The sequence below is a fragment of the Mauremys mutica genome, chromosome 1 (assembly GCF_020497125.1).
Source record: "Mauremys mutica isolate MM-2020 ecotype Southern chromosome 1, ASM2049712v1, whole genome shotgun sequence".
In the NCBI taxonomy this organism is placed as follows: Eukaryota; Metazoa; Chordata; order Testudines; family Geoemydidae; genus Mauremys; species Mauremys mutica.
Window position 1 is genome coordinate 100,189,425 of NC_059072.1, and position 206,829 is coordinate 100,396,253.

Genomic DNA, 206,829 nt, shown 5'->3' on the forward strand with positions numbered 1-206,829 from the left:
CCAAATTTAAGTTGCATGTTTTTCCCCTCAGGTGAGGGTTCTGGGGTGGGGCTGGGGATAAGGGGTTCACAGTGCAGGAGCGTGCTCGGTGCTTGGGGTACAGGCTTTGGAGTGAGGCGGGGCTGAGGATGAGGAACTTGGGGTGCAGACAGGCTGCCCCAGGGCTAGGGCCAGAGAGGACTCCCCATCACCACCACTGGCAGCAGCAAGCTCTAGGGGAGGGTCCCCTCCTGCCCCCCATGGCACACACACTCTGCACATGCTCCTAGAGCCCCTCTCAGGTCCAGAAAGCTCACTCCCCTCCCCTATGATGGGTACTGGGGGGGGGGCACAGGTGGCCTTCCATGTTGCCCCTCACCATAACTTCACTGTGGATGGGGGATGGGGCTGCCCCTTGCCCAGCATGGGGCAGAAGTGGGGTAGGCAGGGTGGTGGCTGGCTATGGGGTGGGGGAGCAGGGTGTCATAAAATTCACCCAAGCCCCAGCTGCTCAGGTCTAGGAAGCCTCCCTCTCCCATCCCTCCTGTGGCGGGTGGGTTGGTGGGTGCTGGGGGAGGGGGCATTGCCTTCACATGTGGCTTCCTGCCTCACCTGTGCAGCCTGCTGTGCCTCACTGGGGGGCTGGGACTGGGGCTGGGGCAGGGGGGGAATCATAGGGTCAAACACTCAAACATAATAAAAAATCATAGGGTCAAACACTCACGGAAATCCCAACTGCTGCTAAGGTGAATGATGTCTGTCTCCTGGCCCGTTTGTGTCTCCTCCAGGTAAGGGAGGGAGGGGAGGGGAGGGGAGGCCCCCTCCACTCCCCTCCCCCTCCTGAGTGCTTCAGCAATCGTTAGCACATTCCTCTTATGTTAATGCTGCAGCCCTTAGGCTACCGGCAGCAGCAGCAAAGGAGAGAGAGAGAGAGACATGCTGTGTGCTCTCTTTATATTCAAGCAGGGAAACTCCGGGGAGGGGGAAAAATCTAATATTTCCAAATATTGGTGGAGCAGAGCCCCTGATTATGAATATTCCTGGGGCTTTAGCTCCAAGAGCCCATATAAGTTGGCGCCCATGCTCCCAGGCCAGCAGCGCCACCATCCTGTATACAAGCAGCCCAGATAGCAATAACATCAAGAGCAATGGTAGCAGAAATTTCAATAGAAAGAATATCAGCCCCAAAGGGGACAGCAGCAGCAGTAGCAATACCATCCAGAGCAAAGTGAACAATTGCAACAGCGTCAGCAGCAAGGGCGGCTCTAGACATTTTGCCACCCCAAGCACGGCGGCATGCCGCGGGGTGCGCTTTGCTGGTCACCGGTCCCGCAGCTCCGGTGGACCTCCCAAAGGTGTGCCTGCAGAGGGTCCGCTGGTCCCGCAGCTTCGGGACCAGCGGACCCTCCGCAGGCACGCCTGCGGGAGGTCCACCGGAGCCGCGGGACCAGCAGACCCTACGCAGGCATGCCGCCGAAGGCTGGCTGCCTGCCGCCCTCCCGGGGACCGGCAGAGCGCCCCCCGCGGCATGCCGCCCCAAGCACGCGTTTGGCGTGCTGGGGCCTGGAGCCGCCCCTGGTCAGCAGCACCAGCGGGTATAGAAAGAGCAGCAGCAAATTTGCTCCATGTTGCACTTATGTGGGTGAAGACAGCAAATCCACCATTTGGCATTTATTCATTTTAAAGCTGTTTCTGGGGAAGACACATTTTGTTGTGTGTTTCATTAAGACATTTGAAATCTTCCTGACAGGGCCGCCCAGAGGATTCAGGGGACCTGGGGCAAAACAATTTCGGGGGCCTCTTCCATAAAAAAAAAGTTGCAATACTATAGAATACTATATTCTCTTGGGGGCCCCTGTGGGACCCAGGGCAAATTGCCCCACTTCCCCCCCCCCCAGTGGCCCTGGGAAAAATAAACATTTTAAAACCTTCCACATCTCAGCACAAATCCAGTTTTGAGAAAATTTCTTTTTGGGGAGAGGGATAGCTCAGTGGTTTGAGCATTGGTCCCTTCCAATCCTGATATTCTAAGTCATCTTTACAAGGTATCACTGGTTTTCAGCATCAGCTAGTGCTAAAAGCCACTAAAACCCATTAAAAGGGTTGGACAAATATTTTTCATCAAAACTTTTTTTTTGCATCAAAAACTAGGGATTTTTAAAAAGCAGAAAAAATCACATCTGCTTTCCTTCAAAATGGGTTGTGTTTTTTTAATTAAAAAGCTTAAGTTAGTCTGCCAAAACGTGAACATGGTTTGGGGTTTCAGAAGTGTGTAGCCAAATATTTGCTGCTTGCTGTGTTTGATTGTTTAAAGAAACAATAAAAAAAATTCTGCTTAAAAAAAAATCCAAAACTTTTGAACCATCTCAGCTTGTGACCAAACGCCTGAGCCCATCCAGTCAGAGATTTTTCCAGGTTTCTGATACTCTGCTGGCTTCTTTGACTCATATCTGTCTCCATAACTTTGGGTTCATTTAGGTTAGAACACATAAGAATGGCCATACTGGGTCAAACCAAAGGTCCATCCAGCCCAGTATCCTATCTACCGACAGTGGCCAATGCCAAGTGCCCCAGAGGGAGTGAACCTAACAGGTAATGATCAAATGATCTCTCTCCTGCCATCCATCTCCACCCTCTGACAAACAGAGGCTAGGGACACCATTCCTTACCCTTCCTGGCTAATAGCGATTAATAGACTTAACCTCCATGAATGTATCTGTTTCCTAGAGACTGGCTCCATGGGGTCCCTCACAAACTGGAGACAGTTACTGTGGGTTTGTCTTTAGTATAGCTTATGTACATACTCCACGAACTGAACATTTGAGGCCTTGTCTACACTACAAGACTATTTCGAATCAATTTAGTTCGAATTTGTGGATTCGACCTTATGAAGTCGAATTTGTGTATCCATACTAAATACACTAATTCGAATTTCTGAGTCCACATTCACGGGGCCAGCGTCGACTTTGGAAGCGGTGCACTGTGGGAAGCTATCCCACAGTTCCCGCAGTCCCCGCTGCCCATTGGAATGCTGGGTAGAGCCCCCAATGCCTGCTGGGGGGAGAAATGTGTCGAGGGTGGTTTTGGGTAAGTGTCGTCATTGAACCGTCAATCACAACCTCCCTCCCTCCCTCCTTGAAAGCGCCTGCGGGCAATCTGTTCGTGCACTTTTCTGGTCAGTGACAGCGCGGACGCCACAGCACTGCAAGCATGGAGCCCGCTGCGATCATCGCCGTTTTCTCCTCCTCGCACTTTATCGTCCACCTCTTCCACAGTCAGCTGATGAGAAATTGGGCTACTTTTCAATGGTGCTGCAAGCAGTGGGGGACCATAGGGGACGTTTTACAAACATCAACGTCGGGTGGCTGGGCAAGGTTCATGATGCGTGTGTTTTCAGGAACTGTGGGCTGCTCAGACGCCTGCAGGAAGGTAGTTTCTTCCCGGACCACGAAATAACTGTTGTGGATGTGCAGATGCCTATAGTCATCCTCGGGGACCCAGCCTGCCCGCTAATGCACTTGCTCATGAAGCCCTATACAGGCGCCTGGGACAGCGACAAGGAACTCTTCAAATACCAGCGAGCAGCGAGCAGCGTGACCTGTGACTGTTCAGTTTCTTTACAGAGAAGCTGAACCTGCCCCTGTTTCTTTACCCAGTTACTGTTGACTCTCCTCTTCGGTTACATACCCCGTTCACCCCGTTACCCCCACTTCCAGCACACGTGTAAAAATAAAATACATGTCCCATTATTACTTAACAAAGGTTTCTTTATTCATGACTTTTCGTGAAAGGGTTGAAACTGGGATTCAGACTGTGCTGGGTAGGGTGTGCGGTGATGTAAAGACCACCTCTAAACTCAAGGAATGATAGGCTCCTGCTCCTAGAGTGGTCCGCAGTGCCGGAATGCTTCTTTCAACGGAGCCTGCCATCCCTCTTTATGGAATTCTGTGTGCGGGCGGATATGTGACCTTGTGGTGGAGGAGGACGGATACAGATTCCTCAGCTGCGTGACTCAGCGGTCCAGGACAAGGACCGCTGTATAAGATCTGTAACCGCCCTCCCCCGCTGCAAAGTCACATCTCCCCCGCCCACACAGATCCTGGAAAACACCTCCCATACCGACCAGGGTGCCTACTGACTGCACCGTGTGTGTGACCCGCTGCTGATCCTGCCCCCGTGTCTGTACCCTGGGAAAGGTGACTGTCCTATGCAATTAACCACCCCCTTCCCCACGCCCCCCATTCAAACACAGTCTTCTTTGAAAAAACATAACGGAAACAGTAATTAACAGCAAAGCATTTTTATTAATTAAGTAGACAGGGGATGAGACTGGGATTGGGACTACTGTGAGTCTGGAAGTGAAGGACTTCGGCAAATGTACGGTATGAGAGCTTTTGGGTACTTGAGCACTGTGCTGTGGTGCAGTGACAGTATTCACGTCCCCGGCCGCCCCTCCTCCTGATTATTTTCGGGGAGGGGGGTATGGGACTTTGTGGCGGGGGAGTGCGGTTGCAGATACACTGCAGGGTGTCTCTGTCCTCCTGCGGTCCTGCAGAACATCCACAAGGCGCCTGAGCGTGTCCGTTTGCTCCCTCACTAGTCCAAGCAGCGTTTCAGTCACCTGCTTCTCTTCCTCACGCCACCTCTCCTCCAGTTCGCTGTGTGAGCGCTGCCACAGAGAGACGGTCTCCCTCCACTGGCTTTGCTGGTCCGCCTCTGCTAGGTAGCAGCCCATACGTTCCTCGAACATCTTGTCCCTTGTCTTTTTCTTTCGCCGCCTAATCTTTGCCAGCCTCTGCGAGGGGGATGCTGTGTCAGGTCTGGAGACAGTGGAAGCTGTGAGATGGGAAACAGGGAGTGAATTCCTTGCAAAGATACATTTTTGCGAACAATTAACTGAGTCTAGCCTGTGTCTGTGAATTCTGGGTTGAGACCCCTGTGCCTGCTGGGGCACAAATCATTTTCGCGGTGGATTCTGGGTAAATGTCGCCAGTCATTACTTCCTCCGGGAAAGCAACGGCAGACAATCATTTCAAGCCCGTTTTCCCAGAATTGCCCTGGCATACGCCATAGCATGGCAACCATGGACACTGTTTTGCCTTTTGTGTATGTCACCGTATGTGTACTAGATGCCGCTGACAGAGGCAGGCCAGCAGCGCTACACAGCAGCATGCTTTTGCTTTTGCATGACAGCTGAGATGGTTACCAGCCATATTGTACCATCTACCATACCATAAATTGGTAATAAGATGGTAATAAGATGGGCATGGTTACCTGTCCTTTTGCACTGCACCATTTGGTGCTGTCATAAGTGCCCCTGGCCGAGCAGCCAGGGGCGCAAAAGCAAAAATTGGGAATGACTCCCTGAGTCAATCCCTCCTTTTTGGTATCTAAAAATAGAATCAGTCCTGCCTAGATTATGGGCAAGTGTACTAGAGAACCACTGTATCATAGAACCAGAGAGCACAGCTGCTCTGTGTCCGATCCTGCATAAATTTGGAGCTGTATGCTATTCACAAGGGGGTGCTCCTGCAACACCACCTGTTCATTCCGGCCTTCCCACAGCCTTCCTGGGCTACCATACCATTGTCCCACCACTTGTGTGATGAAGTAATAAAGAATGCAGGAATAAGACACAGTGACTTGTTTGTGAGAAATGAGTGGAAGGAAGCCTCCAGCTGCAATGATAGTCCAGGCAGGACATTAATTACTGTGGATGAAGGAGCCCATCATCCCTCTGCTAGTCCAGGGGCAATTCAATCTTTTCTTTACACAGGAAGGGTGGGGGCTGATGGAGCTCAGCCCCCTGTTGCAATGATGAGGACGGTTAACAGCCATACTGCACCATCTACCATGAAAAATTAGGGCCAGGCGCCCTTGATCGACCTCACAGATGCTAGTACGCATGGTTACCAGTCCTTTTGCACTGCCCCATGTGCCATAGGCTGATGTTGAGGACGGATACCCATCTTTTTGTACCATCAGCCATCCATAGCGTGGGGGGAGCAAGGATGTTGGTGTTGAGTGCTGCACCATCGCGTCTATCTGCAGCATTCAGTAAAGATACGGTGACATGTAAAAGAGTCAACAGAGGATTGTTTTCACTTCTGGTGGTGGGTGGGGTGTGTGCGCAAATTGCCGAACTATGCCCTGACCCACCGCAGACACTGTGTTTGACCCTAGAAGCATTTGGAGCTCATCCAAGAATGCAAATACTTTTCGGACACAGCAGGAACTGTGGGATACCTTGCGTCCTCATTCCCCCCTCCCTCCATGAGCATCCATTATATTCTTTGGCTTTCCGTTACGCTCGTCACGCAGCTGCGTGCTGAGTCTGTGCTATGCCGTCTGTCCGTAGATTTTTTAAAAATACTTTGGACCAGGCGTAAAATTACAGTAATTACCCTAATTAGATGCAGGAGTCTCCGAGCGAGATCACCCTGAGGAGGGTCACTGAAGGAGATAGAGAGCGCATGCTGCGTGAAAGCTAGCACGAACCAGGGCCCGATGCAGCCGTGCTCGGGGAGGCAGTGCTCCCTGAGTACCTCATGAAAAGCCTTGCGCGGAAAACTGTGCTACCACGGAGCACCCAATAAGGCAGCTCTCCCCAGGAACCTCCTGCTGATGCTTTTCGATTAACGCAAGGAGAGCTTCGTGGAGATCTCCAAGGATGATTTCTGTTCTATCCCCATATCTAGAGAGACCTCCTTTTCACACAGTTAAGATTCCTGTTATATTAAGAATAAAAGTTAACATGGTTAAAGCACTTACCGACTGCTCCTTCCCCTGATTCAGGGTCCGGGTTAATGGCCGGGGAGGGTTGTTGGGGGATCTCTGTGACGGTGATGAATAGATCCTGGCTGTCGGGGAAACCAGCGTTGTAAGCGCTCTCGCCTGCCTCGTCCTCCACAAACCCTTCCTCATCTTCCCCGTCCGCGAACATCACCGAGGAACTGGCCGTCGACACTGTCCCATCGTCAGAGTTCACGGTCACTGGTGGGGCAGTGGTGGCAGGCTCCGTAGCGTCCGTTTGCCGCTTTGATTTTTTGGTAGCCTTGTCTGGGGTCCTTGATTTTCATGCGGCGCTGCGTTGCATCCCGCCTGTATCCTCTGTCTCTCATGGCTTTGGAGACCTTCTCGTAGGTCTTTGCATTCCGTGTTTTGGAGCGCAGCTCCGAAAGCACAGACTCCTCGCCCCACACACCGATCAGATCGAAGAGTTCCCAGTCAGTCTATGCTGGGTCCCTCTTTCTATTCACAGATAACATGAACTCCTCTGCTGGAGAGCTCTGCATCGTTGCAGGTGCTGCGGAGCTCGCCCCGATGTCCAGCCAGGACGTCAGATTCAAAGTGCCCAGACAGGAAAATGAATTCAAATTTTCCCGGGTCATTTCCTGTGTGGCTGGTCAGAGAATCCAAGCTCCGACTGCTGCCCAGAGCGTCAACAGAGTGGTGCACTGTGGGATAGCTCCCGGAGCTACTAAGTTCGATTTGCATCCACACCTAGCCTAATTCGAGCTAGCCATGTCGAATTTAGCGTTACTCCACCTGTCGGGGTGGAGTACCGAATTCGAACTAAAGAGCCCTCTAGTTCGAATTAAATGGCTTCCTGGTGTGGACGGTTGAGCGGTTAGTTCGAATTACCGCTGCTAAATTCGAATTAAAGTCCTAGTGTAGACCAGGCCTGAGCTTGTTCCAGAATCTGGGATGAGCCTATGTTGTGAAAACTGAAATGCTCAAAATAGCACATGCCTGTGAATGGACACAGAGTGCTAAAATTAAATTAACGCAGGGGTTCTCAAACTGGAGGTCGGGAACCCTCATGAGGTTATTACTGGGGGTTGCAAGCTGTCAGCCTCCACTTCAAACCCTACTTTGCCTCCAGCATTTATAATAGTGTTAAATATATAAAAAAGTGGTTTTAATTTATGGGGGGGTCGTACTCAGAGGTTTGCTATGTTAAAGGGGTCACCAGTACAAAAGTTTGAGAACCACTGATTTAACCCCTTTGGAGCCTCGGGGAATGCAGGGGAGTGGGGGTCTCCCTTGGTAGGGTTGGGAAGGAGGTAGGTGGTGTAGGATATTGTTCGTCTCATGTGATCTCTCCCCCATGGCTCTCTTGGCTCTATCACTGTTAATCTAAAGTCACTAATTTTAATGAAGCGACCCTCCCCTGAGGTGAATCTCCCTATGGCACTGAAATTAAATGTAGACTATAATTTGGCATTTGAGAAATGAAAGGGATAGTAGCCCTAAGGGAAAAGATAACAGCTTGGCTCTTCGTGTTAAATAGCTGTCTGCAAGCCTCAAACTGCTGAATGAGCTTTAGGGAAGGGAAGGCTGTGCCTCCTCAAACAGCCTGGCCCTGCCCCCTATCCAACCCCCATCCATTTCCTGCCCCCCGACTGCCCCCTCAGAATCTCCAACCCATCCTGCTCCTTATCCCCTGACCACCCCCATGAAACCCCCCCCAACCACCACTCTGGGATCCCACCCCCCACCGACCCCCCTGCTCCTTGTCCCCTGACTGCCCCGACCCCTATCCACACACCCCCTGCCAAGTCCTGACAGACCCCCAGAACACCCACAATCCAACCCACTGTTCTCTGTCTCCTGACCGCCCCGTCCCTGTGCCCTGACTGTCCCCAGGACTCCCTGCCCCTTATCCAACCCCCACGGCTCTGCTTACCCCTGTCTTCCCCCTCTCCTGGAGCCTCAGCATGCCACGTCCAGGAGCGGCCCTGGACAGCACTGCAGTAGCCTGGCTCCACGGGACCTGAGCAGCCCTACCCCGTTACCACATGGCTCCGAGTGGGAGGCGCTCGGGCCCCACCCCCTTACCATGAGGCTGCAAGTGGAAGGCGCTCAGGCCCCGCTGGAGCCAGGCCGCTTTAGCTCTGTCCAGGGCTGCTCCTGGATGCAGCGTGCTGAGGCGCCAGGGGATGGGCGGGGGGAGCCTCCAACATTCTCGTGGGGACCTGGGGCAAATTGCCCCACCTGACCCCCCACTGCCCCCGGGCAGCCCTACTCCCTGATCAGTTTTCATCTCATTTAAATAGATGTGAAAAGAACAGACTTGAAACAATGGCACTGAAATTTATTTCATGTCAAATTACAGAAACATTAAACCAATCTTTATTTCAAAGATAATTTCAAATAAGAGAGATGATGCTATCTGTATTTTTGGTCTGTGTTATCAAACAGTTACACAGCACCACCAGTGTCGCCCCTCGATTCCCTGGTTTCTGTGCAAATATCTACTTTAGTTTCTTTTAAAAGGTCACAAAAAGTTTAAGTGCTTGATTGTGCAACATGCTGAGCACCAGCAAAGGACTGGGATCTCTCACTTTCCATTTAAATCAATAGGACTTGTGGGTGCACAGTATCTTTAAATAGGTATTAAGAATTGGCCCTAATTTAGGCTAGACATTCAGGGCCATATTCTATGTACATGCAGCTTTCATTGAACTCGGTGGAGCCCTCATGTATATTCAAAGCTAGGATATGGCTTCCAATTTTTTAAAATAAAATAATATGTGAACTGAATACAGAATAAAATGTTCCAGGGTATGTGCAGGTTTTATGGAGTCTGCGAAACCTGAGGACAAAGTGAGCTAACCGGCCAGTGTGCACAACAGCCACACTGTTATGATGTGTATAAAACAGAGATGTCCATGTGAGCACGAAATGGAAGACAGAAATGGGAATTATTTTGAATGAAAATGTTATAGTGAAAGAAAACATTTAGAGAAAATATTTTAAGTGAGTTAAGCTTAAGTAACAATTAGATTTTTTTAAAGCATTAAGCTACATGTTGCCCTTTTATGATGCAGTTTTTTAAATGACTGACTAATGCTTTTCAGTTTGTTCACTGGGTGGCACTCTTTGTTCAGTTCCATTGGTCTTGTAGTTCAGTTGTAAGTGCTGCTGGATTTTCTCTGACACTGACTCGGACTTGCTTGTGAAAATTATTAGGTTTCTAGTGACAGCCAGTCAAGACTAGCTGTGATTGATAAGTATATTGTGCTGACTAAGCAGTGGTTTGTATGTAATTTGCTCAGCTGAGCTTCTTAGGAGATTTTGAGCATCATTTCTGAAAATTAGTTAACCTCTGTGGAATTATGTTTGTACTGGAAAGTTTTTATTTCCTACAGTGTGACACGGTTCTGTAAGCATCTACAAATAGAGCCTGTTGGAGGCCAGCAGCCTGGACATTTACATCACCCAGGGCACCAAGTATGGTTAGAGTAGGAGGGAGTTAAGTAACCTGGCTGGGTTTGGAAGGGATCACTTACACCCACAGGGAGCGTGATGAGCTAATGAGGTAATTAGCTCACCTGTTGGAGAACCCAGGGAAGACAGCAAGCTGACTCAGGGAGAAGGAAGGGGTCTTTATTCATCTGCTGCTCTATTGTGTTGTATGTGGAGATTATAAACACACTTGGAGAAGTATTGTAGTGTCAGGTATAATCCACCAGGAGGGCTTATCTACCCAGGTTTGCATGAGTTGAAGGTGGAGTCTGTTCACATACATGTTTGTGGGAGTGCTGGAATGCCAAAAAAATCTGTTGTTAACTTCAGAAAATGCTGTAATTGACTTGTACTTTTACAATAATTTCTTGCTTGATAATTGTAATATTACCAAAGAGGGATACAATGGGGAGAGTAGTTATTGTTCTGGTCATTTCATTGTCTGTGAATGTATGATTTATGTTGGACCATTGTGTGTCACATTCTATGTAAAGTTCAACAAGTAACTTATGACTGTTATACCACAGAATACTAGAAAGTGATAAGGATCTTCCATGTATGTGGTTAGTTCAGCTCTTGTACAGCCCCTGGTACTATGGGGTCCTGGTTCATGAGTAAAGCTTCTAGGTACTATTTTATCACAAATAATATGCAGAAGACTTAACTGAGTGTTATGGTTATCTATTTTCTTGATGGAATTTGAAAAATACTTTGGGACTAGATAACTATGGATCCGTAAATCACTAGACGTCTTCTCTTATAAGGTGCTGAACACATCCTTATCCTAATTCCTACTGAAGTTAGTGGAAGTTTAGAATACTGAAAATCTCGCAGCATTGGGCCTTAAGTTTGTTTGGTACTTGTCAGTAGTAGCTTAGGTTATCTGAAAGAGGGTAGACAAAACTGCTGAACAACATTATTCCTGGAGTTAGTTTATAAACTGCTGGAGAAGAGCATCCAGAGAAAATTCATTACTAGTGTAAATGGGCAAAAGTCTGGAGTCAATGGAGCTGCACTTACAGTGGGGCGAATTCTTGGCTGGTGTATCTGCGCCAGCACAGGTTATGCAATGATTCTCTGTAGAACATTTACAGTCTACCTATTAGTTTGTTGTTGTTTTTTTAAATAGATTGTAGGAAGGAATTTTATCTTGTGGCTGGATTTCCAAAAAAAAAGTCTCAGGAATTGCTTTTGGTTACTCTATAAAAATGAGAGTCAAGTGTGACTTTTAACAGCTGTATGGGTGGCATACAATTCTGTCATCAGGTAGTTAGTCTTACCACCATTGATCATGGAAGCAAAGCCATCTAGGCTGAAATGAAATCCAGGTCAAGACCAGATGAAAGAAATAATAGAAGCATATACGGTGAGAGCATCTTTAAAACGATAAAACAAGAAATACAAGTTTCTCATGAAAGCTTGCTTTAGTAAGTAGAAAAATGTGGGGAAAAGCTGCCACACTATCTCGTGTTTGAGATGAAACTGTAGTGCGATTAGCATAGTCTTTGTTCTGTTTCTTCTTTAACTAACTCACTTATAACACAAAATTGCCCAAGTATTTGTCAATCTTGAAGGGATGGTTGAAAGAGAAAATATGCAGGAGAAATTTGACCAAAAGTCCTGTCAAAGCTGGCTTCTAGCTGCAAGAAACCTACACCGAGCTGACTTAGTTAATCAATAAATCCAGGGTGTGACTTTTTTCAGGAGATACCAAATCCTGGAAAGTTCCTGAGCACCTGCAGCTCCCATTAACCTTCAGAGTTGCAGGTATTCACTTATTCTCAGAATGTAGCCTTCAGGTATGATCTTAAAAAGTGCTGAACACACATTGCGGAATACTGAACACCTCCCACTTCCACTGAAGTCAATGGGAATTGATGGTGCTCAGTGCTTCAGCGAGATTTGGCCCTACATTTGTTGCTGTGCATTTGAGTACATGCAAATGCATGTTACTTTGAGTTGATGCTGCTGGACATGTTTGTACACACTCTTGTTAGTTTGTGTACTTGTAAGTATAGAGTGGCTCTGGCCATGTGTATGACTAGATCACCAGTTGGCACATACACTTCTCTGATAGGATGTGGGTAGAGTTGGTACTGAAAATTAGGGACCGAAACCAGTTAGATTAGAAGGAAAACCATCCTGGGAAGCTGTTCATGCCTAGTTTTGAATTTTTTTGAAAACTGTGTTTATATTAGGCCACAAAAATAAGAATTTTACTAAACTAGAAAATGAACAAAATATTTAATCTCCAACTAAGAGAATACCAGCATTTGACAAAGGAAGGAAACTCCAGGTGTGCAATCCTACCCCACTGGACCATTGACTGAAGTGAGACCAAGATTTTATCTCAAATTACTAAACCTGGGGGGCATCTTTTCACATAGATAAAGGGGTAATGGTGAAAAACTTGTAATACAGTAGTAGTATTCCAAAAGCACAGAAGATGTGCATTGTAATCAGTGTACAGAGTAATGCACACTCTGCTGCTGTGAAACATTGCTGTGTCACAAGAGGACCTATTGCTCATTTTCAGATGAATAGATCACTTTAATCATTGCAGCCTGGATCCACAAAAGGTCTTTAAGCATTGCAATGCTGAGGGTGTCTATGCTGTGATGTAATCCCAAGGGTTTGGATTCAGGCTCAAGCCTGACCCCCCTTCTTTCTGTGTACAAATTAGGCTAACCCAGGGCTTGCATCCAAGGTCCCAGGTCTCTGGGGGGTCCAAGCCTTAGTCAAGCTGGGACCCAGAGTTCAAGCCTTATTGCTTTGTAGTATAGATGCAGCCCCACCGGATTTGTGCTCTGAGAGTCTGCCAAAGGTATCCCACAACCCCATGAGCCTACTTTGCTTGTCCTCTGTACAGTCAAGTTTTCTCACACTGCGCCGTAGCCAAAGGGCTAGGGTGACCATGTTTTGGAAGGGTGCTAGGAAGTCTGGGATATGGGTGGTTGGACTTAGGCCCTCATAATGCCATGTAGACACTGGAATCCCAGATTTGACCCAGAGTTCCACAATTCCTAACCTGGGGTTACAAATATGTGTAGACACTCCAAGCCCTAGGTTAACACACCCAGGGTCTGCTAACTTAAGTTCTCCTAACTCTGGACTTACATTGCAGTGTAGACATACCCAAAGTGCCTTATAGGTACCTTGAAAATCAGTGGATCCCACAAACCCTGGGTTAGTTGCCTGTGCTCCCTATGCAATGCATGCAAAGAGATAGATGCCTGAGGAATCCACACTAGGTGGGTAGCTGCTTACGTTAGCCAAGGGGAGTTGCCAATGAGAGGGGTGTGTCCTAAGCCCTGCCCCCTCAGAATTAGGCACCTATCTCATCTTATCTGCAGCTGGCAACCATCTTCTGGAGTCAGACACCTTAGTTGCCTGAGCTGTTTCTTGCAAGAACAGTGGCAGTGCAGTGAACTCCATGCAAAGTGGGTGAGGAAGGAAGAGAAGGAGGCTTCCGTTTAGCACAGTAGTTAGGGCCAGGGCCGCCCAGAGAGGGGGGCAAGTGGGGCAATTTGTCCCGGGCCCCACAGGGGCCCCCACAAGAGTTTTTCGGGGCCCCTGGAGCGGGGTCCTTCACTCGCTCCAGGGCCCCCGGAGCTTCTTCCGCTCTGGGTCTTCAGCGGTGGGGGGTCCTTCTGCCCCGGGGCGGAAGGACCCCCCGCCGCCGAATTACCGCTGAAGACCCACTGCCGAAGTGCCGGGTCTTCGGCAGTAATTCAGTGGCGGGGGGCCCCCAGCGTGGGTCTTCGGGGCACTTCAGCGTCGGGTCCCGGAGCGGAAGGACCCCCCCGCCGCCGAACTACCACCGAAGCAGGGGTCCCCCGCCACCGAAGACCCCAGACCCCCTGAATCCTGTGGGCGGCCCCGGTTAGGGCACTCACCCAGGATTTGGGAAACTTGTATTCATCTGTCCCCCTGCCTGATGTGGAGAAGGGAGTTGAACTTGTCTCTCACATTTAGTGCTCTAAATATGGGCTGGTCTGATGTGGGTGTCTCTCAAGCTCTCTTGGTGAAGCTTTTCCACTTTGCATATTTAATTTTTTATATATACTGGGCCAAAGACAGTGTGAGAATGACTCCATAGTCCCATGTGTAGGGCACTTATTTGAGAAGTGGGAGACCCCTATTCAAATCCCTTTGTCTCATCAGACAGAGGTGTAAGCCTGGGACTTAACTCACTCCCATACTAAACTAGCCTTGATTAGCCTTGGGTGAAACTCTGGGACTTCACCACTAAAATTAAGAAAAATGCTCCACTGCTGCTAAGGGACCCCCACCTCAGGAATGCTGCTAACAAGAGTTATAACACCCCTGGCTGTAAAGTAGAGACACCCAAGCACTGGGAAGTTTAGGGAGGGATACAGAAAGACCCCAACAAATGGTAAAATAGATAAGATAAGCTCTGACCAGTGAATTTATGCTGACCATCTGCACAAATAAAGGTCAGAAATAAGTTACAATTCGGGCATGAAAGATAAAATGTAAAAAAAGATTTGAGCACGGATGAGGAAACATAAGTGCCAGTGCACAATTGGTTACATTTTGTTACCTGGGGGTATCGAATAATGTGATAGGTTTAGTGAAATTAAAGGAGGTAGCTAGTTTTACATATTTGGGAATCATCTCCGGACTGCAGTTCAACATCAAGCTGCTAGATCTCTGACCCCTTTGCATGACCGTGACATGCAGAGGCATTGTCGGCATCCACAGACAAGTGAATCCTGACTGACCATTGGGTGAAGTTTGTCTGTATATTGGGAGTAGTGAGCATAAGAGATTTGCTTGGCATATACGTTCTCTGTGTGTATTGCTAATAAATAATGTTTAGTGTAAGGTTCTTTCACTGGGAAAAGATCCCACAGACCCATAGAGCCCTAAGCCTTGTGGGAAAGGGCAGATACTTAAATTGACCAGGTTTCTCCCTGAGCCCTATGGGTAAGGGTAGGTGCCTTATACCATGAGCCCTCAGTAGGGAATGGACAGCAGTACCTAAATTAACCAGGTCATGCCTTGAGCCCTCGGTAGGGTATAGGGAAGGTGCCCTAGCTTTTTGCAGGTAACAGAAGGTGGAACTGAATCTGGGCTTCCCACCCTGGGCTAGAGTTTATAAGGGACCCCTCCTCTTTCTCCCACCCATGACCATTCTGTGCGGAGTTAGGTATGTTCAGAGCACACCTACAGGATTAGGCTCCACAAGAAAGATAGGTGGGGAAACACTTACCTCCATCTGGTTGAGGATCATGCTGGGGCTTAGGCATAAGCACCTGAACGCTTGCCTGAGGCAGCAGCGCATGTGCCCAGAGGCAGAAATTTAGGCACCATAGAGACTTTTACAGCAAAAATGCAGGCACCAAGTGAGTTTAGTCACCTACAGGGTTAGGTGACAGCTGAGCAGGGATTTGGGCATTTAAATCCCTTTGTGGAGCTGGGTCTACCTCTATCTCAGAAACATCATTGGAACTGGCCTGAATTGCTGTAATGATTCTAGAAATTCTGGACAACTGGTTTGGTGATCACTAAATGGATATCTGTATGATTTCCATCATCCTGGAAGAAGTCGTAGGAATGCTGTCATCCATACATGTGATTTAACATACTTCTCAACATGTGCATCCTAGTTCTTTGTGGCTCTTCATCACTATGGAAACTAAAGTAAAGTCAACAGACCTGCTCCCTCTGTGTTCTTTAATGCATGATGTATTCCTTCTCCTTGCAGAAGAGGGACATTGGTTTCTGTGGTCCCTTTTCCCCTTTGATGCATTACTTTTCAAAAGGCTGTGAAGTAAGTGGAGATGCTCCTTTGCAGAGGTGTTTTGGAGCCCAAGGTAAATTAAGTAATTAAAATCCCAGTATTTCTCATGTGCATTTGATTAATGCCATGCTTTAGGTGTGTGCAGAATACCACTATAGATCTTTACCAGTTGCTAACCTGTGAACCCCAGATATGCTGCAGGAAGCTGAAATGTCAGTTCTTAGATTGATCTTTAGGTGCTACATCACATTATTGGCAGTATGATACAAAAGCCTGTATCTAAAGATTCTTAAACGTGGGAGAAGTTTGAATCTAGATCCAAACTTTGGAGCTTAGATCTATTTCTAGTACCAACTTGTGTGGAGGTTGTCTCCATTCTGTTGGATGGAATATGTGTGAGTTCTATCTATATACATCAGTAAGACAAACACGTGGACTAATTCCTACTGCTGGCTGAATTCGTGAAATAGTTTCTTTAGCTCATAAAAAAGATTACTTTTTTTTTAAGTTGAAGGTCTTATTCTTATTGCTACCTCAATGTTTTTGGCTGGTTCCTGAAATTACAGTTCTGTATGTATATGACCCCAGATAGTTGCAACAGGATCTGCCAAATTGTAAAACTTAAGTTATCTTTAAAAAAAATGCAGATTGTATAGAATATAAAAAATTGACAAACATTTCAGAATCAACAACAGCTGTCATAAGATACATTTTAGTGCAACAATATTGAGTTTTCAAGGTCTTTGTTGTACAATTTAAGAATTTTCACCATATAATTAGGAGACATTTTAGTGTGTCTGCATAAAAATACCAGGAGCAATAGCATAACATATTTGGAAATTAAGAGATTTTTGCTTTTTGTGCTTAACATTTAAAATGAACAACTGTGATTACTTCATAGCTATTCTTTATAAATTCTTATGTTTTTCCTTCTCTAGTTTTTATGATACTATTAAAACATTCTATCCATCTACCTGCCAGTATAAGTTTTCTTCCTATAGGATATAGTCTGGTACTTTGTCCAATCTAGGTTTTCGGGGGGGTTTTAATGTCCCAAATAATGGGAGTTCAACTAATTCTTTTGGAAGACTTCCATAATCCAATAGATCTTGGCTAAAATTTTCAAAAGCACCTGAGTGATTTAAGGGCCTAAGTCCATTGACTTTCAATGAGATTTAGGCTCTAAGTGCCTAAATCACTTTTGAAATGGGTCTTAGGCTCCTTAAGCACTTCTGAAAATTTTACCCCCACCATAAAATTTGTTCCCCTCCTTTACATTAGTCCTTTATTTTCCCTTTCTTAATTTCACTACATTCTTCCTAGTTATTTCCTCTTGTACCATCCTGTTCTATAAGTTTTTATGCCTAAATTATATCCTAAATAATTCCTCCCTTTCCTTGGGGCCTTAAGCCACAGCCCTTGGTGGAGTACAATGGAAGTGCCCCCATCTTAGGGCATGTCTACACTATGAAATAGGTTGAATTTATTTAAGTTGACATTAGCCTCCGATTTTACAAAGTCGATGCTGCATGTCCCCACTATGCACATTCTGTCAGCGGAGCGCATCCTCACTACCATGGCTGGCATCGACTCACAGAGCGATGCACTGTGAGCAGCTATTCCACAGTTCCTGCTGCCGATTGGAATTCTGGGTTAGGCTCCCAGTGCCTGAAGAGACGAAAAACATTTTTGCGAGTTGTTCTGGGTACATATCATCAGCCTCCCGTGATGCACTTGCCTCCTCCCTTCCTCTGCCATTTTCGCGCCTAAGCCTGGGTTACTCGTGCAGACACCATAGCATGGCAAGCATGGACCCTGCCCAGCTATACACTGTTGTGAGCATCGCAAACACCTCGCGCATTGTCCTGTGGTATTTGCAGAGCCTAGCCAGGAGTCGCCGCACGGAAGAATGTGATGCCATGCAAATAGCCGTGCAGGAAGGCATGGAACGGAGCAATTCGCACATGCTGGCAGTGGCTGCCAGGCTTGTTGACACAATGGAACGCTGTTTCTGGTTCCAGGAAACAAGCACAGACTGGTGAGACCGCATAGTTATGCAGGTATGGGATGAGGAACAGTGGCTGCATAACTTTTGAATGCATAAGGCCACTTTCATGGAACTTTGTGAGTTGCTTTCCCCAGCCCTGAAGCGCAGAAATGCCAAAATGAGACCTGCTATGGCAGTTGAGAAGTGAGTGGCGATAGCCCTGTGGAAGCTTGAAATGCCTGACTGCTACCGGTCAGTCGGGAATCAGTTTGGAGTGGGTAAATCTATCCTGGGGGCTGTTGTGATCCAAGTAGCCAGGGCAATCAATTAACTTCTGCTAAGAAGGATAGTGACTCTGGGAAACATGCAGGACAGAGTGGATGGCTTTGCCACGATGGGGTTCCCTAGCTGTGGTGGGGTGATAGAGAATACACATCCCTATCTTGGCACCAGACCACCTTGCCAAAGAGTACATAAACTGCAAGGGGTACTTCCTAATGGTGTTGCAAACGCTAGTGGATCACAAGGGCCGTTTCACCAACATCAATATGGGATGGTCAGGAAAGGTAGATGATGTGCGCATCTTTAGGAACTCAGTCTTTTCAGAAATCTGCAAGAAGGAACTTTCTTCCCAGACCAGAAAATTACTGTTGGTGATGTTGAAATGCCAATAGTTATCCTTGGAGACCCAGCCTACCCCTTGCTCGCAGGGCTCATGAAGCCATACACAGGCAGCCTGGACAGCAGTGAGGAGCAGTTCAACCATAGGCTGAGCAAGTGCAGAATGGTGGTAGAATGTGCCTTTGGACATTTAAAGGGCCGCTGGCACAGTTTACTCACTAGGTTAGACCCCAGCAAAAGCACTGTTCCCACTGTTGTTGCTCATGCTTGCTGTGCTCCATAATATCTGCAAAAGTAAAGGGGAAAAGTTTCTGGCGAGGTGCGGGGGTTGAGACAGGTGGCCTGGCAGCTCATTTTGAACAGCCAGACAATAAGAAGAGCACATTGAGGCACACTGCGCCTCCGAGAGGCTTTGAAAACCAGTTTAATGAATGATCCACCCTGATGGGACAGTTCTGTGTGTTGTTCCTTACTCTTTTTCACATGTACTTCCCTGTAAACTAAACCCCCACCAACCACAGTGTGCACAGTGAATAAAGAGCCTCTTGTCCTCAATTCATGCATTTTTATTATGCTAACAAACACTGAACAGAGACAGCAATAAATAGCAAAGATAACCCGGGTCTAAGGGCCTGATAACACAGGGGGGAGGGGCAAGGACATGTAGCTTACTACAATTGCACTGTCTAGTAATCAAAGCTGTGGGAATGAGAGCCTTCTGCTCCATGAACCATCCCCTGGAGTTGAGTTCAAGGGATAACGGAGCTTCTCCCTTCTTCCCCCCTGGATTCTAGGACGTCTGGGAGAGGAGGATATTGAACTTGGTGAGAGTGCAGCTGGCTCATCATTGAGTGCAGCGGGACTCTAAGGTCTAGCTGCCTTTCCTGCACCTCAACCAGACACCTCAACATGTCTGTTTGCTCCCCCACAAGCCGCAACATCTCCTCTTGCATGTCACGCTCTTGATCCCTGCATGCTTTCCTGCCCTCTTGGTTGGAGTGCATGCTCTCCGACAGTGTAAGCCTCCATGCATTCAGCTGGGCCCTGTCAGTCTTGGAGGAATGCATCAAATCACAGAACATGTCTTCCCTTGTCTGCTTTTTTCACCTTCTAATCTGGGACAGCCATTGTGTTGGTGTGGAGGAAGCACCCACAGACAATGTTGCAGCCACAAGGAAAAACATACATTGTTGAAAACAGAAGGTTAACTCTTGCAATGAATGAAACACTTCACAGCAGTAAATACATTCCCTGAGGTACATGGCCACATTATGTCTTCTAAAGGAAGCACCTACCAGTAAGGTACAACACATGGCACAGTGCTGGGCAGCAGATTTCGGTTTGCAGGCAGGCATGGTAAGCACACAAGAAAGGCGGTGTCAGGGCACACCCAGGGACGTTTTTTGATGGGGAAACTCTTGGCACATAAACAGATTATTCCAGGGAGCACCTTTTATGTAGCTAGACTGGCTGCCACTGTATCCCAATTGTTTATCTCAAATTAAACATTAACCACAATTGTAATCACACTGCACTTCCTCGCCACAGGCCCGCAACAGTAGGTCCCAGGAGGGGATTGGCCCCAGAGTTAGGAAAAGGTACTGCCTGTCAGGGAGAATGGATCCTCCACTTGCCTGCTGTCCATTCTCCTCCTTCTGCTCCTCTTCCTCATCAACAATGTCCTCCTCATTGTTGCCCGTGGCTGCCTGGGTCCCCTGGGAGGTATCCATGGAGTGTGTTGGGGTACTGGTGGGGTCCCCACCTAGAATCACATGCAGCCGCTCATGGAAGTGGCATGTCTGTGGCTCAGAACCAGAGCAACTATTTGCCTCCCTTGTCTTCTGGTACACTTCCCTGAGCTCCTTTATTTTCACAGGGCACTGCTGTGTCCTAGCCTTTTTCCACCATTCTCTGTGCGATTTTTGGCATAGATGTCAGCATTTCTTCTGGTGGTTTGGTGCTCTGTCTGCACAGACTCTTCTCCCCACACAGCAATCAAATCCAGTGTCTCATGTATGCTCCATGCTGGAGCACATTTGCAGCCCTGGGCAGGCACGGTCAGCTCTGGTGGTGAGCTCTCCACGCTGATCAAACAGGAAATGAAATTCAAAAGTTCCGGGGGCTTTTCCTGTGTACCTGGCTGAAATGCAGTGGAGTTTGAAGTGCTGTCCAGAGCGGTCATATTGGAGCACTCTGGGACATCTCCCGGAGGCCAAACCCATCCAATTACACAGTGTTGTGTCTACACTACCCCTAATTTGACCCAGGAAGTTGACTCTAGCACTACTTTCCTCGCTGAAGTGTAGTACAGGCATCAATTTTACAAGCCCTTTAGGTCATTGGAAAGGGCTCGGTAGTGTAGACACGCACATTATAAATTCGACCTAACATGGCATATGTCGATCTAATGCTATAGTGTAGACGAAGCCTTACTAGAAGTTTCCAAGAAGCAGAGTGTGCTGCAAGCACAATGGGAGAACAGGGGGAGTGCTGCCATTTGATAAGGTGCAACATGTGCTCCCTTCTCCATGGAGATGGATCTACTGACTGGTGCAGAGAAGGAAGGACCACAGCCCCACCCTTGCCTCTCCACACCTTTTTGTAGAGGCTAGCACCACTGTAGGCATTAGCCTGGAGCATTCTTTGTGCTACCTGAGCAGAATGGGGACTGTGTTAGAACCTTACCCAGCAGTGGCACAAGAGACTGCAGGGAAAGGAGTGCTCCTTATGCCTTTTCCCTTTCACATACCCATGTGGGGCAGGCACAATCTGATCCTCATTGTCACTCCCTTCAAATATCTGCAGACAGCTATGTACCTTGCTTCGGTGTCTCTAGGGTACGTCTGCAGTACAGCTAGGAGATTCCCAGCTTGAGGAGATATGCACATGCTAGCTCTGACTGCACTAGTGCATTCGAAATAGAAGTGTTGTCACTGCAGCACAAGAAGTAGGAGGGGCTAGCAGTCCTGGCTACAATCCCATCTGAGCCCCCAAGCATGCTAGGTCCTTGAATTCCAGTAGCTAGGTCCTTGAATTTCTATTCTTAGTGCACCAGCTCTGTGAAGCTAGACATAGTTTTTTGTTTTTGTTTCTTAGCTTTCCTTATAAATCAGTCCCTCCAGCCACCTAGTCACTCCTGAAGTTTTCCCTTTCATTCCCTCCCACTTTGTCCTGTTATTTTAATCAGGGTTCCAGTGAACAAACATGGAAAAACTGTAACTAAATAACATGCATCTTCTGAAAGTCAGCTTCACAATCTGCAATTACAGGCAAATTCATTTTCCTGTCTTTTCCTGTCTACAGTACTTCTGGAATGCAGAATTTTAGCCCATGCAAGCATATGGAAAGAGCAAAGGGATTTTCCCAGAAATATTAGAAATGTATACAATTGCTGTTTCACAGAATCTGGATCCTCTTTAAAGTGTCTATTGTCAAGGCCTGTCTGATAGTACTGGGGATCTGAATGTAAAGTTTCTATGTGCTTTCATCACTTTGTCAATTCTCCTTCTTTCAGTAAATTCTTTCCCCATGTTGTCATTAAATCTTCCCAGTTTCTCTCAATCTTCCCCTCCATCACGTTCCCCCTGTTCTTTTTGTCTCTCTGCATTTTCTCTTAAACCTTTCTTTCAATTGTATTCACTCAATCTACCCACCCAAAACCATTTAAACAAATTCTAAGAATGTGTGGGGAAATGCACCCCCGGTATTTGAACTGTTCAGATAGGAAATCAACACCAACTAAAAATTGGCCAAAGGCACCCTTTTCTGGATTTTTCAATTTACTACCAAAAAAAAAAATCCAGCGGATCCTTTTAATTAGAAATGTTTTATTGAAAATATTATAATTTCTGTAGACTCATTTACAATCTAGACCAGGGGTCGGCAACCTTTCAGAAGTGGTGTGCCAAATCTTCATTTATTCACTCTAATTTAAGGTTTCGCTCGCCAGTCATACATTTTAATGTTTTTAGAAGGTCTCTTTCTATAAATCTATAATATATAACTAAGCTATTGTTGTATGTAAAATAAATAAGGTTTTTTAAATGTTTAAGAAGCTTCATTTAAAATTAAATTAAAATTCAGAGCCCCCCGGACTGGTCGCCAGGACCCAGGCACTGAGAGTGCCACTGAAAATCAGCTTGCGTGCTGCCTTCAGCACGCGTGCCATAGGTTGCCTATCCCTGATCTAGACTGTAGTGGAATTACCGTGAGGTCTGAATAAGGGAGGGTGTATGGCTGTGCTACCCAGAACAAACCACAGAGTGAATTAGGAGATAGTCACAGTTCAGTCCTTGTCACTCCTTTACCCCAGGGGGAAATAAGATGTACCAGATAAAGGGCTGACATGACTTATTTCCCACTCTGTGCTAGCTCTACTGTCCTCCTCACCCCTGCAAATCCACTCTCTGGCTCCCTGCATTGGAGGGGGAGTCGCAGCCCTGCAGTGGTAGCTCTCTCCCTTGCACGCAGATGGGCAATAAGGGTAATTAGGGGAGAAAGGGGGCTTACAATTAAGCCCTAAGGATTTTTGCTATGGACACTAAAGAGGGAGCCAATGGTTTTTTCCTATCTGGTAAGGAGTGAGCAGGTTCATATTCTTTCCCGGTGCCTTGCCTACCGTTCATTGCATTCCAATGAGCTCTGTTCTGGTTACAAGCTCATTGAGGAAGCTTGTCTTGATTTCCTCGAAATGGTTCAAAAGTATGAGTCCATGTTATGGTAGCATAGCCAACTTCTCCATTTTCTTCCCTACCTCATCTCCTATGTGTTTGATCTTCTTGGGATAGTATTAGAGACTGGAACAGGATGTGCTCTGTCTTCTCCATCTCCTTCTAGGGATGGGTCTCTTATGTCTACAGTGCAATTAAAAACCCAGGGCTAGCTACTGCCAGCTGACTGGGACTCTGCTGAAGGGGCTATTTAATTGTGGGGTAGATGTTTGGGCTCAGGATGCAGCCTGGGCTCTAGGACCCCGCAAGATGGCCTAATCCTGGTACAATTTTGAAACAGTGGTCAGATTACCAATGTCCTGCCTACCCCCTGAGGAGGTCCCCCCTCACAGCCTCTGCCCATGGAACACTAAAACAGCCTCCTCCTTCAAGAAGGAATTCCAGTGAGTAGAGAAAACTGAGGGGACTCAGGATGGAGGAGGGTTCAAATGAATTAGATGTTTCAGAGGGGGAGCAAGGGGAGAGGTTTCAGCACAGCATCACTGCTGGTGGGGAGCCCTGTTTCTCTTTGCCTTGCTACATTTTTCTCCAAAAAAACATGCTTTTGTTATTAGGGCATGAAGATGAAAGAGGTGATATAACACATACACTGCTTGTGATGGGGTACAGTTTTATTTCAGGTAGGTTTCAATAAGGGGGCCTGTCTTTTACCTGTGTAATTAAATAAAAGGGTGTAAAATAACCTCTGGATCGATTTCTGTCTGCATTGCAACTACTATACCCAACACCTCAAATAAAAACAAAAGGGATTTGGAATAAGAAAGATTCATGACAGAGGTGGTTAGATAAAGTTTGCCAAAAAATTGTGAAATTTTGTTTCTGGTTTTCACCAAATTGTCATTTTTGACAAAAGTTTCCAACTACAGATGGTTATTAACATTTTTCCATTCTTGCTCTACACGGTGGTCAGGAATAAAACTCCTGCTAACAGTACTACCAACCCCAAAGCATTCATAAATCAGGGGTCAGGCCCTGAAAGCATGAGACTGGTGTTTAAAAATAACTAATGTGGGGGTATTTTTGTTTGCTGTTTTTTTGAGCCTGGAAGATTTGTATTTTCAAGCTCTTCTCCACAGCCCTGAGGACTATAAACTTATCTGTTAAAACTAAAAGCTGAAATGTTCATGTAATCAGAAGACTGCTGGGGCTTTAAAAGAAAAAACAATCCCAACAAAACAAAGAACAACACATATAACCAGACTCCCAGTAAAATCACAGGCAGTGGGCAACGTGGATTTTCAGGAAGCTACTGCTAGCTGCACCACTGACACCAGCATCCATCCTTCCGACAAGATTTAAAACAAATGCCACCGGTAACCTTACTGGCTCGGCAGAAAAGAGGAGGACTGTGTGTGGACCCTCCAGGCTGGGGATTGAAGCATGGGAATAATGGGAACTACAGCTGGTATCGAATGTAGCAGTGCATAAAACCTGTGTCCCTCACTCAAGCCTTTGGCTCCTCAAACAACATCCCATCAAATTCACTCCTCCGGGCCCCCATCTTCAGGATTCTTAGTGATCCGAACCAGGGAAACTTAAAAAGCTCATTTCATGCTCCAGGATCGGTCTACCCCGGTGCTGGGCACGGCGTAGGACCTTGACTAGCACTACCCTCTCAGCTATCAGACGCACCCTGCAGGGCCGGGAGCAGGCGCGCTGCTGGAGCAGACCCGCAGTACCTGGTCTGCGGAGAAGCAGCAGGTTCCCCCGGGGTTAGCCTCCTTTTGTGCAAGCAAAGTAACCGAGCGCCTGTTCCCCCCGCTCCCCATCCCCATCCCCTGCAAGCGCTGCACTGCCTAAGCCGCTCCTGCCTTCTGTCTGCGCACTGGCACCAGCTAGGGAGAAGTGACACGCCCCCCCCCCCCCACGAGGGAAATAGCTCCCGCCTCCTGGCCTGATCTCCCCAGGGGACAACTTGGGACTTTGCTCTTGCTTGAACTCCCCGCTCAGTTCGGCCCTTCCCACCACCCCGGGCGGCTTTGTATTCCCGGTGCCCAGGAGGAAACAACCCGCTCTCCCGCGCACGGAGGGGCAGGTGCAGCAGGAGACGAGGCGTCCCGCTCCCAGGCAGCTGGCAGCGAGCCAGGCGGGAGCCTCAGAGCCCGGGCGGGCGGAGTGGAGCAGCGCGCGCGCGCAGGCGGGCGCTGGCGAAGCTGCTGCTGCTGCTGCTGGCCCGTGTGCGCGCCTGTCCAGCTCGGCTTGCATCAGACAAACCTCCCAGCTTGGGCCGCCTCCCCCTCTGCCTCTGCTTGTCCCCGGGAGCGGGGCACAGGTGTTCACTTCGCCAGCGCGCTGCTGCAGCTGCTCCCGGCAAAGCCTCGGACCTGCGAGCCGCCGGCACCCAAGGCCCTGCAAAAATGCTGTGGAAAGCGCATCAGCTGCTGAGGAAATTCTCCACCACGGCCACAGTGAGTGTGTGAGGACGGGCTCCCCTCAGGAGAGAGCTTTCCAGGACGCCCTAGCTCGGGAATGAGCAAAAGGGTTGTCCGGGGTGGGGGTGGGTCAGGGCAGGCTCAGTGGGACTTGGCAAATATATCGCTTTTGCTTGCAAGGCTGTGAGCGTATCTTTGTTTTCCGTATTTGGATGAGACGCTGCAATAGCCCAGGGATGGGGGGAGGGAGGGGAGAACAAGTCAGCGGTGCTTGGGTAATATCTCTGCGAGGAAAGGATAAAAATAGGCCGAGATTTTATCCCACGAATTTTGGCACTGGACGGTCAGAGCCTGGTCCCGTCAGGGGATATGTGGCATGTTTACCAAAATAGGAGCATCTTGCTTTGCCAGACTCTGGTGGAGCTCGGTATATGGCGCGGATCTCGGTATAGCCTCTGATACCGTGCTCGGTATCGCAGGCGTCTGGGAGCTGCAACGAAGAAAATCGATGATGCTTTTGTAACATCTGAACTGGCAATCATGTTCTCACGGAGGGGAGCTCAGCGGTGCTCCCAGGCTGTAACTGCTGCGAAAGAGGGCTAAAGATCAGCTTCTCAAACGGAAATAGCCAGCCTTGTTCCCACTACTGTAGTCAAACTGGGAACAGGCATGGCTATTTCTTATGGAGAAGTAAACCTTCAGCCTAGGGTGACCAGATGTCCCGATTTTATAGGGACAGCCCCGATTTTGGGGTCTTTTTCTTATACAGGCTCCTATTACCCTCCACCCCTGGCCCGATTTTTCACACTTACTGTCTGGTCACCCTACTTCAGCCCCTGCTCCAAATGCTGGCCTTGGAGGCATGTCAGTCTGTGAACATCAGTTCTTACACTTTGGCTGTAGAGAATTAATGCAAGGCGGACATTTGTCTGTCTGGTGTTAGATTAAACTTCATAGCTCTGCTGGGAGACTGTGATAATGATCCACACTGTTCTTTATGGCCTGTTAAATGTGTCCCTTAAAATTTGATGTAAAGAAGTAGACAAGATGCTTCCGGTACTCTGGTTAAGATTCAGGGATGCAGCTGAATGCAGTTTGGGGGTGTTTTTTCTCCCCCCGAAGCCCACTCTGTGTTTCATATTTGACAGCATGACCAAGGGTGAGGACAGCTGTTTGCCTGGGGAATCTGCTTTGAAGGGTTTTTACAGTGAGACTTTAGCTAAGCTCTTTGGAATTGCATCAGCAATGTGAATGGATGACTGACACATTGCATGCAGAGATATGGATGGGGAGAGGCAGTGCTATTGGTTTTCATTCTGAGGAGCAAGGCGTGAGTCCTGACGCTATGTAGAATTAAAGTTATCATGTTAATGTATCCTTTGAGAAGCATTTTACATCCTTTTAAAAGAGATGTAGCATTAAAAATATTTCCCTTGTCATCACTAACAGTGTCTAAATTCTTGAAGAGAATAAATATAATATTGTAACCAGAATGGGAGCTATTGAAAATTAATCTGTGGGGAAATTGAACTGAAAGCATTACCAGTGAAACATGTTAGAGATGCACACACCATAGGCAATTCCAGAAATATTTGTTATTTATAACAGTGAAATGAATACCCTTTGCAATGTTAACTTTTCTCTTCACAAGGAGAAACGGTATGTAGCATGAACACATTTTTACTTTTTAGTGATTTGCTTTTGATCTGAGACTTGTAAGACTATTAATGTATGCAGTGCTTCTGTAGTCTTATTCTATGTTGCAGGAGGTGCATGGGAGAAGAATAAGAATCAGAATGGAGTAAATGTTGAAATGTTGTGTGTGTCATATAAACAGCCATTAAAATAAACTCTAGTAATTTTATTTTATATAAGGTAAATTAATACCATAAAATCAATGGATATTGTAGTCAATATTTTCAAAGTATGTGCCTAAAAAATTAAACAGCTATATCTATGTTTCGGCATCTACATAAAAGAAGACTGATTTTCTGAAATGTTAAACATCCACAACTTCCTCTGAAGTCAATGGAATCTGTGGATGCTCAACATCCCTTAAAAGGAGGCCACTTTTATTTAGATGCCCAAGTGTGGATTTGGGTGCCTGTCTTTTTACATCACCTGTACAAACTAGTTTTCAGGTTGTGTGCTCTTCTGCACCGATCTTGTTCTCTGCATCTGGCTACGGAGAATCATATCAAAGTAAAATGAGAATGAATTTTGAGATCTTCCCATGAGTATTTTTATCCCCGTTATAATACGAGCTAAGTAATACCATAAGGAAGAAAAAAGAAAGCAAAATCAAATTCAACAAATGAAAATTAAATAAGAATGTTCAGACACTTTCCAAATCCCTGATCCTCTGCTCACACAGCTTTGTAAGACCATGGATATTCTCCATGTTAACAAAATTCCTCTAGAAGTTCCCTTGCAGTAAAAATAAAAGGGCCTCTATACCTTGTAAAATTGAGCCATCTCTCTGTCATCAGTCTGAGCTCCACTATTTTCCAGGCCTGTTGGGATAACTCCAAAAAAGAAGAAGGGAAGAAGTCTCCACCAATAATGAATAATCAAGAACCTTCCCATGAGAAGCAGTGCATCTGATAACTTTGTGTGCTCATTGTCAGCAAGGTGGTTACAAGGGAAGCTCAACATTGCCTCCATAATACCAATACATATGTCCAAAGCAATGACAAGTCCATTATCAGTAATGTATATGAGGATTGCTCTTATTAATATATCACCATATGCCACATATGCATGATTTGATGGCATTTAGTGAGCTCCTGTTTAGGAGCTAGACTATGGGACCTATCTTTGTAATGGTCCATCCCAGAGGTGGCATTTCAATGAAGAAGTAACTACCAGGCCGTCCTACATTCCCCCAAAATTTTACAGAATTTGCACTTTTATGCAGTTCTACCATGTCTCCATATCATTTTGTTGCAAGGAATTTCCACTCTCAAAAGACTAGCAAGTCGTGTAAACAGTTTTAGAGGAAGATCTTCCACTTCCAGAACAAGACACAGGTTTGCAGTAAGATCCTCAGCTGTGCCACTCAATTGGTACTTTTAAATAGGACAAAAGGAAGCAACCAGAAGTAAAGAAATAGATTTGTGGCCTGATCCTGCAATCTCCGTCTTGTATGGGACTCTGTTGAACCCAATAGGAGTTCTATGCCTGGAGGTCTTGTGATTTGGCTCTTACTTTCTACTAGGTACAAATATATGTGACCATACAATACAGGATTGCATTATCTGTACTGAATGTTAATGGAAACTATGTTTGTGTCAATTCAAGTGAGAAATTATTCAAGAATAGTTGGTCATAGAGAAGTTATATATCTTTCATGCTGGGAAAATCATTTTCAGTCGATCAACTTATTACGTATGCGATATGATGTAGTTGGCTTGTTGTCAGGTTAATCTTCTTGTTCAACAGAATGCAGAAATGTAATTGTGTCTGTGTGCACGCATGCATGCGTGTGTGAGCATTCTGTGCTCTTATTTTACTAGTTCTACCACTTTATACTTATTCTCTGCTGCTTTAAAGATTGCATCCTCTCTTTATTCCTAACCACTTCCTGGCTCAGAACTCTGCTATCAGAGAGAAATCTGTGCTCAGTAACAATTTTGGGCCAGATCCTCAGCTAGCATGAACTGACGTAATGCGGCTCCATTGACTCCAGTGGAGCTACACACTGATTTACAGCAGCTCATGATCTGGAATTGTAATTTGTTTGCAGCTCCATGTAACATAAGAATCAGATTTATGTACGTATAAATTATTAGTGAATAGAGATACATGTTTATGATGATAGAATATATGTTATTAAAAACTTGACCTGTGGAAACAAAACTGCTCTTCTGAATTAATATTTTGAGATAGGTGTGCTATTTCTAAAATATTTTTCAAGCCCCATTTACTTAGACATTGATCATACCTATTGACTTAAAATTGCTGGTGCAGTTTTTCTTGACTGAGTTTTCAAGAATGCAAAACAATGTGAATTTCCAAGCATAAATGGCAGTTGTACTGGCAAATTGGCTAACTTCCAGACTTGCCTGCCCAGCTGCAGTTTGCTCTCTGAATCCAGAGTTTTTGTAGTCTCAGACTCCTAAATGCAGAAGCTGGCGAACCTAAAAACTCAGACACATAAAAATACATGCGCAGTTTTAGCTTCTGTTAAGGTCCCTTCAGAAATTTGGCTATTCAGGTATGCCTCTCACACTTACTTTTTGTTTTCAAGAAAGGAAGAGTTTAACTCTTCTGATGGTACTTAATTGGTCATGATTTGTGGATGATAAATGATCTATGTGGACTTTTTGTTACTTTCATTTGCTGGTAGTCTTTATTTAGTGGGGAATACACTGAAAAATTAAAATACAAGTCTAAAAGACCACCACTTCTGTGTACTTGAGGTGCTATTGAGTGACAGTTAACAAGAGAACAAATGTAGAACAAGTAACTTGCATCAGGAGGACTTTCTCTAATGTTTCTTCCATCACATCTATGGTGCTGCCATTGTCAATTAACATTCCATAGAAATCAGTGGATTTCATACTCAGGGGTGGCTCCAGGCACCAGCACGCCAAGCGTGTGCCTGGGGCGGCAAGCCATGGGAGGTGCTCTGCCGGTTGCCGCGAGGACGGCAGGCAGGTTGCTTTCGGCAGCATGCCTGAGGAGGGTCTGCTGGTCCCGCAGCTTCGGCAGACCTCCTGCAGGCGTGCTGCCGAATCTGCAGGACTGGGGACCTCCCTCAGGCAAGCCGCTGAAGGCAGCCTGCCTGCCGTGCTTGGGGCGGCAAAATACCTAGAGCCGCCCCTGTTCATACTGTACCAGATACATTCAGTAGCACAGCAGGTGAACACTTCTTGAACTTGCCTGGAGTGTTCATAAACAGTTAAATGGTTAGAAAAACCCAATCTCAGATTTTTATAACTGGGTCTATGTTTCTGAAAAGCGGAAGCTGAGGTGATGAAGACTTATCTGTGGCCATGTTTTATTGCCAGGATATAAAAATTTCAAGGGATAATGTGCATGTTGTAATTTAAAACAAGAAAGTCTCGTCTACACTAGGAAAATATGTTGCCATATAATAGCTGTTAGCACCAATAGTACAACTGTACTGGAGGTAGCAACGGTGTACACACCAATGTAGACAAGGCTCCGGCATTTTTACTACTCCCATCCACACTGGCAACTTAGCACTGCTGCACCTGCACCAGTGCTGTCTGATTCTATAATACAGGAGGACTTTTTCTTTACTGTTGCAACCTACGGGACAAATTTTACCCTTGGCCAAATTCATTTCTGATGTCTTCACTGCAAGTTGCATGCACACATCCAAGAGAACATTATGACTCAAAATACCCCTACAGGAATTTTCCTAATTCATGAACATTTCTTGTATTCATGAACATCCTACCAATTTATAAGACCTCTTTCTGGGGCTAACTGTGTAGCTGAAATACAACTTAAAATGGATCATTTCATTTCATTTGCAAAAAGTACTGCAACTGACTCTTCATCATGAAATGGTTTGTTGTTTATTTCAAAGTATTGTATTATATCTTTCAGTACCTGAATGTTTGCTAATCTATACAGGATTTGTAAGACACTCATATGGGCAGTTCAAATCCTCTGGGACCCAAATGGTGGCCCTACTGGTTGTGGTACCTGTGCGTCTCCACTTCTCTAATGAAGAGGCAGCATCCCCTGGTAGGAGAGAAGCTAAAACCTAGAGATGTTCCCTCAGGGAAAGAAGCAGGAGTTGCACCTGACTTTCAAATGGCACATATAAAGAGAGCAGAGTCCTAAGAAGGCTCCTGCTGCAGCTGCTAGGACAAAACTGTGTCCTGCTCTCTGAAGGATTGCTACAAACATATGTTCTTTTGTTTGCTTGTTTTTAGGGCTGTTAAGATTTTAAAAAAATAGTTGTGATTAGTCGCACTGTTAAAATAATGCCAATTTAAATGTATTATAAATATTTTGAATATTTTTCTACATTTTCAAATATTAATTTCAATTATAACACAGAATACAAAGTGTACAGTGCTCACTTCATATTATTATTTTTGATTACAAACATTTGCACTGTAAAAAAGAAATAGTGTTTTTCAATTCACCTCATACAAGTACAGTAGTGCAATCTCTTTATCCTGAAAGTGCAACTTACAAATGTAGAATTATTATTTTTTATATATTCTTACTGTACTCAAAAACAAATCAATGTAAAACTTTAGAGCCTACAAGTCAAAGCATGAAGGGGCATTCAAATGTTTAGCATATCTGGCATGTAAATACCTTGCAGCACTGGCTACAACAGTGCCATGAGAAAGCCTGTTCTCACTTTCAGATCACATTGTAAATAAGAAGCGGGCAGCATTATCTCCCATAAATGTAAACAAACTTGTTTGTCTTATCGATTGGCTGAACAAGAAGTAGGAATTGAGTGCACAGTACTACAAAGATCTGTTATGTGAGGGAAGGACTTTGGAACTGGGCTCAGCCACAGATGCCTTGAGTGGCTTGAACTAATGTAACGAACATAGTGTCAAGTCTATTGACATTTGTCATTCTTAGAAAATATTTCAATTTTCCTGCAAGAATAATAGATGAAATTAGAAGTTAGAGGGCATATTCCAGAAATTTCTGGCAAGAATGGTTAGATTTTGCTAAGAATCTGTTTCAAATATAAGATTTCATGGTTTGTCGATTGTAGGTGGGATTTTGTTATGCCTTTTTGTAACAAGCAGTGCATGTACCTGGAGAGACTTCTGCTGATGAAATAATAAAGGAGGCAGTAACAATACCAAGTGACATTTGTATGCAAAGAAGTATGGTCTCGCTAAATTGTAGATTATATGTACTTCTTAAGAACAAGGTGGAAAAATGGGCAATTTATTTTATTCCATTATATTGTTGGGACAGAAAGACACCATTGCCTTACAAATCAAAACTAACATTGGTTAAGAAAGAGTAAGACAGAATTACATGTAGCAACATATCTCTTCTGCATCCTAAAATGTAGTTTGCTTTAACTCTTGTTGACAGGCTTATCAACATAAGCTAAAGCTAGCTCTGATAGGTCAGAGTATTTTTGGTCAAGAAGTCTATAGACACCTGCAGAAAGAGGGACATAGAGTCGTGGGAGTGTTCACCATTCCAGATGTGAATGGGAAAGCTGACCCTTTGGGTAAGTATAATCAATCACAATGTAAGTATCATCATTGTGCGTAAGCACAGTTAACTTGCTTCTCCATGAGAGGGCATTGTCCTTATGGTAGTCATTTGTACGTATAGCCAGATATATACATCTGTGCCATGTTTTTGGCATAATAAAATAATTAACCTGTTATGCTTATTTCAGTGTTAAGTTAAATTCTATCTAGAGTTAATTGTCATGGGCTGTACCAGCACCTTACAATCTGCCCCATTTAAAGAGCATCTCATAGTTGCTTTGCTCTGGGAACAGCTTGAGAAGCAGAGTGTCATTCAGAGCATCCTGCTCTGGGGCAGAAGTAAATTGCTAGGGTGCCAGGCCTATATTCAGCCCAGTATGCCATCTGGTTTGCTGGCATAGCTGTGCTGTCTGGCACGTTGAGAGGGCATGCAGCCAAGATCTGCCTGTCCTCGGCCCCGGTCTCTCCTGACTACCAGTATGGTCTGGAGATGAAATAGCAGCTCTTCAAATCCTGCTTCCCATTGCGCACTGCAGCTTATGGTACAAGCAGACCATTCAAGAGAGTAAAGGGACAACTTATCCCCCCTTACTCCATTGCATAGGCATATAGGTATGTTCTAGCCCTTTAGACGTAATAGTTGCTGACTGATCATATCTAGTAGTGTACTTGTGCAGTATAATTCTAGCACTGAGTCTGGAGTAACAAAGGAGTTGCTTTGAAATGGCTGTCTTAATTATAACTTTATTTTTCTCCATGGTGCCACAACAGTTAGTTAATAAGATTAACAACTACAACCACCAAAACACAATTAACCTTGGTGGCTAATCAGAATTTTAAATTACATTTAATAAACTGTTTCCAGTCACTCAGTATTCCCTGACATGTTGTTACAGGACTTTTATTAAGGAAAAGTCAACCATAAATTTTGCTTATTCAGGCAGTAACCATTCCCAAACTTGTGTATTGCTTTAAAGTTTATTAAATTCTATAGTCTGTCTCATTTAAAATAAAATTACAAAGCTTTTCACAGTTAGGAAGAATTAGGTGAGCTCTACTAGCTTAATAACAGATAATTAGCTAGCTATGGGAAGGTACTATAGAGAAATGTTCCAATACTAAGCAACCAAAGCAGTACTCACTTGGGCAAAACTTTAACTGATTTCAATCAATTATTTATTTTAGCATGGCCATAAAATTAGTTTATTGCAAACTAGGTGACAAAAAATTGGTTTGGGCTGATAGCTGCTGCATTTTACACTCAGATGATTCAAAAATAGTTTCAATTTAAGGTGGAATTTGATGATGATAGTGTATGGTCAGTCAGCTGAGATTTTATTTCTAAAAGCAGAGGCAGTACATGTGCAAGGACTATAGTTCAAAGAATTTTGTAAGGGTTTATCTCACACATGCATACTCCCGATATACAGTGTGAAATGCCTAAATAAATTTCTTCTGAAGGCTACTTTAATACCATCAAGATTTATTTGGTAAAACTCCACTTTTTATTTATAAAATGAAGATAGTTATTACCTAAATTAAATTAGATGGATTCTTGGGTCCACTAAGGCCACATTGTGCCTCATCTCCTGTCCCACAGGTATTTTTAGATGCAAATGTGTCAAGGTGTAGTGCGGGCTTGGAAGAGTTCCTCTTGCAAGCCTTAATGGGCCTGTACACTGTATTACAATAGAGTCTACAACATAATAGACACATAATAGACCATGTGTCCTACCCTAATTGGTGGGGTATTGGGTCAGTTGTGCAATTGGATTTATTTACTGTATAATAAATTCTGTTTCCCACATTTAATGTACTTATTTCTTCTCTATTCTTTTCTATATTTGCAATTATTCATGAATGTGGTTTTCTTCTTCATTTCAGAGTGGTAGATGTGTTAGTCTGTATCAGCAAAAAGAACGAGGAGTCCTTGTGGCACCTTAGAGACTAACAAATTTATTTGAGCATAAGCTTTCATGGGCTAAAACCCACTTCATCGGATGCATGTGGTGGAAAATACAGTAGAAAGATATACATACACAGAGAACATGAAAAAATGGGTGTTGCCATACCAACTATAACTAGAGTAATCAATTAAGGTGGGCTATTATCAGCAGGAGAAGAAAGACATTTGTAGTGATAATCAGGATGGCCCATTTCCAACAGTTGACAAGAAGGTGTGAGTAACAGTAGGGGGAAAATTAGCAGAGGAAATAGTTTTTACTTTGTGTAATGACCCATTCACTCTCAGTCTTTATTCAAGCCTAATTTAATGGTGTCCAGTTTGCAAATTAATTCAAATTCTGCAGTTTCTCGTTGGAGTCTGAAGTTTTTTTGTTGGAGTATTGCGATTTTGAAGTCTGTAAGTGAGTGACCAGGGAGGTTGAAGTGTTCTCCGACTGGTTTTTGAATCTTATAATTCTTGATGTCTGATTTGTGTCCATTCATTACTTTGCGTAGAGACTGTCTGGTTTGGCCAGTGTACATGGCAGAGGGGCATTGCTGGCACATGATGGCATATATTACATTGGTAGATGTGCAGGTGAACGAGCCTCTGATAGTGTGGCTGATGTGATTAGGAAATTTGTTAGTCTCTAAGGTGCCACAAGTACTCCTCGTTCTTCTTCATTTGTAACTATAGAGATGGAAGACTACACAGTGGGCCTCAGAAAATATATTTTAGGGGAGTTGTCTGTGATCATTTGAACCAGATAGCAAGATACCACTGACTGCAATGAATCTTAGGTAGTTGTATTGAAAGTCACGTACAGAACTGCTGAAGTGGAAAATTAAGTTCTGTGAAACCAAACTTATTCCAGATAGATATGATCATTTGACAAGATATGAAATGTCACGGTTAGACAGTTAATAACATTCATCATTCCATTCTGTTTGTATAGATGCTTAATACATAGACCCTGAAAATGAATTTAATGATGGATGCAGCATGAGCTGCATTGCTGAGAGATTAGAACATAGCTTCTTGTTTGTTCTTTGTCCTTCGAACATTTCTGTTCTTGACTGTATATACACACAGATATGGTACTGTCCTCAGTTAACTGCATGCACTTATCTTCAGAAAAACTCTCACCCTTATTTCCAGAAAGACTTGCTACCACTTGAGTCAAAGAGGAAACTCTGTTAGTTGTTTGCTGTTGTAGCTGTAGTGCATATAGCCTTTTTCCAGGCCAGCCATTAGTGGGCAAAACAATGATGAATCAATGAACAGGTGAGTAGATCTAATTCTGTACAATGCAGGACAGCAGTGTGCAAGCACAAGCATGCATGTGCACACACTAGAGAAATGGAGCACATTGTAACACCAAAAGGATTGGTTTTTTTCCCCAGGTCTATGAGGCAGGACTAAAAATTGGGGGAGGGGTGGTGAATACCATTCTGCTGCCTATGTAAAGGATTTCCTTTTCCCTTCTCTGTGTCTTTAGGACTGTCATAATCTCATTAGTCATAGGCCATAGTGATATTTTTCGCTTGCACAGTCATTTACTCAGAAGTTAGGAAATGCAGAAGTTAGGAAATGTCCTGTGCAATCTTAATTTGGCCCCATTGTGCGTATGCATTATGGTACAGTCTTTAATTACATGATGCCATATTATTTTTTCCTGCTCATTCAGTGCACAGACTGGACAGTGCTCATTTATTGAACAGTTATTCAATATTTTATTTTCTCCTTGTTGTTCAGTGTGTGGCCCAGGCCTTATTTACCAGATATTATTCAAACTCTGTTTTGAAGACAGAATTATTAATTTCCTTGTGGGTTCTTCTATGGCACACATCACTATAGTATCTGAGTGCTTCACAAAGAGTACTGTCTTTTTCATAACACGCCTGTGAGATGAGGGAGCATCATTATCCCCATTTTGTAGATAGGGAACTAAGACAGAGACAGTAAAGTCAAAAGTATCCACTAATTTTGGGTATCCAATCTGACACATATAGGACCTGATTTTTCATAGTACTTAGCATTATATACTCCTTAATATGTTCAAAACACAGCTCCCATTTGGGAAACTGCTGATTTATTTTTATTGAAAAAATGTGACTTGATTTCCCTTCTCACCTTGTATTGTTACTTGCTGGTGTGAAGGGTTTAATTTCTTTCTTAAAATTGGGACAGCAATGCAGTAACAGAAGTCACATAAGCATGAATGAACTATCAGGAACTGTCAACCTGTGAAATGAATTGTAGAAGCATGGAATATTCAAAGATGACTTTATCAGCTTTATAAGTGTCATATGTATCTTTATGGGCTAGTGAAACTGTTCTAGCCCAATTAGGGAGTTACAAGGTCTTGCAGGAACTAAAATCACCAGGGCAAGGGGGTAGGTAACAAGTCTGAAGAAGTCTCATTCCTGGAGAAAATTGCATATTCTAGTTTGTCCTGGTTCCAGAGACTGCCTGACAAAGAACTGAAAATGATATAAAATGATGAACTTGACATAGGAAGGGGCCTCTCTCATCCAATCCAAGAACTGGCATGAGACTATGACCAGTGGAACCAGGTCCTGCAAGTGGACCTGAAGCTTTTAAAACATGCCAGGTCTCCATGTGGAAGAAGGGTAACACCTAGTAAGCTTGACATTCACGCAAGCTGTTTATTGTTTTTAAGGTATGTTTTCTCTGCAATGCTTTTGTTCTGAATAAATACTTTCTTTTATGAAGGCTGGCTGGTCCTTGCTCCTGAGAGATCAGGACTGAAGGTGCTGGACTAAAGTCACACCTGATCAGATATTCACAGGGAATTGCAGGAGGAATCGCAGCCTAAATCCTTGGTCTAGAGGGAGAGAGTTGTGGGTCTCTGCCCTAGGAGAGGTGATGCTTAGAGGCTTGAGATCTAAGTGGGGTGCCCTCAAGGAGCCCATGAAGGGCTCAGGGGTGCTATTACCTTGGGAACTGTGACACCACTAACTATCGTTACAGCTGTGAGTGCTTGGACTTCTGTATCTCAGACTGTGAAATCTTTTTATTTACTTATTATTACCATTGTTGTTGTTTTTGTATTATTTTCTCTGGAGTCTGGACCTTGACTATACTTTGACCAAGAAATTTGGACCGTGACAAAAAATAATTGTTTAACCCCAGATTAACTATTATGCCAACCTTCGCCCTTGATGGCCTCCTACGTGATGATACTTGCTCCTTTGTTTGTGAAACAGTTGTCCCTCTTACTGTGCTCTTTCTCCCAGAAATGTTAGCCTTTCCACATGATATTTCTCGTACTGGAGTATGAGATAGACTATGTAATACTAAAAGGAACTTGGCACACTGGAGACTGTTTAGTTTATCACAGCCAAGGTCTCATAGCTCATCTTTCTTTCTGTATGTTAAGTTGCCATTGTTGTGTAGAAAGAAGGGGTGTTAGGCTTGAGCTTAAGTTCAAACCCTGAGTTTACATTTCAATATAGACGTACCTACTGAAACTCCCTCTTCACCCAGGTTCAGCTGCACCCCCTTAATTGGCCTGACTGAGGGCACCTGTTCTGGCACAGAGATGCTGGACTACTTTAATCACTGGTGTTGCCGGCACAGAGGCCCGAGGACAGCAACAGTGGGGGTTCGTTGCCCGGTGTGTGCCGCACAAATTAACACACCAGGGTGGAGAAACAAACCAGGTTTATTTGAGCCCAAATAAGGTGCAAGGGAGACATAGCAATCTCAAATCCTGCACACCGATACAAACAGCTCTCTCTCTTTATACATGATTTCAGCTAAGCATTCCCATCACCCCCACACTCCTCCTCTCCCCCCACCTTTCATTCCCATGCAGCAAATACACTTTGCAATAGCAATTACATTAAGCAGTTAAGTCATACTTGGCAAAAACCACTTTAGCTCGTTAGTACCTCTTCTGTGAACAGTTATCTGTACTTTCCCACTGTGGGGGCTACGTTCTCATGCATATAACTTTAATTACAGCATCTGCTTTCCGCCTATCTTATTTAGTATTGGCTACATCTAGTGTCAAGCAGCCTTGCAGCTGCCAGTAATCAGCACATAACACAAGAGGTTACAAAAGTTTAGTAAGGCTAACAAAAGCACTTTACATAAAGGTACTTTGGGTCACATAGGCCCAAAGCCATCCTCCCGAGTTACCTAGATTTATGCCTAGTGACACCAACACTGGGACCAGCCACCCTGTGACAAGTACCATACAGTAGTTGTTTATGGTGTTATATAATAAGAGTAACATGCTCCCCACACCAAAGGTACCTGAATTTTGTGTGCACAGGTTAGTATATACAGGGCAATAGAGTACAACGGCATTTTAGCATCAATATAAAGCAGCCATTTTTATTTAACTATCTGATTTACTTGACATACAATGTCATCCTTATTTGTTACATTTTAATTTTTAATGTAACATACTTTGTAAAAAAAATGTATTTTTCTTGTTTCTTAGCACTGGCAGCAGAGAAAGATGGCACCCCTGTTTTTAAGTTCCCCAGATGGAGAGTTAAGGGCAAGCCTATCCAGGAAGTAGTTGAAGCCTACAAATCAGTTGGAGCAGATCTAAATGTACTTCCATTCTGTACGCAGTTCATCCCCATGGATGTTATTGACAGTCCTAAGCATGGATCAATTATCTACCATCCATCCATCCTTCCCCGCCACAGAGGAGCTTCAGCTATCAATTGGTGAGATTATTTATTTTTTTTACCAAAAAACCCCAAAGCTGTTTAGATTTCCCATATCTCTGAAAGATACACAGGCCAGATCCTCAACTGGTTTAAACTGGCATCATTCTATTGACTTTAATTGAGCTACCTTGCTGAAGGTTTGGCCCATGGTCTCTCCATCACTCCTAGGTTCCAGTGTAGTTTTTGTTGATTGATTTTTTTTACCAGTTTTATTACTCAATATTCTACTGAGATTGCTGCTATGAATCATGTTTCTAGTATGTTTTTACTCACATAACTTGATTCAGTATATAAAAAGAAAGAGGTGCACACTTAATGAAGGAAATTTAAACGGGTTTAGATCTGTGCCTTACATATCTGTGTAAGGTTTTACATATCTGTAAACTTTTATTATATCTATAAACAAGCCCTGCTTGTCCTTCCTTATGTCAAGCCTTCTTTCAGTTCAAACACATGGGGTAAACTTTTACTGCTGTATGAGGAGGCTTAATAATATATCTGCCACTGCTAACAGTAGTTATGTAGTTAATTAGAATTTACTGAAGACTTATACCCTCTATTATAGCACATCAGTGTTGCTACCATATCTGCTAGGCAGCTCTTCTCTTCTGTTGGACATTCTGTTTCAGGTTGCAGGAGCCAGTAATATGACAAACTTAGGTATTTTTGCTAGTATTTCCAGAGACTGAGAATCTCACTTCTGCAATGCAATCACCTCCTTTGCCAACAGTACAATTTTCTAATTCCACCAACTTGCAAGCATTACAGCTTTTGCTGTTGTTTTGTGGGACCTCAAAAACTAATGGGGGAGGCTGCCAAGGAACATTTAGAACATGCAGGAAATGATGTTGGTGATTTATATACAGCCAAATTTTAAGTGTTCACTAATTTTGTGTCAGTTTTGAGCTACACAACTAGAGACAATTGTGCCTAATTTCCAGCAGTGTGGAGGGCCTGCAGCTCCAAAGGGGAATTGGGACCTGTGTGGCTAAAATCTTCCCAAATTTCAGGACCAGATTTTGAGATGATGTAAATTACCATAGTTCCATTGAAGGCAATAACTGGATATGATGTTCCTATTCACTTGTCTTAAACTGTTGTGTAGTTTTGCTGTGCATTGTTAAACAGTTGTCGTGTTCTGCCCTGGAAATACATTTTAGTAGTGATCCACCTCTGTTTCTCTTACCTACTGCTCAGATATATTGTGAAGCTTATTTAGTTAGTTTTAGTAACTGACTTGGAGATGTTCATGAAAAAGACTGTGTAGACGCACAGACATTGGTACTATTTTGTTTTGTTAGTACTGATGGTTCCAACTTCCAAATGGTATTACAGCCCACTTGAGAACTTCTGTGCCATTTGTTGTACCATTCATAATGAATTTAAAATAATTTAGCACAATAAACTATGAAACAAAAATGTCTGGATTGCAAAGCACAACACATAAGACATTGGCCACAGTCTTGTTTATGTCATTGTGTATACACATCAGCAGTGTCAAGTCTGTAGCTCCTTGAATAATAGCAATGAAGTCACTGTACTAAGAAAGCTGATTAGACTCCACACAGATCTTCATATTGTGCCTGCATCAGGCATATGAACTATCAAATGGGTTGATATTTGTGACTAAGGTCATTCCCTCTATATTTACTCTAAAATATTCTATTGGCAGGACTTTAATTCAAGGAGATAAAAAAGCAGGGTTTACTATTTTCTGGGCTGATGATGGTCTGGACACTGGACCAATTCTTCTGCAGCGGGAATGTGATGTAGGACGGAACAATACCGTGGATGACTTATATAATCATTTTCTTTTCCCAGAAGGCATAAAAGCTATGGTAAGTCTGCCTGTGCTGAATACAGACATTTTAAAAGGAAAAATATGGCACGTCTAATCCTCTTGGAATTTGAACAGAAATGAAATATAATTAGATACTAAAGAAATTGGAATATACTGGACCAGATCTTCAGCTGAAGTGTTCCATTGACTTCAGTGGAGCTATTCACACCACTGGAGGCCCACAATATTTTGAGTAGAGGATAAATCCTGCTCCCTCCTAAGTCAATGAGCCAAATTCATCTCTGATGTAACTCCTTTGACTTCAATGGAGTTACACCTGCATTGAATTTCCCCTGTTGTTTTAAATTGGACTGATCAGCAGCAAATAGTTTATAGCATCATAGAAAACAGGAACTTGGAGCTTTCAAATTAAAAAAATGAAAATTGGAGACAACATTTCTGTTAGAGCAGGGGTCTCAAACTCAAATGACCCCGAGGGCCGCATGAGGACTAGTGCATTGGCCCGAGGGCCGCATCACTGACACGCCCCCTTGCTGCCCCTGGCCCCACCCCCAATCCACCCCTTCCATGAGGCCCCGCCCCTGCCCTGTCTCTTCTCCACCTCCTCCCCTAAGCGCGCGCAGTTTTAATAAATATATACACTCAGTAATGCACCTCACTCAAAGGACAAAACACGCACTTAGATTTACTGCCTAAGGCTCTGGGAGGGAGTTTGGGTGGGGGAGGGGGTCTGGATGCAGGCTCTGTGCTCGATGCAGGCTCCAGGCTGCGGCAGGGGGTGGGGGTGCAGGCTTTGGGACGGAGTTTGGGGATAGGAGGGAGTGCAGGGGTGAGGGCTGTGGGGCTGAGGGCGAGGGGTACATGATGCAGGAGGGGGTTCAGGGCTAGGGAAGAGGGTTGGGCTGTGGGGTGAGGGCTGTGGATGAGGGGTTCATGATGCGAGGGGGCTCAGGGCTAGGGAAGAGGGTTGGGCTGTGGGGTGAGGGCTGTGGATGAGGGGTTCATGATGCGAGGGGGCTCAGGGCTAGGGAAGAGGTTTGGAGTGTGGGGTGAGGGCTGTGGATGAGGGGTTCATGATGTGGGGGCGCTCAGGGCTGGGGCAGAGGATTAGGGTGCGGGGGGATGAGGGGTTCATGATGTGGGGGCGCTCAGGGCTGGGGCAGAGGATTAGGGTGTGGGGGGATGAGGGCTCTGGCTGGGGCTGAGGATTAGGGTGCAGGGGGATGAGGGGTTCATGATGTGGGGGTGCTCAGGGCTGGGTCTGAGGATTAGGGTGCGGGGGGAATGAGGGCTCTGGCTGGGGCTGAGGGTTTGGGGTTGGAGAGGCTCAGGGTAAGGGAAGCCTGCCTTGCCAGTACAGGCGGAGGGCAGGCACTAGGACCCTGCACCCTAATCCTCAGCCCCAGCCAGAGCCCTCATCCCCCCGCACCCTAATCCTCTGCCCCAGCCCTGAGCGCTTCCCTTCCCCCCCCCCCCCAGCCCGGCCCCGGCAGGTCCCGCTTCCCTTCCCCCGGCCCGGCCCCGGCGGGTCCCGCTTCCCTCCCCCACCCCCCGGCCCGGGCCCGGCCCCGGCCCCGGCGGGTCCCGCTTTCCCCCCCCCTTACCCGAGCACGTCTCCGGCGGTCCCGCTCAGAGCCGCGTGGTGAGGGGGCGGGGCTGTGAGCTCCACGCCGAGCGCAGCGCTCAGCCCAGAGCTCCCAGCCCCGCCCCCTCCCCACGCGGCTCGGATCGGGGCGGGGCTCAGGCGCTCGGACGGAGACTCGGCGCTCTATGCGCCGAGGCTCCAGGAGAGGGGCGGAGGCGGGAGCCTCCGCTTTTCTCTTGGGGGCCCCTGCGGAGCTCCCCTGGGGAGCTCCGCGGGCCGCAGGGAAGAGCTCCGCGGGCCGCATGCGGCCCACGGGCCGCATGTTTGAGACCCCTGTGTTAGAGCTTCTTTTGTTTTGTTATTTTAAAAAAGGTGACTGTTTCCATGTGTCACAGAAGGCACGAAGACAGTTGCAGTTTGACAGTGTCCCCAGAGCAAATTAACTCTTCTGCTCCTTGCTACTATCTGAGCACCACAGCCTGTAAATCTTTACTCACAGGAGTAATCCCATTGAAATCAATGAGATGATGCAGGGGACTAAGGACTTGCAGGTTTGGGCTCTGTTATTTAGTAAAATTGCCAGAACCTTGTTTTACTTACTTGTGGATCAGGAAGTCAAATTTAAACCTAAAAGTGTGGACTTTGGTGTGTGTGTTGGTGCATATCACACACACACACACACCCATAACAGAAAACATAGTTTGTTTTTAAAAAATGCTATGTGCATGGAACAGTAGAAAAATCCGCTTCCCCTTTCTTGTTGAATATTGGCAGGGATTTACACGGGAATCTGCCAAGTAATTGCTGTTTTTGCAATTTTCAGCTAGGCCTCAGACCTGCAAGGATTATGCAAGTGCTTAGCTTTATTCACTGTGAGTGAGTAATACTCTTGATGTGAATGGGCCTGTGGTGGATAAAGTTAGCAAATGCATAAGTCTTTGCACAATCAGTCCCTTACACTTCATCAACCCTGGATTAAAAAAAAAATAAAAAGCCAAGTCCTCCAGCCTACATAGGAAAAACTTCTACTGACTCTAATAAGTATAACTGACGGGAGAGTATGTTTAAACAAAGAGAAAATTTGGCCTATTGGAGCAATTAAAACTGCTTTTTTCCTGTTTAGGTAGAAGCTGTCCAGCTAATTGCTGATGGTAAAGCTCCTCGGATACCTCAACCTGAAGAAGGGGCAACATATGAAGGGATCCAGAAGAAAGAAAATGCAGAGGTACTGTAGTGTTAACAACACTGTGTTGCTAATCACAATGTAGTTACACTTTATGTTCAATGTGCCAAAAGATCTCTGGTGTATTGGTACTACTCCAGTGGAAGTCAATGAGAATTGTCCCTTTGACTTCAGCGTGTGCAGGACCTAGCAAGAACAAATCTGGCACCGGTAGAAAGTGCAGAAATATTTTATCATTTTGACTTGTTTTCTACAAGCTCTAGTTGTAGAAATTATTGGTCTAAAAATAAATTAATGGGCTAATCACACAAACTCATCTGAGTATAGTTCGTGCCACACACACTGTCTTTAAAGACAGTTTAGACAGTGTATTGTGGTACCAAATACTCTCTCTGGACGAATTCTGTTAACAGTACGGATGTGAAGTCTGGAGCATACAACTCAGGAGCAGTGCGTAGGAGATATGCACGTAGTAAAATGCCCATCCTGCCTGAGAGAGAGATGAGATCTAATAGGGTGTGTATCCGAGCAGGAGCGAGGGTTGTCTGCATTCTAATCCCAGCTCTGACTTCAGCTCAGGCCTTGAGCGAGTTACGGAACCTCTCTGTCTCTGTTTTTATTATTATTACTCACAAACAAATATGATCTGTAACTCCATGTTCACTTGTGATCACATTTTAACAAAGTACCCGGATCAAGGCGTCTCAAACTCTGGTCCATGAACCTTTCATAGTCTTCAGAATACTTACTGGTGCTCCAGAGAGAGCTAGATCACATAGTATTGACTTCTTCTCTTTGCTTCCAGCTGTTTTTACAGATGTTTAGCCTCTTCTTTGCAAATAAAAAAAAATGCTGTTCCTTAAAAGCAGCTGAAAACAAGAAGGAGAAAGATTAGCTTCCTCTTCTAGGGGCTGCATAGGAGAAGGATTACAAGAGGTAACAGGAGCAGGCCTTAAGGACAGGTGCCATCAGCAGTAGCTGCAGCCAGAGAAGAGGCAAGATATGCCAATGGGAAAGGAATTCCCAGAAGAGAGTGGGAGGAGGCCGTTGAGCAGCATGGGTGAAGGAAAATGGGACCTGTTGGCAGAGAAGCATTTGCAGAGGAATAGGGGGAGAGAGAACAGAACTGATGGGAGGAGAAGATTAAATAAAAAGCAATAGTATACTGTGATTCCCTTTTCTGAAAACAGCACAAACCCAAGAGCTGCTTGGTTGGTTTATATTCTTTCCTATCTCAGGATTTGGTTCTGCAAGTGCCAAGAGACCATATGGTCCCTCATGGCCATCACTCATGAAACTTAATCTTCTGTTGAGTCTTTGATAGAGTACTCTACACAGTAAGGACCTGCTCCTACTCCCATTTAAGTCATTTCGAGTTTGCCACTGACTTCAGAGGGAGAAAGTTCAGACACAAATTACATAATTTACAATGGATCTTGTATTTTATAAATAAGTATTACAATCACTTCTAATGACTAGTGTTCAGCTGGTATTTTAAAATGTGGTGTTATTCCTCAAGGACCTAATCCGTGGCCTCCCAAGGCTGCTGGAAAGGATCCCATTGACTTCATGGAGCTTTGGATCTGGCTTCTATGAATTTGAAAGCACCTAAGGGGCTTAAGAGCACAAGTCTTATTGAAAGTAAATGAGACTTGTGTTCCTAAGTCACTTAGATGCATCTGAATCTCCCACCCTCTATTCTTTTCACTAATAAAATGGGAGAGGCTTATTCCATGATTCCTCCTCTGTATTCATGGGGTAGAATGATACTTTTTGATATATTTAAGTTATTAATATCTTAAGACATTTAATCCCTTTGCTCCCAGATTTTTGGACGAATTCCACGGATATGTAATAGAGCCCTAGGCAAAGCTCATATGCCCTGAATTCAGCCTTTTATATTTAGCAACATAATGTCCTATCAAGGATAATCTACAAGGCATCAATGTGTGTAGAACAGCTGCTGTTTCTTAGAATTCTTAATATATCAGACTGCCTGTAAAAATGCATTTGGATTAGACCTTTCTTTTTTTGCCAACAAATTGCTCTGGACTCTCTGCCAGAAACAGATTTCATGCTGGGAAAATTTAATTCTCAGCCAAATAGATGGAGTTTTCAATGAGTATTTTTAAAAAAAAATTATCTAGATAAAGACTATAACGGGAACATATTTTATATGGTTTGTTCATGCTCGACCAGTTGTATAATAAGCTTCCTTGCTTTTTCTACCTATTTAAGCAGGGACCTTACCCAAGACTGGGAAAAGCCACCATAAATTATATAGCGTGCTATCTGTGACTCCTCCATTACTTTTACTACAACAGTGCAAACTATTGATAACAGAAGGGGTAAAAAAAACAGCATAGCAAAGCTTTCAATCTGTAGCCTCAATAGAAAGTCTTCATAGGGAGATTGTGGAATCTCCATCTCTGGAGATATTTAAGAGCAGGTTAGATAAATGTCTATCTGGGATGGTCTAGACAGTATTTGGTCCTGCCATGAGGGCAGGGGACTGGTCTCGATGACCTCTCAAGGTCCCTTCCAGTCCTAGAATCTATGAATCTATTAAATCTATATAAAATGCTGCCTACTGCCTTTTTCTGCCTCAAGAGTTATTGACTGACATTTTTGAAGAGACAAATAGATCTACAGATGGTTTTCCCAAAATGATCGCAGATCTAGAAAGAGAAATGGCTTGGATCACATTCTGGTTGTCCCCATACACTGCTGGACATCCTGGGTATACCAGCAAAACAGATTAAGGAAGAATGGCTGAGTCCTAGCTGTTCTGATAATCCCCTGGGGAAGAGGCATATTAGACCTTTGCAACAGGTGCACTGGAGGGTTGCTGCTGAGGATGCCTCAAGTTAAAACGAGCGCTGTTGTTTAACTTAAATGATGCATGTAAAATTAAAATGAGTTATTAAGAAAAACTTAGAGCCTTTTAGTTTTATTTATCTATTATTGTAGAGTTATCACACTTGTTAAATTTGTGACTGTGGTCCCAACCTTGTTCTCCTCACTCAGACTCAGTTCATTGGGAATTCTGCCTGAGTAAGGAGAGCTTGATGAGACGACGTCTTCTTTTCTCTGTTGTAAAACCCTGTTGTCATCAGCTTATATCATAGCTATAAAATGTTCTCTGAGCTTAAACTAGAGAGACCACTGAATATCATGGGCTTGGTTCTGTAATAAATATTTTTTAAAGTCCATATCATATCCCATAGCAGCAGAAGTGCTAACATAATGCATGCATTGCATAGGATTACAAGGGTCATAGATGGGTTATGCAAAAGGATCCTTAACACAGCCTGATCCATGCATGTTCCCTGCATTAAACTGACTCATTCTTTGAATACCTTGTGTGAATCCCAGGCTGTATTAATGTTTCACTTAATAAAGAGTTGATAAAGGGTTAATACATGATTAGGGTTTTAATAAATGATTAATCAATTGTTATAGAGTCCCCCAGGGTGCTTATAACTATAAGTAACTCTTTTTACTGATGGGATTGTACCCATTTCTAACACATACTTCTTGTGTCTTTAACATGAATATAATCTGTCATTTATTAACTCTTTCTATGAAGGTTCCATTTATGAAAAGTTTATAAAGTGGAACCCTTGCATCCTCCATGTGTGATCCTCATACTTATCATATGAATGAGAGACTTTGAAAAGGAAAGCTTGTGCAGAAGCAGTTTTGAGTAAGATTCATAGTGTCCCAATTTACAACTCTGATGACTAGCCTTCTAGAAAATGTGAGTTTTCCTAACCAAGACCCCGTCTAGATTCTTAAATAAACAACTGAAAGAGAGAAATGACTTGTAGCTGTTATTATTGGAAAGAAATGTTATCTTTATTTATAGCGAGGTAGGAAAGAATCAAATCATGCATCTTGACTTCCTAGATTTCTTGGGACAAGCCTGCAGAAGCTTTGCATAACTGGATCCGAGGGCATGATAAAGTACCTGGAGCTTGGACAGTGATTGATGGCCAGGTATGGTCTGTGAAATTTAAGTGTTTCCTTACTTTTCCTACCATCTTTGTTATTTGATTTTGTAATAAAAGTTACAGATGAGATGCAGCCTCCTTTTGGTGATCACATGCAACTCCCATTGATAACAATCAGAATATAGATCAAGTCACTTAATAAAATGTATCTGTGATGGGTGCCCCCTCCCCTGGGTGCCACTTGTAACTGGGGTACCACTGAGTCTGCCTGACCCACCAGCCTGGGCTCCCTTTACACTATATTGCTGAGGCAAGCCAGCCAAGCTCTCCCTCGTGTTTCAGACTGCACTTAACCAGCACACATACAGGTAGGGACACACCCAGCTGCAGCTTTACACACAGATGCTAAGATCAGCTAAGGAACTGCCCAGTACCCAAGTGCACACCCTCCTCTGGAGTGCAAACCCAAAATTATACTGTTTTGCACTGCACAGAGAACTGTACAGCGTAAGCTCATGAAAATCATCCCCTCCCTCAATGTGGAGAGAGAGAGATGCAACAGCTTTTTGCCCCCCAGTTATGAATTCCACACATTGGGTTTTAGACGAGACAAAAACAAGTTTATTAACTACAAAAGATAGATTTTAAGTGATAAGTGATAGTCATAGACTTTAAGGTTAGAAGGGACCATTATGATCGTCTAGTCCAGGGGTTGGCAACCTACGGCACACGAGCTAAACACGGCACGCAAGCCGATTTTGAGGGGCACGCTGCTGCGGTCCTGGCCCCCAGCCCCTCTCAGCCCCGCCGCCCACCGCTCTCCTCTGCGGGGGCAGGAGGCAGAATCTTGGTCCTGCGGCAGCCAGGCTTCCCCCCACACACCCAGCCTTCTGCCCTACACCCCCACACCCCCTCTGCCCTGACCCCTGAATCCCCCCACACCCCCAGCCTTCTGCCTTGCACTCCCCACACCCCTCTGCCCTGACCCCCGAACCTCCAACACTCCCATTGCCCTCTGCCCTGACCCCTGAACCCCCTCAGCCTTCTGCCCTGCACCCCCACAGCCCCCATCCCTCTGCCTTGACCCATGAACCCCCCCACACCCAGCCTTCTGCCCTGCACCCCCACAGCCCCCATCCCTCTGCCCTGACCCATGAACCCCCCCACACCCAGCCTTCTGCCCTGCACCCCCACACCCTCCAGCCCTGTGCCCTGACCCCTGAACCTCCCCGCCTGGTCTGGGGTCCCAGCCTGCTGCCGGCCTAGGTGAACAGAACCCCAGGCTGGCAGCGAGCTGAGCAGGCTGGCGACATAAGATCAGCATTTTAATTTAATTTTAAATGAAGCTTCTTAAACATTTTGAAAACCTTGTTTACTTTACATACAACAATAGTTTAGTTATGTAATATAGACTTATAGAAAGAGACCTTCTAAAAACATTAAAATGTATTACTGACACACGAAACCTTAAATTAGAGTGAATAAATGAGGACTCAGCACACCACTGCTGAAAGGTTGCCGACCCCTGGTCTAGTCTGACCTCCTGTACAGTGCAGGCCACAGAATCTCACCCACCCACTCCTGTAATAACCCCCTAATCTATGTCTGAGCTATTGAAGTCCTCAAATCATGGTTTAAAGACCTCAAGGTGCAGAGAATCCTCTAGCAAGTGACCCGGGCCCCATGCTGCAGAGGAAGGTGAAAAACCCCCAGGGCTGCTGTCAATCTGCCCTGGAGGAAAATTCCTTCCCAACCCCAAATATGGTGATTAGCCTAATCCTGAGCATGTGGGCAAGACTCACCAGCCAGACAACCAGGAAAGAATTCTCTGTAATAACTCAGATCCCACCCCATCTAACAGGATAAGTTGGGGGGGGCATAGCAGCCTGCTGGCAGCTGCTATCCCTTCCCTACAGGTTCTGGTGATGTAGGTAGCCTGTCTAGGAAGTAAGGGGGGCTCTTTGTGCCCTCTTTGGCCCCTTCACAGGTCCACGGCTGTGCTCACAGTTGAGTCCTAGTAAATAACATTAGGAGGTTTTCCAAGCATTCTCAATTTAGTCATTATAATTGTTGTTTAATTTTTATATTACCATATTGCCCAAAGGCCCTAATCAGGATCTGCGCCCCACAGTGGTAAGCACTGTGTAAACACTGAGATGGATACTGTGTTTGCCTTCCAAAGCTTGCGGTGTAAGAAGACAAGAAACAAGGGCCTGGCCTGGAATTACGTAGCTGTCACTCACAGGATTTTCCTGGGCTTGCATTTGGGCAAAAACTTGCATATGCTGGGTTGTGATGCCCCACAGATAATATAGTCACACAATTTTTGCAGTTTACATGTAAAGGGAACCAAAGGACTATTATCCCCCTTTAACAAAAAGCCCTACAAGTGATCTGGACACTCAGTTCCCACTGATTTCTAAACTGGTTTTCAAAATCTTGGGGGGAGGGATAGCTCAGTGGTTTGAGCATTGGCTTGCTAAACCCAGGGTTGTGAGTTCAATCCTTGAGGAGGCCACTTAGGGATCTGGGGCAAAAATTGGTCCCGCTAGTGAAGGCAGGGGGCTAGACTCAATGACCTTTCAAGGTCCCTTCCAGTTCTAGGAGATTGGTATATCTCCAATTATTACCTAACAGCAGGAAAACAATGTCATTGCATTTTCAGCATGTTGAGAGAGATTTAGAGCCTATGCATCTGTCATTCATTTTGTTTTGTAGATGGTTACTTTCTATGGGTCATCATTACTTGATGGGCCAGTGCCTCCTGGACAACCATTGGCAATAAAAGGCACCACAAAACCTGGGCTTATAACCAAAAATGGCCTAGTTCTTTTTGGTAATGATGGAAAGATGGTAAGTGTTCAAGATAAATAATGTAGCCGGAGGGCGGGGAGCACGGGCAAGGAAGGTGAAAAACTGTATGGGCTGATCAACATTAGGAGAAAATGTAAACTGTGTGGAAATTTCATGCCATTCAAATCCAGATGTAATCTTTGCAATGCTAGTGATAGCAGCCAGGTAATCAGCCATGAAAATGTCAATCTTCTATTATTTCATGAAGAGTGCTAAATGCCATTCTGGTCTTTATCTTAGGTATTGTCAGGATCCTGGGTGAGGGTAGGCAGGACTAATGATGGGAGCTTGGGATCCCAGAACTGAAAGCAGGAGTCAGAGCCAGGATCAGGGTTAAGAATCAAGCTGAGGGCTAAGTCAGAGTTCTGAGCTAAGCCAAGGGTCAAAGACAGAGTCAGGAATCTGGCCGATACTGGGTCCATGTCAGAGTTCCAGGGGTCGATCGGGAGTCAGAATCCAAGTCAGAGCTGAGATCGGAACCAGGAGTTCACTAACAGAGGAGCTAGGCAGTCATGACAAATAGCTAAGGATTCTCATTGTTGCCTGGGCACCTGCTGGTATGCCCCATGGACTTATACAGGGACAGGGTGCCAGTCAGGGATTGCTAAAACCAGTGTCAGTCAGATCACCCTGGGTAGAACTTCCCATGAACCTTAGCAGATTGTTTGCAGGGAGTAACTAGGTTCCAGATGCCACCAGCTGGCAGCGTGGGGATGGTGGTTGTCCGGTAACCTTACAGGTCTATGTTCATGTCCCACTGATCCTTACAGGCATTTCCCTTCCACCCATCATATGTTCATTTCTATGATATGTTAAACTGTACCTATACTTACTATAGTTTGTGGTGAAGAAAATATTTAAAGATACCTTTATCACAGATTTGAGATTTCCTACCAGACACTTACTCATTTCAGTATTATTCGAATTAACACATTAATTTCTCCTTGGTACATTTTACAGCCTTTCCATCAACTTAAATCATATTCCCTCTTTTTCAGTTGTTGGTGAGAAATCTACAATTTGAGGATGGAAAAATGATCCCTGCATCTAAATACTTTTCATCTGATGAGATGTCTGTCATAGAACTTACAGAAGAGGAGAAAAAGATGGCAGAAGATATCAAGGTAATTCTGTAAACTAGTTCAGCAGGATATTAGTTTACAGAAAAGCATTAAAGACGTCTAGGCACAGACATGATATAACTTACCGTATTTTCCGCACTATAAGGCGCACCTAAGAGCCTTAAATTTTCTCAAAAATTGGCCGTGCGTCTTATAATCCGGTGCGCCTTATGTGTGCACTGAGTTCCAAAATCTGTAAAAATGTTGTTGTGCGACTTTGGTAAGCGCTTTGCTTGATTGACTGTCGGACCATTTTTCGCTGACACAGGGACGTAATACGTAAACTACGTACGCTGGCAGCGATAAACCAATCAGAGAACATTACGTAATACGTACAGTACGTACGTTTACCTTCTCCACTCCTCCGGTAGGTATACTACCGGTATGCTGCAAAACAACATTTGTTTGTCTAAGGACCCCCGAAAATGGCACCAGTGAAGAGACATGCTTACGAGGCACAATTCAAACTACAGGCTATCAGTTACACGGTTGTAAATGGGAATAGAGCAGCTGCGAAAGAATTCAACATCAATGACTTTGATGGATTTGTGGGAGGAGATTGATTAAAAAATAATGTGAGTGTATTGTTAAATAGTAGAATAAAGTTCAACTAAACTCACTGTTTTGCTTCCGTTCCCTTTTTACTACACTATGAACACCGTTACCTTTTTTTGTAGACCGTATGTTTTAGCATGCGCCTTATAATACGGTGCGCCTTATGTATGGGTTAAGTACAGAAATAGATCCCGTAATTGAGACTGCGCCTTATAATCCGGTGCACCTTATAGTGCGGAAAATACGGTATTTAAATGTGCAATGTGCATATTTCTTAACAAAATATATACAAAAGTACAAGGATGAATGTTAAGCTATTAAAATTAATTCAGATGTGTTTGGAGATCAGGTTAGGTGTTCACAAATGTATATATGGTCCTAGAAACTTTTTCTTTAGATATAAGTGATTGATTCTAAAGACCAAGTGTTGGACCAAGTCAAGAAGAATGGTTTTGGATTATATGTGATGAGTGAGGAAGACACACTTCAAAGCAGAGTCAGAGCACCAGCACGACTTCTCCCCCCCACAGTGAGGCCTTCAGACACCAAACAAACAGGCGTTATTTTTTGCATGGAAACATTCATCAGCAAGATTTGATCCTATTTCTAAAACAGAATCTCAGGGCTTCTCTACACTGCCCTGCAGTTTGGACTCTGGGGCGGTGAAGATCATTGCGCATGAAAGTGCTGTGCTGGACTCCCCTGTGGGGATGCTGCGGGTTCATATTCAAGGTTTCCTGTGACAGAATGCTTAACTGTATTATATTATTCAGCCACTAAGGGCACCATGTGTGACATCCCATATTTAAGTTAACCTCAGCCATAGGTGGCAGAACATTAAAGGATCTTAATGACGACACATCTCTTGTGTATCCCTCTGAGAAGAAAGCCCTGTAGTCAGTCTTTATCTGATACAGAAGCCTGACCTGCTAGAAGCAGCCGTGTAATGTACCACATACAAGAAATACTTCACAGTTCCTGGTTCTTGTTAGTGGAGTCCTCAGACAGGGCAACATTAATGTGAACTAGGAACCTTTTAGTCTGCAGCATCCACACGGGAGAGTTGAAGCTCAACACTTAGGTGCACACTGCTATTTACACTTCTGTAGTCTGAACTACGGGGCCGTACTGTAGACAGACTCAAACAGAGTCTAAGGTTTTGTCTACACTGGCAAGTGAAAGACAAAACTTTCATAGTTCAGAGGTGTTAAAAAAACACAGCCCCAAAAGACAAAAGTTTTGTCGATGACAAGTGCCGGTATGAACAGCACTTTGTCGGCAGGAGCGTTCTCCTGCCAACAACGCTAATACCGCTTGTTGGGGTTGGAAGTTTTTTGTCTCGACAAACAGTAGCTACACTGCACGCTTTTTAGCGGCACAGCTGTAGAAGCACAGCCGTGCTGCTAAAAGCTGCATAGTGTAGACATAGCCCAAGAAACAATATTTCTTAGAGATGTGAATTGCCTTATTTGGTTCAGTGGAGACAACTTGAAACCAAATTATAAGAATTTAAACGTGCACATTCTCAGCAATTTCACCCCCATTTTAACAGAAATATACATCTAGTGTATTTATTCTATAGTACTACCTTTCAGCCCTTCCCCAGTGCCAAAAGTCCCTGCTGTACATATCCAACTACCAAATACTCCAGTCCTCCTCAGACCGCCCTCTTCACACCTCATGGGATCAGTTCCTATACATCTAAAGTGGTGCTATTATTTGGAAGATTAAGGTTATAAAAAAGATGGGCAAGAAAACTATTGGTATTGCATTGAATTTTGCTGCACTGTTATGCAACATAATATTAGGGGAAATAATTTTCATGCACAACAGGAATCCTTTTATAGTACTACTACTACTAATTATGGAATGTTATGCTGGAAGGTGCTAATGGCTGTCATCAAGTGGGTCTTTGAGCTTTAGATAATTGCAGAGCTGGTTAAAGCTGATGGGTGTGCACCACCCTTCTTTCAGGCTAAGGCAGGGGTGAGCAAACTACGGCCCCCAGGCCAGATCTGGCCCACGAGCCATTTTAAGCCAGCCCACAAGCTGCTGCTGAGGAGTGGAGTTGGGAGCTGCACAACGCGGCTCGGCCCCACTCTGGCGCTCCGGCCGGGGTGCTGGGGCAGGGGCAGGGGCAGTACCCTGTGGCTTGGGCCAACTCCAGCTGGGGTGCAGGGTCCAGGGCCACACCATGCAGCTCCTGGAATCTGCGGCATGGCCCCGCTTCGGCTCCTACGCGCTCCAATGGCCCCCTCCAGTGCTCCAATGGCAGCTGCGGGGGCAGTGCCTGTGGACCGGGCAGCGTGCAGAGCCACCTGGCCGCACCTCCATGTAGGAGCCGGGGAAGGGACATGCCACTGCTTCCGGGAGCTGCTTGAGGTAAGCACCACTCGGAGCCTTCACCCCTGAGCCTCTCCGCACGCCCCAACTCCCTGCCCCAGCCCTGATCCCCCACCTGCTCTCCAAACCCCTCGGTGCCAGCCCAGAGCACCCTCCTACACCCCAAACTCCCACCCCAGAGCCTGCGCCCCCAACCAGAGCCCTCACTCCCTCCCACACCCCAACCCCAATTTTGTGAGCATTCATGACCCTTCAGACAATTTCTATTCCCCAGTGTGGCCCTCGGGCCCAAAAAGTTTGCCCACCCCTGGGCTAAGGGGAAGGAGCAGTTAAACCCATTTTATGTAACGATTGCTGGAAATAGTGGGAGACTACTGCCCAAGATAACTGGCCCATAGCAAAACCTGAGCAGTTTCCTGGGACTGATTTCAAATGCACAGCCTAAAAGGGATTGCTTGGCAAGTTGTGTGCGTGTGTGAAAATAAGGAAGCCACCAGGAAGCAAGAGAGTGAAGCATGGCCCTGAGGGGGAGCAGAGGGACAGAGCTCCTTGGGGCACAGGCCTTTCTGCAGAGGCAGGCTTGGAAAACGTGAGCAAAGAAACTGTCTGCTGCTGTTTGTTCCTACTGCGTTCGGGGAACCAGGACTTTGTGTACATGCTCTGTAAATGGGCGGCGATTGGGGAAGGAGTGGGAGGCATTGCCCCCCCAAACTAGAGGCAACACAGGGGGGAGGACATCGGGTCATGTGCCCCTCAGATTTCTGCCTTCCATTTTGCACAGAGGTTTTCAAACTGTGTGGCGTGCTGTCCTAGGGGGACGTGCCCCACACTTTGAAAACCGTCACCGCCTGCCAGGAGCCAGCAGATCTGAAGCTGGTGGGAGTCGCCCGGCCCACATCTCTCTTCGCTGTGGAAGCTGGATGCTGCCTGGCTGCCCAGCAGCCCTCCCTGCCCTGCTCCCCGAGCCAGGCCGCCTCTGTGGGGCCAGGCAGTCTCCAGGCAGGGGGAGCAGCACAGCTCCGAGCTGCACCCCTGATGTGCTCTTGCTTCTCCTCCGAAGGAGCCTGGCCCAACCCCACATGTCCCCCTCCATGTTCCACCTCTGTTCCTATCTCCCAAATATACAAGTCAAACTACGCCTATGTTTGTAAATAATCAGGATTGCAACCAGAAGACTGGGGGGTGGAAGCTGGCTGTTAAGGGGGGCGGGGAGCAGTGAAGGGAGAGTGAGGGGAGCTACTGTGGCATGACGGGGGACATCCTGTTCCAGGCTGGGAATGGGCATCCCAGCAGTTCTTCAGCAGCTGGTGCCCTGTGTGCCAGTGCTCCCCTGTCCCCAACCCAGGTGCCTGTGCACTCTCCTGCAACCTGGCAGCTGGGGCACATGTTCCTCCCTGGACCTGATGTCTCTGCTAGGACCTGCAGTAGCTAGAAGATGGGGAGAGGAGAGCTGTCTATTCCTACTTGCTTCCTAACAGCCAGCCTGATCTCCAGCCCCTCCTCAGAGTTCTGCTCTCACCTCCACCCCCAATGCATGCATGCAGGGGTGGAAGCATAACCAGGTTCCACTCTCACCTCCATGAGATATTGTGGGAGAGGAAACATATATCAGACAGCACCCACGATATTTCCATTGTTGGGATATGGCCCATAACCTCATTCTGCTGGCCCTGATTGCAACAAAGAAATAGCTCATAATCAGATGATTCATAGCATCAGTTCCCCAAATCAAAACAAACCTGCAAAGCCCCACATACCGGCTAACTGCTCAGGTCAAAGGGTCAACAGTAATTTCACCTGCCACACTAAAAAAAATGCAAACTGTATACACACGAATCATTAGCATGGTGGTTGGAGCAAAAGTGCTCATTTGCTTTTCTGGCTTCCTCTTCTAGTATCCCTAGAAGTAATTGATTTTAAAGAAGCCGATATGTTTTAAAATATACACGCAGACCTACATTAGTGTCAGTGAACTGAGGTTTTATGCCATTAGAGGGGTTTGTTTGTATTAATGCCTCATTTATTTTCTATATTTTTTAGACCATTTGGAAGGGAATTTTGAGCAATGTTGCTGTAATTGAGGATTCTACAGACTTCTTCAAATCTGGAGCATCCTCGATGCATGTTGTCAGGTAACTTTTATATTTTAAATAACCATGTTTCTAAGCAATAAATGAAGGTTGTGACCTTGTTACGGTTCTTACAGTATCTGTGATTTTTCCCTTTCCCCACTCTTGCCCCGCTTACTCAAGCAAAACTCCCATTGACTCCCATGACATTGTCCTCAATTGGAGTTTTGCCTGAATAACAAGGGCAGGATTAGCCCTAAAACTAAGGGACTACCATGGAAGATATTTGGGAGCGAGTCTACTGCAGATCTGACAGCTGTTCCAAATCTGGGAGCCCAATCCTGCAGCTGCATACCGAACTCCCATTGAGATCAGTGGGGATATGCACAAGGAGGGTTGAGCCCACTACTCCCAAATGGAGTGAGGTCACCATGCTGTATCAGGTCACATTAGTGAGCATCGCTCCTTTCTCTACTCCAAATGTCCACAGCCATCACATGAGAAGCCCTTGAGAGTTTTAACAAAATCATTGCTATTAATAATCCACCAAATGTAACATGATTCACAATTCCTGAGCGGTACTAAATAGCCTGAACAATCCTTGCATGATGTAACAGTGCTGGGAGCTAGCCGGTTAGCCAGCAGTCTGATCTCTCTGGCACTAATTGGTTTCCCCAAGGAGGTCAGAATGGGGAATGGAACGCGCTAATCAGGCTGGTTGAGCTAATGGATTAATTAGCTCATCATCTGAGGAGTGATTAAAAAGGCACAGGAAGGAAGTGCAAGGGGAGAGGAGCAGGGCTGAGTCCAAGTCCAAACTTAGAGAGCTCTCAAGGAAGGGAGACCTCTTCTCCTCTCAGACCCTGGGGACACTGCAAATAGCATTGCTGCCCAGAGCTGTAAAGGGGTTGGGGCAGGAATCTGAACTAAACCGCACTGTGTGGATAACTAACTGGTGGAGTCTGAGCAGTTTCTGTGAATCTAGAAGGCAGGAGCAGACCGTACCCTGTTACACATGACATATGTTTATCATTTGCCTTTTATTCCTAAAATGTTACCTCATAGTATTTCAAAGCCATTGGGCCAAATTCTGCCCCTAATAACACCTGCACAATTGCTGTGTATAACTGAGGACCCCATGTAGCCCAATGGCTAGCAGTAATACAGTACAGCTACAGAATAATGGCATGCACACAAAAAAGTCCACAAATTGTACGCAACCAACCAAAACCCTACTCCACCTTCTAATAATTGACTGTCTCAACAATACTTCAGTGTAAAGTTCAACCTACAATTTCTTTGCAATTTTCAGAATGATTGAAGAGATCAAACAAAAATATGGTGGACTTCAGCTGCAGAATGAAGATGTGTATATGGCCACTAAGTTTGCAGACTTTATTCAGATGGCTGTGAGGAAACTGAGGGGAGAGGACAAAGAAGAAGAATTAGTCATAGATTATGTAAGCCTTTTTTGGTTTTATTGACATTTTGCACACTTTCTTTGATGGAGTGTTGGTTTCGTTTCTGTAGTTTTCATTTATTGGTGATGGGATGAAGGTGAAATTTGGTGAATTCCATTGCTCATGAAACTGGGAGATCAATAGCAGTTGATGGATTCATGCATATTGCACATGTAGGTATTGTAAACTTCCTTAGAGTGCCTTGCTCATGTATCTCAGTCATCATGCCCACAAAAAAAATCTGCTTTTCTGAGGAAAACAGCAACAGACTGTCCTCCAAGGAACCCTAGCATGGGGCGGAGGGGGATATGATAGAGATCTATAAAATCATGACTGGTATGGAGAAAGTAAATAAGGAAGTTTTCTTTACTCCTTCTCCTAAAGCAAGAATTACAGATCACCCAATGAAATTAATAGGCAGCAGGTTTAAAACAGACAAAAGGAAGTATTTCTTCACACAGTGCACAGTCAACCTGTGGAATTCTTTGCCAAAGGATGTTGTGAAGGCCAAGCCTATAACAGGATTAAAAAAATAACTACATAAATTCATGGAGGATAGGCCCATCAATGGCTGTTAGCCAGGATGGGCAGGGATACAAAACCAAACCAAGCTACAATCTTTGCCTAAGCAGCTTCCTCACCTACGTCAAGCGATGAGCATCTCCAGCCCTTCAGGCAGGAGGATCCACCACTTACAGAATCAAAGGGTGCTTATCTCTTTGTCCCCAAAGAGATGAATAACAAAGGAGTCCCGTTTGTTCCCTTTCATAGTCCAGAAACCTTTTGAAATGTATTCTTTGAAAAGTAAACCAAGACAAAGTTCCTTCCCCCTGCTGCTTGTTCTTTGGGCACCAAGCCCTTTCTTCATCCTCTTGTCAATTTGCTTTCTTAGGGCATGGCTACACTTGCGAGTTGCAGCGCTGGTGGAGACTTTCCAGCGCTGCAATTAGTAAGTGTCCACACCTGCAGGGCACATCCAGCGCTGCAACTCCCTGGCTGCAGCGCTGGCCGTACACCTGGCTCAGCATGGCGAATAAAGATTGCAGCGCTGGTGCTGCAGCGCTGGTCATCAAGTGTGGCCACACACCAGCGCTGTTATTGGCCTCCAGGGTATTAGCAGATATCCCAGAATGCTTTTATAAATTACTCTCTTTGTTTTGTTATGCAGCCTCTCTTTGTTTTGTTGTGAACTCGGAGCTCTGTAGCTCCGTTGATCCGTTGATCCCGGAGCTGCTTATCTACAAACACAGCTCCTGTTTGCTGTGATCAATCTGTGAACAATCAAATGAGATAATGAGGCAGGCAGGGAGTGAGTGTTTGCTTGACAGAAACGGGGCAGAGGGGAGAGAGGGAGTCCGTTGGCTGCAGGCTGTTTGCAGTTAAGAGTTAAGGGTAAGGGATCGGGAACACGTTCTGATTTTTCAAGGCAGGAAGGTAACACACAGTGTTGGCTCCAAAAATCCACTCTCTCTCTCTCGCCCGCTCCCTGTCACACTACGCCCCGCCCCACCCCCCTCTTTTGAAAAGCACGTTGCTGCCACATGAACGCTGGGATAGCTGCCCATAATGCATCACTCCCAACAGCGCTGCAAATGCTGCAAATGTGGCCACACACCAGCGCTGGCCCTGCACAGCTGGACGACCAGCGCTGCAACTACCAGCGCTGCAGATTTGTAAGTGTAGCCATACCCACAGTTGGCTTGATCACTTTGTTTACCTTAGATGCAAATGTACCTTCGTTATCCTTTGCTTCTGATTAAGCCATGCTGTTTTCTCATAACTAGACCCATGCAGATAGGTGAATCTACATGCCTTTGTTTAGGGCAGGCTTGTTTATCAGCTGCCTCCAAAACATATTACACGAACGTATTTCCAGCACACATACATAAGTCTTTATACACAACTTGTACATATTACATCATGCAACAATATTCGTGACCAGATGTCATGTGATACCTTACAGGTCCTTGCTTGGCTAAATATTCTGCCAACAGTGTGTTGGGTGAGCCCTTTGCCAGTTGGCATAAAGGAGCTCTTAGAGTCACAGTAACTTTAAACACATAACTAGGGACATTGACTTCAGTTGGATTATAAATCTACTTAGTCACACACCTATTTTAATACCTTGCTGGATTGAGGCCCTAATGATGATTTGATCCTGGATATCCACTAGTAAAACCATACAAATTCATTAATCCATTTAATAATTTAGGCACTTCTTCTCCTCAGAGGAAATACAATTTCTATTTAGTTTTGCCTTAGCGATGGATATTGATAGCCATATATGCATCCCAGTACTTTGTCTGAAAACTGTTTTTGCATATTAAAGTTACAAGTTGTATTAGGTACGTAGTTTTGCATGTTGCATGTATAGTACTGCCAACCCCAAATGTTCAAAAATTATGAGATTGGCTTTAAAATCACAAGATTAAGTAAAAATAATAGATTTGGTGATCTTTTTATTTGCTTTCTGCTTTTTAAGCCTTTAGAGTGCATCAAGGTCACATTTTGAAGCCTTCTCCATAGCCACAAGGGCTAGAAATTTATTTTTTACTTTTTTTAAAGAATGAAGGCTGAAATCATCACATATCCACTTGACTCCAGGATCTGGTGCTTTAAGGAAAACAGTAATGGTCATGAGACTCATGACAAAATCACGAGAGTTGGCAACGATGTAAGACACATTGAAATGCTGAGTTTCTTTCACTGATAGGTTTCAAAAAATGTTAACAATATGACTGTGAAGATGCCTTACCAGTGTTTTATAAATGGACAGTTTCTGGATGCTGAAGAGGGAAAAACATATGACACTATAAATCCAACAGATGGATCAGTGAGTAATTTCTGCATATGATAAATACTGGCTTATTTTGAATACTGCATTTCTGGATAAATAATCTAAAACATTACAAGGATATTGCCAAGTTGAAAATCATGTAGTACATTTTAAAAGATTCCTTTACTATTTTACAGTCAAAACTTTTAAAAAAATTCTTTAACTTTTAGTTATCTTGAAATATTAATAATTTAATTTAATTTACTTTTCAGTTTTTATGCTTTTTATTCACTTTTTGCATCTTAGCCTGCATAGTGAAAACTGGCTGATTAATTTCGCTATGTTTATAGTCTTTTCCAAGTCAGTTTCACTAGCAGGTTCTGATACTTTAGCTTAGTGTTGCAGTGTTTGGCTTTGCAGACAAAACAGGGGAATGCTTATATGTTCTTTTAAAAAGTGTTTCCACTGGGATTTTTGTTAGTTTCTTGAGCACATTTCTGTTGGTCAGAAGTTTTGTAAAAGCTTATTTTTACAAATCCTACAGTTTAGGCCAAATTTGTCCTGAAAGTGTCCTTTTAAATAGGGTGACCCCATGTCCTGTTTTTAAAGGGACAGTCGCATTTCTTGGGACTTTTTCATATATAGGTGCCTATTACCCCCCACCCCCTGTCCTGCTTTTTCACAATTGCTATTTGGTAACCCTACTTTTAAATCACTTTTAAAAATGACTTCTCAATATGCATTTTTTCCCCAAAAAGTACCAAATCTTGGCTGAGCAACTGTTAACTGAAAAGTTATAAATAACAGCCCTGATTCTGATCTCATATATGGCACTGTAAATCAGGAGTAACTGAATTCCGCTTAAGTGAATGGAACTAGTTGTACCACTATTAATGAGGCCAGAATCAAGTACAGCCTTAGCAGTTTGGTATTATCTTAAGGCATCTATAATATAAGTGTCCATCTATGGTGATACATGTAACAAAAATACCATTCCAGGGAGGCAATATCCAGATGGTATTCTAGAATGCTTAGGCATTCTATTGTCGTACCAGACACTAAGCTTTTCCACTTCTTCAATGTCACATCAGTAAGTTCATGTGATAGTTGAAGAAATAAAATAAGGCTTGAGGGTGTGCTCTGTTGTTAGCAGAGTTTGAAGAAAGAAGGATCCAGAATTCTGCCTGTTCACACAGTCCTTCGAATTCCACTTCACTTGGTGGTGTCTGAGCTTTTCTGAACCTGATTGACCCATGTATAATAGGTAGCCATTAGAATATTAAATGATTGTTTATATTTAAGTAAAAATAAAAAGAGAGAAAGAAAGCATTGTATATAACACCACTTTAAATGTGAGCTAACACTTAGCTGTCTTGTGACAGATAATAGCAAAGGTGTCTTATGCTTCAGTGGCTGATGTTGACAAGGCAGTAGCAGCAGCAAAAGATGCATTTGAAAATGGTGAATGGGCAAGAATGAATGCAAGGGAAAGAGGGAGATTAATGTACAGGTATGTAAGGGGGTTTGCTATGTTTGCTCATGTTTCTTAACTTTAATTTACTTCCTCTGAAAAATCATGGTATACCCCATCTGAATCTGATGGACTTTCCTTGTCTTAGGGCTAGAGTGGCCACATTTCAGAAGGGGGTGAGGTGGGAGAGGCTAAGGGTGAGGTGGGAGGGGCTAGGGGTTCTGAAATATGCTTACTTTGACTTGGGTCTCTGCACTGCCATGTGGATGTCAGACGCTTTTTAAGTTAATGCAAAAATTCCCATTGACTTTATTGGGTGTTTGGCCCTTATTTACGTTACCAAATAGCCAAAGGTCCCAATCCTGAAGTCAGTGGAAATTTTGCCTGAGTTGCAGTAGTTTGCAGTCCCACATCACATTTGTAAGTTAAGTACAGTTAGAAGTGTCGTTTCCCAGTATTGTTGTTTTTTATTCTCATTTGTTGTGTTTTAATTAAAAGACTTGCTGACCTGATGGAAGAACACCAAGAGGAATTAGCAACAATTGAGGCCATTGACTCAGGAGCTGTCTACACTTTAGCTTTGAAGACCCATGTAGGAATGTCTGTGGAAACATTCAGATACTTTGCTGGATGGTGTGACAAAATTCAGGCAAGCTAATACTTGTCAGCAGTTACGCAAAGTCAGAAATGAATTACGATGCTTCTGTATACTTATTCTTTACTAGTACTGTCTTTTGCTTGTACAGCCCAGAAGAACAACTTTAGCACAGGGAAATGAGGCATTCAAAATTGTGGGTGACAGAATTAGAATTTTACCTAGTAAGAGTCTTCCTGGAAACATGATAGGAGCACATTATGCTTCCTATTGGGAAACAGGAATTTAGAGTCTGACTCGTGATGACAGATAAGCTGGTTGAGAATGTGGAGTGTTATAGAGGAGATGTACCTCATATCCGTGGTAGAAAGGTATACAGCAGCAATATTCCAGCATCTTTCTGTCTCTGGCACCCCGTTAACAGAACAAATCTGGCTGTGAAGCCTTCCATGATGGCAATGATTTTTCTGAAACAAACATTTTTAGATAATTGGTGCATTTTAGTTTTCCTTTCTAGATATATAGATTGTTTGAAATCCATTGTCTTTCTTTTAGGGTTCTACAATCCCAATTAGCCAGGCCCGCCCAAACCATAACCTAACATTCACCAAGAAGGAACCCATAGGGTAAGGCTATTGTCTTCTTCTTAATGACCGCAAACTAGTTTTAACCTTGACAAATAGAAAATCCTTTCAAAATCTGTTATGAAAATGTAACTTTTTTTTCATATTTTTCCCAATCTTAAGAGTCTGTGCAATTGTTATCCCTTGGAATTACCCACTGATGATGCTTGCATGGAAGAGTGCAGCATGCTTGGCTGCAGGCAACACGTTAGTTCTCAAACCAGCACAGGTAAAATCAAAAGGGAAAATGCAAATTATTGGTGTGATCCTCCACTCCCTATTCAGGCAAAGCTTCCATTGACTCCATCCATTGACTGACCTGTTGCATGCTGTAAAACATGTAAAGTAGTAGCTATTCCCACACTGATACAAGGCACTCCTCTTCACTAGAACTCTCTGCACCCTCAAATTAGAGAATACATTAAAACTTTCTGTTTGTCTATTGATGTCGTCATTGCATGGAGCTATGGTTAGGGAAGAGGGGGAGAGGAGGTTGCACACAGGGCCAGCTCCAGCATTTTTGCTGCCCCAAGCGGCGAAGCAAAAAAAAAAAGGGAAAAAAAGAAAAAAAAGATAAAGCCACAATCGGCGTCACTTCGGTGGCAGCTCTACCGCGCCACTTCATTCTTCGGCGGCAATTCGGCTGCGGGTCCTTCCCTCTGAGAGGGAGTGAGGGACTTGCCGCGAAAGACCTGGACGTGCCGCCCCTTTCCATTGGCCACTCCAAGCACCTGCTTCCTTTGCTGGTGCCTGGAGCCGGCCCTGGTTGCACAGTGAGATGCATGTGTACTCAGAATATAACTAATCTGGGATGTAAACAGAATGCACTCCTTTTTCTAAGGGAATGCCACTTTGTCAGCTTTGTAAAAATATGAACTAATGTAAGATTCATATTGTAACAAGCTAAAACGTATTGCACATTAAATATTTCACGGCATATTTAACTAAAATAGCAGACCTAATCTGACCATTGTGTACATGCTTAGGTCACTCCTTTGACTGCCTTAAAGTTTGCAGAGCTCTCAGCTAAAGCAGGATTTCCCAGAGGCGTTATAAATATTCTACCTGGTTCAGGTAAAGCATTGACCTAATTATTTTTCTGTACAAAATATAGCTTGGTATGAACTGTAGTTGAGAACAGTTAAGTAAAAGACTGAGGTGAGGTGAAGTTGTTGGTGATCTAGGTTTTCACCTCTGCAGACCTGTCAAGTGAAAACTGTGCTGAGTGGACTTCTCCTCCTTAGTGGGTCTTTGTCCACGTTACAAAGCTGATACATCATTTCACATGTATTCTCTGAGCTGAATGGGGAATGACTATGGAGCTAGCCAGGAGTGTTTACCCCTTATCTACACATTCTCGGTTCAAACAAAAATACAAAAATCTTCAAAGAACCATTTATAATACAGAGAAACATAATGCTTTTGATTATAGGACTTTTCTTATTCTCCAAGGCTTGTTGCCAGTAGGAAATATTATTTCAATAAGATTGTGAGAAATCTAGTTAGGTAAGTGTGACAGATTGGTCGGTGGAGACAATTTAACATTACGTCAGCTAATTCACCTCCTCATAATCATGTTTAAACATAAGATTTCCTAGTGAAGACAAACCCCAAGATAACTGTGGGGCTGATTCAGTGAAACAGTACAAATGTCAGCTGATCCAAGTTTAAAATATAAACTGGGTTCTTCTACCAGCAGTCCGAGTATCAGAGATGAAGTTCTCAACTCCATTGGTGAAGGGAGGGATTTGTGCCATTGTGGTTTTAGTTTTATTAATCTGAGATGTTAATAGTAACATAAGTAAGGATCCTTATTTTTTAAATTAGATGCTATTTAACCTGACAGGCCTGCTGGACTATTAGAATGTTAAGAATTGCATGTACATTTTCCAATTAGTTGTTTCCCATATCCCACAATAATACAGGTGGTTTAGTGGGACAGCACATGTCTGAACACCCAGATATCCGCAAACTTGGATTTACTGGTTCAACTCTTATTGGTAAACAGATCATGAAGAGGTATTGTATTCATTATATTCAGAAGATGTTTTAGATCTTATTTTATGCTGTAGATTAATCAATGTTTGTTTACTACATTGATGTGCAAACTACATCTTGCACATAACATTAAAATGACATGCAGACTATGAATGGGAATATATTTAATCATTTGTCTTTATTAAATAGTAGAAATATCATTTGCTATTAAGTCCAACTGTCCAAAAACAAAAATAGATATATGCTATACATTTTCACCAGCTTATCTTAGGGGAAATAATTTCATTACTAAAAGATGTCTGAATGTTAATTTTACATAATTATTTACAACTTTCCATAGCTGTGCAGTCAGTAATCTGAAGAAAGTTTCCCTTGAACTTGGTGGTAAATCCCCACTGATCATTTTTGAGGACTGTGAACTTGACAAAGCTGTGAGAATGGTAAGGTTACTTCAAAGTAAAACATGTTCAAAGCCTTGTTAGTGCATCTTATTAAGAAGCAATGTTCTAATTCCTTCTCTCTTTCTTACATGCACCCCTCCTCAGGGCTTGCTAAAACATGCAGGAGAATAGCCACACTTTAAGCCTCATACAGTATGTTGAAGCAGGGCTCCCCTTCTCTAGGCTGTATGCCAATACAGTTTAAACTTTTGGGGCTTATTCAAAAAGACTGGGATGTTCTCCAAAAACTTTAATTGAAAAAGAGTAAAGGTGAACAGTGTGCTTCCATGGAGTCATGTTAACACTGCAAAAAAATTAATTTTACAAAAAATTGACACTTAAAACCCCTCCAACTGCTTAAAAAAGTCTGGAAATGAGGTTGAGATTCAGTCAGTTCCCCACGGCCATGTAATCCTTAATGACTCACTATCACCCACATGCTTGACCTATACTTCCCATCCAACCTTAACTTCTGTCTTATAAAATTTGCAAAATATATGCATAGAGGAAAATTAGTAGATTATAAAATGCTATTTCCTATTGAAGGGATCTATTTCCAATATAACACTAGTATATACTACATCACTCATTACAAAAAGACTTAGTTGCTACACGATGTGGTTAGTTTAGGCCCTAATCCTGCAGTTAGAGCCCCATTGAACCGAAACAACATTGTGCTATTGCATGAGACACAAAACAGTGAAGCTGAGTCTCCAATCCATTTTTTATGATCCAGGAAGAGTTAAATGGGGGTGACGGGGCAGAAACAGCGTGCACTGTGAAAAGCAAATTGAATTTTGAAAATCTTTTTATGGTTTGATCATCTGAGATATTGCGAGAGCCAGTCAGAAAATGGAAACAAATTTTTTCATAAAAATATTTTTTCCCATGGAAAAAAAAATTTTTCTTTGAAAGTTTTCTGATGGTCACTAGTTAGTAACAGGGACAAATTGTCCCTCCTCCATGAGGCCTGAGTCCATAGGCTTGATGTAGGGGAGGTTCTTTGTGCATTTGACAGGATGGGAACACATTCTTCTCCACTGGGTCACATGCTGTGACTGCCCTCATAGCCCTCCATAAGGGGAGTGGATCAGCAGAGTTGTGTATTCATCAGCCTTGCTTCCAAACTCCTTTTCCATGATGCTGTACAGTGTCTCTATGGAGCTTCACTCAACAGTGTGCAGGGGGTGTGCACCTCCCTAAATCCTGCCTCCACATACAGCAGCTCCCCTGCACCCAGGGCCATCTCTATTCATGCACATTTTTATGTCGAGAAGATAGAGGGAAGAAGGGTAGGATTTACCCCAGAGGTAAGAAAACATTTTTATTTCTTTAATGAGTTTTATGCCGATATTACCCCTTTAAAGAAGAGTTCTATACATTGATTGATCCAGACATAGGAGAAAAAAAGAGAGAGAGAATATAGCTCCAGGGAATAGCTGGAGTGGGAAATTAATAAAACCAAGTATCAATATAGTGTTTTCTTCTGACACAGGGCATGGGAGCAGTATACTTCAACAAGGGAGAAAACTGCATTGCAGCTGGAAGACTGTTTGTGGAAGAATCAATTCATGATGAGTTTGTTAGGAGAGTGGTAAGATATTTAAAGGGCTCATGTTCAAAATAAATTCTTCAGTAACAATGTAAAGCAAAGATCAAGTCATTTTATACACACACACACGTTTATGTATCATGCAAGTTATTTAAACTTTCAATTGCTGCTGATGCTGGGAAATCACGATTCCTATCATGAAGCAATGAAAAGGGTGTACTAATGGGAGACACCTGCCCAAGAAATGCAATGAGAAGTGACACACTTATAAAGAGATCATAGAATCATAGAATCATAGAATCTCAGGGTTGGAAGGGACCTCAGGAGGTCATCTAGTCCAACCCCCAGCTCAAAGCAGGACCAAACCCAACTAAATCATCCCAGCCAGGGCTTTGTCAAGCCTGACCTTAAAAACCTCTAAGGAAGGAGATTCCACTATCTCCCTAGGTAACCCATTCCAGTTCTTCACCACCCTCCTAGTGAAAAAGTTTTTTCTAATGTCCAACCTAAACCTCCCCCTCTGCAACTTGAGACCATTACTCCTTGTTCTGTCATCTTCTACCACTGAGAACAGTCTAGATCCATCCTCTTTGGAACCCCCTTTCAGGTAGTTGAAAGCAGCTATCAAATCCCCCCTCATTCTTCTCTTCTGCAGCCTAAACAATCCCAGTTCCCTCAGCCTCTCCTCATAAGTCATGTGCTCCAGCCCCCTAATCATTTTTGTTGCCCTCCGCTGGACTCTCTCCAATTTATCCACATCCTTCTTGTAGTGTGGGGCTCCTATCAACTATATCTGTACATTTGTCCAAGCAAAAATTGCCAAATTTGTATCCATGAGACTTAAGACCACTGTGAATATGGGAAAAAATATGGTAAGACTGGAAGAATAGCAGGGATTATACAAGAGTGTCTAATGTTCACCATTAAAAATTCAACACGACTGTGTGAAAACTCAGTTATTTATTGCTATTTAGAATAGGAAATAGCTTCAGTATCTTGCTTACCACACTATGTTAACTTGAGTTAACAATGACATTTTAAATACCAGACACAGTAACAGAAGAAACTTAAAAATGAATAACTAAAAAACAACTATCAAGATTTTCAAAAGTGACTAGTGATTTTGGGTGTCCAATTTGAAACAACTTAAAAGAGGCTGATTTTCAGAAAGTGTTAAGTACTCCTTCTGAAAATTGGGTCCCTTCAAGTGGTCTTAAACTTGGGCACCCCAACACTAAAGTACCCATAGTCACTAGTCATTTCAAAAAAAAAATTAGCCAGCGTGTCATACTAGGTAACTTTTCATTTTAATTGGGTAACGTGTAGGTGGAAGAAATAAAAAAGATGAAAATTGGTGACCCGCTCGATAGAGCCACAGATCATGGTCCACAGAATCATAAGGCTCATCTGGAAAAGCTGCTGGAATATTGTGAAATTGGAGTGAAAGAAGGAGCAACATTAGTGTACGGAGGAAGACAAGTATGTAGACCAGGTAAAATACTACCTGGAAATGTTTTGAATTTTTACATTTTTAAATAAAAGCCCACATGGTTCCCTCTGTTGTGTAGCACAAAGAGGAATAAACTCACGGAAATACAGTACAAAATGAGCTGAAGGACAGCTACATGGTTTCTTTCCCGCGGCCACTAAGGTAGAGGACTCTATGACATATACCTAAATAAAGTAGGGTGTCATTGTCCTGGAGAAATCACTTGGCATAAAGACCTGGAAGAAAGAGATGGCTCATACTGAAGAACTCTTCAAATATTTACATGTAAGGAGAAACTCAGCCTGTTCTACAATATTTCTTTGCTAGGACTGGCTTTTATATAGAGACTAAGGGGAATAGTCCTCACTTGATACATACGACTTTCACAGCACAGCTCCCATATACCATTAATGGAAGTTGTGCAGCTGACACACCAGAAACTAAACTGAGACTTAGGTCAGGTCTAAACTAAAAACTTTTGCCGGCATAGTAACATCGGTGAGGGATGGGGTGTTTTTGCTGGTGTTTTTTTTGCGAGTTTTACACTGGCAAAAGCCCGAGTGTAGATGCAGTTATACTGATTAAAAATTACTTTTGCCAGTTTAGCTTAGTTTGTTTAGGGAATGGTATAACTTATTCTAGCAAAAGCACTTTTTTGTTGGTACAAACTGAACCTTGACTAGGATGGTTTGCTGATATACCTGTACCAGCAAACCTTTTCTTCTGCACACGTGGTCTATCTCTAGGAAAGTAGAACTTCTGGTGTGAAAGTCTCTGTACATACTGGTTTTCTTTCTCTAAAGAAAATTTAGAGTGGATATTTACATCTGCTGCTTAGGCTTATACAATACTTAGCTCAGAATATGGAAAACAGAGAGAGTGTGGTGTGTGGTACTATGTAGGTAGAGAAGGAGAGAATACAATGAAAAAAATATTTTACTCACATGCAAATGATGCTCTGTGTCCTTTGTTTAGGTTTCTTCATGGAACCCACTGTATTTACAGATGTTGAAGACCATATGTACCTTGCCAAGGAAGAATCCTTTGGTCCTGTTATGGTAATTTCAAAGTTTAAGAATGGGTATGTTCTGTTCTATTTGCAATAATAGCATTTTGTTTTACTTTATCAGTAAGTAATGCACCCATAGCACCTGGTGCTGTGATCCTGCCAAATCTCATAAGGTTACGCTGAGTCACTATGCGGATAGGAATCCTAGTCTAAGGAACAGATAGGTGTTGAAGAAAGCATTTAGTACAGACTACTCGTCTCAGTTGCCACAGAATCAAAGCTACAGCAAGGTGGTAAGGAACACTACATTGCGGGAGGCACCATCTTTTACATGAGATTAAATAGCCAATAGCACTTTTTGCAAAGTAAGGGTAGTCAAATGCAGTGTCCTAACCACGCTACAAAACTTACATTCTTCCTACGGTATCTCAGTTCCCTGTGCAGATTCTGGTGGCTCAGTTACCCTTCTTTAAACTGTTTGTTGTGTCACATTACTATGTGCTGTTTAATTACAACTGTATTTTGTTCTAGAAGTGGGTACATTCCAATAAGGGGTGAGACAATCCCTTTGTTTAGTTTGTGGACCAGTTTACTAGATTTCAGAGTAGCAACCGTGTTAGTCTGTATTCGCACTCTAGTAAACTGCAAAAAGAACAGGAGTACTTGTGGCACCTTAGAGACTAACAAATTTATTTCAGCATAAGCTTTCGTGGGCTACAGCCCACTTCATTAGATGCATAGAATGGAACTGCTCAAATAAATTTGTTAGTCTCTAAGGTGCCACAAGTACTCCTGTTCTTTTTGCGGTTTACTAGAATACATCTACACCAGGGGTGGGCAAACTTTTTGGCCCGAGAGCCACATTGGGGTTGCACAACTGTATGGAGGGCTGGGTAGGGAAGGCTGTGCCTCCCCAAAGAGCCTGGCCCCCGCTCCCATCCGATCCATCCCACTTCTCACCCCCTGACTGCCCCCCTCAGAATCCCCAACCCATCCAACCCCCCCTGCTCCTTGTCCCCTGACCGCCCCCTCCCGGGACCCCCGCCCGCTATCCAACCTCCCCTCTTGACCCCTATCCACATCCACACCCTGACAGGCCCCTCCGGGACTCCCACTCCCAACCCTCCCTGTTCCCCATCCCCTGACCGCCCCCCCCTCCCGAACCTCTGTCCCATCCAACCCGCCCCTCCTCCCTGACTGCCCCCCAGGACCTCCTGCTCCCTTACCCAACCCCCCCCCCACCTCCTTACCAGCAGCAGGAGCTCGCAGCCACGACACCCGGCCAGAACCAGCTGTGCTCCCCACACTGCCCAGCGGGAGTGGTAGGCCAGAATGCAGCCCACGTGGCGGCGGGGGAGGGGAGACCGCGGGGGAGGGGCTGGGGACTAGGCTCCCAGCCGGGAGCTCAAGGGCTGGGCAGGACAGTCCCGTGGGCTGGATGTGGCCCACGGGCCATGGTTTGCCCATGTCTGGTCTACAGTGTATACTTCGTTCAGTGGCATGTCGAGTACATACATGTGTAGCCACTTAGCACTGGTATAAAAGCAGCGTAGACTGTGAGGCACGGTTTAGGTGAGTAAAGCCACATCTTCTCTTAAGGGTATGGGTATGTGCTCAAGTACCCACCCTACATAATTTTCTGCTCACCCCATACCATGTCTCTGTCTGCACTGCTGTTTTTAGCAGTGTAATGTCCCGCTATCTCCCCACTGCTGGAGCCTTTCCCTCTCACAAAAAGACTCCAGCGGCAGGGAAAGGCTCTAGCAGGGGGTTTTGCCTATGCCGCGCCCCCGTCAGAGCCTTTTCTAACAAGGAAAGGCTCCTGCAGCAAGGAGCTGCCTCCCCTCTACCACAGTGTGGACCCAGCCCACTTTTCTCTGTGGCATGTCGTTACATATACGCTATGTGCTGCTGCCAGTGGTGTGTAGTGCAGATGTAGCCTTAGTGATCTAGAATGAAATTTACTGGGGTGAGCTTCAGCAGGGGGGAAAGCACTGTGTAAACTTAATGGAATTATTTCCAGGGACCTTAATTTTTCTAGTTTGAAAATATAGTATTAAGCTTTTGACTAAATAGAACACACTCAGTCTATGAACTGCCGTGTTAAAAAGTTGTTTAATCAAATTCATTAGATGCCGACTCCATGGTTGTTCTGAGGCTGGAGCACCCAGGGGAAAAAAATAGTGGGTGCTCAGCACCCACCGGCCACAGCTGATTGGCAGCTGGGAAAGGAGTTGGGGGAGGGCAGAGACCAGCGAGTGGCAGGTGGGAGAGGGCAGGAGGAGGCGGTGCAAGAGGGGGCCTTGTGGGAGGGGGTGGAGTGAGGGCAGGGCTTCCGGGGAGGGGGAGGAGCAGGGGTGGGAAGAGGTGGAGTGAAGGCGGGGCCTTGGGGGAAGGGGTGGAGTGGGAGGTAGGGCCTCAGGGCAGAGTAGGGGTGGAGCACCCCCCGGGAAAAGTAAAAGTCGGTGCCTATGATCAAACTTATTCAATTTTTGTAAACAACTAAGGATATTTAAAGCTGTTTGGGGATAAGGTACAAATAGAAACTAGCACAGCGAAAATGGCATGAAAAGGTTTATTTATTACATGGAAGGCTTTGTTTTTTTAAGAATTTATTCCCCAACAAAATGGGAATTAGAGCTAATTTTAGCAAAAATGAATGTTCTGCTGCAGAGCTCTGCTTTGCAAACATTTTTGCACTTCTTCATTCCTTGAATTCCACTGGAGCTGCACAAAGCTGATATGTGTAATACAACATTTTGTTTGAGGTTTTTTTGGTAGAAACCTTAAGCATTCTGTAATCTAATTTACAAACTGTATAAATTAGAGACAATAATGTGAATTTTCATATATCTGACTGATTAACAGTAGACTAGTAGGTAATAGTCATGTTTTCAAAACAGCTAACTAGAGATTAGAAAGAAAAAGGGTGTGGAAAGAAGCCGTTGCACTGCAGCTAGAAGGAGGTTGTTTGTTACATTAGAGTCTCTGCTATGTTTCTCTTGCTGTCAATTAAGCCAAATAATTTATTTTTATTATTATTATAGGGATGTCGATGGAGTGTTAAAATGCGCAAACAGCACAGAATATGGCTTAGCTTCAGGGGTTTTCACAAGAGACCTAAGCAAAGCTCTGTATGTTAGTGAAAATCTAGAAGCAGGAACAGTTTTCATTAACACATATAACAAAACTGATGTGGCAGCACCATTTGGTGGATTCAAACAATCTGGCTTTGGAAAAGATTTAGGTAAGTACTTTGGTTTCCCTCCCGCCCCCACATGGATGGTCCAAACCCATTTAAAAAAAAAAAAGCCTTGTTCAGGTTCTATCACAGGAGAAAAAAAGCCCATAAAAGTCCTGATAGATCAAGTTTTACACTTAAAAAATAGCAAGGAAAAATGTAAGAAATAACACCGTTGTCCGGTAGGGGGCTAATGGCATCTCTGTGACCCCTTCCTGGTTTGAGAGCACCCTCTCAGGTGTCAGGCCTTATGCCTTTATCTATCTCAGGGAGGAATTTTGCAGTTCTATTCTTCAACTGGATTCTGGCTTACAATATCCCCCTTGTATCAACTGTGCTCACCCAGCAGGTCCAACTGAATTTGGACACTTATGATTCTTCCATTTGGGAGTCTGTGACCAGCAGCATACAGTAATCAGACAGCCTTCCTTAACCAAAGAGTTTATTTTAGTTGGAGAACAAGTTTATTAGAGAAAAAAGATTATAAAAATAGATAGTCTGCATTGCATGTCTACCTTACCTAAAGGCATAGCATCCCCTAATAGTAACCTGTGCAGTCCTAGCGTCTTCAGACACCCCCAGCAGGTCCTTGTGTCTAATGGCTCATTTACACTGCACTGCAAACTACCCCATGTGGACACTACTGGTGTGAACTAAAAGGTACCTAGTTCACATTAATATATTTCTCTTTCTTTAGACCCAATGATTCTGACATTGTCCATCAGTGACTCTTCAGTGTCAGTTGATAGGTTTCTACCTGGAGCCATCCCCTCTTTCCTGCATGTGTTCCAGACAGCCCTCAGGCAGTGAACATGCAATAACCAGGCTAACAAACAGAATTCATATAATAAATCATCAGTAGGCAGCTCCAAATGCATCACAACCTTCATGGGAATTATCTTTGGTCAGTGGTTTTCTGGCTGATTGGTTCTCACCAGCCCTTGTTTGACATGGTTCAAGAAAATTGACTGTGGTCTCTTCCAGACCCAAGCATACACTGAAGCTCCTGTCTCCCTCCAGTCCCCTGTTAGAAACTCCCCTATCATTTTCAAAACTCACTTCATTTCAGACTGGCTTAAAATCAAAACCAGATTTTATTTGGCAAATTAAACATACGATAACGTTAAGAAGATAGTTAAACTAACATTAGGACTAATATTACTAAAAAAACACTAGACAGGAAATCAGACTTAAGAATCCATTTACCCAAGGAACTTAAATTGTTTCCCTGACCCATATTAATACTGAAGCTTACTTTTGGCTTCCATTCACCTTCAGGGCACCCTGCCCACCCACATATCTTTCAGTAAAAACCTCTCTCTACTTATAGGTAATGTGGCTATATGGTCACACAGTGGCGCCCTTCATATCAATATCAGTTTCCATTGCCTCATGTTTTTTCATACCCCTAACATACACATACATGACACTTCTCTGCATAACCGTCTCACTGCCATTAACATTCTCACATCTTTGAGACTGATTTTTGCCAACATATTATGAGGCTATTTCTCCCAAACTATTCCATACACATCATGTAGCTTTCTAAATCTAATTACTCTGAATTTCTTGAGCTTTTTGACTTTTAAAAGGAGATAGATAATTTTCAAAAATACCTCAGTGGGAGTGGTTGAGTGCCCAGCACTTTTGAAAAACTAGGCAGGTGTTTAAATATGGATTTAAAAGCCCAACTTTGGTTTATTTAGTATCTCACTTAAACATAGCCATAGAATACAAAGTACAGACGCTCCCTGGGTTACGGAAGACCCGACTTACGCAAAAAGTTCCGTAAGCCAGAAATAGGCTTTGAGTTGCAGAAATTTTTGCGTAATGTATGGGTATAAATTTCCAAGTTAAGCAAAATTCAAGTTACGCAAGGCTTTCTGGAACGGAACAGTTATGTGAGTTACGGGGCGTCTGTATTAAGGTGTTGATATTTATATAGCAGATAAAATTTATGTTGGATACACCAGGGAGTATGTCAGAAAATATTTTGAGGGAAAAAAACAACCCTCTGCTGCAAATAAAAAAAATTCATGTCTATAATCCATCCTACTTACAATGGTATTATTAAGCTTGAAGTGTTTTTTTTTAAACTCTGACATGTCAATTTGATGCTGTTGTGGGGTATTTTTGAGAGGGGGTGTGTGGGAGTGTCAGTTTTTCCTGTTTTTTTAAGCATAAAGCAGTCTATTTCCCCACTAAGGCTAGCTAGTCCAATTTTGGTCAAACTTTCCAGAAACATTCACCTCTAGGCAAAACTCAAGAATGGAAGATTTCAGTCAGAGAGCCAAGTGCACCACAGGAAGTCTTGACTTAATTCCTGAGGACCTGTAAGGTGCAAAGGGGATACAACCTCTAAATGTTCACAGGCAGTAGCCCCCGTATAATGTTCACAGGCAGTAGCCCCCGTTTAATCAGGAAAGCTGCAACTCCAAACTGTCTTGTGTGTGTGTGTGTGTGTGTGTGTGTGTGTGTGTGAGAGAGGTGGGGGGGAGAAGCTCTCGAGGGGAACTTCTAAAGTAGATAGGACAGTGTTTTGGTGCTATAATAGACAGTAATCAGATGATGATATATTGTATTATTGCTAAAGTGATTTTTTCAGCTTCAAAAAGAGTTTAATTTACCTCAGTAGAGTCAATGGGATAAGAGGGGGGTATTTTAAAATATACTCAGTCTATTTATTTTAAAAAAAAAAGTAATTCCTTGGCCACAAGCTTTTGGAACATGTGAATGCAAAATACCTAAGCACTTAGCAAGCAACAGTTCAGAATTCCTGTTAAGTGGTTAAAACTAAGTCTTCTGACTATTCCTTTAAACTGGTGGTATAACTGTTTCACCTTTGATCTTTCATAGGTGAAGAAGCTCTTCATGAGTACCTCAGAACTAAAGCTGTAACTGTGGAGTATTAAAGAAACTGCTCAGCCTGACTGCCAAAGCAAACCCCTTGCTGACAGCCTCAATTTTAAGTACTCTGTTAAGCACTTAATACAATGCCCAGGATATACTTTCTGAAGTAGTACCACTAACAAAAAGCAAGTAGTATTTATCCATGGAAAATTGTAAGGACCAAATTCTAGCCCCTCTAAAGTCATAAAGAATTTGGCAACTTACTTTAGTGGAACTAGAATTTGGTCTTTACTTATCTAAATGTCCACATACCTAAACCTTCCAAGTTGTTCTTAACTCAGGCAATGGGAGATTGCTTATGTAAGACTCAAGGATTGGGCCCATGATGTGCCTAAATTTTTTATTAATACAAGATGTATTTTACATGATCATTTAAAACCTTTTAACATACATTTAGTCATTAAGCTTCTCTTAAAACTGTACTTTAAAATGCACATTATACAGTTTTTTATAAAACAGATCAAGTTTTTCAACAAAAGTATACAGCTCTGACTTTTCAGCAGTATAGGAAACCTTAGTGCCATAAAATGTAAATAAATGCAAGAAAGTGCACTTACTATGATCTTTGTTAAACTATGAATATTAAGCAGAAAATATTTTCAATAACTTCAATCTTTTTGCCAATGTGGAATGTGCAATTTATATGGGATTGTGAATGGTGGTTATATTAATAAATTTAAACCAGCTGTGTCTGCTATCACTATTGTATGTGGCATAATTATTTCACATTACATACACTTGTGTTACCTCAAGGAGAATTTAATGCAAGATTATGGCATTAGGCAGTTACTATGCTATAAAGTCAGATATTAATTGTATTTTTACTTGTCAAGTACTAAATAGAAAGGATATCTGACATAATGACCAAGTGTTTTTCAAGATAATGAACATAACTGCACATTCTGTACTTCAAGAAACGTTTTAAGAGAAACTACTGTACCACAAAGCTACAGCGTGATACAACCAATTTTTTAATCAGTTTGTGAGATCAGCTGAACAATGTTCCAAAATGTATGCACCTTCTGAAAACAGGTATTACAGCCAGTGAAGATTTTTAGTGAAAAGTAAGTTTCCTTAAAACTAGTTTTGGTGAGACCAAAGCCATGTGTAAATTTAGCAAATAGTTGCTGCTGGGTTTGGGTTTTTTTTCCTTTTTTTCTTTTAAAGGAAAATATTTAAAGTCTTAAACTGTTTTAAAGTGTCAGTTAGAATTGACTCAAACAACATTTTTTTGTTTTGGCAAGAAAAAACAAATTGTGTCAGTTTGAAATGAACCAATTTTGTTGTTTTTTTCCAGATCAGCTACCAACCCAAAAACCGATTTTTTTTTTTTTGGCTCATCTCTAGCTGGTATAACAGGAACAAAATTATCTGTTTGTTAGTTCTATGTAATTATTTTCCTACTTAAATAGCCCAATGTTAGACACAAGTTAATGTGGAATATATGTTTTTGTAGTAAAAGTGGTCTAGCCAGAAGACAATTTTTTACCTTCAATTTACCAGGCACATAAACATGGTCAACAGTTAAATATTCAGTTCTGGACACAGTTTACACAACCATTAATCAAGGTTTATGAAGTGTGACATTATAAACAAGCTGTATCCACATTGTGCAATGTACCATTAAATCACCGCATAATTCCTTCACTTGGCATGTAGACAAAGTGTATTTGAAATACAATTGAGTAAAATTAGTCTATAAAGATGCCACTGCAAACCTTAGTATAAAACAGTATCCAGGCTATCCAAATAAAGGTACCTGAAGTGTTTAATTTACCATAGAAACAGTACCTTCAACAGACAACTATACTAGTTCCCCAACTGCCTTGGATTTTGTTAGTTGACTGATATTTAGGAGGTTCTTTGATACAACAGCCAGAGACACAAGGAATATTGTGTATAGATATGGGTCATTAAATAGCTGTGCTGAGTAAAATTGGCATGTCTAAATCTCCTTCCAGTGGGAAGCAACGTTAAAGTGATGCGTGAGACTAGCAGTCCAGTGTTGCATCTTAGGCCAGCTTCCCTCCAGATTTAAAACTGTTTGGACAGTTTAATTCTAATGTACCATAATTCATAAGTGGAAACTAACCATCTCAGTATTGTGTCTTTATAAAGCCCATATCCCAAGTGCTGCTGCTTTTCAGAAAGATTGATTACTACCAACATGAGTCAAAGGACCTGCTTTGGACTAATAATTTAGCTAAAATAACCCATAAATTGAATCACAATAGCAATTGATGGCAGTAAGATTTTATTTTTCCTATTAATAAAGACAGATAAGGGGACATGCTCTTCAACAAAGCTTAGAAATGGTATTGATCATCTTGACCAAATGTTCCAAATGGTTATCTTTAAGAAAAACAGAATAAAAATATAATTTTAAATAATTAATTTTAATCCTGTGCTTAACTGTAGCTTGGTAGTCAATCTTCTGTAGCTAAGTAAATACAGTAAGAATATAACCTTAAATTATTATACAAAATACTGTTTCTTTGAGAAACAAGTTATAATCTACAAAGGCATTCAGATGCATAATTTGAAAAGCAAAACATGTCTAAACTAAATACAGTAAAATAGCCCAAATTGCTCCCTATAAAATTAAGGAGGCAAGAATAAATTAGGCATATTTCCTTAGACTTAACTCTTGAAGCACTGTGTGCTCGTTTTTAGTACTTGCTAGTGAAGACAAGTATATAATACTTCAATATCTTAGTATATTTATTCTCATCTCAAAACACAAGCTTTGTTTTCCTCTAATCTACTTATTTCCCTCTCCTGAAGTAAGTACCCCACACCCTAGTAACCCGTTCTTCACCTCGCAACAGGCCAAGAACTTCACATTTCTTGCCAATCTTTACAGTGCAGCCTCTCAAATTACTAAGTTTCATGCTGTTTCTTCCCCACCCTGACCTCCTGATGCAACTCATTTCTATATAGCTTGGGGGATAGGTCAGGATTTAGTCCTAAGAGCTCCAGCTTTTCTCCCAGCCATAAGAAACTCTCCACCCTACTAAACACAGTACTTCCAGTGACATAAGTGACTGGGAGTTCGCCAGTTTCCAGGTGACACATACTTGGAAATTGGCTAGTTTTCTAAGGGTCAAGCCTTCAAAGTAGTCAGGACATGATACATTCAGAAATGGAAATCTGAAAATAGTTCTATCTACTCATTCACTTTGCTGTCCAAAATTTCTATTTTGCCCTTTTCTCCTTTTTGTTTTGGAAGTTTTATCGTGTCTATGGTAACTTCATCAGTTGCACAACTGTCCTCTTCAGATTCTGAGCTGTCTTCTGAAATTATTTCTTCTTCATCCGTGTCAGAACCACTTAATTCAACCAAGGCTACATTCTGCAAGAAACAACAGTTCTTAAAAAATGAACAACCCATGTATCTACATATTGCTACAAAATCATATTATACCCATATATCTACAAAATCAATCCAGGATCTTAATACACATGAACATCCTTACCCTAAAGTCATCAATTATGTGCTATGCAAAAAGTAAGCAGACCTCGTTAGACTGGAAATATTTGCAAGTTTTTTAGGGATCACTATAAACATGAAAGTTTAAAATATGAAAAATGAGTTTAGACATTTTAAGCACCTGTAGTGCTCAATAATAAAGTAATAGTTCTTTTTAAATAATTCACAGGAAGCAAAAAGAGAATGGGACATTGATGAATTCACTTTGTCTAAAGTGAAAGCTTCTGGTTTAAACTGACAAATGAAGGGCACAAAAGGCTGGATTTTTCAGACAAGAATCCAAATCTGAAAATATAATTTTCTGGGGGCTCTCTCATATATTTTGTCTCATTGGGGTTTTGCATTGGGGTTCTCAGACATTAGCATAATGTGAAAACACCAGAGGGGGATGCTGAAGTAAATTTTATTGGAAAAACTCTTCTATTTGAGAGATCATAATTAAGGTTTTTAAGTTTTGTTATACTTGACATACTCAAGACCCAGATTTTGGGCCTTAAACTACTTAAAAGTGTCCTGTAAACATAACAGAACACTTGTTATTGTTACTTACTATACAATCTTGAATTATGATTCATTGAAAGTCAGATTATTTTGAAAACAAAAACTTAATCTTGTTAAATTTACTATCTGTAATTACAAAAATTACTCATTGCCAGGATTAGAGCTTTAGAGGCAGCTCGTATTCTGGGTTCAACTACTTTCTCTCTAGCAGTTTATCTTCAAGTTTCAGTGGTGGACAAGATTACTATGTCATGAAGAGCAAGTAGCATACCTTGCTTTAAATTTATGGCTAGTTTCAGATCTAAATTATAAAGGAATATAAAAGAGGAAACTCTGAGCTTTATTTTTCAAACAAACCCATCCTAAGACTGAGTGAAGAGTTTTATGCCACAGCACTAAATTTTCTTTACAGAAGCAAAACACAAGAAATATATTTACCATCTCTATAATATTTTCAAGGCAGCTGTCTAGATTTTCAATATCAAACTGATGAGCTGGTGCTGTTGCCATTTCTCTTCTTAGCTCATTGTTTGCAAGGGCCATCTGCGGTAGAAAGCTCTGAACTCTGTCCAAAACTAAGGCAGAAATAGTGAGATTATACCATATATGCATATTTAGATTTTGCAGTACAAAGACATGAATATCTCATTAACACAGGATTTAACTGTTTTAATTTTGAACTTTCAGGTTGTCTACAATATTTAACAATTCATTTGGGAATAAAGTTACTACTTTATTGACCAGATTGCTCAACTTTTCAGGGCACATACAGTGCAGAATATCATGGAACTTGTGCATCAGTCCAAATGGTTCACTAAGGGAGTCATGTCATGGCTTTTATTTGACCTTTTTAAAAACTAAAATATGGCGAGTCCAACAGACGCTTCATAGCAAAATTCTATTGTTTTAAACACACCAACAAATGAAACACTTAGGATGCTCCACATCAATATTAGCTCCTGTGAAGTACTGTACCTTACCTTCTCCCCTCTTGGAGCAAAGGGACAGGGTCCAAGAGAAGATGGGGGGGGGGGGGTGTCAGTAATGGCACAACTGTCAAGAAAGCTGTGCTACTGATAGGAGAAAGTAACCTCAGAAGCAGCTTTCTACCAAGTGTGTTATGCTGCCAAGAAGGCAGCCAAGGTGGATAGGCAGTGTAGGTGACAGCATGGAGGAGCTGGCCTTTTGCAGGGATGTTGCCAAACTCCATGGGATTTCCCACCAATGTTGGGACATCTTTGCCATTTGATGGGTCATGGCCATGTCCTCTCCCTTCCACTCGCAGATTAATGTTATACTTCCACACTTTTTTCAAATAGCCTTTTCCCTCTCTTGCAGTAAGGCTGCACTATTCTGATTCAACTCCAGTAAAGTCCCTTACAAACTACTACTTTATGCTACACTGACTCTCCCCAAAAGTTCTGTCAAAGAAAGAACTCCATATTTCCTCCTTTATCATCTCAAATACAAGTTGAAGATAATTTTGAAAGGTTATTAAAAAAGGAATGATTATTTTAAAAAGATATACTAGCATCCAATACTTTATACTAGCAAATTGGTTTTGAATATAGAGATTAGAATGGTTATATGAAAAGCAGAAGCCCTTTGCATACTAAGCAAATACAATCCAAGGTTGAGAAATCACTAATAATTTGTCTTCTGTGAAAAGAATAAAAATCCTGAAAATGTGTCACTTTATACCACAATCAGACAACACTGCCAGTTAACTGTGTCTTTGATTAGGGGACAAGGCACATGGATCAAATGCAGAAAAATACCTTCTCTGAAGCCATTCAACGTGATCACTGAATAGATAGTGATAGTAATCTGGCTTATTGATTTTGACAGTATTCTTTTAAAAAGTGGGGTTAAGAAGCTAGTTTCGATATTAGAAGTCCATTTTTACACTACTTGGAAACGTAACACCAGAGGTTCAATCTTGCAAGCCCTCTACATACAGAAATATTCCCTCTGACACCAGTGGGGTTTGTAGAATTACGCCCTAAAACACCAAATGTTTACAAAAATATTATGCAGAATTAATGCTTTGTGCTCCCTCTGCAGGATCAGTTAACTACATGAGAAATATTCTGAGAACTGTGCCCATTTTATCTGGTGAGTAAAAAAGGCCTAGTTAGTTTCAAGCTCCAACATAAATAGCAGGGGGAAACATCCATATCGGCAACGGCAAGAGAAATCTGCAGATTCACAAGTAGCAAAAATAGGTTTAAAACTATTTAAAAAACTTATGCTGTTAATTGATTTTCAAATGCTAACTGCTTCAGCAGTCGGCTAAATTAATGTTGGGTATAGTCATGGTTATGTGCTTTTCAGGTTCACAAAGCAACTTAAACAGTGATCAACATAGTCCCATTAGGAAAAGATGCACTTACTGTTACTTCTTGGTATCCTTACTGTCTCTAAATTTGTGACCTTTTTGCCAGCATGTTTTGAGTTAATCAACAGTGTGTCATGAATACCTACAAAGAAAAATTACATCAGTTATTTCACTATTTACCAACCTGATACTAGCTCCCTTATTTAGATATTTCACAAGATTTACACCAAAAGACAGACAATTTAAGAAAGTTTTCATTAGTTGGACAATTTAACTAGTCAACTCTTAATACAGCAAATGGGATGACCAATTTCAAAGGAATTATTTATCACTAATTAAAATGAGACTTTTAAAAGTTTATTTTAGAATGATTTCTTTATCCTATCAGAAGTTTGAAAACATTCAGTACCCTTCTAGTTTTGTCCTTTAAAGGTCTGACATTACAGTACATCCTTAGTATTTTTTCTCTTATTTACTTACCATTACATCAGCAATACCAGGTATAGTTAAACTTGTTCTCCTTTGGAACATATGTAAGGATTAACAGATAAGCCTTTGCATGAAAATAATATGCATGTATAGTGCCTTGGGCTGAGAATCTCATCAGATCCCACAAGCTAGGGAGGCTCAGCATTAGACCTGCAGGAATAACTGATTTTTCCACCAGGTAGTCCAGGGGTGGCCAACCTGAGCCTGATAAGGAGCCAGAATTTACCAATGTACATTGCCAAAGAGCCACTGTAATACATCAGCCGCCCCCTCATCAGCTCTCCACTCCGCTCCCAGTGCCTCCCACCCATTGGCAGCCCTGCCAGTCAGTGCCTCTCCCTCCCTCCCAATCAGCTGTTTCATGGCATGCAGGAGGCTCTGGGGGGAAGGAGGGCACGGCAGGGGAGGGGGCAGGAAGGGGTGGAGTGGGGGAAGGGCATGTGGCAGAGACAGGGGTGAGCAGTGAGCATCCCCCAGCACATTGAAAAGCTGGCGCCTGTAGCTCCACCCCTGGAGTTGATGCCTATATAAGGAGCCACATATTAACTTCTGAAGAGCCACATGCGGCTCTGGAGCCACAGGTTAGCCACCCCTGAGGTAGTCAAACCAAAAAATAATTTTAAAAAATCAGTTAGTTTCAAACCAAAACTGGTGCATAACTTGTTGGAAAATCATTCCCAGAGTAGTTATCAGTGGTTCACAGTCATGCTGGAAGGGCATAACGAGTAGGGTCCTGCAGGAATTGATTCTGGGTCTGGTTCTGTTCAATATCCTCATCAATGATTTAGATAATGGCATAGAGAGTACACTTATAATGTTTGTGGATGATACCAAGCTGGGAGGGGTTGCAAGTGCTTTGGAAGATAAGATTAAAATTCAAAATGCTCTGGACAAACTGTCTGAAGTAAATAGGATGAAATTCAATAAGGACAAATGCAAAGTACTCCACTTAGAAAGGAACAATCAGTTGCACACATACAAAATGGGAAATGACTGCTGAGGAAGAAGTACTGCAGAAAGGGATCTGGGGGTCATGGTGGATCACAAGCTAAATATGAGTCAACAGTGTAACGCTGTTGCAAAAAAAGAAAACATCATTCTGGGATGTATTAGCAGGAATGTTGTAAGCAAGACATGAGAAGTAATTCTTCCACTCTACTCCACGCTGATTAGGCCTCAACTGGAGTATTGTGTCCAGTTCTGGGTGCCACATTTCAGGAAGGATATGGACAAATTGGAGAAAGTCCAGAGAAGAGCAACAAAAATGATTAAAGGTCTAGAAAACACGACCTATGGGGGAAGATTGAAAAAATTAGGTTTGTTTAGTCTGAAGAAGAGAAAACTGAGGGCTTGTCTACACTACCCGCCGGATTGGCACGCAGTGATCGATCCAGCAGGGGTCGATTTATCGCATCTAGATAGATGCGATAAATTGACTGCTGAGTGCTCTCCCCTTGACTCCGATACTCCACCAGAACGAGAAGCACAAGCAAAGTCGACTTACCACAGCGGAGACATCACGGTGAGTAGATCTAAGTACGTCAAGTTCATCTACGCTATTCACGTAGCTGAAGTTGCGTATCTTAAATCGACACTGTGCAGTGGTGTAGACAAGCCATGAGAGGGGACAAGATAACAGTTTTCAAGTACACAAAAGGTTGTTACAAGGAAGAGGAAAAAAAATTGTTCTTCTTAACCTCTGAGGATAGGACAACAAGCAATGGGCTTAAATTGCAGCAAGAGCGGTTTAAGTTAGACATTAGGAAAAACTTCCTGTCAGAGTGGTTAAGCACTGGAATCTCCATCATTGGGGATTTTTAAGAGCAGGTTAGACAAACACCTGTCGGGGATGGTCTAGATCAGGAGTGGGCAAACTTTTTGGGCCTACGGCCATATCAGCTACAGAAATTGTATGGAGGGATGGGTGAGGCTATGCCTCCCCAAACAGTGAGGCGTGGCCTGGCCCCTGCCACCTATCCATCCCTCTGGACCCCCCCCCAACCCCCCGGGACTCCCACATCCTATCCAAACACCCCTGTTCTCTGCCCCCTGACCATCCCCATGGGACACTCGTCCCCTATCCAATCCCCCCTGCTCATCACCCCGGGGGACCCCAGCCCCTTATCCAACCCCCCGCTCGTTACCTGTGGGGTGGGGGAAAGAGGGACTCAGTCCTTTCCCTGGTTGTTTCCCTTGCTCATTTGGCTGCTCTCCCTGGCAGGGCTCACTCCCTACCTGGGCTTGACTGCTGGGGCCAGGCATGCTGGGGCTGGAGGGGGACCCTGGCTTGCTCTGCCCCTGTCCCTGGCAGCAAGGCCCAGGCCCCTTGACACTACCCCCGGGAACTCCCCCTGCTCCCCAACTGCACCTAGGGGCGGCTCCAGGCCCCAGCACGCCAAGCACGTGCTTGAAGCGGCAAGCCGCAGGGGGCGCTCTGCCGGCGCCACAAGGGCGGCAGGCAGGCTGTCCTCGGTGGCTTGCCTGCAGAGGGTCCACTGGTCCGGTGGATCTCCGAGGTCCGCCGAAGCTGCGGGACCAGCAGACCCTCCGCAGGCAAACTGCAGGAGGCAGCCTGCCTGCCGTGCTTGGGGCAGCAAAAGCCCTAGAACTGCCCTTGACTGCACCGCCCTGGAGCACCAGGTCTATCAGCGCTATAGCCACGGAGCAGCAGCCACGCTGCCCAAGCCCTGGAGGAATTGTGACTGTGAGGGAGGCAGGGAGGGAGGGGAGGAGAAGGGGAGGGACCAGGGGCTACCCTCCACCCCACTCACTATGGTGCTGGGGAGTTGGGCTGGCTCCTCTGCAAGCCTGTCCTGACACTGCTCCCTGGCAGGAGCTTGGGGGCCAGAGGGAAGGGTCCTGTGGGCTGGATTGGCACAGGGGCCGTAATATGCCCCCCTCTGGACTAGATAATACTTAGTCCTGCCGTGGGTGCAGGGGACTGGACTAGATGACCTCTCGAGGTCCCTTCCAGTCCTAGGATTCTATGAAAACTGTTTTTCCCCCAACTCTTCTGCCCAATATCAAACCTGAAAACTCTCGATTCGAATCAACATTTCATTTAAAACACTGATTGAATGCAAAATGCCAAAATAGTTTGTTTTGACACTTCCAAAACCTGAACCATTTCAACACTGCCCGAAAATTTGTTTCCTGGGTTTTTTTTTTTGTTTCTGGCCAAAACTATTCACCGAATTCGGCCCATTTGTGACTCGTTTGCCCCCCCCCCCAATGCATTTGGCAGGAAATTTACTATTCGCTCCCCTCTCCCCCGAAAGTACCCGCCCGCCCCCCCAAGCGCTAGTCAGGAGGGGTCAGTTCTGGGCTCAGCAGCTTCCCGGGACGTGGCGCAGCCTTCCCGCCCCCAGACCGCCCGGCCCCACTCCCCGCGGCCTCAGAGGATGGGCTCAAAGGGCCGGCGCGAGCCTGTGCTTCGCCTTCTCCAGGGCACGCGCCGGCGGCCTGGGGAGCTGAGAGCGTTTCATGCCCGGGAGGAGGGGGTTCGAGCGGAAACTGAGACCTTCCGCCCCCCAACAAGCGGGGCCCTCGGCACCCTGCCCCGCCTGCCCCTCCAGCTGCATCAGGGCGGCGCCGCGTAGTCGCGGCTTGCGCAAGGGCGGCCGCGCGAGGCGGACCCCCAACCTGCCACGCAGGCAGCGCGCGCTGCTCTCTGGCCGCGTTACCCGCCCGCTCCTCGCCGCCGTCGCTGAAACGCGGGGGCGACAACAGACCGCGCGCGCGAGCAAACCGCCTCCCGTCACGCGCCGCTTCCCATCCTCCGCCCCGCTTCTTGCCCGCAGGCGGCTGCTCCCTCCTCCTCCCCCCCCAATCCCGGGGACGTGGCGGCCTGCACCGGCTACCTCCTCCGCTCCCCACGGACAGCAGCTCCCTGGAGGCAGCGGCGCCCGCGGCACCTTCCTTCAGCGCCATCGGGCTCTCGGGCCTGCGCGCGCCGCTTCCTTCCATATGCGCGGGGGCGGGAGGGTGTCGGGGCTCCGCTCTAGCCGCAGCCTAGCGGCCTCGCGCTGCGCCACGGCGCCTCCTGGAGCCCGGAGGAGCCAGCGCGGCTCGGGGCGAGGCAGCCCCCGGCGCTCGCGGTTCTCTCGCTGCCCAGGAGCGGCCGAGCGACCCTTGACGTCAGTGAGAGACTGAGCCCTGATTGGCCAATGACAAACGGAGCGTTTCTGGGCGACAGTTAAGCCCGGGCTGACCCGGCGGGGAGGGGGAGGGGCTCTGCTACCCGCTGCGGGTTTTTTTTTAAAGTTCCTGAAAACTCTTCTGAGAGGGAAGCAAGGGGAGTTGCTGACATCTCCCTGCTGCGTAAGGGCTGGCTGGCTCAGAGACGCATGCAGGGAGATGGGGGAGGGCAAGGCAACCGCCTGTGCTATGTTTACTAATGTTATAATTTCAGTCTGCCCGTATAATCTGATAATTAGGGCCCTACGAAATTCACGGTCCATTTTGGTCAATTTTATGGTCATACGATTTTAAAAATAGCAAGTTTCAGATATTTAAATCTGAACATTCACAGTGTTGTAACTAGAGCCCTGCACATCCATGTGTATCCGCTCTATAGCCATGGACCATTTCTGCAGATAGTAGCACGGATGCGGATACAAATTTTGTATCCACGCAGGGCTCTGATGGTAAGAACCCGGTGGGCAGCTGTGAGGCACCAGCGTGGATCCTCCACCTGCCCTGGGTGGGGGAACTGAGGGGCAGGGACATGGGCCTGGGGCTGCTTGGGCCCCAGGGCCAGGGTTGGTGGAGAGTGTGCTGCGGCTCCCCTCAGCAGGGGGCCAGGCTCTTACTGTGGCCAGGCTGCGGCTCTGAGCCACCCCGAGCTGGGTCGGGGAGAGCGGCACTGGCAGCGGTGGGGAGCGTGGGTCCCTCCACCTGCCCTGGGTGAAGGGGCTGGGGGGCAAGGACACTGGGCGGGAGATGCTCGCTGCCCACCTCACTCTTATGGCCAGGCTGCAGCTCCGAGCTGCCTTCCCCCCTACCCTTCTGCTGGAGCTGGGTTGGGGAAAGCCGCGCTGGCAGCTGTGGGGAGCCTGGGTCCCTCCACCTGCCCTGGGTGGGGAGCTAGGGGGCAGGGACACTGGGCGGGGTGGACTGGGGGATCAGGGACACTGAGTGGGGAGGCTGGGGGGCAGAGACACTGGGCAGGGGGCGGGGGGCCAGGGACATGGGGCGGGACACGATATTGGTGAGTAAGACAGCCAATAGTCTCAGCACACCAGCAGCCTAACTGTTGTAAGTTTCTTGTAGGTTCAATATAATGTAATTGTGGAATAAAGTACCACATAGCCTAGGTTCCACAAAGATTTATCCGCATATGAATCTCTGTGAAACCTAGGCTATGCAGGATCAAGGCATCCTTAACTCTTTCTCTTAGGGGAAAGAAAGATGATAAAGAAAGGAGTTGGAAGAGAGACAGAACAGAAATTTAGGCAATCTCATTTAGGATTTTTCTGATTTATAGCTGTATAAATAAGATACTGGTGTATTTTAATATTACTTGAGTTTATTGCATTTATTGTTAATTTTATACTGTATTAGGTCACAGTGTCCTGTATAAGCCTAAGATATCATAGTGATCTGGAGTTTAAATTTATCCAGGTACTGCTGAATGAAATACCTACTCCAAGGCCCAAATTAACCACTGTGCACTTGCACCAGGCCCCCATCTGAGAAGGCCCTTGACTACCAGGAAACCCCTCCCCCCACATATACACACCATAAAATAATAATCATTTTAAAAACTCGCAAAACTTACATGCCACAGGGCAGGGCATTGGAGGGGAAGAACTGCCTTCTCCCTAAAAGTGGTCCCTCCAGATCAGGGACTGACCAAAGCAGGGGAAGCCTCCACTACTGCTGCCACCCATGCTTGGCCTCTGTATATTCCACAGTTATGTAGCCACTGAATTTGCTGCAGAATTCACTCTTTTCCATACAGTTGTGCTCCAGAATCTCAATTTTCATTTACAGATATATATATATGTATCTCTCATAACTGTGAAAATAACTTGGATAGCATGGACCAGGTGTAAGTCTTTCTGAATTTTGCAAACAGCCTAAACATTAGGTCTAAAAGGTGTATACTGTCCAATTAATCTCAATAGCATGTTCACTCTGAAAACTAATTATGGTGACATGAATGTCAACACTGTTAACTATTTCAATGCAAATGATTTTGGCCCTGATCCTGTGAAACACCTACCAACATACTTAACTTTAAACTTTTATTCACATGCTCACAGTATTTAGCTCCCACTTATTGCAGACGCTTGGTGCTTTGGGCACGCTGTATTATGTTCTGTGGATTAGAGAGGGAAAAACAGGTTCCAGAGTCATTAGCTTGACAGATTTCATGATCACTAAATTCATGTATAGATTTTTTTTAAAAGTTTTTCCACTTCAGGTTTCTCCACTGCTATGAAGTACAGAGCATCGGTGTAGGAAGTACTCTTTTAGAAAATAATGGCACATACTTTCAATGTTTTGTACAAATGTTAAACTATTTGAATGTAAAAATTAGTCATTTTGAATTTAAAATACTGTATTTATTAGCACAAAATAAATTAGTTGACCTTCACCTCTCTCTATATCTACTTTAACAAAGAATCCACATACGTATCATAGTTAGACTCTGAACTTGCATGTGCTTAATTTTACATGCATGAGTACGTTGACTTCAATGGGGCTACTCAGTGTGTAAAGTTAAGCCCGTGTGTAAATCTTCACAGGATTAGGGCCTTAAATTATTAAAGCTTTCTGGGCATATCACAGAGTACTTGGGCAAGGACAATTAAAAAACCAGCCAATCTAAAGAGAAAAGTTTTCAAACAGCAATATATGTTTTTTATTTCATTGAACCAATTAATGAAATCAGTTGACTTCTTAATGAAATTATTTCAATCAAGCTAAAAGAAAGTGCTCAAGTGCATTCTGTACAAGAGTCTCAAATAAGTAAAAATTGTTGAGTCTTGTGTGTTTGTTGCCAATAAAGCTTTTACAAGTGAAAGCAAAAGCATTGCCAGGAATACATTTGGTGCTTACTCTGCTTTCCATCCTTTTTTGACTTTCATACATTGCAAATCTACAGTATGGTTGCTCAAAACAGAGAAGGCCACCCACCCACTTTTAATCAATGAGAAACCAGCACTTGTGAAATCAGTACTGGAAATGTGAAAACAGGAAGAAACCAGTGTGTCATTGGCAAGCCAAACTGTGGAGCAAGATTTAGCAAGTTCATCTCTGACGTCCCCTCAGAGCACACAGTACCTCATGAGCACACAAAATCCCTGCACACAGTAAACAACTTGGAACTCTGTTTATCTATCTGGAAAGGATGAAGAATTGAACCAGAACTGCTGGGATTTGAAATTATGCTTCCTGGAGTCTAGGTAATTAAAACCAGAGGCTTTCTGGAGGGATTTTTTTTTTTAATACAGCATTGAATTGCAAACTGGATGGTAATTATGTGTGACTTCTGCACTGGGCTGGTTTAAATTATTTTCACGATTGACTGGGCATCTTTCATTGTGGTGTGGAGGCACGGCTGCACCAAATGGAAACTTTTTTTTAAAAAGGGCACCTAGCTAGAAAACAATTAGGTTTTTCTGAGGGGATAATTGGGGTGGAGGCTTTCTCTGCCCCTGTAGCTTTCCCTTTGCTGCTCTTCAAAGTGCTGGGGAAGGAAATTGTCATCACTGATCCTACCCTTCCCTATTTGGTGTGTGTGTATATATATATATATATATGTGTGTGTGTGTGTTAAAGTGCCCCTTAACCTTCCTCTATTCCTTCCTTCCACCAGGATCTCTGGGGGTGCGTGTGTGGGGAATGGGATCACTGCACCTCTTGTACAGCCACTTGCCCCATTGGGAAGCTCTCCCTAGCCCCACCCCATCCCCTCTTTGTGTGTGTGTGAAGAGGGGGGGTTCACTGCCCCCACCCCCCGTTTGTGGGAGTGTAGGGAAAATCATACCTCAGCCGCCCCCAGCCGTGCTGGGGGCATCAGTCATTACGTGGCACCCTACGCCCCCCCATACGGCTGTGACCAAGTAATCGGCCCCCTCAGCCTCCCCTTTATGCCCGAGGGGAGGGGGCTGCTGGGGAGAACAGCCGAGCGCTCCCCTCCCCTGTGCTTAATGCGCGTAGGTTACAACAGAGCTCCCCGCCCCCCCCGGCTGCGGTTCCTCGCGCCCCCGGAGCTCGGGATGACGGTTGGCGCTGGCTCCTCGCGCTCGGCCCCTGCCGCTGGGGGGATCCCCGCGAGCCGAGCTCACTGGCAGGTCCTGCAGCGGCTGCTGCGCACTCGCATCACGGGCCACATCATCAAGGGGCTGCCCCGCCCCGCCCCACCCCTGCCCTCCGTGCGGGCACCGCGCCTGCTCAGTGGGGCGCCGCTCACCCTGCCCGGGAGCTGTCAGCGCTGCAGCCGGGCTGGTCCGTGCGAAGAGCGGGCAGCGAGCGGCCATGGCGAGGGGCTGCGGGCTGCCGGCGCCACCATCGCCCAGGTGAGGGGGGCATCCGGGGCGACAGGGTCCCTGCGCGGAGCCGAGCACGGGCAGGAGAAGCCCGGGACCCGCCGCGCGGAGGGAGGCGCTGCCGGGATCGGGGTCCGGGGAGGATGCTCCGAGCAGGAAAGTTTCTAAATCAGTAAATCAGCAGAACAACACCGCGCCCCGGACCCCCACCGCCCCTACCCGATCCGCCGCTCATCTGCTCCCCCCGCCGCCCCTACCCGATCCGCCGCTCATCTGCTCCCCCCGCCGCCCCTACCCGATCCGCCGCTCATCTGCTCCCCCCGCCGCCCCTACCCGATCCGCCGCTCATCTGCTCCCCCCGCCGCCCCTACCCGATCCGCCGCTCATCTGCTCCCCCCACCGCCCCTACCCGATCCGCCGCTCATCTACTTCCCTCTTGCCCATCCGCCCCTCATCTACTTCCCCTCCCCCAGCCGCTGCCTGTCTACTTCCCCCCCATTGCCCCTTCCCCATCCACTGCTCATATATTCCCCCCACCGCCCCTCCCCCATCCATGGCTCATCTACTCCCCCCATAGCCCTTCCCCCATTCACCGCCCCTCTAGCTCTGTAAGCCCCTCCCTCATCCACTACCTATCTACCCCCACACCATCCCCTTCCCCACACAGCCTGGCTACCTCCCATATCCACCACTGTCTAGTCCACATTGTCCCCCACATCCATCACCTATCTGCCCAACACAGCCTCCTCCCCTCATCACCGTCCCCTCCCCTCATCTACTACCTGTTTTAAACCGAAGTATTTTTTAGTACTAACAGTAGGAATAAACCATAAGAGAAAGGATTTTAAAACAACAGGTATGTTTGCATGTCTGTTTTACCTAGAGTCCTACCATTCTCATAGATGTCCTAAGCTGGCCTTGCTTTCCCCTACTCACCCCTAACCTCTGAGCTCAGGGTGTCAGTCTGTTTCCCTTAACTGTCTCTCCTCCTGCTTGCAGGAGTGTGCCTTTTAAAACTAGTCCGAGTTCTTTGTTATCTCAGTTTGCAGACTTTTTGGCTACACTAGTTCAAAACTAGGTTGCAAAACTCAGTGGGAAGTTGAGCCTGTTCCCTCAGGGTCAATTGCTCTCCCATTGTCCTGTAACAACCCTCCAGTGTTTGCTTGGGTGGGAGGGTCTTACTGAAAGTCAGTGTTTTCACCTTCCTGTCGGTTTTCCAACAGCCCTGTTGATTTAACCCAGTGTGCTCTTACAGTAACCATCCCAATGGACAGGTCAGGACACATAGTAATTTACAAGCCTTAGTACCAATTACTGAGATTCTGCTATATATACACAAAAGAACAAAACAAAAAGAAATACACACATACAATCTGCTTGATCTTCTGACTCCTACAAAAATATGGGCCCAGTGAGTTTAAGGACTGTTGCATTACTTATTTCAGTGGTCGGCAGCCTTTCAGAAGTGGTGTGCCAAGTCTTCATTTATTCACTCTAATGTAAGGTTTCGCGTGCCAGTAATATGTTTTAACGTTTTTAGAAGATCTCTTTCTATAAGTTTATAATATATAACTAAACTATTGTTGTATGTAAAGTAAATAAGGTTTTTAAAATGTTTAAGAAACTTAATTTAAAATTAAATTAAAATGCAGAGCCCCTGGACCAGTGGCCAGGACCTGGGCAGTTTGAGTGCCACTGAAAATCAGCTCGTGTGCCGCCTTTGGCACGCGTGCCATAGGTTGTCTATCCCTGACTTAGTGTATGAACCGGGGACATTAGATATCACTTTCACTTTCTAATATTATACTTGCTATAACTTAGATTTGATCTCATAATGAAATCAAACAATTTTTATGACATTTGTCTTTAGCCATGGAAATGACTATATGATTGTATACAGTGTTGTTGTAGCCAGGTGGGTTCCAGAATAGGAGAGAGACAAGGTAGATCAGATAATATCTTTTATTGGACTAACTTCTGTTTGTGTAAGGGAAAAGCTTGCAAGCTATACAGAGCTTTTCCTTAAGTCTGGGGAAGGTAACCAATGTGTCTATGTTAAATACAAGGTGGGATGAATTGTTAAGCATAAGGGGTCACACATGCTGTAGGACAGTGGTTCTCAACCAGGGTTTGGGGCCCCCTGAGGGGCCATGAGCAGGTTAAGGGGGTCTGGTCTGCCAAGCAGGGCCAGCATTAGACTATCTGGGGTCCAAGGCAGAAAGTTGAAGCCCCTCTGCATGGGGCTGAAGCCCTGGGGCCCTGAGCCCCACCACCTGGGGCTGAAGCCTGAGCAGTGTAGCTTCTTAGGGGCTCCTGTTGCATGGGGCCCCAGGCAGTTGCCCTGCTTGCTATCCCCTAATGCTGGCCCTGGTTTTTATATGCAGAAAAAGAGTTGTTGTGACACAGGTGGGCCATGGAGTTTTTATAGCATGTTGGGGGGACGGGGGAGAGGAACAGAAAGAAAAAGGTTGAGAACCCCTGCTGTAGGAAACCATTTAAAATGAAGTGGCCAATTAAGGGTTAGCAGGCAGTAAAGGTATATTACAAATTGTTGAAATGATCCATAAAACCAGTCTCTGTTAAGTCTGTGGTTTTTAGTATTCCACAAAGTTAATAATTTAAGTTCCCAGGCTCGTCTTTTGAAGGTGTTATGCAGGTTTCCTTTGACGACAGAACTAAAAAGTCACTTTGTGAATTGTTCGCTGACAAGTCATATGAAGTTTTTGTCTTCTGTCACTTTTCTGTGTGAGTTCAGGGCCGGCCCACAATATTTTGGCACCTGAGGCGGGGAGCTCAAATGATGCCCCCATGCCCCCTCTCTTCGGCCAAAATTTTGAAAGGTCTTAATTCTGCCTCCTTCCTGTTCTACTCCTCTCATGGTATTGCTCTGCTACCTACCCCAATAAAGGAGAACTAACAACTTAAAATGCCTTGTTCAAAAATTTTAAGTAACACTTAACTTTCAAATGCCTGAACAGCAAACGTAACTTTTCTTGTCTGCATAGTAAACACTGGCATTTTTATCTGTTTGATTATTCAAAGTGGGGCTTTTTGTACCTTTTTTGTTGCAAAGATTTGAACTGCTGCTTGTTGAAGGTCCGGGCCATACAGTCTGGGCCAGTTCATGCTCTATTGAGATGGTTGCAAGGCCGACCAGCCTCTCCTGTGTCATTGTGGAGTGTAGATGTGTTTTTAGTAACTTCAACTTCTCCACTGGCAACTGTTACAGGAAGTGTCAGAAGTATGCACAGAGCAACAAAAGCATTTGGAAAGAGGGTGGTCATCTTATTTGTGCGCACATATTCCAGAATAGCCTTTGGAGTTGATCCTGCTGAAACGTATCTTGAAAGGGCTTTCAGTTCATCACCTAAATCACTCGCATCAATATCGTGCATGTCATCATGTGTCAACACTGTCTCTAGTGCCCTGCATTGCTGGTGTAGATCTTCTTCAGGTATAGTGAGGAGTTTTGGAATATCATACAATATCCCACATATACTGCTGTGTTCCTTGAGCTGCATGAAACGTTCTTCAACTGACTATTGCACAATCTAACACCTAGTTAAAGAATTCAACTTTGAATTGTTGTTTGGGGTCTCTTATGGGATTATCCTGTGCCTCGTAATCAAAATGTCGTCTTCTTCGGTGACTCTTGTATTCTTGGGTGGGAAAATAGCTTCAGTGTGAAGTTCCTCCGCCAACTTCTGTGCACTCTTCAGAATGTTTTGAAATCCCTCATCTGACCGGTAAGACTAGGTATGACTTTGCTTTGTCCAGTTGTTCCTTTGCTCCAGATATGTCAAGGTCAACACCTTGGAGTCTCTTACCTATAACATTTATTTCAAACAGTATGTCATGCCACAACACTAAGCCACACAGAAATTTGAAGTTATGTATGTTTCTGGTGATTCCATTTCCCTCTGCCACTGTTCTCCCACGAACAGTTCCTGTCATAACATTATCCTCCATAATGGCAACTATGGCATCATCTATCTTCCCAATTTGGTGTTTGATAGGCTTTATCGCCTCCACTTGACTTTCCCATCATGTGGCACTCAGTGGTTTCAGTGTCAGAGAGGATGTTCCCAGATGTTGCTTCCAAATTTGCCATCGATGAGTTGATGCAGAGAAAAATATATAGATGCTTTGAATTACATTAAAAAATTCAGCAGCCTCACTAGAAGCTGATGCTGCTTCACTGACCACCAAGTTCAATGAATGAGAACTGCATGGGACAAAAAAGCTCGAGGGTTTAACTCTCAGATCCGTGTCTGCATTCCTCTGTTCTTTCCTCTCATGTTGGCACCATTATCGTAGCCCTGACCTCTCATGTCAGCTATTGCAATTCCCATATCTTCCAGCTTCTGAAGAAGCACATTTGTCATACCAGCTCCTGTAGTATCATCAATGTCAATAAATTCTAGAAAATGCTCTCTGACAGTCACCATTGCAGGGACATTTTCATTAGGTTCTGTTGTTCTTACAAAACGCACCATTAAAGTCATTTGTTCCGTATGGCTGATGTCAGGTGTGCAGTCCAGAATAACAGAGTAATATCTTGCTGATTTCAGATCTGCCATAATCTTCTGTTTGACTTTTGTTGCTAGTAACTGTATGATCTCATTTTGAATGGTTTTTCCAAGGTAGAGGGGTGTGTGTACATTTCTTGGGTGGTGACTCTTCTTAGATGCTCCTGGAGTACAGCATCAAACTCAGCCAACAGCTCCACATTTTTAAGGAAGTTTCCATTGTTTGGCACATACAGCTGAGCTGAAGTGCCACGCAGTACTAGGTTTTGGGTAGCAAGCATTCTCACAGTGGCAATGAGCCTTTTCAGAACATTTTGCCAGTAAAGAGACTCTGATGCAGTCTTCTCTTGATGTCGATCATCTATGGTGGCCTTTAACCTTAGTCTCATCTCAAGCTCTTTCCACCTATGGAATGCTCTCTGGTGATTTGCTGCCTTCTCATGGCATGCCAGATTTCCAGCCAGATTTTTCCATTCCTTTGTGCCTGTAGAACCCAATGTGGCTGGAACATTAGACTGGAAGAGTTTGCAACAAAAATAGTATGCAACATTCTGGGTTTTTTAGTACATAAGCGATGGCCTCTCCACTTTGTCACCATTGGGGATTTCACGCCAGTAATGTGTTGGATGGAAACTTCTATTATCATTGTCTTTAGGGAACATGAAGTTTTTCACTTGCTGTGGCCCATGCAGTACAAGGAAGTCCCTCAGGCTACTGCTCAAGTGGGTCCACAGTCCTGGATCATCTAGATTTAAGGAACTAAACTCAGGAGCAGCAGTTTCTTGCGCCTCCACCACATTCCTCTCTGATCTACACTTTTCTTCAGGAATGTGCATGGTTACATCCATTTGAGATGGAGATATGGATGCTGCAGTAGCTGCCAGGTCACCTGCACTCTGACTAACTGGAAGATCAGACATCTCACCACTCACATCCTCACTGGGGCCGGAAGGCTCACCATGAACATTTGTGTCTATGTATCTCAGGAGAGCTCCTTCCTGCTTAGATAGAAAAGCTTCCTTTGCTTTCTTTCTTTTTCTGAATGCTGCCCCAGAGGGGCATATTCTTCTTTCACTCATGACTGCTGTTCTGTGCCAGCTATAGTGGCTCTCAACACTCAATTGAAGGGGACAAATAAGCAGGCTGGTAGCAGGGCCTGAGTGAGGGAAGATATCAGCATCTCAAGGGCCTAACTGGCTCCTACTACTTCAGTTGACTGCCTGTTCTCCTCAAGTGGGTTCAGGGAAACAGGAAGCTCCCTGAGAAGCTGGTGTTAATCAGTCCAGGCTCCTGGGGGTGCTATAGAGGTACATAAGAGGCTCCTCCTCCTCTCTCTCTCTAGAGGTACATAAGAGGCTCCTCCTGCAGCTCCTGCTGCTTTCTGTTATCTCCTCTCACCTTTTCTTTTGCCTGCCTGTTATGTCTCTTGTGCCCTCCTTCCTCCAGCACAGCACTCCACCATCTCTGTGCATCTGGAGCAGAGAGAATATATATGCACCAGCAGCAGACACAATCTTCTACACTCTGGGTCCTAGTGGCGCCCCCCAACCCCCCAGTCTGGCACCTGAGGCAACCACCTCAGTTCACTTCATGGTAAGGCCAGCCCTGTGTGAGTTCTTTCAAGAGTGTAGTGATTGTCTATTTTCACCCACATAGTTGTTGTTGGGGCATGTGATGCACTGGATGAGGTACATTGCATGTTGTGATAGGCATGTGTACGACCCCTGGATCTTGGGTTATTGATCATTGTAGCAGTGGAGATATGTCTGCATGTTTTGCATCTGTTGTTCTGGCAGGATCTCATGCCTCTTTGAGTTGGTGTGTCCTGGCCTGTGGGCAGGGCCGTCCGTAGCTATTCTGTGGCCCTATGCAGCCCCCCAGTAAGGGGGGGGAAGCCTCCGTGCGGGGGGGCAGCCCCAGGTCTCTGTGGGGTGGGTTGGATGGTGAGGCAAGGGGGAACTGCCCCCCAGCACTCACCGGTGGCGCAGCTGGGACCAGGTCGCTGCACTTCCCACCACCGGTGAGTGCAGGCCTGGCCCTGCTGCAGTCCTCAGGGGCAGGAAGAGGCAGGGCTGGGGCCAGGGACGGCTCCAGGCCCCAGCACGCCAAGCGCGTGCTTGGGGCGGCAAGCTGCGGGGGGCGCTCTGCTGGTGCCGCAAGGGCGTCAGGCAGGCTGCCCTCAGCGGCTTGCCTGCGGAGGGTCCGCTGGTTCCACGGCTTCGGCGGACCTCCCGCAGGCATGCCGCGGAGGGCAGCCTGCCTGCTGTGCTTGGGGCAGCAAAATTCCTAGAGCTGCCCCTGGCTGGGGCGGAGCAGGGATGGGGCTCTGGGGAAGAAGCGGGGCAGGGGCTGGAGCAGCACGCAGCTGTGCAGGGCACCCACCAGGAAATTTGGTGCCCCATGCAGCTGCATACTTTGCGTATGAGTAAGGATGGCCCTGCCTGTGGGGAGCTTGCTTCTAATGATAAGCTTGGTGAGGTTGAGGAGTTTTTTTGAAGGCCAGAAGAGGGGGGAAACTGTCCTTACCAAATGTAAGAGGCCAATGTTTGCCACATGGAAAATAATACACAGTAAACAACATACCCTGATTCTCATCAAACTAACTGATCCTTTTTAAGACTGGCAAGTTAAACCATAATTTAGGATAGCTTTATACTTTGGCAAAAATACTAAAATTAAACTTTTCTTTTGTAGTTCCTATATGTAATATTTAGATAAACTTACATAGGCAAGATTTCGTGGTTTGCAATGGTACAGTTCCTTAGATAGGTATGTTTACTTTACTGTGTTTATCCTGTTGAATGTTAGTTATGGTTGCGCTACAAAGCACATTCAAAGGATAGATACTGTAAGAGCAATGCAAACATGTAGTACAAAAGTACTTACTTTGTGATCTTACCATTATTTTTAAATTACCTGTAAACTTTTTTTTAAAAAGAATTGGGACTGTATCTAGCTTTGATTTTTTTTTTTTTAAAAACCATGGCTCAAGAGACCGATTCTAGATTTAAAACGTTAAAAAAATATAATTTAGGCCCTGATTCAGCAAAGTCCTTTCGGAACAAGCTTAAATACTTTGAGGAATAGGGGTCTTATGCCTTATGTATTACCGGTGATACAGATAAAAGTTTAATATTCCTATTTTACCAATGGGAAACTGAGGCATGTAGAAGTTAAAGGCTGGATCTGCCCTTGGTGGTCATACACTGGTAAAATGCCTTCCAGAGGCATGCCAAGTGTGAACTGCTTGAAACACAGTGCAGTCAGAAAGGATTGTGGAGAACATTGTATGCTATTTACAAGGCTATATTATTAGATGTGCTCCTTTGCATTTATTTGCCGCAAACTATCCTCCTGAAAATTGGAAGGCTTGCTTCTACGTGCCGGAGTTAACACAAATCTTATAGTTACATTAAATCTCCATTTTTATTTTGTGTCAGAGTGTTATACTAATAAAATAATACCAACAGGATCTTATAAGAGGGATAAGGCAAAATGCCATGTTTATTGCAAATACAACAGTCAGTTGTTACATTTATTCATTCACACAAACACTCATACAGGTTCTGCATTAATTAGTTATAGTTATCAGCCTGGAAAAGGGTTGTTCACTTGACTTGGTCTTCACCGAGCATAGCACTCTCCCTGTTTCTGTTGATGAGCTCCCCCTCTCCAACTGTCATCCGGTCTCTTTCAGCATCACGCATCAGCCGTCCTCCTCACCACCTTTCACTTGCCTACTCTGTCACTTCCAGTCCATCAGTGCTGATGACTTCTCAGTGCTCAGCTCTTTTTTTCCTTTCTGCCATTGATATGGTTGTTGATTCTTTCCATACTTCACTGTCCACCCTTAACTCTTTTGCCTCTTTCATATCTCAAGGTCCACCCTGCCAGCTCCTGGAATCACCTCCAATGTCCGCTTCCTCAACTCCTGCTTTTGCATTGCAGAACGTCTCTGATAGAAATCCTGTAACCACGTTGACTTCCTCTACTACAGGGGTTCTCAAACTGGGGGTAGGGACTCCTCGGGGGTTGCAAAGTTATTACATGGAGGGTTGCGAGCTGTCAGCCTCCACCCCAAATCCCCCTTTGCATCCAGCATTTATAATGGTGTTAAATATATAAAAAAGTGTTTTTAATTTATGGAAGTGGGGGTCACACTCAGAGGCTTGCTATGTGAAAGGAGTCACCAGTACAAAAGTTTGAGAATCACTGCTCTACTACAAACTCATTCTCCTTCAGTTCTGACATCTTTCTTGCTAAACTTCTCCAACTTAATTGAATCCCACACTTGCAATCCCCTCTGCATTCTCACCACCTTTGACTCACTCCTCAAACCCTCCTCTCATTCTGCCTCCACTCTCTCTGTACAGAATCTCACCAATTTCTTCCAACAGAAAATGGATAGAATACGTCTTCCCTCCTCTCCTTGTCTTGCCTTCTTTTCCTACAACTCTATCTCCTCCTCTTCCTCTGTCACATTCTCCTCTAATCCTTCCACTTGCCCCAGTAACCCTCTCCCATCCCATCTCCTGATCTCCCTTGTTCCCACTCTTATCTCCTGCCTTACTCTTCTACTCAGCCACTCACTCTCTTCTGACTCCCCATACAATATAAGCATGATTTAGTCTCTCTCATTTAAAAAAACCCAGAAAACTCCCAAAACCTAGCCTTGACCCCACTTGCCTCTCTAATTACTGGCCCATCTCCCTTCTCCCTTTCATCTCCAAGCTCATTAAACACACTGTTTACAATCACTGGCTGGAGTTATTCTTCTAAATCTGTCCTAGACCCTTTCTAATTTGAATTCTGACCCTTGATCTCCGCTGAAACTGCTCTCATTAAGGTCTCTAATGAACACTTCCTAGCAATATCTCAGAACCAGTATTCCATGCTCCTCCTCCTATACCTCTCAGCCACCTTCAGTGCAGTGCACCATGATCATCACTTTCCTGATATCTTTCCTCCCCTGGCTTCCCTGACTCTGTAGTTTCCTGGTTCTCCTCCTACCTCTCTAATCACTCTTCCATTGTGTCCTTGGGAGGATCTTCCCACTCCCCGCCCACCTCCAGCTTTCTGTGGGAGGTTCCTCGGGACTTCCTTCTCTTCTCCCTCTATCTTATCTATGGGTTTTCTCATTTTCAAACACAAATTCAGGTATCATCGTTATACTGAAGTCTCTCAGATGTCTCTCTGTTCCAGACCTGTCTCCTCCTATCCAAAATAAAATCTCGTCCAGTCTCTCTGACATCTCCTTGTGGATGTCTAGCCACATCACAGTTGAGAGCTGCTCCCCATAAAGCTCATTATCCTCCTTTAGATTCCTCCTTAAAACTCCCCTTTGTCGTCATGCCTACAGAAAATTTGACAATGGCTAGGCTGCTGGTGTGCTGAGACCATTGCTTCCTTGTAGTTCCTCATTTTTCTATATCCATTGATTGTCTCTTATATTTAGTTCATAAGCTCTTTGGAGCAGGGACTGTATTTTTGTTCTGTATTTGTACAGCACCTAGCACAATGGGGTCCTGGTCCATGATTACCTAGGTCCTACAGTAGTAATAATAATATAGTTGTAAATATTACCACAGAAACCAGTTATAGGGCCTAGAAATTTTTACATATGTGGTGTGATGGGTATAGCATAGTATGGCTGACATGATAAAAACAGCAGCGTATATTAGCAAGTATATTATTGTTGTTATTACCTTAGCACCTAGGTAATCATGGACTAGGACCTCACTGTGCTAGGTGCTGTACAAATACAGAACAAAAATACATTCCCTGCTCCCAGAGCTTATGGTCTAAGTATAAGACAAGACAGAACTGATGGATACAGACAGACAAGGGAGTACAAAGAAACAGTGAGACAATATTGGTCAGCCTGATAGGCTGCAGTTTCAGCACACCATCAGTTAATAAGTGAAAATATTTCTTCTCACAGAACCTCAGCTCTTCTGAAGTTTCTGATTCAACTGTTGTTTTGTCTTGCCTTGTCTAACCTTCTGCCAAGATGCAGGATTTGAATCCGTTAGAGAGAGAGAGTTCTAAATTTGAGTCTGACCTGCCCTCTCACCCCTGATAAAGCACCCCAACAAATCCAATCTGCTCCCACCTCCCCGTACTCTGTAAAAACATAGTTTTTGTCCCCCTGTTATTGACATAATGTCTTGATGCTGTAGAACTGCTTTTATAGAACTCAATAGCTTTTGGGGAGAAAGGGCTGTTTTCTAACAGTCAGGATATGTTGGAGAAAGACTCTGGAAACATCTGGTCTCTGATGTTTCTGAGATCAGGAAACCTGATTCCTTATCCCAGTCCTATGGAGGAATTGAAATTATTTCTCTACCTCAGAGTCATTCAAAGTTTCTGCTGCAAGTGAGAAATCTACAACTAAGAAGGTGACTTTGACCCTTGGGGATATAGAGTTCCAGTAATTGAATTTGTTTGGATCCAAGGATCCACAGGAACATGTCTGGCTTTGAGAGGCAGTTATGTCCGTGTATAACTTCAATCTGGTTATAAGATGGGGGAAAGGGGGTAGAGAGAGGGGAGTGCACCTCTGGTTAATTTTTTGTTTTAAGTTTACAAGCTCATATCCTCTCATCTGGGAGACAGTCTAGTGAGCCTTGAGACTTGCATTTGGTATGAACAAAACTCATGGAATATCCCTTGAGAGTTTGCACTTCTCACTGAAGGCCTCATTTCTGGTGACCATTATTTTAGCCAGGAGGGTTTCAGAGTTTCAGCCCCTGCTGGCCTTTCCAGTTTATATTATACTCCACAAAGGCAAGGTAGCACTTAGGCCTGTCTTGCCCCCCAACCATCCCAAATTTGTGACAAAAGTAGTATCAGATTTTCATTTTGATTAGCCAGTACAACTGCCTATCTTTTAGACAAATCCCCATAGTCATCCTGAAAAGATCAGTTTCTATACCTTTGATGTTAAGAGCTGTTTAGAAAGTTAGTATTTGTGGGCTCTGGAGAAACATTTAAGGGTGAAGTCATCTTGGCTCAAAGGATGTCTTAGTGTCGTGTCATAGTATGACTTCCGATGACCTTGTGTTTGAGTGCTCACTCTACTAATGGCGTGCTGGCCTCAATAGCATCTATTTACACTGTGACCGCATTTTAACCTGTAGGGCTATACCATGGAGTTTGGTTCATACTTTTATGAACTACAATTTTCTTAACTTCATCAGGAGCAGATGCTGGGTTTTGGAAGTAAATGCTTCAAATACTATTGAACTAGCTGAGCTCATTGGCATTCCTCATCAGGGGGATGTCATGCATGTTAGTTCTAAAGGAATTCAGTGTAGCCGGGTTTATGGCTTATATATTAAATGTGTGACTGATGCCTTTGTGTTGTCAACAATGTCAGAAAAGTTACAATGTAAAAAATCACATCCCTGTAATTACTCTGCTTCCTTTGTATTCTGAACCATATTTTCTTACTCCTTTTAACACTACATAGTCATTACAACTACAATATGGGAGAGTTAGTTGAATTTTTTGGTTTTTCATGTCTTGTACATAATCAACAGAATCGTTAACTAAATTCCAACAGCGGAATTTGTTTTTTAGTGAGGCTAGAACTAGAAGTAAGAAGTAAAATTAAACTGTGTTCTAAACTGCAGTAAAGTTTACAGTTGTCAATTAGAAAATCATCTGGTAATTTGAGAGAATTTCCACTATCCTCAGATTATACAATGATTATTTGCCATTGATTTACAGTGAATAAAATAACAAGATTCAAAATGCCAAGATTGTCTCAGTATCTGCTGGAGATTCTTTCTGGGTTTCACTGTTACTTGTTATTGCACTAATCTTCTTTAACTATATAATTATAGGTATGGATGATTAAACAAATCTTAAAAAGTGCAAATATAGAAATGCTGGTATGAATATTGTATGTATGCTTTTTGAGTAGAAAGAAATATGAATCCCCAAAGCTGTGGGAGACACAGCACTCAGGTCCCCAGAGGGTACTGGCTGCTCTGGCTACAGCTGGATTGTATTTTGCACTTCTGCAATTGCTTTCATGAGAGCATCTCTAAGTGATTTACAAAGGTAAGTATTCTTGCAATTTGAGAGATTGGTTAACCGAGGTACACAGATGTTAAGGCCCAAACTTTCAAAAGTTTCTGACTCCAATTGTAGCTAGTGAGAGGTGCAGGTGCTCAGTAGCTCTGAGACTAAGGCCTGGTCTACACTAGGACTTTAATTCGAATTTAGCAGCGTTAATTCGAACTAACCGCTCAAACATCTACACCAAGAAGCCATTTAATTCGAACTAGAGGGCTCTTTAGTTCGAATTTGGTACTCCACCCCGGCAGGTGGAGTAACGCTAAATTCGACATGGCTAGCTCGAATTAGGCTAGGTGTGGATGCAAATCGAACTTAGTAGCTCTGGGAGCTGTCCCACAGTGCACCACTCTGTTGACGCTCTGGACAGCAGTCCGAGCTTGGATTCTCTGACCAGCCACACAGGAAATGACCCGGGAAAATTTGAATTCATTTTCCTGTCTGGGCACTTTGAATCTGACGTCCTGGCTGGACATCGGGGCGAGCTCCGCAGCATCTGCAACGATGCAGAGCTCTCCAGCAGAGGAGTCCGGCCAATCCAAGAATAGAAAGAGGTCCCCAGCATGGACAGACCGGGAAGTCCTGGATCTGATCGGTGTGTGGGGCGAGGAGTCTGTGCTGTCGGAGCTGCGCTCCAGCAAGCGGAATGCAAAGACCTTCGAGAAGGTCTCCAAAGCAATGATAGAGAAAGGATACAGCCGGGATGCAATGCAGTGCCGAGTGAAAATCAAGCACCTGAGACAAGGCTACCAAAAAGTCAGAGCGGCAAATGGACACTCCGGAGCCCAGCCCCAGACATGCCGCTTCTACGAGGCACTGCATGCCATTCTAGGTGGGTCTGCCACCACTGCCCCACCAGTGACCGTGGACTCAGTGTTCCTATCAGTGGATGGCATAGTGAACCTGGACAGTTCCTCCTCGATGTTCGCCGATGTGGAAGATGAGGAAGGGTCTGTGGAGGACGGCGCAGGCGACAGCGAACACAATACCGCTTTCCCTGACAGCCAGGATCTCTTCATCACCCTCACAGAGATCCCCTACCAAGCCTCCCCGGCCGTTAACCCGGACTCTGAATCAGGGGAAGGATCAGGCGGTAAGTGCTAGAAACATGTAAACATTTATTTTTTATAAAACAGGTATAAAAAATAGAAATACTATATATAAAATTTTCAATGAAAAACTATATGAAAAGTAGGTCCACACATATAGGGATTGAACAATAATCCTCCAGGGACAATTCAAGAAAGGTCTCATTTAGGTCCTCGAAAAGCCTCCGCAGGAGGTTCCTGGGGAGAGGTGCCTTGTTGGGTGCTCCGTGGAAGCACACTCTTCCGCGCCAGGACATCCTTATGTAGATGGGAATCATCGCCTCTACAAGCATGGCCGCATATGGTCCTGGTCTCTGCAGGGCTTCCCTTAGCATCCGCTCTTTGTGACTCCGAGGGACCCGCATCAGGGTGATCTCGTTCATGAAATGCTGCATCTAATTAGGGCAATTAGTGTATTGTTACTGTTGTGAATGGTTGACTTTTACTTTGCATAACAATGACCCTCGCTTAACAGCCACGTGTTGTAGGCCACATAGGAAAAGCATACATTGATCTTTCCCGTGCATTGGCGGGAGTGGCTGGAAAAGGGTCAGAGTATATGATTTCCAGATTGCCTTTAGCGGGAGGGCACAGCTATCCATTAACTGATAAGCAGAATGTACTGTAAGGCTTACCAGGACTGTCTGCTAGACGGATTCAGCTGTCTCTCCCCACTTGTCCGCTCTCCTGTGCAATGCCGCAGCCAATGAGAGCGTATTCCGAAATCTCGAACTTGTCCCAAGATCTCGTGAGACTTGTTGCCCTGTATGGTCTTGTTCAGAGAAACTGACTAGACTGTGTTCACTGTTCGCAAACATGTATCTGTTCAAGGAAATCAGTTACTTTTCCCATCACACAGCTTCGGCTCTTTCCCGGACTGCCCCGGCATCCCCCTCGCAGAGGCTGGCGCAGATTAGGCGGCGAAAGAAAAAGACTAGGGACGAGATGTTCGCGGAACTGATGGCTTCCTCCAGAGCCGAGGCGGCAGAGCAGACACAGTGGAGGGAGACCCTATGTCAACAGCATCGCACACACATCGAACGGGAGGATAGGTGGTGGCAGGAAGACCAGCAGGCGACTCAAACGCTGCTTGGGCTAATGAGGGAGCAAACGGACACGCTCCGGCGCCTTGTTGATGTTCTGCAGGACTGCAGGCAGGAGGACAGAGCCCCCCTTCAGTGTATCTGCAACCGCCCTCCCCCGCCAAGAAGTCCTGCCCCCCCCTCACCCAAAAGTACAAGACGGAGGGGCGGTAGGGGCCGTGAGAACTGTCACTGCACCACTGCATAGTGCTAATGTACCACACACCTCTCACGCTATACATTTGTAGAAGTGCTTCCCTTACAGGCTCACCCAGTCCCAAATCCAAGTTTCATCCCCCCACTGTGTATTAGATTATTAAAAGCTGTTATTCACTGTTTTGGTCACGTCTTTCGTGTCAGAGGATTTTTTTGTGCATGGGGGGGGGTGATTTATAATTGCACGATATAGCCTACATTACCAGGGTACAGACTTGGGGGCATGATCAACTGCAGGGCACACACACACTGCAGTCAGTAGGCACCAGGGTCACTCTGTGTGGTGTATGCTGCCCCGGGTCATTCTGTGATGTGTATGCTTGTCCAGGGTCCTAGCACCTGCCACCCCCTTAATGTTAAGGCACGCTGCCCTTACCATGCACTTCCACCGTAGCAACGAGCCTCTCCGCTGCCCTGAGCCCCAGCAAGAGCCCTCATCCACGGACAGATACTCACCCTTCCCCCACACCCCTCACCCCTTCCTACGCCCAAACCCGCAGCCCACTGCCGTCATCCAAACCCCTATCCAAAGAAGGCACCACTCGCCCCTTCCTGCAAACCCACCCCTTCTTGCAATCCCTCCCCTTGATGCACAACCACTTGCAACCGTCCCCCACCCCAGAGACCTATGTAGGAGCAGGAGGATGTCATTCCTCTATGGAACAAGCGGTCTGTACATCAGTGCACACCATGCCCAGCACAGTATGCGTCCATGTTTCAACAACTGAACAGAAATGCAAAGTAAAACAAAGATTTATTAATAATGAGTGTAACAATTAATTTTATTTAAAACGTGCTTTGGAAGTGGGGGAAACTTGGAGAACGGGGTATGTAACCGCAGATCGAAATCGACACATACAGACACAGGCCCAGGGTCAGTTTCTATTGAAAGCAAGTGGAGAGTCAAAGGTTACCCTGCTCTCCGAGGAAACTAGCTTTCAAAGCCTCCCGGATACACAGCGCTTCCCGCTGGGATATTCTCTTGGCACGGGTGTCTGGCTGAGCGTAAACTGCAGCCAGGCGATTTGCCTCAACCTCCCATCCGGACAAAAAGGTCTCGCCCTTGCTCTCACAGAGATTGTGGAGCACACAGCAAGCAGCAATAACTACGGGGATATTCTTTTCGCTGATGTCCGAGCGAGTCAGTAAGCTCCGCCATCTCCCCTTGAGACGTCCGAAAGCACACTCCACCACCATTCTGCACTTGCTCAGCCGGTAGTTGAAGAGTTCCTTCTCTCTGTCCAAGGCGCCTGTATAGGGCTTCATGAGCCAGGGCATTAGCGGGTAGGCTGGGTCCCCGAGGATCACTGTAGGCATCTGCATATCCCCAACCGTTACTTTGTGGTCCGGGAAGAAAGTTCCTGCCTGGAGGCGTCTAAACAGACCAGAGTTCCTGAACACACGCGCGTCATGAACCTTGCCCGCCCACCCAACGAAGATGTTGGTAAAACGTCCCCTATGGTCCACCAGTGCTTGCAGCACCATAGAAAAGTAGCCCTTTCGGTTAATGTACTCGCTGGCCTGGTGGGCCGGTGCCAGGATAGGGATGTGAGTCCCATCTATAGCCCCACCGCAGTTTGGGAATCCCATCGCGGCGAAGCCATCTATGATGTCCTGGACGTTTCCGAGAGTCACTACCTTTGAGAGAAGTTGCTCAACGATTGCGTGGGCTACTTCAATCACAGCAACCCCCACGGTAGATTTGCCCACGCCAAAGTGGTTCACTACTGACCGGTAGCTGTCTGGCGTTGCAAGTTTCCAGAGGGCTATGGCCACTCGCTTCTGCACAGTCAGGGCTGCTCGCATGCATGTGTCCTGGCGCTTCAGGGCAGGGGACAGCAAGTAACAGAGTTCAAGGAAAGTGCCCTTACGCATCCTGAAGTTTCGCAGCCACTGTGATTCATCCCAGACCTGCAGCACTATGCGGTCCCACCAGTCCGTGCTTGTTTCCCGGGCCCAGAATCGCCGTTCCACACCATGAACTTGACCCATTGCCACCATGATCTCCACGGCGCGGCGTACCCTGCTTTGTGAGAGGTCTGCGCCACTCTCTGAATTCCTGTCCTCACCGCGCTGCCGGAGCCTCCTCGCCCGATTTCTCAGCAGCTGACTGTGGAAGAGGTGGACGATAAGGTGCAAGGAGTTGACAACGGCCATAAGTGCAGCGATGATCGCAGCGGGCTCCATGCTCGCAGTGCTGTGGCGTCCGAGCTGTAACCGACCAGAGAAGGGCGCGAACAGATTTCCTGCCGGAGTTTTCAGGGAGGGAGGGCGTGATTGACGGTTCTATGATGACAGTTACCCAAAACCACCCTCGACACATTTTTCCCCCCAGCAGGCATTGGGGGCTCTACCCAGCATTCCAATGGGCAGCGGGGACTGCGGGAACTGTGGGATAGCTTCCCACAGTGCACCGCTTCCAAAGTCGACGCCAGCCCCGTTACTGTGGACTCAGAAATTCGAATTAGTGTATTTACTGTGGCTCCACAAATTCGACTTCATAAGGTCGAATCCACAAATTCGACTTAAGTAGATTCGAAATAGTCTTGTAGTGTAGACAAGGCCTAAGGCCCTAAGGTTTCAAGTTAGGCAAAACTGGCCTAAGTGATGTGTCAAGATTAGACAAGAAGTCAGTAGCTGAGCTGGTAATAGAACTTGTAACGGGAAAGGAGATATAACTGTAAAATGTGCTGCCTCCTTTGTAAATATCTTACAGTTGAAGACAAATAATATGGAGAAAAAGAAGCATGAGATGTCAGTTTCTTCTCTCTTTTTTCCCTATTCCTCACTCCCTCAAAAAAGAGAGCTGGGAGATAGAATAGGATTGTTAACATTTCTCTTAATTTTTTTTGAAGTACACTTACTGGAGTTTTTTTTTTAATCAGAAAACTAGATTGCCTCTTTGATTGCAGAAGTGACTTTCCATTGTAGTAGTACCCAAAGCCATAATCATCAACAATAAATATTCTAAAATCATGCTGTAGCTGCAGTTTGGTTGATGCATAACACTGGTAACATTTGTAGTTATTTTTCTGACCATAACTACACTATAAAGAATGACTTATGTTACTTCTGAACATAACAACATTTGTTTGCATATCCGTTTGTTAAGCTGCAAACCAGAACTAAAATTGTTGCTCTCTTTTAGATCCAGTTGTTGTTGTTGCTGGCATATATGTTCAGTTAAACTGTAACAAAGCAAAGTCTGCAACTTGCTTAAAAAAGATCTTCTCTTATAATACATATACTGTACATCTAACATTATGAAAATATGTAACATACACTTACTTGAGCATACAAACATTGAATTACACCTATCTTAATCTGTGTGTTTGGCTAATAGTAACTTCAGTAAATCAGATTTTAAATGAGCATTTAAGGCCTCCCCAACTCAAAATGTTGTCTTGAGGCTTACCACCTGAAAGTAAGGATGCTTATGGGCTGAACAGCTAAGTCAGGAACTTGGGTTTATCCTTGTGGCTTTATAAAAATCCATACTTCCCCAACATCATTTCCCTCCCGAGAGACCTGCAAACACCAATGATCCCTGCTATTTCTCTCTGATCTTCCTCAATCCCATGTTTGGCCAGGTGAGGCAGGCATGGCCTAGCTTCATTCAGAGCTTGTTATTATTATATCTGTGTCAGCCAGAAGGATCACCAGAGGTAGATTCAAGCCATTTGCTTCCCACAAAGTCCCAGAAACAAAGGACCAGGCTAGATATCAAAAATAAAATTTTCCTGTATGATAGTTCCTTGACCCACTACTAAATCACTGGGCTCGCCATTTCCCCTCTTTTCCAATTCCTCTCCTACTCTTGTTACTCCACTCCTTCCAAAGGTTCATTCTTGTACAAGGTGCAGCACAAGCCATCTACCAAGTACATCCCTGCTCATCTTTCCACCAGGATGTTGACATAGCTTCTTCTGATGACACAAACCTTCAGCAGGAATGCTTCCCACCCAACTCAACCAGGCACCATTATAGTAACAGTTCAAGGCAATCCAAGAATTTAGAGCAGGGGTTGGCAACCTTTCAGAAGTGGTGTGCCTTCATTTGTTCACTCTGATTTAAGGTTTTGCACGCCAGAAATAAGTTTTAACATTTTTAGAAGGTCTCATTCTAGAAGTCTATAATATATAACTAAACTATTGTTGTACGTAAAGTAAATAAGGTTTTTAAAATGTATAAGAAGCTTCATTTAAAATTAAATTAAAATGCAAAGTCCCCCGGACTGGTGGCCAGGACCCTGGCAGTGTGAGCGCCACTGAAAATCAGTTTGCGTGCCGCAGGTTGTCTACCCCTGATTTAGAGGTTTATCCTTATAGTGCTCCTAACCTCTTCCTTCTCATTAGAGGCCATATGTGGGAGGGAGGCACGTGGAGTCACATGTCCCACAGATTTTTGCTAGGGTGAGAGTCTGGCTGAGTGCAGCTGAGGGGGACATGCTTGGGAAAGGCACCTGCACCTAGTGCTCCCACTTAGCCCCTCTATGAGGCACCCAGAGCAGGGAAGTGAGATGGGGCTGGCAGCACAGCTCTGCCAGAGGGAGTGTGGGGAAGCCCTTGAGTCTCATCCCTTCCTCTCCTGCAGCCACAGTTACCTGCTCGGTAGAAGGTATCCAGAGCCCACTCTGGCCCGTGCCTGCAGTGGAGAGGCGATGGGAGAAGTGGGGAAGGAGCTGTGAGGGGAGTAGGGGCCAGGTGATGCTGGCTTGGACCAGGTGTGGGAGGTGCAGGGGGAGTGGGAAAGGGGCCAGAGGTGATGCATGGGGCAGTCACATGCCCCCCTGCCCCCACCATCAAGAGTTATGAGTCAAGGACCAAGCTGGATTCAAATTCAAATTCCTTCATGTCACAGCATACAGTAGTAACATGAGAATGTAGGCTATGTTATTTCTTTTCTATTTGTTTTAATAATTATAATAGATACATACACACAATCAAACTACTGAAATTATATATTTTTTTTCCAGATCCAAACTTGGTTGTGGAATTGCTCAAGATCTAAGATCCATGAAAATAACATTTTCTACATAAGAGTGACCATTTTGATTTATTTGATTTTAAAATCAATGATTGTGTGGCTGTTGTTGACTCGTCTGCTGTGTTTCTTCACTGAAGTTTAAAGAACAGAGTGATCTTCCCCGTAATATTTTTGTAAACACTATGACTAACTGTAAAGGAAGATCTGCCACTACCAAAATAAATGGTAATGGTAAAGCTTCTGATGGAGAAAGTTTTGTAAATTGGACTATAAATCTAAATACAATTCAGTCTGACAAGTTTCTGAACCTGCTGTTGAGTATGGTTCCAGTTGTTTACCACAAAAAGCAGGAAGAGCGACATAAAAAAGTGAATGGTGTCTGGCAAGATGGATTACAACACACAGGACACAATTTTAATGTTAGATTGGATCAACACACGGAGTATCATCACTTCTCAGAACCAGCTTTTCATGGTAGTAATGGACACAGTCCATCTAGCTGTAGTCCAAAGTATGATGACTTTGCCAGTTACAATTATTGTGATGGGATGGACACATCAGAAACAGATGCCATATTGAAGGATGACACCTTGTCTAGTGATGGTGATGAAGATGCCATTGTGGAAAGGAGCAGAAAGCAACCAAAGGAGTCCAGTAGTATTATGGCATTACAGATACTTGTACCATTTTTGTTAGCAGGATTTGGAACTGTTTCTGCTGGTATGGTTTTGGATATTGTGCAGGTTGGTATTCACTTTACATGGTTTTTGTTAGATAATCGAAGAAATTTTCCTAATGCATTCTAGTGTGGCAGTACATACTGCTTTATTTCGTAGTCACTGACATTCAGCCAATTCTGAATAGGAAGAAAGTAATACACTGTTACAAATGTTTAACAGCTCTTGTGCTTTAATAGGAAGTGATAGAAACTTGAAATTTGCCAGGGGTATGCTCACTGTGTCACAGCTGTCTGGTGACAACCTATTTTTTATTATTTTTATTTGTATTGCAATAACGCCTATGAGTCCTAGTCATGGGCCAGGATCTTATTATGCAAAGTTCTGTACAAATGCAGATATTGGTTGAATCCTAAAGGTTTTAAAAATTACTTAATGCACTTGTGACAATCAGGATCCAGACACCCCAAAGGAAGAACAGGAGGTCTGAACCCAAAATAAGCAACTGAATCAATTGGTTGCATACAATGTTATGTGTACAAATGTGTCAAGTCATGTTATAGTGTGTGGTGTTCTGAACTTGGTGGTCATTGTGAGATATGTATACACACTGTGCTTATTTATGTATATAGAAAATTGTGCTCATAATTTGTGCTGCAACATTCAGCTCCCCCTCACAACAAGGCGCTGGTCAACTAGGCAGGGAGGGGTTGCCTCCCTAACCAGAGGAGACTCTCTCAAAGCACATAACATTTTAAAACCCAGGAAAAGACAGATGATGGTCCCTAGAATTTCTCCACTTTAAATAACCATGAGTAGATTGACTACACGTCCAGTTTTGGTCAGGACTGTCCCTTTTTTAAGTCCTGTCCCGGCCGTCCTGACTTTTTTGGTAAAAGTGTGCATTTGTCCCATTTGCTCTTGCCAAAAAAGTTTGTCCCATTTTTTTACCAAAAAAGTGGGGTGTGCACCCCAAGCGGGGCACAGAGGAATGTGCATGTGGGCAAGTAGCAATACCAGCCCTGCAGGGCAGGGAGAAACAGGGCTCCTGCGAGCAGCGATGCCAGCCGTGCGGTGGGGAGTCAGGGTTTGGGAGAGCAGCGACACCAGCTGTGCAGGGGGCAGGCAGGGTTTGGGCGATCAGTGACGCCAGCCCCACGTGGGGAGTAGGCTGGGCTCGGACTAGAGCTCTGTGCATGGGGGAGGCAGGGCTCAGGCCAGCGACTCAGATCAACTCCATGCATGTGGAAGAGAGGGGGCAGGGCATGGGCCAGCCCCATGTGCCAAGGGAGAAGGGGATGCTGGGAACGGGCCAGCCCCACCTGCAGAGGGGGAAATGGGGCAGGGCTAGGGCGAGTGGATTGGGCCAGCCCCGTGGCATATCTTGTTTTCCCTTTGGGTAATATGGTCACTCTAACCATGAGTCACCATGCCGGAAGAGAGGAGGGGGAAGGAAAAAAAAGGGAGAAAGTCCTTTTTAAAAGGAAGGTTCAAGCAAAAGTCTTCATCCAAAAGGGAGGGGCAGTCTTGAAGGCTGAGGGTTGTCTGTGAATGCTGGCCTGTGGCAGAGTGGAAGCAAGGGTTAGCTGAATATTGCAGCACAGATTATGAGCCGAGTTTTTATATACATAAAGTCATAAGCACAGAATGTATACATATCTCATCATGATCACCAAGTTCAGAACATCATAAACTTTCATAAAAGACATTACTTGACATATACACAATAACATTGTATACAACCTGTTCATTCAATTGCTTATTCTTTGAGGTTCAGACTTCCTGTTCTACCGTTTGGGTGTCTAGGCTGTGATTGTCCACATGGGCATGGGTTCAAAATTCTCTTGGTATTGATGCATGTTTGCATTTGTAGCTGAATGGAAGTTCTCATTCAGTGTTTGAATGCTCAGTGTTCCCATAGGCTCTGTATGTATGCATGGTAGAAAAGTTGAGTAGAAATTTCTCACTTTACCTACCTTTCTTGTATGACTCACATCAATATCATAAAAGCAGCAAAGAGTCCTGTGGCACCTTATAGACTAACAGATGTATTGGAGCATGAACTTTCGAAAGCTCATGCTCCAATACGTCTGTTAGCCTGTAAGGTGCCACAGGACTCTTTGCTGCTTTTACAGATCCAGACTAACACGGCTACTCCTCTGATACTTGACATCAATATCATAGAATGTCAGGGTTGGAAGGGACCTCAGGAGGTCATCTAGTCCAACCCCCTGCTCAAAGGAGGACCAATCCCCAGACAGATTTTTGCCCCAGATCCCTAAATGGCCCCCTCAAGGATTGAGGTCACAACCCTGGGTTTAGCAGGCCAGTGCTGAAACCACTGAGCTATCCCTCCCATGAGAGCCTGTGCACATTTATGTGGCATATGATCTCTGAGGAAATATATGGTATGTAGAGGTGAGTATTAAAGCCCTGCTTCATTTCATACAATCTATAAAGGTACATATGGAATGATACAGAGCTTGTTCCAGGGCTCTTTAGAGCAATGGTTCTCAACCACGGGTACGTGTACCCCTGGGGGTACACAGAGATCTTCCAGGGGGTACATCAACTCATCAAAATATCTGGCAAATTTTACAACAGGCTACTCCAAAAGCACTAGCAAAGTCAGTACAAACTAGAATTTCATACAGTCAAAATGAGAAAGTAAGCAGTTTTTCAGTAATAGTTAAGGCTACGTTTTAGGCACGGGTATTTTTAGTAAAAGTCATGGACAGATCATGGGCAGTAAACAAAAATTCATGGACCATGACCTGTCCATGATTTGTTCTATATACCCGACTAAATCTTGGGTGCTCTGGGGCAGTCTGGGGGACACCACGGGTGCTCTGGGGCAGGGGTCGTCCTGGGGGCACTGCTGGTGCTCTGGGGCAGGGAACAGCCTATGGGCGCTGCGGGAGGAGCGGGAGTCAGGGGGTAGCCCAGGACCGCCGCAGCTGCTGGGGTGGAGAGGCTGCGGTGCATGGCCTGGGACCCCCGCTGCAGCTGGGGGCTGGATTTGGTGGGGCAGGCAGGCTCCTTACCTGGCTCTGTGCAGCTCCCTGTAAGCGACGACATGTCTCTTGGCTCTTACACAGAGGTGTGGCCAGGGGGGCTCTGCATGCTGCCATCACCCCAAGGCCAGCTCCGCAACTCTCATTGCCCAGGAACTGTGGCCAATGGGAATTGCAGGGGCGGTGTGAGTGGGTGGAGGCAGCACGCAGAGCCACCTGGCCATACCTCTGCCTAGGAGCCAAGGAACATGTTGCCACTTCCAGTGTGCCCCCTGAGGTAAGTGCTGACTGGAGCCCTCACCCTCTCCCGCGCCCCAACTCCCGCTCCCCCTCCCACACACAAACTCCTGCTGCTGCTGGGGGAGCAGGGCGCGATGGCCCGAGATTGCCCCAGCAGTGGCCGGTGCAACTGGCCCAGGGGCTTCCCGAGCTGCTGGGCCAGCCCCCCTGGCTGCTGTAGAAGTCACGGAGGTCCCAGAAAGTCACGGAATCTGTGACTTCTGTGACCTCTGTGAGAGACTCTCAGCTTTAGTAATAGTGGCTGTGACACTTGTGTATTGTTGTCTGATTTTGTAAGCAAGTAGTTTTTAAGTGAGGTGAAACCTGGGGTACGCAAAACAAATCAGACTCCTGAAAGGGGTACAGTAGTCTGGAGAGGTTGAGAACCACTGCTTTAGAGTATTTGTATGTGGAGGTGAGTGTACGGTTCTTAAGAACTCTGTTATTGTGTGCCTCTATCAAAACTGCACACTAACTTTAATAGTACAGACAGGGCCGAAGATTACACCTCTAGTACTCTGCCCTGTGATGGAATTATGTCAGAATTCACCAGGGCTAGATCCCACCGGTTTGAGGAAAGAGCCCCAACTGAAGGTGGGTGTTCAGACTAAGATAAAATAGACTGTCTCTGTTTTGAAAGCTGAATTTCCACATAGCTTCAGGCTCCTAATCTGAAGTATTCTTGTAACTGATGATTACTGAAATAGATGAAGGTTGTAAGACTTGAACCTTAGTTTTGCACTTGAGTTGAAGAGGTTATCAGCAGCACTTTAGTGGAATTATAGTCATGATTCACAGCTAACTGTTTACTGTACAAAGACGCATTGCATAATGTTTGAAAAAATTCACTGGAAGCTAAAACCTCAGAAAGGACTAGCTCAGTTCTTTACCTTTTCCTCCTTCCTTGAGGGCTATTTGTTTTATTTTCTGTCGAGTTGCTTAGTGGTAGTTTCAGAAATTCTGTATAAATAAAAACTTCCCTCTCTTTGCAATTAGAGTTCACAGAAATCTGTTTTAACAGATATGAATCCACTGAATTCCTTATCTCCAAGGGAAAAAATATAGGTTTATTTGTATTTGAAACTAAGTATTATTTGAGAATCCAGAAAGTGCACACAATGACAAACAAAAGGATACTCTGTTGTTCACCGTCTCAAAAATTAGAGCAAATAAAGCTGAGAATCAAAAGTTCAGTCAGGATTTAATTACACTAAAGAAAATGACCATCTTGTAAACCAGTAAAAGGAAACCAAAACTGGTATGCAAATACTATTGCTTCCTTATACTGTGTCACTACAATATGTAGTTTAAACTCAGTCAAGTCATTTTTTAAGTACCGGTACTTAAAATTTGACAGAGAACACCATTTTCAAAGCAAAATTTAAACCAGAAAAAAAGACTAAATTTTCTTTAAACTCAGATTTCTGCAATGCCTTCCTTAAGATTAAACCCCTGATCTTGTAAAGATTTCAACATGTACATAATTCCACACACCTATGTAATCTTAGTGTTGTCTAAACACAAAAGTAGCCTCAATTTAATTAAAATTGTTTTTTAAAATCCATTTAGTTAAATTGGTACAAAGCCCTCTATGGACACACATAAATGAGTTTACAACTGGTTTATGTTGATTTAGCTCAAATATGTATATGAACTGGTTTAAATACATGGATTTAAAAACCAAATGTAGTTAAACTGGTACAACTTCCTTGTGCAGACAAGGCCCAAGAATACTTATTTGCATAAAATTATGCACACAGCTCGAGTCTTTGTCAGACTGGAATCTGAGTGACTTAAAAGGATGTCATCAACTGAAAATTATGCCTCAGTCTGAATATTATACTTATTGTTATGAGCCATACATAAGATTACTATAGTTGACAGTGATTAGAGGATAATTTTTTTTCAGTTGTATACTTGGTGCATTTGATGGCACTTTCTACTTCATTAGGTTCACAATTTCTCTTGCTTTGTGCTTTTACACAGCAACTGGGGAGAGATTTTTTTTGTTTTAAATAAGAACATATGATTGTAAAATTGATAGTGATACTCAAGGGCAGGTATGGTATCTGATACTACTTTTAACTCATTACAAAAAAATGTACTGGATTTCAGGTTGATAATATCCCTTTCATCCATTATTGTAGTAACTTCTATCCCAAGCTTTAATTTGCAGCCACTTTTTAAATAGAAATAAATTAAATCTCATATTAGTTTCTAATGGTAACTTTGACTCACCAGCAGTGTTATTGAAAATGCACCTGGAAATGACATACTATTAAAAAAACCCTCAAGATATATGCAAAAAGAATATAAAAATGAACACAAAGAACAGGACAGACAGAACATTCTAGCTACCTCAGTTCAACCTTTATTTTTTTAAAAGTGAGAAGACAATGCATCAATGCCAGCTGTATCAATTTAGGAGCTTAATATAGTTTTTGTAGATAAGGTATATAAAATGATTATTTGAGTTTTTTCTCTCATGCTTTAACTGGCTCTGTTTTGCCAAGAAGTAACCCGAGTAAAGAATGTTATTTGTTCAACTCCCTTTCTGAGTAAGTGGCTTTTTTGTTAATACAGGCTGTCTTAGCTCTCAGGGCCTCGTTACATATCCACTGCTCGCTTAGGGTGAGCTTTATGTGGCCCTTCCTTTTATATCCACAAAAGGTATTTTGCCCTAAAAGTTCAGGGAAGTAATTGTACCTCTCTATCTTTGCGATAAAAATACATACCTTTTCACATTTCCTGGGTCAGATATTTAATCATAATAGTGTATTATTCTGTCAGCATTGTGTCAGCTTATATAATGGCAACAAAATGGTGAAAAACTAAACAGGTAATAGTGGTCAGATAAAAAAAAACAAATTAGAACGGCAATGTGACTTCAGACATGAGTATGTATCCCCTGTTGAAGTCAGTGAGAATTACACGTGTTAAAGTGACTGAGTAGGACACATTCATTAGCACAGGGGTGGGCAAACTTTTTGGCCCAAGGGCCACATCTGGGTATGGAAATTGTATGTTGGACTATGAATGCTCATGAAATTGGGGATTGGGGTTCGGGAGGGAGTGAGGGCCCCAGCTGGGGGGGTGGGCTCTGGGGTGGGGCCAGAAATGAGGAGTTCAGGGTGTAGGAGGGGGCTCCAGGCTGGGGAAGGGGGTTGGAGTGCAGCGGGGTGAGGGCTCCAGCTGGGGGAAGGGGCTCTGGGGTGGGGTTGGAGGTGCAGGAGGGTGCTCCAGGCTGGGACCAAGAGGTTCAGAGGGCAGGAGGGGGATCAGGGCTGGGGCAGGGGGTTGGGGTGCAGGAGGGGGGCAGGGGTTCAGGCTCCAGCAGTTCTTACCTCAAGCAGCTCCTGGAAGCAGCAGCATGTTCCCCCTCTGGCTTCTATGTGGAGGCGCAGCCAGGCGGCATGGCACACTGACCGGTCCACAGGCACCGCCCCTGCAGCTCCCATTGGCCATGGTTCCTGGCCAACGGGAGCTATGGGGGCAGCGCTTGGGGTGGGGGCAGTGTGCAGAGCCCCTGGCTGCCCATATGGATAAGAACTGGAGCGGGGAACATGCTGCTGCTTCTGGGAGCTGAGCAGAGCCACAGTATTCCTGGAGCAGGGCAAGCCTTGGACCCCACTCCCCAGCGGGAGCTTGAGGGACAGATTAAAACGTCCGAAGGGCCGGATGCGGCCCCTGGGCCGTAGTTTGCCCACCCTTGCATTAGCATCTCCTTTGGGTATATTTGTAAATCTTAACACCCATGAGTAAAGTTACTTAAATTGTTGAATGGCCTCAGTTTATTTTATTTTGCACGTCCTGTCATATCTTTAATTTGATGATCTCAAAAAGCTTTACAAACATTAATTCATCAACCCTCACAACACTCTTTAAAGGAGACTGATATTTTTCAGATGAGTTAAGTCCCAACATTATACAATATGTGAGTGGCAGAGCCAGAAATAGAATGTAGGCTCCCAATCCCCTTCTGTAATCACTAGATACACTTCACTGAAAGATCAGCTTTGCCTTTCCCCGACTATATTAAGGCAACTCAGAACTGATAAAGGGAGACAGACCTTGACTTTTTGTTTTATTATTTATTTTTATTATTTTATGTTGTTATGATTATTACCTCAATGCCTTTCATTAAAAGATCTTGATTGGCTTTCAGACACTAACTGAATTACTATTTGGACAACTTAAGTTTTTACAGCCTTAATCCTACAATAAGTGCGATGCATTCTTTAATGACCAGATGTAGCGAGGAACCCAGATTTGTCACATCCAAAAAACAGCAGCAAAGAACCCTCAACATCATAAAAGAAAGCTGGTTCTGTATTCATTCAGAGAAAAGAGTATCATTACCTGAACTGCCAATACTTATCCTAAGTTTTTAGTAGAAGTTTCTTATCCCAAGTACTAACCTAAGAAAAATTTCCAAAGGGCTGTTGACTTTCCATGAGACTTAAGTGCCCAGGTGCCTGTCATTTTTGAAAATGGGACTTAGATACTTTTGTAAACTTTACCCCTGGTGTTCTGAAATCTGTTGAGATCAGAATACTATACCACCCTTAAAACTGTGTTGTAGAATGTGAAGAGATCCTTTTTTTTTAAACTACTTTTTTTTTCTTTACCTGTATTTTAAATAGCATTGGGAAGTGTTCAGAAATGTTACTGAAGTTTTTATCTTGGTTCCTGCACTGCTTGGTCTCAAAGGTAATTTGGAAATGACCTTGGCATCTAGACTATCAACTGCAGTAAGTAATCTTTTTTTTCCCCCCCTCTTCTCACATGTCTTGTAATATAAAAAGACAAAATTAATTTTCTGGAATAGAACCTGGCTTAGTTTATTTACCTGTTGCAGGAGTTCCCCATAGCAAGGACAGGAAAAAGTATGTTACTCTTCCAAACTCCATCCACAAAATAATCTCTACCATGTGGGTCACCAAAATGAGAGACTGCTCACAGATTGAGTAGTGTTCCAGATATGATCATGCATGCTCTGTGCTCTGCTGGGATCCTTGACTTTGGTTCTCTGTTGGTCGGGTTTGAATATGCCAGTAAGTTCTCATAGGCTTCATGGGGGAGGAGGGGAAAATGTGTTGGTATCTCCTAAACACCACTCATTAGTGGTACCAAAACAAGACATCACTCAAAGTAAATTATGCAGATCTATGATCCTCTCTCTCTTCTTATGTGAAGAATGAAATAGTTAACAGTGTCGACATTTGAAGTATCATTGGGCATCTGAATGATCACTTCACTGAGATGTATGGGACAGTTCACATCTCTAAGAGCAATTTGTTGCAGGCTCTCATCAAGTCCTCTCTGCATTGGTTACACTCAATTTATATTTTGGAAGCTTTGTTCACAGCCATAACAGCTAGAGACTGATGTTATAAAAAAATGAAAGCTAAGATTCTGGAGAACAAGATAGGAGCTTCAGAAAGGTACCTGAATGTTGTACCTTTGCATACTGACCCAATCCAAGCTCTGGCTGGCAGAGTATAGTCATTTAGGAGACTGATTCAGAGATGTGCTGTGAACCCAAAATTCAATTTGAAATCAAAAAAGGTGACTTAGGATATGTCTACACAGGAAAAAAAAACAAAAACAAAAACCTCTTGTAGCAGCCAGTCTCAGATCCTCAGAGTCTCAAGGCTCACATTGCAGGCTAAAAATAGCAGTCCAATCCAAGCCCAAACATCTGCACTGCTATTTTTAGCCCTACAGCAGGAGCCTGAGTCTGTTGACCTGGGCTCCCCACCATGGGTCTTTTTTGCTGTGTATACGTACCCTTAGGCTCTTAATACTTTCTCTGGGTTACGTATGTAATGTTGGACTTGAGAGGCGGTGGAGGAATCCTTCCACTACCTCTCGATAATTTGAAAACACACATAAAACCCCCAAACAGACTGAAACAGGAGACTTCTTTAAAGCATATTATCTCTAGTCCTCTCTAAAATCTGAGTAGATTTCACCTCCACTTCATCACTTGGCAGTATCCAGGCTAACTAGATCTAAGGCCATGTCTACACTAAAACTTTTGCTGGCATAGCTCTGGCAGTCAGGTGTGAATGAAGTGTGATTTGTGAGTGACATAGCTATGCTGGCAGTAGCCCCTAGGGTTTTGCCAGTGTAGTTTATTCCATCAAATCACTCTCCTCCTCTCCCCAAGTGAAATAAGCTGTATCAGTAAAGGTGCAGTTTTGCTAGTATAAGCTATTCCCACACTAAGAACTCTTTTTCAGCATAGTGTATGGTACAGCCATACTGGTAAAGTGTAGACCTGGACTAAATATAGCTAGGGTTCTACATCAGAACAGAAGATTATAGGGAAAACACCTGTATTAATTAAAACTGCTATAGGATGTTAATGTCCACTCAGGCAAACCTTGGTGTTTTTTAAGGACTCCTCCTACTAAGGAAGAAACTTCTCATGTTTTACCCATAACTCATTATACAGCTGGTTTAGCAGATGTGTTTATTAAGAATACCAGTAAGAAATAATTGAGCGTTCTACTTTTCTATAGGATTATTTATGATGTTTATTGAGTGTACTTTGAACACTAACATATTTACTTTATATTGTAGGTTGTGATAAAGTACCTTATAATTAACTTTCAGTGAGTTTAGCTGGGTGTTCCCTCTGACCTGCAACTTTCCTCCTAAACCAAAAGCAGCAAGAGCAAAATAGAAAAGAAACAGCAGTAAGAACCAACTTAAAAAAAATTCAACTGGGAAAACCAAACAGCAGGGCTTTAATTTATTTATAAAGTGATATTTTATCCCATGTATATAAATTAATGAACTTCAAAAAAAAGTTTAAGCAGCATAGTATCTTTGCTAGAAAACATGACCTTCTGGCCAGTTTTCTCAAAAGCCTTTTAAAATGTCCTCAGACAGTGTTCACTGATTCCATGAGTCTCCACATTTTGTGTTAGTTTTGCTCTCACCAAAAAAAAATATTAAAGAAATATGAAATATACTGTGGAAGATCTTGTATGAAGGGATTTGTTGTTGTTTTTTTAAAAAACAAGTTTCATTTGAAATATATTGGATAGTCTCAAGTCCCAGCCTCAGAACTGGATTGTGAAATTATTTACAGCAATGTAGTTGCATTGGTGTAAATCCAGAACTGGAAGGCCAAATTCTGCTCTCAGTTATAGAATCTGATTTTGTAAATACTTGCACATGTATTTGTATTCATGTAGGTAGTTCTGTCGAAGGGAAGTTGCGTGCATAAATGTTTACATTATGAGGCCCATGGAGTGTAAGCTCTTAGGGGTATTTTAGACTGACTTTGTCCTTAAACATTAAACACTGACACAAATTTTTTTTTCTGCCAACTGATCTGATAGGTGGTGTATTTGAGTGTGTTCGTGGAAATTAAGTAGCATTCACAATGCAATTGGCTAAAAATGTGTGAGAAACACTTAATTGGCAAGACTTTTTTGTTCATCAAACCCCGTCAGTTTAGGGTAGTTTTGTAGATGCTATTTTAACTGAACAGCAGCCGCATCACTATATAAATATGGCTAATTTTTAATTTTTTAAAAATAGCTGAATTTAAGCATTAATCCTCCTGAAAAACTTTTCAAGTAAAATATTGTTCATGTCTTATCAATATCTTATTAGCAGCTGTGTTCAGTGAAATTATGCAGGCATGTTATTGACTTGTATTAATCTAAAGAATGGGTACTACTGCAACCTTTTTCTAGTATGACAACTGAATGATCATACACATTTTATGATAGAGGGAATATGATAGAGGTCTATAAAATCATGACTGGTGTGGAGAAAGTAAATAAGAGTTATTTACTCCTTCTCATAACACACGAACTAGGGGTCCCAAATGAAATTAATAGGCAGCAGGTTTAAAACAGACAAAAGGAAGTATTTCTTCACACAACGCACAGTCAACCTGTGGAACTCCTTGCCAGAGCATGTTGTGAAGGCCAAGAATATAATAGGGTTCAAAAAAGAACTAGATAAGTTCATGGAGGATAAGACCATCAATGCCTCCTAGCCAGAATGGGCAGAGATGGTGTGCCTAGCATCTGTTTGCCAGAAGCTGGGAATGGGTAACGGAATGGATCACTTGATGATTACCTGTTCTGTTCATTCCCTCTGGGGCACCTGGCACTGGCCACTGTTGGAAGACAGGATACTGGGCTAGATGGATCTTTGGTCTGACCCAGTATGGCTGTTCTTATGTTCTTACCTTTACTTTACTACTAAACCTTAAAGTTAATAAATGGTACCATAAATTTAAATCCAAATGTCTAAAATTCACTTTTCTCATTTTGAAAGGTAAATGTTGGGAAAATGGATTCTCCCATTGAGAAGTGGAACCTCATAATTGGCAATTTGGCCTTAAAACAGGTAAGTACAACTTACTCATTTTGGCATACTCTCACAAGAACAGTTACTTAAAGTGCCCAGCACAATTTTTGATGCTAACAATAGAAAAACAGTCAAAGGATACAACACTGCAACACTCAATCAGTTCAGAGTTAATTTACTTCACTTTAATTTCTAATTTCTTATGGTAGTATATAGTCAGTTTCTAAAGTAATACAGATTTGCAGCAGAAATAGAGCGGTTTTATCAATAAAAGGCATAATACAGGTAACATCCATGTACATATTCCCATCCTGCCTTTTCAAATATATCTCATCTCTTTTTTTGAAAGAGACTATTTCTAGGGATGATTTAAAAATAGTTCCATCTCCAGTAAAGTCCATTTAATCTTGACTTCTCAAATGCTTTCTATACTCTACTTTCACAGGTTATAATATTTAAATAACTGTGAAGTGGCTGTTAGACAATAAATAGTATTAAAGTGACTATAACATTTGAGAAGATGACAGCCTTTAAATCTAAAACAGCTGCTCCGTAACTAGATTTTGAATAACTGCTTCATAGTTATACATTATAGTTAAATACATACAGTGCTAAGAAGGTGTATAAAATACCCATGTTTTGACTCATTTATTTAAGTATTAGATGTAGTCTCCCATTTGCCTTCGGACATAGCTTTGTTATGTATGTCTTTTTAGGCTCCTGAGAATCCCCCAGTTTTTTTTTGTTATTACGAGGGCTGTCAATTAATCGCAGTTAACTTATGCAATTAACTCAAAAAATTAATCATGATTAAAAACATGAATCGCGCTTCATCGCAGTTTTAATTGCACTGTTAAACAATAGAATACTAATTGAAATGTATTAAATATTTTTGGGCGTTTTTCTACATTTTAAAATATATTGATTTCAATTACAACACACTGTAAAGAGTTAACAGTGCTCACTTTATATTACTATTTTTATTACAAATATTTGTACTGTAAAAATGGCAAACAAAAGAAATAGTATTTTTCAATTCACCTCATACACGTACTGTAGTGCAATCTCTTTATCGTGTAAGTGCAATCTACAAATGTAGACTTTTTTGTTACATAACTGCACTCAAAAACAAAACAATGTAAAACTTTAGTGTTGAGAATATTTTGCTAGCTTGGCAGTTGGTAGTGTGGGAAGCTAAGATGTTTAGGTTTTTAGGATGGGTTAATTAGGCTTTGAGCTTTGTTTTGAGAAGTTGGCCTTGGCTAGTTCTATGAAGTTACAGCTGCGGGTGTGTTAAATTTGTTAACCAATTAGCAACTGCTTGCTTGCCTGCTTTAAGAGTATAAAGAGCATGCTGGAAATGAATAAAGTACTCTCTGCTTATGATCACATGGGTTGTCAGACTCTGTCCCTGCTCCTCTGCGATGCAACAAATGGTGACCCCGACGTGATTGAATGAGGACAGTGTTGGTGGCCTGAACTGAAAAGAAGAAAAGGAGGCGCACCTGAGTCTCAGTGTCGAGCGGCTAGGAGCCGCAGGGCGTCCGAAAAGAGGGGCGCACCTGAGCTCAGTGTCGAGCGGCGGCCGCAGGGCGTCCGAAAAGAAGGGCACACCTGAGTTCAGTGTCGAGCGGCTAGGAGCCGCAGGGCGTCCGAAAAGAGGGGCGCACCTGAGCTCAGTGTCGAGCGGCAAGCCGCAGGGCATCTGAAAAGGGAGGCACACCCCAGCCCAGAGGTGAGCAGCTAACATGGGAACCGCTGCATCAGCGGAAGAAAGGACGGTGCATGAATATTTGATGCGCATCGCGGAGCGGCAGGGAGAGAAGCTCCCCTCTGATAAGTTATCCCGTCTGCTGCGGTGGGGACGGAGAAGGGGACTTTCTGTTCAACCAAGTACAATTTTTGATAAAACTGTTTGGGAGCGGCTAGGCTCCGAGCTTTGGAAGTCGGTGGCTCGGGGCGATAAGGAGGCCTTCTCCCTGAGTCCAGTATGGAATAAGGCGAAGGAGATAGTAGAAACTCTCGCGGCCGAGGCAGGAGTGCAGGCGGCCCTTTCTGAGCTTTGCCGCCCAACGCCCGGAATGCCTTCTGTGTTGCCGGTTGGAGCCAGAGAGTTTTTCGGTGGTGAGGACACGGTGATACCTTTGGCTTCCAACCCCTACCCTATGGATGATGTTGCCCCTGCTACGGCCCCACTACCCTCCAATGTGGCTATCGGCCCCGACATGATTGATCCTGCTACGGTCCCGTTACCCCCCGATACGCCCGAGCCTATGGAGACAGCCTTGCCGTATGCACCCCCTCCAAAGCCATGCCGTGTCCACGGGGCCTGGGGGTGCCTCGATTGCGGGGGGACAGAGGAGGCTTGGGTGGAACGTGTGCCATCAAACCCATATCCCGATTTGATTACGTTTACTCAGTTTACTCAGTTTGATGCCTTCTATAAGGAGATGGAGCGCCAGGGTCGACAGCTGCAGCATATATGTGACAAGTTGGACCAATTGGAAGGTCTTCCACTTGGATCATCGCGATCGCATCTTCACAAGTGCTTTCATTCAACTCGCCCCCCCGCCCCGCCTGGCCCCGGGGACCCTCCAACTGGAGACCCTCCGGATCCGGTACAGCGCTGGCATGGGGTTTTAAGAGAAGCCATCCTTGAAGGTCTAACACCCGAGGCCTTTCCGGTGATTACGCCAGACCCTCAACACCCTAATCATAGACGGTGGGCCCCTTTGGACTGGAAGTTGATCCGTGAGGCACAGAAATCGATCATGGCTTATGGACTAGATAATCCGTATGTACAGTCTATCATTGAACAGGTATTTGTTGGCCAAGCAATGTGTCCGTATGATGCGATTAAGCTAGCTGATATGCTTCTTACACCTACACAGAAACTGTTGTGGAAAGATGATTGGGCTAAGAGAGTTGACTTGGCTCTTGTCCGCAATTTGGATTTACCGGATGATGATCCTCGGCGCCTGGCCACTGCTGATATGTTTTTGGGAGCCGGTCGCTTTGTTGACCCGCACTTGCAAGCTCGCCTTGAGCCCCGGATCCTGCAGCAATCACAGGAACTAGCTTTGGCTGCCTTTAAAGCGGTGCCCCAGATGGGAAAGCCGGTCCCTCCCTATGCTAAAATTACACAAGGCCCATCGGAACCGTATTCCACCTTTTTGGATCGCCTTCGAGAGGCTATTGATAGATCTCCCAATCTGACGCCAGAAGCCAGAACTGCAGTTGGACTTGATCTTGCCACCCAGAATGCAAATCCCACTTGCCGCCGTATATTAGCCACCTTGCCCAAGACTGCGACCCTGATGGAAATGATTGAGGCATGTGGTAGGGCCGCTATGCTTGAGGAGACGGATAAGGCGGCAATTCATGCTAAGGCACAGGCCTCTGCACTGGCCGTGGCGTTACAACCCCTGCTCGGGGGACAGCGGGGGGCTAGAAGACCGACCCGGCCAGCTGGCCCCTGTTTTGGTTGTGGAAAACCCGGGCATTTCCGGCGGGACTGCCCTATGCAAAATGGGCAGCAGGCCTCTGATGTGTCACCTGAAGCTGCAACTGGCGCTTGCACACGATGTGATAAGTTTGGACATCGCGCCGCCGACTGTTGGGCGCGTTACACGAAGGATGGAACACCGCTGCCGGGAAACGGATCACGGAGCGCCCCTCGGAGGAGCGCGACGACACAAGTGCCTCCACCCGCCAACCCGGCTGCCTGGAACACCTCACCAGAGCAACCCGTGGCAGTGCCGGAGTGGACTTGGCCACAGCGACAGATGTAGTTTTAGAGACTGACGAGGTTCAAGTTCTTCCTTCCAACACCGATGGTCCATTAGGATTTGGACTGAGTGCCCTTTTGATTGGCCGTTCGTCAATATCGAAACAAGGTATTTTTGTTTTGCCTGGCCTTATTGATGCCGACTATACGGGGAATATTGGGATAATGGTACGCGCCCTTTGTCCCCCTGTGACTATAACTGCTGGTACACGTCTTGCTCAGTTAATACCTTTCAAGGGATGTGTGCCCCGACCGACCCCGATTGACCGCGGGTCTCGAGGGTTTGGATCCACTGGCCCTCCCCAAACTGCCTTTGCTATGGACATTACTTTGTGCAAGCCCACCCGAACTGCTCGGCTTCAGGGATCCGATGGGCGGCAAATCACTCAGGAAGCTTTTATTGGGGATGCAATGCAGAGTGGGGTAACTGAGGCACCTGGGACGACAGAGGTAGCAGATACTGTGTTTACCTTGGAATCAGAGCACACTGAAGCGGTTGCAGCTGAGGCCCCCATGCAGAATGATGTAGGAGATGCGCCATCTAACCTAGTATCAGAATGCCCAGGGGCAGTTGTAAATGGGGCCCCTCTACAGAGCGACATGTGTCCTCAAGAACTGCCTGTGTGTGGAAAGGGAGACGAAGAGGAGCAAGAGAATTTAGCTGTGCAGCTGGCAGATACTGGCTCACCCATTTTTAGTATTGAAAGCTCTGGGGCTCAAAAAACATTTGTGCCTGTTACAGCTGCAGCAATTGAAGAACAAATCATTGCAGAAACTGTAACATCTATGGAAACCTCAGCTGAAACTTTAAAGCCTTTAGAAGCAGTGCCTGGAAAACTATTTCCTGAACTAGTCCAAGATATTACCACTGCTCATTCGGGATTTGAGGCTGCAAACAGTAGGACTGAAGAAATTGCAACTGTGTTAGTATCAGAGATGTCTGCTGCAGTGGTGGATGGAATGTCTGAAAGAGCCACACGATGTACACAACCTGGGCCCCTGGAGGAAAGTTGCTTGTTTGCTATGCCAGGATTCTTTTTGTTTGATCCTCCCTGAATGATTTAATTGATTGAGATAATTTTTGCTTTGCCTGAATGTATAGGATGATGTCCTGATAATTTCCCCCGTAGAACTTGAACCACGATGGTGGTGGAACAGGAGAAAAAACACTTACATTATTGATATTGCCAATGTCTAGAAATTTCTGACTAAAAAGACATTGAGAACTGACCCTGGTAAAGAAGCAAAGAATTGCACACTGGCAGGAAAAAATTTGGGACTCCTGCTAAAAACTGTGGTATTGATTGGATTTTGGGGTTTATTTTGCAGGCTGCGCCCTGTGTTGTGGAATTTTTTTTTAGCATGTATTGCCCTCCCTAATTGGATTGTAAATGATATTACCCCTCCCCAAAACCCTGTTTTTTAGAGCCTATTTGTTTTTTGTTTTTAAAGTTTGGGAAAACTCGGCCTAAAGGTTTGTTTGAGTATTCTTAAAGCGGGGAGTTGTAGGCATAAATCTAGGAAATTTGGGAGAATGGCTTTGAATTTATGTGACCCAAAATACCTTTATGTAAAGTGCTTTGGATCGGGCCCAGGCAGGCACGCAATAGATAGAGAACTTGAAGAAAAAAGGATCGGGCCCAGGCGGCGGGCAACAGACAACAAGCTTGGAATACTGGTTGATAACCTTGAGGGTGTAGTTGATAGAAAAGGTAATTAATTACTAGCGAGTAATGTTAGGCAGAGTACAAAGTTAACTCTGTGGTTGCTGGAGGGAATAGCAGTTGAATTTAGAAGTAAGTTAGGATGCAATTGTATTACTGTAAATGATTTAATTGATGATGTAATTTTCCTTTTTTGCCTGATGGTACTAAGGGTATTTGTATATTGTATGTAATGATTGATTGCCCAGTAGGGGTAGTTTTGTTTTGTTTTTTAGATATTAAGAAAATTGGTGTTAGCTGCATAGCATTTTATGTACCATGCATTTATTTACAGAGTTAAATTTATGTTATGTGTTTTTTGTTTTGTTTTGTGGTGTTTGTTTGTTTGTTTTTTTCTGGCCAGGATTGTTTATTGTGTTTTATGTGGTTTATGTTGTGTTTTTTCTAGGACCCCCCCTCCCTCAGTGTCAGTTTGATCGCCTGACATCTGAGGGATGTTTTGGTAATAGAAGTTTGCCACAAGTTGGTGTGCTATTGAGTAGGGGGGAATCCTGTAGAATTTACACCATTTATTTGTTGTGCTTTGTTTTTGTTTGGTGTTGTTGGGGTTATGTTAAGAATTGCATGGTTATATAGGTTGGCTTTATAAAGTTTTAATTTTGGCTTGTGATAGATTGTGGTGTTATGCTGTAATAAGTTGGAAATGTTTTGCTTATGTTTTTATTCCTTTTTTTTCCCCCTCCTTTTTGATTTTGGGTGGAGGGGGGAGGTGTTGAGAATATTTTGCTAGCTTGGCAGTTGGTAGTGTGGGAAGCTAAGATGTTTAGGTTTTTAGGATGGGTTAATTAGGCTTTGAGCTTTGTTTTGAGAAGTTGGCCTTGGCTAGTTCTATGAAGTTACAGCTGCGGGTGTGTTAAATTTGTTAACCAATTAGCAACTGCTTGCTTGCCTGCTTTAAGAGTATAAAGAGCATGCTGGAAATGAATAAAGTACTCTCTGCTTATGATCACATGGGTTGTCAGACTCTGTCCCTGCTCCTCTGCGATGCAACACTTTAGCACCTACAAGTCCACTCAGTCCTACTTCTTGTTCAGCCAATTGTTCAGACAAACAAGTCTGTTTACATTTATGGGAGATAATGCTTCCTATTTCTTATTTACAATGTCACCTGAAAGTGAGAAGAGGCATTCGCATGGCACTTTTGTATCTGGCATTGCAAAGTATTTTCATGCCAGTTATGCTAAACATTCGTATGCCCCTTCATGCTTTGGCCACCGTTCCAGACGACATGCTTCCTTCTGGTGATGCTCATTAAAAAAATAATGCATTAATTAAATTTGTGACTGAACTCTTTGAGGGAGAATTGTATGTCTCCTAGCCCACATTCTGCCATATATTTCATGTTATAGCAGTCTTGGATGATGACCCAGCCCATGTTGTTCATTTTAAGAACCTTTTTAACTGCAGATTTCACAAAAGACAAAGAAGTTACCAATGTGAGATTTTTAAAGATAGCTACGTCACTCAGCCCATGGTTTAAGAATCTGAAGTGCCTTCCAAAATCTGAGAGGGACTAGGTGTAGAGCATGCTTTCAAACGTCTTAAAAGAGCAACACTCCGATGTGGAAACTACAGCACCCAAACCACCGAAAAAGAAAATCAACCTTCTGCTGGTGGAATCTGACTCAGATTATGAGAATGAACTTGCTTCGATCTGCACTGCTGTGGATGGTTATCGACCAGAACCCGTTATCAGCATGGATGCGTGTCCTTTGGAATGGTGGTTGAAGTATAAAGGAACATATGAATGTTCCATATGAATGCCTGTTCTCACTTTCAGGTGATACTGTGAACAAGAAGTGGGCAGCATTATCTCCTGAAAATGTAAACAAACTTGTTTGTCTGAGTGACTGGCTGAACAAGAAGTAGGACTGAGTGGACTTGTAGGCTCTAAAATTTTACATTGTTTTATTTTTGAATGCAGTTTTTTTGTACATAATTCTACATTTGTAAGTTCAACTTTCATGATAAAGAGATTGCACTACAGTACTTTTATTACGTGAATTGAAAAATACTATTTTCTTTTTTACAGTGCAAATATTTGTAATAAAAATAATATAAAGTGAGTACTGTACACTTTTTGTATTCTGTATCGTAATTGAAATCAATAAGACACCTCTACCCCGTTATAACGCCACCCGATATAACACGAATTCGGATATAACACGGTAAAGCAGCGCTCCGGGCGGGCGAGGCTGCGCACTCAGGCGGATCAAATCAAGTTCGATATGATGCGGTTTCACCTATAACATGGTAAGATCTTTTGGCTCCCAAGGACAGCGTTATATCGAGATAGAGGTGTATTTGAAAATGTAAAAAAAAATCTAAAAATATTTAAATAAATGTTATTCTTTTAATTGCTTGACAGGCCTAGTTATTACTTTCACCATATTTGATGCGTTGTTAAAGCCTTTCTTATAAGAAGAGTGAACAGTTCTTCCTTCAGACTCCATAAATTCTGCTTCTTAATCATCCAGGGAGATCACAATTGAGCTGTACAAATTCTCCCTTTCCATAGTGGCTGAGCGTACTTCCTCTGCCTCTCAAACGTGAGACATGAGAGACAGGGAATGGTGGCAATTGGTTTATGTCTAACAATTATTTTAAGTTGGTGACGTTTTCTGATATTAATGAACTATGGTTTTACTCTCCTAGGTCCAGGCAACAGTAGTTGGTTTTCTAGCAGCAGTGGCAGCAGTCACACTGGGCTGGATTCCAGAGGGCAAATATCGCCTTGATCATTCAATCCTATTGTGTTCTAGCAGTGTAGCAACTGCCTTCATAGCATCTCTTCTACAGGGTAAAAATATATTTGTAATGTTCTACAGTGACTGTTTTACAGTAAATACGAAATGTGCATCTGTGTCACAATGTTACTTAAGATATAAATCCCAGTAGAGTACAATCTGTCTGAAGCAGACAGATGGCAGTTGGATGCCCTTTGCACTTTTCATGCTAAAAACTAAAATCACAGTAATGAAATTGGATCACAAAAAGAACCTAGGCATAGATTTTCCTGAATATCTCTTTTCCAAGATGTTTAATTCGTGGGGAAACAGCTGTGTTGAAATTTGCTTCCTCTGTTTATTATTGTTAAACTGGTTTTAAATTATGACCACAATTCTGGCCCACTGCTTTATTATACTTGCCCATAGATTGTCATATTATTTGAAGGAGTTTTAAATAAAACCTTACGTCATATTCAATCACAGACAATGCTGCAAATGTATCCAAGGTTAGAAGAAATTATCTAGAAGAGAGTGAAGAGAGTCCCAAGCTAATAACATACGCTTGCAGTGCTCATTTGATGCACTTCCTAGCCAAAGACTTCAGTGTTCCAGAAATAAAGACTAATGTTGTTGAAATTGCAAAATACTTCGGTAACAACCACTTTGCAGCAGCTGCTCTGAAAAAAGTGGGAGGAACCAAGCTAACTCTCCCACAAGATGTGCGATGGAACTCAGTAGTCTTTTGAGCACTATATCAAGAACTGGCCTAATCTGATGATAGTTTGTGAACAAAATCATGAAAAAATAGATGGCACTGTCACAGCCAAAGTTCTCAACATTGGGCTTAAGAGAAATGTCAAACACACGCTGAGTACCCTAAAGCCTATTTCTGTAGCCTTGAACAAAATGCAGGGAAATAGCTGTTTAATTGCTGATGCTGCTGAAATTTGGAAGGAACTGAGTGAGATCTTAAAACGAGAAATATGCAGTGACAGAGTTAAATTACAAGCATTAAAAATGAATGGGACAGTCACTATCTTCAGCTCACTTTCTTGCAGTTATTCTCAATACTCGGTACTAGGGTCAAACCTTAACTGTTGAAGAAGAGGAGTTGGCTATGACATGGACATCCAGCAATGGACTGTCATCAGATTAGGCTAGTTCTTGATATAGTGCTCAAAACAGTCCACTCCATAATGTCAACTATAATAACCTTCAGAGGTAAGGGTGAACCATTCAATAAATATATGTGTGCTGATGATGTTTTAAAGAAAGTCACACCAGTGAACTGGTGGAAGTCACTTAAGCACTTGGATTCAGAGACTGTTGAAGTCATAAACTCACTTTTAACAGAAGTAGCTTCTTCTGCTGGTGTAGAAAGACTATTTTCTTCCTTTTGGACGAATTCATTCCAAACTGAGAAATCGTTTGGGACCTGAAAAAGCAGGAAAGCTTGTTTTTCTTTTCCAGATTATGAACAAACAGGAAAATGAAGATGAAAATGATTGAGTTAGCTGCAGAAGCCAATATTTTAAGATTCTCAGGTTGACTGGCTGACATAGACAATTTTAGGGGTTTTTTAATATTTCATTTAACTATTTTAGTTAAAAACAATTTTAACAAAAACAAACCTGATTTTAAAAAACTTGACTGTTTAAATTCAAAAATTCATATGCTTGTTTTGTTAAAATATTATGTTTGCTGTTGAAGAAAAAAATCCAGAATACATAATGTTGTTGTTTTAGTTAAATAAAACAATTTAAATGTCTGTCTGGTGATTGTTCTCCTCCTAATACAGCATGGCAAGAAAATTCTCCAAATATTAATGATTAACCTGTTGAATTGGAGATAGTTCACCTCCCAATGACTTCATAAATATCTGCTTCAATTACCTTTGGTAAATGGAATAACCAAACCATCATTCATTTTCTGATATAGCTGCAAAACTAATCTGAAAAGTTTTCAAAATAAATCACTTTAAAATGTATAGTGTGTACCTTCTAAAAATGAAATCTACATCTATCTCTGAGTTGTGAAGAATATGTGTTAAGGTTATAACAACCAACAAGAATGCACTTTTATGTATGATTAAATTGAGTCTTCCTGACTAGTGATTTAAATCATGATTTAAATCAATTTAATTTAAATTAAATCCACCCTGCTGTGGAAATAGACTTCAAACTATAGAACATCTTGTTGAACAATGTCCCATAAGATCATATTTTGGAGGTATCTCTGCCATCCACTCAGCTTCACCTGAAGCAATCATTTGGATTGCCAACCTAGACTTAGACATTTAACACTGCTGGTTTTAAGCCATATGAAATAAGACTTTGCCTATGTGGCCACATAGGGGAGTAAGAGGGTGTTGGAGAGGGCCTTATGCCCTGTGAGGCTGTGCAGGGCTGACTCATTGTCCTTGTCTACACTAGGAAAAGAAAGCATACTCTTAACTTGAGGCAAATTCCTGGTGAAGACAAGGCAGTTTGTAACTTTCATGTACTAGGCTTCATAGTCTTTAACTTGACTTGTTTACTCATGTGAAAATGTGCACACTGCCTTGTCTTCACTAGGATTTTGCCTCAGGTTAAGAACACACTTCTTTTTCTAGTGAATACACAGTCATGGAGACCAATCATGGAAAGCACGGTGGGATCAGGAGTAGGGATGGGGAACAGACTTATGGCTGTGCATGCCCCCACCTGTGTACTGGCTGAACATGAGTGGGAAGTTTGCTATGTCAGATAGTGGGATGACATATATTCCCTCCTAAATTTCCAAATCCTTCAGGAGCTCAGGAAGTGCTGTGACTCAGTCACAATTTCTCGTGACACAGTTAGGCACTGTCTCTTAAACAGGGCTGAGAGTAAACTCCTAATCTACAATAAATAGTATATACAAATAAGGTGAAGGTGGAGAAGAAATTAATTTAAAAATATGTAAATAATGTTAAAAATAATAGAATAAACACATTTGAATTCTCTTCAGAGCTTCTCTTCTCTCTTAGGTCTACTGGAGGATGAGAGGGAAAATTCTCTTCAGTACCAAATAATATTGCTAATGTAACACTGTGAATAACATTCTTGACAGCCATTTGAATACTATAGGGAAATTACTCTTAAAAATAATTTCAGTGTTGCTGTTTTTAGAAAGCATACTAACTATTGACCTCGGTGTAAAATGTTTTGATTGACTGTACATCTAATAGTTTAATTTTTTAAAAAAAATTACACAGTTTAGTGACTTGTGGCCAAGTTTCTGGTGGGACATCCTGAAAAAATGTGTGCCTCTGATAATAGCTAATGCATATTTATTGAGTGATGAAATCTGACTGTTCATTCAGCTAGACCAGGGGTTGGCAACCTTCAGTACACGGCCCCTGCAGCTCCCAGTGGCCGCGTTTTGCCGTTCCCAGGCAATGGGAGCTGCGGGAAGTGCTGCAGGCTGCAGGGACATGCTGGCAACCACTTCCCACAGCTCCCTTTGGCCGGGAACAGCGAACCGCGGCCACTGGGAGCTGCAGGGAGCCGTGCCTGCGCACAATCAATGTAAACAAAATGTTGTGCGATTATCCTGATTGGCCGCGTGTCTAAGGTTGCTGACCCCTGCGCTATACCTAATTAACCCTGTTTGAAAAAAAAAAAGAAATAAAATAAATTTTGTTGAGTCAAGTGGGAGGAAGCATGATCTTAGGACAAAGGCACAAGCTTGTATTTGTCAGGAGCTCTGGTTTTGATTTCCAGTTTTTCCATAGATTTCCTGTGGGATTACAATATAAATAAAGATTGACATGTTTTCTTCTTACCTTCGATCTAGGGATAATAATGGTTGGAGTTATTGTTGGATCAAAGAAGACTGGCATAAATCCTGACAATGTTGCCACACCTATTGCAGCGAGTTTTGGAGACCTTATCACTCTTGCTATACTAGCTTGGATAAGTCAGGGTCTTTATAATTGCCTTGGTAAGTATGTTCCTAACTACATGTGCTGTTGAGAGGCTCTTCTTTTGTTGTTGTTAAACATTTAAATAGATACACATTCTATTTGACACCAAATGATAGCTCTTTGGTTGAAACATTAGGCGACAGCTATTTATTCTTTTTAAGATAAACAGGATCTCAAGCACTAGCTGCAATCAGTTGAAGTCCCTATTTTCCCCCTTCCCAGTATGTGTTACTGTACTAACCAGTCTAAAAGTGTCCCAATCAGTCAGCAGATGTACTTGTCACTGGAACTCCTGAACTAGCTCCTCTTCCTGTGAGAGAGAATCTGGCTTTGTTAGAGTTTCTGAATGTCCACCTTCAAATCAAATCTTAGCCCTCTCCAGACCATTGTTTGACTTGTCACACTTGCTCTGGTAGTTGTTTCTTTGTTGACTAGCTGTTTTTGTGTATGTCTACACTGGCAGAGTTACAGCGCTGGCAGTTACAGCGCTGCTCAGAGAGTGCTGAAGGGAAACTGCTGTTATGTGTTCACACTGTCAGCTGCCTGCACAATAGCATGTTCACATTTGCGGCACTTGCAGCAGTATTCGGAGTGGTGCACTCTGGGCAGCTATCCCACAGAGCATTTCTTCCGCTTCTGCCGCTAAGAGTTGTGGGAAGATGGAGGGGGTCACGGGGCATCCTGGGTCCTGTCCCAATGCTCTGTGATGCATTGCTTTGCATCTCAGCAATCCCTTTGCTTCTATCCTTATTTGGCACCATCTTTCAATGGTTTGTGTACGGCGCACTCTGCCTTTTTTGGTCTGCAGGAATGGATCCTGAACTGTTGACCAATATGCTGCTCGCTCTGACTAACACATCACAAGTGGCAGTGGAGTTATTCCTTAAACTACAAAGGCAAAAGAAGTGCGACATTGATCTCGCCACGCGTAGTAGTTATGACACGAGATTGCCTGTGGCATTCACAGAGGTGCTGACCACAGTGGAATGCCGCTTTTGGGCTCAGGAAACAAGCACTGAGTATTGGGATCACATCGTGATGCACATCTGGGATGACAAGCAGTGGCTGCAGAACTTTCAGATGAGGTATTCATGGAACTATGTGATGAGTTTGCCCCAGCTCTGCAGCGCAAGGACACAAGAACGAGAGCTGCTCTGCTGTTGGAGAAGCGCATGGCGATAGCACTGTGGAAACTGGCTACTCCAGACTGCTACAGATCGGTCGCTAACCAGTTCAGAGTGGGAAAGTCGACTGTTGGACTCATGTTGACAGAAGTGTGCAGGACCATTAATCACATCCTGCTCCGAAAGACCGTGACTGTAGGCAACATGTGTGACATTGTGGATGGCTTTGCACAAATGGGCTTCCCTAACTGTGGAGGGGCAATAGATGGGACCAGATCACCTAGCCACCAAGTACATTGATCGGAAGGGGTATTTCTCTATGGTTCTCCAGGCACTTGTGGATCAGCGTGGGAGTTTCACAGACATTAACACAGGCTGGTCCAGAAAGGTGCATGATACACACATCTTTTGGAACACTGGCCTGTTCAGGAAGCTGCAAGCAGGGACTTTCTTCCCAGACGAGAAGATCACCGTAGGGGAAGTCAAAATGCCCATTGTGATCTTGGGAGACCCTGCTTACCCCTTAATGCCATGGATTATGAAGCCATACACGGGGCACCTTGACAGCAGCAAGGAGCGGTTCAAAAACAGGCTGAGCAAGTGCAGAATGACTGTTGAGTGTGCTTTTGGCTGTTTAAAAGCCTGCAGTCACTGTGTATATGGGAAACTGGACCTGGACAATGACAATATTCCTATGCTTATAGCCGCGTGCTGTACGCTCCATCATATTTGTGAAGGGAAGGGTGAAAGCTTCACTCAGGGCTGGACTGCTGAATTCTGGGTCATGCTTGGTTTGCTGGTGCCTAGAGCCGACGCTGCCCGGAGGAGGCTAGCCAATCACACCTGTTGGATCTTGGCGAAGGGCAAACAGGAGAGGAGGCTCTTGGTAAGTGGATTTGATTTTGGAAATCGCTGAAGCAAGTTGTTGGGGGCAGGAGGGTTGCAGAAAGCAGGCTTGTGTCTGTATGATGCATGTACCACCACATGCCTAGTCTGAGCGCCGGAACAGGCTGTTGATTGACTTCCTCACTTTACGGGAATCTGCCTGAGAGCTCTCCAGGAAACTCTCATGGAGATACTGGGCAATCCACTACTGCAGGTTCTTTGGCAGAGCTGCTTTGTTTCTTGCCCCATTAAGGGTAACGTTCCCGCACCACTCTGCTGTCACAGTGGGGGGGACCACCATTGATGCACACAGGTGAGCCGTATAAGGGCCAGGGTGGAAGCTGCTGTCTTGGAGAAGACCCTCCTTTGATTCTCTGCTTACCCTCAGCAGTGAGATATCTTTCATAATGAACAGAGCCTGTGGAAAATGTGGGCACAGGGATGATTATCAGGCCCCCACTACAGTGCTGGCTCTCCCCAAAAGCCACGTGCCCAGTGTACAGTAGGGTCAGGGAACACCGATTTCCCCCTATCCCTACAGCTACTTACCATTTTGGGGGTTTTGTGGCTCAGCCAGTTAGTGACAGGTATGTGAATAGTGGCTGTGTTTTAAATCACTGGATCAGTGTTCTGTGTGTTGCAAACAACACTGCTTCTGTAAAATCTTCCATTTTGGCTTCACAGAGTTGACCTGGGAGCCTAGACTCCCTCTTTGTTATCACCAGCTGAACGCTGTGCAGAATTAGAAAGTGGCCACAAAGAACTAAGGAGGACTTTCTGCGTGAGGTTATGAGGCACTCCACGGCGGAAAAATTGAATAGGAATTGAAGGAGTGGTGGGACAGTGAGAAGAGGGACTGAAAGGAGAATGCGGTGCGCCAGAATGAAGCCACGGAGCGGCTCTTAAAGGTTTTGGAGCACCAAGCGGACACACTCCAGACAATACTAGCACTGCAGACTGAGCAGCTCTGTGCCCGCCCCGCCCTTGCAGCCGCTGTCGCAAAACTCTTTCCCATGCGCCCCCCCAGACACTGCCAACACACTCTTATCAACCTCCTGGCTCCAGTCTGTACCCGCGGCATTCCACTCCTGCCCCATGACAGTCCAGCCGTGTGGACTCCCAGTACCCGCTGCACTCAGCATCCATCCCTTGCAGTTTAGCCCTTCTGAAGTATGGTACCTGCTGCAATGTACTCCAAAGGAGAAGGCTGGATATGATCCCTGGACATACACAAATCCTTAACCATCCTGGGACCCCCTTCCTCCTGGGACCTTCCCTTCCCTCAGTGCTGATGTGGTTTTTTTGTTTGTCTCTCTCCTCCGGTTGTTGTTTTTTAATAAAAGAGTTGTTTTGATTTGAAAGCAATCTTTAGTCCATTAACTGAAAGCAAACAGAGCCCTGCAAAGCAACAGGCAATTTTCTTAAACTTTCATAGTGCATCGTCTGCACCAATCCCAATCACTTCCTAGCATTACAAGCACTGCACTCCTGAGCATAGGAACAAATGTTCGTGGCTTTCAGCTTCAAATTGCTGTCTCAAGGCATCCCTGAGCCTTATGGCCCCACTCTGTACCCCTCTAATAGCCCTGGTCTCTGGCTATTCAGCCTCCAGACGGCAGAATTCCTGGGGCGGCAGAATTCCAGGGGCAGCATTCCAGGTTTTTTGGGGTTATTTTGGCTTCGGGTGTTGCGCTCTCTGAGGGGTTTTTTGTTTGTTTTGCTTGCAGCAGCAAAAACCGTAAGCCGGCCCTGCCTCTGGGGTAGAAAAGAGCTCCTGGCTGCATGCATCTCTGACCTCCAAGTTGTCCTCTGCTTCTGGGCCCCCCTTCCCCTCCACATCCTTGTCCAAGATTTCCTCCTCCTGGCTCAGTCCACTCTCAAGTGGCACGCAAGCCACCCAAGTATCCACAGTGGCCTTTGCATTGGAAGTGGGGTTGCCACCGAGTATCGCATCCAGCTCTTTGTAGAATCGGCAGCTTGTGGGCGGAGCACTGGAGCAGTGGTTTGCCTCCCATGCCTTGTGGTAGGCATTCTGCAGCTCCTTCACTTTAACCCTGCACTGCTGTGTGTCCCAGTCACGGCCCCTTTCTGTCATTCATCGTGAAATCTGTCCATAGTATCAAAATTCCTGTGGCTGGAGCACAGCTGGGACTGGACAGCCTCCTCTCCCCAAATGCTGACGAGGTCCAGCAGCTCGGCATTGCTCCAAGCAGGGGATCACCTGGTGTGTGGAACAGGCCTGGCCACCTGGAAAGATGCGCTGAGACCACTGCACGCATCACTGAGCAAACAGGAAGGGGACTTTCAAAATTCCAAAGGAATTTGTGGGGTGGGGATGACAGTTGGTCACCTGAGGGCAGGGTAGTAGAGTTCAAACTGATGACCAGAGAGGCAAAAACAGGCATTGTGAGACACCTTCCGGAGGCCAATCGCAGCGCTGCAATCGACCAGGGTGTCTACACTGGCACCGCGGTACTGTAGCCCTGGCGCAGAAAGCTGTATGCCTCTTGTGAGGGTGGGTTTTTTTTGTTTTGTTTTTTTTAACAGCACTGCAACTGTGCAGTTCCTGCGCACTAAGTGGCTTGGCAATGTATCCACCTTGGGAGTTACAATGCAGAAAGCTGATTTACTGCATAGAAACTTGCCAGTGTAGACAAGGTCTTTGTGTAGAGAGGTCTGCTTCTGTTTTTTTGAATGGTTTGTGGTTTTAGTCATTGTTAAAGTGCCTAGAGTCAAGGCTATATATGTATACATGCAAATCAAAATATCTAGATAAAATAAAGCTAAAAATAACATAAACTGAAAAAAATTAATCCATTGAAATAACAACGGACTCTTGCTTTTCCCCAAATTGCAACAAAATATTGGGCTTTTAAATTATAAACATGAGCCAGCTTGTGGACATCATCAAACTGGCCTTAACTTTTTACTGCTTTTTCCTTTGGGAACCACTACTGCTCAACAGTAAATAATGTGATTGTTGCTAGCTGCTCCATAGAATGGTGCTACTCTTCCCTTGTTGTCTGCGTTTTGTCTGTCTTCCAAGGATCGAAAATTCTTTTCTGAACCTAAACTTGTTGATTTTAAAATAGCCCTGTGCATGGCAGCAAGGACTGCTCAACCATAACACTGACTTTCTAATTCAGTCTTAAAAGATGAAAAGTGGAAAACTACCATGAGATTAGACTCGCTACATAAATGAGGCCTACAATGAGTCCTACTGACTACTAACCTCAAATGGCAGTGTTTTAACACTGTCAGGTTGTTGGCCAGAGTTGCATTTTGTCTAGCTTCCGGGTGACCTTTTTTTCCCCCTCAGTCATCTAGGAGTTGAGATTGGTAGGCTATGAACATGTGAATCGCACATCCATCTCTCCCAACTCGGTTTGGTTGTGGACTGGTCATTTTTTTGCCTATTTTTCTACTTTTATGGCAGAACTAGAGTTTTTATGTTTGTGTAGCTCTTGAAACTATTATTGTGGCTTCTAGGACAGGGGTCGTCAGCCTTTGGCACACTGCCCATCAGGGTAATCCGCTGGTGGGCCGCGAGACATTTTGTTTATGTTGACCATCTGCAGGCATGGCTCCCCGCAGCTCCCAGTGGCCATGGTTCGCTGTTCCCGGCCAATGGGAGCTACAGGAAGCAGCAGCCAGCAGGTCCCTGTGGCCCGCGCTGCTTCCCACAGCCACTGAGAGCTGCGGGGAGCCGTGTCTGTGGACAGTCAACGTAAACAAAATGTCTCGCGGCCCACCAGCAGATGACCCTGATGGGCTGCGTGGTGAAGATTGCTGACCCCTGTTCTAGGACCTGGACTGCCTGTTTGAGTGAGAGGAATAGAGTCAACTCGAACTGAAGAAGGCTCAGTGTCATGATGTTCACCAGACTGCAGATTCCTTTTTACAGGAGCATGCTGATAGCTTAGTCTTAGATTCTAGCTGAAATGTACACAATGGTGGCTTATGAAGTTCTTCTGATTGTCATATATGGCCAAGAATATAGCAGTACTCTAAAAAAGAAGAATCTTGGCCAATTTTAACTGTTCTTTCTCTGCTTCTGCAGCCATCCAAATCACTTGCTTACTGACATTGAGGAGCAAGCTATGTACGTAAATGCTTGAAAGGATGCTCTAGAATACTCAAATGGCATTTCAGTCATTTCCATCTTTCTTTCCTTAGGGCTGCTTCAGAAATACTGCCCTTTTCATGGAACTTATAATCAGGCTGGCTACTTCTGAGATGACTGCATCTACCCTTGGGTTCTTTTTTATTGTCTTTGTGTTCTCCTTTTATAGGGTTTTAATTTGTTGCTGAGGAATTCCTGTCTGGTACATCCCTCACACTGTTACTTTGTCTCATATGAGAATATACTATAAAGCCCTTGGAAGGATTGCTAGAGCTGAATTTCCCAAGAATAGTAACATCTAGCTTCTTATAGTTTCAGGCTTTCAGATGTTTCTTTTGGTAGAGCTTTCCTGAAAAGCTTAAGTTCTCTACTTTCATGGAATTGAGAGTCAGGAATATCTTGGTGTTCTTCATTTCCTCTGATTTATTTGTCCACTACTAGCCTCCTGCCTTTTAGGAAATCTTCTCAACATCTGAGCAAGAAGAAGTAGGAGTGGTAACTTGGCCCATTGTAAAGAACCTCATACTCATCAAGGTAGTAATAAAGCAGGGTGAATTCACTTCTCCGTCTTCGTCTGAATATACTGTCCTACCCTACAACCTATTAGGCTGACTGCAGAAATTTACTGAAGTGAGGCTTAAATTCCTGGCCTCCATCAGCATAGGGAGAATTATCTTAGGAGGAAGAGACTATGGGCTTGGCTACACTTGAGAGTTGCAGCGCTGGTGGAGGCTTTCCAGCGCTGCAACTTAGTAACTGTCCACACCTGCAAGGCACATCCAGCGCTGCAACTCCCTGGCTGCAGCGCTGGCTGAACACCTGGACTGCTTGGGGAATAACGAGTTCAGCGCTGGTGATGCAGCGCTGCTCGTCAGGTGTGGCCACACACCAGCGCTGTTATTGGCCTCCAGAGTATTAGGAGATATCCCAGAATGCTTTTAACTAAATTACTCTCTTTGTTTTGTTATGCAGCCTCTCTTTGTTTTGTTGTGAACTCAGGGCTCCGGGGCTCCCGGAGCTGCTTATCTAAAAAACAAACACAGCTCCTGTTTGCTGTGATCAATCTGTAACTGACTGTGAACAATCAAATGAGAGAAACCCCTGCCTGCCTCATTCACAGGGGTTGAGTGTTTGCTTGACGAGAGAAACGGGGGAGGGGGAGAAAGGGAGTCCGTGCTGCTTATCTGGTCTGCAGGCTGTTTGCAGTTAAGACTAAGGGGTCGGGAAAATTTTCTGATTTTGCAAGGCAGGGAGCTAGTGTCGGCTCCAAAAATCCACTCTCTCTCTCTCTCTCTCTCCCCCGCTCCCTGTCACACTATACCCCACCCCCCCTCTTTTGAAAAGCACGTTGCTGCCACTTGAACGCTGGGATAGCTGCCCATAATGCATCACTCCCAACAGCACTGTAAATGCTGCAAATGTGGCCATACTGCAGCACTGGTAGCTGTGAGTGTGGCCACACACCAGCGCTTTCCCTACACAGCTGTACGACCAGCGCTGTAACTCCCAGCGCTGCAACTCTCAAGTGTAGCCAAGCCCTATGAGGAGAGAAAGAACTAGTGGTGATTGCATACCTTTCTGTGGAAAGGAGTGGTCCCACTTTTGATTGATCATCCTGCTCTGTGAAAGGAGGGACTAAACATATGTTGTCTTTGTCACGGTGCTGGAGCAAGTGCCACCATGTTTTGCTCACACAATGCTATTGTGAAGCATGATGAGAATGACGATACAATGCAGAACAAATTTAGAGTTAGGGGAAGTCTTTTTTTACTTGTAATGCTTCATGGAAACATCATAATAAGGGTGGGGGTTTTTGTGTTTTTGTTTTCTGAGAATTAATAAAGTGAAAAATCTACATGCTTTCAAGGTTTCATATGAGTTTTTCAGAGATGGACCCATCAAGACAATGCATTTCAATATAAATCCTCTTATATTGGATTTTATATAATAAAAAAGTTGTGTCTTCAGCTAACTAAGGGAAAATATGCCCGTGTGTCTAGACTGATATACAAGGACTTTAAGTGAGATAATTATCACATATTAAAATTTCTCATCAGACACTTATGCTTGTTAAAGCATTTAATCACCTTTGGGCTAGCTTTCAGTACCCTGCCACCTTAAATGCTTAGAACACCTAAGCCTGCTATGGCTTTGTCTATGCTAGAGAAATGAGTGGTGTTATAAAACACATTAACTAATATTTTAATTGTTCATATGATCAGTTAAAGGTAGTTAAATAGTGCTGAAGCTCTGTATTCTGATAAAGAAGATGTGCTACTTCACTTCTACTGACTACCAACAGGTTAGATTAGCTGCCTCGATCAAGTTATTTCACGAGTAGTAGCACTGCCTTTTGGAACACTAGAGGGCTCTATAGGATCATAATTGAGAATACAGTCTGTACTCTTTGACTAAAATTTTAGTATGCAAATAGTTTGAAATTCTAACACCTAATTTATTTAAGTGAAAAGTGTATCTGTGTTGTTGAAGCTTTGATAAGTTCATTTTTCAGGATTTGGAAACTCAGTTTATAATCTTCAGAAAATAAGGATTTTCCTCTCAGAACTTTAATTCAAAAAAAAAATACACGTACATGTCCTGGTGCTATTGTGAACTTCAAAAACACTGGCTTTTCTTTTATTAAAGATAGAAAATTCAATAATGTCTCTTAACCTTCTCAAATCTATATTAAAAAAACAAATTATATTGGCCCCTATTATCCTATGACGATTTTTAACTGTACTGAGAAGTATAGTATCTCCAATTATATTTGTCCAGTAAAGGTTGCATTTTTTTGAGTGGCATTAGATTTATTATTCAATAAATACTGCAGATGTGCTGCACTCTGGATAAATGTGAAGTGTATGTTTCTTGTACTGGAAGTCTGATTGTGATCACAGTTTTCATGAGGTGGATGGATGGACGAATGGATGCATAGAATAAATGAGGGTTCATATGAAACTTCTTTGGGATCCTTGTACACCTTTCTTTAGCTAAGACTCATTTCACCATGTAATCTAAGTACGAGACAACTATTTTCTTTAGTTACCGTGTGTTTCTTTTTCTTCTTTCTCTCCGGTGGTGGTACTTTTTTCTTCTTTTCCCTTCCCCATTTTGGATTGGCCATGCAAGGAAGATGGCACTACTATAAAAGGGCCTCATAGAAAAAGTGGGTCTTGAATTCAGTCCTGAACAAGGTCAGACTCTGTCTGAACTCTTCTAGTAAAAGGTTTCATAGCTAGAGTCTCTCAAAGCTCAGAATATTCTGCTCTCTATTTCCAAAAGTCTGAATCTGGACCTGAGTGGCTGCACTGTCATTGTTAGAGCATCACAGACATTTATTCATAATCCATCATGACAGTCTCTGAGATACCTTATCTAGCCTATTAAATGCCTTGTGTATTTGGACTTCTTATTAAATAGACAGGTAGCCAGTGGAATTTAGAATATTGGTAGTGGGCAGCCACTTGCTTTAATTTTTAGATGGTCTTTGCCTTTAAGCCCACGTAGGTGAGTTGTAGTCAGTTTTCAAACTCTAGACTAGACTACTACTATGAAGCTGAGACTGCCTTATCATTCGCCCTTCCTATATTGCTAAGGTGGTCATGGCCTCCTGATGTTTAGTTGTGACCCCTGCCCTAAAGAGAGGCTAATGAACTAATGCAGCTGTGAAGCAGAAGTTAAAAGTTTTAGGCTCTGACTGTATCCTATGGTAGACTTAATTTTCTTAGGAACTGATTGTATTGTCTTCTCATTGGAAGTTCCTTCCGTAGATGGAATCCTAGTAATTAGTTTATCTACACAGTTCTGTTTATGCCCGGCTATTTGTAGGGAGCAGGCAAATAACATGCTTCATATTTTCCCCCACTCTTCAAGGAATTGAAGTGTGTGTGAATATTAAAAGGTGGGGAGTAAGGGTAGGATTTAAAAAGCACTGGCCTAATTCTATTTCCTTTGAAGACTCACTGTTGACTTCAGTGGGAGCAAAGTTAGGCCAGTTTTGAGCGCCCTTCTGAAGTTTCATAATGCTTTTTGATTAATTGGATATAAACTTTATATGACAGCCTGTGTTGATTTGTATAGCTGTGTATCTGTTCCATACAGTTGTTGTTAACTTCAAAATTTACTCAGTTCAACCTGTGAAAGCATTGATCGACAGCTGTGGGTTAGTTTGGCGGCTTGAGATTTGTGAGGCAGCCCCTGCAGCTGGCTATTTACACAGCATTTTTGAAATATTACTGTCTTCTTGTATTGCAGAGGGAATCTATATTTGTTTGAACTGTAGTTCATGAATCATTTTCTACAATAGCTCAGACTCTAACTCTAGAGTTTTCTTTGTGTTGTCCTCATAGGATAGCGCTGTGGTAGTGTTAGATATTTGTATGTAATTCTAATTTACTATTCTGAAGTATTAATATTTTATTTGAAAAGAAAACATTTGATCATTCTCATTTACCATTCTTTATGTAATTGTCCTAGTTCATTTTAAGGGTTATTTCACCTGCTAGGAACCTCTCTTTACCTCTGCACTTTTCAAAAGAAAGGATCTATACCAGATACTTTACTGAGTGGGGAACTGGGGAGGTAACTACAAACAAACAAAATTTCTTTATCCACTTTCCCTTGAGAACTGCTTAAATATGTCTCTTCTTTTCCTAGTGAACACGTTCCAACAGGTTCATATATTGGTCTATTGGGTTACAATGATTGATTGATTGATTCCATGTAAGCAATTTCAGTAGTAGTCACAGGAATTTTATGTGATTGCAAGTGGGGGGAGAGGATCTTAATGTGACATACAGATGAGGAGGTGATTCGCGAAAAAATGTATTTTACGGTGTGATCCACATGATGAAAAAGTTGAAGAATCTATGCAATAGTACATTTCTCTTTATGAAGTATTATTAAAACTAAGCTACAGTGGTTTTAAAAAAAAAAGGGGGGGACCCAATACTGTGTGATTTGTGATTCATTATCTTTCCTTTTTATTTTGTAGTGGTAATTGTTCGCTTACAGTTTCACAAAATTAAGTATTTGGAGCAGTGGTCCCCAACCTTTTCCGCGGGGTGGGTGCCCAGACGACTAGCCGCTGAGGACCATGGCTGTCAGACAAGCAGCCACCAAAATGCTGCCGTGTAGCAGCAACGTCAAGAGGCGTCGCCGCCAAAATGCTGCCGAAATTTGTGAAGCGGCAACGTCAAGAGGCTTCGCCGCTGAAATGCCACCGTGAAGCAGCATCATCAAGAGGCGTCGCCGCCGAAATGCTGCCAAATTTCAGCGGCATTTCGGCGGTAGTGCTTCTTGATGTTGGCGCAGCATTTTGGCGGCTGCTTTTCCGGCGGCCAGTAGGCGGGCGCACATGGATGCCCTGGAAGGTGCCATGGCACCCACGGGCACTGCATTGCGGACCCCTGATTTGAAGCATGTAGCAAAGAGCCGGCTCACTGGCATGACACCTCCTGCTGGTCAGTCCAGCAATTAGCTCATCCAGCTCAGGAGTGCCGTCCTCTGGCCAGTTTCTTGCCCTCGCTTACCTGCTCTGTTGTCTCCAACACCTCTGGCCCCGTGTTTGTCTTGGACCCTGGTGCCCCTTATATTGGGGTGTTGCCCCATAGCAGTGCCCCCACACTCTGGGTCTCCCCCCCAGGAGAACCCCAACTACCCTATACCCACCTTGCCTCAGTGGCTACTGCCAGTCGTCATCTAGCCCCTTCTCTCCGGGGCAAACTGCAGTCTGAAATGGCCACTCATCACTGACAAGGGGGTTGGACCTGCTGCCTTTTCTTGGCCTGGCTGCCTCCCTGCAGCCCTAGTACCTCCACAAGCCTTTGCTGCAAGGCCTCAGCCTGGGAGGTCACCAGGCCAGAGCTCCCCAGCTCAGCCTGCCCTTTCCCAGTACTGCTCTGTCCAAGGTACCCCTGTCTCTACCAGGCAGCTAAGTCCTTCTTGCTCCACTGCTGGAGCAAGACTCACTTCCTTCTCCCCAGGAGCCCTTCTTATGCTGGCCCAGACAGGCCCTGATTGTCTTCCTCAAGCCCACTCCTGATTGATTGGCTCCCTGGTGCAGCCCTTTCCCCAGGCTGTTTTTAACCCCTTCCAAACTGGAGTGAGGTGACGGCCTTGCTACAGAACAGATCTCCCAAAGAACTTTTGATAATAAAGTCTATTGAGAAACAATAGAACTATTCAAGCACAATTTTAATAGTTTTAAAATATTGATTCAGTAAATGAGTTATCATTTGACTTCTGCAGACTCATCCATGAAACTGACAAATAGACAGCAATTGACACACAAACTCCAAAGGCTGGCAAAATTACAGCCTGTCTGGCATATATAACTTGAGAACATATTTATTTAAAAATGTCTCTGCTCTGGGATATTTCTTGCATAATGTTTAATTTTTTCACTATGTCTGATGATCTTCATTATTTGATATTGATGAATCATTATGGGGTTTTTGTTGGCTGTTGTTTTGAGATGATCTAATATCAAACTTTCTTTAGTTTTTTTGTCCCTAACCCTTTTGTGACAACTGTTTTTTTCCACCTTTGCAATTACTTATTATCTGTGCTGCTATGTTGGTATTTGCTCCACAAAGCTTTTCTTTGATCCTATGTTATGGCCTGAATGCTTAGGGATGTATAAACTACAAAAAACAAACAAACAAAAAAACCCCACCATAGCAGCGAGTCTCAGGGTCCAGGTCAACTCTGAGGCTTGCACTTGGCGCTTTTTGTCTCACATCCTGAAACACTACTGTGGCAGCATCATTTTTTAAACTCTTTCAGAACAGCTTTTTTTCTAAATGCCACCAAAGTAGCATTTGCTTGAATTGAAAGGCTCTGCAATAAGAATCTTGCTGTTCAGGGATTTGATATCACACTGATAACTTATGGTGCTTGGGTGAAGTCATACCTATAAACTGATAATCTTCTATTTTGCAATGTTTTACATGCAGTTACATTAAAAATTCAAACATTCATTCAAAACTTGTTAGGGATACATTTTTTGTCCAAATTCTGTACATGTGGGCAAAATACGGCCGATTGTTTAATACTAAATAACAGTGCTATATTTTTCATAAGATTAAGCATATGCAAAATAGTATTGGGGCATTACTGTGAAATTTACATTTATTTGCTATTAAGTGACTTATACCGTTATTTATGTTGTCGCTGCATTAGGAAATATAGCCTCAATGGGACAACTCATGTGGGGAAGAACTGCAGGACTGAGTCCTAAACTCATTTATGGAGAAAAACTGTACTCTTTCTATGCAGACAGAGTACAGTTTGTATAAGCAATTCTGCTTTATAAATATATTACCTTACTGTGGAGTCCTTGTTCTCTGCTGTTTTTCTATAAATTATGATGCAATTTTGATGAAATTGCTGCTGTTGTATTTTTAAGCATTACACTGTGCAAGCTGGTTATATGTATTTTTAAAAATGAGCTACTCAAAGTAAAAACAAAAGTAGGCATTTTGGTATTCTGCTCAGAACTGTCCTAGATATTTAAAACCTAGCATGATTGATTTATATGCATTATATTAAGCACGATGATTTAATCAGTTAAGGCTTGCTTTTTCTGTAGAGCTTACTTTGCAATCTATTGTTGGGAGAGGAGGAAGTCTGTGTTTTTGTTTGTTTTCAGTTGAATTAATAATTGAAAACTTGATTTCTACTTCTCTAAAAAAAAATTGAGATATGCATCACAAAGTTTGTTCTGTTTTCCAGGTCTTCTTTATCTTCTCTAACATAGATACACAGTGCAGTGTTTACACTTTAAAAAAAAAAAAACACCTCCCAAAACAAAACACTATACTGCACACATGATTTGTCCCCTGGGCAAAGGTTGAAAGAAGGAATGTATGTGATATTAATCATGCCACTTAATGCTCTACTGGAAGTCCTGACAAGGACAGTATAAAAATGGATAATATATAGAACAGAATTCCATGTTAAAGTTTAAATTCCTTGGGGGAAAATTTGTAGGAACCCCAAAAAGACTAAATCAATGTTTGTTTTTTATTTTAGAGACATATTACTATATATCTCCTTTAGTTGGTGCCTTTTTCTTGGCTCTGACTCCTATGTGGATTGTAATAGCTGCCAAACATCCAGCTACAAGAACTGTTCTCTATTCAGGGTGGGAGCCTGTTATAACCGCTATGCTTATAAGCAGGTAAGTAATTTTTTTTAATTGTTTCATTGTGCTCCCCTGTCTGAATCTACCTGTTGTCCTTGTCTTATTAACCCTCCTGCCAAACTTCATTAATGCAGAATTAAGATTTTCCAGTGATGCCTTGTGCCCTTCCAGAATGTGGAGAGTGGCTAAACTTAAATCTCTGTACAGTATGTCCTGGTTTTCAGAGTTGAGGTACACTTCACCCCTGCAATGTATGCAACCTTAGCTCTGACCTCCTAGAGCTGGCAGTAGCCACTGAGAATGTTCAGTAAGGGGGAGGGATAGTACAGTGGTTTGAGCATTAGCCTGCTAAACCCAGGGTTATGAGTTCAATCCTTGAGGGGGCCATTTTGGGATCTGGGGCAAAAATCTGTCTGGGGATTGGTCCTGATTTGAGCAGGGGGTTGGACTAGATGACCACCTGAGGTCCCTTCCAACCCTGATATTCTATGATTAACAAACTACTAAAGGAAACAGTGGATTTTTCCATCTCTCTAAATCTTTAAATCAAGATTGAATGCCTTTCTGGAAGGTTTTCTTTAGTCAAATACAAGTTATTAGGCTCAAAACTTGAAATTCGATGGATTAGATAATCTAATGGTCCCTTCTGGCCTTAAAATCTATGAAGCCACAATTAGTAGAGTAGAGGAAGGACTAAGGGAATTGTGCCCATTGTTTATGTTGTGTTCCACAGATTTGGATTCCAGCTGTTATTTGCATGCATGCCCTTGCATTCACTGTGTTAGGTGTAGCTATGTTGAATGGTAGAAGGATTAGTTGGAGCGGCTTGCAGATCTGTGACTGTGCTGTGAACAGAGGTGCATACAGTATGTACCTTGAGAGATGAACTATGCCTCCTTTTCAGCACTGAATTTTGTGGGTTTTGTCAGTAGCAGTCTTCTTGCCATGGGGATTGTCAGCAGTTTAGTGGCATACATCAGTGGTTCTCAACTTGTTTTCATTTGTGGACCCCTAAAATTTTTTGAGTGGACTCCTTTGGGAATCTTAGACATAGTCTGAGGACCCTCAAGGGTCTGCGGACTACAGGTTGAGAACCACTGGTATGCATGACAGTAGTCTCCAAGGCTTAGTGAAGGGTAAGTAAAGACAATGTCTCAGAAGGATTCCCCTGGACAAGGGTGAAGAGGTGGTAACATTCAGCAAGATTGGTGTTGTTTGTGTGTTTTTAGGCTCTTGGGTATGTCTATACTGTGGTTGAAGGTGTGATTGCATCTTGGGTAAGCCTACCCAAAGTGAACTGCTAGCAGGGGTATAGGGCTGTTTAGCTGATGGGTAAAATTTAAGCACCAGGTCTTCACTGTACTTTTACCTTGGGATAGTTCTACACGTTAATTACCTCAAGGTAAAAAAAGCTCATCTTTATTAACAGTGAAGACAAAGCCTGAGCTGAACAGAACAAAAAGAAATGGCGGGAGAGAGGAGGAGCAGCAGCAATTATGGGCTGGATGTTTATGAAGAGGGAATTGAAGGCTGGAGGAAAGACTGGCCTATGGGCCAAATGCTTGACAGCTCTGCAGGAACTTAAAATTTGCCAGGGATATAGTGCTCAGGTCAGAGGAGAGGATCTGTTTTTGTCTATATCTTGTTTGTAACTAGAGATCTGTGTATTGAATGCTTACAGTGGAGGAGGTGCAGCTTGTTTTGGGAGCATGTGGACTGTGACTGGAGCGTTCAGAAAATAAAGGGACAAGTACTCGGACTGGGCAGGGGCTGTCTTATGCTATGTTTGTATGGTGCTGCTCTCCATCGCTGCCTCTAGGCAGTCCTATAATACAAATAATAAACAATGCTGGTAATTCTAATGTATATGTTAAAATAGTAATTCTCCATGATTTATAAATCTGCTAAATCGGAAAGGATTTTCACAAGGACATTGAAAGGCACCTTTTTGACATCAGTACCTCCCTCTTCCAAATATCAGGTTCCTATTTCAAACCTCTCAGGTGCAAAACCTGTTTTTAAAAGGAGCATTGATAAAACTGTGTTTTTCACTAATAATCTCCTCAGGAGCAGTGGAACTGTATGCTCAAACTTTCCTAAAAAAGGCGGGCAGAAGGGACAGTGAGAGAGCAACCAAGCATAGAACATTTTCAGGTCACCTTTTGAACAAGTGTTACTAAGAATTTTGAATACTTAAAGACTGATTGATAGAATTTGAAAAATAAATATCGGTGCACCTGTTTGCTTTGTTCTAAATGTTGTACTTTATATTTTTCAGCATTGGTGGCCTTATTCTGGACACAACTGTTTCTGATCCTAATTTGGTTGGGATTGTTGTTTATACTCCAGTAATCAATGGTAAGGCTGTAATAGGATTATTTTATAATAAATATCAACGAGTCTCTATACATGTTTTATAAAAGATTATTACACTAAAGTTCAGCTGCAGTGGGTGGGTATCTACTACATTAATTTTAAGTTTGTTACTTTGGTATCAGAAACAGGGTAATTTAAAATAGTAGCAGTGACTCCTGGTCTTATGTACCAGAAACATCGAAGTGCATATGAGAGAGAGAGAGAGAGAAAACAGGAGGCTAGTAGTACATATTTAAAGTTTGTGTAAGAAAGGGGGAAAGTTGAAAGAACACATATTCAAATACTGTTTTTAAATTATGGTGACTGTTAAATATAGGATACCAAGATGTAATTCTTCAAGGGTTTTCTCTTGGACATATGGGGCAAATTTTCAAAAACAGTCTCCAAAATATGCAGGTGCAAGTATTAAGTGGTAATTATGCAGGCAAAATATAGAAATCATAGAGCAAGTTGAGTGTTGGTTCATATGCTTGCCTATACACCTCTACCCCGATATAAAGCGGTCCTCAGGAGACCGCGTTATATCAAACATACTTTGCGCCCCCCACCCCCCGTTCCTTGTTCTCTGATTGCCTCCTCCAGAGACCCCCCTACTCAACCCCCCTGTCCCCTGACTGCTCTGCCCCCTGACAGGCACTCGCCGGCAGCAGCGGGAAGCAGCGCAGCCCGGCCCCAGTCCGCTCCACTCTGCTGCCTCCCAGCCGCGGCGCTCTGCTTCCCACTGCCGGTAAGTAGAGGAGGTTGGGGAAAGGATGCCTTCCCGCACTCACCTGCAGCAGGAAGCGGAGCGACGCGGCCCCAGCCCGCTCCGCTTTCCTTGCCCCGGCCCCAGCTGTGTCACTGGGGGGCGGCTGGGGAAAGGTCCTGCACTCACCTGCAGCGGGAAGTGTAGCGCCATGGCTGGGAGTTGGCGGAGTGGAGCTGGTTGGGGCTGGGCTGCTCTGCTTCCCACCGCCGGTGAGCGCGGGGCAGTTGGGGAAAGGATGCCCCCCGCACTCACCGGCGTCAGGAAGCAGAACAAGGCGGCCCCAGCCTGCTCCACTCTGCTAGCTCCCAGCTGCGGCGCTCCACTTCCTGCCGCTGGTGAGTGCGGGGAGGTTGGGGAAAGGACGCCCTCCGCACTCACCGGCGGCAGGAAGTGGAGCGCCGCGGCTGGGAGGTGGCAGAGTGGAGCGGGCTGGGGCCGCGTCGCTCTGCTTCCTGCCACAGGTGAGTGCGTGGAGGTTGGGGAAAGGACGCCCTCCGCACTCACCGGGAGCAGGAAGTGGAGCACCGCGGCTGGGAGGTGGCAGAGTGGAGCGGGCTGGGGCCGCGGCGCTCAGCTTCCTGCCGTGGGAGCTGGCGGAGTGGAGCGGGCTGGGGCCGGGCTGCTCCACTTCCGCCGCTGCTGGTGAGCGCGGGGGGGATCCCTTCCCCCAAACCCCCTCCCCCGAGTGACACTGCTGGGGCCGGGGCAAGGGAAGCAGAACAGGCTGCTCCCGGACCCCCGCTAATCCCCCGGGCCACTCTGGGACTGCAGAGCCCCCAAAAGTGCCCTCCCACAGCTCCTGCCCCCCAGACCATCTGCCCCTTATTAAACCCCCTCAGCCCCGGCCTGGTCCGGCACCCTTAACACGCTGCTCAGAGCAGCGTGTCGGAGCTTTACCATGTTATATGCGAACCCGCATTATATCGGGCCATGTTATATCAGGTAGAGGTGTATGTGCAACTGCATGTACAAATCAAACATTTTGCAGCCATGCAGATATATATTATTAATTAGGTCCATGAATTATATGTGGATATTTCCTAGATTCCTGTCTCTGAATTAATTCTTTAAGCATAGATGTGGAATGTTGGATTAATTTGTCAGCATATTACACTATTTTTTAAAAATAAAATGTCTTGTAAGTCAAGCCCTGCACAGGTACAAAATTTGTATCCGCATCCAATCTGTGATCCACAGACATGGTCTGCGGATGCGGATATCCGCAGATTTGTACTATACGTAGGCTCTACTTGTAAGAAATATATTTGTTTTCTAGTTCTGATTTATTCTTCATTGGTCTACTTTGCAGTGTGCAAAAAGATCTCATGTAGAAATTAGACACGGGACTTTCTTATTTGCAGTAGGTTTTCTGCTTACTGTGTAGCAAGTGTGGAAGGTATAAAGATACTTTCTCTAAATATAAATATTGTGATAAATCTCTGCTCATTTCCATTCATAAAAATATACAAAAGGGAGCCTAAGACTCTTAGAGCTGGTCTACACTACAAAGTTAGGTCAGCTTAACTACATCGCTCAGGGCTGTGAAAAATTTCACGCCTTGTGCAATGCAATTAAGCCAACCTAAGCCCTGGTATAGACACCTCTAGGTTGATGGAAGAATTCTTCTCAGAGAGGTGGATTTACTACAGCGATGGATAATGTTTCCTCTAATTTTTTCATCCATGTGCGGAATGAATTTTTGTATGTGCACCAATATTGAGATAATGTGTGGATGTGCGCCACCAGTAGAAATTAAAACCCTAGATATAATATATATTTTTAAGAAGTTATCATAGGGATAATTACTCCAGCCAGGACAGGTTAGGCATTTTAGAACTCACTACTCAAAGAATTAAATTTAAGCATAAGAGAGAAATAAAATTATGAAATGCGCAGACCAGTCAAAAAAAAATCAGCACTTTGAACGAATAAAATTATAGAGCATATATGTGCATTGCAGGAAGTACCAAGAAGTAACAACAAAAACAATAATACAAGTTTTTGTTGGGAGGTGAGTGTAAAAGAGACTCTGTGTGAGAGAGAGCGAGAGAGAGAGTGTATGTGTGTATTCGTGAGTGTGTGAGAGAGAGAGTGAGTGAGTGTGTATGTGTGTGTGAGACTGCGCTATCACTTTAAGCAGAGCAACACTCACCAGTCTGAAAGCTTGTTCAGACAAAGCAGCAGCCGCCAGCAGCTCTGTCTCACTCCCTAGCGCTGTTCCCCCCTCACCTCCACCGCTTTGCGGAGATAGGGTACAAGGTGGGAGGACGGGGACACCCTGACATCAGTGCCCCTCCCTTCTCCCTCCCCACTCTGCACAGCAGGCAGGAGGCTCCCAGGAGCAGCTGGCGAGGAGTTCCAAGGCAGAGGGCAGGAGCAGCGCGGCAGTGGGGGAAGGGCACCTGAACATCGTCATTGCTGAGAATGTGCGCAACTAATAATCAAGTGTGCAGCACTTGATGGACTGTTGTATGGCCACACAGGTGTGCAGCTTAGAGGGAACACTGGCAATGGACAAACCCTTTCTGTCATTTTAGTGTTTATGCTACAGCGCTGCAGCTGTGCTGCTGTACCATTTCTAGTGTAGATGAACTCTAGATGCCCTTGAATTAACAAACAAGTGAAAATCAGTATCTAACCCATTAACATTCCCTTCCTCACTCCCCAAAAAACTCTACCTTTAACACAACTACCCACCTGAATTTTAGTTCCCCTTACTCCTCAAAGTCCCAAATTAGTATGCCTTGCAGCATTCTGTGAGGGTCAGCAGACCTGAGCTATCTTTGACCAAAGATTGGGAGGAATTGGTTCCATAAACTGTTAGGGAAGCTAAACACTCAGGTACCACTACCAGGTAGTATGCTCCTTCCATGTTTGTGGAACCGACAGCCCTTTGTTTCTTGTTTTTAACCATTGATGGTGGAGATGTTCTCTGATGCATTAGTTATAAATGTTAGTTCTGAATTTACCATTCCTCAAACCACTTAAGCCAGGGTTTTCAGAAGAGACAATAGTAGTGCCTCAACTGGCTCCCCTGCTTGATACTTTCAAGGGAGCTGACTTTCAGAGGATCATTGCTCAGCATTTTTCTAAAAAACAGTTCTTTTTTAAGGTTTTTCAAGTTGGGCATCCAAAATCACATCACTTCTGAAAATCTTGGCCTTAATTGTTTTTCCTGTGATGTGTGGCTGACAAGCTTCTTGATTCTGGAGCTTTATGCAACAAGATCCTGGAATTAATAAGCACCAGAGATGACAGAGCTTTATAAGGCACCCACAGCTTACCATAGTGGCAAGAAACTATATAATAGCTGAAGGCTTTGAGGCAACTGGACTATCAGCTAGAATTCTGATCAGTATAACAACATTTAAGAGTCTCCTTGCAGACAGCCTTGTGCCAAGTGAAAGTCTTATGTCAAAGAACTAACATCCAGCTTCATCAAGCTTTCACAATCTTTGCAAAAGTACTGATGGAATACTTCCAACTATCTGTGTAGAACAGTAATTGATTTTGGAATGGTGAGGTGGAGAACAGGCAATATATTTGTCTTAGTTACATCCTTGCACTGAAGTGAAACACTGCGTCAAGACTGCCACAGATGAGTCCCTCCACTAATGTGTCCCTACACCGGGCAGAAATACTAAAGAGCTGCAGACAGTGGTTGCCAGGACAACCTCCGTCAATGTATCAAAAGCACACTAAGAAGAAAGGCCAATAGGTCCCCATGGCAACCTCTCGTGTATCGTGAGGAGGATTTGGCAAAGGTTTTTGTGTCAGTTTCCCTCCTTTGGCAAATCAGTGTTCATTAAGGAGAAACATTGGCCTGACAAGAAACCAATGATGGTTTAAATTAGTATTGCAAAGGCATTAGGCATCAATGTTCTCATTTCAGTCAATCTCTGAGACTTGAGCATCCAGTACTCCAGATGTGCAATGTGAACTGAGTTTTCCTGCAGTTGAGCTTCCAAGCTAAACAAAGTATAATTGGGGAGATTCCAGTTTTTCAGTTGATGACACCTGTGTTAAAGTGAGGTGAAAAGAAATCATGTTGTACCTTGATATAATCGTAACCTATGCTTTCCCCTTTTCTGGGCCTTGAATGCATCACAGGCTTCTTCTCTTTGAAAGAATTTGAAGGATGTGACAGCATCACCTCTGAGGTGCCATAGCCATCTGAGTCCATACTAACTATCCTAGTACCTGCTTGCTCACCTGGGATACTGGGAGTGTATAGGAGTCCAGATATTGAGGGTTTGGGCTCAAAACCACATTTTTACCTACAAGAATGCAAGAAATTTTAGATTTCACAGGAGGTTTCACCATACCTATATCGACAAAAGTCTCATCATGCTATGAGACATTTTCACTTGGTTGCTGTCCAACTAAACCACTAGATCTTAAGTCCCCTTTTCTTCTTCACTAGTTCAGGACAGATAGTTCTTGAAAAGATTGGGATTTAGCTGGAAAGATTTGCCGCAGTCAGTAGTTTCAGCATAGCCATTGAAACAGATAAATTCCATTGTAGATAGGTTCTTATACCACTTTGAGTGGAAGTTGATAAGGTAGGTGGTAACTCTTAGTTCCTGTTGGAGCTCATTCCATAGTTTGGGACCAAACACTGAGAAGGCTGTTACCTGCAGAGACTACCTTTACTTTGTGGTAGAAAGTTTGAATGTGGCTGAGGAGCAGAGTTGTTGACCAGGGTCATCATCCCAGACTGTTAGGCAGTCTTTTAGATATCCTTGGCCCAGACTAAGGATCAAGACCTTGAATTTGAGTCAACATTTTATTGGAAGTCAGTGTAGAGAGCGGAGGACAGATCTGATGTGCTCACGGTAGCCTGCATTGCTGAGGAGGTGTGCAGCTACATTGTGAATTTGGTGTGGAGTTGGTGATTCCTAAGGGCTGATGGCTTTGTGCTCAGGTATATTGCGTTTTAGTCCATCCAGGAGGTAAGGAAGGCATGTATAATTGAGGCCATGTAATCATCCACTAAGATGAAACTGAGTTAGCCTAGTCAACCAGAGGTGGTAGAAAATGTTACTTGTAGATGCTGCTATGTGAGAGCTTAATGTCAGTAAATTAATCCAGGAACCTATTTAAACTGCAGACTGAATTGACCAATTGGTGGGTGGGTACCTGCAAGCAACAGAGACTGCACAATGGCAGCCAACTTCTCCACCTGGATTTTCTTTGCTCACATCATCACCTTTGTCTTACTTGGGTTCAGATTCAGCCAGATGTTCTCCATCCCTAGGTTGATCTTGTCCAAGCACTGAGCCATCTTGGCGGTAGTGATATAGTCGTATATCGTGAAGGATAACTAGAGCAGTTGGCATTCATACTGCTGGCACTTGAGTGTGTGTCTTCTTACCCTACTCCCTCTAGTAGCTGTATGAAGATATTGAAGAGGACCAGAAATAGAATTGATCATTGTGGGATCTTGCAGATGAGGGGTCTGTTGGCAGAGGTGCAGTTTCCCAAAAGGTGCAACTTGCTTTTGAGTGCATCCCAATGTTTATAGAACCCAACTGATGCATTTCCTTTATATCACCTTGGTGGATTCTCTTGTCTCACTGTACTGGGTCACACAAGCTTTCATGGTGTCAAAATGGCAACCTATATCTGAGATGCACTGGCAGGGAGTTGGTCCAAAATAGTAAAATAAAAAGTGGATTTCCAAATTTCTCTGATTCTGAATTCAGCATCCAAGAATGTGTCCACAGTGGTATTGTGGACACATACTAGGTGGGTTGATACACCACCATTGTGTGTATCAAGGGTGGCATCCCATTAAATGTCTTTTAAAGGCTACGGCCATCTAAGTAAAACTATGCTTCTATTTAAAATGGTACCTTCACACAAGTTGACTGTGTGAAACCTTCATTTACTTTTCCCCTTTTTAACATCCTCTGAGTAGTGATTGAACTTCATAGAGCTTTTAAATTGCTAAGAATGAGTCTATTATAACATCTCCCTTCAGAAAAAAGTTATGTATAATTCTTGTTCTCCTGAAGTTATTAGGTTCATTGATTCTCTCTCATCCACTTCCCCAAAGAGTTGGGGGAATATGTTCCTTAAAACTTTCTACCTCTTCCTCAAAAATAAATAAATAAATAAAAAATGACTACTACTGTTCACCAAGGGCTGCTGGTTTCCCCTCCTCCCCCTTAACCAAGCAGTGGAGAACATAATATTTGCTGAGAGGGTATATGTGTGGCTACCCTCAAATTCTATAGCTAAGGGAATTTCTGCTATTCACATATGGGACACAGAAAGCAAAGAGTAGTGGTTCTCAAACTTTTGTACTGGTGACCCCTTTCACACAGCAAGCCTCTGAGTGCGACCTCCCTTATATATTAAAAACACTTTAAAATATTTAACACTATTATAAATGCTGGAGGTGCAGCGGGATTTGGGATGGAGGCTGACAGCTTGCGACCCTCTGAGGGGTCTTGACCCCCAGTTTGAGAACACCTGGCTAAGAGTGTGGCTATATTATAATATGCCTTCTGAAAGAGGAAATTACAGGCAAGTAATTTCCTTCATTCGATGTAGGCTCTCCTGTGCTTCATAGTTGGTCTGGTGCCTCTTGATTATTGCTGTTGTCAGTGTAAAGTATAAAACTGGAACTGAGAAAATCCTTTTACATAAACATATCTGCATATACCTTATTAACTATCAAAGATCCTAAGTGTGGACTACCTAATAGGTAGCTTTTGAAATATTACTGTTGCTGACCAATCAAAAACAAAAAACCTCCCACAAACTTCCCCTACCAGAGACTTTTCTTCTCTTGTGTTTTTTCTGAAGATGGCAGGGCCCCTCATCAGAAAGTCTGACTCTGCTTCAAAGTCTGTCTTATGGCAGGCCCAAATAAGTTAAACCTAAAACTGCTAGCTTCCCCTGCTCCCTCAGTATGGTGCAAGAGAGAGACTGTATGGGTATGCACAGCACCACCTGAATCAGCCCTGCTGAGAGGATTTCCAGCCTTCCATACACTTGGAATTCTTATCTTGGGCCCTAAACAAGGACAGCAGCTGGGAGTTTCTCCCTCAAAATCCCAAAATGCTTCCAGGACCCTTCTTCATGCTCAGTCCCTGTCTCATAAGACTTTTCCCACAAACCCCCCCCCCCCCCCAATGTAGTAGTGCTGACCCTGAAGGATTTCCTTACCAGCTTTAAAGGGCTGGTAACCCTGGTACCTCATTATAAGTATTTGCCAAAAATAATATAATTATAATATAATAACATAAGGAAGATAATAACAATCTGAACAATTTGCTTCAGACTGTACTGCAGACATAAAGTAAGGTGCAGCTAATGGAAATAGCTACTTTATGTTTAGGTTTTGGTATAATTCTTAAACAAAACATAATCTAGTGTTTTGGAAATAGGTGAGGTTTAGAAGTGATTTTATATATAACAGCAGTGTATATGTAGATATTTTGTCCATTTTATATATTGTTCCTATAAAAAAGTAATAACTTGCTCACACAATGTTGTGCTCAAAATCTTTTCTGGAAAGACAGCTGTATTGGAGAACTTAATAGTTTATCTAATTCTGCCTATTTTCCCCAGAACACTTTATTTTTAATACAAATGCATACAACATGCATCTCTGAAGACAAGAAATTTGTAAGAAAGGACAATGCATGTAGGTACTAAAGCAAATAAGGGAGCTAATCTAAGCACGTCAGTTCTATAAAATGTAAGTTTATGAAATCAGTGGTCAGATCTCCATGGCAGTATTTCAATTTGAAGTTTTGGAGAAATAATTTGGTTATATTTTGTTAGTGGTGTCCCTTGTTATAGAGTTGTGGAGCTGCATTGACTATTGTAATGGAGAATATTTTTCTCCTCTTTATGTCCTGGATGGTTATTTTTATTATAAAAACTGCATGAGAAATCAGACTATTTGGCAGAATGCCAGATGGACTAATCAGCACAATTCATTGCTTGGAACTGTGGACTGTGCTGATTAAAATCACTGCTCAGAGATCAGAATTTCCTCAGACCTTATATTTTATACCCAAAATCACATTCTCTCCTTACTGTGTTGATTTTGGCCTGTTGCACAAACTATATAGTAGGTATGACTATAATACCTCTCATACCCTGTGATTGGTTAACTCTTAGCTCAGAAATGTTCATAGATAGTATTGAAAATGTAAAATATTGTTCATCTAAGTATCATAAATATTAGGTTGCTTCTAGAAGGAGAAAAGTTGGAGTGAATTGTACATTACTGCCTACTGATACTAACTGATATAGGCAGAGCTGATAGGTACACCAGTAGTTAAGGTTGACTAATGCTTCCCATTATAAGGCTCTGTTTTCAGTTGCCTGTAACTTTGCCCAATTTTAGCCATTAGACTGAAATTTTCCTTGCCAGGTGTCTGCTTTAGGCATATCTGTTTTGGAAAGTTTCAGCTAAAATGGTTTGCCCATTTCTGAAGCAAGGGGAGTATTTTTATTTATTTATTTATTTATTTTGCCCATATTAGAAATATTTTACAGTGATTTCACTGAGATGTTCTAGCACCTCCATGCTGTGGTGCAGGAACTCAGCATTTGATGAGGGAGTTGTTCGAGTGTCAGAGATGTGCCTTTTGCTGTCCCTGTTTGAAATCTGCTCAAATTTTGTCAAGTTAATAACCGTCTGAAAATCTCAGTACATGTTCTATAAAAATGTGTTAAAGTTCTGCAGCTAAACATTCTGAAGGCTCCATCTGCATTGAGTATGCCTCATCCCCATACAGCTCCTATAAGCTGACCAGACTGCAAATGTGCTGTGTCCACAAAATTACCTGGCATGTTCCATCCGAGGCCTGCAGGGGCCGAGCAAATTTTTCCTTGCAATTTCTTCTCTTGGATGCTGGGGGCCACTGTGGCACTAGGCGCCACAAATGAGAGCAGGTAGGCAAAGAAAAGCCTGAGGCTGGCCTGTGCCAGCTAACTCAGGCTTGCAGAGCTAGGTCTCCAGCACTGTTTCACTGCTGTGTAGACTTTCAGGCTTGGGCTGGAGCCCAAGCTCTGGAACCTTGTGAGGTGGGAGGGTTCTAGGGCTCGGACTGGAGCCCAAGCACCTGGGCAAGGCATTTGAACTAGACTTTCCACAGGTTGCCATTAATTGAGTGTACAGCACCTTATTTTTTTCTGGGTATCCAGTTGGAGACCCTGCAGTCTGATCTGCAGAAGTCCAGAGCATTCACAGCTGAAACTGAAGTCAATGGGAGCTGTGCTTTGAACATATTAATTGCTATATCGTGCTAAGTACTCTGAAAAATATGGTCCTAGGTGTCTCAAATTAGGCATCCAAAATTACTGGACACTCTTAACCTTAATCTTTCTGTGCCATCTGTAAAATGGGAATAACACAACTATCTCACTTCATGGGGTGTTGTGAAAATAAATTAATGAGTGTTTGTTAGGCATTCAGATACTATAGTGATGAGTACCTTAGAAAAGCCCATGAGGAAATTAATAATGCTGTATACATTTAAGATTTTGAATAGTGTGCTGTAAATAAGGTATGGAGCACACTCTGGACAATGAGAGTAAAATGAAATATTGAATAGTTGCTCAGTTGGTGACCACAATTCATCCTGTGCACTGAATGAGGCAGGGAGGGGGGCCGATGGAAGAAATAGTATGTGATAATGTTAAAGACTGTATCATAATGCGAACCAGCTCCACCTATAAGAGGTATATGTTTTGGGGATTCATTGTAACAATGTACATATAACTTATTTCTCAAATTGTAGATTAAAAAGTTACTGCAGCCTTGCTATAGCAAAAGTCATCAGTACTTGATTAGACGTATTGAGTTGGGGAGATGTGCACACAACTGGAAACTTTAAAAATATTGAACATCTTTGTACAGGTGGAGTCAGATTCTACAATATGCTGAATGTCTTCTGTCAATTGCTAAATGGCCTCAACTCCCATTGACTTGCAGGTGATGCTCAGCAGCTTGTAGGATCAGACCCTTGAAGGAGGGAGGTATATACATTAAGATTACCCAACTCTTCCCTTTATAAGACTCTGTTTTCAACTGTTTACAACATGTAATGTAAACCATTTCAGCAGAAACTTTCCATGCCAAGTGTCTGTCTGTGGCTTCAAAGTTTTGGAAAGTTTCAAACAAAACAGTTCAGCCATTTTAGAGAATATGTTGGGCGGGGGGGGGGCGGGGAATAAATATTTTATTAAAATGTTAAAATATTTTAAAATTGCTATTGAGAAGTTCTAGATTTCCATACTTTAGAGAAGGGATTTGAAATTTGGCAGAGGGGTAATGTTTGTGTCAGGTATGTACCTTTTGCTGTTCCTATGGAAATCTGGTGACTGTGCATGCACCATCTCCACACAGCAACCACACATGTCCATTCCTAGGGTACAGAGGCTCAGCAGGACTTTCCCTGAACTTTCAGCTCTTAGCTACTGTGGGCTGGGTGGGACTGGACACCAGAACTGAGAGAGAACAGAGAGACTATCTCCCTTGTGCTCTCAATATCCCCACCCCACTCCCTGCAGCTGGTGCCCAGGCAGCATGGAAGAAGATGGTGCCTGATACAGGGAGCTAAGAGCTAGACCAGGGTGAGGGAAGAGGAAGGAGTAGATTAGGAGAAGGGGCCACAGTGGTTGGGGATGGAGGAAGACTGAGAGTGGAGGCTGCAAGACAGAAGGGGAGGAAAAACTGCGACTGGGACCTGAGGGGTTGGGACTGGGAGACAGGAACTGGTTGGGCAAGACGGCTGGGGGGAACTGAGAAGCAGTTGATGTGGAGGGTCAGACTGAGATTGAAAGAGGAGCTCAGGGAACTTGGACTTGTTAGGCAAGCAGACTATAATTGGGAATCAGTGAGGTGGGTAGGGAGAAGAGCAAATCTGATGAGAAGCTGTGGCACATGGGAAGAACTGGGACTAGCTGGGCAAAGAGACTGGAACAAGAGGCCAGTGAGCAGGGGCAGACAAATGTGGGAAATGACTGGAGTTGGGGAAGGGTGAGAGACAGATTGGACCAGGAGTTTTTTTGTGGGGGGGGGGCAACTTGGGGCTGGCTGAGTGCTTGACTTCACAACTTAATATTCTTTTAACATAATCTCTGACTGTGCACGTGCACAATAAAATGAAGATGATGGGTTGATGCAAAAATATATAATTCTCTCTCTTACACACACACACATATATAGTGTTGTGGAGCAACTTATTTTTTTGTAATCAAATACAGTGAGTCTGAAGATGGGCAAATATTTATTAGTACAACATATTACGTATACTTGAAACACCTCAAATACTTAGAACTATGCCAGGGGTAGGCAACCTATGGCACGTGTGCCAAAGGTGGCTCGCAAGCTGATTTTCAGTGGCACTCACACTGCCTGGGTCTGGGGAGCTCTGCATTTTAATTTAATTTTTAAATGATGCTCCTTAAACATTTTAAAAGCCTTATTTACTTTACATACAACAATAGTTTAGTTATATATTATAGACTTATAGAAAGAGACCTTCTAAAAACGTTAAAATGTATTATTGGCACGCGAAAGCTTAAATTAAGTGAATAAATGAAGATTTGGCACACCACTTCTGAAAGGTTGCCGACCCCTGAACTATGCAATTAACAAGCATATTTAACCATAGCGTAGCCAAGACCTAACATTGTTTCCATGATACATTAGGACAGGTGGTTTTTCTTTGAGAAATGTTATATCCATGTTATATAGCCAAGCTAACAGACTAACTCAGTGTAGTCTGTAGCAAAGCTCCTTTAATACAGTTCTCAGAAAAAATTATTTCCAGTACTAGACACTGAAATTATGTTTGCAACCATATTTATAGATATAACTGGCATGATTTTGGCTGTACCATGGACAGGGTCTTATGTGTTGAGAGTGTTTGTTAAATGACAATGAACAAGGCTGACAACTGTTCTGCAGAAATATTTATCCTAAGGAGAGGAGTTGTCTTTTAATTCTAAAATGTTTCAGTGAAGTGACAAGGTTTTTTGGTATTTTTTAAATAATGAAGTCAGGGATGGCATCCTTGTCTACTAGAGAGCTTAACTTCTGTTATCCTTAGTGACAGTTTAGTATTCTTATGCAGAAGTTAAGCAGATCTGCTTTGCTGTGAGGGATACAAGTCAATTTTTAAGATTTTACTTTCAAAGAAAATGTCATTATATATTATGGTTCCCATGTGACTAAAAGGAAACTAGCAAAATTAGTCTTTATAATAACTGGAAGGCTTAGCATGATGAGAGTAACATTTTTTTTCAGGAAACACATTTCTGATATAAAATAAACATAAATTTGTGCTTTGAAGCAGTCCATAGGCATGCCTGCAGTTCATTTCTTAATGCTATCAATTACAGGGCTTCCTTAGGCATTTAAAAGGAGTTCATTCAAAAGCTAAGGATTCACACCAGTAATTCGGTGAATTGACAACCTGTTGTTTTTCTAATGTTGTTAATCTACAGAATTATATCTTTTAATGCTTTTCTGCTACCCTCAGTGATGTAATTAGTCTGGTATTGCCTGGGTGATTTCATGGGCATGGTAAAAAAAAAAAAAAAAAAAGCAGCTATGAGAAGAAACAAATTGAATATTACTCCAGAAAAATACCTTTCCATTTGGCATTGATACTCTTAAGGTATGAATAACTTAAAAATCCTTTACTCTGTAGCTGATGAGAATTTAGATAATTAAATCTGAAATATTTTCAGAACTAATAAATATGACTGGCTGATCACCAGACAAGCTGCAGCGGCATAGGAGCCAGCAAACAGAGCTGTAAACAGGGGAGTTTGCAAGGGGGCTTTGTGGGGAAGACTAAGAGAGCTAGGCAGAGGAATAGACAAGCTAGCGAAGGGAGTGGGTGGTGTTCTGCCAGTGTTCTGGTGCCCGTTGGGGGTTTGTTTTGCTGTGAGTGGTGGTGTTTTGGTTTGGTTTGTGTTTCCCAGACTAACAAGTTTTAGGTGGGAAGGCTATGACAGATACAGAGACAGCAGTGGAAGACACAATGAAGATGACTGGATGTGGAAGCTGCAGCATGTACATGATCCTGGAGGGGGTACCTCAAAAGAGTTTCGTCTGCATGAAGTGCCGCCTGATAGAGCTGATGGAAGGAAAGATCTGAGGATTGGAGTTGCAGGTGGAAACTCTGGTTGAGTTTAGAAGGGGGTTCGAGCAGATGATGGAGCAAAGACATGAGGAGGCTGAAGGGAAAAGCTCGCACTTGCAGATGGAAGCAGGACCAAAGAACTCTGAGGGGAGACTGCTGGGTGAGGAAAGTGGACAGTGGAAGCATGTGACTAAGAGAACCAGGCAGAGGAAACGACGGGCTAGTGAAGGAGAAATAGAGCTCAGGAACAGGTTTTCGGAGTTGGAAAATCAGGTGGTTGCTGAAGGTGAGAGGGCAAGGAAGAAGAAAAGAACAGCTAGTCCTATAGGAAGAGGGGAAGAGTCAATGGAGACAACACCAAATATGAGCCCCAGGAGGATACGGGATGGATTGCAGAGGATTGCAAGGGACAACAGGAATTGTGAGGACTTACAGCCAGAGGGAATGGGGGATAGACCAGAGAATCGAACCATCGCCAGGAAAAGTGATTGGGGACTCCTTCCTGAGAAGAATAGACAGGCCTGTAACCAGAGCTGATCTGGAGAACAGAAGGGTGTGCTGTCTGCCAGGTGCTAAGATACGGGATGTGGACCTGAGGCTGAAGAGGATCCTAACGGGAGCGGGAAAGAATCCACTGATTGTCCTCCATGTGGGAACAAATGATACGGCTAGATTCTCTCTGGAACGTATCAAGGGGGACTATGCTAGGCTGGGGAAGACGCTTAAGGAAATCGAGGCTCAGGTGATCTTCAGTGGGATTCTGCCTGTCCTAGAGAAGGGCGACAAAGGTGTGACAAGATTATGGTGATCAACAGATGGCTCAGACAGTGATGCTATAAGGAGGGCTTTGGGATGTATGGCCACTGAGAGGCATTCATGGACAGAGGATTGTTCTCTCGGGATGGACTTCTCCTGAGTAAGAAGGGAAATAGACTTCTAAGATGGAGGCTGGCACAACTGATTAAGAGAGCTTTAAACTAGGAATTTGGGGGAGATGGTTGGGAGATGTCCAGGTAATCTCCACGCTGGAATTTAACATTGAGAGGGAAGAAAACGAAGTAAGAAAGGATACAGCCGTGGGTATGAGAATGGACATAAGGAGGAAGGGTAGTGTAGATACTGGTCTAATAGGTGATACTGGTGGTAGAATGTCTGTGCCTAATCGGGTAAAGAATGTCAGTGAAGCCAAATGGCAAAAATGAAGATGTTTGTACAATAATGCGAGGCGCCTAGGTAACAAAATGGAGGAACTAGAGCTACTGGTGCAGGAAGTGAAACTGGATATTATATGGATAACAGAAACATGGTGGAATAGTAATCATGACTGGAATACAGGTATTGAAGGGTATGTGCTGTTGAGGAAAGACAGAAATAAAGGCAAAGGTGGTGAAGTAGCATTGTATATCAATGATGAGGTAGACTGTAAAGAAATAAGTGATGGAATGGATAAGACAGAGTCTGTCTGTCTGGGAAAAAAATCACATTGGGAAAGAAAGCTACTAGAGCCTTCCCTGGGATAGTGCTTGGGGTGTGCTACAGACCGCCGTGATCCGATTTGCATATGGATAGAGACCTCTTTAATGTTTTTAATGAAGTAAACACTAATGGGAATTGTGTGCTCATGGGAGACTTTAACTTCCCAGATATAGACTGGAGGACAAGTGCTAGTAATAATCATAGGGCTCAGATTTTCCTGTATGCGATAGCTGATGGATTCCTTCACCAAGTAGTTGAAGAACCAACAAGAGGGGATGCCATTTTAGATTTAGTTTTGGTGAGTAGTGAGGACCTCATAAAAGAAATGGTTGTAGGGGACAACCTTGGTTTGAGTGATCATGAGCTAATTCAGTTCAAACTAGATGGAAAGATAACCAAAAATAGATCTGGGATTAGGGTTTTTTATTTCAAAAGGGCTAACTTTAAAGAATTAAGGAAATTAGGTAGGGAAGTGGATTGGACTGAAGAACTCGTGGATCTAAAGACAGAGGAGGCCTGGAATTACTTCAAGTCAAAGTTGCAGAAACTATCAGAAGCCTGCATCCCAAGAAAGGGGAAAAAATTCATAGGCAGGAGGTGTAGACCAAGCTGGATGAGCAAGCGTCTCGGAGAGGTGATTTAGAAAAAGCAGAAAGCCTACAAGGAGTGGAAGATGGGAGGGATTAGCAAGGAAAGCTACCCTATTGAGGTCAGAACATGTAGGGATAAAGTGAGAAAGGCCAAAAGCCATGTAGAATTGGACCTTGCAAAGGGAATTGAAATCAATAGTAAAAGGTTCTATAGCCATATAAATAAGAAGAAAACAAAGAAAGAATAAGTGGGACCGCTAAACACTGAGGATGGAGTGGAGTTTAAGGATAATCTAGGCATGGCCCAATATCTAAACAAATACTTTGCCTCAGTCTTTAATGAGGCTAATGAGGAGCTTAGGGAGAACGGTAGGATGACAAATGAGAATAAGGACATGGAGGTAGATATTACCACATTCGAGGTAGAAACCAAACTCGAACAGCTTAATGGGACTAAATCGGGGGGCCCAGATAATCTTCATCCAAGAATATTAAAGGAACTGGCACATGAAATTGCAAGCCCATTAGCAAGAATTTTTAATGAATCTGTAAACTCAGGGGTTGTACCATATGACTGGAGAATAGACTCATAGACTTTAAGTCAGAAGGGACCATTATGATCATCTAGTCTGACCTCCTGCACAACGCAGGCCACAGAATCTCACTCACCCACTCCTATAACAAACCCCTAACCTATGTCTGAGTTATTGAAGTCCTCAAATCGTGGTTTAAAGACCTCAAGGTGCAGAGAATCCTCCAGCAAGTGACCCATGCCCCATGCTGCAGAGGAAGGCAAAAAAACCCCAGGGCTTCTGCCAATCTGCCCTGGAGGAAAATTTCTTCCCGACCTCAAATATGGCAATCAGCTAAACCCTGAGCATGTGGGCAAGACTCACCAGCCAGCACCCAGGAAAGAATTCTCTTTAGTAACTCAGATTCTTTCCTGGGTGCTGGCTGGTGAGTCTTGCCCACATGCTCAGATTGAAAAGACTTTGTGACCAAAACCCCCACCTCTCATGTCCTGTTTGGTTCATCAGCTTCTCCCCTTGTGTTTGCCTGAAGCCTAATGAGAACACAAGCTGCTGGGATACAACACCTTTGTCCAGGTCCCTTGATCAAGACTGAGGAGGAGGTGTGTAGGTTCCAGAAACTTCTTCAGTACTTCTCCTTAGAGCAGGGGTGGGCAAACTTTTTGACCCGAGGGCCACATTTGGGTTGCAAAACTGTATGGAGGGCCTGATAGTGAAGGCTGTGCTTCCCCAAACAGCCTGGCCCCTCCCCCCATCTGACCCTCCCACTCCCCTAATTGCCCCCCTCAGAACCCTGACCCATCCAACCCCCCTCGCTCCTCGTCCCCTAAGCACACCCTCCTGGGACCCCTGCCTCAACCGCCCCCCAGAACCCCACCCCTTATCCAACCCCCCTGCTCCCAGTCCCCTGACTGCCCCAACCCCTATACACACCCCCACCCCCTGACAGGCCCCCCGGGACCCACACCTATCCAACCACTCCTGTTCCCCATCCTCTGACCCCTATCCACACCCCCGCCCCACACCCCAGGAGCTCCCCCCCCTTATCCAAGCCCCCAACCCCTTACCATGCCGTTCAGAGCAGCATGTCTGGCAGCCGCGCTGCCCGGCCAGAGCCAGACATGTTGCCATGCTGCTCAGCAGGAGCGCGCAACCCTGCCGCCCAGAGCGCTGTCCGCATGGCAGTGGAGGGAGCGGGGACAGTAGGGGAGAGGCCAGGAGCTCAAGGGCCGGGCAGGATGGTCCCACGGGCTGGATGTGACCCGCAGGCCATAGTTTGCCCACCTCTTCCTTAGAGTTTACAGAGTTCTCTGCATAAAATTAACTGTACATCAGTCATCTTATCAAGATTTATTTAAAAACAGAGAACATAGTATTAAAAGAAAAGAATTACTTTAACATCTAGTTTTGCCTTTCTCAGAAGTTAACAAGATAAGACATTCTCAGCTTATTTACAGAGAAAAGTGAACAGCTTACTTTTTTTGAAAACAGTCTCCTCTGTCTAACCACTTTGGCCATACTGTCAGCTTTCTTTGATAACTGGATACCTTATCTTTGCTCTTTTCGTTGTCTTGGGGGACTGTGTCAATTTATAGACTCAGACTTTAAGGCCAGAAGGGACCATATGATCATCTAGTCTGACCTGCACATTGCTGGCCACAGAAGCTTACCCACTCACTCCTGTAATAGACTCATAATCTCTGGCTGAGTTACTGAAGTTATCCAATATTGATTTAAAGACTTTAAGTTACAGAGAATCCACTATTTACTCTAGTTCAAACTAGCAAGTGACTCAAGCCCTATGCTGAGGAAGGCAAAAAACAAAACAAAACAAAACAAAACAGGTCTCTACTAGATTTCCCTTAATCAAGGGCCACTGTCTCCTCTTTCAAACCAATTTTCTGTTTTCCTCTAAAACATGGCTCATGGAGGAGGCAAAGACACTTGATGATGATAAATAGCCATCTTTCAAAGGCTTAACATCTTAGACCACATTTCACAGACCAGTCTGCATATCTATACCCTAGTCAGTTGTATATTATCATTCCAAAGATGCAGAAGGTCATTTTTCTCAATATTCACTTTGGCCTTTCTCATTTTCCATTGTTACTAATTAGGGACAGAGGTTCTGACCCTCTATTACTCTTTATTCTTAATAAATTTGGTGAAGCAGGAGGCAAACAATCACAATGCAAGATTTTATACCTTTCAGGAAGTTCTTTATATCCATTTCCTGTGTCTCACTGGATGTTACATCTCTAGAAGCAGCAAGATAGAACTGCCTTTCAAAGGTTAGCTTAGATTTTTATTCACCGCAATCTTCAAGATGGCAGGCAGGGGAGGAGATTTTGAAGTCTTATGCAGCCTCTCCGAACACACAATGTCTTCAGATGTTCCTCTCCTGCTCCCACTAAAAAGGTGTCTATAAATATTTCCGGAGGGTTTCCCAGCTCTTCATGTGGTCTCCAGAGATAAGCTTTCTTCAGCCCTTAACATTTCTACAGCAAAATCTTTAGCCTCTAAAGATGTAATTCTCTTCAGGTTCTCATTTTCTTTTTCACCCCTTGATTTCTACTGGCTCCTCCAAAAATGGGGAAATAGCCTCAAGCTCCAAGCCAGCATTGTATGCCTCAGGGACCCCCAGAAGGGGTTTCTCCATAAATTTGGAATTACATTGCAAGAAACTTTTTTCTTTGTAATGAAATGTGAATGTAAGAAAAGAAGAATTTTGCAGGGCTTTCCTTGTTCCTGGATGAGGGCAGACAAGGGAGTAACTTTGCTTATTCACTCCTCTGCTCAGCAGATTATGGAACTGGCCTAACTCTAGAAATCAAACTCCTAAATCTGCTCAGAAGTTCTATAGATTCCTTAAAGAAATAGTTTGTCTCCTTCCAAGTGGATTCAGCAGTAATAGCCTGATTGAAAAACAAAACCAAAAAAACCTACCCTCCCTTTGGATGTATCCTTGTGGAATCCCATTAACAGAAATCTGGAATTAGGGAAATAAGAACATTTCTGACTGACTAATTGCAGCTCAGTTTTCTGTTGTGTCTTGTCTCTTCTATCTCTAGGCTGACATAACATCTATCTTCCTATCAGAGTTGTGAACATTATCTACATTTTTTGTTGTTTGCTTACAAACTGTTATTTGAATCTAGAGCTTCAAAGAAACATCTTAGTTTTGAATGCTATCCAAACATTTTGAGGCTCTTTATTTAATTTCAGAAGAAGTCATTTTCTTTCCTATGACTCTTATTTCTATAGATTTATTTCAGAAGACGTCGTTTTAAAAAACTATTTACCATTTTGAGGCTATGCTCTTGTGGTTTATTAACACCAGAATTGTTTCATAGAAATGTGGCATTATACTGGTATGGTGCAGCTACTTTGCTTTATACTGCCAATATATATACACTGTATACTATTCATATATATCGTGGCTTAACTTCAAATGTGTTCTATTTTAAAATATTTTGGCAAAATGCGAATAATAAAATTAAGTTCAGAATAATCTTACAGAGGCCAGCCATGGGCCAGTCCAAAGAAGTAAAGTGTGTGCAGGTGGTTGGTTAGCCAAGAGGTTGATTGGTATCAGCGGCAGTCCGGGGCAATGGCTGGAGTTCTCACAGAGGTCAGGAACTGGAAGATCCAATCCAAGGGGCTGGGTTAGCAGCTTAGGGAGGCAAGGTAAGGCAGGGCAGCATGGCAACAAAGTGGCATCAGACAAAGTAGGGTGAGGCAGCAAGGCAGGGTCAGGTGAGGCAATCTAGGCAGCAGTAAGCAGGCAATGGTTTGTTGCTCAGACAGCTTCCTCTTAGGGCCTTTGTATAATCCAGGCTCCCAATGAGAGTGCTACCTGTCCATCCAATCAGAGGCCTGGGGTTTGGTTGCTGTGGCTCTGTAGGCCTTTAGCACTAAGGCTGTTGGTTCAGGGCAGTGGTTAAGTGCTCTGTCATGGTTCAGCAGCTAAGTATGCTGCCTAAGGACCTCGAGAGTCTAGGTTCAGTATTGATATCCTGACAGTATTCCAAGACAAAAATAACTACATTAAAATAGTGTTAAGTCTGAAAGAACTTAAGGATGAAAAAATTTAGAGTTGTTGTCTTCATCTCTAAACCAAGTACTGGAAATTCAGCATTAAGATTTCACTTAAAAGAATTCCAAACATTTTAAAGTACAGATATGCACAGTTAATGCAGCCAAACAATTCCTTAATTCCTGCCCAGTAGCAAAGCTGTGCAGTAACCATCTGATTATGCTTAAGACATTTGGTGCATGTGGTCCTAGATTAGATTGTGTTTTTTGAAGACAAGAGGTTTTTCTCATATTTTCCCCTTTGTGGTGTCCTTAGCTCTTTAACTATTGTCCAGAGCCTCCACAATAAATACCACTCTCATCAGCTGCCTGCGTTGGAATCAATCTGCCCCCTCCCTCATTTTTAGTTATTATCCTGAGTGGAGTGATCTTTGATGGTTTAAAGTGGTACGTTCTACTCTATTGTCCAATACATTAAGATATTTATAATAATCAAACTTTTATTCCTTAAGGGAAAAAGTGATGGAAAAATTATATTAAATTTTTCCAAATTATCTAAAGATGGATAATATAAAAACAGGTGAAAACTTCTCTATTTACCTATGCCTGCTCTCCAAAGACAATTATTAAGATGGTAGATCTAAAATTCTTGAATCCAGGCCTCCAGCAGATAAATAGTAAGAATTCTCTGACCATAGAATTCTGCAACCATTAAACTGCCTCACCAGCATGCAGTCCTCTCATGCTTCTAAGGGTATCATGGCTTTCTTGCATTGGTTCCAAAAGCAATTTAGTCTTTAAATGAAGACCGGATATCTTTTTAAAGAGATATGGTATAGCTTAAACTGAAGTTATGGGCTTGATATAGGAATTACTGGCTGAGGTTCTATGGCTTACGTTGTGCAAGAGGTCAGACTAGATGATCATATCAGTCCCTTCTGGCCTTAAAAATCTATGCAAATCAAATCTGGGCAAGAGCTGAGTTCAATTTTATTCTGAGTTTTCCAGTCACATTGTGTTTAGTGTTGGCCTGAATAGAAGCAGAATAATAAATTTCATGGTGATGATGTTTTCACTTTTTGACCTTTGTACCTGTGTGATGGGTGTAATAGCAGTTGATAAGTTTGATAAATTGTTATCTGTCTGAGACGAATCAGTGAAAGATGTAATTTCTTTTTCTGTTTCAGGTATTGGTGGTAATTTAGTGGCAATTCAAGCTAGCAGAATTTCTACCTACCTCCATTTACATAGCATTCCTGGAGAATTGCCAGAAGAAGCAAAGGGTTGCTATTACCCATGCAGAACCTACTATGGTACAGGTATGTGTTGGTGGTTGTTAATTGTTGCAACTAGATTGTTGCACTCTTTTTTGCTTCTGTAGACCGACCTGTACACCCAGTGAATGTGGGCACCATATTCAGCTGTTGCTGTGATAGGTAGACAGTAATGAAAGATTCCTCTATCTGCAACAATTGAATGGTAGGGAGGTTGTGTATAGGGGTTGACTGGGAGAAGTGTAACAGAGACTGAGGGACAGAGATGGAAGTCAGGAGAGGTTAAAGACACTCCCCAAATGGCTGCACTCAGAGCTGCTTTGTCCTTTTATCCTCCAGTAACTCATTAACTTCTGCAGAAGTTAATCTGCAGAAAAGGACCCAGGGGTTACAGTGGACGAGAAGCTGGATATGAATCAACAGTGTGCCCTTGTTGCCAAGAAGGCTAACGGCATTTTGGGCTGTATAAGTAGGGGCATTGCCAGCAGATAGAGGGACATGATCATTCCCCTCTATTCGACATTGTTGAGGCCTCATCTGGAGTACTGTGTCAGTTTTGTGCCCCACACTACAAGAAGGATGTGGAAAAATTGGAAAGAGTCCAGTGGAGAGCAACAAAAATGATTAGGGGGCTGGAGCACATGACTTATGAGGAGATGCTGAGAGAACTGGGATTGTTTAGTCTGCAGAAGAGACGAATGAGGGGGGATTTGGTAGCTGCTTTCAACTACCTGAAAGGGGGTTCCAAAGAGGATGGATCTAGACCAGGGGTGGGCAAACTACGGCCCGCGGGCCTGTCCTGCCCGGCCCCCGAGCTCCTGACCCAGGAGGCTCACCCTTGGCCCCTCCCTTGCTATCCCCCATCCCCCGCAGCCTCAGCTCGCTCACTCTGCCGCTGGCGCAGTGCTCTGGGCGGCGGGGCTGTGAGCTCCTGGGGCAGTGAGCTGCGGAGCCCGGCCTGACCCAGTCTCTGTGCTGCACGGTGGCAGCGGCTGCGTGGCAGGGGACAGGGGGGGTTGGATAGAGGGCAGAGGAGTTCGGGGTGGTGGTCAGAGGGCAGGGGTGTGGATAGGGCAGAGGTGGGCAAATTATGGACCGCGAGCCACATCTGGCCTGCGGGGCCATCCTGCCCAGCCCCTGAGCTCCCAGCTGGCCCCGGCCCCTCCCCAGCTGTCCTTCCTCCCCCGCAGCCTCAGCTTGCTGTGCTGGCAGCGCGGCATCCTGGCTGGCTCTGGGGCTGGGCGGCGCAGTGCAGGGGCAGATTTACAAGTGAACACAGGGTGCCCTGGCAAAGGCCCCCCAACAACAGGGGGACCCAGGGCCAGGCACTCGGGCAACTCAACACTGGCTGCACTGAAATCATATGCAGGCGGGCGGTGCAGATGGCGGGAGCACAGGGAACGCAGGCGGAGGACTCAGGGGGAGCACTGGGAGGCCACGCAGCCGGCCAGAGAGAAGCGGCCCTTTGAAGGGGAAACCGCTGCTTCTCTCTGGCTGTGCAGCTGCCCCTGCTCCTGTTGAGTCCTCCGCCCATGTTTGCGGGGCCACATTCCGAAAGGGGCTGGGGGGGGGGGAAGATGGATAAGGGGTAGGGTCCTGGAAGGGGGCGGTCAGGGGCAGGGGGTCCTGGAAGGGGGTGGTCAGGGGGTGGGGGGGTGGATGGAGGGGGGTCGGTTGGGGACAAGGAGCAGAGGGGCTGGATGGGTTTGGAGGTTCTTAGGGGGGGCAGTCAGGGGGCAGGAAGTGGGAGGGGGTGGATAAGGGGTGGGGGGCAGGCTGTTTGGGAGGGGGCACAGTCTTCCCTACCTGGCCCTCCATACTGTTTTGCAACCCCAATGTGGCCCTTGGGCCAAAAAGTTTGCCCACCCCTGATCTAGACTGTTTTCAGTGGTACCAGATGACAGAACAAGGAGTTAATGGTCTCAAGTTGGAGTGGGGGAGGTTTAGGTTAGATATTAGGAAAAACTTTTTCACTAGGAGGGTGGTGAAGCACTGGAATGGGTTACCTAGGACGGTGGTGGAATCTCCTTCCTTAGAGGTTTTTAAGGTCAGGCTTGACAAAGCCTTGGCTGGGATGATTTAGTTGGGGATTGGTCCTGCTTTGAGCAGGGGGTTGGACTAAATGACCTCCTGAGGTCCCTTCCAACACTGATATTCTATGATTCTATAAACTTATCTCTCCCATCCAACCTCAGAAGTTCATTCCCATTCCCCACCAACACCCCGTTTACCCTTGCTGTCAAGTCCTGGCTAGGAGTCAACACACCTGCACACATTGTCCTTCTCTTTCCAGTATTTGTGGAGAGTGTGCTGATTTAATACTCGGTTCATTATAAATAGTCTCTGCTTTCCCCTCCCAAACCCACCCACTGACTCTCTTGGATCTCACCCCCTTCTCTGGGTCCTTGTTTCTTCATCACCACACCACTCCCACCTCCCAATCCCTGCTTCCTCACCACGACCACTGCTCCCCTCCAACACACCCCTCCAGAATGCCTGCTTCCCTCCCATTCCCAGCTCCACTTTATCACCCACCCACTTGCCTTCAGGTGTCTGCTTCCCCCTCCATGCCCTAGTCCCCACCTGCTCCCCCCCACCCTCTGAAAAATCCTATCTTCCAGGCTTTCATGTCTGTTAGCCTCCTAGCTACTCAGTCTTCCAATACAGCAAGTTATGCTGCTGCCTCTCATATGTGTAGGCAGCAGCAGAGATTCCATTGCCTGCAGCACCAGGTAGTCTGATTTTCCTCTAAGCTGAGATTTTCTGGTTTTCCAGTTTTCCCCAAAAATCACTAAGGTTCTCTCCACTCCCTGAAATTTTGGAAATGATCAGATGTTGTGTTCCAACATGATCACCTTACGTACAGCGAAGCAAAGAAATGCCATCATGTTGAGTGTAGAGCCTCACTTTGCTTGGCTAATAAGGAATTTCATTCATTCAAGTGTAAATTCTGTAATATGTCAGCCTATCCTGTAGGAGTTGAATCGTATTAAGGCAAAGACTTGATTCTCCCAGAACTTGTTTTGTTTCCCGACTCTCTCCACCCTCTTTACTACTAATTGGGAGAAATATCCTTCAGCTATCTAGTGCCGTTCTATAAACCAGCAGATAGTGTTGTAGCTGATACTTTACCCAGATGCCAAGAACTTTTTATTTCCTGCTTCACCTTGTTAGTCTAAGTCATAATGGTTGTATTCCATCCATGTGATAATACTTGAATGGGAAGTTTCCAGTCAAGTTGTTAGCATCATGCCACACAATGGTTGCTCCGACTTCCACAGTTTTTCCTTAAATTTAGAACAGAAGGTACCGTTTGTAAATGTGTGATAGCTTTTGGCAAGAGTTGATTTTTGAGAAGCTTCTGTTGCTCTTTGATATTTATTAAATGTACTTCTAACTAATAAATAAAAAAATAGGTGAATGTGAAGTTACTGCGTAGCAATATAAAAAGCCCTCTGAGGGACTTATGTAGAAGGCAAGGGTGGCCAAAACTTCCCTCTCCTGAGGAAACATATAGGGGCCTACTGCAATTCAAAGTGGGTGGTAATGTTTAGGTAAGGAACCCAATCAAGGTGGCCAGGGGATGGTCTGATTCAGAGCAGACCATCAGCAGTCCTGTTAATCCCCTGGCAAACACTAAACATAGAAGAAACTCTGAGGGAATTTGATGGTGAAAATCATGCATGCCCTCCCAGAAGGGTACAATTTGCACTCCTATTATTGATAAAAATATTTTCCAGCTTTCAAAGGGATAAATGGCAAATTTTTTTGTATTACAGGAGTAAATAACAAATCAGCCCAAGTTCTTCTCCTTTTGGTGATTCCTGGACATTTAATTTTCTTGTACACCATCCATTTAATGAAAAGTGGTCATACCTCTTTGACTCCAATTTTTATAGCAGTATATTTGTTTGCAGCCCTGCTACAGGTAAGAATAAAAAATGGTTATAATATGTTTTAGTTCTCAAAGAATACCATGTTTGATACTTGCTTTTAGATATGTAAAGAGTAGAAGCAATAGGGGGTGTGTGTCCGTGTTATGGGTTATCAGCACACACCCTCTTTGTAATAAATTATTATCACACATACCCAACAGCTTCTACAACTGCAGTTTGGGGTTTCTCATCAGATACCTCACTGTGTCATTTTCCCAAGTGTATGTTGTGCTTCATCTCTGTTCCTCGTGTGTCAGCACTATTAAAGCCAGTAAGCATCATGTTAAACAATGGGAGAGGAATATGGCCTTTATTAATAGAAAGCAGGCCAAGAAAAATTCCTAAAAAAGTCTCAACTTGGTTTCATTCAAATAAAATGGATCACAATCTTGGTTAACATAACCCACAAATGTAACCGTCTTACCGATATGCTTGTGTGCATCTCTTAAACACTCATTAAAGGTGAAGTCAGTTTAGCAGTAACCAGAATAATAATTAATTGCATCCCTTGTTTTTATTAAACATTTTTGCATCACTTTTGCTGGCTTTATTTAAGTCTCTAGCCTAAGCAATAGCAGCAGTTGAAATAGTCATAGCATAAGCTGAAGTCACTCCAAATAAAGAAATCAGCTTATACATTGAATTGTTTTATTTACAGTCAAGGTTTTAGTTAAAACTTTGCTGAGTTGAATAAAACATTTAGTTATATTTAAAAAAAAATTAAGGACGTACTTGAAAGATCCATATGTGGAGTGTAGGTCTTACTTCTAAAATAACTATTACCAAGTTATCTTTAAAACTAACATCATCATAGTCAACAAATCTCTTACATAAAAAAACCCTATAATTCGGTGTTCTGAACTCTGTTTTTCTGTGTTTATTAGAGTGGTGTTGTTTCAGTTTAATTCTAAATGGGTAAAAAAAAATCACCTGGATTGTATATTTTAAATATACTCATATATATATTCTGAAGTTAGAAATTCAGTGATTAAAAAGATGGATTTTGCAAACTGCTAGCATTTGAATTTTATATGAGAACACCATTTTTTTACCTAGTATACAATTGGAAAACTCAAGGCCTTGCATATAACTGTGTCTCATACTAAAATTGTCATGCCATTATTTTTAACTTTTTTCCTTCATACTTCCTGTTCTTACCCATTCTATCACTTTGATTTGTTTAATTTCTCCTTCTCCATCCCTCTCTCATGTACTTACTTTACATTGTCCTGATGCAGATTTCACTGAAAGCAATGGATATGTCAAGAACTGCTAGAAGAAATTGATTTTATGTTTTTCTGTTATAATTATATTAGCAGCTATGCAAATACTATATTATCATTTCCCTCAGTTTTGAATTGGCATTTTGGAAAGTCTCAGGTTTCTCTTGCTGCTAACTGCTAATGCTAAGAAGAGGCTTTTTAGAATGGCATGGTAGAAAAATCTTGGCATCAGCATAAGTATACATTTAAAGTACATTTTCAAAAATTGCAAGGCCTGATTCACCTTTCACTTATGCCAGTTTTACAGTATTCCACTGACACCAGTACAGTCCATCCTGATTTTTAATCTGATATAAGCAAGAGGAGGCTGAAGCTTGCCGTTTTTCCTTTTGTGGATGATTTTCTCTTTACCACCATCTGTCTCTGGCCATGACAGACATTTTGCAGTTATTGTTCTTCAGTGGCTGAATCACAACTTTTGCACACTATAATTTTTCAAGGGTCTTTTGCAAAGTTACAGTTAGGAACCCCATATTTCTAGTCACCTTATGAAAATATTCCACTACATTGATGGTTTCTTTTCTCTTCCTTTATTCCCTTTTTCTTATACCAGATATAATCACATTTCTATAATGCTGGTATATAGAAAGAAAGGTTTTGTATAGCTTTAATTAGCAGAATTCAGATTTTCATATAAATGACACTGCCCTGTCCCTTGAGTCATGATTACATCTTCAATTATCTGTACCACCTTAATCAGTTATGCTGGTGCTCTTTCTTACTGCCTATTGGGACCTTATGAGTGTGGGCCTCCCATGCAATTGCACGTTTCTTAGTTTTCTTTTTTTTTAACATTAAACCACTTCACTTCTTGCCTTTCATTTTCTGCTCAGCACTAGTGACGAAATCTAGACACCTTGATAGTAATGAGAATAGTTTGAAATTACCAATCAATCCTTCTCTGCTGGCCTTTCTTTAGAGATATGCAACTTCCAACTTCTTTAGAGATCAACTCTAATCTTGTTCTAATTCTTTTTTTCCCATGGGACTTTTATATTTTGTCCTCCTTCAACAGTTAGCCTTTTCAAGGATTTAGTGTTTTGCCTTCATAGTAAGATTAGAAAATCTCACTGCTAATTACTGTCATTTCAGTTATCAACCAAACCACAATCTCTTGAGCAATGAAATACAAAACCTGTAGTTGTTTCCACTTTGTGTTTAAATCATCAGTATACGTCTTGTTTTATGAAAGACCTACATATTAGCAGGCTAAAAGTGCTTTTTTTAAATCTGAGGTAACAAATGAATATCTGTAGACAGCCAGAACACAATAATACCCAAAGGCAATAATCAGTTATGGGCAGTCTAAACTGAGCAGGTTTGATATCCTATTGCTTTATTCATTATATTCGTTTTGGGCCAAAATCTGTTGTAGAATATTTGCACTTTCTTTCTGTTATGGTGATCATAGCCACATACTGAATCTCTTTATAGTCCCTTTGGTATACTAAAATTCTGCTTAATAAATGAAAATGGATGACTTTTCTAGCCCTAAAAACCTCTTGACATTTGCAAGATGATTATAAAGGAGAACAGAGCTTTGATTGTGATGGGAACTGCTGGTTTAATGTAACTAATCTCTCCACAGCAACACCGCTGTATCTTCCACCGAGTAGCCCCCACAACAATACCCCATCAAATTGTGTTTATTCTTCTTCTTCACCATTGTGATGTCTCTCTTCCTGTTTATCGCCCTTCCCTGGGTATGATTCAAAGCCCACAGAGTCAGTGGCTTCCATTAAGTTCAGTGGTCTTTGGAGCACTTTCATGGGGTGTCTTCTTCCCCTATCCTCATCCCCTGTTGTTAATTTTGTCTTCATCCCTTCCTTTCTTTCTTATTTCTAATACCTTTATACTCTTTTCCACTGCTACTTTATTTAGTTCACTTCATATGTCTCTGCTACTTGCTCACTCCCAGATGTTCTATGCCTCCTCTGTGTAATACAGTTAAAAACATTTATGGGAAAGGAGTCATTATGATACATTTACATTAGGGCTGTCAAGCGATTAAAAAATTAATCATGATTAATTGCACTGTTAAACAATAAAAGAATACCATTTATTTAAATATTTTTGGATATTTTCTACATTTTCAAATATATTGATTTCAATTACAACACAGAATACAAAGTGTGCAATGCTCACTTTTTATTTATTTTTGATTACAAGTATTTGCACTGTAAAAAACAAAAATTGTATTTTTCAGTTCACCTAATACAAGTACTGTAGTGCAATCTCTTTATCGTGGAAGTTGAACTTACAAATGTAGAATTATGTACAAAAAAACTGCATTAAAAATAAAACAATGTAAAATTTTAGAAGTCCACTCAGTCCTACTTCTTGTTCAGCCAGTCACTCAGATAAACAAACTTGTTTGTATTTGCAGGAGATAATGCTGCCCGCTTTTGTTAAAATTGTCACCTGAAAGTGAGAACAGGTGTTCTCATGCCACTGCTGTAGCTGGTGTCACAAGATATTTACATGCCAGATGTGCTAAAGATTCATATGAACATGCGTCCATGCTGATGATGGGTTCTGCTCGATAACAGTCCAAAGCAGTGCAGACCGACGCATGTTCATTTTCATTATCTGAGTCAGATGCCTCCAGCACAAGGTTGGTTTTCTTTTTTGGTGGTTCGGGTTCTGTAGTTTCTGCATCAGAGTGTTGCTCTTTTAAGACTTCTGAAAACATGCTCGACACCTCATCCCTCTCAGATTTTGGAAGGCACTTCAGATTCTTAAACCTTGGGTCCAGTGCTGTAGCTATCATTAGAAATCTCACATTGATACCTTTTTTGCGTTTTATCAAAACAGCAGTGAAAGTGTTCTTAAAATGAACAACATGTGCTGGGTCATCATCCGAGATTGCTATAACAAGAAATATATGTCAGAATGTCGGTAAAACAGAGGGGACATACAATTTTTCCCCCAAGCAGTTCAGTCACAAATTTAATTAACACATTATTTTTTTAATGAGTGTCATCAGCATGGAAGCATTTCCTCTGTAATGGCGGCCAAAGCATGAAGGGGCATACAAATGTTTAGCATATCTGGCACGTAAATACCTTACAAAAGTGCCATGCAAATGCCTGTTCTCACTTTCTGGTGACAGTGTAATTAAGAAACAGGCAGCATTATCGCCTGTAAATGTAAACAAACGTGTTTGTCTTAGTGATTGGCTGAACAAGAAGAAGGACTGATTGGACTTATAGGCTCTGGAGTTTTACATTGTTCTGTATTTGAGGGTAGTTATGTAACAACAAAAAAATATACATTTGTAAGTTGCACTTTCAAGACAAAGAGATTGCACTACAGTACTTGTATGAGGTCAGTTGAAAAATACAATTTCTTTTATCATTTTTACGTGCAAATATTTGTAATCAAAAGTAATATACACTTTGATTTCAATTACAATACAGACTACAATATATTTGAAAATGTAGAAAAACATCCAAAATACTTAATTCATTTCAATTGGTATTCTATTGTTTAACAATGCGATTAAACCTGTGATTATTTTTTTTAGTTAATTGCGTGAGTTAACTGCAATTAATCGACAGCCCTAGTTTACATAAATATAAATTAGCATTAATATAGATTTAGTTATTACTAATCAATAGTACGCTATGTGTAGTAACAGAAAAACTCATAGAAAGTCACGGAATGAATTTACAATCACTTTTTAAACATAACCATTGACCTCTGTAAATACTGGTTTTGATTTTGAAAATAGTGTGAACTGGTCAGTATTATGGACTAACGATCATTTTTATAAACAAAGCTGTTTTGATTTTCAAAAGATGGAAAAAAAACCAGTAAACAACTTTGTTTTGTTCCTCTAACTGTAAATGTACCATGTCTTTTAAACTAAATACAGTCGAACCCATTTATCTCGACCTCGGTTAACTTGCCAACCCTATTAAGTCGACGTTTTAGTAGTGGAACCGCCAAACTCCCTCTTTGTCTTACCGGTTTCTCATCGGTTATGTCGATTCTTTAATCTCGCCGAACCCTAATATCTGGAGCACAGAAGAGCTTTTGCCACTAACCGAGGTTGAGATAAATGGGTTCGACTGTAACTCCGGCGGCGGCCCTGCCCGGCTCCTGCCGCATCCCTCCCCGGCCACACGACTCCTGCCCTAGCCCCGGCTCCCCAGCCCCGCGGTTCCCCGCGTACCCGCCCGCCCGGCCCCGCTTCCCCGGTCCCCGCTTCGCCGTCCGCCTGGCCCCGCTTCGCCGGTCCCCGCTTCGCCGTCCGCCCGGCCCCGCTTCGCCGGTCCCCGCTTCGCCGCCTGGCCCCGCATACCCGGTCCCCGCCCGCCCGCCCGACCCCGCATACCCGGTCCCCGCTTCGCCGCCCGCCCGTCCGCCCGGCCCCGCTTCGCCGGTCCCCGCTTCGCCGCCTGCCCGCCCGGCCCCGCATACCTGGTCCCCGCCCGCCCGCTCGGCCCCGCATACCTGGTCCCCGTTTCGCCGCCCGCCCGTCCGTCCGGCCCCGCTTCGCCGGTCCCCGCTTCGCCGCCCGCCCGTCCGCCCGGCCCCGCTTCGCCGGTCCCCGCTTCGCCGGCCGCGCGCCGCCGGCCCCACTTACCCGGTCCCCGCCCGCCCGCCCGGCCCCGCATACCCGGTCCCCGCTTCGCCGCCGGCCCCGCTTCGCCGGTCCCCGCTTCGCCTGCCGCCCGCCGTCCGCCCGGCCCCGCTTACCCGGTCCCGCCCGCCCACCCCGGCCCCGCATACCCGGTCCCCGCTTCGCCGCCCGGCCCCGCTTCGCCGGTCCCGCTTCGCCGCCGCCCGCCCGGCCCCGCATACCCGGTCCCCGCCCGCCCGCTCGGCCCCGCATACCCGGTCCCCGTTTCGCCGCCCGCCCGTCCGTCCGGCCCCGCTTCGCTGGTCCCCGCTTCGCCGCCCGCCCGTCCGCCCGGCCCCGCTTCGCCGGTCCCCGCTTCGCCTGCCGCCCGCCCACCGGCCCGCTTACCCAGTCCCCGCTTCGCCGCCCGCCCGTCCGCCCGGCCCCGCTTCGCCGGTTCCCGCTTCGCCTGCCGCCCGCCCACCCGGCCCCGCTTACCCAGTCCCCGCTTCGCCGTCCGCCCGGCCCCGCTTCGCCGGTCCCCGCTTTGCCGCCCGGCCCCGCTTCCCCGGTCCGTTCCCGGCCCCCCGTCCCCACTCCCCGCCCGCCCACCCCGCCCCGCATACCCGGTCCCCGCTTCGCCTGCCGCCCGCCCGCCCAGCCCCGCTTACCCGGTCCCCACTTCACCTGCCGCCCGCCCGCCCCGCTTACCCGGTCCCCGCTTCGCCTGCCGCCCGGCCCCGCTTACCTGGTCCCGCTTTGCCTGCCGCCCGGCCCGCTTACCGGGTCCCGCTTCTTTGGCTGCCCGGCTCCGGGTCCCCGTCCCCGGCCGCCCGGCCCCGCTTCCCCGTCCCGCTTCGCCGGATCCAGCCACGTGCAGGCACCGCGGTAAGGGGGCAGGGAGGGGGTGTTGGAGAGAGGGCAGGGGAGTTCAGGGGTGGGGGGGTGGATAGGGGTTTATCTCGATCATCGGTTATCTGGACTATTTTTGGCAAACCCCTAGGCCGGCGACATAACAGGGTTCAACTGTAAATGATTTGGATCTATTGCTTGCAATCTTGGCTCTGTTGAACTCAATGGCAAAACTTCTGCTAACGTCAGTGGGGTCAATATTTCAATCATTTTATTTACATTACATCTGAGAAAAAGTAAACCACTTTTCATGCAGTGATGTTTTTTTTAAGATTGAATGTAAAATCTCAGAAATAGTTTTATAATATAGAGCCTGGCACATACTTATCTATGGCACCATTCTCAAGTAATGCACAATAAGTACTGTAATTATGCCTACACTATGTACAAATACCTACTGAAACCTATACATTACTTCATTTTATGAAAAATGCAAATAATACAGCATATATTGACTGGGCAAACAACTGTATATTGCTGAAAATCAAACATGACAGCAGACTGATTTAAACATGGCTTGGGTTTGGTGTGTATTGTATTGTTGAGGGGGAACATATTTGTTTTCTGAAAACTATACAAAGCCAAGCTTTTGATACCTTCTTCATGAAAATACAGTCTGGCTATGGATCAACAATGCATATCTGATTGAATAGCTCAGGGACATGCAAAAGGGGGGCAAGCAGGGGTACAGGGTTCCCCCTCCCCCAACAATTGGCACAGAATTCCTCCAGCCCCAGGGCCGCGGCAGGGAGAGAGAGTGAGCTCCTCTGGCCCTGGCTGGAGGAGCGCTCTCTCTCTCTCCCATCCGCAGCCCCAGGGCCAGAGGAGCTCTGTGACCCCACCACAGCCAAGTATTTGTGAATACATTTATTCAGAGGGCTCCACGGTGCATGGATTTTCGTTGAAATGGTAAGTGCACTGTTGTTTATTTCTATGCATATAACGTATGTGTGTGTGCTGATATGGTTTAAAGCAGGGGTCGGCAACCTTTTGCACATGGACCGTCAAGGTAATCCGCTGGCGGGCCACGAGACATTTTGTTTACGTTGACCATCTGCAGGCGCAGCTCCCCGCAGCTCCCAGTGGCCAGGAATGGCAAACCGCGGCCACTGGGAGCTGCGGGGGGCCATGCTTGCGGACAGTCAACGTAAACAAAATGTCTCGCGGCCCGCCAGCAGATTACCCTGATCGGCCGCGTGCCAAAGGTTGCCGAACCCAGGTTTAATGTGTATACTATCTGTTTGTTTAATGTGCCCCTCCAAAAGTGGTCAAATTTAAATTCCTGCACATGCCCCTGGAATAGCCATACGGTCGTCAGCCTTTTTTTTTTTTTTTTTTCTTTTGAGGCACAGCGTGCTTTAACTATTTGCAGCTAGGCATAAAGAATAAGGTTCATTTTCAGCCTTGTCATGCAGCAATAAAATGAAGGCAAAACTGGAGTAATGAAACCATCAGTCTTACAGCAAGCTGCTTTGAACATTCAAAGGCTGCCTCTGTGCTTCAGGTTCCTGCTGAGCCAATAAAGAGCCCTCTGAGGAATTTTCACACCTACCAACCAAATCTCAGCGTGCAGCTGTGTTATAGACTCTGGAAATAAACAAGTAATGGGAAACTCTAGAAGCCATCACCCAGTAAATTTGCCGTGATAAAATACAATTACTCGTATCAGTAAAAATCAGAACAGTATTCTTGTGGAGTGACATATTTTGAACATTCCAGAGTAGTTTTCTATTTGACTGCAAACTCGAGAATTCAGTGGTGTTTTGATGACTTATTTCTTTACAATTAAAAGGTGTCTTGGGTGCTACAATAGCCTGAGGCCATAAAGAACCTTATTTTTATCATTTGGGAATGTTTACTAATGGCACTATTGTGTACTACTTACACAGAGGGGGAAAATACCTCATGAAGTTCAATGCAGTTTTTGTCTGAATAAGGATAATAGGTCTATATAGAAGGAGAATATTGCTGAATTTTAAAGACTGCTTTTTATATTATCCAAAGTTGACTTCCAAAATCTACAGCATGTACTGATACCAGAGATTCTCATGATTCAAGAAAATGTTAAAATAAACGCCCAATCCTGGCCCTGCTTCTGCCAGCTTTGTGCCACAAAGGAGCAGGAAAGCCAGTTGAGGATTCCAGGTTTACACTGATATAAAGGTGTCAGCACATAAAGTTGCACTGGTTTAACTAAATTGATTTGAAAACATACCTTTAGTTAAACCAGTGCAATTCTGTGTTTAGAGCAGGCCTTAGTTTTTGTATATCAAGGTTTTTATACCATACTTATCTAGGTTCTCGGATACCATGGTGATAAGCACTTTAGATAGATATCATGTAATTATACATGTTGCTTAGATACATTTTAAGAATTTTAAGGCCTGATCCTAGCAAACCTGGGGATCATCAAAGCACAAAGTAGTCTTAAGCAATACCTCCTTTTTCTTGGCCTTGCTCCCAACACATCTTCTGTGCTGGGATTGAGGAGAGGAAGGGGCACATAGAGCTGGTTATGCTGTCAGTGCCACTTAGAGATTTGCCAATATTTATCTTGGTTTAGCTTATGCCTGTAAATTTACAGGTGCATGTTAAATTGATATTATAACGAGTTTTAAACAGATATGATTATCCATACACTGAGTCACACCAGTTTAACAAAATTAGTTTGATGCAACTTCGGTGTGTAGACCTAGCCTAAGTGTGTTTACGTATCAATTTGTTTACCATTTTGAATTTGATCCAGAAGTAAACAAGGAGCAAGTGGAATATACCCATGCTGGTGTCTGTTGCTTAAGAGGCAGGCTGTTGAATGATGAATGCATTGTAGCTTGTGCGTTTGGTGTCCACATACACCCCCAAGCAGTGTGAATTGCTCTTTTCTAACATGGAAGTAATTATGGCATGGCTGACAGTGGCAAGGTCCTTCTTAGAGAAGAAAGGGGATAGTATTCTTTTGGAGAGCCAGAGGTGGTAGAAATTATTTCCATATTTGGGGGAGGCAGTGGATTGATTCCTCTGGTTATGACATGGAAAGAACCAGGACTGTTGACGTGTCACCACCAGAGAAGATTGGTTTTTGTTTTGTTTTAAAATGTAATGGAACAGTCTACTTTTATAATAAATAAAATAATAATAATTGGAGATTGGTATATCTCCTAGAACTAGAAGGGACCTTAAAAGGTCATCGAGTCCAGCCCCCTGCCTTTACTAGCAGGATCAATTTTTGCCCCTGATCCCTAAGTGGCCCCCTCAAGGATTGAACTCATAACTCTGGGTTTAGCAGGCTAATGCTCAAACCACTGAGCTATCCCCTTTTTTGGAACAACGAGGTATCTGCATCCAGCATCTATATTCTCTGAGTATTCAGGGCCTACTTTGCAAGTACTTTGAATGCAGAATTTTCATTGCAGTCAATGGGAACTCCATGAATGGAGGCTTACAGAATGAGACCATTATAGGTACTTTACAGTTACCATTCAGACAAGGCCCCATAGGGATGCCATGAGGGGGAAAAGATCTGAGAAACGTAATGTGGAATTAAAACTAATTTTAATCTCATCTGGGACCACAGACAAGTAAAATGCTATAATAATAATCCTGTGGTTATAGCATGACATCACAGGTCAGAGTTGTGGTTGTTTTGGTGCCTTAATTATGCATTTCTTATATTAACATGTTTGGAGTTCTTAACTGTAAACTTAACTCTGAAGTCTCTGGTTTATAATAGTTGGTTTGGGGATAATTACTACATCCATCAAATGGATTTTACCCAATATGATACATACTCACGACCAAGGGCGGCTCTACGAATTCCGCTGCCCCAAGCAGGGCGAAGCGCTGCGCCGCTCGCGCTGCCGGGCGCCGGTCCCGCGCCTCCGCAGGACCTCCTGCAGACATGCCGCTGGTCCCGCGCCTACGGTGGAGCTTCCGCAGGCATGCCTGCGGGAGGTCCACACGAGCCGCGGGACCAGCGCACCCGCCGCAGTCATGCCTGCGGGAGGTCCGGTCGTCCCGCGGCTCCGTTGGACCTCCCGCAGGCATGACTGCGGAAGGTCCGCCGGACCCGCCTGCCGCCCTCCCGTTAAAATGCCGCCCCACGCGCGCGCTTGGCGCGCTGGGGTCTGGAGCCGGCCCTGCTCACGACCTTCATTCTACCTTTCTCTCAGAATTCATACATAATACTAGAAATGAACATATTATCCAGTGCTTCATTCATGAAAAATATACACATGTAAACAACCTCTATCCTGTTTCCTAGCGATAGCTAAATGAATTAGTAATGGGAAAATAAAACTGTATTTCATAATACATTATCACATTGAAACATGGGTAAAAGCATGAGGGATAACAGCAGTGAATTTAGTACTAGCAGCAAGCCACAAGAAATGCTGCCAATACCCATTCCCCATCAAAGAATCTTCAGCACTGGTAAAACCACTGAGTGGTATTGGCTCCAGACCCAAATTTATGGCTGAATGTTGAAGTGACCTGGATATTGAAATGATAGAACATTAGAAGTATGTAGCTAAATTTTACCCATTCCTGTAGTTCAGTGTTGGCACTCTGATTACACAAGCTACATCTATCTTCATGAAAGATATTTAAAACATCTTATTTACATATAAATAAAAATATAATGGATGTGCTTATAATATTGTGTGGTTATAAAACTTTTATCAGCATGAATTAATCTGGGTTTTATCATAATGGTGAAATCATAAGTCAGTCATGCAGGAAATCCTAAATTAATATACTGTACCAATAAAACCGTTATATTATCCCACAACATACCATAATGTATTCTTTCTACACTACATAAAACAGGACATATATATTAGTAATGTTTAAGAGATTTTTTTTAAATGTCGGGTTTTATTGGAAATATTTTTTGTTTCTTTCTGCTTGTGAAGCCAGGTGCCTTAATAACCATGAGTCCAACTGCAGAGGGCTCAGAGATAGTAAAGATATCTAAAAATTACCAAAAATCAGCTTTTTTATGTCTAAAATCAGAAATTGAAAGTTTACCCCTAGCCCTACAAAGATGAGAAGCAAATTCTAAGTCCCATTAAAAAAGAAGGAATATTTCTTTTTCTGTGGTATAATGCTCCCATTTCTAGCCCTGCAGAGTCATGAGATATTGAACTTCAAACATTAGGCACCTAGCTTTGAAAATATAGTTTTATATTATATACACATGTACTATTTACTTCATGACTTTGCATCATTAGTACAGTGTGTAGGCTGAACAAGATTTGTCTTCTCAACAGTCTCTTTTTGCCACTTCCATTATACTGTTTTCCACTGTTCTCTGACCTCAGCTGCCAATATGTTTTTATCAAACTGAGTTTTACCAACACCATCATACTTGCTAACTTTACATACTGCTTTTTGTAACACTAAATACAAAAGCCTTCTTGAAGTCCAGGCTGATTATGTCGTCTGTTTCATAGACTATCAGGGTTGGAAGGGACCTCAGGAGGTCATCTAGTCCAACCCCCTGCTCAAAGCCGGCCCAGTTCCCAACTAAATCATCCCTGCCAGGGCTTTGTCAAGCCTGACCTTAAAAATCTCTAAGGAAGGAGATTCCACCACCTCCCTAGGTAACTTATTCCAGTGCTTCACCACCCTCTTAGTGAAAAAGTTTTTCCTAATATCCAACCTAAACCTCCACCACTGCAACTTGAGACCATTACTCCTTGTTCTGTCACTTCTGTCAATTTCTTTTTTCAGCCACATCAAGAAATTTAATCCAATTTATTCATCCTGACCTTCCTTTTAAAATGTCAATATTTCATTCTTTAACCAGTCTGCTTCTTTCCAAGTATTATCCTGTCTTTTCCCTGATCAATGACTATAGAGTCTCTCAGTTCTGAGGACAGTCCTTTTATGTATGCAGCTACTCAGTTATTTCTTTGACCTTTCTGAAACATGGTGGTCAGTTTATCCTCCCTTTAAGTCTTGTAGAATTCAAGGACTACTTTTCTCCCAAACCTACACCAGCCAGATATTTTAGAAATGGAAATATATAGACATAATTTGGAGTTTTAAGTCTTTAATTTAAAAAATGTCACATTCTGCACTACATTTTACTATGTACAGTATTTCTAATTAATCGTGTCTCTTTTCAGAGCAAGTAATAATATTGTTCTTTAAAAGAGTTCCCGCATCATTAGATTGATAAACCTGTATAACTATTGTCTATTTAAGTTATGGAGTCTGCTATGTAGGGCCTGTAAGGGAATGTTTATGTACAGTATCTCTATATACAGACCTTTTTTGTCTGTGTTGGAAGAAGGAGCTGACTGAAAGAATCTGACATAATCTTCCAAAGAAAACATCTGCTTTTAAATATATTTGTTTGGATTCCAGTAAGCACACCTAGCACATGCATAATTAGCTTAAACTACAGAGTTGCCTATTCAGAAGATGTGTTTATCTAAATAAGTTATGCATATTTCATAAAGAGAAAATAGGGAGAGTGTTTGGTAATTTCTTAAAAAATCCACAAGTTTAGATTTAAAATATGCTTTTGTAGTATAAAGCATGAATTTTTTAATTTTTAAAAAATGAAGTGCTGAGAGGAAATTTTGTAATGTATTTAATCATTTTAGTATATTTAACGTGGTATTTTCTAAACTTGGCTTTAATCTAGAGATCATTTTAAAAAATCTTATGAGCACTGAAAATGTTCTAGCAACTGATAGCATTTGGAAAGATAATGTATGCATTTAGTTTTAAATTTTCTAATTTAAAGAATACATTCATTCGGATCTTAATTTTTGACTTTTACCATTTTTGTATTACCGGTACATGTATTTTCTTTAATGTATATAGTAAATCTTCTTCTGTATGTTAGTAAGATAAGAACTGTCCTTAGTTCAGACCTCAAGTTATAAATCTTAATTCCTGAAGACCTGATTAGCTAAAAAGACATTGTGCTGTATGAACATTTATTTCAGCCTAGGCAGTCCCATCCAAAGAGACAAGAAGAGATGGAGACTCAGATAGTATGCTTTTCCCCCCACTCATGCCATGCCACATGATTGAAGGGAGCCAGAAATTCTTATACAGCTGTGGAATATTCAAAAATGAATCCCTACTAGTACTGGATTACTAGTCACACATACCTTCAGCATTAAATTAATATTTCTTAGGTGTTGAGACAGTCACAGCTGGGAATAAAGTCTTTAACACAGCACTTTGAACCAAATTCAGACCTGGTGTAAAAGTGCAGATCTCACAATGCCCATGGGAATTGGGCCTAGGTTGAAATTGATACTTCATGGTTTCTAGGCAATTTACATTGGTTCCTACTGTCCGGGTGAAATATTAGATCACATCTTTCTAATTGTTAGAAAGATGTGATCTAACAAGTGCTCCTGTGCATCACACTAAACTTCAATTTCTTCAGCGCTGCTTCCGTAAAGCCAATCTCCCTACTTACTCTCTCAATTTCAATCAAATTATGCCTTGTGGCATTTGGTTACTTTTATATTAATTAACCTCAAAATTTCATTGTTTCTTATATTTTTGTATTGAAAATATAATTGCACTGTAGGACAAAGTATTGGGAAAGAGCACTAGTGGTGTGGACACCAGGGAGACAGCTTTGGTTATTGGAAACCAGGAGGTAGTTGAGACTTTACGTACTGGGGAGAAGATGCATCTTGTCTTTTCTTCTAAAGGACATATCAAGTGGGGTCCCACAGGGATCAGTTCTGGGGCCAGTTCTGTTCAATATCTTCATCAATGATTTAGATAATGGCATAGAGAGTACACTTATAAAGTTGGCAGAGGATACCAAGTTAGTGGGAGTTGCAAGTGCTTTGGAGAATAGGATTAAAATTCAAAATGATCTGGACAGACTGGAGAAATGGTCTGAAGTAAATGGGCTGAAATTCAATAAGGACAAATGCAAAGTACTCCAGTCAGGAAGGAACAATCAGTTGCACACATACAAAATGGGAAATGACTGCTTAGGAAGTAGTACTGTGGAAAGGGATCTGGGGTCATACAGATCACAAGCTAAATACAAGTTAACAGTGTAACTCTGTTACAAAAAAAAGCAAACATCATTCTGAGATGTATTAGCAAGGGTGTTGTAAGCAATACATGGGAAGCAATTCTTCCGCTCTACCCCGTGCTGATTAGGCCTCAGCTGGAGTATTGTGTCCAATTCTGGGTGCATTTCAGGAAAGATGTGGACAAATTGGAGAAAGTCCAGAGAAGAGCAACAAAAAATGATTAATGGTCTAGAAAACATGACCCATGAAGGAAGATGGAAAAAAATTGGGTTTGTTTAGTCTGGAGAAGAGAAGACTGAGGGGGGACATAACAGTTTTCAAGTACATAAAAGGTTGTTACAAAGAGGAGGGAAGTAAATTGTTCTCATTAACCTCTGAGGCTAGGACCAAAAAACAATGGGCTTAAATTGCAGCAAGGATGGTTTAGGTTGGATATTAGGAAAAAATTCCTGTCAGGGTAGTTAAGCACTGAAATAAATTGCCTAGGGAGGCTGTGGCATCTCCGTCATTGGAGATTTTTAAGAGCAGGTTAGATAAACAGCTGTCAGGGATGGTCTAGATAATACTTATGAGCACAGGGGACTGGACTAGATGACCTCTCGAGGCCCCTTCCAGTCCTACAATTCTGATATTCCGCCTTTTAGGCAAGGGTGAAAGTGATCTTGAGTTTGTGGGGAGAAGGGTTTGAATTCTTCATTCCCCACACCAGCAAGGCACTAACTGCCCCAGTTCACCCAGTGTCTACAATTACACCCACCAATACACACACAGTATGACTTTCAGAGTTGCTGAGCATCCACCACCTCCGTGGGCATCCCAGATGCTCAGCACATCTTAGAAATCAGGCCTGTTAGCTTAATGTTTCTGCTAAAATAATCAGCAGTGAAATGGATCAATGTTAACATTTAGGGTGGGATTTTCAAAACTGCTCTAATTCCACGCCCACTGATTTTGGATTATCTTTTGTTTAATGTTCTGCCATAGGTGTTTACTTTGTTATGGATTGCTGACTGGATGGTGCACCACTTCTGGAAAAAAGGAAAAGATCCTGACAGTTTTTCTATCCCTTACCTTACTGCGTTGGGAGATCTGCTTGGAACTGCCTTATTAGCTATGGGTTTTCACTTTCTGTGGCTCGTTGGTGATAGAGATGGGGATGTTGGAGACTAATCATTCAGATGGACATAGTGTTCCCAGTAGATTCAGAAGAAAAATAGGAGACGACTGCTTACCATTCCAGTCGAAGGATTTCAAAATGATTATTCAATTTAGTATGGGTAATTAAGGTGGCACAGATATTAAATGGCCTTAATTTTTTTAATGAAAGGTGGAACAGAAAGCATTTTATCTGATTTTTACCCTGAAAGTGAGGGCTGTTGCCAGTTGAAAACATCTGACCAGATGCAATGAAATGTAGGCTGATTGTTTGACAAGTGTTTTGTATTAGGGAAAAAATGGAGCGTTTAAAAAAGGAAAATCATGGGATATCATATAAACCAGAGCTGTCTTTAACTGACAATAAATGAACAGTGAAGAAGGGAGATTAAAACAGATCAGTGGCTTATCTTGTCTTTTTTAGCCCTCACACATTGGGTATATACTTCAAATCACGATGCACAAAGGGTTCATTGAGTCAAAATAATTTCCTTCTCACAGACACGACTACTTAATTGATTATGTGTCTTTGCCATTTTTAGTATTTCTCCAGTTGCCACAGGCTGTACATCAAGAATAATAATTATTGTAATGATTTGGGCCCTAATCCTTCAACCATTTGACACATGCTTAACTTTACGCACATTAGAGGAACTACTTGCATGTACTGTTACACTCTTCGAGAAGTATTTGCATGATTGGGCCCTACCACAGTGTAGCAAGAGAACTGCAACCTACTTCTTTTGCCCTTGATATCTATCTAAATCAATTGTGTAAGCCAGGGGTTCTCAAACTTCATTGCACCATGACCCCCTTCTGACAATAAAAATTACCACACAACCCCAGGAGCGGGGACTGAAGCCTGAGCCCACTCAAGCTGTCCTGGGTGAGGGGACCAATTCCAAAGCTACAGGAGGGCCTGTAACCTGAGCCCTGCCAGCCAGGGCTGAAGGCAGGCTTGGGCTTTGACCCAGGTGGTGGGACTTAGGCTTTGACCTTGGCCAGTGGGGCTCAGGCTTTGGCTTTGGCCCTGAGCCCCAGCAAGTCTAATGCCAGCCCTGGCAACCCCATTAAAACAGGGTCGTGACCACCTGGGGGTCCTGACCCACAGTTTGAGAACCACTGGTATAAGCAAACACATTTAGCATGATGCTGCACTGATCTATATTAATGAGGATAAGCTAGAATTAAGCTAGTTTTCTGTTGAAAAATGTACTTTTAGTTGGCAACTGGAGAGTCTTCTAGTATTAATATTAAAAGTACTGTCATGGCATTGACATTTATTATGTACTTTAAGGTTGTGTCATTGTTCCCATTATAATAATCAGTTTTCAGGTGTTTCAGTTGTAAATATTTACCCCGATCAAAACTTGGGGTGTATAAGATTGTGTTGCTTCCTAGACTTTTTTAAAATTTATTTGGACTTTTTGAAAGTTTACATAAACTTTCAAAAAATATAGGGCCAGAGCATACCATCAACTTTTAAGCAGAAATCTCCATCGTTGTTAATAAGGATTTCTTTTTAAAAGCTGTGGCAGAATATGGCCTATAGAGAAAGAAATTACTGGCTGAATGCTTTCTTATATTTGTTTAACTCAAAGCTTAAAACATGAAGTTTGGCAAGTGATTAGTCTAATTAGTAATTTGAAAAAATACATTAAATTGTACAGATATATTTTGAAAATTGGCTACAATTCATGCACAGAAAATGTTTCTAAAATTTAAAAATCATGGAGGACATCCTAAATACATAATTGCATGAATCATTCTGGTTAATTGTGTAAATACTATAACCAAAACTTTCAAATTTGGAGACTTAAAATTAGACACCTAAATCCATATTAGACTCCCAAGTTAGACTCTTAAGTCAGCCTATATCCTTATCCTGCAAACATTTATGTGTGTGATTTTATGCATATGAGCAGTCTCTCTGAATTTAATGAGACTACTCAAATTCATAAAGTTACATTTCCACATAAGTTTTTACAGAATTGGGGCACTAGACACTTAAAAAGTTGGCCTTACTTGCAAAGAGCTGCGGAGCATCCTCATCTCCATGGAAAAACAGGGTGTTTGCAAGTCCAAAAAAAAAAGCCAGGTCCTTGGGTGCCTAGATATGGATTTAGATGCCTAACTTTAGGCACCCTCATTTGAAAATTTTTACTTGAGCTTTTTCTTAAAATTATGACTACCTAGTTGACAGATTGGAAAGGATCATAAACCTGTTATGTCTTCTACTTATGTGAGGTAAAGATGAATATCACTTTAAGTTCCCTGACTTTTGATAGTTTTGTATTAATGTTATTTAAATTAGTTTATTGTAATGTATATTGTGAGAAATACTATAAATTGTTTAAAAATGGGATGGTTATAATTCACTTTTTGTTTGACTTCTTTAAAATGCTGTTTTTATTCTGTGCTATAGACCAAGAAATAATTACAGAATTTAATTCTGGTGGAACTACCTTGTTGAACTGCATTGTCATGGCAAACTTTTTTATTGGAGGAATTACTGGATTTTAAAATCCTAATAAATGAACTGCAAAGCTCTTTAAAGAATAAAAAAAAGTTTCTTCATTGCATTGAAATACCTGCGTGAACAGTACTTATATAATGTATGTTTGTATTGTAGTATTTATTGTTTGCTGATGGTAGCACCATGATGTACTAAGTGTTTTCCAGACAAACAAGAAGGAATGATCCCTGCCCTGAAGAGTACACAATCTAAGGAGACACAGAGAAGGTATGTGTACACTGTAGCAAGGAGTGAGCCTCCCAGTCTGGAGAGAGAGCCCTGTGGCTAAAATCAGCAGTGTAAGCATTGCAGCTGGCTTTCAAGTAGCGGGGGTTGGGTGATGAGGTGGGATGTTCAGGTCAGAAGCAGTGAATGAACTTGGGGGGAGGGGAGCCATGGAAGCAAAGATGGTAGAAGAACTCGAGCATGAAGGCAATGAACAGGGAAACTAGAGGGATGTGAAGCGGAACTGAGAGACAGAGGAAGTCTAGGTATATTGAGGGGGAAATGGGGGGATATTGGGGTGACAGAGCAACATGAGTATCTTGTGGAGGCAGTGAGTGTAAGGTCCAGAGAGACATTAGATGAGGCAGTGCCAGGGAGCAACAAAACCCTTTCTGTAACAAACAGAAGGCAGATATTTGCAGAAGAAGAAAAGTCTGGAGGAATAAATGGTGGGACCCACTGCACTGTTTTCAAGAAAGGAAAAGGGAATGGACTTGGAAGGGAAGACAGATGGAGGAGAAGAGAATGAGGGCATTGGTGGGAGAGGGAGTGGGGAATTTGGAGGGAGCATGAAGGGTATAGGGTGAGATGGTAATGGGGGGATAGATGGATGAGGAAAAATGAGTGCTTTAGGGGAAGGGAGGGGAGAATGAAGGGTTAAGAGAGGTTTGTGCTGAGAGGGAGGAAAAGTTGGAGATCTGGAAGCAAGAGAGGGAGGGCATGATTGTGGTGAATGGGAAGATTTATGAACCCGGTGGGGTGGGTTAAAACATATAGTGTGGGGGCCTCAGGCAAGCTTGTGGTAGTTTTCAGAAAGAATCTTTATCCCCATATGCTGCTGCATGGGGACAGTATGGAAGAAGAAACAAAGGAGTTGTCAGGGTCCATACCATCCTTCATCCACCAGGGACCATAAGCATGAGGTCCAATTTTGATTCTGGCATTGTTGAATTCAGCTCCGCAGTACCCCACTGTTACAGGCCCAATTAGCCACTCACTAAGCTGCTGTGAGGGAACACAGCCACTGGGTCCACAGGTGTTTTAGGCTTTTGGAGCCTGAATGGAGCACACCCACTGCCCCACTCTGGGGATCAATGGGCACAATCTAGTGGTACAGACATTGTCTAGCAGCCTTTCCTGAAGGCTGGAACTCACTGTCCTGCTCCCTAGTCTCTGGGAGAAGTGTTGGCCCTTCAGACTCTCCCATGTCTTACACACACCCTCTTTTGGAATCCCACTGAAGGTGAACTCTCTCTCAGAAAGCATATGGTAGTTGCAGCTTATAGCACAAAAATGCTTTGCATCAGCTGCGAACACCATTGTTCTACTTGAAGTCACAGCTATTTCTAACTGCAGAGATTGCTGTCCTAGCAGGTTGAAGTGGTGGTATCAGTTGTGTAGTAAGCCTCAGTCAAACAAATAAGTCCCCCCTGGTTTTCTTTTTCATAAGGCGGTAGATTCCCCTTCCAGGTGTCTGTATTTATTCAGACTTTCTACTGACTCAGCTAAAACCCAGTATCAGTCAGCCATACATTTTACTCAGCTAAATCAAATGAGATGAAATTTTGTGTCAGTATCCTCCTGGTCAAGCTATTTTTTTAAATTCAAATGAACTTTCATTTCCAGTCTTTCATATCTACTGATCATGTTATCAGGACCTATTTGTTTCTGCTGACAGGGTCAGAAGCACAGCTGCCCACTCTCAGCCTAATAAACTGGGACAGGAGGAACACAGCTGTATTTCCTTAACCACTCTCAGTGGTGTGCACATTTTCTGTAGATCTAAGTTATTCTTAGTTTAAGAAATAGGTGGATGGGTGCTGAACTGATGTGAGTATCACTTGGAGCTTTGAAAGGGCTGAACTCTTGTGTCACACAACAGAATATTGAACTCTGCTAATCTTGGTAAGTAAAGGGAAAATATTTTGTTTTTCAATGTATTTATCTATAGTTTTACATACAAAATTAAAATCAAAAGTAGGTTATTATGGGGGGGGTTACGTCTTTGAAAAGCTTATCCTTAAATACTTTTCAGGAATTGAATTGCTATTGTTCACTTTATGGTAACAGTGTTAACTTTGTAATCATCTAGTTAGGTTAGTTCCATGTAGTGTGCTACACTGAGACAGATTTTATGTTCCGACTTAGTTGGAACAGCCATCTCCTTTTGCTATCCTAGGTATGGGCTTTGTTTTTACTTCATGATGTTTTGTTTTATTATATTCCCCTGATTTTCTCTTCCAAATTGATCATAAAATATTGTCCTGTCTTTTGAAGTTAGAGTATTTAAAAATATAAAAAAAGTCATTTTCTTGCTTTCATGTCACTTCACTACCTAGAACAAGCTGAGTCTCTACTACAAGGATTAAAACTACCACCATAGTGGAGCTTTGTAGGCTTGGGGCCCAGAATGGTAGCCAGTTTCTCAATTTAGGTGTATGTATTGTTCAGTCTAAATCCTGAAGATACTTGTATTAACTTAAATGAAATAAATGGGCTAGAAGTGTTAATGTAGTCCTGTCCACTGTCACTGTCCAGTGTTAAAGGTCCAGGGATTTGTATATAGAGATCCCACACCACTTAATGCTATGGCAAGCACACCATTAAAAATCCTTTTTACCTTTTTATTAAGATACAAAAGAAGGAAAAACAGATAAAGCGTTTGAAATGTAAAGCATTAAGCCTTTTATTTTAACATCCTTTTTAGAAGAAAGAAATTCTTGTTTGACAGTCCTTTATATGGAATCAAAGATAGTAATAACTGTCCTTTTGGGTAAAAGACAATAAGTAGTTGATGTGAGCTGGAGCTGTTGCTGCCGCTGTTAAGGTCCAATCTTGCTTCATCTGAGGTGGTGTTTGTGTTCAGCTGGAGCTGGTAGGGGTGGTGATTTTGTCTGGATCCCTCTCTCCGGCCTGGTCTGGTCAGGACATCTCTCAGGATCAGGATGACAGAGGCCCAGGGTCTCAGGAAACAGTGGGAGTGGCAGCAATGGTGATGAAGCTCACTCCAGTAGCCTTAGTCAGTTCTTCCTTTCTTTCTCCCCAAATTCTCTTTAAGAACCCCAAAAGGGAGCGATGGATGGAATATCCAATTCCCTCATTATTTTGTCCACCAATTATGCCTAGTATCTGACACACCAATTTTGGTTCATTTATTTCCGGTCCCACATTTTCTGGTTTTATCAGCCATGATTTCCATATAGTCCTTGAACCATATCAGTAGGCCCTTTTTGCTTAGACTAATGCAGCTTTTCTGTCTCCTTTTCACATCAAGATTTATAGGATATTGTGGCGCTTTATGGACTTTGACATACTTTGTACAGTTGAGCTCACAATTAGAGTAAATTTGTATCACAACAGATAGTAACTGGTTCACTATACTTAACATTTTAAAATACAGCATCTGGATGCATACATGAGAGAACTCTGAAATGGAGTATTTAAAACACCTTGTTATAAAGAAAAATTGCTCTTACAAAGAAGAGAGAGCATGTCACTGGAGGTAGGAAAAATTGATATAGCACCTTAATTATTGAATGACTATATGGTTAAACTACAGCAGTGGTTTTAGAAAACAGCGAGTGCTATATATTTGTTAGTTATGCAAACTCTGTGGTGAAATGACTGCTGCTTTTTGCTGGTGTTATGTAACTGATAATTTTTTTTTATAAATGAGATTGAATATTTTAATTTCTAATCAAAACTAGTGTTTGCTCTCCAAGTGTCCTTTTGATTAGCAGTTACCCATACATGTTCAGAAAGCTATAAATCACTCTTCTGCGTTTATAAGTGGTGGGTACAAGATTTTAATCAGAATTGGTGCATTTCAGCATGAAGGGCTCTTACCTAATACTCATGGAGATCTTTTCATTGATTTTAATGGGTGTTGGATCCGTCCAGTACTGTTCTGCACTGATGTACTTTTATCTTACAGTAGAACAAAATACACTATTAAGATAATCACAGTTGTAGTACCAGATACAAGTGCAGCATGTGGAGGGGTATCTAAAATTCTGGATGAGTGTTCAAGATCTACAAAGTGAGCACTGGAGACCAAAAGGGTGAACATAGGATGGAACTGGGTGGAGTTTAGTTGCTCTGCAATAGGGACTTTCACTTCTGCTTTCACTTTGCATCCTGCTGGCAGTCTCCCTTGTATGGAGGGGTGTGGAGTTTAGAATAAACTGTACTTATGCCCCTTTTTGTGAATTTGGTTTTGTACTTGAAAATTAGTTCCTCCTTTATTTAACTTGCCCAAATCTATGTTCATGTGGGTTTTGGTGGTGGTTTCGTGGGGTGGGGGATATCCTCTGCAAGTGTTAATGGCACCAAGAACCTACAGTGATCCAGAGAGTTCAGAAAAATATTTTGCTTGGGGAATTTTTTTTTTGTTTAATGTTTTTGCTAGTGAAATGGGATCTTGAATGACATTCTTGGTAGATATGTAAGGTAGTAACTGATTTTCCAATCTTTTGTCTTGAAAAATTAAAATATAAATATCTATGTGCTGCACCACACATTCTGTTGTTGATCTGGGATCTTAAACAATTTTTGTCTATTGCAACATCTTTTCAGTCTGTACTTGTATATTTTGTATACGTATCCTAACTACTTGAGCCAAAACATGCAAACTGTCATGTGTCTTTAATACAATTGAAAATTGTTTAAATAATCTGGAGGTATTAGATGTCCCAAATGAGTGTGTACTTGGGAGGCAATCTGACTTTCAATCATTCATTAGGCTATTTTCCCACTTCTTCATCATCAACATCATCATGTGTATTCTGGTAGTGCCTGTAGACACCTAGTCATGGATCAGGACCCCACTGTGCTGGGGACTGTATGCACATGCAACAAAAAACTGGTCCCTGCCCCAGAGAGCTTACATGTGCCACAATGTAAATATTGGACAGTAGAGAGGGTTTTTTTTAAATCCAATGTATTAAAATATTTTTAGTCTCAAGGCAAACTTTCAGAAGTACCTCCAATATTCATGGTCTATTCATTACCTGTTAAATGTCTTGTTACTTGTAATGGATAGGTATACCCTTAGCAGTGCTCATTAATAGTTACCTAGGTAAGTGTGTGTGTTTTAAGTATGTCCTGGAGTTGTTATATTCCAAGATTTTTATCCTAAAGAAGCACATCTGCTCTGTATACTAAAGTTAGGAAATACATATCCCTGGGAAATAGGCATATCAAATTGTATGGGTATGAAATATCTTCTGTGATTAGAACTATAGCTATCAGGAACCACTCTCTGTTCAAATTGCACACATTTTTAAAGAAATGCCAGACAAGAGAGAGCCCTGAATAGAGCCTGAGGATTATTTTATTTACTATTTGACAAGGCTACTAGAGATAACTGTCCCTCTGGTCTTGGCCTTTACTGTCCTTTTTGAATAATTTAGTATTAAGTTGCATATGGAAGGAAAATATTAAGACGGCCACTAGGACTGTTTTATGCAAATTATTTCTGAAAACCTCAACTGCATATAAAACAGCTAAAGGAAATCTAGCTGGTTAATAAGTGAAGTGGGAAGGAGCTGTCAGGGTTCCCTCTCTACTTTGAACTCTGGTGTACAGAGATGGGGACCCACATGAAGACCCCCCTAAGCTTATTTCTACCATCTTAGGTTAAAAACTCCAAGGCACAAATCCTTCCTTGTACCTTGGATTAGATAATGCTGCCACCACCAAGTGATTTAAACAAACATTTAGGGAGGGCCACTTGGAGCCTTACCTTCCCCAAATATCCCCCCATGCCCCTACACCCCTTTTCCTGGGGAGGCTTGAGAATAATATCCTCACAACTTGGTACAGGTGAACACAGACCCAAACCCTTGGATCTTAAAATGATGAAAAATCAATCAGGTTCTGAAAAGAAGAATTTTAATTAAAGAAAAGGTAAAAGAATTACCTCTGTAAAATCAGGATGGTAAGTACTTTACAGAATAGCAAAAGACTCAAGAACATAGAGGATCTCCCCTCTAGTCAAAACCTTAAAGTTACAAATCCAGGGATAAACCTCCCTCTAGACAAGGAAAATCACAAGCTAAAATAAAAGTAATCTAATGCATTTCTTTGCTTACTAATGGAGTTGGATAGCTTGCTTTCTTGATCTGTCTCCGGCAAGCATACAGAACAGACAGACAAAAACAAAGCCTTTTCCCCCTCCCCAGATTTGAAAATATCTTGTTCCCTTATTGGTCCTTTTTGGTTGGGTGCCAGCTAGGTTACCTGAGCTTCTTAACCCTTTACAGGTAAAAGGATTTTGTGCCTCCGGCCAGGAGGGATTTTATAGTACTGTACACAGAAAGGTGGTTACCCTTCCCTTTATATGTATGACAGGAGCATATCTATTGGCTTCAATCAAAAAAGAGTGATCATTACTGATTGAGTGCTTTGATTATTTTTTTAGATGAGTTGACTTTAAAAAAAAAAAAGCAATAATCTTAAATATTGCAGTTTATCTTTGATAATTGAGAAATACAGTAGCACCTCCGAATTATGAGCACTTTGGGAATGGAGGTTGTTCATACCTCTGAACAAAACGTTATGGTTCTTTCAAAAGTTTACCACTGAACATGGACTTAATATAGCTTTGAAACTTTACTATGCAGACGAAAAATGCTGCTTTTAACCATCTTTATTTAAATGAAACAAGCACAGAAACAGCTTCCTTACCTTGTCACATTTTTTTTTAAATTTCCCTTTATTTTTTAGTAATTTATGTTTAACACATAGTACTGACCTGTATTTGCTTTTTTTTGTCTCTGCTGCTGCCTGATTGCATGTTTCCAGTTCCAGCTGAGGTGTGTAGTTGACTGGTCAATTCATAATTCTGAGGTTATATTGTATGAAGATGCACTAATGAATTCTGGATAACCTACTTTTCTTCTTTGGGTGATGGCCCCTATGTGTATTCCATGCTTGATAAATCTTAGAAGTACATGCAACAGCTCTTGACCATAGTTCACCCTTTTCTCAGAATCCGGCTGTATGCTTGCTATCCTGTGCTCTTAGCTTTAATGGTTAGAGTTTTAAGTTGTAATTTACAACTCTAAAAAAAAAAAATCCTTTTCTGAGATTTATAATGCATTTGTGTGGTGTAATTTTGATCCTAAAATATTATCTACTAGGTAAGTTGTATGACCAAGTTGCACCTGGAATTTTTACCTCTGCTGTATAGTTAAGCTGCTATGTCACTTACTACAGTATTCCATTTTTTTTCTTTAAAAGTTTCACCTTGAAACATCCAAAACACATTCGGTTTCACCTTTTGTTGAGGCAACCAGCTTTCTTATAGGATCTATTATAGGATCCAAGTGATCACAGTAGAAGAGGGCATTACACAGCAATTATACAAAGATTGAGCCAATTTCCACTTGTGTAAATTTGGAGTACAGGGGACCCACATGCAAAATTAATTCTGTTCTAAAGATGTTACTGATATTTCCTATATGCAATATGAGGAGTCACTCTGAAACCTGGAATGTCTTTAAAAGAAGAAGAATCAGCTGTTTACATGTGCCCGCTTTATCTCCACTTAAGTCAATGGAGTTACTCTAGATGACCCGAGGGTAGAATTTTTTAGTTCCTTATTTACACCAATCATTAGGCAAGGTGGTATAGTGGGTAGGACACTGGACTGGAAAACACGATGTCTCTGATCTGTTGCCAGCCTTGCACTGACCTGCTGCGTGACCATGAGCAAGTCACTTCACTTCTCTGTGCCTTTGTTTCCCCTTTCACCCTCTGGTTTGTCCATTTAAATTGTAAACTCTCTAGGGCTGGGATTTTCACTTAGTTTGTGCCCTCACAGCTCATTGTGGCCTCTGGGTGCTACTGTAGTACAAATAATACCATGCACATGAAATCTACATCCTTCTTATAGAACTGAAGCAAGGCAGTGTAAAGAATCTGGAAACACTTCTGCAGTAATCAAGATAATGGAGGTCTTTCCTTTCAGGTTTCATTGCCAAATGGCCTTTGTCTGAGTGCTGCTCTAGAATGCTGATTCACTTGTCTCTTTTACAAAGTCTCCTTAAAAGGCATTACAAGCATAACATGCCGTGTAGCATTAAACTCTGCACACTTACAATATCATGTCTGCTTGTGCATGAGGGTATAGAACAAGGGTCGGGATGAAAGGATTAAACTGAGCTATTACTATGTCAGACCGCTAGTATAGACTAAATCCTGGGCCCTGCACAAAGCTTGGAATAAACAGGCTTGGCACTAAGGAGGAGAAATGGAATTCTGCACCTTAGGCAGCTGACCAGCTCCACAGCTACTACTATAGAATCAAGGCAGGGACATTTATACCTATTATGTTTCTAGTATGAGGTCACTGGAGTCTGTTCCTGACTCCAGTGACCTCGCATCTCCATGCACAGCTATGGACAGAGAGCTCCTGTGGAGTTGTGCTCTACCACTACTTGGGCTTTCCTGTACTGTCTCCTCCCTCATGTGAAGGAGCTCCACTGCTCCCAGGCCTCTCCATATCTTCAAGCATAGTGTCTTATTAGATGTAGTCAAAGGTGTTTAAATGTATGCTTGCAGTTTTGGTATTAAAACTGCATTTAAATATTTACATATCTTAATAAATAGTTTAAAAACCTTTTAAACTAGGAGACCATGACATGTTTAATAGATCCACAATCTACATTCAAAGTGCTCATATCAATTACTATACCTTTTGGGATAATGCATCGTCTTCTGAACAGTAATGGTAAGAGAAGCAGATCTGAGCATTTCTGGCACCTGTAAACCCAGCTCTGTGTGTGTGTGTGTGTGTATTGTACAAATTATACTAATAATGATTCAGCTAATCATTGGCCATTATTAATTGAGATCAGTGCTAACAATAATAATTCAGTCAGTCTAAACGCATCTTACATGCAGTACTGCAGAACTGTAGTTATTAAGCTAGTCTCTGGGTACGTCTACACTACGGGATTATTCCGAATTTACATAAACCGGTTTAGCAAAACAGATTGTATAAAATCGATTGCGCGCGGCCACACTAAACACATTAAATCGGTGGTGTGCGTCCACGGTCCGAGGCTAGCGTCGATTTCTGGAGCGTTGCACTGTGGGTAGCTATCCCGTAGCTATCCCATAGTTCCCGCAGCCTCCCCCGCCCCTTGGAATTTCCGGGTTGAGATCCCAGTGCCTGATGGGGCAAAAATCATTGTCGCGGGTGGTTCTGGGTACAGCCTCACCCCTCCCTCCCTGAAAGCGGCAGACAACCGTTTCGCGCCTTTTTTGCTTGGTGAACTGTGCAGACGCCATAGCACAGCAAGCATGGACCCTGCTCAGCTCAATACCGCAATCGTGGATGTTTTAAACACCTCGCGCACTCTCGTGCAGTATATGTTTAACCAGGACCTTCAAACCGAGG

The 206,829-nt window shown here is 43.6% G+C and overlaps 3 protein-coding genes across 10 annotated transcripts; 2 read left to right on the forward strand and 1 right to left on the reverse strand.

Moving 5' to 3' along the window:
- The first annotated feature begins 25,373 nt into the window (after positions 1-25,373).
- On the forward strand, positions 25,374-76,747 carry ALDH1L2 (aldehyde dehydrogenase 1 family member L2). 4 transcript variants are annotated; one of them, XM_044987473.1, is made up of 23 exons: positions 25,383-25,743; positions 32,764-32,905; positions 39,311-39,545; positions 41,221-41,386; positions 44,058-44,159; positions 48,027-48,116; positions 50,789-50,923; positions 51,922-52,047; positions 56,983-57,074; positions 58,324-58,471; positions 61,185-61,304; positions 62,630-62,757; positions 63,217-63,367; positions 63,869-63,939; positions 64,060-64,165; positions 64,923-65,010; positions 65,862-65,955; positions 66,275-66,374; positions 67,870-67,968; positions 69,253-69,418; positions 70,391-70,496; positions 73,472-73,671; positions 76,522-76,747. In XM_044987473.1, the coding sequence occupies exons 1-23, from the start codon at positions 25,693-25,695 to the stop codon at positions 76,575-76,577; spliced, it is 2,772 nt and encodes a 923-aa protein (XP_044843408.1). In that variant the 5' UTR covers positions 25,383-25,692; the 3' UTR covers positions 76,578-76,747. The 4 variants fall into 4 exon arrangements, with proteins under 4 accessions (XP_044843429.1, XP_044843415.1, XP_044843408.1 ...); XM_044987480.1 differs by lacking the exon at positions 76,522-76,747 and having other exon boundaries at positions 25,376-25,743; positions 69,253-69,405; positions 73,472-73,605; XM_044987486.1 differs by lacking the exon at positions 32,764-32,905 and having other exon boundaries at positions 25,386-25,743.
- A 151-nt stretch (positions 76,748-76,898) lies between these two features.
- NOPCHAP1 (NOP protein chaperone 1) lies at positions 76,899-87,494 on the reverse strand. 3 transcript variants are annotated; one of them, XM_044987639.1, is made up of 4 exons: positions 87,251-87,494; positions 82,960-83,046; positions 81,005-81,141; positions 76,899-79,927 (listed from the first exon to the last, which is right to left on the reverse strand). In XM_044987639.1, exons 1-4 carry the CDS (start codon positions 87,357-87,359, stop codon positions 79,742-79,744), a joined length of 519 nt encoding a protein of 172 aa, XP_044843574.1. In that variant the 5' UTR covers positions 87,360-87,494; the 3' UTR covers positions 76,899-79,741. The 3 variants fall into 3 exon arrangements, with proteins under 3 accessions (XP_044843574.1, XP_044843581.1, XP_044843563.1); XM_044987646.1 differs by having other exon boundaries at positions 87,254-87,492; XM_044987628.1 differs by lacking the exon at positions 87,251-87,494 and adding an exon at positions 85,538-85,711.
- A 3,208-nt stretch (positions 87,495-90,702) lies between these two features.
- Positions 90,703-197,267, forward strand: SLC41A2 (solute carrier family 41 member 2). Of its 3 annotated transcripts, none has more exons than XM_044987517.1 (11): positions 90,703-90,805; positions 111,864-112,617; positions 120,488-120,595; positions 124,152-124,223; positions 132,351-132,495; positions 136,241-136,387; positions 150,540-150,687; positions 152,930-153,009; positions 174,718-174,849; positions 178,584-178,732; positions 194,513-197,267. In XM_044987517.1, the coding sequence occupies exons 2-11, from the start codon at positions 112,057-112,059 to the stop codon at positions 194,696-194,698; spliced, it is 1,728 nt and encodes a 575-aa protein (XP_044843452.1). In that variant the 5' UTR covers positions 90,703-90,805; positions 111,864-112,056; the 3' UTR covers positions 194,699-197,267. The 3 variants fall into 3 exon arrangements, with proteins under 3 accessions (XP_044843452.1, XP_044843442.1, XP_044843462.1); XM_044987507.1 differs by lacking the exon at positions 90,703-90,805 and adding an exon at positions 91,790-91,921; XM_044987527.1 differs by lacking the exons at positions 90,703-90,805; positions 120,488-120,595 and adding an exon at positions 91,790-91,921.
- The last annotated feature ends 9,562 nt before the right edge of the window (positions 197,268-206,829 follow it).

Coding starts and splice junctions, on each gene's coding strand:
- ALDH1L2 (XM_044987473.1), top strand. CDS start 25,693: ATGCTGTGGAAAGCGCATCAGCTGCTGAGGAAATTCTCCACCACGGCC. Junction 48,117..50,788: donor GGACAGTGATTGATGGCCAG/GTATGGTCTGTG, acceptor TTTGTTTTGTAG/ATGGTTACTTTCTATGGGTC. Junction 50,924..51,921: donor TTGGTAATGATGGAAAGATG/GTAAGTGTTCAA, acceptor CCTCTTTTTCAG/TTGTTGGTGAGAAATCTACA.
- NOPCHAP1 (XM_044987628.1), bottom strand. CDS start 85,655: ATGCCTGGCCCCAGCAGTCAAGCCCAGGTAGGGAGTGAGCCCTGCCAG. Junction 81,142..82,959: donor AAGGATACCAAGAAGTAACA/GTAAGTGCATCT, acceptor TTTCTGCCTTAG/TTTTGGACAGAGTTCAGAGC. Junction 79,928..81,004: donor TTGAAAATATTATAGAGATG/GTAAATATATTT, acceptor TGTTTCTTGCAG/AATGTAGCCTTGGTTGAATT.
- SLC41A2 (XM_044987517.1), top strand. CDS start 112,057: ATGACTAACTGTAAAGGAAGATCTGCCACTACCAAAATAAATGGTAAT. Junction 150,688..152,929: donor ACCGCTATGCTTATAAGCAG/GTAAGTAATTTT, acceptor TATATTTTTCAG/CATTGGTGGCCTTATTCTGG. Junction 178,733..194,512: donor TGTTTGCAGCCCTGCTACAG/GTAAGAATAAAA, acceptor GTTCTGCCATAG/GTGTTTACTTTGTTATGGAT.